Below are 288,358 nucleotides of genomic sequence, written 5' to 3'. Positions count from 1 at the left end.
CGAAACTTCACCCTATGTATTTGTCAGAACTGGACAGAGGAGAAGGCTGATTGATTGCTTAGTCATCATATAATGTCAACCATAGATTCAGGTTCAGTATGCAGGAATCAAATTAAAAGAGAAGCAGAGTTTAGGTAGAAGATGGAAAATTAGTTTGCAAGTAGCTTTGAAGCAGAACATAAGGGTCTATGGGAAAAAATCACAAGAGAGTAAAAGACATCAAAAATTTCAGAGTGAAATGTGATATAATCAAAGAATTCAATTCCTACCAATATCAGAATGCTGCTGTTAAATATTTCTTATTACTGCTAAGCTTATTAAATCATATGATCAATGACAGAAGAAATTGGAATGAAAGAAAATTGATTCCGTACACACATCTGTGTTTAGCTTCAGCTGAGATAGCTGACAATTGAGCCTGTTTAAATTGCAAAGGAAAATGCCTATGTAAAGTAATGGTTTCCCTGTCTACACAAGATGGACAAACTTCTCAGCTGTCAGATTTTAAGACAAACGTTTAAAATACTACTATCTCACAGTCACTATTCTTCACAGCTTTTCAGATAACTTTTAAATGTATTTAAAATGTATGAGATGCTCACAGGAACTCTGTGATTAGACAGACCCAGTATCCTCACTTCTCTGTGCACAAGGGAAATCTCCAGCACAGAAAGGTTAAGGGACTTGGCCAGGTTCATACTATCATAGGCAGAGATAGGACTCCACTGGACCCATGACCTCTGGGTATGAAACAGTTCTATTCTAATTTTCCAAAAATGATTTGACTAGAATATGTCCTTTAAGATCCACTTATAGGGCTGCCTTGTTTTACATTTTCTGTATGGGCATAATAATTAGCTATACAGTTTTCCAAGGTTCAATCTCTTTTTTAAAAAAGGATTTAATAATGATCAAAAAGGACAACGCTTCCCTGAACCACTTCCCTTTCAGGTGACATCACTTTCTTTTCCATCCATTCAAAAAAGACAACATTAAGGGCCGGGTGCAGTGACTCATGCCTGTAATTGCAGCATTTTGGGAGGCCAAGGCAGGTGGATCTCTTGAGGTCAGAAGTTTGAGACCAGCCTGGCCAATATGCTGAAACCTCATCTCAACTAAAACTACAAAGATTAGCTGGGTGTGGTGGCTTGTGCAGGTAATCCCAGCTACTTGGGAGGCTGAGGCAGGAGAACTGCTTGAACCTGGGAGGCAGAGGTTGCAGTGAGCCAAGATCATGCCACTGCACTCCAGCCTGGGCAACAGAGCAAGACTTCATTGCAAAAAAAAAAAAAACTCCCTGAACTCCCTGGTAACTGGTTTCTAAAAACTGAAACAAGAGCTACTCTTCCAGCTTTACCCCCTGATTTTTGTATAAGCTTGATTTTTCTCTAACCATTCACTCCATTGTTCCTACAGTGTCTGTGTGTGCTGGGTGACAGGATCATTTTAAAAGATTTCCCTTCACGGGCAAACTCCTCAGTCTAGATAACAAAATTAAATTATTTACTGGTGGACATAGTTTGCACAGTGCCTGTTCACTGAAGCAAGCAAAAAGGTAAAGCTGCTGATGTCACCCATGCTGCGTCACAGGCAGCTTATTTCCTAGGAAACTCCCAGGCAAGAAAGGAAGCAGCTTATTAGAGATAGGCAAAGCTCATTGTTCAAATGAGAGTTTTCTAATCCTTTCCCTTTCTCCCACTCCTAATCTCAAAAGCACTGGCAAGCATTGGTTATAAAATGTCACTGACACTTTGCTGCTAATCTATTTGATAATGCCTATTTGTGGCTCCTGCTTTAGAGCATTTCAGGACAAGAGCACTACTAACTTTTCAAAATATCTTACCTAGAATCTACTTTGAAAGGGAGAATTGAAAGAAGCAACCTAATTAAATGGGTCCAGTCTCAAACTGATCACTAGCTGAGATTCAAAGGCAGCACTGACATTGAACAGCGCAGAAGTTGTGTTGCAAAGATGGTAGATATATGATTTTTGTTGTTATTTCATTTATCTGGATAGTCTGCAACTCTTGGGATTTAACTGGCAGGACAACCCCACTGCCACAGGCCAAGATCTGACAAAATCTCTGAATGTGTTTGAACAGAAATCTTGATAAAGCTTGGCTCAATTTCATACAGATGACAACCTTACATTTAGAAGTTCTGCCCTTATTAAGCATGCAAAAGCCTACCAAGGGAACTAGAAAGAAAACAGAATTCAGGGCCTACGTTTCCAATTTCAGTTGGGTAAATACGACAAAGTTGTAAAAGATTTTAGATCAAGAATTTGAATTGAATATGCATGTTCCTCTTTTCTCCACACTCAAATTCCATTAAAAATGCAATTAAAAAATTCAGAAAAGTGTCTATTCACTAATACTACTAAGAAAGGGGCGACAAATTAGCAAGCTTATGATTTAAAGTATTTTTGTAATCCATAAAACACATTGAATTTTATTATTATTCTGAACAGTCAAAGGAGGTATTATTCAGAAAGCACATGGAATAATGCAGTAAGACATGAGAGATTTTTCTCTGACTGAGTTCTCAGCAACTCAATCTCAAGGTAGGTGTTTATGGAAATGGAGAAATGTAGTGGAATGGAAATCAAAATATTTAATTGAGAAGAGTTAACAGAAAAGTTGTACAATTTCATCCCATGCCCCACCTTCCTTTCTTGAACAGCAACAGAGGTTGCACCTAACACAGACACTTTATCTCTAAAGGAATGGCATCTAGTCCCCAGGAAAAGACTCCCAGAACTCCCCAACAAGTGTGTGCCATGAATGGGTTGTGGGTAGTGTGACCATATAACTTATTGTTTAAATCTAAAGACTTTTGAAAGTGAAGGGAGTGTTAATAACTATTCTACGACAACAGGTGTAAACAGACTGTCACAGGCAAATGTGCAAGTATAGACTTGCTAGTTATGTGTGTCCTGAGATAGGACCTTTCAGCTCCTGGGTAAGCTGAGGCAATCAGAGGTCCCAGGCCAGAATGAACAACCTCAATCTATTACCACAATTTACCACCAAATATTTCCTCTGTGTTATGAAGAGAGAGAGAAAGAGAGAGAGGGGAGAGAGAGAGAGAGAGAGAAAAGAAAAAAAAGAAAAAAAGGAAAGAAAGAGAAGAAAGAAGAAAAAGAAAGAAAGAGAAAGAAAGAAAAAGAAAGAAAAGATTGGGAGCACTGTGATGAAGGAGAAGTCACATACCCATGGCCCTTTTCATATGTTCCATTTGGCTACTGACCGTTTTTAAAAGATGGGCTCAAAATTTAGCAATCAGAAGTTGCAAATAAAAATCTGCATTTGCTATTCAATAGGGTATATCCATCCATACTATACCCACATCCTTTTCTGGAAACAATCCAGTGGGGGCAGAGTAGAGGCAAAATTCTCTCACTGGGAAGCTTTACTTGTTTATCTAACCTGCTTGTCTCAAATACTCCATGAAACTTATTTCCACTGTTAGCAGAGACTTCAGAGTAAATCCCTCCTATTTTGGCCTGGTGATTGGGAAGGTACAACTGACCCCTGCTTCACAGCTGCACACCCTGAAGTGAGGCTGTGTCACCTGCCCAGATCCGACCCCTGCTTCATAACTGCACACCCTGAAGTGAAGCTGTCTCACCTGCCCAGATCCGACCCCTGCTTCATAACTGCACACCCTGAAGTGAAGCTGTGTCACCTGCCCAGATCTGACCCCTGCTTCATAACTGCACACCCTGAAGTGAAGCTGTGTCACCTGCCCAGATCCGACCCCTGCTTCATAACTGCACACCCTGAAGTGAAGCTGTGTCGCCTGCCCAGATCCGACCCCTGCTTCATAACTGCACACCCTGAAGTGAAGCTGTGTCACCTGCCCAGATCCGACCCGCTTCACAACTGCACACCCTGAAGTGAAGCTGTCTCACCTGCCCAGATCCGACCCCTGCACCCTGAAGTGAAGCTGTCTCACCTGCCCAGATCTGACCCCTGCTTCACAACTGCACACCCTGAAGTTAAGCTGTGTCGCCTGCCCAGATCTGATCTTTTAAATGAGGAGGGCTGAGAAACCACCTTTAACAATCTACCTGGTCCTTCATTTAAAAATAAGATTAGCTACCTAAACACCACAAGATACTTAAGTGAAAAACAGAAGCAAGAAAGAGAAGAGCTAAGTTTCCAAGATGAATCAGGAAGTCACCTGCATTTCCCTGAACATTTTTTTACACCATTCCATATAGTACTCCATATCATTGTCTTCATGAGGACCCTGGGCGCTCTGCTATTACCCAGCTTATTTATCTGTTTATTGACTGCCTCCTGATTAGAGAGTTATCTCCACAAGAAGGATGATTTTAACGGTTGTTTGTTCGTATATCGCTTGCCCCTAAAAATAGAGGCTGGTACAGAAGCAGCACTATAAATACGTTATTTAATGGTATGGAAATAATCACTAAATGAAATACCTGCAGAAATAGTTAAACATGCCTCCCTGAGGCAGAGCAAGACTAGAGGTGGGGATGAATTCTAAACATTGTATACAACTTTGATTTTTATTATTATATGCATACTTTTTCAAAAAACTTTTTTTTTTTTTTTTTTTTTTTTTGAGACAGAGTCTCGCTCTGTGGCCAGGCTGGATTGCAGTGGCAGGATCTCGGCTCACTGCAACTTCCACCTTCCGGGTTCAAGTGATTTTCCTGCCTCAGCTTCCCAAATAGCTGGGAATTGGCCACCATGCCTAACAAAGTTTTGTATTTTTAGTAGAGATGGGGTTTCATCATGTTGGTCAGGATGGTCTTGATCTCCTGACTTCGTGATCCACCTGCCTTGGCCTTCCAAAGTGCTGGGATTACAGGCATGAGCCACTGCACCCGGCCCACATACATTATTTTTATAACAGTTCAAGAAACAAAGAAAGAAATAAACTATTCATCGAGTTAAAACAATCTTTGCTTCCTAAGCTTGGAATTCTTTTCTAACATAGTAACCATCTCTAAGGAACCCAAAGATTTTACCTGAACAACCCATGTAATTAATTTTCTTGACTGGCTTGTTTACAGAGTTGGTCTTGAACTTCTCAAGCACTTCTCAGTCTACTGGCTGAGAAGCAGACAAGTTGCAAGTATAGATTCTGGAGTCAGAGAGCCTTGGATTCAAATCCTTGCTCTATCATTTGTCACCTGTGTGTCTTCTGCTCTCTATGTATTAGTTAGTTCCCTAGTTCATAAAATGAGGTCATGGTGAAAATGAATGTTAACATGAAAAAGCAATTGACCATGCCTTGCACATTAAGTGCTCAATAAATATCAGTTACTTAAATAATTATATTTTGTATGCTTCTATATGTTTAAATAATTTAAATGTCTGAAATAGACAGTAGGTCATCATCTTTTCTAGGATCATTCATTACCCACCACCTACATCCCAGGAACTGTAATGAACCCTGGGGAGATAAATACAAATAAAACAAGGAGATAAACTGTGGACATGAGATATTTAACTCTATGTTCTTCATTATCTCATATGCCTCAGATTCCTAAAAGTGAAAATGACAGATGGTGAATAGCTAAAGCTTCTCTGAGTACAGATTCGTGACTGCCACACAACTCTTTGATCTTGTTTATATGCTTCCTTCTCAATCTCTCCTTCAATTGGATACATGAGTATTAAGATTAGTCACTTGACAGTTTTGCATCAGCATGTAAGTATAAATTAATTTTATAATGTTAGTCTCACACTCCGCTTCTGTCAGATCTCAGGCAACCAAGTTAGGATAAGTTTAGAAAAAACATCAAAGAAGAATTGCTGGAAGGCATTGGAAGATGTGCTGCCCCAGGAAGAGCAATTAAAAAAAAAAAGTCAACCAAAAAAATTAGGAGCTTCCTATAAGCAAATGGTTTCTTTGTGCTATACAAAAACAAAATAGTATATAGGCATTCGCTAATAAGTGTTATTATTATTTTCAAAAATGCTAGCCTCATACTCAGTATATTTCTATTCCTCAATAATTTGATTATCTTCTATAAAATAGAAATAGGTGAGCCCTGATATGATGGACTTCCTGAAGCCACTATATCACACTCCAATTCTCTAAAAATTAAATAGATTTTTTATAAATTAATCAGTTGAAAAATTACAAGGGGTGCCCCTCGTAAACAATAACCAAACAGAAATCCTGGAAGGAGAGAAAGCAGAGGAATCCGATTCAAGTAGAAAACAAATGCATAGTAGAAGCCCCTGTGAAAAGTGTAAGTGGCTCTGAGCACACTCTGAGTGTGATATTGGGCTCTGGCACCAGCAACAAAGGGACTAACTAGTTGGATACTCCAGTGACAGCAGCATGTGGATTGACTTTTCCACATCTCTGCCCCTTACAACAAAAGCAGCACACATCAGCAACTGGCCTCTGGTTGCCAGTTGGGAACATAGATAGAAGAAGTATGTCAGGTTCCGGGTGACTGAGGACATTCAGTCACAAAGAATGAATGTCTCAAAGAATAGTATAAATAACTAAGAAAGTATCCCATTTAGGAACGCCTTCTTCCTGGCCCCATCCCCTCCTCTCCTTCTTGGCAGGAATATTTACTCTCCAATTTGCCATAGTCTCTATCACCCACTCTGTTTGTTTATTTTAGCAGTCCAGTCCCATAGGCATTTGAGTTGTGCCCAGAAAACTACTGGCCATTCTTTGTATAGTCTTGAAAGGAGTAGTGAATTAAAATAGGCTCTAACAAAAACATCACATGTGTTTGTGTTGATCAGGTGACAGCCTGAACTGCAAAAAGCCCCACTTGATAAAATAACTGGCCTTAACTGTAGGGCTTTACTAAACCAATAATTTGATTTGCTGAGTCCAAAAATAACTGTGTGAACCATCTAGTAAGAAAGAATTATGTAGGAGGATTTTCAGAGCCTCTGCAACGATGGGTTTATCTATCTCCTGAAGGAGCTTGTAAGACCGAATAGAATATGTTATTAAACTGAAAGGACTTTAAGTTGTAGGAAATAAGATCTGGGATGTTTTAAAGGCCCTGTTGGCTGGGCACAGTGGCTCACACCTATAATCCCAGCACTTGGGAGGCCGAGCCGGCGGATCACCTGAGGTCAGGGGTTCGAGACCAGCCTGGCCAACATGGTGAAATCCCATCACTACCAAAAATATCAAAAATTAGCTAGGTATGGTGGCATGGGTATAAGCCCAGCTACTCAGGAGGCTGAGACTGGAGAATTGCTTGAACCTGAGAGGCAGAGCACTGTACTCCAGCCTGGGCAACAAGAGTGAAACTCCGTCTCAAAAAATTAAAATTAAAATTAAAAAGCCCTGTTATCTAAACCCCCTTTCCCTCTTTGTTTCTGTGCTCAAATGGTTTCTGAGCAATGACTTATCAACTGAAGTGTGCTCCTTCAACAAATTATTATAAATGGTTATGTGTATAAGAGATAAAATCTTATTTCAAACTCAAATGGTAACGAAATATCAGAAAGCCCCTGCCATCTGGCTTTACAGATCCAGTGCTTAGAGTTCAAACTACAGTAGCCAAGTACCTTGTGATCTAGAGACTAATAACTAGACAGACTCAAAGTAAATCGAATAGATGAAATAATATTCTGAAATTATGCCCAAATTAGAACACTACACAGGCAATACACTAAATGTTTGATTTTTGAGTTATTACATACACTTAAAGAGTCTAAACCTGGCCAGGCACAGTGGCTCACATCTGTAATCCCAGAACTTTGGGAGGCCAAGGGAGGTGGATCATCTGAGGTCAGGAGTTTGAGACCAGCTTGACCAACAAGGTGAAACCCCATCTCTACTAAATATACAAAAATTAGCCAGACATAGTGGCAGGCGTAGTGGCAGCCAGACGTAGTGGCAGGGAGACTCAGTCTCCCAAGTCCCAGCTACTTGGGAGACTGAGACAGAAGAATTGCTTGAACCCGGGAGGTGGAGGTTGCAGGGAGCTGAGATTGCACCACTGCACTCCAACCTGGGCAAAGAGTGAGACTTTGCTTAAAACAAAAACAAACAAACAAACAAACAAAAACAGTGTAACCTAACATAAAGATCACAAAACTCAAAGAAGACGGAATTCTTGTCCACAAAGGTGAATCCTAATACAGTGCAAATAACCATGCAAATTCTTAACTAAGGGCAAAAAAATTAAGTCACTGTTGATGTTGTACAAAAGAAAAATTTTATTTTACTTGAGGCCAATGTGGCTTTAGAATAAAGAATAACCTTTGCAATTTATATTTTAAAAGTACCTAGAATACATTAACATCCCAATTATCTGAAGATTTTTTTTAATGCATATTTCCAAGAGCTTTGCTTATAAAAACTTCAACCAATGAAGTGGCTTCTAAGTTAGTCAAGATTCAATGCTACATGTCTGAAGAACTAAAACTTAATTAAAATATTTTCAAAGATATAACCTGTGTAGGTTGTATATACAATTGTTACTTAGTATTCAAGGGGAATTGATTCCTCCCTGTGGACTGGTCCTCCCTGTGCCTACCAAACTCCACAGATGCTCAAATCCTTGATATAAAATGGTGTAGTTATTTGTATATAACCTACATACATCCTCCATAGACTGTAAACTATCTCTAGATAACTCATAATACCTAGTGCAATGTAAATACCATATAAATAGTTGTGATACTGAATTATTTCAGGAATAATAATAAAATAAAGTCTGTACATGTGTAGTACAGACATAATCATCCTTTTCCTCAAATATTTTCAAAATGCAGTTGGTTGAATTCATGGATGCTGAACCCTTTGGATATGGAGAGCTAACTGTATACAAATGTAAGTTTCCTTGAGGGAAAGTTCCCTTGAGGAAGATTCCTTCAGAAAGGGATTAAAATGGTAAAATTAAATGAACGTATTGGAATAGCTAGAAAATACTTATCATTTACTAGCAGCATTTCATATATAGACAATGTGACATAATCATAATGATACAAATAACCAAAATGGGGAAATAAATGTCATAATTTTGTAGCTTGCTTCTGTCTTGCATTCCTGGGTAAATTGATTCAATTTCTTTAAGCTTTAGTTTTCTCACTTTTAAAATTGGGATGATAATGTCTGTTCTGAATCTCTTTCAAATTTCATGATAAATAACTGATAAAATACAGGTAAAAGTATCTGGAAAATGCGAGTTGGATCATTCCCATAATTCTGATAATACACACTCATCTTTCCAATCCATACATCCTCTCAAAACCTAATATACATTTTGATATTCTAGGGAAATTCAGAAGTCTTTATTCTTTTTCTCCAAACTCCCACTCCTACCTGAGAGTTAGACCTGTCTCTGCCCATGATGCAATTTTCTAATAGTCCATTCATTGAGTATCTAAAATATGCCAGGATAAATACATACTTACAAAGTTGGTTCTTTTTTTTTTTTTTTTTGAGATGGAGTTTTGCTCTTGTTGCCCAGGCTGGAGTGCAATGGCGCGATCTCAGCTCACTGCAACCTCCACCTCCAAGGTTCAAAGCCCTAAAGTGATTAAGATCAAATTTATTAAAATTTCAAATTTTGCAAAGCAATGCAGTAATTCTCTATTAAGAAAATAGGACCACTGACATATACCTACGAGGGTGTTATATTTACTGACATGTTTACAGTTTTTACTCTAAATTCTCAATCTTTCTGTATTCTTCTCATTTTTTGATGTATGTGGAGCTTAAGTGGATTTCATTCACAAATTTCCTTGCCAGATCAATTTTGAATAAATCCTACATCTTTTCAAATTCGTTCTCAGGCAGCTTGGCTTTCTGGTTTTCCCACTGCTAGGAAATAAGGCAACTACTAAAAAAAATGATGAGTTTAACTTTCCTAGCAGATTGGCTAAATACTGACTACTGTTATACCTCTCAAATTCTCCCTTGATTAAAAAAAAAATCACAAAAAAGAGGCAGTTTGCTGTCCTAGGATTCAAGGTCACATGATTTCTTTCTCTTCGGAGAAGTCAGTAAATTTCCTACTACATTCATTACGTTCTTCACAAAGGAAGTCAGTTATTTAACAGAGAGCTTCAGGCATATGAGAGGACTACTTGAGAATAAGTATTATTAAGCAATTATTAAGCTTAATTTGGAAAACAAAAATGTTTGCTAAATTTCCCTTGACATTACAAAATGGAGGAAAAAGAAACATAACAGGTGACATTAGTTTGACAACTAGGTTTTCAAAGTGGCTATGTTGTGAAAGGAAATTATTTTATGGCCCCCAAATCACTAAGGAAAACTCAAGCTGGAAACTTAGGGCAAACCTGCCTCCCATTCTATTCAAAGTTATCCCTCTGCTCACTAACATAAGTGCATATCTGATTGCCTCCCTTGGAAAGGCTAATCAGAAACTCAAAAGAATGGAACCATTTGTGTCTCACCTGCCTGTGACCTGGAAACTCCCTCCCCACTTGGAGTCTTCCTGCCTTTGCTTCAAGTTGTCCCACCTTTTCAGACCAAACCAATGTACTTCTTACATATACTGATTGATGTCTCATGTCTCCCTAAAGCATGCAAAACCAAGCTGTGCCCCAACCGCCTGGAGCACATGTCATCAGGATTTCCTGAGGCTGTGTCACAGGCGAGTCCTCAATTTTAGCAAAATAAACTTTCTAAATTAACTGAGACCTGTCTTAGATTTTCTGGATTTACAACACCTTATGGACAAAACTTTCTATGGTCATAAAAAAATTAAAATTGCCCCCACAGAAACTTTAAACCTGAAATTCCTCCTCCCCTCTAATCAGTACCCTTATTCTTCCTAGTGTGTGAATCAAAAGCAGCATCAGGGATCAGCCTAAGCTGATCATATATAGCATGGTCCAACAGAAACAAAGTGCAAGCCATCAATATGAGACACATATGTAATTTAAAATTTTCTAGTACCACATTTTAAAAAGTAAAAGAAATAGTTTATGTTAGTGATATATTTTAACTCAATATATCTAAAATACTATCATTCTCACATGTAATCCAGATAAAACAGTATTTAATTGCTTTTAATCCATTAATATAACAATATCATTAATGTAACATTAAATTAAGGTATAATATATAACTATAAAATATGATGTTAATAATATATTAATTATTGATTTTACTTTTTTTTTTTAGACAGAGTCTCTCTCTGTTGCTAGGCTAGAGTGCAGTGGTGCTATCTCAGCTCACTGTAACCTGCACCTCCTAGGTTCAAGTGATTCTCCTGCCTCAGTCTCCCAAGTAGCTCGGATACAGGCATGCATCACCAGGTCCAGCTAATTTCTGTATTTTTAGTAGAGATGGGGTTTCACCATGTTGGTGTTAGAAGCAAATGCTTGTTCCTCGGTGCCAAAAAGAAGAACTAGCACTCAAAGAATTTTCTCAGCAAGGCAATTTAACTTTGTGTAGAAAGGGTGCTTCTTGGAAGCCTGATTGCCATGAGAACTCCTTGAACAAAGAAAAGCAGAGGTTTTTTTATTCCTTACACATAGGCTCCTCACTGCTGTGTCCTACCTTCACTGGCTGGAGCTGGACCACACAAAGTAGACTGATCCTGATTGGCTAAAAACTTACAACTTTCCTAAATAGGTAAACCTGTGATGGAGAACAAAGAAAGGAAGGGGGTTGTTTACAGGAAACCAAGATTATAATAAGGAATGACATCAATCAGTATATGTAAGAAGTACATTGGTTTGGTCTGAAAAGGTGGGACAACTTGAAGCAAAGGCAGGAAGACTCCAAGTGGGGAGGGAGTTTCCAGGTCACAGGCAGGTGAGACACAAATGGTTCCATTCTTTTGAGTTTCTGATTAGCCTTTCCAAGGGAGGCAATCAGATATGCACCTATGTCCAAATAAGGAAGAGATATAGGCTGTAAGCCAGGAAATGCCTGGGCATGTTCAGACATGTCTGAGCAGGCTATCGGCCAGAACAAATAATTCAGTTAAATTACAAGGACATAGAATGTACTTATTCCCTTATTATATTTAATAGCTACATAGGGCTTAACAAAGAGTTATTAGCCAAAAGCAAGGAAGCCTGAAGGAAGCCAGTTTTCAAAATGGTTTCTTTTAAAAGAAACCATTATTTCTAACACTTATTATTTATTCTTTAACAAAAAGGGAAACTTTGAAGAGGAACTTTTTTACTTTTCACATTGGCCATTATGGTCTTGATCTCCTGACCTTGTAATCTGCCTACCTTGGCCTCCCAAAGTGCTGGGATTACAGGCATGAGCCACCGCACCTGGCCATTGATATTACTTTTTGTTTTTGTGCTAAGTCTTCGAGCATGTTTCAAAGCAATCTGGATACATTTCAAGAATTGAATGGCCACATGGGGCTAGTGGCTGCCATATTGGAGGGCACAGGACTTGAATAGTGGTCCTCTAACTGTACTGCCCTTCCCTATCCCACTTCCACCCAACCTCCATTTCCCGTCATTTTCAAAACCAGGAAAATCCAATGAACAGCAACATTGAAGAACCAAATGGCCTAGGCTGCCATTCCTTAGTAATTTTCCTCTCGGTTTCAGAATTCTGGTTTGAACACCCTTTCATTTTTTTTCCACTTTGAAATGAGTATTTGAAAGGGAGAAAGAAAATAGGTATATACAGTTGGCCCACTAATCACTTTCTCACTGTTCAGCAAAACCTGGAATCAGGTTTTGCCTCACAGCTGATTTTATCTCCACCACCTCACAGTACAACTGTATTTAAGCCAGACATTTACAACGGTAACAGTAATGTTGGTTAAAAAAAAAAAAAAAGTTAACTTAGTCACAGCTTGATGGCTGTTTTGGCACAGGCTTGGGAAATAAAACTCTTTTATACGGAAAACGCTACCTGTAAATACTGAGAAATAGGTTAGTCTGACAACACAGAATTTTCTCCGAAATACTTGTCAAGGGGATTTCTGCCATGCTTTGTCCCTCCACCTCACCTCTCCTGGCTTTCTAACTGATTGTCTGCCACCTGCCTGGAATCCCAACTAGCCTTAGACACCCAGTCAAGAGCTGGTCTCTGAGCCAAAGCAGCATTCAGGCAGCAGAGTACCAAACGCAGTTCTGACTCCTGAGAAGGTGAGTGGGTCTTGAAGATCTTAGCTTTTCTGAGTTCAGCTCCATTCTAAAGGAATTTCAGCAAGCAGAAGATTTATCAGATTGATTTAGAAATGCAGCTTTCATAAACTGCATGTTAAGCATGTTAAATTCTGTTACATGCATGAAAGCCAAGACTAGAAACTGCATCTGTTGTATTAGCAGTTTTTAGAGGTAGCATGTTAGAGGACCCAGGAAGACAGGAGCCTAAGTGCCATGTCACAGAGCTACGCAGACCATCAGAAAGCAGAATAGATACCAGTTCCTCAGATGCCTGACCCAGTGTCCTCGCCACCAACAAATTATACTACCTTAAGGTAGTCTTTTTTTTTTTTTTTTAAAGAGAGCATTGGGAATATCTATTAAAATTTAAAATAGGCTTATTCTGACTCCCTTACTGACTCATTCATTTCACCTATAAGAATGTGTCCTGCAAAAACACAGACATGTACAGAGACATTTGAATAAGGATGTTTGTTGCAACATTCTTTATGACAATGAAACACTGAAATCAACTTAAATGTCACTTGGTACATACACTTTTGAAAAGAATGATGTAGATTTGTACATACTGATACTGGAAAGATCTCCCTCACAGAAATAAATTAAAAATTCATCATGCAAAAGTAGTTCTAGCATGATTCCATTTCTACAGAAGGGAAAAATACAAATATATGTGTGTAAATTCATAGTAAATATCTGAAAGAATATTTGCAAAATTGTTAAAAGTGTTTGTTTCTGCTAAATGCAGGGGACTTTGGGGATGTGCTTTTAAATGATTTGACACTGTTATTGGAGAACAAATTTCCAAAGTATATATGAAATTAAACATAAACATATCCAGAAAACTATTTTCTAACCTCATTATAAACAAGCCAGAATATTCACAAAGGGCATGCTTATTTAGAAATGTAGATGTGCTTTTAAATAATAATAAATAAAGATTTTTTAAAGTCTCATTATGCTAAGAACTTGCTTACAAGTCATTTGTGTATGGCTGAAAAATAAAAAAATAACAAACTAAAGAATGATCAGCAAGTTAATTAATTAAAATTATTCATGCTTTTCTCAAGGTTAATTCTGTTGAGTGTTTAGTGCTACAAAAGAAATAAAAAACAACTATGGATAATATAACCTCTGAATGTTTACATTTTTTGTTGTTATGAATACATTCTCATTAATATTGCTTAAAATAAGAAAAAATCAGCAATAATCTTTTTAGCCAACAATGGGTTCTGTAAATTGCAGTGCATCAGTATGATAGACTATCATGTAGCCATTAATAAGTCATAGTGCAGAAATATATTTATTGGCATGTTTAGGTTTTAACGATTTTTTTTTTTTTTTTGCATTTTTTAAATTATACTTTAAGTTCTGGGGTACATGTGCAGAACATGCAGGTTTGTTACATAGATATGTGTATATGCCATGGTGGTTTGCTGCCTCCATCCCCCCATCACCTACATTAGGTATTTCTCCTAATGTTATCCCTCCCCAATTTCCTCACCCCCTGCTATCCCTCCCCTAGTCCTCCACCCCCAACAGAACCCAGTGTGTGACGTTCCCCTCCCTGTGTCCATGTGTTCTCATTATTCAACACCTGCCTATGAGTGAGAACATGTGGTGTTTGATTTTCTGTTCCTGTGTCAGTTTGCTGAGAATGATGGTTACCAGATTCATCCATGTCCCTGCAAAGGATATGAACTCATCATTTCTCATGGTTGCATAGTATTCCATGGTGTATATGTGCCACATTTTCTTTATCCAATCTATCCTTGATGGGCATTTGGGTTGGTGCCAAGTCTTTGCTATTGTGAACAGTGCCACAGTGAACATATATGTGCATGTGTCTTTATAATAGAATGGTTTATAATTCTTTGGGTATATACCCAGTAATGGGATTGCTGGGTGAAATGGTATTTTTATTTCTAGATCTTGAGGAATTGCCACACTGTCTTCCACAGTGGTTGTACTAATTTACACTCCCACCAGCAGTGTAAAAGCATTCCTAATTCTCCACATCATCTGCAGTTGTCTCCAGATTTTTTAAAGATCACCCTTCTAACTTGTGTCAGATGGTATCTCAGAGTGGTTTTGATTTGCATTTCTCTAATGACCAGTGATGATAAACATTTTTCATGTGTTTGTTGGCCACATAAATGCCCTCTTTTGAAAAGTGCCTGTTCATATCTTTTGCCCACTTTTTGATGGGGTTGTCTGGTTTTTTCTTGTAAATTTGTCTAAGTTCTTTGTAGATTCTGGATATTAGCCCTTTGTCAGATGGGTAGCTTGCAAAAATTTTTTCCCATTCTGTTCATTGCCAGATCTGCTAATGATTGTTTCTTTTGCTGTGCAGAAGCACTTAACTTTAATTAGATCCTATTTATCTATTTTGGCTTTTGTTGCCATTGCTTTTGGTGTTTTAGTCATAAAATCCTTGCCTATGCTTGTGTCCTGAATGGCATTGCCTAGGTATTTTTCTAAAGTTTTTATGGTGTTAGGTCTTATGTTTAAATCTTTAATCCATCTGGAGTTAATTTTTGTATAAGGTGTAAAGAAGGTGTCCAGTTTCAGCTTTCTGCATATGGCTAGCCAGTTTTCCCAACACCATTTCTTAAATAGGGAATCCTTTCCCCATTGCTTGTTTCAGGTGTGTCAAAGATCAGATGGTTGTAGATTTGTGGCATTATTTCCGAGGCCTCTGTTTTGTTCCATTGGTCTATATCTCTGTTTTGGGACCAGTACCATGCTGTTTTGATTACTGTAGCCTCACAGTATAGTTTGAAGTCAGGTAGTGTGATGTCTCCAGCTTTGTTCTTTTTGCTTAGGATTGTCTTGGCTATGAGGGCTCTTTTCTGGTTCTATATGAAGTTTAAGGTGGTTTTTTCTAGTTCTGTGAAGAAGGACAATGGAAACTTGGTGGGGATAGCATTGAATCTATAAATTACTTTGGGTAGTATGGCCAAAGTAAGATTGAGTTACATGTTTTAACAGAGTAGCAAAAAGTTGGGATTTGCATTTTACAACTATCCTTCTGGAAAAATGTAAAGGATAGTTTGTAGGAAAACCAAATATGGGGCAGGAAAGACAGTTCTCAGCTATTCTAACAGTCCAAGGAGAGACAATGAAAGCTTCTCAAAAGCTCTGGAAACAAAATAAAGAAATGGATTCCATCTACGGGCTATAGTGAATGAACGGTTGAAAAGAAGATAAATTTTATGCTTCTTGTTTAGATGTCTTGGTTCCTGATGATTTTATTCAATTAGAAGATAATGACAAGAGGAAGATCTAGTTTGTATGAAGTTTAGGTAAAGATTATTACGTTTTTAAAGAATATATTGTGGTGCATGTGGTACCCAAAATATACACTTTCTAACAGACAAAAAAATGTGCGTGTTCCAATAAAAGTTTTTGATTGGATGGAGAGATGTGTGATTCATCAATGCATGCACAGCAGGCAATGTCATAAGTATAGATACCATTGCTGGGTAGCTGCCCTTTTTGAAAAGAATACAGAACTCTGAGAAATACCAACATTAATGGGGAGAGTAAAACATCTGTCAGGAGATTAGGAAAAAGCAGCCAGAGAGACTGGAAGAGAACAAGGAAATACTGTTCCAGAAGCCTAGCAAGAGGTATTCAAGGAGGGAGCGGTCACCAAGCCATAGAAAAGTCCATTTCAATAAGAAAAGTGCCATAGCATAGAATTCATTGCAGCTTAAAGGGTGACTTAAATGCATTTTAAGTTTATTATCTCATTTAATTATCACAGCAACCTTGTGAAATAGGTGCTATAGGGCCGGGAGTGGTGGCTCACGCCTGTAATCCCAGCACTTTGGGAGGCCGAGGCAGGTGGATCACGAGGTCAAGAGATCGAGACCATCCCGGTCAACAAGGTGAAACCCCGTCTCTACTAAAAATACAAAAAATTAGCTGGGCACAGTGGCGCGTGCCTGTAATCCCAGCTACTCAGGAGGCTGAGGCAGGAGAATTGCCTGAACCCAGGAGCGGAGGTTGCGGTGAGCCGAGATCACGCCATTGCACTCCAGCCTGGGTAACAAGAGCGAAACTCCATCTCAAAAAATAAAAAAAGAAATAGGTGCTATAATTATCTTGAACAAGTTACTTGAACAAGTTACTTAACCTTCTGGTATCTCTCATTTTCCTGAGGAAATAACTTGTTCAAGATCACACAACAAGTGAGGGGAAGAGACAGGATTCAAACCCAGGTCTCCTAGTACCCACATTCTTACTTGAAATCCCAGTTATTCACATGTATAGAACCAGCTCGTCATCTCCCCTGAAATACTAAAGGAACTAAGAGAAGTTTATCTTATCAACAACAAGATTAAAATAAGAAACAATTTGTTTCTTTTTAGCTGCTAGCTTTGGATCAGTTCTACAGGGCGGTGAGGATTACTTGAAGGACAAGGTAAATGGGAATAACTTTTGCTTGACCTCTGTCACCACTCTTTGCTGGCTATTCTAAAGGATTTTAGAATCAAACAAGCCTGTCCTAGCCAGAGGTGCTTGGTGGGTGAGGACACCCGATCCCCTATTCCCCTGCGGTAGATGTCAGCAGTAGGCAAGGAACAAGGAGGATTGACCCAGAAAGCAACAAGATTCAGGAGGATGGCTGTCAATCCACCCTTATCTAGCCCTCTCTGCAACCTCCTCATGTCCCCACTCTCAGTTCCATCTTTTCTAAACCCTATGTAGCAGCTTGTGTAGACTCTGGGGAGGTGAGACAATGCACCTGTTATAGAACCCTGGAAGCCACAGGATTTGATGTAGGCCTTGTTTCTAGCTCAGCTCAGCAACCTTCATCAGCAACCTCTAGTGTCTAAGAGAACTAAGAAATCTCCCATTAGGAAAGGTGGTTTTCCTCTTTCCATAATTATCATAATAGAGGCTTTTGGCATTATGTTTTTGCTTTTTTGAGACAAAGTTTCACCCTTTGTCTCAAAGCGTGAAATGACACGATCTCGGCTCATTGCAACCTCCATCTCCCGGGTTCAAGTGATTCTCCTGCCTCAGCCTCCCAAGTAGCTGGAATTACAGGTGTGCACCATCATGCTCAGCTAATTTTTGTATTTTTAGTAGAGATGGGGTTTCACCGTATTGTCTGGGTTCGTCTCGAACTCCTGGCCTCAGGTTATTCACCCGCCTTGGCCTGCCAAAGTGCTGGGACTACAGGCAGGAGCCACCATGCCAGGCCTTGGCATTATGTTTTGATGACAAAATTCTGACCAGTCAGATTCAGTGAGAATCTAACAAAAGTCATTCTAGTAATTATTATTTAATAGCTCTGCCAAGGTCTGCCCCTGGCCCAAAATATTTCTCCTTTCTCACCCACCTAGAACAAAGCCTGTAATAATTTTTGCTAGAGAGTTTTTCATTTGAATCTCCAAATGTCTTATTTTGAACAGCAAAAATTCCTGTGAATTTGAGTATTTGACTAACTCACCTGAGATAAAAAGAGATCATTATAGAATGATAGTTTGATGGGGGATGGGCACTACATTAGTGGCATATTTTGGGTGCTATCTGTGTACAGAATGCCTGATAGATAGACAGGAGGTTCACAAAGTGGGGGGTAAGTTCCCTAAGGAAACACTTAGAAATTGCGTGGGAAAAGAGACGAGCACAGGGAATAAACCCAGTCACTACTGCATTTTTCATGAGTTCTTTCCTATCAGAAGGTTGTCCTCCAAACACTGACTCTTCAAATCTCAGTTCTGATGGGCCTTGCTGAACTGACCGGCTGGGATTTGAATCCTTTTGGGAGAATTTTCAAGTGCCACAGAACATGACAGACCGGAAGTCATAAAACTGAGAACTGTGGCTGTGACTAGAGGGGAAAAAATGCTTCCGTCTAGAAGTCTAGAATACTCTTCGAAGGTACAATTTTATTTCAGGGAAATTCTGGCTACATTATTCCAACAGGATTTAAAACCCTTATTTAATAAAGTTACAACCAAGTCAGGAGCCTTGGCCTCAATGTAGACACAATTAGCCTTGAGATTAGAAGGCTGAAGGATGGGTGATTTATAGACTCACCAATTGCTTCTCCCTCATCTGAACAAGGGCAATGGAAATGTGAGCATTATTTATAGTACTGTACTCACATTTTCAGGAGTGGGGTCAAGAAACATGTGGAAGTCAGGAATTCCTCCAAATAGTCTGGAATGTTAAAAAAAAGGATATGGGCTGAGAGTGGTTTCTGAGGACAACAAAGCAAAGTACATGATAAGCACCAACAAAATAAGTGCAGAGATTACCGTTAATATTCCTAACATCGGTACACTACCTAGGCTGGCTGCCGAATTATATTAGTCTCTACTCAGAGCTGTGATAACCTCTAAGTATGTGCCAGGATTTCCCAGTTCCGTGTGTTCACAACTTTGTTTTTCGAAGAGTTCATAGTCAGTTACTTACTGCACTTATGCACTGAAGGGGTTAAAATATGCCCTTTAAGGGCACGTGAAAAAAAAGAAGTGCAAAAAGATCACTGACCTTTGTCTTATTTCTTAAAAACTTGGAATTCCCACGTGAAAGATGCCCACCCTATGCTAGAAAGATGCAACATTCTCATCATCAATAACAGAACGTCGAGACTAAGAAAATACTGTGCAGACTTTGTTAAAATAATTCTTGTCCTTTAAGCTTCCCCACATAATTTAATTATTTCTTCACAATTTACTATTCTTTGTCCAATTCGGTATATAAGTATCTGACTCTAACTGCTTCCTCAGGTCTTTATTTCTTTATGACGGCTTCCACGCTATGTAAAACTTGTATTAAATAAATCTGTATACTTTTCTCCTATTAGTCTATCTTAGACTAATTTAATTATCAAACCAAGCTGGAAGCATAAGATAATGGAGGTGGAGTTTTTCCAGATACATACACACACACACACACACGTGCGCACGCGTACGTGCACACACACAAACACACACACACAAACATGAGCGCGCGCACACCACCAAGGGAGGAAGTTAGTGTAAAACCAAGCACACAATTAAGGACAGCCACTGCAAAAGCAATGCGTTTCAAATATTTCTGGACTAATTTAATGCAGAAATGTGGCCTTGGCAATGTTTAACTTGTTGAGATGATAAGGCAGAGCCAGAGACCTTCCATTACCATGAAATTTCTAACACTGATTGTTCGAGTGGTTTCTGATTCCTCTAGTATGTGTCTTTAGTGTTATGTGTCTTAATGATATTTTGCAATATATTAGAACGAATGTATATCTTTCACATAAAAAATTCCATTTTGAAACCAAAATGTTAAATTGTAGACAATCTCTCACTCTATTTGCTTATAATTGATAAGTATTTTTAAAGGAGAAAAGACAAAATTTACATTTAAATTGTGCATTCGCTTCTTTATAATTTAACCAGACAATCACATTACCTTGGGCATTGGAATTCAGGAGAAGAACACCATGAGCATTAAAATCATTCTCTATGCACTTCTAAAAAGGATGAACTCCACAGAGACTGCTAAATGGCTGCAACAGCAAGAAGAAATATCATGTTTTCTGATGGTTTGATATCATTTTATTATTCTACTAAAAGAAACACAGTAGCAATTAATGACATGCCAAAAACGTATAATTTCTATTGTGAGCGTAAAAGGAAAACTAGTGATAACTTGAGTAGATGTACATTTTTGAACTTGTCTTTATAACTAAGTACAAAGCAATATGATTTCTGAGAGTAAATGATATTTAGTTATAGAGTAAATAACATATATACTCTAATAATAGAGTAAATCATATTTGCATTTATGAGTGTAAATCATATTTGTATTTATAGGATCTTATGGAAACTCATTATTATTCACGGTCCCTGCTTCTTTCAGCAAACAGATTTCTAGTATTAGGAATCTATACCCGCATATTACTGTTGGTGAGTGAACTCTGGAAAACATTCCATATTTAACAAATTTCACATCATGCTTAAAGGATAGGTGTTCATGTTCAACGGATCATAGATTGAAGTGGATGGGACGGTAGTTGTCACTTGTATAAACTGGTTCAAAAACATCAGGCCTCCAAGAATCATTTCCTGCCTGTTCCAGACAAGAAGATAGTAACTAGGCAGCTCTTACTGAGAAAGTCGTTTTCCATTAGATTCTGGTTTAATACATCCTGTAAAGTTAGCTCAAAAAGAGAATGACAACCAAAAACAGGTGAGGGGATCTGAGGGAACAGTAGGAAATCCATGTCCGTTGAGTATTTACTAAATGCTGGCTCATAAACTAATTATAAATGCTATGGTGTTTCATTCAATCTTATAATGACCCAGTGGGAAAGCGTTATTATTCCATTTTATAAAAGAAGAAAATGAGACTCAGAAAGCGTAAAGCCCCATAACTTGCCTCAAATTTTACAAATAATAGTGCCAAAATTCAGTGAGTTTTGCTTGCTGAAATTTTAGCAAAGCATTTTGTCTGTTGAGTTGTAAGTAGATCTTTCTTGAAATAAAAGTAGCCCACGTTCAAATAAAAGTTGGAAAATACTGGGTTACTCAAATCTGGCTTGATTCCTTTTTCAGAATTCTTAATGAGGAACATTATGATTCTCCAAGATTGCTCGATTCTTGCAAGCATAATTGTTCTCCAAGAGGTGACTCTCACATATGACATTTTAAAAGGTAATAGATTATAGAAACCTATATAGAATGCTTGTGGATTATGGAATCTGTCTTAAACCACTTCAGGGAAAGGGCTCCCCCTTTCCAGCAGTCACAGTAATGCGAGCCCCCATGCTGCTGCCCAACCCATACACTTCACACCACCTCTACGGTGGTTCCATGCCTGATCCTAGTCCACAAGACAGACGGGTACACCTAAGTGCACTGCCAGAGGTGCTGCTCACACACTTGAGGAGACTGCCCCTAAATAACAGCATGGTATGTCCAGTGCTGTTACTTAATATGTCTGGTAGAAGTCGTTGCTTTTAGCCTCTCTCTCCGCATTCAAGGACATTTTTCCGAGTGCCATGAACTATCCTGGGCACTTGAGGAATACACGGTGGATCATTACAACACAATGGGCTACGTGGAGATAAACATGCACTGGCTGATAAGGGCAAAGAACAGGGGCACACACATATCGTAGCCTGAGAAGGTAAAATGTCAGGGGAAGCTATTATGAGCAGGTCAGGCACTGTATACGAATAGGAACAATCTGTATCAACTGTTTCCCACACGAAAAAGCTGTTACTAACTTTTTCTCATGTTCTTAGTCGGATACAGGTTTCTCAGACCCTAATAAACAACAAAACTCATTCTATCTTTCACGTCATCAGGAGCCTCTGAGAAGATTTATCTTTCATTTTTTTCTCTAACAAATATCCAAGCCTCTATGTATAACTTTCTAATAATTCATTAAAAAGTCACTTAGCCAAAAAGACCTGAAATAAAGACCAAAATGCTACTGGAGTCCTTTCTGATTAATTAATAATATTAACAGTAATCGTTTGCTGCAAAAATTGTGTAAGTATACATACACACACATACATACACACACACACATATATATGAATTCTGATTGGTCACCATGTGCTGAACTAATTTTTAATATTTTGAATATAACCTCTTTGTATAACTTTTATGAATGATTTCTTTGAAGCTCAAACTCTTAAGGTAATTTCTTAAGTACTATTGATATTCTTAAACAATCTTTGAGACAGATGCTTAAATAAGAGCACATCTTTCTCGCATTAATATAGATACATATATTTATTATATATGTATGTGTGTGTGTATATATATTTTGATACAGTATCTCGCTCTGGCCCAGGCTGGAGAGCACTGATGTGATTACTGCTCACCGCAGCCTCGACCTCCCAGGTTCAGGCAATCCTCCCACCTCAGCCTCTCAAAGTAGCTGGGACTACAGGTGTGTACCACCATGCCGGGCTAATTTTTTAAAAAATTTTGCAGCGACAGGGTCTCACTATGTTGCTTAGGCTGGTTTCAAATTCCCGGCCTCAAGTAATCCTTCTGCCTCCAGCTTCCCAAAGCACGGGAATTATAGGTGTGAGCTACCACTCTGTTTCATGAATATTAATGAGAGAAAGATATGTTCTTATTAAAGCATCTGTCTCAAAGATTGTATAAGAATATCAATAGTACTTAAGAAGTTACCTTGAGGTGGAGCTCTAAGGAAATCATTCATAAAATGTGTACAAAAGGATAATATTCAAAATAATGAAAATTAGCTCAGCGTATGCCGACCAATCAGAATCCATATGCGCCACAGCCTGAAGCAGGAACCTGAACGCCCCAGGAGCTGACAGGCATTGGCCCTGTGCTCGAATGAGACTTCAGGTATTGGCCCTGTGCTGGAACTCAGGAAGCTGTAAAGTGGCTGAGGGGCTGCAGGACAACAGCGCACGGGGGAGACGTGGGACCGGCCTAGGGCGGCCGCTACTCACTATTGTGGAAGTATTTTAACACGTTAACAACCGCTATGACCATGCTGGTTTCTGCCTCTAAGAATGGTCACCATGCCTCTAAGAAATTATTTTCTAATTCAATTTACTTCTAAAGCTTGAAGATAACTTTAGCTCACAGAAAATGTCATTTAAGAGAAAACTTTTGGCCTTCACTTTCCTACGTAAAGAATAGTATCAATGAAGCTTTAGTAGCGCACCATCAATGATCCTTCATAAAGCAATTTATGCTCCTGTTTATAGAAGAACCTGGTTTCCTTGGAATTGTCTCAAGTGTTATTTACTTACGTAAAGGAAGCAGAACCAACAACGACATGCTATGTGTCGCATTAGTTTGAGCCACAAACTTGAAATGCATCCTCGTAGATGTGTTTTGTTAAGTACACACTTTTGGACTCTACTTTCCCTAGCAGAAAATAAATCTAATCATTATCCATAAAATTCACATTAGTTGTTCTGGAACCACTGGGTTGCCATAGTTTGTGGTACGTTGTGAGTTGTGATTGCCAGTTCACTAGGGAATAATTGTTATAAAGGCATAAGCTATGCCTGTCCTCTCTCTCTCGCTCGCTTCTTTTTATAACTTCCAATGTTCTCAAATGGTTAGCACCATTACAGAGAGTCCACAGTCTCTTGAGATTTTCCCAAGCCATATTGACAAATATTCTCTACTTCTCCTTTCATTTCGTGAACACTGATTGTATACAAAGAAAAGAAAATCACACAAAGGAAAGGAAAAAAATTCTTGAATAAGAAACCAAATTTCATTATTTTGAAATTACCTCCATTGGACATTTAAAAATGAGGACTTTATCAGTGTACAAACTACACTGATGTCAACAGTGCTGAGTTTTAAAATGATACTCAAATAAAGCATTCTCATTGTTCAAGTGAAACTAAAATTATTTAAGTGCAATTAAAATAATAGTACATAAAAATAAAATAATTCTACATTACTTTTCTCTTAAGTATTTTGTAAATGAAATAAAATTAACTAGATCAGATGAAATTTATGTATTAAAAATGAAATAAAACTGTCAGTATTTTACTTATTGTTTCAAAAAAGATAGCCATCTATATGCATTTATTATTATAAGGAATTCTCCATATTTATCTATCTCTCTTTTCAACTAAGCAGAGGTGCATGTACTGTGGCTTACATAAATAAATACTATCTTTTTAGAATGTGAGGGGAAAAGGGTTGGTCTAGCCAAGCTATATCTTTTGTATATATGAATAGATGAGGGAATTCTAACACATGCATTCCAACATTTATTATATGAACTATGTACTAACAGAAATTATAAAAGCATTTTGTATTTCCTCCTTTTACTTCCTGTCATACTACTCTTTTTATAACCACAAAATGCCTACAGTCTTTTTCTTCTTTTGTGCCTTTCTTAGGTAGTTCCTCAGTGCAAATCTCTCCTCCCTGAACTCTTATCTAATTCTTGTCAGAATTAAAATCTCCTTTTGCATTCCTCACACCTCCATTTGGCTTTTTTCTTCCATTCTTTTAGCTGTCCTAGTTAGCCCTTTTGAGAACAGATAGTATGTCCTTTATTTCTTCTTATTCCCAATAATAAACACCAAGTGGGCCGGGTGCGGTGGCTCACGCCTGTAATCCCAGCACTTTGGGAAGCCAAGGTGGGTGGATCACGAGGTCAAGAGATCGAGACCATCCTGGTCAACAAGGTGAAACCCCACCTCTACTAAAAAATACAAAAATTAGCTGGGCATGGTGGTACGCGCCTGTAATCCCAGCTACTCAGGAGGCTGAGGCAGGAGAATTGCTTGAACCTAGGAGGCGGAGGTTGTGGTGAACCGAGATTGTGCCATTGCACTCCAGCCTGGGTAACAAGAGCGAAACTCCATCTCAAAAAAAAAGAAAAAAAAAAAATCAAGTGAATATTGAGAAAATGTTATTTTTCTATATACTTGGAGAAAATAAAAGGTGTAACATAATTTGTTAAATGTCTACTTAAGAATGATGTCATACATAGTATTAGAAAACTCAGTTCTTCCACTCTCTACTTTAGGTACATGGTAATTCACAAATCACTGGAGAAAGCCCTACAAATCTGCCTAATGGGAGCAGGGTGAGGAGACAGAAGATGTATTAACCAAGATTCCCGAACCGTAGCACACACAGGAGCACTGGATGTCAGAGCAAACACGACTCCACAGGCTCGCCCTCAGTCATAGAGGATGTCAAGGCAACACCCATACCTCAGCCTTAACCACCAGACCTGCAGGCAGCTGAGATATCTTCCTTAAAGGGCGAAAGTCATCTTGGATGATGTAATACAGGGGAAATGCCTTCTGAGCAGAAAGTGAACCAATAAGAGTTCTAATCTCATTTCTACTTTTAGTTGATACAGACAAGTTTCTTCGGGTTTCTGTGACTTTGTTTCTCTAAAAAGACAGGTTGAAAGGATAGAACCTGGTTGCCTTTCTTAGCCCTTCACTCTCACTGTATAATAACCCCTCCATGCGTTGCTAAGCCATTTCAAAATAACTTGGTTATAAACATAGCTCAGCAGCGAAGTTGGCTGTTTCTATGCCCATGTGCTCCAACTTGACCTTCTCATCTGTTCTGGTGGATGAACTGCCTGAGCTCCTGAAATGAACTCTTCCAGCAATTCACTGGACTCAAGCCTTTCTCCCCTTTTTCTTATACCATCTTTCATATCATCCATACAACACGCATTTTTATCTCATCTTCAAAAAAATAACAACTTACCTTCCTTCTTTTGACCTCATTTCACTCTATTTCTCTCTTCCTTAAATCACCTTCTCCAGAATAATTGTTTACTCCCAATCTTTTTCATTTCTTCTCTGCTCTCTCTGGAAGATACTCATCTCAGGCCTTAACCTCCATAAAACCCTACTGGAACTGCTCTTATCAAGATGAACAAAGAACTGCATGTTGCTATAAACCATGTTCAATTCTGAGTCCTCGTCTTATTTAATCTATCAGCCCAGTTGATGGAATTTTTTCACATCCTCCTTTCTGAGACACTTCCTGCATTCTTTTCAGTTTAGGTGAAGAAACTTCATATTTCTATCATTTCAATCCAATTGTGTCTTGCTATTTCTTTGCATCCCAAAAAGGTATTTACAGAGCAATGAACAAGTACTCACTGGTATTTACTTATTGAATATTGATTATGCTTGGAGATGTGAAACATGCAAAACTGAGCCAGACATTAATTTTGCCATAAGGAGGTTAAAATACGGAGGGAGAAATAAGATAGTGAAGGGAATGAATACACTGCAAGACAGAAAATGTAATTTTCTTAATAGAACAGTAAATATAAATATAAATATTTTATAATTTTTAAATACACGTTATACATATCGATAAATAAGACTTTAAAGGAAATTATATATTTGGTGCTCCTGAAGTTCAGAAGAAAGAGAGATTATTTCCATGTATGGCTTTCAGGCAGGCTTCATGAAGAAGGTAGATTAAGCATTAGAAGAATCTAGATATGCAGAGATAGCAGAGAAAGGCATTCAAGAAGTGGAAGAGATAGGAAACAGTTTGAATAAATGTGGAAAGGAGGAAAAGTATAAAAACAAACCCCGGAAATAGCAGGCCATTAGTCCAGTCTGACTGGAAGTAGGTTGTACAAAGAACCCTGGGAAATTCGGATGGGATATGAGGTATAAGCTAAATTTTTGATATGTAAAGTTGAAGGACTACCAGGACAATAAAGTGGAGTTGTCCCATAGGGAGCTGAAATTATGAGAGTGGAGCAAGTCAGAACTTCAGACGGAGATTAAAGATCTGCAGAAGAGGGGTGTCCAGAAAAGTCCCAGCACGCGAGGGAAAGTAGAGAGAAGAGAGGAAGAGCAAAGGTGAAATTATAAAGGACTGTTTTAATGTGTGGCTTTCTCAACCCACATGAACAAGAAAATTTAAGTAGATTCAAGTTCACAATTAGCAAATATTTACTGACCAATATGTTGGGGATGCTGAAACAAAACTTGAGTCCCTGCCATGACGGATCATTTGTTCTAACAGAAGATAATGAACACATAAAACAACCAAAAACATTCACAAGAAATTGTCAAGTGTTGATAAGAAGATAAAATATGTACCTGTAACACAGAGTGAAGGAGAGCAAATACAACAATAACTACAATCTATGGAGAACACAGCTTTGCCTGTATTGTTTCACTCAACCCTAACGAAAACCAATTTTACAGAAAAAGGAGCTACACTTCGAGATTTTTAATTATTTCCCCAAGTTAACACAGCAACCCAAGTGGCAAAGCAGAAATTTGGATTCAAGTTCCTCTGACCCAAAGACTATACAGTTATTCCTGGGTATCCACAGGTTCCACATCCACAGATTCAACCATCCTTGGATGAAAATATTGTATTTGCAGGGGGTAAGGGAGTGGTCCTGAAACCAATCCCCCACAGATACCTAGGGATGACTGTACACTTGACTATGGTCAATTTCTTCTCTCTGAATGTCTGAATATTCATTTAATCCTTAAGAAGGTTATATTAACACTTCCATGTTCTGTAAAACGTGCTTTAAGCTTCCTTTCCTTCCGTGATGATAAGCTTGCTCCCCACTGCATTCTCTTTTACCCTGTCCACTGTGACCAAGGACACATAGCCGAAAGACAGATGATCAATGTTTTTGTATCAATTTTCTATTGCTATGCATCATACCACCCAAAACTTAGTAAATTAGAATATCAGAATATCAACACTGCAATTCCTTACAATGCCCTGTGCAGTTCTTCTGCTGATCTTGCTTGGGATTATATATGTGGCTACAGTCAGCTGATGACTAGGTTGGCAGCCCAGCTAAGTTGGCTGGACCAGGTGGGCTAACTGATCTTCTCTTACCACATGACCTTTCATCCCATACTTCTGCACATGAAACAGAAGCGTTCCAAGGACATCAGATGGAACCTGTCAGGCCTCTTGAGGCTGGGGCTCAGAAATCATACATCTCTTCTGTCACATTTTATTGTTCTAGAAAGTGATAGGGCCAGCTCAAAGTCCAGGGATGATAAATTGGACTCCACCTTTTAGTAGGAGGAAATGAAAAGGATTTGTTGGCCATTTTTAATTCACTATAGATTATTCTCTGTATACAAATTATTTGCATTCCTTCCACAAGCAAATTTAGTTGCTTCCTCCGAAAATCCTTACAAGGATCAAACCATAGCATCTAGTTAAACATCCACAATCTCATGGTCATGGTAAGTCTCCTCAGGCCCGGTCATCTTGATCCAAAGGTGAAATATCTGCCGCTGCACACCCAACATACACAAAGGCTGAACAAGAACAGGGGAATTGCAATCATCATTCCCAATTAAAAAGAGAAACGATAGGAAACACATAGCAATATCTGGTCCACAGCAATTCTGAAATCCACCCAGCACACATTGTCAGGGTCCCCCACTCTGGAGGACCCTTTAAAACTGATCCCTAATCCATCGTTCTTTTACCCTTTTCTCCCCTTTATGGCTCCATGTTTCATGTTTTAGAGGTCCTTCCTTTCCCAGAAAAAAAAAAATGGTCAATGTTTACAGCTGAGTAGCTTTCTAATCCTACTTGCTGGCCATAGAGAGTGGAGTCTCAGGGGCTGTAATGTGATGCCCTTAAAGTCTTGTAAATCTTTTATAAATACGATTGAAGTACATTCTATGCTCCAAAAGGCTTCATAATTATTATTGAGATAGAGGTCCCTTCCTTGCGTTCAGGGTGCTGTGAGAAAATGTCCTTAAGATTTTTTTAAAGCCCTTTTGTCTGGTTTAGAAGTCCTATCAGACACCATGGTAAATTATTCCGTGGTCTCAACAAAGGCTTTCATAGCCACACACTTGTTGATCTTTACCTACAGCCATGTCTTTCCTGGGGAATATTTTGCTGGCTGGAGAAAGGATGAGAAACGGTTTGATATTCCAAATCAGCGAGTCCAAGACCTTCTGATTGCTTTCTAAATTCTTTTGTTTTTCTCTCTAATTTTCTTTTGGTTTATTTCTCTTCTCCTATAACAGTACACACAATTTAAAGAGGTCAAAATTTTTAGTATTCTGCCCAGAAATTTCCTTTGTCAGATATGCAGGCTCATTAGGTACATTTTCTACCTTCCAAATTATTGTAGGCAATAGTACAGAACATGAGTGGCCATCTTTCTAGCTTCCATTTACAATTTGTTGTTAACCATCCCACTAACTTTTATTAACTTTTTACTATTTTTACAGCCTCTGCCCATCACTGGGTCTTAAAGCCAATTATAAATGACTTAATTTTTATTTATTTTTATTTTTATTACTGTTATTTTTTGAGACAGAGTTTCACTCTTGTTGCCCAGACAGTGCAATGGCACAATCTTGGCTCAATGCAACCTGTGCCTCCTGTGTTCAAGCGATTCTCCTGCCTCAGCCTCCCAAGTAGCTGGGATTACAGGCATGCACCACCATGCCCAACTAATTTTGTATTTTTAGTAGAGATGGGGTTTCTCCACGTTAGTCAGGCTGGTCTCAAACTTTGGACCTCAGGTGGTCTGATAGCCTGAGCCTCCCAAAGTGCTGGGATTACAGGCATGAGCCACCATGCCCCACTGATAAATGATTAATGTTTATGATGCAAATGGCATTGCATTTCTAAAGTGTGCCATTGTAACACATTTTATGTATTAGTTATTAGTTTATGCATACCAAAAACACCCAAAAATTTAGTGGTTTAAAAAGTATTATTTCTCATGATTGTGTGAGCTGATTGGCGATGATTCTGGTCTTAGCACTAATACAAGCATAAATTAGGATTGATGCACCTTGTGGTCAGAAAGGAACCAGCTGTCAGCTATGCTGTTGCTGGATGCTCCAACAGACCTTACTCTTTCTCTAGAAACTTACCTGGGATGACTGGAACAAGTGAAATGACTAGACCTCTCTTTCTGTATAGACTTCTATCTCAGGCTTCTTTACATGATGGCCAAAGTGGTCCAGGAGGATGAAAGAGGAATGTGCAAAGCCTTTTGAGACCAGCTTTGCAAGCCACAGGTCGTGTCCCTTAAAGCATTATGCAAGGCCAGCTCAAATTCAAGAGATGAGGAAGTAGAGACTCCGCCTCTTGATGGGAGGAACTATAAAGTATTTGTGGCCGTTTTTAATCTATCACAGTTAGAACCTCAGTGTAGCACCACGGAACAAAGATAGCCAAGTCAGCAGCATAAACACTGAAAGCCGTGTGGCACTGACTATTACAACCAGAAGCTGATCATCTGAGTTATTAAACCAAGTAGAGCTTTACTTTCTATAGAGCCATAACCATATTATAATTCAAAAACATACTGAAAGAAACTGGGTGGTCATAATTATGTAGATAAACTTAGAAATCCTAAGCAAAAATTGACATGATATTTTTGGAACTATTAAGCATATGTTTTGAATTACCACAATGGTCAAGAATATCATCACTGATTAATAATATAACAGTGCAATAATAACAGTTGATACTTATTGAACATGTATCATGTACCAGTTCAATTAGAATTGAAAAGGAACACAGAATTTTAAAACAGAATGACAACCATTTTTACAACTCAATTCTTCTGAGTACACAATTTAATAAGAAGCTAAATGAAAAAGATTTCCCACCCACCATATAGTTTTAAAGTTAACGTATATCTAAGTTTGCTAGTTCCAAAACCTCCATAACTTCTCCAGGCCTGTGCTGTTTCTAAGGACAAAACTAAGATCATATTAGCACAAATTATACTTACAAAACCGTCTTTGTCTTTTTTCTTACAACTCTGAATTGAGAGAACCTGTCATTTACCAGTTCCATGTTATATTTTGTATCAGCAGCCTCATTTAAGGGAAAATCAATATTAAGTAGAACTTCAAATAGTTTATTACTAGAATCATAAATCTAAAACATATTAGAAGAGCAAAACTTGTATTCATTTTTAAAAAATGATCTAATTCTAATGTTATGCTCAGTTTTAATGTTACCTATAAGTAAAACGGGAAATTTGTAGTTACTGCCAAAATAAGATACCATGAGGTACTTAATCAAATGATGTTATGATATTTGAAATCTTCCATTAAGAAACACTGTATTCATGAAAAATATAGACCATCAGTTCCACCCACCTTAAATTGGAGCTGGTCTGAATTATGAAATTCTATATCCTATTGCAACTGGGGAAATATCATTTCCAAACAGAGATTTAGTATCGCATTTACTTAATATTATCGTATAAGATAAACCGATTTTATTAGCTCAAATGAAACATATTTATTTTTACAAATGAATGTAGTTCCTTAGGTTAAAAGAATGTTGATAAACAGAGAAATAAACAATTTATTCTAATGAGGAAAAGAAAATTAAAACAAAAATGTCCGAGTAAAAGCAAAAACATTGAGGATTGGCTGTAGATACTGCAGTGGTAATAAGAAACAGCTACTAATTCCCTTCACGGTATTATCTCTAGGAATAGGAAAAACTACAACAATTAAAAAAATGATCATCTAACTCTGACTTAGTTGATCACAATACAGTCTTTTCTGTAGTAGAATGGAATAATAAACAGGAGGCTTTTCTCTAGTCATATTCAGTCAGCCGTCAATGACTTCTAAAACCTTGCCCTGGCAGTCATCAGTGGGCGGCCTCAGGTGATTGCTGAAGCTCCAGGCACAGCTTCTCTCTTCCTAGTGCTAACCTCCTTCCTCGCCCTGCACAACTGTCTGTGAAACGGTCACTCACATCTCAGCTGCTTGCACCTCCAATCAACACCACCATCACCACTGTCTCCACCATCACAACCACCCAAACACCCACTCCAACCGAGGCTTCCAATTTCAGGTCCAAGGACAGAGGCCCATTTCCTCAGGTATAGTGTTAGTGAGGGCCACAGTTTTTAGTCTAGTGTGGCAAAGCTCCTCTTATATTGTTTTGCTCTGGAAGATTCTTTCCAAAGACCTGATTCATAAGGAATCCATTACAAGTTGGGGGCTGTCTAAAATCAGTAAGCAAAATGATCCAATGGTAAAATTGGGACATAATGAGATCTCCCAGGACCAGAATTAAGTGCTGGTCTAGGTACTCATTACAAATAAGACAAAGACAGCTCAGACAATGAAGACAGTAACAGTCCGTCTTAGTGAACTGCTCAAAGTTCTCCCACCTCTTAGGCAATTCTGTTTCATTTAACCTCTGTTCCCAGACAGAATTTCATTTGCTAATGATTTAACTTACCTGATTTTTATTTATTGTATTCAATTTTATGGTTTAGTGCTCTTACTTTCCTGAAATCTTTCTTTTAACTTCAGATTTTAATCAGTATTCAAAACGTTTCCCATAATGGTCTTTGCTAAAATCTGTGAAAACTCAAACCAATGGCAAATTTAGAGTAACAGAAAATAGCATATAAGTTAGTTCAATCAAGTTCTATTTTCTTACCTGTAAAATAGGCTGGTTTCCTCAAAGCAGAGGACTTTCAGGGTCCAGAAGCAATAAAAATGAAATGTAATGATATTTTTCTTCTCTTCTTTGAATTTGGAATTCGTTGTATTTCTGAGACTACCCTGTTCTATCCTATTACAAATCAGCTCCTCTGAGCCCAGATTTTACTCTTCTGCTTGTGTCTCTATAGTCATTTTTTGCCTTTGTCCTTAAAGAGGACGGTCCTTCAAATCTTTTCTCCTAAGCATCATCATTCAATTTTACATTACTTCACAGTAGGAAATGTAACTAAAAACCAGATTTTGACACGGTTCTCAAGCCCTGGTCATGCAATATAAAGAGAAAATAGCTCATAAATTCTAAACAGAAATTGAAGTAAAGTTAGCTTTCAGAGCACTCTGCTCAGCTCCAACTAAGTAAATGCCACAATTGTATACATTTCATATATTTGCCAGAAAATACCCAACACTTCAACATCAAGAATCTAGTCTCCAAAAATCAGTGCATGGACAAATGTTTTAAGTGACATTCGACATTAAATCTGGCTTTTCTCTTGAGAATCTTAATAAAAAATTAATATCTTTTTTTCCTTACAAAAGTTAAGCATAACATTTTAATTGTGTTATTTTTGTAGTTATTTATTAGAATAAGTACTCTGATTACTTTAGAGTATGCTTTTAGACGCTATAAAATAATTGCTGTTAAGGGTAGTTTTTCATTCTGAAGGTTTCATGTCATTTCACTGAAAATTAAATGCTGTCTCATGCTTCACAAAAATATGCAACACAAAGAAAGCTTTTTTTCAAAAGGTTCACATGATACCATAAATGACAAGAATTTTACCTTAGCCCAACTTGTTTGCAATGAATCATCTCTCTACACAAAATAATGAGTATTTCAGGCTATTTATCAGGGCCCACGCAACCGATTGAGAAAGAAGAAAAAGTGTAACATCCTCTTCAACAATTGAATTGACAATGATTTAGAAGTACAAATGATTAGGAAGCAAAAAGCCATACATTTTTGGCTTTTTCATTCACTGTGAAGGCTCTGAGTTCCCAGGATATGGCAAATCAAAATAGAACGTAATCTCTGAGGATGACAGGTCAACCTGTACCAAATAAACCCATGAGCATAGATCAGAAATTTTAGATGAGAGAAATGATTATTCAAAGTTCTAGAAAATATATACCTCCATGCTAGATCTGTCTTTTCAGGTTGGTCATTTATGCTGTAGCCATATGAACCATCTGCTGGGTAAAAGCACCAAGGAATGTCAGCAGTGGTTGTGGAACACCAGAAGCAGCCTTTAGCTTCACAGCTTTCTCGAGAAGCTCCTGGTTAAGGGTGGAAATTGACGTGTTTCTGAATGGGAAACCGCATGGCACAAGTGGCCTCTTGTTTGGAATTAAAGAAGCAAAATGGAACCTTATTATCAGCGACATACCACTGACATCCACACTTCGTATAGGAAACTTCATTTGCCCCCAAGTCTGGATAACAGTCAATTCGTTCAGAGGTTGCTACCACAGAGCATGAGTCAATTTTCTCAAAAAGCCATGAGATGCCTGGCATTTTAGACGGAGACCAGCAGCAATTCCTGGTCAAACATCGTCTTGGGAAACTCCAGGAGCAGGGTGACAGTCCTTGTGCAATCGGGCAGCTAGAGATGCTGAGCGTGAACTTGAACTAACTGGCTGGACTAGAATTGAACCAAGAAGGAAAACAGGGCAGCCTAAGTGAAAAGATAACCTGAAAACATTATAATCAAGACACATGTAGAACTTAAAATACAAAGTATCCCTCAAAATGCTTAGACTGCAAGTGGAATAGTTGGTGGATATGAAACAATTACTATAAATTTGTTAGTCTAAGTAAAACAAAAACCTGTCCATTAAAAATGTAGCACTAACACTTATTATTTAGTCACTTGTAATATTTTCAGCATGTGCATATTTTATGGTTCTTCAATCTTAGTTGTCTGTTCATTGTCATCTTCTAAATGTTACCAAATGGATTTCACAAAAGTCAACATAACTATTTCTTTCCTGTTTGCTATGCCTTCCTTCATTTACAGATTGGATACCAGTTATCAGACTACTGATAATAATACTGCCAAAATGTCTATACATGCTTTCTCTAAGTTAACAGATACCATACCTTCAAAAAAGCCATAACACTGGTATATTTGTTCATCCCCTTTCTTCTGTGGCTTCTACTTTTTAAAAATCCTATGTTTGTGCTGCCAATGCAGATTATTTTCTCTCTTTGATATTTGGGGGAGTTTTATTCTATTAATGTAATCAATTTCATGGTTACTAATCCTTGTCCCCCATAAATTGAATACATTGGAATACAGATGTAATTCAGTTATGCTCCAAGATCACAAATTGAATACAGTTTAATCAATATTTTAATAGCAGTCAAAAGCAACATTTTGATCTCTTTTGGGTTCTATTATAAATGATTTCTAAACTGTGTTTCTGCAAGTAAGGTCCATGAAACACCTGCCTCAGAATTGGATATCAAATTGATCAACATATCTTTTTGGGAAATAGGCACTCTCTTATGTGCATTGCTGATGGAGATAAATTATTACAGGATCCCTATTAAGGGAAATTTAAGAGTATCTATCAAACTACATATAACACACATACTCATAAATGCTTACAAGTTCCACAAAGCTGTCTATACCCACCTACCCCTAGGAAAAACATCATATATGTGCAGGACTATGAAAATTGGAGTAAAAAGACCACTGCTCCATATCACATGATTGATTGAATTGGGAATGCTTATTCTTAAAATACTCCAGAAACAAAATGCCAACTCCAATTAACAGAAAACTTCATTCTCTCACTTCTGTTTGTCAAAATTCAAACCAACCAAATACTATCATTAAATGAATAGCTTCATGCATAAACATCTGGTCCTCATCCTAACTTACCCTTATTACTTTATCAGTTCAGTCTGTACTCAAGTTACTATGTTTTCTATTCTTTGTTCACATGACCTTCTCATTCAGTTTCTCCTACATGTTACCAAAAGTCTCCTCAGTGCCATTTTCCAGTTCTCCTTCCTTATTCTGCACCAACTGTAGGGATGTGTTCCTGGGGTCAACGTGGCTCTGGGACTTAGAAGCTGCATGACTTTAGGTAAGCCACTCCAAATGTTAGATTAGTGATTTACCAGTTCTTTTAAACTTTGTACTAATTTTGATTTTAAAAGTGTTAAAAATTATCAAAACATAAATTACTCACCTGCCAGGACCATGGAACAAAAATGGAGGAGTCTTATGGCCTTCATGATCCCAGGAAAGTGACATTTGTTCATGGAATATGATGTATTTATACAGAACAATTTGAATCAATTGTTTTGGCCTTGAATTTTTTCTACAGAGAAATGAGGTATAACCCAGGCCAGGAAGGACTCCTTGAAGGTCTCACAGGATTACCAGTGACTGGAACCACCACATAGTAGAAAGACATGAGATTAGCATACAGGGGCCTAGGGTTTAATCTACCTCTCCCTTGGCTGTGGCAGTCTGGGTGTGTCATTTAATCTCTATGAGTCAAGGATTGTTCACCTGTAAAGTGGATATAATACCTGCCCTGTCTATTTCAGGGGCATGGGGTGAGGATCACTGTTATAACAATAGCCTAAGGTTATTATTCATTAATAACTACATATAACACACATGCCCATAAATGTTTAGGAGCTCTACAAAGCTGTCTGGACCACCATTGTTACCAATGAGTAATCAGGCACTTTTTCATCTGACATGATCTAGGTCCCTTGAGCTACTAAGGGAATTAAGATCTAGGTGAGAGAAGCTGCAAATGAATTATAATTTCTTCTTTCAAAACTTTGAAAATTCCAACTCTTAGGGTATTTTAAGCTATTTCTTGTTGATAATTCAGTCACTGTACTTTAGCTGGGAATGTGGGAGCAATACAGTTAGGGTTGGGCAAGTTTACTTAGAGGGCCACTCAAGGTCACCAAAGTCACAAGATGATAGGTTTTTTGTTTTTTTTTTAATTTTTATTTGTTTTTGTCTTTGTCTTCCCATGTCCTTCCGTCACACTAACAAGCCATAGCATAAAATGTTTTCTCCCAACCAGGAAGTCTCAGCTTTAGGATTACAAGGACTAGGAATTGTATTTTAGTGGAAGTAACTTTTAAATTAAGAAAGGGAAAAGGAAAAGTTTAAATTTTTTACTAAGTGGAAAGGAAAGATCCTGGGAGAAGTAAAAGGATCCTCCGTTAGTTCATCCACACCAGCTGATTGGCTCTGTTAATGACCTGCACAGGAAGCGTGGGATCTGGTCATCAGGGAAGGGAAGGGGGCAGTTAACATCAAACATTAGTGAAAAGTACAAGAGAATTTTTTCAAAGACAAACTTGTTGTCTCTCAGAATTTTACATAAGTATCTCTTAATCACCTTAAGTGGGAAACTGAGTCTCTTAGCAAATGCATTGCTACTTCCAACAGTAGCTTCCTGAGAACTTGGTTCCTTGTAGAAAATTCTGCCTGGACACAGCAGAATTCAGAATGGAATAAAGAAGCTAGAATCTCAGCACAAATAGCAGGGCTGGGGTCTGAACCACAACTGAACCACACATATGATTTCAATGGGGTTAAGGGTAGAGGTATTTTAAAATTCAGTAAGTAGAGCACCACATTTATCACCCTGTTGAATATTATTGCTGGCAAGCCAGTCATTTTTGTTTTATCATCTGAATGACCCAACGAGGGCTCTTGAGAAGCAAGGCCCACAAGTCTATCATACACTACCACTTTACAGCACTACTTTTCAAGTGGATCATGTGAAAGGACCATGTAAATAGCACAAATAAAATAAAGTATATTGATTTTAGCCACTGTTCAATTAGATAAACTTGGAAATACAATAAACTATTTACATGAGCAAATGTTCTTCATGTTTTAAAACCTGTCAAGCTCATATATCTGTGGTGCCCATATTTTTATATGAAAATGTGAGACATAACATATAACAAATTAATTTGCTATTATGGGGAAAATGAGATAGAATATTTAAGATTCAGACAGAATGGGAAAATCTTAGGTACAAGAAAATCTTAGATAATTTATACACAGTGTGACAAAGTAGGAAATGGCCAGGAACATTAATTACACAATTATTGACAGCACATATTTTATTAAAATTTTAAATATGTTTTAGGGTCAGATTCAGTGTGTTTTCAAAAAAGAATTTTTGAAAGTTTTCATCATTTGCTGAAAGTTAGGAATATTCCTAGAAATGTGCTTTTATATATGATATTACACATGTAATTATAATTTTTAAGTTAAAATAAGAGATGACTTGCAATAAGAGTTTGTTCAAATTTCCTGTTATAAACTTAACATTTTCATAAATGTCTAGCTCCCATGCTGTTTCCCACTAGATAAGAAAAATTTATATAAGTACACTTATACTAATTTATCTATATCCTAAACGTATGCTTAACATTCCCAGCTGTATTTGTATATTTTAATTATTCATTTTTTATTTACTCAATACATTCAAAGAAAGGAACAGATGCATAAAAAGAAATTTATATTGTGATCCACCTTAATTAGTTGCAATACCCTCTCTAATTCCTTAGGATAAAGAATTATACGGTTTTACAATCTATATAGACTGTGTTATATCACTGTTGATAATATGAAACCCTAAGGACAAATCATATTCCTCCTCAAAATTTATTAAAATAATTTATCTTAAAACTCCAATTACAATAAAAATGTAATTCCTTAAATATTTACTGTGGTGCATATTTACTAAGTTGATTATAATCACTCCCCTTTGACAATCTCATTAGTAGATTATGATGATTATAGAAGGCACAATATTTTTCATACATGTTAACAGTGAACTGCTATTTTAAGCTTATATAAACAGAAATCCTAATATGCTCTGTCTTTCATTTTTCACATTGACATATAGATCACAGACATCCATCAATTTCTAAAGTTCAGCGTATTTAAGTAGAAAATCTGCTTGTGAGAGCATTCTGGATATTAAATCTAAATAAGAAAGACATTGAAATGGAATATTCAGGAGGCAGTCTAATAAGGAAAATGGCTGGATCTCAAAACAACGGATGTGGGGAAAGAAGGTCAGAGCTAAATCAGTAATTGCTTCAATGTCATCCTGAATATACCAGTGATTTTTTGATGGAGAAATGGTGAGGCAGACAGGCAACAGGTATTTTTTATTTATCATGTGCATTTGAACAATATAATAAATCTGGGAGGGATGTGTATGCACACACACACACACACACACACACACACACACACGCATGCATACCCATAAGTTTCTCTTTTTCCAGATCCTTACATAATTCAAAAAACTTTATCACATTTATATATACTTCCATTATAGATATTTCTTAGTTATAATTTCTGCTCAGAAAATAGATTTTTAAAAGGTAATAAATCTATTCATTGAATAAATATGTACTGAGCACTACCTGTGGACTAGATGCTGCCTAGGCACCGGACACACAACATGTGCAGGACAGACACAAATCCCGCCCTCTCAGACAGAGCAGGGTGATTGATAAGTGTCACGAACAGGAATCCCTAGGGAGCAGTGGGAGGACACAGGAGATCCATGCCACCAAGCTACAGCTGTGCCAAGACACAGGGGTTTAATTGGGTTATAGCAACATGAAATCAGTGCATTTCTAGCCAGACTCAAATTTCATTTCATGCCTGGGATTTTCCTTTTACCTTTACATCTAATAGTAGGCTAAAGCTGTTGGTATTTTTTAAATATTGGTTGAATTCTTTTCAAGAAAAGTAACTAAGTCATCATTTGTCAATTCCTAATGAAATAAGGAACTATATTTCTGTGACATGGTAAAAGGCCCCATAAACCTGCATACCTCGACCATACATCGGCTTTCTGTGGAAACTGCTCTCTGTAACCCAAATGTGAGAGGCAAGCAGTCCAAACCCACGCCATCTTGGCCCCTGCGACTTGTAATTTCCACCCTATCCAGACAATGTGTAAACAAATGTTTATCTTGACTTTTGTGAACCACTTAAGTTCAATCAGAATGTCAAAAGTCCCCTAGCCCTCAGATTATCCGGAGCCCCTCACCCTCATCTTTGCCCAGAAATCCACTGGAATGTCCGGAGCCCCTCACCCTCATCTCCACCCAGGACGTGATTTACAGACTCTACTAGCCCTCGGAATGTCTAAGCCCCTCACCCCTGCCCCTCACTCTCACTTCCGAGGTGGTTGTACGGGTATAAAAGGTCTTGACACCCTCCTTTCGGGGCCACAGGTTGGAGAGACGCGAGTCCTCCGTGGTCACCGGCAATAATGACCCTGCATTTTGGCATACTTTTGTCTTGGTGTTGACTTTCTATGCTTGCTCCACTACAACATTTCAACATAAATTACAACTTCCATTATAAATTTCCAATGTGGGGGAAAAAGATAGAGGAATAGATATATCGGAACATGCTCAGAAGCATGTGTAGAAGCATACCCTACTAAACAGAACAGATAATCTACAAAATCTAACTTCCAATGAAGAATCCACTGTAATATTTGTTTTTTTTTCCTTTTAATAGTTTTTTTGAAGCATGACCTAAGTCAGCTACTCTCACCTTCCCAGGGGAGAGCATAACCAGAAGTCCATAGATCCAGGGGTCTTCAGTAAGTACAGCAAATTCAACAGCAGCCTAGCCTCAGTCCTTACATCCTCCCACCCTCACCCCCAATCCCCATTGCTTCTTAGTGATAAGTAATGAGCAGCTCTTCATGCTGCAGAGTGAGAAAGCCTATGTCCCCACAAATTTCACCTTCTCAGAGCAGTCAAAAGATAAAGGTGTCAACTTAACACTTTATTGAACTTAAATATTTTACCTAAAGAAATAATCAAACTGGAAAAATGACTTAACTATCCACTGACTCATACTCAAACCTCAATACATGAGAGTATTGACAAAGGAAGGAAGGGAGGAAGGAAGGAGGGGCAAGGGGAGGGACCTCAAAGCGCTTTAATCACCACCAAGGCTCAGGCTCTTTTGAAAATTGTCCTGCAGGATCTCAGTAAACAGGTTTTACTTCACTCCTTCAAATTTAGCAATGTTCTTTCCAGGCTTACCTTTCAATATACTGTCTAATCTTCTCTGGCCACTAAACTTGTTTTAATTGATTTTTAACTGACAAAAAACCGTATATATTAATGGGATACAATGTGATCGACAATGGGATATCACCCGACACGTCTTTGAATGACCATTATCAAAAAGATAAAAGATAACAAACGTTGGTGAGGATGTAGAGAAAAAGGGACCCTTATGCACTGCTGGTGCATTTCTCCGGGAAAGTGTGAAATGTAAATTAATACAGCCTTTATAGAAAACAATACGGAGGTTCCTCAGAAAACTAAAAACAGAATTACTATGTGATCCAGTAATTTCCCTTCTGGGTATAATATTCAAACACATTGAAATCAGTATACCATAAAGATATCTGAACTCTTAAGTATACCAAAGATATATTCACTGCACCATTATTCACAACAGCTAAGATAGGAAAGCCACCTATGTGTCCATCCTTGGAGGCATAAAGAAATTCAGGGATATAACCATGATAGAATACTGCTGAACCTTAAAGACGAGGGAAATCTTGTCATTTGTGGTATCGCAGGAACCTGGAGGATATTATGTTAAGTGAAATAAGCCAGGCCAGCCAAGAAAGGCAAACTTTTCTTAATGGATCTTTTATTCTACTCTTCAATCGCAGATATAAATAACAAACTTTACAAAACCTCAAGTCAAACTTTAACCAACAATTCTGGTTAAGTCCAATTATTCACAGAACTCATTGGGAGTCATTCCCCAAATAATGCTTTATTTATGGGGTTTTTGTTTTTGTTTGTTTTGTTTGAGATGGAGTCTCACTCTGTCACCCAGGCTGGAGTACAGTGATGCAATCTCAGCTCGCTGCAACCTCTGCCTCCTGGGTTCAAGCAATTCTTCTGCCTCAGCTTTGCGAGTAGCTGGGACTACAAGTGCGTGTCACCACACCTGGCTAATTTTTGTATTTTTAGTAGAGACGGGGTTTCACCATGTTGACCAGGATGGTCTCGATCTCTTGACCTCGTGATCCACCCACCTCAGCTTCCCAAAGTGCTGGGATTACAGGCGTGAGCCATAGCGCCCGGCTGACATGATTTATTTGTACGTGTGATTTATGATGTACATTTATTTTCCAAAAGTGTTCCTCTAATCCTCCATTTCAGTCATTTACTTCTCCTGTGTCTACCTAAAGTCTGGACTTAATTGACCTATCTACCTTGGGGCAACCCATGTTCCAGAACTTTCTACCAGCCATGTTTACCAGTTCCATGTACTGCTGCCTCATTCTTGCTAGGAAGTAATAAGAGATAGATGGCTAAATGATTTCTTGCAAAATCATAAATGAGTCTGAATGGGTATATGTGGTATGACTCTCAAAAACATTTCACCTTAAACCAATGAAGTACTAGCTGTCTTATAACTATTACATGTTGTAATGTTACAATATTACATACTGTAGTTACATATTGTAACTACAATTACAATTAGAAACACTCTCTCCCATTCCCACAAATAGTGCACATTGCAGGTTGTTCTTTTGTTTACCTCAGTAAAGAAACTGTAAAGAAATGTTTTCATTTTTTGGTACGACATTAATCAGGAGAGTAAAAAAATAGCTAAATAGTTTCCGGGCTCAGGTGATCTTCTTCTCTCAGCCTTCTGAACAGCTCTCATCTCAGCCACTACAGACAAAAACCACCAAGCCCAGCTTTTTTTTTTTTTTTAATTTTTAGTAGTGACGAGGTCTCACTATGTTGCTTAGATTGGCCTGGAATTCCTGAGATCACATGATTCTCCCTCCTTGGCCTCCCAAAGCATGGAGATTACAGATGTGAACCACGGCACGTGGCCTGAATATTTTTAATAATATGGAAAAATATTTATAATACATTGTGAAACACAACATCTCACATTCATAAATTTGTGTGTGATTTTCACTGAATGCACTATTTTTCTTTATTTTACTTTGTCACCCAGGCTGGATTGCAGTGGCACAATTGTAGCTCACTGTAACCCAACTCCTGAGTTCAAGTGATTTCCCACCTCAGCCTCCCTAGTAGCTAGGACTACAGGTCCATGCCGCCATGCCCTCCTTATTTTACTTTTAGTTTTTAGAGATGTTGTCTCACTGTGCTGTCCTGGCTTCTCGAACTTCTGGCCTCAAGTAATCCTCCTGCCTCAACCTCCCAAAGTATTGGGATTACAGGTGTGAGCCACTGTGTCCAGCCCGAATGCCCATTTGAAAAACATATTAGTGAGTATATATTTTTGATTTCTAATCAGAAAAAATGGAAAGGAAGGCTTTCTATTTAGAAAGTTACTTTGTTTTATATTTCTTTCACAATCTTTAATTAGAAATCCTAGAAGCAGCATTAACTGTCACTATATATAAAGTGCAATTTGAATCACAAAACAATCCCTGGTTAAAAGAAAAAGGACTCGACAAAGGCTTTTATTTAAATGACCTTTACCCAGGAACAATGAAGACAAAGACTTTTAAATGGTGGACTTACTTATTAAGGAGAAAGGGTTCCAGCGCAAAAACAAAGTTATTTTCCAGCCCGATTAACGGTCTAACAGCTCGCAACGTTTTACAAAAAGAAACTGCCACTGGCAGCTTCATGAATTAAGCACTTCATTAGTTTAAGTGAGAACTTGATACTTCAGGGGACATCATTCAGTGAAAATTCTCACTAGGGTGGGTCCTTGTTAGCAATCAAAACTGTGGCGATTCACACCTATATGTGAAAGTCAAGCTTGTCACTGTTTAATTAGGTGAAACAGAGCTGCAGTAAACTGAGGAGACCTCAGTCCAAACCAAAGACACTTTATTAGTTTAGCTAAGCAAATACAGGAACCATACAAGCCGATTCTTGTGACTAAAATAGTATTTGCCTAAGTAGAAAAGCTGAAAGTTTCTCAGAGCTCATGCTATGACTGTAAGTTGAGGTACATGTAAAGTTATCTTTTTCATAATGTTTAATATATCATATCTAAAAGTTACTAGAGGATTGGTTTTCTTAAAATACTCTTAAAACCTTTAGGTGCTTCTTGCAGACAAAACCATATGATTATATTTTATTATTTATATATGTATGTGGATATATGTGTGTGTATGTATATATATACACATGCATGTGTGTGTGTATGTGTGTGTGTGTGTATATATATATATGTATATATATAAAACAGAGTAAAGAAAGGGCAACTTGGGAGGGCAAACTTCTACATTCCTTCTTAAAGATGACTTAGTTCATGGATCTGTATCCTTCCAAAGAAACTTGAGAGGGTCTTTACTAAGTTTTTCAAAAATCCAACAGAAAAGTTTATAATCACACTTAATTTATAGATTAATTTGGAGAGAAGTAACATTTTTATAATATTGTCATTCCATATAAGTGCACGGAATGTCACTCCATTTGTCCAGATTGTTTTCCATGTCCTTGATTAGAATGTCAAATTTGCATGTCTAAAGTATTTGTGTATTTTTCATTGTCAATGCCTGTATACATTATGGTCTTATTAGGATTATCCTTACATAAAATTAAATTTTATGACTCATTTTAAAAGACATTTTGAAAAATATTTCTTAAGAGGATTGTAGGCTTTTTGAAAATAACATTTATGGTCAAGTAATGCATTGTGATTACAGAAAGTATTTATTCCCATATAACCCAAAAAACTCCCAAATCATCTATTAACAATACACTTTCTTGGGCTTGGCATATTGGCACACATCTGTAATCCCAGCACTTTGGGAGGCTGAGGCAGGCAAATCACAAGATCAGGAGATTGAGACCATCCTGGCTAACATAGTGAAACCCCTTCTCTACTAAAAATACAAAAAATTAGCTGGGCATGGTGGCGTGCACCTGTAATCTCAGCTACTACGTGGGAGGCTGAGGGAGGAGAATCGCTTGAACCCAGGAGGCGGAGGTTGCAGTGAGCCAAGATGGCACCCCTGCAGTCCATCCTGGGTAACAGAGCAAGACTCCATCTCCAAAAAAAAAAAAAAAGTACAATTTATGTTTTTAGCATTATTTTTTGAAGTGTAAGAGATTTCTTGAAGTTTGAATAATTTGATCTGATGGATGCAAGACACAGATCTGGGAAATATCCTCTTTAGGTGAATTTAAAGTATTATCACTTTGTCAGTCTTCACTGATTTTTTTTTCCATTTTAGCATCTGTATTCCTTGTGCTTCTGACTTGAACTAGTAACCATTAGTGATTATAAATTAAACAATATATGAGAATTTAAAAGTTAAAAATTTTAAAATAATAAGGCTACTCTTTAGCTTAGTGGTAACTTGGACCATCCTAGTCCTCAGCATGCTACTTCCTCTCCTCTGATCTTGATTTCCTTCCAACTCATGATGTACATTTAGTTAATACAGAGACTTTTGCATTGTTCCAATTTAAAGTGGTACAAAATTATTAGCAACTTGTTTATTTGTTCATTTCTATTACCAGAAATTAAGTAGATGCTATTGTTACCTTTAATTCATGAACCAATGGGAACCCCTTTTTATACCCTTGTGGATTTTTGCATCACCAAATGAAAACGCTAAAGCTTCCTGAAGTTCACAGACATCCCCTTGCATGTTAGGGCCTTCGAGTCTGCTAAAGACAGTGCTTAGGCTTGGGCCTCAGGTGGGAAATAGGTGTCTTGACTATGATGAATTATCCAAACTCAGAATTTGTAATTCAATTTGCAGAAATCCCTCCAATTAGTACAATTCAGAATTTGGGCACTATAAAAGTGATACATTCACATTGCAAGAAGATTGCAAAATAAAAGCTTTATATTATTTGGTTTGTGAGATGATAAATGATGTATTTATTATTAATTATTTTAACAACAGTGACTTTTCAAGAATTTCAAGAATGCGACGGAGAGAGATCCAAGATGGCTGACCACTAGCAGCTCGGGCACGTAGCTCCCAGTGAAAGCGCAGAGAACGAAAGGACGCCACACTTTCAGACAAATATTTGTAGCTCACAGACCAGGAGATTCCCAGCGGAGGAGCTCCACGGGTCGCCAGAGCGACTCTTGTGGCCGGCGCGGCGGTTTTGCTGGCACCTTAAAGCGGCAGTTCTTGGTGCAGAGTCCAGAGATTCCTGGGCAGAAAGGCACCATCAATCTTAACACCGCTGTCTTGGCCGGCGCAGTGGATTGCTCAGATTTCGGCGCTGGGAATCAAAAAGTTGGACGTCCGCTCAGAGACCTAGTTAGAAAGTCGGTAATTACAAAGACAACAGACGGATACATATATAATGAAGGGAAGAAACCAGCCTAAAAAGGCAGAGAATACTCAAAATCAGAATGCCTCTCCCTCTACAGGGGATTGCAATTCCTCATCAGTAACGGAACAAGGCTTAATGGAGAACGAGTGTGTTCCAATAACAGAAGCAGGTTTCAAAATGTGGGTGATGAGAAACTTCTGTGAATTAAAAGAACTTGTTCTAACCCAATGCAAAGAAACTAAGAACCTTAAAAAAAGGTTTGACGAAATGCTAACAAGAATGGACTATTTAGAGAGGAATATAAGTGAATTGATGGAGCTGAAAAGCACAACACGAGAACTTCGGGAAGCATGCACAAGCTTAAACAGTCGAATTGATCAAGCAGAAGAAAGGATATCAGAAGTCGAGGACCAGCTCAGTGAAATGAAACGAGAAGACAAGATTGGAGAAAAAAGGATAAAAAGGAATGAGCAAAGTCTCCAGGAAATATGGGACTATGTGAAAAGACCTAATCTACGTTTGATAGGTGTACCTGAATGTGATGAAGAGAATGAACCCAAGTTGGAAAATACTCTTCAGGATATCATTCAGGAAAACTTTCCCAACTTAGCAAGGCAAGGTAATATTCAACTCCAGGTAATACAGAGAACACCACAAAGATAATCTTCAAGAAGACCAACCCCAAGGCACATAATTGCCAGATTTATTAGGGTTGAAATGAAGGAGAAAATACTAAGGGCAGCCAGAGAGAAAGGTCAGGTTACCCACAAAGGGAAATCTATCAGACTCACAGCAGATCTCTCAGCAGAAACCCTACAAGCCAGAAAAGAGTGGGGACCAATATTTAACATCCTTAAAGAAAAGAACTTTCAACCCAGAATTTCCTATCCAGCCAAACTAAGCTTTATGAGCGAAGGAAAAATTAAATCTTTTGCAAACAAACAAGTACTTAGAGAGTTCACCACCACCAGGCCTGCTTTACAAGAGCTTCTGAAAGAAGCACTATACATATAAAGGAACAACCAATATCAGCCTTTCCAAAAATATATTAAAAAGCAAAGAACATTAATACAATGAAAAATTTACATCAACTAATGGGCAAAACAGCCAGCTAGCATCAAACGCCAGTATTAAACTTATATATATTTCAATTGGATAAAAAGCCAAAACCCATCGGTATGCTGCATCCAGACCCATCTTACATGCAACAATACACAAAGACTCAAAGAGAAGGAGGAAGATTTACCAACCAGAGAGTAAAAATAAACAAATAAACAAAAAGCAGGAGATGCAATTCTCGCCTCTGATAAAGTGGACTTTAAAGCAACAAAGATCAAAAGAGGCAAAGAAGGACATTACATAATGGTAAAAGGATCAATGTAACAAGAATAGCTAATGATTCTATAGATCAACGAGATAGAAAATTAACAAGGATATTCAGGACTTGAACTCAGACCCGGAACAAGTAAACTTAATAAACATTTATAGAACTCTCCACTTCAAATACACAAAACATACATTACCACCTCACACCTATTCCAAAAGTGACTATATAATTGGAAGTAAATCACTCCTCAGTAATCGCATAGCATTTCATAGGTTTAAATGAAATATTGGTTGGCTGTTTGTTTGTTATCTTCTTCCCTTATTCCTTCCTGACTACATCATTAAGTATAATTATCAGTATACAAGAGGTTTTCAATACCCATTACTAAGTTGCATTCTAGCCTGGGCAAGAAAGCAATACTCCCATTCTCTCTCCCTCTTTCTTTTCCTTTTTCCTCCTCCCCATTCTCTCTCTCTCTTTCTCTTCCTTTTTCCTCCTCCCCATTCTCTCTCTCTCTTTCTCTTTAATAATTAAAAAAAAAAGAATGCACAGGGAGGTAATGGATTCAATATATATGCTATTCAATCAATCTGAGATATTGGTGGTATTAAACATGGTAAAAGGTTCTTATCTAAGTGCTACAAAAATAGAAGGTAAAAAATAGCCAATAGAAATAAACATGCAGTCAAGTGTATAGTTCTAATTGAACACTGCTAAATAAATGCTATTAAACCTTGCTTACGTAGCACTCAAAATCTAGGCATTTGTTTACTGTCCATCGTTTTCAAACTATTCTTCATGGTTATTAAGCTTGTGAGTACATTTTCTCTTCCAGGAATGGCCTGCAAGTGTATTAGCACGTTTCACACTGCTATGAAGCAATACCAGAGACTGGGTAATTTACAAAGGAAAGAGTTTTAATAGACTCACAGTTCTGCATGGCTGGAGAGGCCTCAGGAAACTTACGTAAGATGGAAGATGAAAGGAAAGCAGGCACCCTCTTCACAAGGCGACAGGAGAGAGAAGCAGAGAAGCTTGCGTTAAGCAGAAACTACCAAACACTTAAAAAGCCATTAGATCCCATAAGAGTCATTCACTTTTATGAGAACAGCATGGGGGAAATCGCTCCCATAATTCAATCACCTCCCACCAGGTCCCTCCCTCAACATGCAGGAATTACAATTCAAGATGAGATTTGGGTGGAGAGACAGAGCTAAACCGTATCAACAAGATACCAAGGAAACCTCAGAACTAAGAAATTCTATAAAGAAAAGAACTCTCTCATTCTGTCTCCTCTCCTCTCTTTCTTTCCCATTCCTCCACTCTTTCGCTATCCCATCCTACCCCCTCCCTTCTCATCTCTCCCTTCCTATCTCTCCCTCTCTCTCTCTGACTGTCTCCCCTAAAAAGAAAAAAGTTAACTAATTTATCTCTAGCTTTTGATGTCTCATTTTTTTCTGGAAATCCTAACATAATAAACCAGAAAAAACAATTTTAAGTGATGGGCTCTACTACCACAAAGTGGCAAGGATGTGGAGCAACAGGTTATGGATGTTAAGAATTTTTTCCTGTACCTCTTAGCAATTTGCATGTCTTTTATCTGAGAAATATTTTTTCAGGCCTTTTTCTCATTCTAAAATCAAATTATTTGCTATTTGCTATTGAGTTGTTTGAATTCCTTTTATATTCTGGATATTAACTCCTAGGCAAATGCATAGCTTGCAAATATTTTCTCCCATTTTTAGGTTGTCTCTTCATTCTTTTGACTGTTTCTTTTGTTATGCAGAAACTTTTTCATTTAATGTAATCCCATTTGTCTATTATTTTTGTTGTTGCCTTTGTTTTTAAACTCTTATCCAAAAAAATCCTTGCCCAGATCAATGTCATGAAGCATTACCTCTATGTTTTTTGTTTTCTTCTAATAGTTTTATAGTTTTGGGTCATACATTTAAGTCTTTAATCCATTTTGAGTTAATTTTTGTAGATGATGAGAAATAGGGATCTAGCTTCATTCTTTTACTGGTGGATATTTAGTTTTTTTTAAAAGCAACACTTATCAAAGAGACTATCTTTTCTGCAATGTGTGTTCTTGGTGCCTTTATCAAAAATCAGTTGGCTGTAAGTGAGTGGGTTTGTTTCTGAGTGTTCTCTCCTGTTCCATTCATCTATGTGTCTATTTTTATGTTTATAGCAGGATGTTTGGTTACTATAGCTTTGTAGTATATTTTGACATCAGGTAGTGTGATGCCTCCAGGTTGTTTTTCCCTGTTGCCTAACATTACTTTGGCAATTTGGAGTCTTTTGTGTTTTCATATAAATGTTTTTTCTATTTCCATTAAGAATGTCATTGATATTTTGATAGATATTACATTGAATCTGTAGATTATTTGGGTTGTATAGACATTTTAGCAATATTAATTCTTCCAATTCTTGTACATAGAATATCTTCTCATTTATTTTGTGCCGTATTCAATTTCTTTCAGCAGAAAGAAAACTGTTTTATAGTTTTCATTGTAGAGATCTTTCACCACCTTGGTTACATTTACTCCTATGTATTTTTTATAGGTGTTATAAATGGGATTGCTTTCCTGCTTTTTTATATAGTTTACTATTGGTGTATAAAATGCTACTGATTTTTGTGTGTTGATTTTGTATACTGCATCTTTACTATATTTGTTAGTTCTAATGGTTTTTTGGAAGAGTCTTCTGGGTTTTCTTTTTATAAGAGTATGTTGTTTGCAAACAGGGACAATCTGACTTCCTCCCTTCCAATTTGATGCCCTTTATTTCTTTCTCTTGCCTAATTGCTTTGGTTAAGTCTTCCAGTACCATGTTGAATGACAATGGTGAAAGTAGGTATCTTTGTCTTGTTCTAAGTCTTAGAGGTATAGTTTTCAACTTTTCCCTCTTCAATATGATGTTAGCTATGGTACTGTGTTGAGGTACATATTTTTCTATAACTAATTTGTTGAGAGCTCTTATCATAAAGAAAGATTGAATTTTCCCAAATGCTTTTTCTGTGTCTATTGAAATAACTACATGGGTTTTGGGTTTGGGGTTTGATTTTGTTAACAATATGATATATCAAGTTTATTGGTTTCAATATATATATTTTTTTGAGACAGAGTTTCACTCTTGTTGCTCAGGCTGGAGTGCAATAGCAGTCTCAGCTCACCACAACATCCATTTCCCAGGTTCAAGTGATTCTCCTTTTTCAGCCTCCCGGGTAACTGGGATTCCAAGCATGCACTACCATGCCTGGCTAATTTTGTATTTTTAGTAGAGATGGAGTTTCTCCATGTAGGTCATGCTGGTCTCTAACTCACAACCTCAGGTGACCCACCCACCTCAGCCTCCCAAAGTGCTGGGATTACAGGTGTGAGCCACTGCGTCCGGCCCAGTTATTCTTGAATCATTCTTGCATTCTTGGGATGAATCCTACTTGATCATGGTTAATGGTATTTTTAATGTGCTGTTGAATTTGGCTTGCTAATATTTTGTTGATATTTTTGCATCTAATTGCATCAGGGATATTGGCCTGTAGTTTTCTTCTTTGGTTGTGTCCTTGTCTGATTTTGTATGAGAGTAATACTGTCCTCATAGTGAGTTTAGAAGTATTCCCTCGTCTTCAATTATTGGAATCATTTACAGAGTATTGGTATTAACTCTTTAAATGTTTGAGAGAATTTGGCACTGAAGGCATCAGGTCCTGGGCTTTTCTTTGAAGGGAGGTATTTTATTACTCATTTGATTTTGTTACTGGATATTGATCTGTTCAGATTGTTCTTCTTTAGATGTCTGATAGAATTCAGCAGTGAAGGCTTACGTCCTGGGGTTTTCTTTGATGGGAGACATTTTATTACTGATTCAATTTTATTACTTGATATTGATCTGTTCAGATTTTCTGTTTCTTCCTGATTCAATTTTGTACGTATCCAGGAATTTATCCATTTATTCTAGGTTTTCCAATTTGTTGGCTAGTAGTTGTTCATGGTAGGGCATCTCAATGGCAAGGCAGGCTGTGTGTTGTTTTATGTTTGGAGTAGGGGAACAGGGAAAAATTGCACTGTATGACAACTCCATACTTTTTGCTTAATTTCACTGTAAACCTAAAACTACTCTATCCTAGTAATTTAAAAAGGCAATGGGCTGAACCGCAAAACTCTAAAGCCTCTGAAGTATATACAGAAAACACTGGCTAACACACCTATTAACTAAACAAGCCTGACAGCAATGTGAAATAGGCTTACACCAGTGACAGCAAACACATACCAGTTACTTCATTTTTAAAATAACCAAAATATTGCATGTGTACACAAAACCAAAACCACAAAAAGTATTTAACATGCTAATAAACTGTAAACAAAATTCAGAAATAACCTAAGAAACTGAGAGAGCAAATCAGGTTAAAGCCAATTCACAATCAAAGAGAAGCATTACAGTGCTTTTGCATTTTAGTGCTAATTTCTCTAGGAGTATTCTTCTGATTTCTATCAACTGGAAAAAGTATCAGACAGAAATATAATTTTTTAATAGCAAAAATAGATGTTGTTTACCTCAACTCAGGACATTTTAAAAATAAAGACAAGTGGGTTTTTTTTTTACATGAAAGAGCAAAATTCATTTTCTGTGTAAGACTATTGACAGTCTTTATTTTTCATGAAGTTCTGCTTAACTCAGCCATACCCAACAGTGCTTCTGAGCTTTACTTCTCCAGCTTTTTTCTTTTCTTTTTCCAGAGAAAGGAAAGTACATGCTGACTCTTAGTCATAACTCAATTCATATTTCTATTCTTCCTGTACATCCCTTGGAGTATAGAGGAAAGTTTTTTATTTCTTTGGAGAAAATAAAAATCTGTTTTCTATTTTCTAAGCCAGTGCCATCAAACAGCTTTGTCAGGCAGCAAGCTGTATTAAATGTATGAGGGGACACAAAAGAGGCAAATAAAGAGGATAAAAGACAATTAAAGAAATCCTAAACAAAAATGTGGAACATGAAAGTAGCCCATGTAATTTTAAAAAAACATTTTATTCAAAGCTTAGAAAAATAAAAGAAAGAAAAGCTCTTGACTAGCCAATCTAGATATAAATGTGTGCTTCAGCCCACTAAGAGATAAAAGAAGCAATTGTCATGGCTTTGGGAATTTATGGAACTTTTAAGACTTTTGAACCAATTCAAGTCAGTTCTTTGAAATTAAACAAGAACGTATTGAAGTCACAGAGGAGACTTGCTGAAGGAGATTCATAAAAATCAAATATATTCACTCGACAAGTAACTCATTGAGCATATTTTATATGCTGGGCTGTTAGCAATCATCAGTGAACAAAACAGACCATCCGTCTTTCTCCTAAATCTCTGCCATGGTGGAGGTGATGTTCTATTTCGTGGAACACAGAAAATTAACATTAAATATAAAAGCAGTTGTATGTCAGAATTTAAAAATGTAATAGGAAAAAATGGAGCAGGGTAATAGTGATTGTGATACAGGTATTGGGGTGAGAGAAGGAAGGTGTATCAGGATCTTCTTGAATTTTGATAAAGGAATACTTGACACTGCGTAATTTATCAAGAAAAAAGGTTTGATTATTGGCTTATGTTCCTGTAGGCCACACAAGCAAGGTGCTGGCATTGCTCAGCTTCTGGGGAGGCCTCAGTGAACTTTTACTAGTGGCAGAAGGTGAAGCAGAAGTAGGCACATTACATGGCAAGAGTGGGAACGAGAGAGAGAGAAGGGGGAAATGACACTTTCAAATAACTGGACCTCCAAAGAACTCTCATCACCAAGGGATGGCACCAAGCTGTTTATGAGGGTTATGCCGCATAATCCAAACACCTCCCACCAGGCCTCACCTTCAACACTGGTGATTACATTTCAACATGAGATTTGGAGGGGACATCAAAAGTGTATCAGAAAGGCTGCAATTTAAATAAGTGTGCCCAGGACACCTATGAAGGGTACGTTTGAACACAGATCTGAAGCAAAGAAGAAGAGAGGCTTTATAAGCAGCCCATGCAAGGGTCCAGGGTTAGCGCATTCCTGCTGTGTGCCAGGAGGGTCACAGTTCTGAATGTTTACTGCTACTGGGAAGGCCAAGCTTACAATTTGAAAATAAGAGAGCAAGAAAAGACTAAATGCAAAAAAGAAATGACAAATTCTCAAAAAGAAATGAAAGAAAGCATAAATCTCAGTAGATTTCTGAAAGCGCCGAGGAAGAGATGAGAGTTTAAATGAGCCTGGAAATGTTTTTGAGGTTTTCTTCCCATGAGAATAAATTCAGTGATCATAAGTGCTTACAAACGTTACAAAGCAGTTACAAAGATGAGCAATCACATTACACCAAATGCTTAAGAAAAAAATGTGAGGTGATTCTCAAGCCTGAGAGACATTTTCAAATAATTCATCCTGCTCACATGCAACCTTTTCCAGCATTTGCCCCCGTCATCTCTTTCACAAAGAACGAGCTGCCTCTATTTCTTTTCTACACGCCTCAGCAACTAAATGTTAGCTTAATAATCCCCATGGGTCCAAAACGACTGTTCTCGTCTTTCTTGCAAATACTCTGCATACATTTCAATTGTTTTATCTTGTTTACTTTTTGCATTCGATGCCATTAAACATGGCCGCCTTTCAATTTTTCTCCCTTTGTCTGCCTCTTCCTTCTCTGCTATCATTTTGCTCTCTCCTCCTCCATCAGCTCCATAAATACTACTCATTGCCTTCAACACCTCTTTTCTCATTCATTCTTAAAGCCACTTAAGTCAGGGTCTCGCCCCCACCTTTCCACCTAAGTTACAAGGTAGCCAGCAGTTCCCGGTTTCCCCCAACAATCTCAGTTATTCCAGATGTCACACTTACTAATGCTAGTTGCCCCCTTCCTTTTCACATGTGTTATCCCTATTTGGATGATAAAATATATGGTCTACCTATATCTATGAATCCGGCTGCAAAACCCAGTGGTCGATTCTCAGCATCTCAGTTCTCCTTCTAGGTTCCAAGTCTCCCTAAACAGCCAGCAAACTCACTGGACCCTCGGGATACTTTAAAATTTCAACGAAAACATATCTGTCAAATTCTGCACAAACTACCCACTCAAGTTAGCTCACAATCACAATGTTCGATTGCACGGCATTCCTTTCAATGATATCATACTGTTGCAGATCTGAGTTTCTGGTGTTTGCTGTGTGTAATAAAAAGTTAAGGTCTCTACAAAAGCCAGTGTGGAACAGGAAACGAACCTGGCAGTTCCCAAAGAGGTTCCAAGGTTTAGAAATTATTCACATCCAACAGGTACATACATCTCATTAGAAAGTAATAACAGTTATTTTAGAATGAAATTAAGTATTCATCTTTTTCCTTTAAATCTGTATGTTTTAGGTCTCCAAACGGCTACTAAGTTGATAGGACAAAAACACTTATGAAATGTTTGGGGCAAGGCCACTTAATAAACAAAATTGTTATGTATTTCTTATGGCCTAGGAGGCCGGTAAATAACACTACCGAGCCAGTCAGGGCAACGTAAACCAAGAAAAACCGGGAACCTCTGCTTTAGTCCTAAGTATAAGTGACCGATCAGGAGCATGTGACACATCCCTTCTCTGCTTCCTCCACTCAGCTTCCGGGCCCCCACTGCTTCAGTTCTCCTGCTACCTCACTGGTCACACCTTCTCAATCTCTTTTTCTGTTTTCCACTTCTCTCTTCAAGCTCTAACATCAGAGTGCCCCAGGACTCATGTCTGAGCTCTCCTCTTTTCTCAGTCCATAATATATTCTTTAGGGGTCTCATCCAGTCTCATGGCGTTAAATTACATCTATGTATTGATAATTTTCTAATTTGTAACTTAAGAACAGACTCCTTTCCTGAATTCAAACTCAAACAATTCAACTACCTTCACCACATTGGCACTTCAATGTGCACTGGACATGCAAACTTAACATATCAAAAATAAGCTTCCCTTACTTCCCTGTCCCTGCACCCCCCACCCCCACTGAAACCGAAAAGAAAACAAAAAGAGAAATCTGCTCCATTTCAGTACAAGCTAACTCCATCCTTCTCGATGCTAAGGCTGAAAAGTTTGGTCTCATGCTTGACTCTTCCCTTTGTTTTAAACTCTACCAATCCAGCAACAAATCCTCCTGGCTCTACCTTCAAAATATAGGAAGAATTCTATCACTTCTCTCCCTTACTGCAGTCAGTAAGTGGATTCAAGCTACCACCGTGCATCTCCCTTCTGGAACTCTGAAATAGCCTTTTATCCTGTCTTTCTGTTTCACCATTTGTCCCTTTGCAGTTTATGTTCTCAACAAAGCAGCCAGAGAGATGCATTTAAAACACAAGGCAGAGCCTATCGTCACTCTCTACTTAAAATCCCCAATTACATCACATTTGACTCAAAGTCAAAGTCCTTAGCCTATACGGAGCCCTGATGTGAACAGCAACCCTACTGTGAATTCTCTGACTTAATCTACCATCGCTCTTCTCATTCTTCTCACTCACTCTGCTCAAGCCACACTGACCACCTGGTAAACACATCTCAGTCATAAGCCCTTGCAGTGCCCGCTCCCTCTATTTGGAATGCTCTTCACTGAGACAAGTCCTTGTGGTCTCCCTCCCTCCTTCAAATCATTCTTACCTGACTGGCTCGTAAAACAGTGCAGTCTGCACCTTACCCCAATCCAGATCTCCCAATTCCTCTAATCCTAGTTAACTTTATCTTACTCTACATCATTTATTCTAACATTCTGTATAATATACTTACCTATCACAGTTATCACATACTGTCTTTCTCCAAGTTCTAGAAGCTCAAGGATCACTGTTTTATTCACTCTCTAAGTGCCCAGAATTTCTGGAATATGATAAGTATCTGTTAGTTATTTGCTAAATAGATCAAGGAATCAGCCTGTTCACTGGGAACCTTCATAACCATTTTAAAGGTTTCTACTGCTATGTGTATTTCCTAGTAACTTCCAAAATTATATCTCCAACCCAGAACTCTCCTGACTCAAAGAGATATATTCATCTGCTTACTGGACATCTTTCCTTAGTTGTTCCAAAAGAACTTGTGATTGATTCAAATGTTTCATAAAGACATCTCACCCTTAAACTTGCCACATACCTTGTGTATTAGTCAGGTTCTGTTGTCATAACAAGATAGCACAGACTGGGTAACTTTTTTATAAACATTTCTTTATCACAATTCAGAAAGCCTGAGGTCCAAGATCAAGGTGTCGGCATATAGCCTTTACTCTGAGGAGAGAGAAAGAGAGGAGGTGTTGGGGGGAGAATAAGGTAAAGAAAGAGGGAAAGAGAAAGATCTGGTATCTCTGCCTTTTATATGTCCTATCAGATTAGGAGCCCACACTGACCATATCATTTAACCTTACTTTCCTCCTTAAAGGCCCCATGTCCAAACCCAGGGATGTGGAGGGTCAGGGCTCCAACACATGAATGGGGAGGGACACAATTCAGTCCACAACACCCTGCATTTCCTGTTGTTAGGAGTGAAAACACTGAGAACACAATTAGCCAAGCCAGAAACCTGACATTTATCATCGACTCCTTTTCCTTCCTCATTGATGGTATCTAATGAGGTACCGAATCCACTCAATTCTATCTCCTGAATACTTCATCTCCTCCTCCCTTCCTGTGTTTCCCTGTGGCCGTCACCTAGTCCGTCCTCATTTTGCACATGGACTAAGCTAGTAGGCTCCTAAGCTACCCTCTGACCATCATCGTTGGCAACTTCTTGCATCCTGCAAACCACTGACAGATGATCTTCCTAAAACATAACTCTAACCCTATGACTCCCTGATTTAAAATCACACAGTAACATACCATTTCCTAAGGGTAAACTCCTATTCCAGCAGCATTGCCTACAAGGCTCTTTTTTTTTTTTTTTTTTTGCCATCTCCACCTTCACCCTTCCCACCCAACACCCTATCCACTTCTCTCTTTATTCTCCAAGCACATTAAATCCTTTGGAATTTCCTACACACTCACTGCTTTTCCTGTCTTTACCCAGAGCTGCTTACACTACCTTACCAGCATTGGACGCCCTTGTCTCTCTGCCAAATCCTATTACTCCTTGCATTACTGGCCCCCATACTGTATGAAGTATTCCTGTTTTCCCAAAAAGGTCAAATGTTTGTTCTTTGTACAAGGCTTGCTCTATTAGGGACGTTAAGTATTGTATTGTAATTGCCCGTCTGCATATCTACCTCTCACTGACTCCACCCATAAATACTGGAGCAACACAGATGACTGATCTTTGTACTGCCAGTGCCTAGCACAGAGTGACAGTTTACTCAATGGCCACATGAAATGAACTAAGTCAGTGGAGTTTACTCTGGAAACTTTCTGACAATTATTCTTCCAGAAAATCTGTAATTCCTTTATTCTCCTACTTTATGAAGAATAAAAGTAAGTGAAATTGAATATAGCTTCCAACGTTTTTCAGTTTTTTGCTGTTTTTTATTTCTTCTCCATATATTAATTTCACAGGGCTGTTGAAGAACCAATTAAAATCCAAATTCTTATCTTTTTCCAAGGTTTAGCTCTGTGAATTTTCAGATGATTGCATCTACCAATGAAAAGACAAGTTCCCATTGATAATATGAAAGACACTCCTGAAAAAATTGTAAAAATTGACAATGTCAGTTTAAAAAAAAAATTGAATGCATTTCTGAGGATGCGTTGGCTTAATATTTGAAAATTAATTTTGAAACATGCTAAGCATATAATATTAAACACGTATCACTGATTTTGGACTTAATACAATGCATTAAAGACCTTATTAAAATGTAAGTTCCAGAGTGTTTCTGTATTCAATAAAAAATTGTGTGCATCATTGACCATTTACCTAATGAAAGTCTTAAAGAGGTAAGGAAGATAAAACTGTGAAAAAAAATCATAAAGATTAAAGAAACATTTCAGGAAAGACCAAATAGACTACTAGACTGGAGACTACTGGACTAAACACTAAAACAATTGAGAGTACAAAGAGAAAGAAAGAGAAAACTGATTAGAATTGAGAGTCCAAAGCTCTGTGCATAGTACAGATAGAATACAAGTACCAGATTAAAATAAATGAAGGCACATTCCTTGAATAATACACAGGGCATGTGGTTTAATCTCCAAGAACATATAACATAGGAAATACGTTAGAACTGTGAGTAGTGCAATAAGCTGTCATACAGTCCCATCACTATAACCACACCATCTCAAATGTGTTATTCATAGGAGAAGGAAACAATTTCATTTATTAACTTGTTCAACATTTGAAGTCGCAAAGACAGACTTGACCAGTACTTTTGTATTAATCAGGTGTAGATAGTTATAGAAACCAAAAACCTCCAAAACAAATAACTACCAATTTTAGTGGCTTAAGAAATAAAAGGTTATTTCCTTCTTACACAATGCAGTCCAATGTAAAGCACATATCCACTGGAGTGTTTGACACAGTACAGTCAATGAATATGTGATGAAAGACTGAATGAACAAACAGAAGGAAAAGGAAGGAAGGAGAGAAGATCCTGCCTAAATCTGCTTAAATTATTTAACCCATCCAAGCCGCAATTTTTGTATCTGTAACATGGAATAATAAGGGTAACAATCATCATCATCATCATCATTAAGTGTTAACATAATAAACCTCAAAATGGGCTTGAAGATTGGTTAGCAGAAAAATGGCCGATAAGAGGAAGGACTAACTTACAGCTGCCACTTGGAGGGACAGAGCAGCATGTGGAAACCTACATCACGAACTTTTGCTCCAACAATTACCACAGGAACGTATCAGGAAAGCTGAAAAAATTCACAGACCTTGAAAGAGGAGGATTGCCACTGTAGGCTCTGTGGGACAGCTGCAGAGCTGTGAGTAGCTTGCTTTCTCAGCTGGGAGGCTTGCAGCCTGGGGCAAGTTCTCAGCCCTGCTCATCAACTCCTAGAAGTAAAGTCAGTGCTGTTGAGGGGTCACAGTAGGAGTGAGACCAGCCTTTCATGATGCAGGCTGTGTGGGATCTGGGTGAGGCCTGTGGCTGTTGGCTTTCCCCCACTTCCCTGATGACCTGTGCAATGCAGCAGAGACAGCCATAACACCCCTGGGAACTTACTTCCCTTGGCCTGGGAACCACACCATCACCCCCTACAGCAGCTGCAGCAAGCCCCACCCAAAAAGAGTCTGAACTCAGACACGCCTAACTCCGCCTCCACCTGATGGTCTTTCTCTACCTACCCTGGAAGCCAAAGACAAAGGCCACAATCTCTAGGGAGCTCTACGGCCCTGCCTACCACCTGAGGAACCTGAATACTTATCCAAAGGTGACTCTAGAACAAGCTTGTATCCTTCTTACACAACTGCAGCTGATGCACTTTTGAAAACACCACCTCCTGGCAAATCAACACAAATCCAGCACACTTAACAGAAACACAACCAAGGACCCTCACAAAGTCCACTTTACTCCACTGCTACTTCCACCGGAGTAGCTGCTGGGATCCATGGCTGAGAGACCTGATGATGGATCATATCACAGGACTCTGCAGACACTCCCCAGTACCAGCCTGGAGCCCAATACCTCCACTGGGTAACTAGATCCAGAGTAATAACAATAACTGCAGTTCGGCTCTCAGGAAGTCCCGCCCCCAGGGGAAAGGCAAATGTACCACATCAAGGGAAGAAACCTGTGGGACAAAAGGATCTGAGAAGCAGCACTTGAGCCCCAGATCTTCCCTGTGAAACAGTCTACACTAATGAGAACGAAGCAGAAAAATAATTCTGGTAATGTGACAAAACAAGTTTCCTTTCTACCCCCAGAAGATCACACTAGCTCACAAGCAATGGATCCAAACCAAGATGAAATCTCTGAATTGCCAGGAAAAGCATTCATAAGGTCAATTGTTAAGCCAATCAAGGAGGCATCAGAGAAAAGTGGATTGCAACTTGAAAAAAAAATTTTTTTAATGATACAATATATAAATGGAAAAACCTCCAGTCAAATGGATAGCATAAATAAAAACAATCACAACTTCTGGAAATTAAGGACACATTTGGAGAAATGAAAAATGCACTGTAAAGTCAGCAAGAGAATCAAACAAGAAGAAAGAACTTCAGAGTTCAAAGACAAGGCTTTTGAATTAACCCAATCCAACAAAAACAAACAAAAAAAATTTTTTTAAATAAACAAAGCCTCCAAGAAATTTGAGAGTATGTTAAATGACCAAATCTAAGAATAATTGGTTTTACTGAGGAAAAAGAAATCTAAAAGTTTAGAATACATATTTGAGGGAATAATCAAGGAAACCTTTCCCAGTCTTGCTAGAGATCTAGACATTCAAATACAAGAAGCCCGAAGAACACCTTGGAAATTCATTCCAAAAAGATCATCACCTAGGCACGTAGTCATCAGGTTACCTAAAGTCAAGATGAGGGAAGGGATCTTAAGAGCTGTGAAGCAAAAGCATCAGTAACCTATAAAGGAAAACTTACCATATAACAGCAGACTTCTTAGCAGAAACCTTACAAGCTAGAATGATTGGGGTCCTATCTTTAGCCTCCTTAAACAAAACAATTATCAGATAAGAATTTTGAATCCAGTGAAACTAAGCTTCATAAATGAAGGAAAGATATGGTCATTTGCAGATAAACAAATGCAGAGAGAATTCACCACTACCAAGCCAGCACTACAAGAACTGCTAAAAAGAGCTCTAAATCTTGAAACAAATCCTTGAAATACACAAAAATAGAATTTCCTAAAGCATACATCTCATAGGATCTATAAAACAATAACACAATAGAAAAACAACAACAACAAAGTATTCAGGCAACAAACCACAATAAATAAAATAGTACCTCACATCTCAATACTGATGTTGAATGTGAATGGCCTAAATAGTCCACTTAAAAGATACAGAATGGCAGAATGAATGAGAAGTCACCAACCAAGTATCTGCTGTCTTTAAGAGACTTACCTGACACATAAGAACTCACATAAACTTAAGGTAAAGGGGTGGGAAAAGATACTCCATGCCAACAGACACCAAAAGCAAGCAGGAGCAGCCTTTCTTATATCAGACGAAACAAACTTTAAAGCAACAGAAGTTAAAAAAGACAAAGAGGGACATTATGTAATGACAAAAGAACTAGTCTAGCAGGAAAATATCACAATCCTAAATATATATGTACCTAACACTGGAGTTACCAAATTTATAAAACAATTACTTCTAGACCTAAGAAATGAGATAGATGGCAACACAATAATAGTGGGAGACTGCAATACTCCATTGACAGCACTAGGCAGATCATTAAGACAGAAAGTCAACAAAGGAAAAATGGACTTAAACTATACCCTAGAACAAATAAACTTAACAGATATTTACAGAACATTCTACCCAACGACTGCAGAATATACATTCTATTTATCAGCACATGGAATATTCTCCAAGATAGACCATATAATAGGCCACAAAACAAGCATCAACAAATTTAAGAAAATCACAATTATATCAAGAACTCTCCCGACTACAGTGGAATAAAATTGGAAATCAACTCCGAAAGGAAACCTCAAAACCCTGCAAATACATACAAACTAAATAATCTGCTGCTGAATGATTGTTGGATATACAATGAAATCAAGATGGAAATTTAAAAATTCTTGAACTAAATAATAACAGTGACACAATCTATCAAAACCTCTGGGATACAGCAAAAGCAATACTAACAGGAAAGTTCACAGCATTAAATGCCTACATTAAAAAGTCTGAAAGATCACAAATAAACAACCTAAGGTCACACTTCAAGGAATTAGAGAAGCAAGAACAAATGAAACCCAAACACGGCAGAAGAAAAGAAATAACCAAGATAGAAGAGAACTAAATGAAATTGAAACAAAAAGAAACCAAAGACCAAAGAAATAAAAAGTTGGTTCTTTGAAAGGATAAATAAAATTGACAGGCCATTAGTGAGATTAACCAGGAAAAGCAGAGAGAAGATCCAAATAAACTCAGTTAGAAACAAAATGAGAGCTATTACAACTGATACAACAGAAATACAAAAAAGGCTACTATGAACACCTTTACATGCACAAGCTAGAAAACCTAGAGGAGATTAATAAAGTCCTGGAAATATACAACCTTCCTAGATTAACGAGGAAGAAATAGAAACTGTGAACAAACCAGTAACAAGAGGCGAGACTGAAATCATAACTAAAATGTTACCAACAAAAAAAGGCCAGGACCAGATAGATTCACAACTGAATTCTATCAGATATGCAAAAAAGAGTTGGCAACAATCCTATTGACAGTATTCCAAAAGACAGAGAAAGAGGGAGTCCTTCCCAAATCATTCTATGAAGCCAATATCACCCTAATACCAAAACCAGGAAATAACATAACAAAAAAAGAAAACTACAGACCATTATCTCTGATGAACATAGATGTGAAAATCTTCATCAAAATAATAGCTAACAGAACCCAACAGCAGATCAAACAGATAATCCACCATGATCAAGTGGGTTTCACACCAGGGATGCAGGGATGGTTTAACATCCACAAGTCAATAAATGTGTTACACTACTTAAAGAGAATTAAAAATAAAAATCACATGATCATCTCAATAGACACAGAAAAATCATTTGACAAAATACAGCATCCTTTATGATTAAAACCCTCAGCAGATTCGGCATAGAAGGGACACACCTTAAGGTAATAAAACTCATCTATGACAAACCCACAGCCAACATTATGCTGAACAGCGGAAAGCTGAAAACATTCTTTCTGAGACCTGAAACAAAACAAAGATGCCCACTTTCACAACTTCTATTCAACATAGTACTGCAAGTCCTAGCCAGAGCAATCAGACAAGAGAAAGAAATAAAGGGCATCCACATTGGTAATGAGGAATTCAAACTGCCGCTGGTTAGAAGTGATATGATCATATACCTAGAAAACCCTAAAGACTCATCCAAAAACCTCCTGGAACTGATAAATGAATTCAGCAAAGTTTCAGGATACAATATTAATACACACTAATCAGTTTCTTTACTATACACCAATAGTTATCAAGCTGAGGATCAATCAAGAACCCAACCTCTTTTAAAATAGCTGCAAAAGATAAAATACTTAGGAGTATGTATAACCAAGGAGGTGAAAAACTTCTATAAGGAAAACTACAAAACAATGCTGAAAGAAATCATACATGACACAGACAAATGGTAATACATTCCATGCTCATGGATGGGCAGAATCAATATTGTGAAAATTGACCACACTACCAAAAGCAATCTACAAATTCAATATAATTTCCATCAAAATAACACCATCATTCTTCACAGAATATGAAAAAACAATCCTTAAATTCGTGTGGAATAACAAAAGAGCTTACATAGCCAAATTAAGGCAAAGCAAAAGGAACTAATCTGGAGGCATCACAATACCCGACTTCAAACTATACTGTAAGACCATAGTCTCCAAAATAGCATGGTACTGGCATAAATATAGGCACATAGGCCAATGGAACAGAATAGAGAATCCAGAAATAAAGCCAGATACTTAGTCATCTGATCTTTGACAAAGCAAACAAAAACATAAAGTGTGGAAAGGACCCCCTATTTAACAAATGGTACCAGGATAACTGGCAAGCCACAGGTAGAAGAACGAAGCTGGATCCTCATCTGTCACCCTATGCAAAAATCACCTCACTATGAATCAAAGACGTAAATCCAAGACCTGAAACCATAAAAATTGTGGAAGATAACATTAAAAAACCCCTTCTAGACATGGCTTAGGCAAAGACTTCATGACCAAGAACCCAAAAGCAAATCCAACAAAAACAAAGATAAATAGATGGGATTTCATTAAAGTAAAAAACTTCTAGCCAGGCGTGGTGGCTCACACCTGTAATTCCCAGCACTTTGGAAGGCCAAGGTGGGTGGATCAGAGGTCAGGAGGTCAAGACCATCCTGGCCAACATGGTAAGATCCTGTCTCTACTAAAAACAGAAAAATTAGCTGAGCATGGTGGCGTGTGCCTGCAGTCCCAGCTACTCAGGAGGCTGAGGTAGGAGAATAGTCTGAACCCAGGAGACGAAGGTTGCAGTGAGCTGAGATTGTGCCACTTCACTCCAGCCAGGGTGACAGAGTGAGACTTCATCTCAAAAAAAAAAAGCTTCTGCAAAGCAAAAGAAACAATCAACAGAGTAAGCAGACAACTCACAGAGTGGGAGTTAGTCTTTGCAATCTGTAACGTCAAAAAAAGGACTAATATCCAGAATCTATCAGGAACTCAAACAAATCGGCAAGAACAAAACAATCCCATCAAAAAGTGGGCTAATGACTGAGTAGACAATTCTCAAAAGAAGATATACGAATGGCCAACAAACATATGAAAAAACGCTTAACATCACTAACAATCAGGGAAATGCAAATCAAAACTGTAATGTGATACCACTTTACTCCTGCAAGAATAGCCATTATCAAAAAAATTTAAAAAAAAAAGATGTTGGTGTGGATGTGGTGAAAAGGGAACACTTTTACACTGTTAGTGGGAATGTAAATTAGTACAAGCACTATAGAAAACAGTGTGGAGAGTCCTTAAAGAACTAAAAAGTAGAACTACCATTTGATCTGGTAATCTATCCTGGGTACCTACCCAGAGGAAAAGAAGTCATTACACAAAAAAGAAACTTACACATTCATGTTTTTAGCAGCACAATTTACAGTTGCAAAAATATAAAACCAGTCCAAATGCCCATCAATCAACAAGCGGGTAAAGAAAATGTGGTACACGTACACCATGGAATGCCACTTAGCCATAAAAAGGAACAAAATAATAGCATCTGCAGCAACCTGGTTGGAATCGGAGCCCATTATTCTAAGTGAAGTATCTCAGGAATGAAAAACCAAGCATCATATGTTCTCACTTATAAGTGGGAACTGAGCTATGAGGACACAAAGGCATAAGAATGATATGATGGACGTTGGAGACTCAGGCAAAAGCGGGAAAGGGGGTGAGGAATAAAAGTACACATTGGGTACAGTGTACACTGCTCGGGTGATGGGTGCACCAAAATATCAGAAATTACCACTAAAGAACTTATTTATGTAACCAAACACTACCTGTTCCCCAAAAACTACTGAAATTTTAAAAATAAAAAGAATCTGCTCTCTTCATAGTAATAAATTAATGAAATCATAATTTTAAAAAAACTGGCTTGAGTCATAACTCGAATTCTTTTTAGCTATCTACCTTCTTATATTTTTCCCCTCTCTTGTTCCTAGTTTTCTCATTTTTTCCTCCACCACTAATGGAATGCATGAAGAGTTTCATTAAATCTGCTTTTCATCGGCTTCCAACCAGGAAGAAAAGAATCACCTGATACCTCCTTTCTCACCAAGTAAAGGAAAATTCAACCAAACAGAATGGAGACAGCAGTTGAACTTGACCTTGAAAGTAAGATGTCAACAGTTAAAAATGGGGGCAGGATAGATTTTTAGATTGAGTCATCCATTGCTGAGGAAATGAACAATTGTGGAACAGAGAAGAGTACAGTAAATGAGGGAAATTTAAAGAAAAACTGAGGCCAAATTACTGTTACTATTGTAATTTGTATAATAAAAACTATTACTGTTAATAAAACAATGATATGTTCAATAACACTGTCACTTAATCTATAGAAGTTGGTATATTATTGATGTCACTGATTACAAAAAAAATTATTGGCAGTAGTGTGTGGCTAGACTGGTACATGTTGACAAATTAGAATGAGTACTGGATTAAGTAATCTAACGAGATTTGAATTTTGACTCTGCTGCTAACTTATTTGTGTAATTGCCAATAAGTTACTTAACTCTCGGAGACTTCACGTTCCACATTTGTAAATTGAGTAGGTTAAGCTGAGCAAGCTTTTGTCATTCTTTCAGCTCTGTAATTTTATAGAAAAGGAAATCCATTACAACCATAGGCAAATACTATTTTTTTAGAAAACTTGCAGTATGACTGCATTGAAGAAGGACTCTTTTGGAATGACAAGAAAGGAGCCTCTTGGCCAACTTTATCTTGGATCCAAAAACTGAATTTATCTGTCATAAATAAGCTCCATTTCAGGGATTCACATAGCCTGCATCTCACAGCTCCTACAGAGACTTCCTCAGCCCTTCGAGGGGCAGCTCACATCCAGGACTGAGTAAGACAGTGATATAAAGACCTAATCGGGTTCATCTAACACAAAACACTAGTGGGCAATTCTTATACCAGGGCCCTTGGCCATGTTGGTCAAGGCTTTACCAGGCCTGGATCACATTCCAATTTCATGCTGTGCCCAGTTTGCCTTTCTCCCACCTCCTTTCCCAAGTGCTGGACCATTGTGAGGATTTTGCACCTCAGATTCTTAGTATGTAATTTTAGTTAAACCAATCTGGAATAATGGAATGACAGACAGGTGTAATTAGACACAAGAGACCTACCCCATGGCACAAGGCAAGGTGATTTAGATATTTGAGCTTCTTAGAAGAAATACCCTATCTTTCTTTTTTAGTCTAAAAGATGGTCCTCCTGTGGTTTCATGGGACACAAGGATTTTGCCATCATGCTCACTGAACACTGTTGATGACATCTTCCGGGATTAACCATACTTTGAATTTTGAATACCATCCCAATTCAATCAACTTTGACGACTGTATTATTGTTTGTGCTTCTGATTTAAAGGCCTTGGCAGCTGTATGTTTATTGCTGTAATATCACTCCTCTGTCTTCTATTGGGCTTTGGTACCCAATTCACCCTGCTGTCCAAATGCAGACTGTGTAAATCACTCCCGCACTGTTCCCTCTGACTGATGAGTAGTCACCGCCACTCGAGACCTAGCAGAGGACATTACTGCCCTCTGGTGGAGACACTGAAGCCTACTCTAAGAGTGTCTCCCCAAGAATGGAATTTTCACAGATGGGCTTATGTTGCAGCTTGAATTGTAAATAAATACATGCAGAAAAAATATCCTCATTTCCGGTTCTTGACATTTGGTTGACTGTGTATTTGCATAATTTCTATCTTCTTCCCTGCTCTCCTATCTCTATCACAGAGTTAGCCACCCACAAGTCTTTGAAACACAGATCCACTAAGACATAGATCTCATCACTCAAGGTATTTACAATAAAGCTCACAACCTCCTTTTCAACAGAGAAAAAAAGAAAACAAAACAAAACAAAAAACACTTGGAAATTGTATAGACAACCGTTTCCACTTTAGCCCTCCAAACGAATTCGGTTTTCTGGGGCTATGCCAACAGGCGAACACTTGACTTACTGTTGCTTTTTCTCCTCTCTACTAGATAATTCCATTAATATAAGAAACTAGTCATTTACTAGCCTTCGTTTTCTGAGTAAGTGGCTGACTGCATGTATTTTCTTTGTGTGTGGGTGAAAGAGCATAGAAGATAATGCTAATAATTCAATTTTAAGAACTTCTGTTGATTTCTTCTGTCTATGCTGCCTTGTTAGGGTGAAGAGAAGAATACCAAGCAACTTGCCCCTTGAATTAAAGAGGAGCAGTTTATAAAAATTATACTACAGGCCAAAGAGACAAACTTAGATTTTAACCTAAACTCTAGTCCTTAACTTTCCTTAGCCTCAACTTCTTCATCTGCAAAATGGAGACAATGATCCTTTAAGAAGCGGTAGTGAGTATGAAATGAGATAATATACATAGAGCTTAGGTACAGTGCCTGGTACATATTAAATGCAGATAAATCACGGTCAACCCTCAGTTTCCATGGAGAATTTGTTCCAGGAATTCCCGCGGATACCAAAATCTCGAGTCTCTGATATAAAATGACAACAGTATTTCATACTATAGCATATTCTCTTGTATATTTTAAATCATTTATAGATAATACCTAGTACTATTCCAAATAGTTGTCATACTGTATTGTTGAGGGAATAATGGCAAGGAAAAGGTCTATACATGTTCAGTACAGACACATTTTTCCCCAGTAGTTTTGATCTGTGTTTGGTTGAATCCGCGAATGTGGAACCCATAGACAGCTGACTGTACCTAATATTATTTCTGCTGTTATTTCTAGTCAAGTGCTAATGAAGGAAGAATTTGTTTTAAATGTTTAAAAATTCCAATGCTGTTAGTCTAAGCAAAATTTGCCCATTTAATTTCCTCTTATGATCTTCTAAATGGGTCATTTTCAGTGGAGATCTTTGACTTAACCTGCTCCAATTCTTTTACCTTCAGGAAGTGGCAGGTGTTGTCAAGTCACTGGGCCTCATGTTTGCTCTCACTTACAAGCCTCAGCTCAGAAGATTTCCCTGGCCTCCTTTATTTCTCTTCCCTTGCTAACCACACTTGTTTCCAACCACATTATACATACTGGTGGCCCATCTTCCTGTAACTGCAAATTGTTTAAGTGTGAGCATTTTTTCCATCTACCCTCAGTACCTAGGAGATGACTGACAAAAATAGTTTCCTATTAATTGAAAATACTTCCCAAAACATTGTCAGTTAGGTGACAAAAATCCCTGAAAGATTCAAATATGGAGCTGAAGAGAACTGGGTTTCTTCTGAGTCACTGAGCCTCCTAAGTCCCCAAAAGGAGGACTTATGAAATTGGTGATCTCACCCACAAAATCGGAATGATGGTTTAGTCAACATAAGCAGATGTAATTCATACAGAACCCAAAGAACACTACCTTGGAACAGCAATTCCATCCCCTAAGATTCTGAGACTTTGCCTTACCAGGTTATTATATGTTGATTTCGTTGAGATAGAAAAAAAAAAAAAACACATTGATACATCATATCAATGATAGCTAGCTATAGTGATCACATATCATAGCATATTTTTTACAATGCATCATCACTTTTAGGACGAGCACAGTACTTTAAAAATAAATAATTAAACATGAAATAAAAATAAAGTATCATATTATAGTAACAATAAGAATAAAATCCTCACAGGTTTCTGACTACTTGGGAATATAATATTTCTGCATTGAAATTCCATAGAATTCTAGATCTGTCGTTATTACTGATGACATAATTTAGCTTTTTAGTAAAATGGAAAATGAATATGATTGGTGACTATATTAGTCCCTTCTCTCATTGCTATAAAGAACTACCTGAGACTGGGTAATTTACACAGTAGAGAGGTTTAATTGAGTCACAGTTCCAGAGGCTGTACAGGAAGCATACATAGCTGGGAGGCCTCAGGAAACTTACAATCATGGCAGAAGACAAAGAAGCAGCAGACGTGTCTTACGTGGCCAGAAAAGGAAACAGAGAGAGTGAAGGAGGAGGTGCTACACACTTTCAAACAACTAGATCTTGTGAGAACTCACTATCACAAGAACAGCAAGGGGGAAATCTACCCCCATGATCTAATCACCTCCCACCAGGACCCTTTTCCAACACTAGGAGTTACAATTCCACATGAGATTTGAGCAGGGACAAAATTCCAAACCGTGTAAGTGATACATATTGAAATATTTTAAAAAAGGGGTTTAGATGAAAATTCATAGAGCTCTAGAAATACAATAGGAGAAAATTTTAACAGGGAAAAAATATATCACAAGCAAAATTGTTCATGTTCTCTCTTCTTTTACAGAAAATAGATTTTCCCCCCTATTTCTTAGCCTAATTTATACAGCAAATAAATATTTTCCCTGAAATGGCATGGCACATTTATTTCTTACTTATTTTTAAGAAAATAAATATCCAACTTAGTTCCAAACTCACTTGACTTGAAAAGACATGAGAACAAAGCTGCCATTTTTGTAGTATTTTGCGTGTGTCAAGTTTATGCCAAGAATTTTATAATTGTTATTTGACTTAATACTCATGACAGGATTACTACTGTTATATTCATTTCATTATATTGGGGAAGATAATAATATTCAAAGTCACATCATAAGTTTTATAGTTGGACTCAAGTATATTTGAATTTAAATCTCATTTTCTAAGTCATTAATGTAGGCCTCTCAGAGCTCAAGTGGTGTGCCAATCTACAAATTGTACCAATAACCAATGATCCAGCATTAGAGTCCATCTATTTCCTCTCCAGTTGCCCTGAGTTACTCATTTCCAAACAACTGAAGTGTGCTTGCTTTTCCCATAATTTTGAATTACAGGTTTCAGAAAGAAAAATTCACAAAGTCCTAAGTAGAAAACAAATAAACAAAAAAACCTTCTAAATCTCAGTCCAGAATCATGTCCTAAAGAAGTTTTAATTTAAGATCACTACTTTTTTAAAACCAATATTCAAGATGCAGACAAAAATAGAAATCGAAATATAGACTGTCTATATCCCCAATTTCCTACCTAGAGTTGCCAAGTTTTACAAACAAAAAATATAGAATGCCTAAATTTCAATTTCACATAAATAAGGAGTAATATTTTGGTGTGAATACATCCCACACATACACACATACATATATACTCATACTAAAAAATCATGTGTTGTTCATCTGAAATTCAAACTAACTATATATTTTATCTGGCAACCCTACTTCTACTCTGCCATTGCCTATCTTCACACCCAGTTGCTCAGCAGAACTGTTCCCAAGTAACGAGGGCCTCATTCAGTAATGTCTTACCTACTGATTCTTTGTCCTTGTCCAATCAATAGCAAAGGAGACAATCTGAAGAATAGTTACAAATACAGTTACAGTCTATCAGTTGACTTATACAGCAGAACTAATCCATAGAGAGAGGTGGAAATGCCTGTACTTTATTAATAAACTCGAGTAAGGAGAAAAACCATTGTTTGGGGTATTTAAGTTGAACTTACATATTCTGTCACATTTCACTACAAGTGTAATAAAATAAAGCTATTACTCATCAGAAAATAAAGAAATCAAGATTTGGTAGGTAGCCTAAGCTACTTTTACTTTAAAAAGTAATCTTTTAAACATAAATATCAATAAGAGTTTCCAAAGCATTTAGTTGCAATGTTGTCCTATACTAAAAGATTTCATTTTATCCTGCAGTAGTGAAACGGGCATCCTATATTTTCCTGGCTTTGTTGAAAAACAACACGAAAACACTCATCAATTCTCCCTTTTTTTAAATGACCGAAATTGACACGATCTGTTTATTGAAGGAAAGGCAATTTTGCTTTTGGAAGGCAACATTAATATAAATTTATACTTATCTCTTAGCAGTAAACAATTCCCAAAGGAATCAAATTTCCTAAGTAAATGTCAAGTATGTGCTCTAAAGCATTATTAATCAAATTATGTAATTAAATATATGCTGTGCTTTGACATACTGAATTTTGGACCATTTTACAAACCAAAGCTTTACTCCTGTAGAATATAAATGAGTTAATCAATGTACATGCAAAGAAACAAGGCCATTTTGATGTAGTTTAATGGAAAGTGCGCTCATTGCTTTAAGGGAGCACCAGTAACATATCACTTTTCATACTTTTTTTTTAATGATTCCTTGCCACCTAGTTGACCAGAAATATGGGAGGCTTTTAGAGAAACTCCTATTAGCAAGTACGCTAGGATGTTAACTATGGCAGGTGTTATGAGCTCTATAACTTAGAACACTTCAGCACAGACAATGTGATAATTTTCACGTATTAATTTAAGTGACACTATAAGAGTATTTTGTTCCACTAATCTGGCGGTCACACTCCAGGACTGATCAGCTAACATTTAATCAGAAACATTCACACTCCAGAGATTGCTACTGCAAGCCTTTCTGCTATCATTATCTCTGATCAATACCAAAGACTTAAACTGGCATAATGAATGCCAGCAAAAATGTTGGTAAAAATTTTTGGACTGTTAATTAGACAACAGATATTCAATATAGAGTTCTCAATGATGAAAATCAAAATGTATGAATTGACTAAAATATATTACATCTATTTCAACCCTTAAATAAATGTGAGATTCTAGTAAGCCCTTTGCTTTTTAGAAAGCCTCCCAAAGACTGATTCTGTAACAAACTATGTTCAACCGCTTAAAGGATTCAGGTTGCTTGATATTGATTATGAATCTAACTGACTTCTGCCTTTAGAATATTGTCACATTTGCCTTGAGTAAATATTTCATGCTAGGTCTTATTAGAACACAGAATAGAACAGAGAGTTAGGAATTTATTAAGCATACAGAATGAATTGTAGGAATTGTTTTACATCTGCCTGTTAATAAATGTTTGTTTAATGGATCTCTGTATGCATAGTCAGCATTTGGTTTGCTTTCTTTAACTGGATATTGACCACTTCTCAATACTGGTATTTATCAAAGAGCTGTACATGACAAAATTGCTCAAGTCCAACCATAGCAATGGATGTGCACCGGCCTAGACCTCTGGACTAGATTTTTAGAATACAAAAATATTCTAATCTAATCTACCAGCACTTCCTTTCCAAGAAAGTCTGATTATCTGTCCTTGAACTATAACCAACATATCCCCTGTCCTCTGCTGGGTTTTCCTGAGGGCGTTAAACAAACAAGGAAACAAAACAATAACAGCAACAAACGGAGCAGGTGCAGCGGCTCACGTCTGAAATCCCAGCACTCTGGGAGGCCTAGGCAGGATCATCACCTGGGCCCAGAAATTCAAGACCAGCCTGGGTAACACAGTGAGACTCTGATTTAAAAAAATCAAAATATTAGCTAGGTGTGATGGCACAAGCCTGTAGTCCCATCTACTCAGTAGACTGAGGTGGTAGGATGGCGTGAGCCTCCAAGATCAAGGCTTCAGTGAGCCATGATAGCACCACTGCTCTTCAACCTGGGCAGCAGTGAGACCCTGTCTCACAAAAAAACAAAAACAAAAACACACCGGGAGGAAAAAGCCCACTAGACTTTAAAGTCAGTGTAGATTCAATTTGCTCTACGGCAATAGAAAGTGAGGCCGGAGAGTGAGGATACAGAAAAGGTCTATATGAAAGAATCACTACTTTTTTCCCTTAACCTTTTATTTAATGTTTCATAGGGTTTTGGCCGCTTCTGTCTTGTTCACTCAGAATTTATAAACTTCTTCTGCTAACACTCAGTCACTTTTTATGTTTGTTGTTGTTTTTTTTTAAAAAAAAGGAAAGTGGAAAAAAAATCTTCAGTTGTCCAAATTGAGCAATTTACTCAGAACCTTGCTTAGATGTAAAGAATGTAAACCAAAAATAAAATTCTAAGTCCCTGACCATCTGAATGGACCCCTCCTCTCCACAAGGGCATTTCAAAGCTAACCTGAAAAGCCAGTCATGGCCATGATGGGAAGGGGGACCTGGCCATGCCTCATTATACCCTCTTCATTTCTGGAGTTACTGATAGAATAGACTCGTTAAGTCTAATAAGAAATATTTACAGTCTATTCTCTGTGAAGCCTGCTACCTGGAGGCTTCATCTGCATGGTTAAACCTTGGTCTCCACAACCCTGTATCTTAACCCAGACATTCCTAAGTCTTTAGACAATAGCTTAATTCTTTCAACCAACTGCCAGTCAGAAAATCTATGGCTATACCTATGACCCTGAAGCTCCTGCTTCCAGTTGGTGTGCCTTTCCAGACCGAACCAATGTGCATCTTACAGGTACTTGATTGATGACTTATGTTTCTCTAATATATACAATATAAAAATATATATAATATATAAAACCTATACCTAGACCACCTTGGGCACATGTTCTCAGGATCTTCTGAGGGCTGTGTCATGGGCTATTGGTCACTCATATGTTTGGCTTAGAATCAATCTCTTCAAATATTTATAGGGTTGATTCTTTTCATCAACAACAGCAAGGTAATTACAAGAAATGCTGCATCTTCTAGAATTCTTCTCCAAAACATCATTTTGCCCATTAGAGTACTCCCTCTTCTACAGCTCCTCCTTAGGGGGTTTGGGGAAAGAGGTAAACTATGCTGCTCCCTGTTCCCTTCAACCCTGTTGTTATTTATTTATTTATTTTCGAGATGGAGTCTCACCATTTTGGCCAGGCTGGTCTTCAACTCCTGACCCTCAGGTGATCTGCCCACCTCAGCCTCCCAAAGTGCTGGGATTACAGATGTGAGCCACCATGCCTGGCCCAACCCTGTTCTTAAGTGGATAATGTCTGGTAAAGCAAAAAAGAATAAAGCAGCTTTGGAAAGGTATGGAGGTCTTCACAGCTATACCACAGTCCAACCTATGAAGACAGGAGGGAAGGGGCACTCTCTGCCTTTCTAACACAGGGCAAGAGGTGGGGCTGAACTCCTCAATCACATCCTTCTTTTCATTTTTCTCAGGGGGAGTTGGTTGGGTAAAGAGAAGGTGGGTGTACCACAGTATAACCATTTGATTCCTGTCACATTTCTCCCAGTACCCAGAGATGAACATTCATGTGCTTATGACTGTGGCATTTCATTCTCCTGCCCCTAACTAGCTGGAGTACAAAATCAGTGTACCCAGTTATTTGCCAGACATGTCATTCCCAACTCAGAGTCTGTCAATAATTTTTCATGGATCAGCACAGCCTTAAGAACAAAATTGTAATTTCTTAGCTCAGCCCTCATGGCCCTTCACATCTGCCCCCTGACTACCAGTCTAGCCCTGGCCTTTATTCACTGCCTCCTTCCTCCTCCCCATCATAACATATAGCCCTTGGTCCAGCCGTGATGAACTATCTACAGAGTACCTAAAAGTCTCATTGATGCACAACTCTTTGCCATCACTAAGAGATCTGCCTCACTTGAAATGCCTTCTGTTTTTTATAGCCCTTTGTTCTATATCATATCCAAGTGACTCCACATAACAGAATTTTGATCTTAGATCTCAGACATTTGTACTATGAATCCAGATTTGTGGATGATATGTAATAGCTATATGGCAACTCTAATTTTTAACCCTTGTTTTGTCATGTGATAAAAATGGGGGAAAAAACAAAGTAGGGCTATGAAGAGCTGTCTAGTACAATTTGGTGTTTTCCTACTACCTGGTCCACTAATGTGAGAGAGGCAGATGCCTTTTATCATCCCAGACACCCCTTTAATGTATCACTATTACCAGCCTAATTCCACAGATTATAAAATAAAATCCCAAATCTACCTCGCTTAATCACAGAATGTGATTAACAGACCATCTGGAGTGACCTCAGAGACCATCCAATCTAACTCCTTAAATCCAGTTAACTTTCCTCCCTTAACACACTTTTAAAGGAAAAAAAATTATAAACCTAGAAATAAATATTATGTTACTTGAAAGTTGAGCAATTAGTAATAAAAATTTAAAAGTCTTAAAAGTCTTATTTTCTTAGGCAAAGGAAAGCAATTCTCCATATTTTGAATGATCCTATTTAATAATAAAAATTTTAACCTTAGATCAGGGGTCCCCAACCCCTGGACCGTGGACTGCCACCAGTCTGTGGCCTATTAGGAACTGGACTGCACAGCAGGAGGTTAGCACTGGGCAAGCGAGCGTTACTGCCTGAGCTCTACCTCCTGTCAGATCAATGGCAGCATTGGATTCTCATAGGAGTGTGAATCTATTGTGAACTGTGCATGTGAGTCATCCAGGCTGCACTGCATGCTCCTTGTGAGAATCTAACTAATGCCTGAAGATCTGAGGTGCAACAGTTTCATCCTGAAACCATACTCCCACTCCCATCCCAGGGCTATAAAAAAATTGTCTTCCACAAAACCAGTCCCTGGTGCCAAAAAGGTTGAGGACCACTACCTTAGATGATAAGGTATCTGGCGTTCACTGCTGTCTCACCTCGTAACCATTTAATCTGGCCTTAGATAGAAAAGCCAAGATGAAAATTAAGTTAGAAACGTTCCCTTTCGCCACCTAGGAGGGTCATGTCATAAAGCAGCCCCCGTTCTAAACAATAAGAAATTAGATTAGAAATAAACTCGGGCACTTATACCCAGAGGTACACAGAGTAACCTCGTAACTCCTGGATTGTTGCTGAGCGTTTCAAAACGTTCCAGGTTCCTAGATCTCCTTTCTATCCCAGCATCGAGAATATGTTTTTAAACTGTGCTCCTGCTCTGATAGGTCTGCCGGTCAGGACCAAGCAGCAGGTTATTTTCAAATTGCTAGGTGAGGATAGGTTGATGGACCAGGAAAGGAAAAAAAGAAAAATAATGGGACCAACACTCGGACAGGAAAGGAATTTACCTCAAGGCCTTTCAGGTTACGGTCGAGGCAGCTGAAAATGACATTTCAAACTTTCTTAACCACCGTCAATTTCTCCTTTTTGAAAGTTTCCCCATTTATTTTACCTTGAATTATGCAATGTGTCTGATAAATATTTTTTCATGGAAGGTATAAAGGAATAGTGTGGGGGAGGACATGGGTACGTGCATCTGAATGTAAATTATAAACTGTCCTGTATTCAGAGATTTCCAGATCCAGGCCTCTGAGAAAGGAGATAGTGACCTAAATAAAGTACTTTTTCATACCTGATCTCATTTAGCCTTATCCATGTGGGGATTACAGGGCCTGTCTGCTCATGGTTGTCAGCAAAGTACAGTGAATGCCTTGGGTGATGGTCTTCCTTATCTCCATCTGTTTGCCTCCCACAACACAAACACAAACACGATTACAGTCGGAACAGGCATATGGATGGAAGCAGTAGATTCCGTTAGGGCTCTGGAACTGGCTCTCAAAAGCATTTTGTACATTAATATTAGAAACTGCAACTACTTCATTCATGTTTCCCCAGATAGCTACCACAATATCCACTACCCAATGAAGATTTATTGAATGAATGAATGAAAATAGAATACATTGCTTGCTATATCAGAATTCTAATACTTTGAATTTTATTCCTCCTTTTTTTAATGCTGAAGTATTCATGATTTATCAGTCTGTGAGGAGTTTTTGATATGTTTAAGTTATTGGTATGTTTTTATAAAAATAATACACATTTATCTTTTTTTAATGTTATGCGCACATTTATCATTTTTTAAAGTCAAAACAAAAAATAGAAGAATATTTAAACTAACTTGAAAGCTCATAAACCAGGACTATTGATGAGCATTTTAAAATAAACTTTCATATGGAAACACTTAAGTATATAAAATGTTTCATACATATATAAGTAGATATATCTATACATATGTCTATTAAGATGTAGTATACTAGTGAGCATTTTACTAAATATCTCTTTATAAAAACATACAAACATAAAATATGAATTATATAAATATATATAGTTTTGTCTAGATATCTCTTCTTAGAAATGCATAAAGATATAAATATAAAAATGATATTTTACATCAAATGGATTCTTTCACTTTGTTATGTTTTACATTTGTTATATATTTGTTGCCTATTTTTTTAATCAACAGTATGCACTTGGTATATTTTCAGGTCAGTAACATGATTTATGCAGCATAATTTTTAAAGCGTATTCTGTACCCTAACACATTTACTTGCCCAGAATCTCTGAGGGGACTGGAGTTGTTTTCAACCTCTTTAAGTATCCTTAACAGGAAACAGATCACTAGTAGCACCTATCTCATAGGTTTTTGGTTTTGGGTAAATATTAGATGATTTATAGAAAGCTCCTAATATTTACACCTCAAACTTTTCACAAAAAAATTGTTAGCCTGCCGTTTTTTAAAGGAATTAATGACAACACAGTAGTCTTGTAGATTCATTCTTTCGTTGCCATTTCTATTTTTACAGATTTAAAATTCCAGCTACCAGTATCTACATGAGATATTTCAAATCTCATGCCCAATAATATAGTCAGAAAACAGAAAGTGTTGACACTGGTACTAACTGTAAAATACAATATAATTTGGAAATTAAGAATTTTGGTTAAAACAAGAGACACCTGATATGGTTTGGATGTTTATCTCCTCCAAATCTCGTGTTGAAATGTGATCTCCAGTGTTGGAGGTGAGACCTAGTGGGAAGTGTTTGGGTTATGGGGGCAGATCCTTCATGCATGGCCTGGTGCCTTCCCTGCCATAATGATTTCTCACTGTATTAATTCACATGAGAGGTGGTTGTTTAAAAGAGCCTGGCATCTCTCTCTTGCTCCCTCTCTCATCATCAGCCCTCTGACATATGAATGGAGTCATATAACTGAGTGGGGTTGTACCTTGGCGTAAGCATTCCACACATGATACCTGTAAGGCCGGCTGCCTTGCTGAAGAGCCAAATGGACACACTTATCTCTCTGTGCTGGCTCCCCACACCTGCTCCTATCTGGTTTCTCCATGCAGGCTCCACACGCCCACTCCTGCATTCCTCACTCAACCCTTTCAAAATTTAAAAAGGCCGCGGAAGATTTGTCCAATGGCAGTTTAACATTAACCTCCCCAGCCAGTCAGCCTACCAATGAAACTGTCTGCTCTTTGTTTCCCTAACAATCAATCAAATCTTCTTACCAATGAAATTGTCTGCTCTTTGTTTCCCAATGACTAATCAACTACCTCCACTTCTTATAAAACCCCACGCCCTGAGAAGCCCATTGCGACTTCTCTGGCCCCTTCCCGGACCACAGAACCTCGCCCGGGAGCTGAATAAATTGGATTCTCATTTTTTTACACTGGCCTCAGTTTCCTCATTTTAACTCAGCAATATACCTTACAATACCTATTACATAAATTAAAGAATTTCAAAGTACTATTCTCCTAACAGTAACATAACCACTCCTGAAAGATGGGGTGTAAATCCGGATTCGGGGTCTGCCACAGATCCTCTTCTAGCACTCTGTACTTATCCAGTCACAGTGCTTATGACACTGTATCGTAATTGTTTAATTACTATTTTCCATCCTAGCCTGGAAGGAAAGCAAACACTGTGTCTCGTGTTAATCATTGTTCTTCCCCAAGACCTAAAATAACAGCTAGTACATAGGAGTCAGTCAATAACTATTAGCTGAATTTTTGAATTAGATTACTATGAAAAGAAATACTAGAAGCACATCTTCCTACCAAGAAAGGGAGAAGTTAGGGGGATATGCATATATCTTTCCCTAAAATGTATCTTCTTTATGGTTTCTCTTCTTAAAAGAGATATGGCAAATAAGGATATCAGCCCATTGTCTAAGTAGGTTAAGAGTTCAACAAACACTTGGAATAAAAGAAAAATGAATGTGCAAATGTTCCTGCCTCTATTTTCTAATAGCACTCTCCTTTAACATTTATTGAAATAGAGGTGCAGATCTGACTTACAACACGCTCCAGTGTGCAAAGAACATGAGGAGGTGGTGTGGCACTGGCCTCTGGCCTTGCAGTCCCACTTCCTGTGGTCTGGGGCGTCCGCTGCTCTCATCCTCTCGGCACTTCTGCATCTACTCTACTGGAATAAAAAGGCATTTCTCAATCCCAGGCATCTGACTTGCAGGCCGTCGGAAAACAGGAGTACAGCCTCAGGCTTGTCTATTTAGTCTCTTTCCTCCTCGAATCCACACTCTCCCTCCATTAATGTTGGACCTGGCACTGAGCCAAGCGCATCGATCCTCCTGTGGGCCTGCAGCCTCCTTCGGGCTATGCCCAGAGAAGTGTAGCATGATTTCCAGCATTCTTGATTTCCCAATATGTATTTGAAATTTCTCCCACATCAAACCCATTCAGAGCTGGACCTATGAAAGAGAAAATGCTGACATGAGCGCTGTCCTCTTGCCCGCTCACTCCTCTAATGGAACAGAAAAGCTTTTCTGTCTTAAAAGAGTGTACTGAGTTTTCTCTTTGTGTTTCTGCCTGAGCTTACTTTTCCCCTGGATCATTTTTGCCCCTGTTGCATTAGGTAGCTACTTAGACAGAAACAGGCCAGGAGAGGGCTGCCCCTAACCAGGAATTTCAGGATGATGATCAGGTGGTTGTTAACTGTTTCTCTAAAATAATAATAGGGAGCGGCCAGCACCAGGGAAAGGCAGGCTCCCAATAAGTAGGAAAAACCTGAAACTGGTGATCAGTAGCTTCCAGGTAAGAGCTTACAAGTTGGGTGAGTGGGCTCACACAGACACACCAAGAGGAAAAATGGCAGAGTTTAACTGGTATATGATGTACTAGGGACGTGTAACTGGAAAGGGGAGAACACCTCAGATGAGCATGCAAATGACTTTAGTAAACACACTTCGGATGCTCCCTTCCCACGTGCTAGCAGGTGCACTGCACGTATGGGCAGCCTATCCCAAAGGAAGAATCAGGGGGGAAGGAATGCAAGACCCCGGAAGTATGCTAGCATATAACCCCAACTCAAAAGGTCAAACGGTTCACTCGATCTCTCAAGTTGCCCTCTTGGCTCTCCTCCAAGTGTACTTCCCATTTCTTTTGTTCTGCTCTACAGCTTTTTCATAAACTTTCACTCCTGCTCTAAAACTTGCCTCAGTCTCTTCTTCTGCCTTCTGCCTTCTCTGTTGAATGTTTTCTTGTGAGGAGGCAAGAATTGAGGTGTCTGTAGATCCCTATGTATTCACCACCAGTAACATAGTTTGGTGCCATGCCTCAGATATGTTCCAACACTGACAGCATCATTGCTGGGGAGAATTTTGAAAAACCAAGGTGGGCAAAAGATTTCTAGAGGTCCTTTCAATTGAATGCTGGGTCTGTGTGAGCTTGCTTATACCCTTTGTCTTTGGCTATTTTCCAACTCTGTACATGGAAGAGGGTAACTACTCTTGTTTATAGAATTGCAAATGAAGTTTGAACAGTTTTATTTCCACACTATAAAAATGATTCTTCCAAATATTTTATTGTTCCTCCAAGATAAGTTTTACAACTATGAGCAAAATCATTTCAGTATCCCTGATTACTTTCAGTGTCTTCTGTTTATCCTTCCAACATCTTACTGTTTATCTAACAAGTTAGTAAATTAAACGATTTAATGAGTGAAACTTTTGACATTTAATATCTGTATAAGAATCATTTCCAGAAGTTGTGATTGGTCTTTATTTACACTATTTTGTTGGAGATTTTTTCATTCATATCCTATACCTTTTCACTTTTTAAAATTTCTTTACATTGGACTTCACCTTTCTCTGGTGCCTCTTTGACTGGCTGAATAATTGACCTTCTGAATTCTTTGTCTGGCAATTCAGAGATTTCATCTTGGTTTGGATCCATTGCTTGTGAGCTAGTGTGATCTTCTGAGGGTGTTAAAGAACCTTGTCTTTTCATTTTACCAGAATTGTTTTTCTTGTTCCTTCTCATTTGGGTAGACTATGTCAGAAGAAAGATCTGAGACTCAAGAGCTGCTGTTCAGATTCTTTTGTCGCACAGGGGCCTTTCTTGATGTGGTGTACTCCCTTTCCCCCAGGGACAGGGCTTCCTGAGGGCTGAACTGCAGTTATTATTATTTCTTTTCCAGATCTAGTCACCCAGCAGAGCTACCAGGCTCCAGGCTAGTGCTGGGGTGTGTCTGCAAAGTGTCCTGTAATGTGATCCATCTTCAGGCCTCTTAGCCATGGATACCAGTACCGAGTCTGGTAGAAGTAGCAGGGTAGTAAAGTGGACCCTGTGAGGGTCCTTGGCTGTATTTTTGTTAAGTGTACTAATTTACTTTTGGTCAGCCTCCAGTTAGGAGGTGGCGCTTTCAAGTGCACACCAGCTGTGGTTGTACGGGGAGGATATAATCTTGCCCTAGGGGAGGTGGTGGATGGGACCATAGAGCTCCCAAGAGATTATGTCCTTTGTCTTCAACTACCAGGGCGGGTAGCGAAAGACCATCAGGTGTGGGTAGGGTTAGGTATTTCTGAGCTCAGACTTTTCTTGGGCAGGGCTTGCTGCAGCTGCTGTTGGGGAATGGAGGTGTGGTTCCCACACCAATGCGGTTATGTTCCCAAGGGGGACTATGGCTGTCTCTGCTGCATCACACAGGTTATCAGGGAAGTGGGGGAATGCCGGCAGCCAGAGGCCTCACCCAGTTCTAACGCAACTCGAAGCTCAAAAGGCCAGTCTCGCTCCCACCATGTCCCATCAACAGCACCCAGTTTGTTTCCAGGCAGCTGGTAAGCAGGGCTGAGAACTTGCCCCAGGCTATAAGCCTTCTAGCTGAGAAAGCAAGCCAACTCACAGTTCCTCAGCTGTCCCACAGAGCCTGCAGGGGCAATCTACCTTCTTCAAAGACTGTGGATTCTCTCGGCTTTCCTGGTATGTTCCTGTAGTACTTCTTAGAGCAAAAGTTCATGAGGGGGGTCTCCACACATTGCTCTGACCCTCTGAGTGGGAGCTGCAAGTTAGTCCTGCCTCCTATTCACCATTTTCCCCAGTCTCATTTTAATATACATTTCTCTGACCATCAATTCTCTTGGTCCCTAAGTTAGGCAGCCAGGCCTTCAAGCCTCCCACTCAACCGATCAGCCGCCCTCTGCCCTTGCCTCTGCTTCCTGAATATCTATCTTTACTCCCTCTCCCTGTGTCCTGAGCACAGCCCAGCACTGCCCTCATTTCAGTGTTACTTTTACCATATATTCTACTGCAAATAACTGTTTTATTTGGCTAAATCTTCCATGAGACTCTAAACTTCAGAAGTCAGTAATCATGTTCATATTCATATTACTTTTCTATTGTTGTGTAACAAATGACGGCCCACATACCAGCTTAAGACAATACACATTAATATTTCAGTTTCTGTGTGTCAGGAGTCCAAGCTTGACTTGACCGGATCCTCTGCTTAGGGTCCCTAGAGGCTGCAATCAAGATATCTGCTTGAAGAACAATTGAAAATGCAGAGGCATTTGAACCAGAGAAACTCCATCTTGAATAGAGCCTGGGTAAAATAAGGCTGAGGCCTGCTGGGCTGCATTCGCAGGAAGTCAGGCATTTTTATTCACAGGATGAGAATAGGAGATCAGCACAAGATACAGGTCACAAAGAGCCTGGTGATAAAACAGGATGTGGTAAAGAAGGCATCAGAAACCACTAAAACCAAGATGGTGATTGAAGTGTTTCTGGTCCTCACTGCTCATTATATGCTAATTATAATGCATTAGCACGCTAAAGGTCATTCCCGCCAGCAACATGACAGTTTACAAATGCCATGCCAAGGTTACAAAGTTACCCTATATGGTCTAGAAAAGGGAAGAAACCTCACTTTCAGGAAATCCCACCCCTTTGCTAGAAAACTCATGAATAGTCCATCCCTTGTTTAGCATATAATCAAGAAATGACTAGAAGCATTCTTAGTCGCGCAGCCCGTGCTGCTGCTCTGCCTATGGAATAATCATTCTTTTACTGCTTTACATTCCTTAAACTTGCTTTCACTTTGCTCTATGGACTTGACCCCAATTCTTTCTTGTGCGAGGTCTAAGAACCCTCTTTTGGGGTGTGGATCGGGTCCCCTTTCTGGTAACATCTTGACTGGAGAAGGCTCTGCCTCTAAGCTCTCAGGTTGTTGACAGACTTCATCTCCTTGAGCTGTAGAATTCATGGCAAATTGCTTCTACAAAGCCAGCAAAGGAGAGAAGGGTAAAGGCGGGGAACGAGAAACTACTTACTGGGTACAGTGTGCATTATCTGGGTGATGAATACCCTAGATCCCAATCTATTTGGTACCAGGGACCAGTTTTGTGGAAGACAATTTTTCCACGGACTTGGGGGTTGGGGGTGGTTTTCGAATGAATTTTTGTTTATTGTTCCCAGGCATTTTCTGCCATTATTTTCTCTGGGGACCATTTATTACTCAGCACATAGCTTACAGTCTCTTTGGATCTAAGCAAATCTCCTTCCTTATGAGGCATGCACACACACACACACACACACACACACACACACACGTCTGTATGTCTTGTGTGTGTGGTGTGTGTATGTGTGGTGTATATGGTATGGGTGTACATGTGCATGCTGTGTGTTGCATGCATGAATGTGTGTGTACATGTACATGTGTGCATTTGTGCTCCTGTGTGGTGTGTGTGTGCAAGTGTGCTGTATGTGTATATCTGTGTGCTTCAATTTAGTAGCTGGCCAGCATCACTAACTGCACCTCCTACGTCTTCAGCTCCTGTCATTCCAATGGTTCAATTTGTGGGGAATAAAAAGGTCTGGCTACCCACTTTCTTATTCACCTGAGCTATCAGCCAGTCTGTGGCATGCCAAGTGGAGTTCACAGGTATTCTCACAGCCTTCCCACATTCCAAGAGCTGGCTGTTTTAAAGGAAATGTTTTTGATGTATTACCTGAGGTTATACAAACATTTTTGGACATCTTATGAGGTACAATTTCCACTCATCACTACCTGCTTCAGTTTCCCCAGGTTGGAAAGCCTTTTCTCATGGGTTATAATTGAGCTCAATTATTAGGGCAGCACAGGGCTGCCTTTACTCTACTTTAACTGGAAGTAATGTGAAGGAGGTTTCCAAACACGTTGCTATCCTCATTTATATGCAATGGGCCTTCCCTGGGTCTCACACAGCCTTTTCAAGGTCTGATCATTACCCGTTAGCCACACTTTTACTCCCCCAAACAGATGCTAGCTCCAGACATAATTTATTTTAATTTATATATTTATATTCCACTTCAATTTTAATAGATTTAAATATAGAGCCACTTACCGATGCCTGAATGTGTGATGCTCTTCCTATATCATTGCCTATGTACATTCTTCTGCTTAAAACAACTTTCTTGGCTGAGTGCAGTGGTCTACGCCTGTAATCCCAACACTTCGGGAGGCTGAGGTGGGCAGATCACCTGAGGTTGGTGTCTGGCAGGAGACCCTCGGGCCCCCCTCTCACCCCACCCAGGTCCCAGCCACGTAGAAAGTACTCGGCTTCTCCACTTAAAAGGCCCCTCTTCCTTTTCTGCCCAGCAACAGGCCTGACCCATCAGCTCTCCAGCAGCTTCCCGCCCAACTAACTCCTGCCCAGCAAACTTCCCGCGCGACATCCCACCTACCCAATCGCCACCCGACACGCCAGCTTTCCTACTCCCCCAGTCACTCTACCTCTATAAAAGCCGTAGAACAAAGAAAGCCGGCGCGAGACTGCTGACTCTTCCCCCGGCACGAGTCCAGTCCGCCCGGAGGCTCTCCAATAAAGCCTGAACTCCTAAACTGTCCATTTGCCTGGTGTAATTCGGTCGCTCTCTGGGGTTCAAGCAACGAGGGTCCGGGCGGGTCAGACAGTTGGGAGATCGAGACCAGCCTAACCAACATGGAGAAACCCCATCTCTACTAAAAATACAGAATTAGCCAGGTGTGGTGGTGCATGCCTGTAATCCCAGCTACTTGGAAGGCTGAGGCAGGAGAATCACTTGAACCCAGGAAGGGGAGGTTGCGGTGAGCCAACATCACCACAACCTCAGTGATGAGCCTTTGCACTCCAGCCTGGGCGACAAGAGCAAAACTCTGTCCCCCACCCCCCCAAAAAAAATCCTTCTCTGCAATTTCAAACTGATTGCTTCAAGACTTAGCTGTCATTATCTCTGGAAATTCTTTTATTACACCCCCTCAACTCAGGTTAATCTGCCATAAAACAATATTCTTTTAAGATTACTATTAATTTATGGATTTGTCTTCCCTAATAGTGAACTCCTTGAGGAAGGTAATTTGTCTAGTATGCTTTGTATCTGCAGAGCCTAAGGTACTCCCTGGCCATAAGATGCTCTTAGTAAAAGTTAATTGAACTATTATGTTCATTAAAGACACAAAACTAATGTTTCATAGTGCAAAGCCTGTTTTTTTATGGAATACTACCAGAAACCTCACTCTAGACTGACATCAGATTACTGAAGTTAGCAATTCATCAAGAACAGCTGTCATTCGGTCCATTACACATAGTTTATTGGCAAGGATATTGTTAGACTTTGCTAAACAATTTGCTGAAAAAAAATTTACCTGAGCCATTCTCTACTTGGTTAACCATATCAGTAAAGAAATTATATGTTAATTTGGAATTATTTTTCACACTGTACCGATATTGAGTTCAGTGTAAAAGTTGCTACATGATGGCTTTCTCTGCCCACGACTATTTTTAACCACCTTCTGGTAATCACTACTGTTTTATTTGGTAATAATGTCCCCTCCCTACACTAACCATGTTATTCTAGTGGAGATGGCCAATAATATTCTGCCTCTCCCACCTCCTTGTCATAAAATGGGTCCACTTCCCAGCACAGAGCAATCCTGATATGCAGTGTTATGACTCAGCTGGATTAGTCACCAGCCCTCCTCAGGAGTCTTTGGCAGCAGCTGACTGGGATAAGGCTGTCCTTCTGGACCATGATCCCTGACATGTGGAGAGGTCCATGAAGACGAAGCCTACAAACAAAGTAAGAGCGATAACAAGAGTAACATTTCAGTTCTCACTTCCGGTTGCTGAGATCCAGGTCATCGTCCTCAATCGTGCAAGTTTCCTTTTTTGCTGTGAGCCAGCCTATTGTGCTTCTTAAAAAAAAAATTACTATTTTCTGCTTAGGCTAGTACATGTTGGATTTCTGACCGTGACAATTAAATATTTTCCTGAAGGGCTTTACTAAGGAAGCTGCAGAGGAACCATTTTCTCAGCTTTATGTTCTGCAGTCTGCCAACACACTGTGCCTTTTCATTTCAGCTCTATGGAAACAGTCCCTGTAAGACATATGTCCTTCTCCCATCCACAGTAAAGATTCGCAGAAGTTTTACTGTTTGAGAAAGATAGGTTAAGATCAAAATAGGGGCAATGACTTCAAAAGTGAATAGATTCCCCATCAATGCACAAAAAGAAGTGAGGGATAAAGATTTATTTTGCAAACAGTGCCCAAAGTTAACAAAATTATTTAACAAATGATTTCTTTCAAGAGTGAGTTTCTGTTGGGGTATTAAATGTACTTTGGCTAATTCAAACTTTTGAGAAGTGTTTTATACACATTAAACAAACAAGGAAGACCACCTGTGAATTGCTAAAGAAGAGCGTTGGCCTTTCCTTAGATCTTGCACAGGTAAAACAATGTTTTACTGATGCTAAAATCCCTGGCCATGATCATACAGCCAGAAGTAAAACAAAGGCAGAGATGCCACAATGATATATTTACTTAAGCTGTGATTCAATTTCATGGGCAAACAAATATTACAGCAAAAAATTGCAACATCTCCAAAGTTTTACAGTCAACTTAAAAGTGTAATCTTTCAGAATTTATAATTTTCTGAAGAGGTGGGAAAATTAAGCATCAGATTTCAAAACGCACTCTTATTTATAATTAACCTATTTACACAGTTGTTTCTATTAGTAATGACAAAGTTCTGCCAAGATTTACAAATATAGTGCCTTTCATGTATGTTTAGTGGCATATAAATAAGTTAAATAGGAAACGCATATTATTTCATAAAATATAATTTAAAGATAAAACAGAAGCAACACCACTGTAAAAAAATTAAACAATATTTCTATGAGTATATGAAATATTTCTTAGCACTGAATGGATGCATACTATTAAACATTATTTAACAACATTTTAATAACATTTAGCACAGAATAAATATAGGCAGCTGCAGAAGTTTGCAGGATCAAGTTAAAAGGTAACATTAACACAACTCTTAGATTCTCTTTGTTAACACATTAAAGCCTATTTTATTTTAAGAACATTACCAACAAAACTGCCTTATCTCATTTTTTTTCATTATGATATGCAAAGGAGTTTTTACACTCAGAAGCCTACTTAAGGTTGATTTAAATGCTAGGCAAGTGGGCTATGATTTGACCAATATTCTCAATCTATTACAATATGCAAATCATCTGAATAAACTTTGTAAAAGTTACCAGGGCTTTACATTGTACTCTATTTGGCTTTTTTCTTTTTTCACAAAAAGCAGACATCTTGTAGTTGAAATTTTTAAAGATATTTTTGACAAAAACATAAAAACAGATTCAAAATCAGACATTTAAATTAAGCACAATGTGGTATACAGGGATACCAGATTATGGTTTATATTCATTTATTGTTTGTTCATTCATGCCTGCCTAGTAAGAGCAAATTGCAAATAGTATACACTTCAATTACACAGACTCAAATACTGAAAGGACTCAAGACTCAGAGAGTATATTTATGTCAGGCTTTAATAAAGGTAAAGGATATTGTACAGCAGGGGAAGCAAAGCTCAAGCAACCAGAAGGGTTTAAGACTTCCACGTGCAGCCTTCCAGGGGTCCTTTCACGGTCACAAAATACGTACCTTGATTTTAGCATGGTGCCATCACCAGTTTACAGTGGACTCTTTTATAGCCTGCCAATCACATAGCCGAGCCAGGCTGTGTAACTATTATTCTAGGTGTAAACCATCAACCCATACATCCCTCAACAGTGTAGATAAGCCAGCCAGTGCCTCCAGGAGAGTTTTGAACATTAAACATTATAAATCATTGGTGTATTTATATTATAAATACACTATATAAAATTACTACATATACTAACCCTATAATTAGTACTAAATCTCATTCGTATCTTATCCAACTATCACTATTATTCTTCCAAGCCTCCCAGAAATAAGTATAGAGTTGTTTCAGTTTACCTATAAACCCAGAAACAGCCCCTGGAGGGCGGCACCTGGAAGCCTTGCACCCGTCTGATTGCTTGGGCCTCGCTTCCCCACTGCACCATATCCTTTACCTTATTAAAGCATCACATGAATATACTAGAGTCTTGTGAGTCCTTGCTTTTCCTTATTCCTTCCTTTTGAGTTTAATGACTATCAGTATCTTCATGTGTACCTCTTGTAACAGGCTTACACATCTCACAAATTGTGAACTTTCCATATATGTAGTTAGTCCTCTATAAAACAAGATATTGGGCATATAACATAAACTTATGATAAAGTCAGAGGCAGCATCAACAATTAATTAGATTTTAAACATTTTTTCATATTTTCCTGTTTTTCTAAATTAATGTACATGTTCTTTCTTTATTAAAAAAACAAAAAGAAAAACGTAAATTAGGGAGATAAGTAATAAGGTTTGTGCTAGACACACAAAACTTAGCTACTCTGATGCCTTCTTCTGCCATAGGCTGTTACTAGGGATAAATCAAAATTAGCCATTTACCATTAACGCATTTGAGCATTTCAGTGTTACCAAACATGTGCCATAACCAGTTCTTCCAGCATTTGTCCTGGAATAAGATGTGGTGCTCAGCGTCACCCACGCAAGGTACAGGCTGGAGCTAATAATTCTGTGTGTTTGATATCCCCAATTCTACCAATCCCATCTGTAGACAGGTGAGATCAAGGTTAACAAAAAGAAAACTTTAGGTGAAATCTGTTGAGGAACAGAAAGTTTACCCTGCCCCCAAGGTTCCCATGTGGAAGATACTTTTAGTTTGTAATTAGTGGTAGGCGGGTAACAGCTGCCTACTTGGTATAGTCTTGAGTTATGTGTCTATGTAGAACACCTGTGTATTAATGAGACTCACCTGTCAAAGAGTAAATAACTACCTGGATGAAAATCTGCTCAAGGCCTTCAGTCTGGAGAGTTGTCAGCCCCACAGACTCTCCGGCTGCTGGTCCCCAGGATAGATCCACTCTGTTGTGCTATCTGGCTGTTTGCCCCTCAATACTTTCAGCCCGCTTGGGTGGGGGTCTCTCTTCCAAGAGGGTTCTCAGTAGAGATCAAGGTTAACGCAAAGAGAACTTTAAAGAGTAATCAGAAAAAGGCACTCTAAAGCTGGGCATAGGAATAAGAGACGAAGGATTCTCAGACTCCAGTGACTGCAAATCTGGCTAAGCTTTAAAAAAAAAATGGGGGAGATTTTTTAAATGCTGGTGGAAAAAGACAATAATAGTAAAATTTTTTAAAAAATCGTTTAATGCTGATGGTCAGATCACTGCTTCTAGCCATGCACACACTGCACGACTCCAAGGGCCACACATTGCATACACTTCCATGTGAATGGAGCCCCGTGGAGCTGTGCAACACAGCAGCCCTACTGGGCCCCATGATACAATTCCTGGAAATGGTGATAGGGCTTTTGTGCTTTCAAAAACATTTTTCTAACAGCCAGAGCTGAGAACTAATGGTCTAAACTATTTTATTCCATATGCTAATTATATGCCTTTGAGACTCATGTTGAGATTGTTATTGTTTTCAATATCTGCCTGCTGAGCAGATATTCCTTCTCCATTAATACCCTTAAGGAATTTATCTTTTTCATATTTTTAACAATAATCTTTCTCCTGTCGTGCAAGAACATTTGTTTTTGTTGCTACTTTTATTTGCCTTGCTCCATCATAGCCAAAATTTGAAGAAACGTGTTGAATCACACACTTTTATGTAATTACATAATTTTAATTAAATAATTATATATTTTTTACATAGAGATGTTATTTTCCAGATACTACTCTGCACATTTCAACAATTCTCTTTAGGAAATAAAACTTGTATCAAGAAAAGTATCTTCTAAGCATTATATGGTACACATATTTTAAACACCACTGTAGTCTGCTTTAAAAAATAAGCCATTAATAAAAAGGCCAAATCAGGTGTTAGTGGGTAATCTGGGTTGTCTGTTTTGCTTTGTGGGCCTCACAACCTTCTTGAGAGACCTGCTCTGTCGTCATGCCATGTGTGGCTGGTGGGGCTACTCGCCACAGGACCAGGACCATCTCCTGCCACAAACCCCCAGCCCCACTGTCACCGTAGGGTAGGTGAGAATGTGACTTGGTCAAGGCCAGTTTGAACCTCAGGACACAAAGCAATTGGAATTGGGCTAACGGATGAGAATACCCTGCAGATAGTTCAGTAATTCCCTGACCTACCCTAAGTAGACCAGATTTTCTTTTTATTCTATGAGTAAACAAATTGCGTTTTGCCTAAGTTAGCCAGAATCGGTTTGTGTTATTTGCAACTAAAGGATGCTACAATTAAAGAAATTGATACCAGTGTAGAATTCAGGCAAAGGAACCCTAGGCATATTTGCAGTATTTGCATTTACTTATTGGGTTGAGGTGAGTCCAGTGAAAATAAAAATCTACTTCAAATTCCAGAAAGGGAAACTGGTAGCCACTGATTGCTAGACTGCAAAACCACAAGTCCAGGTTTCAACTGCAGTCATGTCAGATGGTGAGGCTCTGGCAGGACAATCACCTGCTGCCATTTACCAAAATAAAGGGGACAGGAAGATTTTTAGACTGTTGGGGAAAACAGTGGCTCTGAATAATGTAAAGGAACTTAATGAAAATAAAATTAAAAGTTCCTTTTAAAGACCTCCCTTCAAGGTATGGAATCAAACTCAGGACCTCTTAATAATCTGCTGTAAGTCTGGTACTGACATCCTTTAAGACTGAGCTTATCCAAAGTCAAATACAAAAACTCCTGCTGTGGATTTCCAAATTGACCCAGATAAACTGACACCATCTCAATAGACTACTTTTGTAAACATTAAAGCACTACTCAGAAAAAAAAAAAGTAAGATATTAACAAATTTAACACTGATATCTAAGAAGTATTGGAAGAAACGGGGAATTTAAAAACCATCTCTCTCAGAAACACCATAAAGTTTTTTTCACCTGAGGTTATCTTGACCCTCTTGCAGGGAAACACATTTGGTCCCTGTAATTATGGGTTCTCTATCCATAGATTCAACCAACCAAGGATTGAAAATATTCAGAAAAAAAAAAAAGCACAATGTTTCAAGAAGCAAAACTAGAATTTTTCACTGCACCTAATACTAAGTTGAATCCATAAGGATGAAGTAATGTGTAGGCACTGTATTAGGTGTTATGCGTAATGTAGACATGATTTAAAGTATATGGCAGCCAGGCACAGTGGCTCACCCCTGCAATCCCAGCACTTTGGGAGGCTGAGGAGGTAGTATTACTTGATGCCAGGAGTTCAAAACCTGGTAGGCGTCATAGCAAAACCCTGTCTCTATAAAAAATTAAAATTTAGCCAGGTGTGGTGGTGCACACCTGTGGTCCCAGCTATTTGAGAGGCTGAGGTTGGAGAATTACTTGAGCCAGGAGACTGAGGCAGCAGTGAGCTGTGATTGCACCACTGCACTCTAGTGTGGGCAACAGAGCAAGACCCTGTCTCAAAAAAAAAAAAAATGAATTAAAAAATTAAGTATACCATAGGATGTACATAGGTTATATGTAAATACTACACCATTTTATATAACAGACTTGAGCATCTGTGGATTATGGAACCAACCCCTCAGGGATATTGAGGAATTAATGCATATACATCTCATTTATGACCTTCCTGTCACTGTTCCTCTGGTACCTGGATAAGAACTCAGCATAAGGCCAGGCACAGTGGCCCATGCCTAAAATCCCAGCACTTTGGGAGGCCAATCCACGTGGATCACCTGAGGCTGGGAGTTCAAGACTGGCCTGACCAACATGGAGAAACCCTGTCTCTACTAAAAATACAAAATTAACCAGGCATGGTGGTGCATGCCTGTAATCTCAGCTACTCAGGAGGCTGAGGCAGGAGAATCGCTTGAACCTGGGAGGCAGAGGTTGTGGTGAGCGAGATTGTGTCATTGCACTCCAGCCTGGGCAACAAGAGCAAATCTTCTTCTCAAAAACAAACAAACAAACAAACTCAGCATGGCATGGGTAATACCTTTGCTTTGAAGAATGGAATGCTAGATTTATTGTGCATCTCACCCATTTGTCTCATTTTTTGCCCATTAGAATCCAAATCAATCTCCACTGTTGCTGCATAAAGACCCTTCGGAGAAAACACCAGTCTTTTAAATGTTGATTACTGATTGTGATCTCTAGACCAGTCATCTTTCCAGCAAGTATAGCAAATAAAAAAGGTTTTCTAGTTTCAGCAAATTTCACTGGAGCCCAAAATGACTGAAATCAGGTGGCATCATCAACATTAACAGGCCATAGGACACATCTGGTTCAGAAAACCTTAATACATGAAAAGATCTCTGATTCTGGGTAAAATATGAAGTTTCAGCAATGAAACCAATAAGCAATCACTAAGATCATATCTGGTTTATAAAACAGAAAAAAAGAATACAAATCTAGAGAACACCAGCATGATAAAGTTACTCTGCTTAAACATTGGCTCTCAAACAATTCTAAACCCTGAGTCAATTCACTCCAAGTGGCCTTTAAGTGAAAGGGGCTGGGTACCATTGGGAGAAAATGCCAAATTAATATCATTTTGTATTCTTGAATCTTACTCTTAACCTTATCTAAAAATATATGTGGCTATTTTATCTGGGTAACTGTGTCTTGGGGATAGGGAAACATTCCAAACTCTTTTGCAAATTATGGAATACAGGTACTAAAACAGCACTCACGTCTGGGGATCTACACTGCCACTGTATCCCACTGGGCAGAGTGGGGGCTATGGAATCCATATGGTAAATGGTACTCTCTCCTGAGTTTGCCTCACTAGTTTCAGGAATATCTTTATCCCATTCATTGGTTATTTCCCTGTTCCTAATTGTAAAGCTTGAGTGTTATCTTCAGCAATTAACAGTGCCTCTACATTCACTCTGACCATGTAGCAAAGCCTATTTTGAAAGGAAAAGCCGTACTGAAGCCACTATCAATTCTCCTGCCAATCATAAGAGCAAACAAAAGGCCGCAACTACAAGACTTGGGGAACTGCAGAGAATCATGCCATTATAAATACTTAAAAGATATACCTAGTGCAGTTTATATTATACCCTCCATTAATTATCCAGTTTAGCACATGCAGAAGATGTATGGGTATGTGAGAATGGCACCAAATTGTTATAAGTGAAATTCAGTGATGACTCCAACTGCTAATGTAGTCTTCTTACGGCTGCAAATTAACACATTACCTGGTAATTGACAAGCAGTTACTAACCTATAGAATGCATATTTCTTCTTTTCAATAAACATTAAATAACAAAATAAAATAACGAAAGGTTTGCTTTTACCTGCCAGAGACTGTAGTATATTCTTGCGCGCGCGCGCGCACACACACACACACACACACACACACACACACACATAAAATATAGTTCAGCTATATAACCTACTTATTAAACTGGGTTCTATTTGACCCTCATAGCCAGGTATGGGACCAGCTCAGATAGGACTTGAAAGCTGTTCCTTTCCAAGTTACCACATTGCCTACTCTGTCAGCCGTGTTTATGTACTTGCTTCGTGAAGAGAATTCAGTTGTGACCCCTGAGAAATATACAGCCAGGGATAGTACAGGTGAAAGCCAAGGGCTCTTCTCTATGACTTTGCTCGATGATACAGATTAATGGAAGATGATAGCAAATCTACCCAATACCACTGCAATCAAGGAACCCTGCCCAACTGTACTCCTAGCTGAAGTCGAAGGTAATCTTAGAAGGAGTAACAGAGAAAGAGTAATTAATTACAGCTAAGATCTCCTAAGCAGTTACAGAAACAAAATCTGTAGCCTGCATTTCTTGGTTTGCTTTGTATTTAGCATATAGAGTATCTTATATTTAGTGTTCATTACAAAGTGAACTCTACTACACTGGTTCTGATTGAACAACATGCTATCATATTTCTCACAGCAGGCCTAAATTGTCCTTCCTCAGATTCAAAAGTGATCTGAATTTTAATCTTATCTTCCAAGGCATTTAACAACCTTGTATATACACTCTCATCACAGCAGCTTGCAGATGAAGGAACTTATAAACACCTGGAATCATCTTCGATCTTGTTAGCTATCTTGCTTAAACATAAAGAGAGGTAATAAATTCAATAACATATTTGCAAACAACACAAAATGAGGTAATTTTAAAACACAGTAGATTCTTAGTGTCCAAAAGGTTCTGTTAACTAATAAACATTACATTTTAGCTAGATACAAGCCAGGAAAATGTCTAAAAGGTATGCACTTCAATATTCACATTAACCTTCCCTGGGACACTAATGGGAAGTTAGTGAATTAAACAAAGAAAAAAGTAGAAAATTTACTTGAAGATACAATCTTCTACTCACTAGCAGATGAGGCTGAAAGGGAATCATATAAGGTCTTGTAGGCTATGCTAAGGAGTTGTGGTTATAGCAATTAAAGACGTGGAGCCACAGAAATAAAGCATGAGTTACCTCTATCGGATTTTTGGTTTCAAAGTAGCACTCTAGCAAAGTATGAAAAATAGACTGAAGGCTGGTTACAATGGCTCATGACTATAATGTCAGCACTTTGAGAGGCCGAGGCAGGTGAATTATCTGAGGTCAGGAGTTTGAGACCAGCCTAGCCAACATGGCAAAACCCCGTCTCTACCAAAAATACAAAAATTTGCCGGGCATGGTGGTGGGCACCTGTAATCCCAGCTACTTGGGAGGCTGAGGCAGGAGAATCGCTTGAACCCGGGAGGCAGAAGTTGCAGTAAGCCAAGATAATGCCGGTGTACTCCAGCCTGGGTGACAGAGAAAGACTCCATCTCAAAAAGAAAAAAAAAAAAATTGAAGACAAAAAGCTAGAGATAAAAAGAACAACGTGGAAGCTATTACAGGAGCATAGAAAGAAGTTTTGAGGCCTAAATCTTGGGGAAAGAAATGGAGGTTCAGAAAAGGACCAGATATTTGCTATATGAAATAACTACTGTGAATTATTAAAAATTTTTGAATGTAGTAAATAAACTATGTCCAACTTATCAATAGCATTAAGTTCAAAAATAATCATCAAAATCCTCTATTGAGACTTCCTTTTTAAAGGATTTAGCTATCTAGAAACTTCATTGATCTGAAACTAGTTTGCAATTTTTAAGTTACACGTAATTTTTTAGCAGGCCTCTGAGTGAACAAATTAAGTGTCACAAAGACCACTTAGTGGTCTCGCTTAGAGCCTGCTAACTCTTTTACAGACCCCTCCTCATTTTTTTTTTTTTTTAAGAATTGTGATTATCTGGATTCCATGTCCAGTTGAAATAAAAAGTTGGAAGCACAAACTCTGATCCTTTCAGGAGAGGGTAAGAAAAGCAGGCAAACGAGTAAAGAAACCAGGTAGATGGCAGTGAGGAGGGGTGAAGACTGAGACAAAATAGAGAACACACGCTCATCTATTAGGCTGGTGCAAAAGTAATAGCAGTTTTTGGCATTATGAAAAACTTGTATTAGGTTGGTTGCATTTGCACCAACCTAATACAAGGGAGAGCCACTGCTCAGCATTAGCCAATTGTAGCCAAATGAAAATGAAAGCTACACGGATCTGATTTTTCAAAATGAATTAAATTTAAATTTTACAGGGAATCTCCCAAATTTAAGCACACAGCAAACTCAAATTGTTTCAACATGGGGTCAGCCAAACAGTACATCTCTGTAACATATCTGCAGGCTGTATGTCGGTGCACAAAGTACCAGAATCATCTGTGCTCTCCCATGTAAGTGTCAGAGAAACCCCTGCTTACCAGGCCTCTTGTTTAATAAAACATGACTACAGTGACACCATCTTGAAGTGAGTAGTTAGGCACTCACAAGGCACCTGTAAGGTTAATACTTATAGTTTGAAAATACCCACATTCTAAGCTGACCACCAGTTATAATCACAGAACATTATGGCCACATACAGTATCTCCCAACCAGCCCACAGACTGTCCAGATGCCCTAACAATGCAATTCACTGTACTTTAAGACAGTACCAATGAGCAAGCTTAGGTTGAAGGATAGGTCATTGATAACAATAGTAGCCACTACCTTTAGTGAGCACATCTGCACATTCCAAATTTAAGTATAGCTCTTTATAGGTTTTTGTAAATAAAGGCACTAACAAAGGATGGCACATGCCTTCTCTTGCTTTCTAAGGACGCCCTGCTCTGTAACAGAGTAGTTTCCAATAAACTTGCTTCTTTCACTGTTTTCTGTGACTTGACTCAAATTCTTTCACGCATGAGATCCAAGAACTGGCTCGTGGAGTATGGATGGAAATCCTGTTTTCCAGCAACTTAAGGACAAAGCACCTTAATTCCTTCAATAAGTCTAAGAATATCAAGCATTCTACAATACTTAATATTTGCAATGACAATTCCTGATCATAAAGCAAAAAGAAATTAAATTTAGTATGATCTGTTTAATAAAGCTGGAGAATTATATTGTAGCCAAATGGAAATGAAAGCTAAACATATCTGATTTTTCAAAATAAATTTAAATTTTACAGGGAATCTCCCATATTTAAACACACAACAAATTCAGATTGTTTCAGCATGGGGTCAGCTACCTCCTGTTCAATAAGTCTAAGAATATCACCATGTTATAGCATTCCATAATACTTAATATTTGCAATGACTGATCATAAAGCCAAAGGAAACTAAATTTAGTATGATCTGTTTAATAAGTCTGGAGAATTATATAACACATTTAAGAAAGTTTCACATCCACGGGGATTAAAGCCTTAAAATGGAAATAATTTAAGCTATTTGTAAACCTTGGTCATCTAGAATGACATATTACCCAAAGTCTTATTAGCAGAATTTTCCTTTATAGTCTTAAGCATTTGTTGATGTACAGTTTGTCATAGCTATTATAAATGTGATTTGCAAATTAATAGTTAGCTGTGTAAAAATGGAATGATTATGTTTTCTAGCACATGCTATCGTCTTAGCTTTTTCTTATAAAATTATTGAGGGACTTGTTTTCCCGGGTCTCGAGGGTCATGGTTTCAAAGGCAGGAAATTCCGGGTTCCACGCTTCTATCTGTGAACCAGAGGGATTTCAAATGTAAAGTTCTTTTTGTGTGTTGCCTGTGCGTGGGCTAGGTAGGGAAAGCCAGATGGGCTCCTTTGTTCCAAAAATCCCTCTGAAAGCTCTGGGAGGAGGGGGATCTGTAACTCAGGGCTGTGGACCAAGTAGCCAATCCAGTATCAGAGTCAAAGATCAATCACTCCAGAGGAAGTCTGAAAGAACTCCTGTCACTGGATGAAAACACGAGTGGTGAGGGAATAACTCAAGGGTTAAAATTCCGCTGCTCCTTACCTAAATGGATTGCCTGCTCTGGGATTCCCTCCCACCACAGTGTGGGAGCTGTCTCTCTCTCTCTCTCTCTCTCTCTCTGTCTCTCTCTCTGTCTAATAAATCACGCTCCCGCAAAACTCTTTGGGTCCACGATATTTATTCGAATGGTAAGTTCACTGTGCCTCTGGGGCCCCTTTCCCCGTTCTTCCGGGTAAGAGAGGCCAAGAACCTCTTCAGAACTGGGATCTGGGGACACTCCCCCAGTTACTTTATCATATTACAGGTAGAGGGTGTCCAGGTTCTTGGTGTTTTGAACAAAGAATTGGACAAAATGCACAAACAAAGCAAGGGAAGAATAAAGCAACAAAAGCAGAGATTTATTGAAAATGAAAACGCACTCCACAAAGTGGAGCAGGCCTGAGGAAGCAGCTCAAGGGTCCTAATCACAGAATTTTCTGGGGTTTCAATACCCTCTAGAGGTTTCTCACTGGTTACTTGGTGTATGCCCTATGTAAATGAAAAGGATATATCCTGGACAGCAGAATGTTTCTGTTTGATTTCGTTCTAGAAAGTCCTTAGTTTTCCTGCCTCCAGGTCCTATTCTCCTGCCTCCATCATTTATGGAAATACTTCTGGAATAGTGGTTAAAACTTCTTTAAAGTCTCTGGAAATTGTCCTAAGTGCATATGACTAATGATAAAAGAAACATTTCTTCAATAAAATCTACTAAACCTTTATCAAAATTGAAAGAGTTTGCCATTTGAACCATTAGCTACTTCATCCCCATCCCAACCCTGCCAGCTCAGCATGATGGAAGACGTATCCTGCACAGGGGAAGCCACAACACAGGGATCCCTCTCTCTCTAGCTCCCAATATAAGGCTACAGTCTCTCCCCAGGAAGGACACTGAAGGAGAATTTCTCAAGCAGATAAGAGAGACGGGATCCTCTTTTTCCACACAATCCTCATTTACAAAGAGGAAGCCCCAACCCAGGCAAAGTATACTGAGAATCCTGGGACCCTCATCATCCTCACCCACAGCTTGCTAGTAAGGCAGAGGTTCCATGGCAGGAGACACAACCCAAGAAGATGAGAGGCTGCTGCCCCCGCAATGCCTTATTAGTAAACGATGAGTCATGCCTGGAGGAAGGGCAGGCAACAAGAACAGAGAGCTTCAAAAAGCTCCCTAAGGAAACTTACTTTATATAGAACGGAGTGTAGAAACTTTCAAACCTAAGGACACTTCAGGAAACAATGGAGATTTTGTAGTAGGCAACTAAGAATGGGTGTGAGAGCAATAAGGAAAATCATAGATCAACCAGAGTTTTACTAGAGAGAATCAGAGAAAGACAGAAAGAGCTTTCAGCAGGCAGAAACAAATCTCAAAGACTAGTTTCCTACACTACCCCTGTGAACAGGACTGGATTTAACTGTATGCAACCGGAAAGCAATCTATGCCCCACAGCACTGTCAAAAACAGTAGTGTAATCAGTTGTCAATTAGTGCTGGCTTACGGCTGAGCCTTATACCAAGAGAAGCAAATAGTTTACTAGAAAAACCAAAGAAATAGGAAAAGAGAACCCTTCTAAAACCACCGTCATCACAGAAAGATTGTGCGTGTGTCCAAGGCTGCACCATATGAAGCAACATCAGTGGCTACACACTGCAGGTAAGATAGACCTCAAAAAACAGTCCAGATAAGTCACCAAGCAAATAAGCCTGAAAGAGTAGAGTAGTCACAGTTGCTACAATATGTTATCTAAAATGTCTAGCTCTCTTTTTAACAAAAGAGTTACAATATATGCAAAAAGGAAGAAAGTGTCACACACACACACACACACACACATACACACAGAGGCAATAGAAACTGCCTTTGAAGGGGACCAGACGGTGGACTTGAAGATGAAGATTTTAAAGCATCTGCTATAAATATGTTTCAAAAACTAAAAGAAATTATACTTAAATAAGGTACGATGACAATGTGTCATCAAATAGATAATATCAACAAAAAGACAGAAATGATGTTTTCAAAGAACTTAATTAAAATTGAGGATTTAAAATGTACATTACCTGAAATGAAATAGTCACTAGAGGGACCCAATAGTAGATTTCAGCTGACAGAAGAAAGAAATAAGAAAATCTGATGACAGATCATCAGAGATTATGCAATCCAAAAAACAGAGAGAAAAGGGAATGAATAAAAATGAACAAAACCTCACAGAAATGCGGAGACACCATTAAGTGCACCAACATACATGACATGGGAGTAACGGAAGAACAGAAGGGAAAGGATGAAGCATAAAAAATATTCAAAGAATAATGGCTGAAAAATTCCCAATGTGATGAAAAACATTTATTTACATACACATCTACAAAACTCAACTCTAATTAGGATAAGTGCAAGGAGATCCACACTCAAAAACATCATAGCAAAAATGCTGAATGTCAAAGACAAAGGGAAAATCTTGAAAGCAGCAAGTGAGAAATAATTCATCACATACAAGAGAACCTCATTCAAATTAACTATTGACTTTCCACCAGAAACAATGAAGACAGAAAGTAGGAGAATGACATACTCAAAATGCTGAAAGATCAAAAGTAACTGTCAACCAAAGACCTTATTTCTAACAAGACTGTCTTTCTAAAATGATGGCAAAATAAAGACATTCTCAAATATATATAAATGGAGAGAAGTTGTTACTAACAAACCCATCTTACTAGACATACTAAAGGAAGCTCTTCAGGCTAAAAGCAAGTCACTTCAGGAAGTAACCTGAATCCACAGTAAAAACAAAGAGACAATACATGTGATTTTGTAATTATAAAGAACAGTAAAAATATTTCTTCCCTTTGCTTCTTTTAACTAATTTAAAAGGCAAATGAAACTGCTTTCCTTCCTAACAGTATAGACACATTATCTTGATTCCAAGCTAATGCCTATCCCTCCCATTTTATACTAATTCATTTCTCTCTTTCCTAAGCAAGGACATAAATCCTGCAATTCTTGCCTTTATATATCCTTCATCATCAGTTTTCCCCTTTCTACCAGATTATTTCCTTTAGCACCTAAAATATACAGTTTTTATGCTGGTTTATTAGCAAATATTATGAGTGTCTACACATATTAGAGTTTATGTTTTTAAGAGTTTTTCTTACGTAAACAAAAAAACATTTGGGGGAGAAAAAATTATAAGCCCATTAGAAGTAATTCCAATGCAATTTTAAAATTATCATCACTTAGGACACATGCTTCATCATTCATTTGTGTAATAAATTTTTATTTGCACATAGGTAGAAAATTTAGTTCTGTAAAATAAATCAGAATTAAATATACACAAATATCAAATTTTACCAACCAGTTAATCACATAAAAGAAGAAAAGAGATGTGCATAGCTAAAAACCAGAAAGCTTCAGAAATAAAAAAATGAAAGGTATTTTTAAAATAAATCGTACAAGAAAACAAATGCAAGCCTATACTTTGTTGACTTGCCTTAGCCAGGTAACTCCATCATGCTCCCTAGAACCTCCCATGTACTTGTGGTATCATACTCCAACCACTTATACAGCTATCACTGTGACGAGGCCCTGAACAAGTCTGTATTAGTCTATTCTTCATTTAAAAAATATCTGTGAAATACCTACTATGTTCTCGTTATTGATCATACAAGAATGAACAACATAAGCAAAGTCTATGTCTTCATGCATCATGTTCCAGTGGAAGCAAATAAAACCAACCAACCAATAAATAAATAAATAAGAAAGAAAAGCAGATCCTAAGTCCCATGCAGAGACTGTGCATGTCACAGTGACTACTTCAGATTGGAATGTCAGGATAGGTCTCTTTGAAATGACATTTAAGCTAAATCCCAAAATTCATCAAGTAGGATTTCCACGTTACAGATGAGACACTAAGATTTAAAGAAGTTAAGTAACTTGACAATGTCACAGCGCTAGTAAGTAATAGAACCAGGGTTTTTGAGTATTACTGATAATGCATTAAAGCTGGAGGCAGCCATATTTAACTGAAAAATTAATTTCTCCCCAAGGTGCAGAGGAGCTTAATCTTTAGTTCTTCCCAGTACATAAGAAACCAGTATTTCCATTCTATCCTTCTGCTGTTATTTATTGAGTATACATGTCCTTTAATAAATGATAAACATTACTCCAAAACATACACACACACACACACACACACACACACACACACACATATATTGTACATAGTGACTCCTATAATAAGGATTGTAAAACTTCATTATGTGCGTGAATTAGCTGATGAGCCACTTAGAAGTGCAACTGGCAAGTCTGCAAATCACAGACTCAGATGCAGTATGGTTGAGGAAGAAAGGATATAGCACTGACTATGGAATTTTTTTCTGAAACAAACATTCAAGATGCTTTTGTTGGAATGATCAACAGACCAAATCTTGAGAAGCCTCCTGCTATGGACTATTACAGTAATTCTCAAACCCCAGTATGAAAGAATCACCTGGAGGGCTTGTTAAAACAGATTTCTTGGTCAAAACACAGAATTTTTGATTGAGTAGGGCTGGGGTGGTACCTAAGAATTTGCATTCTAACAACTTCTCAGAAGATGCAGCTGGTTCAGAGACCACATTTTGAGAATCTCTAGTCTATTCAACAGAAAAGTCTCACCTAATCACGGCAATAACATACTGCTTTATGGAATTTCTTACAATTTCCTGAAAAATGTCCTACAGCAAATCAAGAAAAAATGCACAATATGCCTTCTAATTTGAAATAGAAATCTAATAATAGTATGGTCATCATTACAGCCTGTGAATTTACTGACATTGATGGTTGGTTGGAGAAAAATGGGGATAGGTGTCATGTGGAAAAAAAAAAAAGTGGTTAAATGTGCAGGAAGTTCTGGGTACTAGTTTAAGTTCCTGTTAGGTGCATAATTGATTGGTATCCCTGAAACTCTGCTTCAGCTGGTCTGTTTTCTGCCTCAAGAACCATGCCATAAAAAACAAGACAAAACAAATCCTACAGGTTTGTTTTACCACATACCTAAAGACAGCTGAGCAATTAATCTACTATTGATTTTATTGATCTGATGCAAGGAGGTAACTTCACTCTAAAACCTTTGTTGATAACAAACTACCTCTAATTTGTTGAATCATTAAACCTAATATGTACTGTAAACCAAAAATAAAATTCCAAGGCCCCCAACCATCTGAATGGACCTCTCCTTTCCATCAGGGGCATGTGAGACAGTCAAAAGAGGATTTAAAATGCAGGAAAGGGAGGGTGGGGAGCGGTTTCCAGGGACTGGGTTATGCTTCCAAACATTCGCAGGTTCCAGGACTGACCGCTCACCCCAGATCTCCCTCACCTTTGCCGATGGCAGCCAGCGGGGTCCCCAATCAATCAACTGAGCTACCCCGGCTTAGCCCTGGCAGTGAGCTGGGGGTCAGGGTGGGAGCGGACTTCGCGCCACCTGCCGCAACCGTGGGAAAGGCAGGAGGAGGGAGAAAGTAGGTCCCAGTGCCAGAATCCGCACCTGCCCCGCTGCACCATATCGCTGCGCCTGAGCGCGGTTTTCCCCGCCTGCCCCCACTTGCCCGCCGCGACCCTCTTTTCAAACAGGAGTGGAAGAGAAAGGAGCCAATTTATGTCCCTCTTGCCCTCCCGGGCTTCAGGAAGGAATCTTCTACACACACCCACGCCCAAACCCGCCACAAACTCCAGAGCGGGGCGGAGTCCGTGACCCTCAGACGACATGGGCACGAAAGCGCGCGCCCACCGTGAGTGCCCCGAGCGAGCGCCCGCGAAGCAGGTGGATTCCACCGCCTCCAGCTCGTCCCGCCTCCTGGTGCTGCAGGACCTCACCCAGCACCAAGAGGAAGGGACGAAACGGGCGGAAAGTGCCCAGTTCTTGACGTCGGATGTGGGTCGGTGGCTGGCTCATGGTCCGGCGCAGAGGACGGAGGACGCAAATGCCGGGTGGTCCCCAGCAGGGAGGATCGCGAACTCCCCGCAGGTCCGGGCGCCAAAGTCCCGGCAGTGGTGGGCGCCGGGGCCATGAAAAGCAGGCGTCTCTGAAGGTGTCCATCCCATCCACCCAACCTGGCTCAACGCTCTGGGAAGCGCGCTGGCAGGATTTCAAGGCCAGAGGTTTAAACTGGCGCGTTCCATGTAAACATTTTAATCCACGCACTGCCAGCTGCCGCCACTTCCCCTGCCACGGCACACGGAAAGCCCTCTTCCACTTCTCTCCGTTTCCCCTCTTCTATATCTCCATTTAGTTTTATGTTTGTTTTGCTTTTGCATGCTGAGAGAAGGATAATAATAGTTATGATGCACAAGGCTTAACAGACAAGCTACATAGACTGCAATCGACTTTACAGGCTTGAATCTACCGTCGGTTGGTTATGAGATGCTTAGAAAATTATTTCCATTCTCTGTGCCGCATTTTCCTCATCTGTACAACACAGATGACAGTACTGACCTCATAAGGTTATTTGGAAGATGTGGGTATATAGCACGGACGAATTGCCTGATGCCTCGTAAGCACAGAGCTCTCCTCCTCACAGAACTGTCATATATTACAACTGAAAGAGCTTTAAAAATACGGTTTTCTATTGTACTGCGAATTGGTCAATTAGGGATGGGTGGGCAACTTCTGTTAGTGATCGGACTTTCAGGCTGGGCTACCTGGGTTGCAGTTCTACCTTCACCTTTTACAAAATATGTGACCTTGATCAAGTCAGTTCACCTTTCTGCACCTCAGTTACTTCATCTGTCAAATGAGGTAATAACACTTGTTAATGAGCACTAAATAAGCTAACATTTGCAATTAATTTAGAATATTTACTATCAAATATATAAGCCTTTATAAAATGTAGAATTTACCTACATTTACATTACTACTAAAAGGAGGTAACTTTTGTTATTCAAATTCTATGCAAATCATCAGAATCTCAGCCTTCTTACAAACACTGCTAGGTACATTTGCAATATACTCTAAGCATTTTTGTATTATTTTCTTTCAACAAGCAATTACAAGTTAAACACATAGTTACACTTTCAATGACTGGAAGTAATATTTTTGGGAAAAATACTGAATACAGAATTATACTAGTTGAAGTCTAAGATGTTAGTGACAATGTTTGTTTTCAAATATTACTTATAAAGTATACATATTATAGTTTTGAGAAATCAATTCAATAGTCTGTGAATGTCTCTGTAAGCCTCATATTCACATTCTTTTTTAATTTTTAATTTTTGTCAGTACATATTAGGAGTATATATTTACAAAGTGTATGGGATATTGTGATACAACATACAATGTGTAATACTCACATCACTGTAAATGGTGCAGCCATCCCCTCAAGCATTTATCTTTGGTGTTACAAACAGTCCAATTATACTTAGTTTTTTTTTTTAATGTACGATTAAATTATTATTGACTGTGGCAACCCTATTGGGCTATCAAATACAGTTCTTATTCATTCTAACTACTTTTTGTGCCCATTAACCATGCCCACTGCCCCCAAACCCCCCAAATGCCAGTCCCAGCCTCTGGTTACCTTCCAAACTCTATCTCCATGAGTTCGACTGTTTTAATTTTAAACTCCCACAAATAAACGAAAACATGCAAAATTTGTCCTTCTCTGCCTGGCTTATTTCACATAACAGGACCTCCAGTTCCATCCATGTTGATACAAATGACAGGATCTCATTCTTTTTGTGGCTGAATAGTACTCCATTGTGCATATGTACCCCGTTTTCTTTATCCATTCATCTGGTAAAGGACACTTAGGTTACTTCCAAATCTTGGCTATTCTGAATACTGCTACAATAAATATGGGAGTACAGGTATCTCTCCGATATCCTGATTTCCTTTCTTGGGTTTATACACAGCAGTGGGACTGCTAGTTCATGCGGTAGCTCTATTTTTAGGTTTCTGAAGAACCTCCAAACTGTGCTCCATAGTGGTTGTAATTTACATTCCCGTCAAGAGTGTATGAGGGTTCCTCTTCTCCACATCTTCTCCAGCATTTGTTATTGCCTCTCTTTTGGATAAAAGCCATTTTAACTGGGGTGAGCTCGTTTTGATTTGCATTTCTCTGATGATCAGTGATGTTGAGTGCCTTTTCATATGCCTATTTGCCATTGGTGTGTCTTCTTTTGAGAAAAGTCTATTCAGATATTTTGCTAATTTTTAAATTGGCTTATTAGATTTTTTCCCCTATAGAATTATTTGAACTCCTTATATATTCCAATATTAATCCCTTGTCAGATAGGTAGTTTGCAAATATTTTCTCCCAACCTGGGGGTTGTCTCTTCCCTTTGCTGATTGTTTCCTTTGCTCTGCAGAAGCTTTAAGCTTGATTTGTTCATTTTCACTTTAGTTGTCTGGGTTTCTGGATATTACTCAAGAAATCTTTGCCTAGTCCAATGTCCTGAAGAGTTTCTTCAATGTTTTCTTTTACTTGTATATGTTGAGGTCTTAGATTTAAGTCTTTACTCCATTTTGATTTGATTTTTGTATATGACAAGAGATAGGGGTCTATTTTCATTCTTCTGCATATGGATATGCAGTTTTCCCAGCACTGTTGATTGAAGAAACTATCCTTTCCCCAGTGTATGTTCTTCACACATTGGTCAGAAATGAGTTCATTGTAGGTACATAGATTTGTTTCCAGGTTCTCTATTCTGTTTCATTGGTCTACGTGTCTGTTTTTATGCCAGTACCATGCTGTTCTGGTTACTATATCTCTCTGGTATAATTCAAAGTCAGGTAATGAATAATAATTTTTCTAGTTTTGTTCTTTTTGCTCAGGATAGCTTTAGCTATTCTGTGTCCTTTGCCGTCCCATGTAAATTTGGGGATTTTTTTTTTCTATTTCTGACAAGAATGCCACTTTTTGTTTCGTTTTGTTTGAGACAAGAATTTGGTTCTGTCCCCGAGGTTGGAGTGCAGTCATGTGATTGTAGCTCACGGCAACATTTGCCTCCCAGGTTCAGGCAATTGTCATGCCTCACCTCTTGAGTACTTGGGACTGCAGGTGCATGCCACCACACCCAGCTAATTTTTGTATTTTTAGTAGAGGTGGGGTTTTGCCATGTTGACGAAGCTGGTCTTTAACTTCAGGCCTCAAATCACTCAAGTGATCCACCTGTCTCAGCCTCCCAAAGTGCTGGGATTACAGGCATGAGTCACCATGCCCAGTCATCATTGGTATTTTAATAGGGATTGTACTACATTTGTAGATTTCTTTGGATGGTATACACATTTTAACAATATTGATTCTTCCAATCCATGAACATGGAATATGTTTCCATATTTTTGTGTTCTCTTCAGTTTCTTTCATCAGTGTTTTATACTTTTTACTGTAGACGTCTTTCACTTCTTTGGTTAATTGCTAGGTATTTTACTTTATGTGTAGCTATTATAAGCGGGATTATGTTCCTGATTTTTTAAACTTTTTGCTTTTGGCATATAGAAATACTATTGATTTTTGTATGTTAATTTTGAATTCTGCAACTTTACTGACTTTATCAGTTCAAATAGTTTAAGCTAGAGTCTTCTGGTTTTTCCAAATATAAAATCATATCATCTGAAAAAAAGGATAATATTTGGATGCCCTTTATTTCTTCCTCTTGTCTGAGTGCTCTAGCTAGGACTTCCAATATTATGTTGAATAACAGTGGTAAAAGTGAGCCATGCTCCAAGTCTTAGAGGAAAGGCTTTCAGTTTTTCCCCATTTAGTACGGTACTAGCTGTGGGTGTCATATATGGCTTTTATTATGTTGACATATGTTTCTTCATTCCCCAGATTTTGAGGGTTTTTATCATGAAGGGATGTTGAATTTCAATTCATGAAGGGATGTTGAATATCAATGAAGGACATATGGTTTTTGTCTTCATTCAGTTGATATGATGTATCACACTGATCGATTTCCATATGTTGTATCATCCTTGTATCCCTGGGATAGATCCCACTTGGTCATGATGAATGATCTTTTTAATGCATTGATGAATTTAGTTGTTAAGTATTTTGTTGAGGATTTTTGCATTACTGTTCACCAGGTATATTATCCTGCAGTTTTCTTTATTTTCTTTGATGTGTCTTTGTCTGTTGTTGGCATCAAGAGAATACTGGTGTTGTAGAATGAGTTTGGAAGTATTCATTTCTCTTCTATTTTTTGGGCATAGTTTGAGTAGCATTGATAGTTCTTTTTCAAACGTTCAGTAGAATTCAGTGTTGAAGCCATTGGGTCCCAGGCTTTTGTTTGCTAGGAGTTTTTTTTTTTTTTTTTTTTTTTTTTTTTTTTTTTTTTTGAGATGGAGTCCCACTCTGTTGCCCAAGCTGGAGTGCAATGGCACAATCTCTGTTCACTATAACCTTTGCCTCCTGGGTTCAAGCGATTCTCCTGTCTCAGCCTCCCAAGTAGCTGAGATTACAGGTGCATACCACAACGCCTGGCTAATTTTTTGTATTTTTAGTGGAGATGAGGTTTCACCATGTTGGCCAGGCTGGTCTCGAACTCCTGACCTCAGGTGATCTACCCACCTCGGTCTCCCAAAGTGCTGGGATTACAGTCATGAGCCACTGTGCCAGGCTGCTAGGAGACTTTTTATTACAACTTCATTCTTGTTAATTGTTATAGGTCTGTTTAGACTTCGGATTTCATCATAGTCCAATCTTGGTAAGTTATACATGTCTAGGAATTTATCCATTTCTTCCAGGTTTTCCAATTTCTTAGCATATAGTTGCTCACAGTATCCTATAATGATCCTTTGAATTTTGTTGATATTGGGTGTAATGTCTCCTTTTTAATCTCTGATTTTGAGTGTTCTATTATTTTTTCATAGTTAATCTGGCTAATGGTTTGTCAATTCTGTTTATCTTTTCAAAAAAACACCTTTTAATTTTTCTACTTTTTTTTTTTCAATTTCACTTATCTCTGCTCTGATCTTTATTAGTTCTTTACTAATTTTGGGTTTGGTTTGCTTTTGTTTTTCTAGTCCTTTAAAATTCATCATTACATTGTTTATTTGAAATTTGTCTTCTTTTTCAATGTATATGCTTATAAAGTCCCCTCTTACTATTGTTTCTCTGTATCCCATAGTTTTGGTATGTTGTATTCCCATTATCATTTGTTTCAAGAAATTTTTAAATTTCCTTCTTAATCTCTTCACTGACCCTGATTATTAAGAAGCACATTAATTTCCATGTGTTTGTATAGCTTCCCAAATTCCTCTTATTTTTAGTTTTTTTTAATGGTGAGAGATGATACTTGATAGAACTTTAATTTTTAAAAAACTTTTGAAGACATGTTTTATGTACTGACATATGGTTTGTCCTTGAGAATTAACTATGTTGTGAGGAGAAGAATGTTGAGTAAAATGTTCTGTAAATATCTATCAGGTCATTTTGGTCTACAGTGCAGACTCACCCCTTTATCATTATATAGTGACTTTGTGTCTTTACATTGTTTTGGTCTTGAAATCTATTTTCTCTGATATAGGTATAGCTAATCCTGCTCTGTTTTGGTTTCCATTCACATTCAATGTTATTATTGATAAGTGACGACTTACTCCTGCTATTTTGTTATTCGTTTTCCAGTGGTTTTGTGGTCTTGCCTTCCTTCCTCCCTTCCTCCCTTCCTCCCTTCCTTGCTTCCTTTCTTCCTGTTAGTGTAGGTTATTTTTTCTGATGGCATGTTTTAGTTTTTTTTTATTTTTTGTTCATCTATGTGTGTTTTTAGATTTAAAGTTACTACGAGGCTTACAAATAATTTTTACAACCCATTATTTAAAGCTGATGACAGCTTAACACTGATTGCATAAACAAAGTAACAAGCAAAAAGAAAACTAATAAAAACTCTACACTTTGTCTCCCTGCATTTTAAATTTTTGCTGTTTCTATCTTTGTTTTATGTGTACTATTACTAGTGAATTTTGCACCTTTGTTAATTCTTCATGCTCACTAATATCCTTTTTATTTCAGATTGAAGACATTTCTTTAGCATTTCTTGTTGGACAGGTCTGGTGTTGATGAAATCCCTGGACTTTTGTTTGTCTGGGAAACTCTATTTCTCCTTCTTGTTTCAATGAAGGAAACATAAAGCGGATATTTTACCTGATATATTATTCACCAGATATTTCACCAAATATATTATTCTAGAATTAATTTACTCTAGAATAGTGTAGTGAAATAGAATTTCCTTCAACACTTTAATGTGTCATGCCACTCTCTTCTGGCCTGCAAGGTTTCCACAGAAAAGGCTGCTGCAAGATGTACTGAAGCTCCGTTGGACGTTATTCTTTCTCTCTTGCTGTTTTTAGAATCCCTTCTTTACCCTTGACCTTTGAGAGTATGATATTAAATTCCTTGAGGTAATCTTCTTTGAGTAAAATCTGTGTGGTGTTCTCTAATCTTCTTGCATTTGAATATTGATACCTTTCTCTAGTTTTGGGAAATTCTCTGTTATTAGGCCTTTTAATACATTTTTCTGTCTGTACTTCTCTACCTCAAGGCTGATAACTCTTAGGTTTGCCCTTTTGATGCTATTTACTAGATAGCGTAGGCATGCTTCTTTATTTTCTATTGTCTCCTCTGTATATTTTCTAATTGTCTTCAAGCTCACTCATTCTTTCTTAAGTTTATCACTCTGCTCCTAAGAGACTCTGATGTATTCTTCAGCATGTCAATTGCATTTTTTAACTCCAGAATTTCTGCTTTTTTAAAATTTCAATTTAACTTTAAATTTATCTGATAGGATTATTAATTTATTCTATGTGTTAGCCTGAATTTGAGATTCTTCAAAACAGCTATTTCCAATTATCTGTCTAAAAGGTCACATATCTCTGTCTCTCTGGGATGGGTCAGGGTTGCCTTAAGTGTTTGGTGAGATCATGTTTTCCTGGATGGTCTTAATACTTGTGGATGATTGTTGATGTCTTTGCAGTCTGGGTTTGTTTGTACCCATCTTTCTTGGGAACACTTATCAGGTATCTGAAGGAACATGGATGTTGTGATTTAAGTTTTTGGTCACTAAGTTTTTAGTATCAAGAGGTACCACCTTGGAGGTCATGGATAAGATCCAAGAAAATTCTCTGGATTACCAGGCAGAGACTCTTGTTCTCTTTCCTTACTTTCTCCCAATACAATGGAGACTCTCTCTCTCTCTCTCTCTCTCTCTCTCTCTCTCTCTCTCTCTCTCTCTCTCTCTCTCTCTCTGCTGAGCTCCCTAGAGCTGGGGGAAGGGTGACACAAGCACCCCTATGGCCACTGCCCCTGGGACTGACCTAGGTCAGATCTGAAGACAGCACAGCACTGAATCTTGCCCAAGGCCTGCGATAACCATTCTCTTGCTATCACTTATGTTCTCTCAAACCATAGGGCTGTACAAGCATCAGGAGGCAAAGCGAGCCAGGCTTGTCTCCTTCTGTTCAAAGCAGTGAGTTCCCCTGGGCCCCAGGCAGGTCCAGAGATGCTGTCCAAGAGCCAGGGCCTGGAGTTAGGAACCTTAGAAATCTACCTGATGCTCCATTCTACTGTGGCTGAGCTGGCACCAAAACCACAGGAGAAAGTGCTTCCCACTCTTTCCTGAGGCAGTGTTATCTCTCTCCTCTTATCTCCTGCCACCACAGGCCCATGGGGAGAATGGCAGGGTACTGTTGATATTCACTAAAGGCCCAAGGGCTTTTCAGTCAGCTTGTGGTGAATGCTGCCAGGTCTGGAACTCACCCTTCAAGGCAGCTGGGCTCCCTTCTGGCACAGGGTAGTTCTAGAAATGCCATTTAATAGCCAAGGCTTGGAAGCAGGGACACCAAGAGCCTGGTTGGTGCTCTTCCTCACTGTGGCTGAGCTGGTACCTAGGCTGCAAGACAAAGTCTCCTTTACCCTTTCCTCTCCTTTTCTGAAACAGAAGGAGTCTCTCCTTATAGTCACCACAGCTGAGAATGTGCTGGATCACACCTGAAACCAACATGTCTCAGAGTCTCACCCAAGTCCCTCGGTATATAATACCTGGTTACCACTGCTGATTATTCAGGGCCCAAGGACACTTCAGTCAGCAGATGATGGATCCTGCCAGGGCACGTCCTTCCCTCCAAGAAGGAATTCTGGCCCAGCGTGTGTCTAGAAATGTCATCCAGGAGCTAGGGCCTGGAATGGGGGCCTTGTGACTCTGTCTGGTGTCCTATCCCACAGTGGCTGAACTGGTATCCAAGTTATATGACAAAGCCCTCTTTATTCTTCCCTTTGCTTTCCTCAAGAGGATTAAAAGTGTCTTTTACAGAGCTGCAAGCTGCATTGCCTGGGGTTGGGGGAAGGGTGATGCAAACAATCCTTTAGCCACCCCAACTGGTGTATCACTAGGTCACATGTACCCCAAGTCCAGTGTCTCTGAACCCAGCACAGCACCAGGACTTACCTAGCAGTGGCAGTCCTTGTGGCCTAACTGCCTCTTGAATTTATTTGGAACCCCGGAGCACTTTAGCTTGTTGGCAAGGCTTGCTGAAACTCAAGTTCCAACTGCTGGGATGGGCACTTCCCCTCTGGCTAGGGCTTATCTGAATGCTTGATGTTAAGTGGCTCCATGGGCAGCGGCTGAGTTCTGCTTGATGTTGATAGCACTTGATTCCAATGCAAAGTCCCACAATCAATGTGCTTTCCCTGTCTGAAGTGCATTACATGATCACTGCCACGGGACAAGGGAGGGATGGTATGGGCAATTCGAGACTGTTTCTCTTACCCTCTCCAGTGCCTCTTTCAATGATATGAAGTTAAAACCAGGTACTATGATTGCTCACATGATCGTTGGTTCTCATGATGGTGCTTTTTTGTGTAGATAAGTTTAAATTTGGTGCTCCTGTTGGGAAGATGACTGATGGGGGCTTCTGTTCAGCCATCTGGCTCCACCTCTAACTATATTTATGTTCTTTAAGGAAGAATATCTTTTTTTTTTCCTTGTTTAATTTTATTTCAGTCCATTGGAATTTGACATTTATTATAAAATATTTCAAACACATAAAAATATGAAAAACAAAGAGTATCTGTATCCTATACCCAGTTTAAGGAAGAAAGTGTTACCAAGAAGCCCCTATCTAGTCTTCATAGGTGCCCTCTTACCACTCACTTCCATCCACAGCAGGAAAACCTTACTTTGAATGTCTTGCTTACCAAATTCAAGCATTTATTTATGCGTTTGCTACGCATATGTCTCCTGCTATGGTCTGAATGTTTGTGCCCCCTGACAAAATTTATATGTTGAAATAATGACTCCCAGAGAGAGAGACTCCTTCTCCCTCTGCCCTGTGAGGACACAGCAAAAAGACAACAATCCATTAACCACAAAATGTGCTCACATTAGACACAGAATCTGCTGCCACATTAATCTCAGACTTCCCAGCCTCCGAAACTGTAAGAAATATATTTTGTTGTTGTTGTTTATAACTCTGTCTACGACATTTTGTTACAGCAGCCAAAAGGACCCCTGAAGCATATGTTTTGTTATGTTTACATATATTTAAACTTCATGGAATGGAATAATTCCTTTTTACTCTTCTATGACTTGCTTTTTCTTCCTTAAAACTATATTTTTATGACTCATCCTGTTGATAAGTATCTGTAGTTCATTTACTTCACCACTGTATTTAGGCTTCTATCAAATGAATATATAACATTTCACTTACCATTTTCTTACTGACAGATGTTGCTACAGTACCTTGCTTTTCAACAATAGCTGCTCTGAATCTCTTTGTGCTTTTTTCTTAAACATGTTTACAAACATCTTGAAGTATTTTTATTTTTTTTATTATGCTTTAAATTCTGGGGTACATGTGCAGATCGTGCAGGTTTGTTACAGAGGTATACATGTACCATGGTAGTGGTTTGCAGCATCTATTGCCCCATCATCTACATTAGGTATTTCTCCTAGTGCTATCCCTTCCCAATCCCCCCACCCCTGCTATTCCTCTCCTAGCCCCCCAACCACCAGGCCCCGGTATGTGATGTTCCCCTCCCTGTGTCCATGTGCTCTCATTGTTCAACACCCACTTATGAGTGAGAACATGCAGTGTTTGGTTTTCTGTTCTTGTGTCAGTTTGCTGAGAATGATGGCTTCCAGTTTCATCCACGCACCTGCAAAGGACATGAACTCATCCTTTTTTATGGCTGCATAGTATTCCATGGTATATATGTGCCACATTTTCTTTATCCAGTCTATTATTGATGAGTATTTGGGTTGGTTCCAAGTCTTTGCTATTGTGAACAGTGCCACAATAAACATACATGTGTATGGTCTTTATAGTAGAATGATTTATAATCCTTTGGGTATATACCCAGTAATGGGATTGCTGGATCAAATGGTATTTCTATTTCTAGATCCTTGAGGGATCACCATGCTGTCTTCCACAGTGGTTGAATTAATTTACACTCCCACCAACGGTGTAAAAGCATTTCTATTTCTCCACATACTCTCCAGCATCTGTTGTCTACAGATTTTTTAATGATCACCATTCTAACTGGCATGAGGTGATATCTCAATGTGGTTTTGATTGGCATTTCTCTAATGACTAGTGATGATGAGTTTTTTCATATGTTTGTTGGCTGCATAAATGTCTTCTTTTGAAAAGTGTCTGTTCATATCCTTTGTCCACTTTTTGATGTTTTTCTTTCTTGTAAATTTAAGTTCTTCATAGATTCTGGATAGTAGCCCTTTGTCAGATGGGTAGATTGCAAAAAAATTTTCCCATTCTGTTGGTTGCGGGTTCACTCTGTTGATAGTTTCCTTTGCTGTGCAGAAGCTCTTAAGTTTCATTAGATCCCATTTTTGTATTTTTGTTTTTGTTGCCATTGCTTTTGGTGTTTTAGTCATGAAGTCCTTGTCCATGCCTATGTCCTGAATGGTATTGCCTAGGTTTTCTTCTGGGGTTTTTATGGTGTTAGGCCTAATGTTTAAACCTCTAATCCATCTAGAGTCAATTTTTGTATAAGGTGTAAGGAAGGGGTCCAGTTTCAGCTTTCTGCACATGGCTAGCCAGTTTTCCCAACACCATTTATTAAACAGGGAATCCTTTCTTCATTGCTTGTTTTTGTCAGGTTTGTCAAAGATCAGATGGTTGTAGCTGTGTGGCGTTCTGAGGCCTCTGTTCCGTTCCATTGGTCTATATCTCTGTTTTGGTACCAGCAGCATGATGTTTTGATTATTGTAGCCTTATAGTATAGTTTGAAGTTACGTAGTGTGATGCCTCCAGCTTTGTTTTTTGTTTTTTTTTTGCTTAGGATTGTCTTGGCTATGTGGGCTCTTTTTTGGTTCCATATGAAGTTTGAAGTGGTTTTTTCCAGTTCTGTGAGGAAGGTCATTGGTAGCTTGATGGGGATAGCATTAAATCTATAAATTACTTTGGGCAGTATGGCCATTTTCACAATATTGATTCTTCCTAACCATGAGTATGGAATGTTTTTCCATCTGTTTGTGTCCTCTCTTATTTCCTTGAGCAGTGGTTTGCAGTTCTCCTTGAAGAGGTCCTTCACATCCCTAGTTAGTTGTATATCTAGGCATTTTATTGTCTTTGTAGCCATTGTGAAGGAAAGTTCACTCATGATTTGGCTCTCTATTATTAGTGTATAGTAAGGAATGCTTGTGATTTTTGCACATTGATTTTGCATCCAGATACTGCTGAAGTTGCTTATCAGCTTGAGGAGATTCTGGGGAAGTACTTTCTCAGGAGTAAATTAATGGTCATAAAATATGTTCATGTTTTCTGAATTTGAAAAAATCATGTTACCCAAATGGAAATTTTACTTTTGTCATTCCAAAAAATGTTAAATAAGAACCCACTATATGTCAGACATCTTGCTTTGTATGGGGAACAGAGCAGCAAGCATAGCCATCAACTCTGTCCTCATGGTCCATATACTATTGTGGATATTAGAGGAGATTCATACATTGGTGAATGTTCTGTGGTAAATATCGTCTGAGGTCTTAATTTTGAGATTTTATGATTCTGTGAAATCAGACATGATTCTCTGAACCAAAATGATTCTAAAGCCAAAATGTTTTTCCTTCCTTCAGGAACACTTAATTATTTAATACATAACCACAAAATGAGGCAATAATACTAAACTTAATTAGACAAAGCAATCAAGGATATTAAACTTTTACTCTTCAGTAAGAAAAGAATATGCAATTCAGGCAGAAACACTATGCAATAGGGAGTAAGCAAATAATTGGTCCAAGAAAAATAGCCCTGATTGAAAGATAAACAGAAAGAAACAAGACGGGTTATACCAAAAGCTATTGCAAGAAAAAAAGAAGCAAACAAGCTTGATTTTTTAAAAAGAGTTGAAGGGGGCGGGGGGCAGCTGAAAAATAGATGCCTAAAAAATCATGCCATAAACCATATGACATCACAAATATTTCTCCTAAATCAAAGAAATCATTAAAAAGTAGAACTTCCATTAAATGAGAAATCAATGAAATGCTACAGTAGCTTAAATATAGATGTAGGGCACAATTATGTCAGGAATTCTCTCTACTTACTGTTGGGAGGCCAGAATAAGAAAGGAGAGGAAAATGTATGCCCTTCTTTTGTGATGCTTCAAAACCTTGACCAGGGAATGGCAGATGTTTTTTGTCTTCATCCCTTTATACGCCTCCCACCATTTTCTTCTGCCTGGTATAATGCCCTCATTCATTACTGAACATATAATGGAGAACATAAACTTGTCCGGTATGCCAAACTATGTGTATGGGCTGTGACTAAAAAAAGCAAACAAGACTAAGAACCATACCTGAACTGTAAGCTTATATTCTAGTGCAGTAAATAAATGAAGAAGTAAATACACAAATAAATCAATTTTAGAATTTGATGAGAATTATAAAGAGAATAAACATCGTGATGGGATAGTAATTGGAGAAGATGGACATGGGGGAGGGGGAGATCAGGGAAGGCTTTTCTGATTAACTTGAACTGGGATGTTAGCTGTAAAAATAGACTAGGCATGCAAAGAACAAAGGAAAATATTCCAAGGTACGATAGATATATTGAGCAAATGATTGGAGAGCAGAAGGAGTTTGCCGTGTTTGAGGAACAGAAAGGATATCATTATGAGAGTCAAGTGAGATTTTTGTTTTTTAATATGGTGATTCTATAGGATACTTATGTAAAGGATGGGAATTAATCGCTATAGAGGTGACACATGACTGCAAAGAGAGAAGCCCCTTTGAAATAAAGAAAAGACAGTGTTCAGAGGCCAAGCATAGGAATTTGATTAAAAAAAAAAAAAAAAAAGAAGGCTTTATTGCATTCTTACAGGAAGAAAGGCTGAGAATCCGTGAGATTGCATGTAGTCTATGGGTTTGGTGTTGGAAATAAAACATGAGGACATTTCCCTCTGATGTTTTCTCGTTAGTCTGATTTTGGAACGCAGAACTGAGGCAGAGAACATGCTTTTGATGTTTCTATTTCTCTTGGCCAGCAGGGATACGAAGGCAGTGTTGGCCAAGGTCCCAGCATCCAGTCACTAGCTTTTTAGTGTAAAGAGGCAGAGAACAGTACACTCATTTTTGCTGGTGCAAATCATAGCTGTTGAATTATTGAAGATCTCCTTGTAATGGTAGCTTTTTTATCATAATGATGATTGGGTGGATCTGGAGGTGATAGCTTCCTAATTAGAGAAGGCAACAAATCCTTTAGGGGTCCATCCTAGAGTCATTGTTAATTTAATAGGTCATTTCCTCCAAATTTCACAATGATTCTTCAAGTCATTTGTCACCCTGGAATAAACTTTTCCTGCTTAAGTGACACAGAGGGATATTCTGGTTTGACCAGTACTTTCAGGGTCCATGATCATTCATTCATGAAATAATAAAGTCATTCAGAAAATGTTCGGGTTGGGTGGAGAGGAAGAAAATTTTCAACATAAGAATGTAAAGGATGTGGTGGTTTGGGGATAGCACCAATGGCGATTTACAGCTGGTTCCATGACATGACATGAATTTCAAGTTATTTTGTAATAAAAATCAGGAGGAAACAATGGTTCTACTGGGAGCATCTATCCCACCTCCCGGCCCTAAGTTACACTAAGTGAGAGAGAAAACTACCTGCATTTGAAAGGCATTAGAGAAAGCTCTCAGAAGGCAAGGGGTCAGAGAAATTTCAGAAAATGAGTGAAGATCTAATAAGAGACTTTGCTGATCACATACCCTGAAGTTTAAGAAGGCACATTGCTGGCCAGGGGTGGTGGCTCATGCCTGTAATCCCAGCACATTGGGAGGCCGTGGAGGGCAGGTTGCCTAAGCTCAGGAGTTGGAGACCAGCCTGCCCAACATGGCAAAACTTCGTCTCTACCAAAAATACAAAACATTTGCCAGGTGTGGTGGTGCATGCCTGTTGTCCCAGCTACTTGAAAGGCTGAGGTTGGAGGATCCCTTGAGTCCAGGAGGTAGGGGTTGCAGTGAGCCGAGATTGCACCACTGCTCTCCAGCCTGGATGAGAGTGAGAGACTTTCTCAGGAAAAAAAAAAAAAAATGCATAGAAGTATAGTGAAAGAGTTTTTCAGGGAAAAGGAACAATGAGGATTTAGTTGTTAGAACAGCGGATACACAGAAATTTTCGGGAATTAGAATCTTGGGGAAAGTGGATGGCCTGGGAGCCCTAGGTTCTCTAGATAATCAAGATAGACTGAAGTGTAAGGCATGAGGGGGTTAGTCTTGATTAGCCTTTTAAATGAGGAAGGGCAATCAGTTCAGGCTGTAGTTTGCAATGTTGTGGCTGGGGAAAGTACGAGGCAACCATTCTTGGTCTGATGTTTGGATTCTCCTAGAGAAATACGTGTGTTATCACTGCAACTCCTTCCCTGACCACTGAGGGAAGATTAGACTTTCTTTAATCCTGTTCACAAGATCAGCACAACAAGTAAACAAGTAGAAGAGTTATTTTGGTGAGAACACCATTTACATTCAAGGAGTCCTGTATTAGCTCCTGCTGGCCTATGAGTTTCTAGAAGCCAGGGACATGTTTTCTTCCTGTAAATGTTCCTTTTCTATCATTAATACCTATTACTATATCCGGCATAAAATAAATGCTCATTAGCTTTTTGTTAAATGAGTGAATGAGAGATTAAACATATTAACAGAAACCCTCATCTTTGAAAAAAGTCAAGTTGATGAGTGTTAGGAAATCTATCCTTTAATTAGATAATTGAAAAATCTCATAAAAACAGGCAAACAACCAACAGAAAGAAAAAAGTGGCAGAGTCCTAAAACAGTGATCTACATGTTAAAGTCTAAATACCTAATTTCTTACTGAAATTTAAATTTCATGGAGAACCCACACAAGTATTTTGCCTTACAAAGAAACGATCCCATCTCTTGCATACTTACTAGGGAGAAACATTGCACTGTAACTGTGCACTAGTGGGAAAAAAATCTGAATTGTTGCAAGACACAGAACATCATTGTGCCTAAAATAATTGCTGTCAAGTAATGATTAATAACATTTTCTTTCTAAAAGAAGTGTTTCTCTCTATTTTGAAATGCATAATAGTTTGGCTTAGAAGGACTTCTACAGAGAATGTGAATTGCAAATACATTCGTTTTACAACTACATTCCACAACATGCTTCTGAGTACCTACCTCATGCTCTTGACTCATTGAGATTTCAGAAAGACAGGCAGATTGAACTAAGCTTAATGTATAATAAAAGGCATCCTCTACAGCAACATGAGTTTCCAGGGTAACATAAGGGAGTGAGTAAAATACTCTGCTAAGTAGCTGTGAATTAAAAGATAACATCCCATTGTCTTTAGTGAGATAGTGACTTGGCAAATTATTCTCAGGAGACCTCTGTGAACAAGGCTAAAATGCCGAGACTTAATTTCCTTAAAATAAAAAGATCGTATTACTATTTTTTTTCTGCAGCTGATTAACATTTACAGACATGAAGGGATAATCTTAATAAATCATACTGTTCTAGGTTTTGTTAACATAGAATCATGTAACCTCAAAATGTAACTTACCATAGGATGTAGAATTCCCAATTATATCTTATTCTTTTTTCCATTTAAAATTATTAAAATATTTTGCAGAATTTTACCTTAAAAGTCAAGTGACAGCACTACAATCTGTTATTTTGTAAAAAGGGTAAGAAAAGTTTATGGTAGCAATGGCAAGTAGAACTGATTCCAGTGGGCTAGGGGAGGACCCCAGACGCAGGGGACCGTGATCCCAGCCAGTGTCTGGGCTTTTGACACTGTCAGAAGAATGAATTCAAGAATGAGTCTGAAAGTAATGCAAGTACAGAGATGTATTGCAACGGGAAAAGTACACGCTCAAGAAAAGGAGTGTGGGCATATTTAAGAGTGAGTCACATACAAGGGGCTGCTAGCTTTATGGGTTTCTTTAACCAAGAAGTGGAATATTTATGAACATTTCTGAAAACAGGTGGAGACTGCTTAGAACTGTGGTGCCACCCATTTTTACACCAGATATGGGTGTTCTCTGAACTGTCATGGCACCGACTGGTGTGTGATTTAGTATGTTAATGCGTTATGTAATGAGGTCCTCAGAGAAACTTAGATCAAATCCAGTGCCATGTTAGGTCTAGTCAGTCTTAGCCAGCTTAGCCCACACCCTGCTTTTTCAGAGTCTTATCAGCCCATAGTTGTTGCAACTGTTTTGAAGTTTCCTTTTGCTAGTCCTATGGAACTGCATCTGCCACCACCCTGTATTATTCCTGTCTCAAAATTTGTACTCTGTTGTGTTAGGGAGGAGTTAACCAACAATAAAATTAAGATCTCACCATTAAAAAGTATATACTGTTTTCAGGGAACAAAAATCAGCCTATAATTTTAACTAAGGAGTATTTACCTGCGAAATATTGAAGCCACCTCTTGAATAACAGTAATTCAAAATAACAATTTTACATAAAATGGGAGATCCTCAATTCCACACAAGCGTGAACCAGTTCCTTTACCATCAATATACACCTCCCTCAACTCCAGGCCAGGGAAACAGTCAGCCTATTCTGGCCTTGTGGGATGTTAAGAAAAATGATTTAAAATTCTTAAGACAAAATCATGACTGTATAGCCTTTATTGTTAATATAAACATTTTCTAGTAGGCCTGAGAATCATCTGATTCTAAGGGAACAAAAGTTTGTTTGACTTACTACTTATTACTATTGAGGATCTGAACATACTATAATTCTGTAATGTCAGATATTAATTTGTAGAAAATTGATAAACATTATTTTATTTGCTATGTTATTTTTGTCTGATAGAGAAAATAAACCCAAAGATTTTATAGACAGACAGACAGACAGACAGATTGATTGATCGATTTTAGATACAGGGTCTCTGTCACCCAGCTGAAATGCAGTGGCTCAGTCACAGATCACTGTAACCTCAAACTCCGCAGCTTAAGTGATCCTCTCTGCCGACTCAGCCTCCTGAGTAGCTAGGACTACAGCTGCACAACATCAGGACTGGCAATTTTTTTTTGTAGAGACAGTGTGTTGCCCAGGCTGGTCTTGTACTCCAGACCTCACACAATCCTTCTGACTCAGCCTCCAAAAGTGCTGAAATTAAGGTAATACTTTTGATGCCCTGCAGGCCTTTAACCAATTTTGTATCTCCCTTTCTATTTCTTTTTTCCTTCAGTGACCATGTACAGATAGGTCTTTCTTACACTCTTTTGAACTGACTGGTTCATTACACGTTAAATAAAACTTCGATACATGCTCATTATGTTTGGGAATTATGGTTTATAACATTCTGAAGACCGTATTTTTGGCAGTTCTGTAAAGTCTGCTAAAATCTACTTCTATCAGGAGACTCCCCTGGATGGAAGGGCAGCCTGTGGATCAAGGAACATCCTGATAAACAGGTTTTTGAAAACCGTCCTTGTGTCTCCCTGACTTCCTGGGTTCCTTAGCTGCTACGACTGATCTGTGGGGTTTGGAAGTTTTTGTTTTTGTTTGGGAACATAGCAGATTTTACTCTTTCAGACTTGCATGTAACTATTGATCTAAGATGTCTTTATCTTTCAAAAATTAAAAACTGAAAAACTGAGTTCTATAAGTCTTGTCAGATTACTCTTTGGAAATTATAAGTTAAGTCTGTTATTCTGGTTATTATCCTCCAGAGATGAGTCTAACTACTCTGTTTAGGGTGTGGCTACAAGTTGTGATATTTTTCTTCAGGTAAGAGCTGAGTAGACTTTGGTTGGACATCCATCTTCAGTATAAAGACTGGAAGTTTGTGTATAATAATGCCTTGTTTATGGTGCTGCTGTGAAATCTTTGAAGGTCTGTAGAAGCTTGGGAAGGTAAAGAAAAGAACTTGAAAAGTCTGTATGTCTTTAAGGAATTCAATAGTTTGAGGTTCTTATAGTCTGAGTAAGTGGGGGAGGAAGGGAGGGAAGAAAGGTCAAAGAAAGGAAAGAAGAGAGGGAAGGAAACTTTATTTGAATCAAAAGCGCTAAAGTTGTTTATAATTATATGACTTTGCTATATATATTTTAAATCCTTGCATTAGTACTCTGGTTACTAGGTAGCCAAGCTACAGTCATACATTGCTCTCAGGCACCTATGTTCTGGACTTCATCAAACGACCAGCATAAAAATGTTCCCTTCTCAAGATCAGATGCAAATTCAGAAAAATAAAATTGTTGAGGTTTTTTGTTAAACTTATTTTATAGAGATGGGGTCCCACTGTATTTCCCAGGCTGACCTCAAACTCCTGGACTCAAGTAATCCTCCTACCTTGGCCTCCCATAGTGTTGGGAATATAGGCATGAGCCACCATGACCAGCCTGAGGTATTTTATATTCCAGAAATATGTACCAGATTTATGGCGAAGCCTGACATGCCAATTTAGAGAGAAAAAACTTGGGTCAAACTAAGCCCATAGAAAGAAGGAAACGGAAAGAAGGTGAAATAATGACTGAGGCCCAAGGAGCTAACCAATGGAGTCTTCAAAACAGAAAAGCAAGTGTAACGTTGGTGCCTCCAGACAAGCTTAGAGCAAATAGCTTACTTTCTTAGTTTACACTCAAATGCTCATACGAGTGAAGCGCTTTGTTTTCCAAAGCCTCTGCCATTACTAAAACAAAATTATTTTAACTGGGAGACAGCTGACCTGATTCCTAAGATTATGAGGGTGACGAAGACATCTGCTTCAATGCAATATGAAACAATACAAACTGAATGATGGTTATACTGAATAGCTCTAACATGGTTCTCTCTTCTGGCTCATATTTAAAAGATACATTTACCTTTGGGGTTTCCATACAGCGATGTTATTTATAATATTTCTTCCTCCAGATCAACCCTTAAATACCCTGGTCTGTAATGGAGCTGGGAATCATTTTGTAACTGTAAATTTCATGGTGAAGTGTTAGGAAAAGTACCAGGTTACAAATGTGAAAATCTATCTGTCATTTGCCTGGTATGTCGGTGTTATTGCCAAAAGAGTTTACCCTGTTTTTGTGGATGAAAAGCGTTAGAGAAAAAAAAAGAAAAATTATGTGGGTTGAGCTCAATCGATCCATAGGGATCACATGGTAGATTCATATACTGGATTCTAAAATAACTGAATTCTGGAGATGTTGCCTATAAGAGACCATCTGGCACACACAAATGGGACATTTAGGAGTAACCACTACCTGTATAAAATTTCCCCCAGGAACACAGTATTTTGGGCTACGAAATATATTTTACAATTACACCCAGGCAATCAGCGCACAATGGTAACAGCATATATAGTGAATTTTAAAACTCTGGGCTTCCAGAACAAAAGAAGCTTTGGGAGAAATAGGATCAGCCCTAGGAATATTTAGAACATACAGAATATGTTGTAATGAAATCAGTTACTCAGCCCTTCATGCGGGAATAGGATGTCTCCAGGATGTCCCATTCTGGTGAGAAGGCAAATGATAGCAAGCTCCATGGTGTGAAAATGTGGTTATCAAATGGAACAAACTTTAAGACGCCATGTGGGAGCACAATGGTGGGGAATAACTTGTACTCTAACCCAAGCAGGGCTTTTTGACATATTATTTCAAATAGAAGCAGAAGTAGCCCAAGTCCATTAACCTGGCACACTGAATACGAAGTCACAGTGATTCCATTTACGGAAAACAGTTAGGTCCTCTAATGTATGAGAGTTTCTAAATAGAGACCATAATTTGCATCAGTGTCCATTAACTGCTTTGGCGCCATGAATAAACCAGAATAAGACATACTCGATTGTATAATCTGTACAGATAGTAGATACATTTTACTCATACACTCCTAATGGGAAGTTGATGGTCCATCTTAAAAGTCCCCTTCCACTAGGAATTCGTTTCAATTCAGTCTTGTGAGACGAAGGAACGTATCTGATTATGTGCACAGAACACTCGGAATCCCAAACTCAATCACACATTGCCTTTACTTTATACCCTAGCACAAAATAATATTTTATATGGGAAAGGGTTCTATTTGTTTGGAAGGAACAGTGAATGAATAATATAGTTATAAAACAACTGATAAATTTAGACTATAAGTCTGAGATCTGTAATCATACTGCAAATTATTGGTGAGGTCGATTTGATAGTTGTCAATAAGACCTACAATAATACAGATATAGATGAACAAATGTTTGAAGAATTCAAACCTCCTCAATAACTGATCCCAGTGGAAAACGATTATTCTGAAGAGGAGTTAGATTTAATTAGCAATCAGTTAATCATGGTTTTAAATCAGTCAGCACACACTTATCACGGAGTCCAAATTACGACAGACAAAAGTGGCAAGAGAAATGTTAAACTGATACAAAAACATGAGGCAACATAAAGGAATTATAGGATGATTGAACTGCCTTTTAAAGTAGATATCCACACCCGAGTTATTACAAAAATAATCATTAGTATTTTATTGACTTGCTTGGTATATCACTGGTCTGAAAGCTGTAACTCTACTAGTGTAGATAAAGAACAATTTATTATGAAAACGACTTGACTGAGGGTCACTGGATTGGACTACATTACACGATTGAATCTCAGGTGGTCTGGATTGACAGCATGCTTTTCTCCAGAGTTGCCTGGAGCAAAGTACTGACCACTGGCCAACACTATAAAATATTTTAACTTAAAGACAAATGGTGTTTGTAACCATGGGTTCATGAGCTGTTTCAAAACCAGCCTGTCAGCATTTTTTAGGTATAATAATATGATTTAGCAATCTATTTCATTGCAATTGCTTTTGGTGTTGTTGGTACCTAGGGGTTTTGATGGTTGCAGCTGATTGCATAGCAGAAATATGCCTATGTAGCCAGCTCACTATAAACGACCCTCACAACAAGCAGACATGGGGGCTTCCTGGTAATCAAAGTTTCACACATCTGCTGGTGATCATTCAAGAATAAAAAACAAAGAGCATCCGGTGTGATCCAGCAGTGTGAGGACAGGGAAGACTGAACTTGAGATTGCCTCAGACCCCTTTCAAGGCGCCTTATTCTCCTGCAGTTGCTATATTCCATCTTTAGCCTATAATAAAACTACCATATAAATATAATGTTTAGAGTCTGTAAGTTCTTTCAGCAATCAAACACTTAAAGTAATTAGTGCATAATTAACGCAGCATGCAAACAGGTTTTGCTATTCTAATAATTGAAGTAGATCTGTAATTGTCAAAACATCAGAATATCTTCTTTATACATAGTAACTGAACTACAATATTTCTAAGACAAACTTAATACTGAATGCCACACTTTAGCATAGCAATACTCACTTTCTCATCGTCTGTTGTTCTCAATCAGATTTCAGAAAGGTTTGAAAAAAAAATCATCTGTCCTACAATGATACTGAACACTTTTGTAAATGTCTAAATTTTGGTTGCCATTTCAATCAATTTTAAATCTTTAATGAAATCATTCATTGAATAGAGCACGAAAAAAGTTTAGCTTCTGAAGTTTTTAGTAATTTGTAGGTCTTGAAAACAATGCTTGCAGAAAGAGTTTAAAATTTATTTCCAAAAACAAAAGATGAACTGAATAATTTATACAGTGATAACTTGAATGGTATGCAATATTTAATTTCAAATCCTATAAATACATTTTGGAATATTTTAATGTATGGAGAATCTTTGATAAAGTACACTTTTTATTGAATTAATTTATATTCTATTCAGAACAGAATTAAAAGACTCATGAATAGAGAACATGTATTGTAGAATCTGGCTTATAAAAATAGTTGACCTTGTAGGATACAAAATCAATATAAAAATAGCGTACTTGCAATGAACATTCTGCAAATGTAATTAAGAAAACAATTTTTTTATAGATTCAGAAGGAATAAAATAGGTGTAACTTTAAAAAAAGGATAAGATTTATACACAAAGTGTCAAAACATTGATAAAAGAAATTGAAGATCTAAATAAACAGAAGGATAATACATGTTTATAAACCAGAAGACTTATTGTTAAGAACCTATATTCTTTCAATTGATCTATAGATTCAGCACAATCTCTTTCAAAATCTCAGTTGCCTTTCTTGCCAAATTGGTAAGCTGCTCCTAAAGTTTATATAAAAATGCAAGGGACTCACAATAGCCAAATAATTCTGGAAAAGAACAAAATATGAGTCACACCTTTTTTTTGAGATTGTGTCTCATTCCTCTCACCCAGGCTGGAGTACAGTGGCTCGATCATGCCTCACTTGCAACCTCCACCTCCCGGGTTCATCTCCCTAGTAGCTGGGATTACAGGCACGTGCCACCAAACCCTGCTAATTTTTGTATTTTTTAGTAGAGACGGAGTTTTGCCATGTTGGCCAGGCTGGTCTTAAACTCCTGGCCTGAAGTGATCCACCTGCCTCGGACTCCTAAAGTGCTGGGATTACAGGCATGAGTCACCATGCCTAGCCATAACTTCACTTCTCTGGGGTATCTAAAGTAGTCAAACTCATAGAAGTAGATAGCAAAATGGCGATTACCAGGGAATTGGGGAAGGGAAAACTGGGAGCTGTTGTTCAATGGCTAGAATTTCATTCATACAAGATGAGACATTTCTGGAGTTCTGCTGTGCAACTTTGTGCTTATGATTAACAATACTATACACTTAAAAATCTGTTAAGAGAGTAGATCTCAGGTTATGCGTTTTTGATCACCACGATCATGAAAAAAATAAAAATAAAGCAATAACCACAACAACAAAAAGACAACCTGGCACAAAGTTGCACCAAACAAGTAGCTGAAGTTGCTGTAGTTTCGTCGCCAGCTTCACAATGTTTCCCTTAGCCAGAAATGAGCTAAGCTGCCTTTGAGTTTAAAGCATCCATCAAACAATACAAGGCAGAGCCACCAGAAACCTATACCTGATCTTCATGACTGATACAGGAATGCTGTATTAGCGACCGGAACCACTCTTTGTGGCTAGTGGAGCCACTCCCGTATATGTATTCATATAACATCAATACAAACTGGAATACAGTGGAACTGTCCCGTTAGCAAAGTCACTCCAAAGGAATGGAAAGATCAGTAATTATTTTAGCTGCTATAATAATACTGACTGGCATCATGATTGATGCCAAATAAAAACACTGCATTCTTATTAAAAAATGGCATTACTGAACAAATAAAGTACATCTGAAACCTTAAAAATTTAAAAGAAATTGTTTGGCAGGAAAAAAAAACACTTAACTTTGAATCAAAAACTGAATTTTGCCACGTACAGTGGCTCATGACTGTAATCCCAGCACTTTGGGAGGCTGAGGCAGGTGGATCATGAGATCAGGATATCAAGACCAGCCTGGCCAATACGGTGAAACCCTGTCTCTACTAAAAATACAAAAATTAGTCGTGCGTGGTGGCGCGTATCTGTAGTCCCAGCTACTCCGGAGGCTAATGCAGGAGAATCACTTGAACCTGGGAGGCAGAGGTTGCGGTGAGCTGAGATCGTGCCACTGCACTCCAGCCTGGGTGACAGAGCGAGACTTTGTCTTAAAAACAAACAAACAAAAACAGAAAACAAAAACAAAAACTCAGTTTTAGAAATCTTTTTGTGACTATGTGATTCTTGTCAAGTAATTCTGTCTCTCTAAATCTGGTTTACCATCCCTTCTTCCCAAGGCAGAATTAGTCAACAACCTTACATTTGATCCACATCCCCAATTCCTCAGCTTGATTTTGGTCACATTTGTATGATTTCATTAAATTTGAGGGAAAAGTATAAACTAGAATTTAAAAGGCCTCTTCTTGCAATTTGCTTTAGGAAACATCAGCATTTTCTGAAAACAGACAAAATGCCTCTTGGGTTTAGTCCATGGAGTCAAACAGGATTCAAGTATTTATTCAAGTCACAGCTAAAACTAGAATCACAAAATCCACTCTACTGAAATTGTAAACAAGACTCAAAATCAGAAGAAGGAATCAGACATTAAGCAGAAACATAATTTAGATTGACCAAATAGGTATCCAAGGATTCTGACTGTGGATTTCTTATTGGGGTTCAAAGCAGATATCAAGTCAGAGAATAAAGTGAGATGGAAGAACTTCACTAATCAATGGTGTGAGAGCAGATAGGAGTCTGGGTTTTCTCAATTTGATATGAATTCTGTGACAATATAGGTGTTGATTCAATGAAGGACAAGGCAAACTGGTTGATGTGTGTCCACATATAGGTAAACCTCATTACCAGGGCCCTATTCATGACATTTTCATTATTTTAGGGCAGGAGTTCTCATCTTTTTTTTCCCCTGCTATATTCTTAGCTTTCAGATTAGTACCTGAGCTCTTACTGGTGTTCAATGAATACTGGCTGAAGAAATAAACAGATAACTTGCAAACATGGTTTAAATATTGGTCCTTGTGCTTAATAGATGTGCTGCTTTGATTAATTGCTTAATCTCTGAAGCCTTTGTTCCTATATCCTTGAAAGGATAATAATATACCTCTCATATACGTGTGAGGTTTACATTACCAATCCAAGTACCTAGCAGGGTGCATGGTACATAGGAGACATTAAATAAAAATTGATTTATTTGCTTTTTTTCTCCCTCAATTCATTACTTTAACTACTGCAATTATTTAAAGCAATATTATTATACTTTAAAAATATAATGACCATCCCTTTTTATGGTATTTTGCTGAGAGAAGTGAACAATTCTCCCAATTCTGTCTCAGTTAAATAAACTTATGTGAAAAACTTTAATACATTTATTGATTTGCTTATTTAAGGAAAGGCCAAATATAGTATTTCCAGATACATTATTATTTTCTGCTTAATTATTTAGTTTTTTTCTATCCTTTGAATCACTTCTAAAATCCTTTTCAGGGGCAAATTATTCCTACACCAAATTCAAGATACCCTGTGGCCTCCCCTAGCCAATATGTAAGCACAGGATTCTAGAGTTCTCATTACCTTTTCAAATGAATCTAAAATTATCTGTATTTGCATATCTCTAAGTCACCTACAAAGTTATCACTGTCAGTGGTAACCATAACAGAATTCAGGATTAGTTACCATTATTCTGTCTGTATGGCAGCTACCACCTTGTAAATGTGCACTCATAATGAAATACCATACATGAAAACTTCATGAACAATGATAAATTCACAGCTATATTTCCTCTCGTATATAATTACGGCCTCCAGAAATGATCTATGAACAGGATTCTCTTTGCAAGAAAAAACAGATGGAGCCAAGAAGGTAAATAAGAATAGTGTGATTTGGCAAGGATCATCTCAACTCATATTATAAAAAAACTTATGAAAATATTTCCCAGTTTGAGATGGAAACTAAAACAGCCATGTGTACCACATTAAAATGTCAAGTCTCCACATTTCCACCAAAAATCTGTTTTGCACCATATTGTAACATTTTTAAAAATGCTCTTTGAGCCACTAGTAAATATACCATAAGAATAGCTATCCTAAATACAAGTATGACCCCTTGTGACAATTACGGTTTTGTCTGCCCAGTAACTGTCCTGGGCACAATCGCCTCTGCAACTTATGTCGTAACAGGAGCCTCCTCCCCTCACTGCAGAGGTGAATGTGTGCCTGGGTAATGCACTGCATCTTCATCTTTTACTTGCAATGACTTTCTCAGTTTCGGTTGCTAAACAAATTGGACAAATCAGGCCATCCATGCCCTTTTCCTAAGTGGAATTAGCAAGGTAGAGCCTCTTTTTCTTCTTCAGACATAAATGTGACACCAAAGCTTCTGGCTATCATGTTCCCATTTTATAAAATGGCATAAACAAAAGACAAAAATGTAGAGAATCTTGGAAGTCAACTTCTATGTTCAAGTCCTGAGTTTTCTTGGTTGCTATGTTCCAGAAGTTTTCCATTCAATTGTATGGGGTGTTCCAGCATCATTCAGTATCATTCTAATAAATTCTCCATTTTTGCTGAAACTAGTTTGAGTTGGATTTTATAACAGTACTTACTAAAAAGTGTACGCACAGAACTTCTACAGCTGTGCAAATCCCAAAGACTCTAAAACTGGTTCATAGTACCACTTACCCTTGAATTAACGAGTCATTTTGTATTTATTGGCTTGAAAATGAAAGCATGGTTGCTTTCTGTATTAGTTCACAGAAGAAAAATAGATCATGCTTTGTTTTGCCAGTCAAATGAAGAAAATTGGTTTGAAATGTTTTCCCACGGAGAAGATTAGCTGAAATTTATAATGCATTACAGGAAATGGAACTAGAAATAACTTGAACTGATGTCATCTTCATGTATTTTTCATTGCTGCTCCCATTTCTCTGGGTGTGTCAAGAAAAGAGAATAGTTTACTCTTTTAAAGTACAACAAAACGCTTATATATTTTTGTTTTAATATATAATCCTCTACTTTCTTCTAAAGTAAGTTGATCCTGGCTAGGAAGTCTTGCTTGCTGAACTGGTTAAGTGGGAGAGCACAAAAGAAGAAAAGCTAAAGAAAGCTAGCACAGGAGGATCCAAGATGGCCAAATAGGAACAGCTCCGGAGTGCAGTTCCCAGCAAGAACAACGCAGAGGGTGAGTGCTCACTGCATTTCCAAACAAGTTTTCACTGCCCACAAACCAGGAGATTCCCAGGTTGAAAAGCACCACGAGTTTTCAACACAGCTGGTGCTGAGGGTTGGCACATAGAAACTCACACAAATCTGGGTGGCCATTTCAACTGGAGCCTGGAACACCTGGGAGACAGAGCCACCCATTCAACTGAAAGGGAGGGAGCTGAGACAGGGAGCCAGGTGATCTGGCTAAGCAGGTACCACCCCCACAAAACAAGCAATCTGAAACGCTCTGGATTGAGAGTTTTGCAGCAAGTGCAGCTGGACCTGGGATGGTCCAGCTTAGTCAGGGAAATGGTGTCAGCCACTACAGAGGCAGTCCGCCAACACCAAGGAAGTTCACACAGTAGCTGGGCAGAGCCTGCGGCAGCTCAGCAACACCTCTGCTGGCAGACTGTGACTAGACTACTCCGTACTGAGCAGGGCATCTCTGAAAAAAGGCAGCAGCATGTTAGGAACTTAAAAATAAAGCCAACTGTCCTAGGTCAGAGCAGCTGGGAAAAGATGCAGTTATGAGTTCTGCTGCAGCAGACTTAAAGGTATCTGCCCAGCAGCTCTGCATGGAACAATGGTGCTCCCAGCATAGCACTTAAGCTCCTATAAGGGACAGACTGTCTCCTCAAGCAGCTCTCCGACCCCTGTATACACAAGGAGGCACCTCATAAAGGAGAGCTCAGGCTGACATCTGGTGAGTGCCATTCTGGGATGAAGATAACAGAAGAAGAAACCAGCAGCAACACTTACTGTTCTGCAGCTCCCGCAGGTGATCCCCAGGTGAGCAGGGTCTGGAGTGGACCTCCAGCTGTCCTGCAGCAGAGGGGCCTGACTGTTAAAAGGAAAACTAAGAAACAGAAAGAAATAGCTTCAACATCAACAAAAAGGACATCCACTCAGAGACCCCATCCGAAAGTCACCAACTACAAAGACCAGAGGTAGATAAAGCCACAAAGATGGAAAGAAACCAGTGCAAAAAGGGTGAAAACACCCAAAACCAGAATGCTTCTCCTCCTCCAAGGGATCACAACTCCTCATCAGCTAAGGATCAAAGGTATATGGAGAATGAATCTGATGAACTGACAGAAACAGATTTCAGAAGGTGGGTAATAATAAACTTCTCAGAGCTAAAAGAACATGTGCTAACCCAATGCAAAGAAACTAAGAACCTAGAAAAAAATGTTAGATGAGATGCTAACTAGAATAAACAGCTTACAGAAGGATATAAACGACTTGACAGAGCTGAAAAACACAGCACGAAAACTTCGCAAGGATACACAAGTTTCAATAGCTGAATTGACAATGCAGAAGAAAGGATATCAGAGGTCGAAGATCAACTCAATGAAATAAAATGAGAAGGCAAGATTAGAGAAAACAGGGTAAAAAGGAATGAACAAAGTCAACAAGAAATATGGGACTATGTGAAAAGACCTAATCTACGTTTGATAGGTGTACCCGAATGTGACGAAGAGAATGAATCCAAGCTGGAAAATACTCTTCAGGATATTATCCAGGAAAACTTCCCCAACCTAGCAAGGCAGGCCAATATTCAAGTCCAGGAAATACACAGAACACCACAAAGATATTCCTCTAGTAGAGCAACCCCAGGGCACATAATCGTCAGATTCACCAGGGTTGAAATGAAGAAAAAAATGCTAAGGGCAGCCAGAGAGAAAGGTCACGTTACCCACCAAGGGAAGCCCACCACACTCACAACAGATCTCAGCAGAAACCCTACAAGCCAGAAGAGAGTGGGGGCCAATATTCAACATCCTTAAAGAAAAGAACTTTCAACCCAGAATTTCATATCCAGCCAAACTAAGATTCTTAGTGAAGGAGAAATAAAATCCTTTACAGACAAGCAATAGCTGAGAGATTTCATCACCACCAGGCCTGCCTTACGAGAGCTCCTGAAAGAAGCACTAAACAAGGAAAAGAACAACCAGTATCAGCCACTCCAAAAATGTATCAAATGGTATAGACCATCGACATATTGAAGAAAATGCATCAACTAATGGGCAAAACAACCAGCTAGCATCAAAATGACAGGATCAAAGCACACATACCAATATTAACCTTAAATATAAATGGGCTAAATGCCCCAATCAAAAGACACAGACTGGCAAATTGGATAAAAAGTCAAGATCCATTGGTGTACTGTATTCAGGAAACCCATCTCTCGTGCAAGGACACACATAGGATAAAAATAAAGGGATGGAGGAAGATTTATCAAGCAAATGGAAAGCAAAAAAAAAAAAAAGCAGGAATTGCAATCCTAGTCTCTGGTAAAATGGGCTTTAAACCAACAAGGATCCAAAAAGACAAAAAAGGGTATTACATAATGTTGTAAAAGGATCAATGCATCCAGAAGAGCTAACGATTCAAAATATATATGTACCCAATACAGGAGCACCCAGCTACATAAAGCAAGTTCTTAACAACCTACAAAGAGACTCAGACTCCTACAAAATAATAGTGGGAGACTTTAACACTCCATTGTCAATATTAGACAGATCAACAAGACAGAAAATTAACAAGAATATCCAGGACTTGAACCCAGAACTGGATCAAGCGGACCTAATAGACATCTACAGAAATCTCCACCCCAAATCCACAGAAGATACATTCTTCTCACCACCTCATTGCAACTACTCTAAAATTGACCACATATTTGGAAGTAAATCACTCAGAAAATGCAAAAGAATAGAAATCATAACAAACAGTCTCTCAGATCACAGGGCAATCAAATTAGAACTCAGAATTAAGAAACTAACTCAGAATTGCACAACTTCATGGAAACTGAGCAACCTGCTCCTGAATGTTGACTGGATAAACAATGAAATGAAGGCAGAAATAAAGATGTTCTTTGAAACCAATGAGAACAAAGACACAACGTACCAGAATCTCTGGGACACATTTAAAGCAGTGTCTCAAGGGAAATTTATAGCAATAAATGCCCACCAGAGAAGCGAGGAAATATCTAAAATCCACCTATCCTCAAAATTGAAAGAGCTAGAGGAGCAAGATCGAAAGAACTCAAAAGCTAGCAGAAGACAAGAAATAACTAAAATCAGAGCAGAACTGAAGGAGATAGAGACACAAAAAACCCTTCAAAAAGTCAATAAATCCAGGAGCTGGTTTTTTGAAACTATCAACAAAATAGACCACTAATCAGATTAATACAAAAGAAAAGAGAGAAGAATCAAATAGATGCAATAAAAAATGAAAAAGAGGATATCACCACCGATTCCACAGAAATACAAATCACCATCAGAGATTACTAAAAACAACTCTATGCATATAAACCAGTAAACCTGGAAGAAATGAAAAAATTCCTGGACACTTGCACCCTCCCAAGCCTAAACCAGGAAGAAGTTGAAACCTTGAACAGACCAATAACAAGGGCTGAAGTTGAGGCAGCAATTAATAGCCTACCAACCAAAAAAAGTCCAGGTCCAGATGGGTTCACAGCTGAATTCTACCAGATGTACAAAGAGGAGCTGGTGCCATTCCTTCTGAAACTATTCCAAACAATCCAAAAAGAGGGAATCCTTCCCAAATCATTTTATGAGACCAACATCATCCTGATACCAAAACCCAGCAGAGACTCAACAAAAAAAGAAAACTTCAGGCCAATATCCATGATGAACATAGATGCAAAAATCTTCAATAAAATACTGGCAAACTGATTGCAACAGCACATCAAAAAGCTTATCCATCACAATCAAGTAGGCTTCATCCCTGGAATGCAAGGCTGGTTCACCATACGCAAGTCTATAAATGTAATTCACTGCATAAACAGAACCAAAGACAAAAAACACTTGATTATCTCAATAGATGCAGAGAAGGCCTTCAACAAAATTCAACAGCCCTTTATGCTAAAAACTCTCAATAAACTAGGTATTGAAGGAACGTATCTCAAAATAATAAAAGCTATTTAAGACAAACCTACAGGCAATATAATACTGAATGGGCAAAAACTGGAAACATACCCTTTGAAATCTGGCACTACACAAGGATGCCCTCTCTCACCACTCCTATTCAATATAGTATTGGAAGTTCTAGCCAGAGCAATTAGAAAAGAAAAAAAATAAATAAAGGGTATTCAATTAGGAAAGGAGGAAATCAAATTTTCTCTATTTGTAGATGACATGATTGTATATTTAGAAGACCCTATCATCTCAGCCCAAAATCTCCTTAAACTGATAAGCAACTTCAGCAAAGACTCAGGATACAAAATCAATGTGCAGAAATCACAAGCATTTATATACAGCAATAACAGACTAACAGAGAGCCCAATCATAAGTGAACTCCCATTCACAATTGCTACAAACAGAATAAAATACCTAGGAATACAACTAACAAAGGATGGAAAGTACCTCTTCAAGGAGAACTATAAACTACTGCTCAACAAAATAAGAGAAGACACAAACAGATGGAGAAATATTCCATGCTCATGGCTAGGAAGAATCAGTATTATAGCTTCAATGCTATCCCCATCAAGCTACCAATGACCCTTCTTCATAGAACTGGAAAAAAACCACCTTAAACTTCATATGGAACCAAAAGAGAGCCCACATAGCCAAGACAATCCTAAGCAAAAAGAACAAAGCCGGAGGCATCACGCTACCTGATTTCAAACCATACTACAAGGCTACAGTAATCAAAACAGCATGGTACTGGTACCAAAACAGAGCTATAGACCAATGGAACAGAATAGAGGCCTTGGAGGCAATGCCACACATCTACAATCATCAGATCTTCGACAAACCTGACAAAAATAAGCAATGGGGAAAGGATTCCCTGTTTAATAAATGGGGTTGGGAAAACTGGCTAGCCATATGCAGAAAGCAGAAACTGGACCCTTTCCTGACACCTTACACTAAAATTAACTCCAGGTGGATTAAAGGCTTAAACATAAGACCTAACACCATAAAAACCCTAGAAGAAAACCTAGGCAAAACCATTCAGGACATAGGCATAGGCAAGGACTTCATGACTAAAACACCAAAAGCATTGGCAACAAAAGCCAAAATAGACAAATGGGACCTAGTTAAAATCCAGAGCTTCTGTACAGCCAAAGAAGCAATCATTAGAGTGAACCAGCAACCAAGAGAATGGGAAAAACTTTTTGCAATTTACCCATCTGACAAAGGGCTAATATCCAGAATCTACAAAGAACTAAAACAGATTTACAAGAAAACAACAAACCCATCCAAAAGTGGGCAAAGGATATGAACAGACACTTTTCAAAAGAAGACATATATGAGGCCAACAAACATATGAAAAAATGCTCATCATCACTGATTATTAGAGAAATGTAAATCAAAACCACATTGAGATACCACGTCACGCGAGTTAGAATGGTGATCATTAAAAAATCTGGAGACAACAGATGCTGGAGAGGATGTGGAGAAATAGAAACACTTTTACACTGTTGGTGAGAGTGTAAACTAGTACAACCATTGTGGAAGACAGTGTGGCGATTCCTCAAGGACCTAGAAATAGAAATCCCATTTGACCCAGCAATCCCATTACTGGGTATATACCCAAAGGACTATAAATCGTTCTACTATAAAGACACACACACGTATGTTCATTGCAGCACTGTTTACAATAGCAAAGACCTGGAACCAACCCAAATGCCCATCGACAATAGACTGGACAAGGAAAATATGGCACATATATACCATAGAATATTATGCAGCCATAAAAAATGATGAGTTCCTGTCCTTTGTAGGGATATGGATGAATCTGGAAACCATCATTCTCAGCAAACTGAGACACAAGAACAGAAAATCAAACACTGCATGTTCTCACTCATAAATGGGTGTTGAACAATGAGAATACAGGGACACAGGGAGGGGAACATCACACACTGGGGTCTGTTTGGCGGGGCCAAGGGAGGGACAGCAGAATGGTGGGGAGGTCGGGGAGGGATAAAATGGGGAGAAATGCCAGATGCAGGTGATGGGGGGAAAGAAGGCAGCAAACTACATTGCCATTTGTGTACTTATGCAACAATCCTGCATGATCTACACATGCACCCCAGAACCTAAAGTACAATAAAAAAATTAAAAATTAAAAAAAAGAAGACTAGCACAAGAGAGTATCTTTAATCAATAAGTGGCTATAAGTAGCAAAGGAGGAGGCTAGGAGGCAGTAGGGAAGATGTGGTTGAAGTGTATTTTGGCTAAAGAAGAATTTCTGGAGGAGATTGGAAATGTTCAATGGGAATTTTGAGCAAGTATTATGGTACCACAATGCACCTTTTTTCTTCAGTCTACTCACAATGTCCTCAGTAAAATCCATACTTCATGCTTACTAATGCTTTGTGGAGCTGGATTTGCTTTGCAGGCTGTGACAAAGGATTATTTCTTGACTTAATGTTATCAACATCATAAAAGCAAAAGCAAAAACAAATCAGAGGTTTTCTATGTGGACTTCATGACATTTGTTTTCAATTATACATAATTTTTCTTCATAATGCATTATTGATTGCAATGGGTCTTATAAGAGATTCAGCTCGTCCATCTTAAACCCCAAATTTTGGAACTGTTTGCATTCTGTTGTTTATTTTTGAAAAGGGGAAATGAAGTGACAGTCCTCAGGTACTTTGAAGTTGAAACAAAACATACCAAAGGCACCATCTACAATCCTTAAGTGAGGAATACTTTATAGAGAATTTTACCTTAAAGACTTTGTCAAATACTGCACTTCTTATCAATACCAGTTTAAATGGTTATTGAAGTAAAATGTATTTAATTACACACTGTTGGTAGAACTAGTTCATGCAATTTGTAAGCAAACAATATCAGCATTATGAATATGTTTTTATTTTTTCTTCTATCTCCTATGGAACTCAGAATACATTTCCACAAGTACACTTTCCTTGGCATGAGTTCTAAACCATCTTCAGCACAAACTGGTCTGTAAAGTTTCAAGGGACAATTATATAGCCATATCCTATAGATCGGGGTCCCCAGTGTCCCAAGGCCCACAGACCAGTACTGGTCCATGGCCTGTTAGGAACTGAACCTCATAGCAAGAGGTGAGCGGCGAGTGAATGACTGAAGTTCATCTGTATTTACAGCCACTCCACATTGCTTGCATTACCACCTAAGCTCCACCTCAGATCACTGGTGGCATTAGATTCTCACAGGAGCGCAAACCCTATTGTGAACTGGGCATGGAAGGGATCTAGGTTTTGTGCTCCTGATGAGAATCTAATGCCTGATGATCTGTCACTGTCACCCATCAGCCCCAGAGGGGACTGTCAAGTTGCAGGAAAATAAGCTCAAGGCTCTCACTGATTCTACATTATGGTGAATAGTATACTTGTTTCATTATATATTATAACTTAATAATAATATAAAGTGCATGATAAATGTAATGTGTTTGAATGATCATGAAACCAACCCCCTCCCCCTACTCCAGTCCATGGGAAAAAATGCATGCCATGAAACTGGCCCCTGGTGCCAAAAAGGCTGGGAACCACTGCTACAGATGATGAATGGTTTAACTGTTGTGACAACTGAAAATTTCACCCTGAATTAGGATCCAGGACTAAGAATTTATGAGAAGATTCTTGGTCTTTGCCACAAATCCTTCTCTTCCATATTTTTCTCTCTCTTTATCTCCTTTTTTATAAACTGGAGAAAATAAAGAATGAAACCAAGGCTCTCAGAGGATAGAACAACTTGATTACTATTGTAACTTCATATATTAGGAATACTTTAAATATTAGTTGAGTAAATAAATGTGTTGGTGATTCACTAATGGTGACCCCAAGAGTTAACATCTATCCTACTCAAATAAAGAGAAGGATCCACACAGATGAAAAGAAAGAGGCTCCTAAGGTACATCATAGAATGAGTTCTGATCAAAAAGCTCTAGGTAGGGTTAAATTCTCTTTGGAAAATCACTTTGGATAACTTTGAGAAGTTTAAGGTATCAGCATTTGATTTTCTCTTTTCTCACTTATTTAACATCATGAGAATATGCCACAACTTGTTCTATGAAAGTACTAGATTTTAAGTTACAGTAAATATTTTGAATATTGTGCTTTCTCTAACATCATATTTATAAGATATATATATATCCTTGGCTCAAATAACTCAATTCTGGAAGCAATCTGGATTTTAATACCTTTTATTAGAATTGTGGAAACAGCTGGAAGCTCTCAAAATTCAATAGATAATAATATTTCAAGTGCTTCCAACTACTTATAGGCTTAGCTTTAACTAGCTACTTTGTTATAAGTATCATGCTGTTGTCGTAGCAACTTTAGAGAAGGTTGTGATGTATGGGAAACTGAGTTGCTGATGACCTAAAGACATAATCTAATAATGACTGCAGTAATGCCTCCTGGGAAAACATTGTCAAAGATCAAGGAGCTGTGATAATTCTTTAGAAACTCCATAGAGTACGCTTATTGAAGCTTAATATTTTCAAGCTAAAACTGAATATACCTCAACACAGATTCCTTTCCTTCACTTCATACCTACAACTTTGTCTTAAAGAACCATACTTCCGAGGCTGGTATATAAATGACATAAATTGTATTCCCCTAATTTCAACAATACTCTTAGTTTTCTTCTAAATGTAGAGTCAATACATATCTTTAGTTTTCTTCTTTATAGTCACTGATCTAGAAAAAAAAACCATAGTTTTCATTTGTAACTAAAATCTTCACTGAAACAATCTTCTTACATGTGGCACATGAGTACTGAGCAGAGTACTTTTCAAGGCATCTCTATTATTAAAGAAATTGAATAGCCTTTCATTTTTTTCTGATTTCTTAATGTGTAGATGTGAATATGAATATCATTCTAAGCTTGAAAACTGAAACCTGACAATTTCATTTGGAAATTATATCTAAAGTTTCTGTTGTGATTCTTAACCAGGATAAAATGTCCCAACTGAGATGTATTAAAGTTATACCAACATCTATTTGTCTAATGACTATTTCTAGTGATCCATACTGCTGAAAAGATTACTTTGAGAGAGTAATTAAAATAGCTGGAAATTACCCAAATGCTTCATTATTTGTGTACATTATAACAGGCCAAGGAACAACCTTTTATCTTTGTTACTAAAACTCAACAACAGCTACTTCGAGAGAAGCAGTTTTGCCTATAAGAAAGAACAAGTCAGACATGGGTTTAATCAGAGCTTGGCCAGTTACGAAACACTGGTCCTTGGACAAGTTATATATACCTTCTGAGCCTGTTTCCTCATGTATGAAATATAAATGAATCCTCTCTTTCAGGGCTATGGAAAGACAGAAAATATATGTAAGATATCTTGAACAAAATAATGAAGGCTAGCAAACAGAAGAAGCATAGTTCATGATCACTATTGAAAAGTTTCATTAACTACTTATTGATGTTCCATTTGGTAATTATCTAACTGAGTGAAATAAGTAATGGATTTTCTAATGAAGGAAAAGTAAATGGGTATGTCTCACTCCCAGGCAACATCAAAGACAAAGGCTGCCATAGATATTTCTCCAAAATCCACAGATAACGAATCACACCTCACCAATGTTTAGTACCATGTTTCCTTTTTTAAAAAAAGTATCTTATTATCTCAAATGAATATGTATTGTCAATTAAAAAAAATTAAGACTCACTTAGAAAAAAGAGCTATCCATAACGGAAATCTATGTAAAGGAAGCCAGGAATCCCATTGAAGAAAACAGTCTCAAATCCTAAGAAGACAGTTATGTAGCAGGCATAGCTGTGGTACAGACAGGAGCCAGGTAAATACCGGGTAGAAGAGGGTGGTTCCCTGGCAAAAGCCCCACCCTTAAGCCTAGATACCTGTGGCCCTAAATGGGAAGAGGCATTCCTGTTTTCATTCCCAAAAAGTTGCCTTTTGGCACCCCCCTATACTGTACCCATATAAACCCCAGACCCCAGGCTCCAGGAGGAGATGAGGAGACAAGCAGGTGAAAGGCAGAACGACACTGCAGAGAGAGAAAAGAAGGATTGTCTGAACTCTGAAAGGAGTTCTGCTGAGGGTGGTTGGACAGGAGTTTGGCCACTGAACAGCCAACTCCAGGGGAAGATCATCTTTCCACTCCATCCCCCTTCCAGCTCCTCATCCATCCTACCACCACCCCTCCATAAAATCCCCACATCCATACTTCTTCTGGGATGCTGGACAAGAGCTTGGAATATAGAAAGCTGTCACACTGGCTCTCTGCCCTGGCAACAAGACAAAGGGACCACTGAGCTGGTTAACACTTAAGCCATCTGCAGATAGCAAAACTAAAAGAGCGCCCTTACAGGGCACACACACCATGCTCGCTTGGGCTTTGGGAGTCGCAGGCACCCACACCTAGACGCTACCCTGGGACCAGAGCCCCAGAGCACTTGCCCCAGCTCCTGCACCTGCCCATCTGTATGCTCCTCATGGAGTAAGGGGTTTGAGTGCTCAGTGACCAAACACATAAGCCACACCTCTGTTATATGAAGTGGGGTCAGGGAACTCTGCTGTCTCAGCTGCACCACTAATTCAGATTGGTTTGGGATGTTAAATAACTCAGAGAAGCTATTCCCCAACAAAAAAATATAAAGTGCAACAAAAATATAATTTATAGCACAGAAATATTTAATGACATATACAATTTGGTCAAATAGAAATTCCTCCATCAGGAGCAGACTCAACCTTTGCAACAAAGTTGTAGTTCAAACACAAGGCAAACAAAACTATGACTCTAGCTTGTGTTTGAGAAAGGAGAATCTACTTGATCTTACTTAGGAACTAGACCAGTAGAAAAGGGAATATAGACAAGAGAATATAGTGCTACTTAAGCTAGTAGATAATATTTACATAGTCATAATACTGTAATGAAAATGGTGTTTACAAGTTGTCAGTTTTCAAGTCAACCAATGGATAAAAGATGAAAATTTCTGTTGTGGGCAGAACATAATGTAAATGCTAACAATTTTTCAAACAAAATACTAAAATTATAGCTGTAAGTAAGAAGCAGTTGGAAGGAAACAGAGGAGGGAGTGAAAAAAACAAGGGCAGGTGTACTAAATTTATACCCTCTCATAGAACAGGGAATCAAGTATAGACTATGTAAACAGAGCAGGAAGTAGAAGTATGTTACTTAAAGTTAATAAATCAGCCAGGCGCCTTTGGGAAACCAAGGTAAAAGAATCACTTGAGGCTGGGAGTTTGAGACCAGCCTGGGCAACATAGCAAAACCCCGTCTCTACAAAAATTTAAGTGGATGTGGTCTAACATTGACATGAATAAAAAATAAAAAGCATTTATAGTTATGGATGTTATTACTAGAAACTTACAATAAATGTCATTTTAAAATGTTGGCTGTGGGGATAGGAATGAAGATAGAGGAAGAGTGGTCAGGAAACTATAATTTCTTACCAAAAGGTCTCTGAACTATTCAATTTTCACAAGGTATGTATCCTTTTTTTTTTTCGATGGAGTCTCATTTTGTCGTCTAGGCTGGAGTGCAGCAGTGTGATCTCATTCACTGCAACCTTTACCTCCCAAGTTCAAGCAATTCTCCTGCCTCAGCCTCCCCAGCAACTGAGATTGTAGGCACCCACCACAACACCTCGCTATTTTTAGTACAGAAGGGGTTTTACCATGTTGGCTGGGCTGGTCTTGAACTCCTGACTTCAGGTGATCCACTGCCTTGGCCTCCCCAATGTCTGAAATTATAGGTGTGAGCCACTGTACCTGAGTATATCTTTATTTTTTAATTCAAGGATATAGAGTTAAAATCATAAATGATTTTCAACTTAGAAAAACAATTCTGATGTACAGATAGATTTTTAAGGTATATTTTTACCATAGATCAACTCCATATCGATCAATTTCAAAAGGCTTCTCATTATGTAGAACTTAATTCGATCTTAAGTGCTACAACATCCATGGAGTAGACTTTCTTTAGGCTGGCTTTGTAATGCAAGAGTGCATAATAATTTAACTTTTTTTTTTTTTTTAAGATACAGGGTCTCACTTTGTTGCCCAGACTGGTCTCAAATTCCTGGGCTCAAGCAATCTGCTCTCCTCAAGGTCCCAAAATGCTGGTATTACAGGCGGGAGCCACTGTGCCAGGCAAAAGGGCATAATAATACTGATCATCACAGTTCATTTCTCTTTTTTCATCAGCGTCCTTTAAAGCAGTGGTTTCCAAACTTTCTGGCACCAGAGACCAGGTTTGTGGAAGACAGTTTTTCCACAGATGATGGGGGTGGGGGATGGTGTTGGGAGGAAACTATTCCACTTCAGATCATCAGGCATTAGATTCTCACAACCTAGATCCCTCACAAGCGCAGTTCACAATAGGGTTCGCACTCACTGCTGTGAGAATCTAATGCTGCCATTGATCTGACAGGAGGTGGAGCTCAGGCAGTAATGTGAGTGATGGAGAGTGGCTGTACACACAGATGAAGCTTCGTTTTCTTGTTCGCTGCTCACCTCCTGCTGTGCCACCCGTTCCTAACAGGCCACGGACTGGTACAGCTCCGCAGCCTGGGGTTTGGAGGACCCCTGCTTTAATGGACATCAGTTCCTTCATAGGGTGAGACTTTGGCCAGTCTATTACCAATAAAACTTTAAAAGTGACAATGTCAGAAAATTCAAGTAATATATAAGAGAAACAAAATTGAGATGGATACTTAAGTATATATAAATTCTAGTCCATGACTGTGAGGTCCAAAGTATTTCTCTGACAGGGGTTAAAAAGGAAAGAGAGAAAGTAAATCCATAGGTAGGAATAAAACTTGATCTCAAATTTGTATTTAACCCATAATGCGGCCATCAAATATTGAATGAGAAATGCATATTCATATGTGTCACATGATGCATACAATCTAACACTGTAACTATAGTACTAAGGTTTGGAAATTCTGGAAATTTCCCAATAAATGTATTTCTTTTTTAAAATTTTAACAAAAAGATTTTTGTTTTCTGCACTGATGTATCAAGTAGTCTTTTTTTTAATCCTTATTCAGAGTCTGCTGCAGATATATGCTGCAATAGAAAATGAAAATACAAATTTTGCAATGCAAATTTCCCAAGAAAGAGCTTCTGTGTCTTTAACGTGACCAAACACTTTCATTTATAAGTGAGCATTAACAGGTGGGAAAGGCATCTGGCTGGAAATCAGATGGGTTTTTTAATCCTGTCAATCACTAGCTGTGTAGATTTGTGTTTATCACTTCACCCTTCTAAGCTGAAGTTCCAACTCTGGAAATAAGTTTAATATCTATCCTTTCTATCTTCTAAAAATCTTCTCAGGAATAAATTATATGATATTTGCTGATAATCTGGTGATGATTAAATGCTTATGTAGCATACACACATACAAACACACACACACTTTTCCATCAAATGAAGAACAGAGAATCTTCAAAAGAGAAATATAAAAGTATGAATAAATAATTACCCAAAGGACTAGTGTTGATTAAAATAGGCATTTGAGGAATCCACTACAAAAAGTTCAGCACTTGTAAATTCTATCACTAGAATATTAAAAAGCACCACCTTTTTGTCATACAGATAACAGAAAACTAGTGTGTATTTCTATGTTATTCCTGTCTTCTCTCACCAAGCATTACAGGAACTGTCCTGTGAAAACCAGTCAGAGAGTTAGTGATAGCATTTACTTACTTCAATTTCCTCTGATCAACGGTAGTCAAAATCTGACAATGGAAATTGTTTCTTGTATAATATTGGACTCTGTGCTAGGAAATGTAAATCTTAAGTCTTTTTTTCTTTTTTTTTTTTTATTTCAGTCCCCATAGAGAGTGTCAAAAATTGCCAATGCCGACTATATTGCAAGTTGTCATGGCGGAGTATTGGGAAAAGTTTTCAATTCACAATAATGGCTCTTCAGATAAACCTCATTGGCTACGATACTGCCACTGTGCAAAGCTATAACCAGTTTTAAAAACAGAATCCCAGCACTTTGGGAGGCCAGGGGGGGTGCGACACGAGGTCAGGAGTTCAAGACCAAGATGGTCCAAGATGGTGAAACCCCATACTTTTCTAGATTTTCACATTCTTCAGTACACATTACTAAAAATACAAAAAAAAAAAAAAAATTTAGCTGTGTGTGGTGGCACATGCCTGTAATCCCAGGTACCCGGGAGGCTGAGGCGGAGGATTGCTTAAACCCGGGAGGTGGGGGTTGCAGAGTCAAGATCGTTTCACTACACTCGAGCCTGGGTGACAGAGCGAGACTCCCTCTCAAAAACCACCACCACCAGCACCACAGAATCCAGTATCCAGTAGCCTAGGCAAGTGCAGTGGACAGTAAACTGAGAATGAAGTCATTATAACTTCATTTCTTTTCTTGAGTGCTCACTCTAAAAGTTTACACAGGCAAATATAACAACATTTTTTATTAAGTGTTTTTACTGACTTCTGAAAAGGAATCTTTAATTCTGATGACCCTTCCTAAAATACATCTTTTTTTCATGTATTTTGGTTTTAATGTATATGTTTTACATTTAAAAAAATATATGATTGCTATTATACAGTCAATAATTGTTCAGTATTATTCACATTTTCTTTGACTATCATCCCTTCTTGTTACTCACAGCTTCCATATGGGATATCTTTCCTCCTGCCTGAAATAAACTTGAATTAAAGCAGAAACTTCTTTGTGTGTGAAGATCTTACTGTGGCAAGCCGTCTTTGTTTTTTGTTTTTTAAATATTATCTTACTTTTGAAATATGTTATTGGGAATAGAAATCTAGATGACAGTTATTTTTCTCTTAGCTTATTGTAATGATGACTTCACAGTATTCTGTTTCCCATTGTGGCCAATGCAAAGCAGTTTGAAGTCTAATAGCAGATACAGTACTTTGAAGGCAATCTACATAGATTCGTAGGTAGGTAGGTAGATAGATTATATACATGTATATATACATATACGTGTGTGTGTGTGTGTGTGTGTGTGTGTGTGTATGTATATATTCCTTTCTGGTTACTTTTAAACTATTACTTTTTGTCATTTTTTCAGATTCACTAAGAGGTGTCTTAGTATAAATTTTGTAGATTTTTCTTATATTTATCCTGCTTGGGGTAACTAGAATTCCTTAATCTATGGTTTGGTGTCTTTCATAAATTCTTAAAAATTCTCATTCACCATGTTTTCAGTGTGTCTTCCCTATGATTCCTCTCGTCTCTTTCCAAAGCAACAGTTAAATGTACGCTAGACCATTCCACTCTCTCCTCCTTACGACCAACCTCTTTCATATTTTCCATTCCACTGTCTCCAGGCTGTAGTCTGAATACTTTCTACAGATCTACAGTACTGTAATTCTTTCTTCAAATGAATTTCCTATGCTATTAAATGCATCTTCTTTTCCAGGAGTTTTTTTTTTTTTTCAAATTTTCTTAGATTTCTGATTCTCTTATGTTTTCAAATATATTAAATATATTTCCAATATCTACAGTTTTGGTCAATCTTATTCTTTAGTCTTTTTTTTTCTGATTTTTCTCAGTCATACTGTTTTATTTTCTTGAATAATCTATGATTTTTTTCTTTCTGTAACTTCATGTTTCTTGAATCTCTTTACCTCCGAGAATTTGATGAGACCTGGTTTAAAGTTGGCTTCCTCAGAGAAGACATGTATTTGTTCTGCCAAATGACTACAGGCTCTATCAATCACAAATTCTAGTTTTAAAAGATATTAACTTTGGGTTGTTTTTTTTAACCACCCAAGTACTGTGAATTGTGAGCTGCAAAGCCAATGGAGAACTTGCAATTCTGCATCCTCACAGATACACATTTTCCCACTTTATTCAGTGCCAAGTCTGAAGACAGGTAATTTTGCTGTCAGTTTCCTGGAGTTTGACATTGAGGCCTTTTCTTGTTCACTTTTATTCTGAGTGTGTAGCCACTTGAAGTCCTATATTTATACAAAAGTGTTTTGAACACTGATCTTTCACACTGGGTAGGCTTACATCTTTGCTTCATTTCCTTTAAGCCCAGCATGTCAGGAAAAATTAAACTCAAGTTCACTCAGGTTTAGAAAACACTTCAAGGTAAAAAACAGCTTTCTGCCTCTGCTTACTTTTCTAGGTTTTCACTTTCTTCAGTACACATTACACAAAAATGATACACGGAACACAAGTATATTAAACAGATAAGAGAACTCTTTTACCAGCACAGTATACATCATTTTATAAATTCCCATTTATATTACATTTTCTGATTTTTTAATTCAATAAATGAGAACACGTTAATACTTTATCATCTTCTAACATGCTAACATTTGCTACATATGGGTACATCACATAGTGCTTTACATTATTATTTCAACTACAGCTTAAAATTTTAAAACTAAATTTTATTACATCATTTGCGGAAATCCTTAAGCAGTATCGTAAAATATATTTGGAAAATTATTGATGTAATCAATCAAGTTGTCATTCTGGATACTAGATAATCTGTCCTTTCCAAAACAATTACCTCTAAATATCATTGTTGCTACTGAAAAAATAGTAACATTAATTGCAAGTAACATACTTCGTTCATATTCTGGCTTTGTGAATTGGGCAATTAACAAGGATGTTCAATGAAAATCATTCTGTTTCACAGATAATGTTGCTTTATTTTTTTGTGCCAGAGTCAATTCTCAGTAAATTTGACAAAAATGTGTCCACAGTTTATTTCTTCCTAAAAGAATTGCTGAAGTGAATAATGTACTTGTAAAGGATATGCTGGATAACAGAGATATTTAGATGAGTGCTGTTTAGAACAGAGGCCCCCAGTTCCTGGGCTATGGACTGCTACCAGTCCATGGTCTGTTAGGAACCAGCCCACACAGCAGGAGGTGAGTGAGGGCAAGTTAGCATTACTACCTGAGCTCCACCTCCTGTCAGACAAGCGGCAACACAGGCGCATGAACCCTATTGTAAGCCCCGTTGTGAACTGCACACACAAGAGATGGATCTAGGTTGCACGCTCCTTATGAGACTCTAATGCGTGATGATCTGAGGTGGAACAGTTTCATCCTCAAACCACCCCCAATATCCCCCTCAACCCTCCCCAGCACCTCCCATCCATAGAAAAACTGTCTTCCACAAAACTGGTCCTTAGTGGCAAGAAGATTGGAGATCATGGATCTGGAAGACCAAGTGATCTTGACCACCTCAGTGACATGTTACTGGACTAGACAAAAAGCTAGAATTAAATTAGGTCAATAAATTATTTGGTAATAATGATCTGCTCACTAAAGAAAGAAACCGGCATTAAAAATGATAACTTATTCCATAGGCCTTGATTCCATCCTCGAAGTGGCCTAGTGACATTTATTGGAGTCACCAGTAGAATGCCACATAAGCCCTCACAGAAAATGATATTGAGTGTAAGATAGTCCAAATTTTCCCAACTAGAAGAGCTACTTAAAATAAGTAACATGTGCCACATGAAATAACAAATATATACTTATAACATTTATTAATTTAATCAGAATTTCATTCTATTAGTTGATATCACTTTTCTACCTTGAAAATCATTTTATCCAAACATCCATCTTTGATATCAAACCTCTTATCAATACCAAATAAACTTTGAGATACTCAACACATTTTCCCAGAATATATATTTTCATTTCCATCTAAGCTGTTAGAGATAAAGCCATTTGGAAAATGGTATACCATTTCATCCCTGGAAATTCTATCTTAAGCAACATTTGTCTTTTACATAACACTAAGACTTTGTTAGAAAAATTAGTTCAATGGGCTACTATTTATAATTTCTACAATGTTACTATGTGTAGTGACACGGAATGTTTAGAATTATGATGCCTTACATCAGGAATAATTACTAACCATATGCCAATATTTTTGCTTCTATTTCTCTAGATTTTAGCTGGTGGTCTCTGAGAGAAAGCATTGATTGAAGTTATTTTTAAGATACCATATTTTCCTCCCGTAGTAATTTATTTCTCAAATAAAATAATTAAAACAGTGCCTATAAGAAACTTTATAAATAAATATAATACAAGCATTTTCTGAGTGATGATGCCAAAAACACTTATATTTGGACATATATAAGTAATCCACTATACAATAAAAATTATTTTGAATATATGTTCCTTGACAATATATGAATTTGTATTTTTACATCTAATCAAAACAGTGTTAAATAGCTAAACTATATTTTTTTCCTTCTACCTAACTGAATTCTAAACAGCCTTTGGAATTCAGTTCTAGTTCTGTGCTCCTTCATAAAATACTCCTGATTGCAGCCAATACTAATCTCGTTCTTCTGAAAATTTCTATACTATTTGTAATCTATGTTATGGTTTATAATTTAGCAGTACTGTTCTATATTTTTCTCCAATTCTTTCATGTTAGTTAAGTTTAACTCCTCTACTACATTGATTTGAGGACTTATACTTCTATTTTATTCTACATGCCTTTTATTATATTGTCAATTGGAGCATAATTACGCAAGTGATCATTGGTTGTAAGCTATGCTTATTCACTTTCACAAATAAATATCTTCTGATTGAGTGTTGTGCTGATATGGAAGTGCTGGGAAGGGAAGAGAGTGGTCCCTTTCAATGGTACAGAAGTGGGGAAGGGAAGAGCCCGGTAGAGGAGAGCATGGTTCCCGGCTAGGGCTCCACCCCCACAGACCTAGGTGAGGACAGGCATTTCATGGTCAAATGTTGCATTTCCCAAGACCACGCTGGCCTGCCCCATCCCCCGTCCTGTGGCCATAAAAACCCAAGGCCCTAGCAAGACAGAGAGAGAAGTAGCTGCACGTGGAGAGGAGCATTTCAGCGTAGGAACGCACAACCTGCCAGACACTGAGAGGAATGCACAGAGGGGCACCAGCATGCTGGCAGGCCACTGACCAGCAAAGCAACATGGAGTGTGCTGGGGCGGTGGCAGGAGCGCACAGGCTGCTGAGCGGCCAGACTCCAGGGGAAAACCATTTCCCTTCTGGGTCCCCCATCTGCTGAGAGCTACTTCCACTCAGTAAAACCTTGCACTCATTCTCCAAATCCAGGTGTGATTCGAGTCTTCTGGTACACCAAGGCAAGAACCCAGGATACAGAAAGCCCTCTGTCCTTGCGACAAGGGGGAGGGTCTATCTAACTGAGCTGGTAAATACAAGCTGCCTTTAGATGGCAAAACTAAAAGAGCACATGGTAGCCCTCGCCCGCTGGGGCTTCAGGAGCTGTAAATATGCACCCCTGGTGCTGTCATGTCGAAGCCCCACAGCCTGCCCCTCTGTATGATCCCCTAAAGGTTTGAGCAGCGGGCACTGAAGAAGCAAGCCACTGTCCCCCCGTCGCACGCCCTGTGGGGCAACGGGGGAACCTTTCCCGTTTCAACGCCATCAAGTGACCGTACAGATTAATTGAGGCCATCCAGATCTGTTCCACAGAAAATCGAATGAGGGTAGAATAAAGTCAACAGAAAACTTAGACATGAATAAACTCTTATATTTCCACCATCATAAAAATGGTAGAACAAAGTATCAGTGGATGTCTGATCTGTAATTTTGAATGAGAAATCACAACACTCTCCCTTGTTATTATTAAAGAAGGAAGGAAGGCTTTGTTACTTGAAGTGCAAATTTATCAAGTGTCAATTATTTCCTTGATTTTTTTGGGAGGAGGAAGCAAACAATTGTTTAATATCTTTTTCTCCATATATTTTAATTGTTGTCACAATAATGGATCATTGCAAATATATATTTGATGGCAACAATAATGTTACTAACAGTTCTTTTCTATCACTATAAGACTAGAAGTTACTTTTGCATTTAAATAAGATCCCTGAAGTGTTTGAAAGGGTCAGTAATATGTGTGCATAGAAATCATAGAAATATTTCAGATTATTTCAAAATTGCAGATCATTCCATAATTTTTATGTTTTCTTTCCAAAGAGAGATAGGTCACAAAGTCTGAGTGATGACACTGAAACACTGTTAAATCTCTTTCAGCCAAGAAGAAAGGTAACTTCGTGTGGAGCCATACTATAAACTGCCTCTTAGCAGTACACAAATTCAGCATCTAATAGATCAGGGAAATGCTTGCTCAGAATTATTAAATATAATATGGTTTGTCTGTTGCTGCCATATACTTTGAAATATTGGTTTATAGGCTAACTTCTCATACAAATTTAGGAAGCATGTTGCTCTGATGTTTTCATTATTATCAGCTTTTTCTGTAGCCTCTGATAATAATTCATAATTAAAAATTTAAATGTTTAATCTAGCTGAATTAAAGAACACATTGGGTTTTAACTCTTTATATTTTTATTTTTATATAGGTATAATTTTTTTTATGTCTGTGGCTGTGTATAATTATTATTTTATGTAAAAAATAGGATCTTTTATAACTTCAAAGGGTTTCCCCAGGGGATAAAATTTTATGAGACGAATCCAAAGCAATATTCATAAAACCCGCGTTTAACCACTAAAAATCAGCTCAAATCTACTTTATGTCAACATCAAGTTTTATCACATAATCATTTAATAAATGTGTATGCCTTCCTATAATTTAGCATATAATTCTTATATGCTTACAATTTTAATACTGTAAGCATGTCACATTTGTAGTTTATAGTCAGCAAAAATTGGTTTTGTCTTGTCGATTGTTATCCATATCTTTAATAAAATAGCAAAATCTAATTCACCGGCAATAATTTCTAAATTGTCAATTCACCACTATAACATTTGTAGATAAGTTTTGTGGGATTATTGTTTATCTTTTATCACAAGACTTTGACTAAAAAGAATACTACCTTTTTACTTTGGGTACTTAAAATTTTACTTCCATACTGCAATGACTCAATCTCTACTGTAAGGCTTCAAGGCAAGATGGCCACACACTCCAAGCAAATGGAGGAAGGACTCAGATGCTGGGGTAAGGTGGGAGTAAACTGGGAAGCCCACACGAGGCTACTGTGCACTGGGACTCATTCCTGGTCCCCAACAATGGCTGGAGTAGGGATGAGTTGAACAGGAATCCTGGCAGCACGAGATGGACACTTGACCTGACAGGGAGAAGCACATCAAAGAGCTAATCCACCACAGTAAAACAGGCTTTAATCTTGGGACGCAAGGTTGATTCATCATACACAAATCAATAAACGTGATTCACCACAGAAACAGAACTGAAAACAGAAAACACATGATCATCTCAATAGATGCAGAAAAGGCTTTTGATAAAATTTGACATCCCTTCATGGTAAAAATCTTCAAACTAGGCACTGAAGGAACATACCTCAAAATACTAAGAGTCGTCCATGACAAATCCATAGCCAACATCATGCTAAACGGGCAAAAGCTGGAAGCATTCTCCTTGAAAACGGTATAAAACAGGATGGCTTCTCTCACCACTCCTAGTCAACATAGTGTTGAAAGTCCTAGCCAGAGAAATCAGGTAAGAGAAAGAAATAAAAGACATCCAAATAGGAAGAGAGAAAGCCAAACTATTCCTGTTTCAGACAATACGATTCTACAGATAGAAAACCCCACAGTCATTCACAGCAAATTGATGAGAGTTAGGATAATACTTGTCTAAGGCATATATTCCATGTTTCTTCTTAATTATGTTGAGATACTTTGCTTTTCATACCTTTTATTTAATAGCTGTTTTTTAACTGAATTGTAAATTATTTCTAATCAAGTTGTCAGTCAAAAGAACAAACAATGTGATTTTTTTCCCTCTCTGTAGAATCAGTTATCAAACAGCCTATCAACATGTGGAAAAAACTATGTATAGGCCCAAGTCTGAGTGCTGTCTGGGATTTTATGAAAGCAAGGAAATGTGTGTACACACATAACATTTTCACCCTTTCAAGGTTTGCTCGTTTTCCCAAGTGCTGGTTTCCTTCTGTTAATGGCAGTCGAGGTGGAGTTTTGGGGATATGGGCTTCTTGGAATATTTCCTTTTACTCTGACTGCTACCTCCTTGGCTTATGTAATGAGGGAAGCATTAACTGAATCCCTGTCCAAGCCAAAGTCTCTAAGTGAATGTTGCTTGAACAGAAAACAATTGTTACAGAAAGATGATTCAAGGATGGATGTGGTGATGTTAATTGCAATTGTTCAGTAAATGTCCTATGGGGAGAAAAGAAAAGAAAGAAAACCTATGCCTCTATGCCAAGTGCCATAGCTACCTCTTTCTGGGTGGCATCTTGATGTCAGCCCTGTGCCTATTGCTTTTGTCTTCCCTGGGGAATGTTTTCTTTGGATCCATTTGGCTTTTCCAGGAAAACCTGTATGTGGGACAGGTGATCGTGTGTGGCTCTGTCCTTTTTGATACTCAACTCATAATTGAAAAGGCTGAAAATGGAGATAAAGATTGTATCTGGCACTGCATAGACATCTTCTTAGATTTTGTTACTGTCTTCAGAAAACTCATGATGATCCTGGCCATGAATGAAAAGGATAAGAAGGAAGAAAAGAAACGAAGTGACCATCCAGCCCTTCCCAGTTTAACTTCCTCTTCGTCCACGCCTCATTTCCTTTCTGCACACATTACAGGTGGTGTGTTCTGTGATGATGAAAAGCACCAGAAAAGCAAAAAAAAAAATTTTTTTAATTAAAAATAAATAAAAATTTAAAAAGAATGAGATCATGTCATTTGCAGCAACATGTATGGAGCTGTAGGTTATTATTCCACAGTCTATAGTCTCTGTCTCAAAACTCCTTGATCAAACAACAGCTTCAGCAAGTTTTAGGATATAAAATCAGTGTACAAAAGTCAGTAGCATTCCAGTACACCAACAACATTAAAGCTGAGAGCCAAATTAAGGATGCATTCCCATTCACAATAACCACAAAAAGAATAAAATACCTATAAATGCAGCTAACCAGGGAGGTGAAAGATCTCTACAGTGAGATTTACAAAACACTGTGCAAAGTAATCAAATATGATACCAAAAAATGGAAGAACATTCCATGATCATGGATAAGATGACTCAATATTGTTAAAATGGAGATATTGTCCAATTTATAGACTCAATGCTATTCCTATCAAACTATCAATGACATTCTTAACAGAAATAAGAAGACTATTGTAAAATTCACATAGAACCAAAAAAGAGCCCAAATAGCCAAGGTAATTCTAAGCAAAAAGAACAAAGCTGGAGCCATTACATTACCCAACTTAAAACTATAGTGCAAGGCTACAGTAACAAAAACAGCATGGTACTGATATGAAAGCAGACACACAGACCAGTGGAGCAGAACACAGAGGCCAGAAATAATGCTGCACTTCTACAACCATCTGATCCTTGACAAAGTTGACAAAAAACAAGCAATAAGGAATGACTTTCTACTCAATAAATGGTGCTGGGATAAACGGCTAACCATATGCAGACGATTGAAACTGGACCTTTTCCTTACACAATATACAAAAATCAACTCAAAACAGATTAAATACTTAAATGTAAAACCTAAACATATGAAAACCCTGGAAGATAACCTACACTAAATGCCATTGTAAGCATAAGACCTGGAGAAGATTTCATGACGAGGACGCCAAAATCAATTGCAACAAAACGAAATTTAACAAATGGAACCTAACTAAACTAAAGAGCTTCTGCACAGCAAAAGAAACTATCAACAGAGTAAACAAACAACCTACAGAATGGGAGAAAATGTTCACAAACTGTGCGTTGGACTAAAGTCTAATATCTGGAATCTATAAAAAACTTAAACAAATTAACAAGCAGAAAACAACCTCATAAAAAAGTGGGCAAAGGACATGAATAGACATTTTTAAAAAGAAGACATACAAACAGCCAACAAGCATCTAAAAAAACGTTCAACATCACTAATCAGTAGAGAAATGCAAATCAAATGCATTTGAAATCCCATCTCGTATCAGTTCGAATGGATATTATTAAAAAGCCAAAAAAGTAACAGATGCTGGTGAGGTTGTGGAGAAAAGGGAAGGCTTGTACATTGCTGGTGGGGATGTAAATTAGTTCAACCATTGTAGAAATTAGTGTGGTAATTTCTCAATGAACTTAAAACAGAAGTACCATTTGACCTAGAAATTCCATTATTGAGTATATACCCAAAGAAATATAAATTGTTCTACCATAAAGACACATATACTCATATATTTATTGGAGAACTATTCACAATGGCAACATGAAATTGACCCAAATGCCCATCAGCAGTAGAATGGATAAAGAAAATGTGGTACATGTATACCATGGAATACAATGCAGCCATAAAAAATAATTAGATCACGTCATTTGCAGCAACATGGATGGAGCTGTAGGTTATTATTCTCAGTGAAGTAACACAGGAACAGAAAAACAAATACATGTTCTCATTTAGAAATAGGAGCTAAACGTTGAGTACATATAGACACAAAGAAGGGAACAGACACTAGAACCTACTTGAGGTAAAAGGAGGGAGAAGGGTGAGGAGGATCAAAAAACTACCTATTGAATACTATGCTTATGACCTGAGTAACAAAATAATCTATACACCAAAACCCTGTGATGTGCAGTTTACCTATATAACAAACATGCACATGTACCCCCTGAGCCTAAAGTAAAAGTTAATAAATAAATCTCTATTGTAAATTTTACCCCCTGCATCCCAATTTTTTTTTTCCTTTCTTTTCACTACCCTAAAACCTGAGGTTTTTAGCTCATGGCTGGTTGCTGACAGTGGTTATAATCTGTTTTATCTTTTCTCCATCCCATGTCCTATTTTATCATGATCAATTGTTTCACTCAGAAATTCAATGAATTTCAAGATAATCATGGTACTATTGGGACCTCCACAAGCTAAGGGTATTTCTAAAGAGACCAAAGAAATCGTAAGATTACTGTTGTTAAAATTTCATGAAATGAATTTATCTCCACACACATAATGAAAAATGCTAGATTTTCTAGTGTTTTTACAGAATTATGTAGTATTTAACTTTCTAGAAATAAAAAATTCTACCTAAAAGTGATAGACTGTTGTGTGCAAAAAGTTTACATGTGAAAGACCAGTGTTTGACACATGCAAAGTGTGTCAAACTTTTTTTCTACAAAATTTAATGCAAAATTTAATATTCTCAGGATACACAATTCCTTTTGATCATGCATATCAAAATGCTGAATGAATTAAAACTCTGATCAGTAGTACATAAAAGTGAATGCATTAAGGAAAGTGTTACTAAAGTGACTATATAGGTAGAAAGGTCTAAAGAATATAAATTATTGCATAAGTTTTATGAACAATTTTTAAAAGTCGTATTTAAGCATTTAAATTCCATATCTTATTTAGTTTCTCTTATGAGTTTTTAGTGCCGTAATGTTCACAGTATCATTAAAGATTTTTCAATCTCTGAGCATTGCCTTGCAGTACACACTTATTTATAACCATAGATGTGGGACATTTTCATGGATTAAACTTTCTCCTTCACATTTTGCTTTTATAAAAATCAGAGTTAATACAAAGATGATTCAGGTGATTAAAAAGTTTGTCAACACATAAAGTCAACAAAAATAAGCAATGAGAAAATAATTACCTATTCAATAAATGCTGCTGGAATAACTGGTTGGCAGAAGAATTAAATTGGACCCCTACATTCACCAGGTACAAAAATTATTAACTCAAGATGGAATAAAGATTTAAATTTAAGATGTCAAGCTATACAAATCCTGGAAGAAAACCTAAGAAATGCCATTCTGGACATCAGCCTTGGCAAAACATTTATGACTAAGCCCTCAAAAGCAATTTTAACAAAAACAAAAATTGACAAACGGGACCTAATTAAACTAAAGAGCACTGAATGGCAAAACAAAAACCAAAAACCCAAAAACCTGTCAGTAGAGTAAACAGACAACCTGCAGAACGGGAGAAAATATTTACAAGCTATGCACCTGACAAAGGCATGATAGCCACAATCTGTAAGGAACTTAATTCCACAAACAAAAAATAACTCCACTCAAAAGTGGGCAAAAGACACGACCAGACACTTCCCAAAAGAAGTTATACAAGTGGCCAAGAAACGTATGAAAATGCTCCATATCAGTAATCATCTGAGAAATCCAAGTCAAAACCATGGCAAGATACCCTTTCACAAACTTCACACTGGCTACTTTTTAAAAGTTAAAAAACAACAGGTTGGCAAGGCCGCAGAGAAAAAGCAACGGTTATTTCTTGTTGGTGAGAATGTAAATTAGTTCAGCTACTGTTTGGAGGTTTCTCAAAGAACTTAAAACTACCATTTGACTCAGCAATCCCATTACTGGGTACATATTCAGAAGAAAATGAATTGTTCTACCAAAATTAGACACATGTATTTGCATGTTCATCGCAGCATTATTCAGAATAGCAAAGACACGGAATCAATGTAGGTGCCCATCAACGGTCTGTTGGATAAAGAAAATGGGGTACACATACATCATGGAATACTATGCAGCCATAAAAAGAACAAAATTATGTCCTTTGCAGCAACACGGATGCAGCTGGAGGCCATTCTTCTAAGTGAATAAATGCAGGAACAGAAAACCAACTATCTCATGTTTTCACTTGTAAGTGGGAGCTAAACATTGGATACTCGTTGACATAAAGATGGTAACAATAGACACTGAGGTCCACTAGAGGGGGTGACAGAGGGAGGGAGGCAAATGTTGAGAAACTGTACATTGGGTGCTATGCTCTCTACCCAGATGACAGAATCATTCATATCCCATACCTCGGCATCATGCAATATACCCATGTAACAAACATACACATATACCCCCTGATTTGAAAATAAAAGTTGAGATGATTTTTTAAAAAAGCATTTTGTATCAATTTAATACATAAAATTGAAGTCAATAAAATATTTCAAAAAATGTCTTTAATACAAAGAATGGTCAAGTTTAGCAGCATAAAATATGGAAAGAATATGGTCTTTGCAATCAAACAGAGATTCAAACCCGAGTTTCACCATTTAATAGCAACGCTAATTTGGGAAAGTTACCGTCTCTAACTTCAGTTCACTCATCTCTGAAATGCTTATCATAGGATTGCTGTATTTAGACAGATAATAAATATATATATGAAAGTGCTGTGCTTAACACATGGTCAAATTTTATATAACTACTGCCCTACACAGTTGTCATTATGTGACTTGAGCAAATACCACAGCTCCGTATCTGGTTAAACACAATTACGTAGCTTATATCTAAATTGGGAAATATCTACACACAAGTTATTAATCTATTGTTTTGACTGGCAGATTCAATCCAAGTTCCTTTTGACCTTTTGAGAAAAAAGTTGAAGAAAGGATACACTGAAGGTTAGTGGCTTCTCTTGTAATCTTGATGTCACGAACTGAATTGTGTTCCCATCCAAAATTCATATGTTAAAATCCTAACCCCAGTATCTCAGAATGTAACTTGATTTGAATACAGGTTAAAGAAGTAATAACGTTAAAATGAAGTCATTACGGTAAGCCCTAATTCAGCAGGACTGGTGTTTTCATAAGAAGAGAAATTTGGACACGGACACGTACAGAGGGAAGTCAACGGTAAGACACAAAGAGAAGGTGGTCAACTATAAACCAGAGGGGCGGGCCCTAGAAGAATCAGCCCTGCTGACACTTTGATTTTGGACTGTACAGGCTTCAAAATTGTGATAAATTTCTGTTTCTTAAACCACCCAGTCTCTTGTACTTTGTTGTGGCAACCACAGAAAATGAATACACTTGGTACACGGTATTTTGCCTTGGGAAGGTGTTTCTTCCTAACACTTGTACTGAAATAAATTTTTGTGTCTTTTGGTAAGCAATTTTCATAGTTTTAATTTCATTACGTTGAATTCGTTTTGAAAGTAACGTTATTCTTACCCTTGTTATGAAAAGATTTAGAATTATACCTCTTCCTGTTGAAAAAATACATACCTAAAGAAACTTTTCATTCTTATTTAAAGACTCCCACTGGTGACATAATTCAGATGCAATTAGCAAGCTCTTGGAGAGCATGGATGTGGGTGGTGGTGTCTAAAGGGACGCTTGTCAATGCCTAGTAGGAACTAGGAATAGAATTCTTGCATTTTCATTGTGAAATTGGAGATAGCTTATTAATAAAAAAAAATCTTGAAATACATGTAGGAGGCATAGCTTTTCTTGCGTCTTATGTGAGTAGCATAAAGTATTAATTTATTTCCACATGGTGAATATTTCAAGTACATAAAATCATATTCCACCCCCAAAAGTACAATTGACAGGTTTGTCTCTATGTTAGCATTTTTTGCTTTAATTATTTAGAATAGTTTAACTTGTTTAGTCAAAGTTTATAATCATTCTGTCTCCAGACAAACCAAAGCAAAATAAATAAAACACAGGCAAATGTAAAACTGTTCAAAAACTTAGAGGTGAGTACGGCAGAGTCGGCATCCATGATCATATAGGGCTGTACTGTTCTTTCATGTTGATGATGAAAAATGAATTTAAGAAGTTCTCCAAAGACATAGCTATAGTTAAATGGTTCTACACAAAGTTGTGATTATTTAACAGTAAATTCTAATATTTATGCCCTAAAATTGGTTCTGCCTTAATTACCATAATTCACTGATATGGCAGCACAACTGATATTTGAGATTCATCCCTATGAAAAGGAAATTGGTCTGAATCTACCAACTGTGTATTCAGCCATGTACCTGGCTAGAGAAAGCTTACTCTGTACTCCTCACATCCCCACCACCCTCCCAGGAGATCAGAAGTTTATTCTTTGTGTCCAGGGACTCCAGGCATGAGTCAGGACTGTAATGAGGTGGCAAGTTAAAAACACGGGACTTGAGAGAATATTTCCATAATTAATACTAGGATCGCATCCTCCTTCCCCAGTCCTGCTTCCAGAACAGCTATGACTGTGTGCAGATAATCCTTTTTTGGAGAAACTGAACTACCTCACATATGTGGTGGCCCTTAAAGTTGGCAAGCTACTTGATCCCGCTGCAATGAAGCTCACCAGGCAAAACACCTCACTTCCAGTTGCAGATCATCCAACATGCTTTTCAGTATTTTGCTATTAAATATGAATGGGCAGATAGGGAGCCATGAGACATTTAAGAAAATGGTTCAACTTGAGGGAGAAAGGCCAAAAAAAGAGAAAAAAAAACATGAACCTGAAAGACATGATGACCATAAATTAAGAAGATGAAATTTCAAAAAGAAAAAAGCCAGCTGGGTACAGTAGCTCATGCCTGTTACTCCAACACTTTGGGAGGCCAAGGTGGGAGAATCATTTGAGGCCAGGAGTTCAAAACTCAGCCTGGCCAACATAGTGAGATCCTGTCTCTATTTTTATTTAAAAAGAAAAGGTGGGGGGGGGTGGAGAGTGAGAGAGACAGACAGAGAGAGAGAGAGAGACAGAGAGAGAGAAAGAGAAAGCCTATAATAACTGTCCTTGGAAAAGTAAGAAAATATATCATGCCCATGAAACCAGAATAGAAATGAATGGGAAAAAAAGCACTTTTAAGAACAATGGCAAGGATTTCAGTAGAAAGATTGAGATACATGATCAAGATAATCACTGAAAAATCGGAGCAAAAAATAAGGAAAATTAGAAAATTACACCATGAGGGGTTAAATCTTAATAAGAGTTCCAAAATATTTTTTAAAAAATCAAAGGCAAAAGTTATCAAAAACAAAATAAAGATAAATTTTTCAGGGCTAAAAGATGTAAGTGCTCGTATTGAAATCCCCACTGTCTACTTCTTTGACAGACAGAGACCCATACAAACACACCCTCTGAAATTTCAGAACAAGGTGAAAGACCCAAAAACTATAAGCAGGGCTGGGGGAATAGGGAGTCATATGCAAAGAAACAGGCATTAGAATGACACTGGATGGCTAACAGCAACATTAAACAATAGAAGACAGCAGGGACAATACTTTCATAATTCCAAGAGCCCCCTTCCCAACACAGAACTCAACCTAGATAAAGGGTAAGTGTGAGCATACAAAAAAGATGCATTTTCAAACATTCAGGAACTAAAAAAACAAAAAAGCACACTGCCATACACACTTTTCTAGGAAGCTCCAAAGATGTTTGCTTCAACAAAATGAGGTAATAAGTAAAGAAAGGTGAAGACACAGAATTCAGGGCAAAGATACAAAACCTTTTATGGATGTGAAAAGTGCAGTTGACCCTTGAATTTATATGAGGGTTTTCTTCCACCTCTGCCACCCCTGAGACAGTGAGACCAACTCCCCCCCTTCCTCTTCCTCAGCCTACACAGAGGACAAGGATGAAGACCTTTATGATAATCCACTTCCACTTAATGAAGAGTAAACATTTTCTCTTCCTTATGATATTCTTAATATTTTCTTTTCTCTAGCGTACTTTTTTCTAAGAGTATAGTATATAATACCTATAACATAAACTTGTGTTAATTTACTGTTTATGTTCACTGTAAGTCTTCTGGTCAACAATAGGTTATTAGTAATTAAGTTTTCAGGGAGTCAGAAGTTATTTGTGGATTTTTTACGACATAGGGAGTCTGTTCCCCTAACCCCCAACGCCCCCACCCCCCACTGCTTACGGGTCAATTGTACTGAGTTGGAGAACTCTGCACCAAGCTACAGAGCAGTCTAGATGAGAGCATCAAGCAGACAACTACAGAAAACAGTTCTGCACTGGAGTCAAAAAGTGAGGATGAGAGGTTATTTTTTGTGCTTAAGCATTTGCAAAAAAGTTCATCAATGTTTAAAGATTTGGTGGAGCATTTTAAACAAAACAAATACAGCTGGGCACAGTGGTATGTATCTGTAATCCCAGCTACTCTGGAGGCTATAGCAGAAGGATCACTTGGGACTAGGAGTTCAAGTCCAGCCTGGGCAACACAGTGAGACTCTGCCTTGAAAAGAAAAGAAAAGAAGTTAATGGGAAACTAAATAAATAGAAAACTAAGCAAATAAATAACACATGCTATTTCCCCTAACTTGTCGAAGGAGAATATTGTAAGAGAAATGAAAATGTGATCATAGTACAGTAAGTTATTAGTGAGCAATATTTATTATCATAAAAATAGGAACATTGTAATTTAAAATATAATACAATTATATGGAAAACTAGGAGAAAGAAATGACAGTGAGGTGCAGTAAGAGCTTAAATCCTCAACTACCACAAAAGCAAGTCAGTGATTAAAATCCGTAAATGAAGAAATAAAAGTATATTATTTAGAAACCTATAGGTAAACATTAGAGGCAACTTCCACAGAGCAGTATGGACTGGACATTTTATTTCTTAAACTCCTAGAGGAAAAAAAGAGTATTATGAGGTCTTTGCAAATTAGCTCTGTGTTGCTGCCAATACTTCAATGTTCAGCCACATCATTTATTTATTTAGAGATGGAGTCTCGCTCTGTCGCCCAGGCTGGTGTGCAGTGGTGAGATCTCAGCTCATTGCAACCTCTGCCTCCTGGGTTCAAGCAATTCTTCTGCCTCAGCCTCCCTGGGACTACAGGTATATGCCACCACACCCAGATAATTTTTGTCGGGCTTAATTCTGGGGGCAGTTTGTACTTCTGGGAAGGCAGGAGAGAAATAACAATCTCAGTTTTGAATTGGCGTTTTAACATCCTTCAACAGATCCACGTTGAAAGCCAATGTAACCAGCGTTCAAGAACTCCTCCACCCCAAAAAAGTGGATGCTGAAACCGGTTTCCAACCCTGAAGACGGAGCTGATCTTGCCGCAACGGGATCCGCCGGGGCTCCCCTCGCGTGCACCGCGGAGGGGCCGTCACAGGTGGCTGGGGTCGCGAGCCCAGCGCGCAACCTGACCCTGCCGACGGCGGCCGCACAAACACGGGGCAGACGGCTGCCTGGCCGAGTCGCAGAAAGTAGTCCCGACCACGCCTGCTCCAATGTTCGTTGCCGGCTCCAATGTTGTTCGTTACCGGCTCCAATGTTGTTCGTTACCGGCTCCAACGTTCGTTACCGCCTCACGCCCTCCGCGGGGAGGGCCGAGGCGGCCGGTCCGGGAGAGAATCCCGCTGGAATGCGCCGCCGGGAGGAGGCCTTCCCTCGCTGGCTCGCCTCTGCTAGCCCAGCACCTCTCCCGGGGTCTTACGCAGAGGCCGTGCACGGTGCACCTGCCGACTCCTTTCCCCAGCCGTACAGCGGGCAGCGCCGGGGCTCGCCGTGCACAGGGACACGTCTTTGCTTCGACCCTAGGAGGCCCGAATCCCTGCGTCGCTGCGCAAGTCAGAGGCTGAATGAGGAGCTGCGCGGGGAAAGCGGGGCGCCGGGGGAGGAGGCGGCGGGATGGAAGCAGACGCGGGAGTCGCGCGAGCCTGGGGCCGAGCGACGCGGTAGAGAGGGCGGCGGCGGCGCGCGCGGAGCCTTGATGTGCCCTTCTTTCTTCTCTCGCTGGGAAGCTGGGAAGCATGAGCGTGCAGTCCTGCCGCTGCGGCGGCCGCCCCGGCTCCTCGCCTCCCCGTCTTTTTGCTGCCCCTCGCCGGTGAGAGAAGAGAACGCGAGAAGGGAAGATGGGGGCCGTCCTGAGGAGCCTCCTGGCCTGCAGCTTCTGTGTGCTCCTGAGAGGTGGGAAGAGGGGGCACTGGAAAGTTAGTGGGGTTCGGGGGGAGGTGGCCTTGTTTTGTGTGTCTGGGGGGGAGGGGAGGGGAGGGACGGGGGGGGGAGGGGAGGGGAGGTACAGAGGGAGGGAGAAGGGGAGAGGAGCCGGGAGAGGCCTGGTCGTGGGGAGGGGGAGAGAGAAAGGGGCCCGGGAGCAGGGGCTGCGCGCACCGCCCGGCCACAAGGCGGACCTGGCCTGGCTTCCCAGACCTTCCCGGGACACATCGGAGCCTCGATCCCGACGGCTGGTCTTACGGAACACCTGGCACCCCATTCTGTCGGGACGACTGAGTGTCTGTGTGCATCTCTCTGCCTGGGGTCTTTGTACGTATTTTGGCTTTTAAAATGTTTGAGCCCGAGATGCTTTAAGGTTGGCCTTCTCTCTCGAAGTCCTCCCCCCATCCACCACCCCCCACCCCATTTCGGTGTTTGTTAGGTGAACTTTTAAAGTCCTCTGTTTTTTCCAGGCCTTGTTACAGGTAATAATTGGCTTCCGTTTGGGATATAATGATCCTGGGTGAGATTGCAGTTGGAAAGTGACTTTTGGGTTATAGGTCGAGCGTTTCAGCATTGGGAACCTTCTGAGCTTCAGCCCATAATAAAATAGAAACACTGCCCTTGTAACCTCTGGTGTTCACGGCTTGCCCCTATTTTCGGAGTATGCAAGTGTACAGTTGGCACTAAGTAGGAAATTCATCCTCGTGTGAAGAGGAGCCGGTCCTGGGACCAAAATGATCATTTGCTCTACACTCCTGGGGACTGCTTGGCATTTTGGTAAATTGCATAGGCTATTCTAGATAATTTGCTCTGGGAATCGCCGGAATTCGATGGTACTAGGATGTTTTGAATTGGCTGCAAAGCTGGCACATGTTTTGTGACTTTTGTTTTGTGACAGTTCGCAAAGATTTTTGACCGGCCCGTCGGAAGCTCTTCTCAAACTACTTAGTGTTGAACTTGAGATGGCTGTGATGCTGTGGAGCATTTACCAGCAGAGGAATCTAAGTACTGCTTCATGCAGTGGCTTGTAGTTTTGGTTTGTTAAAATTCTCACTGGCGTTCATGATAAGTTCTTTTCAGGTGTGGGACCGCTGGTCTGGAGATTTTTAGGTATTAACAAGCTAAACTTTTGTTAAGTCCTCCAAAACAGACTAAGTTTACAGAACGCGATAGTAACTAATAATGTATGACAGGTGTATATTTTTGTGTGTACTGTGTACATGTATTTTGGATGAGAATGATTGACTTTTTTTTGAGAAGGAGAAATATGTTCTTCAGTTACTCTGTAGTAGTGCAGCATTGTGTTTGCATGTTCTATTATACTTGATACTCTAAGCATATTACAAATTTTCCCCACATGTAAACCCCAGAAAAGGTAGTGCTCATTAGATTTTTGTGGCAGAAAATTCAATGGAGTGTTATGTACTGGAGAGGTTTAATAAGTATACACTTACTTTATTATGTTATACTCTATTGAAAGGGGTTTTGCTATAGCTGTTAGAAACAACTATATTTGACATAAGAATATGTATATATTTTAAGACAAGGTTAATAGGGTCGACAAATAAGAGAACCAGCTGATTGGTTAGAGTCGTGGGGAAACTTCTAACTTTCTAACTTGGGATGTTTCTGGTTGCCTAGTTGTATTTCTTGGAGAAGAAGTATGTGATGTAAATGCTGTTTGTTTGTTTTAACACCAGCTTTGAGACCAGAGCTGGGTTTGTTCATTATTGGAATTTACATAGGTTGCACTTGTAGTGATATGTTTTGAAATATGACATTATGTAACAAGACCTGGAAGAGGTAATAGTTGAAATTGTCTTATTTCCTTTAGCAGAGTTTTCAGAAGTGGAGCTCCTGTTTTAAATGTGGCAAAATAATGGTGTAAGGTGGTCTATTAATATGTAACAGTACTGTACTTAGCTGTGACTACATGTAATTTGAAGTAAAACTGTCTTTTGATGTAGAAGATTTTTGTTTATAACTTAGAATTCATTCTTTGAGAATGTCATCCTCTGTTATAGTAATGGTGTTTAGTCAACCTTGGGCTCTAAAGAGAAAAATCTGATTGATTTGTTGCATTTAGATCATTTTTTACCCACAAATAATTGGATCTTTAACATTGGGTTGGTGTGATGTGGGGTATCTGAGAGTTTGGGGGAGACTCTCTGTCCCGTAGCCCTGCTGAATCAATAGCTGAAAGCCAGGCAATACTGTTAGTGCTTCCTCCTTATCTCTGTCATGATGTGACAAGATATAAAGGAAAGATTTGGGAATTTCAACACTAAAATCTTGGATTTAAAGCTCAAGCGTCACAACTTCATAACTTTGTGGTTCTGGTCTAGTCCACTTCTCTAGGTCTCAGTTTCTTTACTGGTAAAATGTCGATAATGATACTTGACTAGTTTACAGGGTTACTGGGTATTTTAAATGAAATAATATAAAGTACCTTGCTAATGTTACTTTTGTTATACTTTTTGCTTGTTCAGGGACATATCTTTAAATGCTTTCAGGATTTGAGATTTAATTTATATAACATTCACACTTTTTTTTTTTTTAAAGAGACAAGGTTTTGCTTCACTCAGGCTGGGGTGCAGTGGTGTGATCACAGCTCATTGCAGCCTCAAAAGTCTTGTGCTTAAGTGATCCTCCTGCTTCATCCTCCCAAAGCTCTGAACTATAGGCACCTGCCATTATGCCCCAAAGTTTTTGTAGATATGGGGGTGATGTGAGGGTGTCTTAATATTTGGCCAGGCTGGTCTCCAACTCCTGGCCTCAAGTGATCCTCTCAAAGTACTGGGATTACAGGTGCGAGCCACCATGCTTGGCCAGATTCATAAACTCTTTTTTATTTTGATAGGGTCTTGCTGTGTTGCTTAGGCTGGAGTGCAGTGGCATGATCATTGCTCACTGCAGCCTGGGCCTCCTGGGCTCAGATGATCCTCCCACCTTAGCTTCCCAAGTAGCTGGGACCACAGTTGTGTACTATAACATCCAGCTAATTTTTAAATTTTTATAGAGCCAGGGTCTCACTATGTTGCCCAGGATGGTCTTGAACTGGGCTCAAGCGATCCTCCCACCTCTGCCTCCCAAAGTTCTGGGATTACAGGTGCAGATTCACACATTCTTAAAAATGAAAGGGATCTTGATTATTTGAGTCTCACCACTTCATTTGTAAGTGGGGAAACTCAAGATTCAGAGATATTGTAATTTAATAAAGATAAGTTAATTAAAGATGGGGCAGGGAGTTATTCATTCTGTTAACAAATATGTATGGAATACCATCTGTATATCAGCTTCTGGTACTGGTGGTGAGTAAAACAAATGTGGTCCATAATCTGATGAGCCTCACAGTTTAGGTTGCCATCCTTACCATTCTCTTAGTTCCGTCATGTACTGATTAGAAAAAATAATATCTGGTTTTCTACAGGAAGTATTTTTGATAAGAATACAGGTTTTGGAATACCATTGGTTTGTATAATCTGTGAAATACTATTTCTTAGCTTTTTTTTTTCTTTTTTTTGAGATGGAGTCTTTCTCTGCCTCTAAGGCTGAAGTGCAGTGACGTGATCTCGGCTCACTGCAATCTCCGTCTCCTGGGTTCAAGCAGTTCTCCTGTCTCAGCCTCCTAAGTAGCTGGGACTACAGACGCCTGCCGCCATGCCCGACTAATTTTTTTTTTTTTTTGAGACGGTGTCTTGCCCTGTCTCCCAGGCTGGAGTGCAATGGCACAATCTCAGCTCACTGCAACCTCTGCCTCCTGGGTTCAAGTGATTCTCCTGCCTCAGCCTCCTGAGGAGCTGGTACCACACAACCACGCCAGTTAATTTTTATATTTTTAGTAGAGAAGGGATTTCACCATGTTGGTCAGGCTGGCGTGACCACTGCTCCTGGCCTTCTTAGCTTTTTTTGAAGAGACTATTTATGTAAAAATTATTTGCTACTTTTTTTTTCGTTTTAGCGGGGTGGTGGTAAATATTTCAGTTGGAACAATCCACTAATGTTTCCCATCTTGTATTTCTGTAGAAGTGATGCTTGCAAAGTTTCTTCCTTTAAGATCAGATATTATCAAGTCTTGGGGAAGTAGAACAAATTTTGGAGTGGGAATCAGAAGAATTAAGTTATGGTTCTAAATTTTCCATTAGCTAGCTGTGTAACCTTGAATAATGTTTGTGCATTTTATTTGGAGATTAGAATTCATGTTAACACATTAAGGGTTCTGGAAAGTCCTGAGGTAAAGAGACCGGTTTTAACTTTAATCTTTTATTTTCCAAACTTGCCAGGTATTACATTGATATTTGATGACAATTTCATATAGCTTGATATTTTCATCCCTATTTACTTACCTAGCTTCAGGTTTGCCCATTTGGCTAGATAATAATTTGTCTGGTTATTAAATTTTAAGGTTTTAGCTCGTTGTTATCAGAAGGGCTAATAGTGATTTCCTTTGGTTCCATTTTTAAGAGATTTTTTTCCTTTGCTTTAATTGGAGGTTTTTGCATTTGCTGGACCGAACTACTGTGTCCTTATATATGCTTTGGCTGTCAGAAAGGGCTGTTTTAAATATCAAAGGAGATTCTGGGAAGGGATATATTAATGGAAAATATTTTATGAGAACGTATATTTTTTGTTTAAATATTTTAAACATATTGGAAAAACAACGTTTTAGTGCTATTTAGGCCATGGGTTACTACTCTGAGAAAGATCATTTTCATCATAGAAATTCTGCTGAAAGTTTATACTTAGAGAAGATTATATAGAAGGTATTATAGCAGAAAGGCATGGCTTGTTGTCACACAGGCCAAGTTAAACTCATCTGCCAATCTGTGTTCCTTTGAACAAGTTACTTAGCCTTAATTTCCTCTCCTGTTAGGTGGGGATATAACTTACAAGACTTCTCTGTGAGAACTCATGAAATGTTTGTGAAGGGATAGTATAGTGTACAGTCAATAGTAGACATTGAATAAATGGTGGCTATTATTAACATGGCCAAATTAAAAGAAACAATGTCCTGGAAAGACTGGTAAAACATTTTAAGTGTCTGCTATGTCCTGGGCGCTGTTTTTGGCAGTTGATAGTTTTAGGCCAGTGGTTTTGGAATTTTTTTGATTCTTCTGCAACTGAAATAAAAACTCCATGAAAGACTTTTACTTGTGACAGTTTCAGTTTTATTTGATATAAAACAGAATGGCAATTACTTGCTATATTTATTTTCTAAAGGATTGCAACCTTAACTCTATTTTAGGTGATGATGTTTATAAATAAGCTTGAGAATAGTTCATGATTGTGATACTTATTTACTTATTAAAGGGTTAAGTATGGGCAAAATAATTTCATCAAAACATCTAATTGCAAAATTGCATTATTTGTTTGCAATAATTCGGTTGGTAGATTTCTTTATGCAAGGTGGGTTGATGCTCTCTATACTGAATTTCTGCTTTACATGTTGTATAAGGGTGTTTATCTTCTGTAAAGTAAGCCTCACTTCAATGAATAAAACACTATTTTATATGAATAACGTTGAAATTTAGTCAAATATACAACCAGGCAACCTAAAAACAGGCTGTTTGCTCTTAAAATTATTTATCTTAAAACACAATTTTTCAGCTGGGCTCGGTGGCTCACGCCTGTAATCCCAGCACTTTGGGAAGCCAAGCTGGGCAGATCATGAGGTCAGGAAATTGAGAGCATCCAGGCCAACATGGTGGAACCCTGACTCTACTAAAATATAAAAAATTAGCCATGTGTGGTGGTACACACCTGTGGTCCCAGCTACTCGGGAGACTGAAGCAGGAGAATCGCTTCAACCCGGGAGGCGGAGGTTGCAGTGAGCCAAGGTTATGCCACTGCACTCCTGTCTGGCGACAGAGCAAGACTGTCTCAAAAACAAACGAACAAAAAAGCGAAAACGATTTGTCAGTACATAAATACAAGGAAACAGGGTTATTTGGTATTATTAACCTATCCTTTTGTTTCTCAAGCTCTTTGTGTTATTTATGGGAGTGAGTATTCTCACAAAAGGTTCAAGCTGTTCGGATGTGAGGCTAGAAGATATTAAAATGTGCTTGGATTCTTTGGTGAAAATTATTGTTACCTTGATGCTGTGATCTTTTTAGTGGTAACATAACTTGTTTTAGTTTCTGTGATTTACTTGGAAAGGCCATGTATAAGTGCTTAAATATTTTGGACCTAATTTCAGGAGGAGACTGGAGATGCAAAATGAAATTATATTTTTAGGCAAAAAAACCCTAAATTAATTAAGTTATTAATTAACAGCAGGCCTAAAGTTATTGATGAGATTCTCAATAAAAATAACATGACCAGCAGTAGTCTTCTTTTTTTTTTTTTTGAGATGGAGTCTTGCTCTGTCACCCAGGCTGGAGTGCAGTGGCATGATCTTGGTTTACTGCAACCTCTGCTTCCTGGGTTCAAGCGATTCTCCTGCCTCAGCCTCTCCAGTAGCTGGGATTATAGGCACCTGCTACCATGCGCAGCTAAGTTTTGTATTTTTAGTAGAGATGAGATTTCACCATGTTGGCCAGGCTGGTCTTGAACTCCTGACCTTAGGTGATCCACCTGCTTTGGCCTCCCAAAGTGCTGAGATTATAGGCATGAGCTGCTGCACATGGCCTTCATTTTTTCCCCCGGAAAATAGTCACCCAAATATTGAAAACCCACCTTTATCAAATTATGTACGTGTGACCAGGAAGCCGTTTTCTCTAATGGTTTTAGTCATTGTTTTATCACTACTAGACCCAAACTACAAGTAAAGGATTACAGGGATAGGAGTCTTCCTCATTATTGACTAGCTTTATTGGTAGGTATAATTTAAGTACTATATATTCATATTATTCATACATCCAGTTTAAAGATACTATATTTTGCAAGTCTGAGAGGTGACAAGTGAACTTTATTACCATGAATTCTTAGCTACACATTATCTTGTCTTTATAATACAAATAAAGACAAGTGTCTTTGTCTAAATGTAACCCTAGATTTATGCTAATGCAGAAATAGCTCTTTGATGAAAAGTTTCTCAATAATAGATGTTTTTCCCTTTTATATGCCACCACATACCAGAGGTTTACACATATTGAGCACTGTAAATTTTACATTTAAAGTAATACAAAAAGATGTGAATTTTTATGACGTTTATTTGGAACGTCATTTTGTGTTTTGTCTCAGTCATTCATTAGATATAGTTAAATTATGAATTTGTAACTATTACAAAGATTTCTTAGGTTGGGTCATGATGGCTTGCATCTGTAATCCCATCAGTTTGGGAGGCCAAGGGGAGAGGATCACTTGAAGTCAGGAGTTCAAGTCCAGCCTAGGCAACATAACAAGACCTTCATCTCTGTAAAAAAAATTTAAAAATTAGCTGGTCACAGTGGCACATGCCTGTAGTTCCAGCTGCTTCGGAGGCTGAGGCAGGAGGATCATTTGAGCCTAGGAATTCAAGGCTTCAGTGAGCCATGATTGTGCCACTGCAATAAATAAATAAATAAATAAAGATTTCTCAGCATGGATCAGATATGTTAAGTAGACTACTAAAAAAACCAGCATGTTCATATCTGAGATTGAATTCGAAGTGTGGATTATGTAATTTTTCTGATTTTACGATATAGCTATTGCATTAATAATTAATATAGTTAGTTTTTTTTTTTGAGACAGGGTCTTACTGTGTTAACTAGGCTGGAGTGTGGTGTGATGCTATCACAGCTCACTGCAGCCTTGACCTTCTGGGCTCAGGCGATACTTCTGTCTCAGCTTCCTGAGTAGCTGGGACTATAGGCACGTGCGACCACACCTGGCTCATTTTTAATTTTTTTTTGTAGAGAGGGTCTCACTATGTTGCTCAGACTGGTCTCGAATTCCTGGGCTCAAGTGATCCTCCCACCTTGGTTTCCCAAAGTGCTGGGATTACAGGCATTAACCCCCATGCCTAGCCTCAAGTACTTTTTTCTTTCTTTTCTTTTTTTTTTCATTAAGCCCCTTCTATCAAATGTTTTTTTAAACAAAGTTTTTTGGAGATATAATTCACATACAGTAAAAAAATCTCCATTTTACAGGGTCTAATTCAGTGGCTTTTGGTATACTCACAGGGTTGTACAACATCACCACTATTTCATTCCAGAACGATTATTACCCGCCCCTCCCCCTAGCTCCCTCAAAACCCATACACTTCCTATTTCTCCCTTCTCTCATCCTCCTGTAACCATGAATTTACTTTCTGTCTCTATGGATTTACCTGATTATATACTCTGGGTATTTCATATAAATGGAATAAAATATGTGGCCTTTCGTGTCTAGCGTCTTTCACTTAGCACACTTTCAAGGTTTGTTCATGTTGTTGCATATGTCAGTACTCATTCCTTTTAATGGCTGAATAATATTCCATTGTATGGATATATTAAATCATTTTAAATGAGTGTGGGTTTGATTATTGGAGTCTTTACCTTGAGAAATTATTTCTGAAATCTCAGCTTTTGAAGTTTCTGAAATATATATTAAAAAATACCTTTTTTTTTTTTTTTTTTTGAAATAGTCTTGCTTCATCATCCATGCAAGAGTGCAGTGGCACAGTCTCTGCTCACTTGCAACCTCCACCTCCTGGGTTCAAATGATTCTCGTGCCTCATCCTCCTGAGTAGCTTGGACTACAGGTATGTGCTACCATGCTGGCTAATTTTTGTATTTTTAGTAGAGACAGGGTTTAGGCCGTGTTGGTCATGTTCGTCTTGAACTCCCCTCAAGTGATCTGCCCGCCTTGGATTATGGGCATGAGAATTTTTGCAATAGAAGGATGTGCTTACCACAGGATCTGCAACACATTTCAAAATCAAACCAAAAAAGGCTTTTCTTTTGTTAATAGGAGAAGTAAGCAGGGCTTCCGGGAACTTTGTGGGAGTGGGGCCAAATAGGTAGGGGAGAGCAGATTGCATGATCAGGACTATTTAACTGGAAAGCATTTTTTTTCCTGCAGTCAGCTGATGGTCAGAATGATGGAAGAAGTTGTGCATCTACTTTCATAAGCTTAGGGCAAGCCAAAGTTTAGGGATTTGTGGGGAGAAGCGAATCCTGACTAAAGTTTATTCAAGCCAAGTCAATGAGTAAGTAATGGGCAGTTGGGATGAGCACTGGTCAGTCCTTCTGTTGGTTAAAACAAAATCAGTTACTGTTGACAATGGAATAAGAGTCATGGAGAAGTTGATCTCATTAGATTTGGCCTGATTATTTATATTTACATAGGCGTAGCAATAATAGTACTTTATCATATAATAAGTCTTTTAATATTGCCTTGCTGGAAGTTTTTTTGAGGAACCTGATTGGAGTTTAAATTGTCTCTTCAGGTAAGTCAAGAACTGACCATCAGGTTTCACTTGCAATACCTATAAATTTGGGTGAATTCCAGTCTTGAAGTTCCCAAAAGATTCTAGGACTTTTGAGCCTCCCAGGAAGTGAACTTGCGTAATTCACTTGCCAGGGTAGGAACGCTGTAAACCAGTAACCAGGCCAGTTTTCCTAAGAGGACTGTAAGCATTGGTTTATAAAGTCAACTGTGTTACTTAAAAATGTCTGGTCATATCTGACTAAATGAACATAAATGTGGCATTCCAGTCAAAGCCTTGATTGCCTAAGTAATGTTTCCAGCTAGGAGGCCAACTCATTGAACCTTTGCAAATAACTGTATTGCCATGAAAATAAAAATACTCAAGAGTTTTTGAATTCTGGAGAGTAAGCAGGGGAGAAAAAAAATAAGTGTTTATTTTGGTTTACAAAAGCATAGTCTGCTTACATTGTTGCAAGTTATAGATAGCTTCAGAAAAATGAGAAAGGGGTCTTTATATTCAGAAAATAGGACACGAAAGCATCAGCAATATTTTAAATGAAACCCATAATCATCCTTCATCAGTTTATTTAGTCCTATGTAATTAATTCTTGTTTTGCTGGTTCTGTGTTAGCAGTCTCATGAACCCATCTATTTCTCTACTAGTTGTTTGGAAATCCTGACTCAGTCCACTGGTGTGGTCTCAGGTTTATTTGAGCGATGCCATCAGAAGCCTGTGTTGAGGTTACCTGGCATAGTCATTTTTCTTTTTTCTTTTCTTTCTTTCTTATTCTTCTTCTTATTATTATTTGAGACAGAATCTCACTCTGTCACCAGGCTGGAGTGCAGTGGCACAATCTTGGCTCTCTGCAGTCTTGACCTTCTGGGCTCAAGCCATTCTTCCATCTCAGCCTCCCTAGTAGCTATGACCGCAGGTGCGCGCTACCACGCCTGACTAATTTTGTATTTTTTGAGCCACCATGCCTTGCCTGTAGTCCTTTTTATTGAAGACAAGTGCACTCTGGCCTATAGCTGATTTGCAAGTGCTTTCAGGGATGCATCAGAGTAAAGCAGAAAACTATCTGTAGATGACAAAAGACTTGAAACGGTGATGATTAACCTATTACTGATAATCTTAAAAGTGAAAGATCTTATGAAAATTTGTTATAAAAAATAATGAAATTGACAAGGAAGGTTGATTTTTGTGGCACGCAAGCCAAAATAAAATCAATCCAAAAAAGTGTTAGACAAAAGCATATGTATAAGCATAATAATTAACCTTATTTTATTTTCTTCTTATTATTTTTTTTGAGACAGAGGCTCGCTGTGTCACCTAGACTGGAGTTTATTGGCACACTTGGCTCACTGCAACCTCTGTCTCCTGGGTTCCAGTGATTCTTCTACCTCAGCCTCCCAGGTAGCTGGGATTGCAGGCACGTGCCATGCCCTGCTAATTTTTGTAATTTCAGTAGAGACAGGGTTTCGCCATGTTGGCCAGGCTAGCCTCAAACTCCTCACCTCAGGTCATCTGCCTGCCTTGACCTCCCAAAGTGCTGGGGTTACAGGTGTGCGCCACTGCGTCCAGCCAATTAACCTTATTTTAAAGAAGAGTGGCTAGTACGTGTCATTTATGAATATAGATGAATATATTCATTGCAGAGGAAAAAAATCTAAAGACATATAATCCTAACACATAATGTCCCATGAATATTTCAGGCATATATAGAGTATATCAAGAATGTATCAAGATTATCAAGGAAAAAGACTTAGCAATCTGGAGAAGGTCCTTAACTTCTATATAATATCATTCCATAAGTGATGTGAATTCTTAACTGAGAACCATTAGTCTACCTAGAATATACTATATTCAGTTATTTATTTATTTATTTTTTGAGATGGAGTCTCGCTCTGTCGCCATGCTGGTGTGCAGTGGCACAAACTTGGCTCACTGCAACCTCCGCCTCCCAGGTTCAAGCGATTCTCTGGCCTCCCAAATAGCTGGGATTATGGGCTTCTGCCACAACACCCAACTAATTTTTGCATTTTTAGTAGAGACAGATTTCACCATGTTGACCAGGATGGTCTCAATCTCCTGACCTTGTGATCTGCCCACCTCAGCCTCCCAGTGCTGGGATTACAGACGTGAGCCACTGCACCTGGCTTGTATTCAAATTAAGTAAGTCAAATTATGACCGAGTTAACGTTAAGAAAAAAAAAAATCCCTGAAATTATGACTGATGACATAATACTGTTGTCTAATACCAGGCAAAGCAGCACCAGAACTCTGATTAATAGACATGGACAGTGAGAGCATTGATGAATTTCTAGGAGCTTTATACCTTCATAGAACTTCAGAATATTCATATTAATAATATTTTACCTATACAAATTTAACTTAGGGAGGGTAAACCTCTTTTGCTTTGACAGTGCTTTCCATATGATCCATAACATTTGATCAAATAAACTATTATTTTTGACATCTCTCTTTTACAAGGTAAAGGAAATTGTGATTTTTCTAGGAAATCTAAAAGACAGTTGTTGGTGCAAAAGGCATCATTTAGGAGGTTTGAACATTTGATTAAATGGGATCATGGACCACTATGGAAAAAAATACTTGGCTACATATTGAACTAAAAGTGACAAAAAAAAAACAAAGATTTTAGTTCAGTGCAGTGGCCCATGCCTGTAATCCCAGTGCTTTGGGAGGCCAAGATGGGAGGATTGCTTGAGGCCAGGAGTTTGAGACCAGTCTGGGCAACATGATGGGATCCTATTTCTACAAAAATTAAAAAATTAGCTGGGAGTAAGATTACATGCCTTTAGTCCTAGCTACTCAGGAGGCTGAGGCAGGAGGATTGTTTGAGCCCCGGAGTTTGAGACTGCAATGAGCTATGATTGTGCCACTACAGTGAGCCATGATTGTTCCACTGCACTCCTGCCTGGACAACAGAGTGAGACCCCGTCTCTTAAAAAAAAATTGAAAAAAGTATGCATAGGAAGTAATGTGATGGTAAAGAACCTTAACCCTTTCAAGAGTGTGAATACAGTTTTAAGTAATTAAGGACATGATAAAGTCAGCATCAAGCACAGGAAATTCTGGTAAGACACAGAGTCTTTGCCTTCTAGGGAGATTATTCAGAAGGCAAAGGAAAACCTTTAATCACCTCTTTATTTTTATTTTTTTGAGACAGTGTCTCGTTCTGTTGCCCAGGTTGGAGTGCAATGGTGTAATCTTGGCTCACTTCAACCTCTGCCTCCCAGGTTGAAGCGATTCTCCTGCCTCAGCCTCCTGAGCAGCTGGGATTACAGGTGCCTGCCACCATGCCTGGCTAATTTTTTTGTACTTTTAGTAGAGACAGGGTTTCACCTTGTTGGCCAGGATGATCTTGATCTCTTGACTTCATGATCTGCCCACCTTGGACTCCCAAAGTGCTGGGATTACAGGTGTGAGCCACCGTGCCTGGCCAATAACCTGTTTATTAAAAGCAGACTAATAACTGAAGAAAAACGGTCATTTTAACAGAGAAAACTAAAATCTAGCTATACATGGCTATAATATTTGATAAGCACTTTAAAAAATCTTACAAATAAACCCATCAAATCTTAGCTGGCTTTGGCTAGGCACAGTGGCTCATGCCTGTAATCTCTGCACTTTGGGAGGCTGAGGAGGGTGAATCCCTTGAGGTCAGCAGTTTGAGACCACCAGCCTGGCCAACATGGCAAAACACTGTCTCTACTAAAAATACAAAAAACTTAGCTGGGTGTGGTGGTGGGAGCCTGTAAAACCAGCTACTCAGGAGGCTGAGGCAGGAGAATTACTTGAACTTGGGAGGTGGAGGTTGTATTAAGCTGAGATCGTGCCAGTGCCCAACAGCCTGGGTGACAAAGCGAAACTCTGTCTCCAAAAAAGAAGAAGAAAAAAAATCAGGCCAGGTGCAGTGGTTCATGCCTGTTATCCCAGCATGTTGGGAGGCTGAGATGGGTGGATCATTTGAGGTTAGGAGTTCGAGACCAGCCTGGCCAACATGGTGAAGCCTTGCATCTACTAAAAATATAAAAATTAGCCCTGCGTTGTAGTGGGTATCTGTAGTCCCAGCTACTTGGGAGGCTGAGGCAGGAGAATCACTTGAACCCAGGAGACAGAGGTTGCGGTGAGCTGAGATTGCACCACTGCACTCCAGCCTGGGTGACAGAGCAAGACTCTGTCTCAAAAAAAAAAAAAAAAAACTTAGCCGGTTTTGATGATGACAGATAGGATTTCCTTTTCAGCCAGGTGCAGTGGCTCCTGTCTGCAATTCCAGCACTTTGGGAGGCCGAGGCAGGCAGATCACGAGGTCAGCCAACATGCTGAAACCCTGTCTCTACTAAAAATACAAAAATTAGCTGGGCATGGTGGCACATGCCTGTAGTCCTAGCTACTCAGGAGGCTGAGGCAGGAGAATTGCTTGAACCTAGAACGCGGAGGTTGCAGTGAGTAGAGATTGCACCGCTGCACTCCAGCCTGGGTGACAGAGCAAGAGTCCGTCTCAGAAACAAAAAAGTCCTTTTCATCACTGCTGAGGCTGGAGTGCAGTGGCGTTATCACAACTCACTACAGCCTCGACTTCCTGGTCTCAAGCCATCCTTCTGCCTCACACTGCCGAGTAGCTGGTACTATAGGGACATACCACCATGCCCAACTAATTTTTGTATTTTTAGTAGAGATGGCGTTTCACCATGTTGCCTAGGCTGGTCTTAAACTTCTAGGCTCAAGTGGTATGCCCACCTTGGCCTCCCAAAGTGCTAGAATTACAGGTGTGAGCCACCGCGCCTGGGCTGTTTATTAATAGACTCTTAGATATAGTGTCTCACTAGTGTAAAAATAAGAGGCAAAAAACTCTATAAACTTGAAATTATGCTTCGGTGTTCTATTTTGTGTAGAGATGATCTAGGTATTTAGTGGATATCCATGAATTGACTTAGTCTAAGGTTTTAAGTTACCAAAGATTTTAGAAACTTTTCAAGTTGGCTTATTACAAAACATAACTACTGTTGAAATAAAATTTAATTATTCACTTCATCTGAATGCAAATGCAGATGTAATGCTTGTGTATTCGATCAGTGAACCTGTAAAAGTTTAGCAAGAACATATGCAAGAGTAAGAATGTATGCTTGTTTAATACTTACTGCCAATAACTCAGAAGACATAACTGTTTTTATTAAACCGACAATATTCATCTAGTCTCATTTCCCAGAGATTTACATAAACTCACATTAACGTAGATTCTAAAATTATTTGGGTTAGTTTCTATAAAAATACTTTTGAAAGTATAAGGAGTTTAATTTTCTTAATTTCTGGAAATCCTAGGAATATTTAATTTTTGTAAGCACTTATTTATCTTCAAAGCAATTATAACAGAGCTCCTTTAAGGGGTTTTATAATCTGATTGGTAATACCATTTGTAGGTGGGAAAATATTATACACACATATATACATATGTAGACAGACATAAATAGCTCATACCTCACTTTGAAAGTTTGAACTCATTGGTAGTTTATGGAAAAGAGCTAGCTTTTGTCCTCCCTCACCTTTACATTTTTATCAGATTGTGATTTTTAGGAAATGGGGTAAATTGAGGTTACCTGCCCAATCAACCTGAGGCTTGAAGTTCCTCACCAATATTTGTGAAGGAGACCTTTAAGATTTCCTTTGCTTTTATGTGTAACCTTATGGAGATTGTGGACTAAATTTTGAATGAGGGACTAAAGAGAGACTGAGTGTCCTACTTAATGGGTGTCTCCAAAGTTTGTCTGGGTGCCTAAGAGATCCGGCCTCTTTCTAGTTTGTGAGTTCCCAATGGAGAATGGGGAGCCTAAAGCTTGAGTGACTATAGGGAATTGAGGAAGGGAAAGGTGTGATGGGGTGGATAGATGGTTGAGGAGGTAGCATGTCTTGAAGGGGGACAGATCAAAGGATTCAAGGGAGCTGAAGGGAAGGTTTAAGTTGTTAAAAAAGGAAGAGTGGGGAATGATGGGAGGGGAGAGGCTTAGGTGAGCCACCTTGGGGAGATCTCAAGTTTCTTAAGAGGACATTGAAGTTCTAAATTGTCTTTAGTTAAATTTTGCTATTTTTGAAGATACCAAACTGAATTACTTCCATAATGGCAAAGCCTGTAGTTGGTAAGACTATAGCAGAACTTATATATTTCAGATGGGCAAAAAATTTGTATCATTTACAGTATCTTAAGATAAATATCCTTTGACTGGGAGCCTCCTTTCCATTACTTGAGGTCTACAAAATGTGTATAGAAAATTTACTACCGTGGAACATGAAGACTGCTTAAATTGAATTGGGGGAAAAGGGGAAGGGCCTGTGGTTTTTCTTTCGACTAATTGGTGTAACACCGCCCTTCAGGCGGCTGAGGGAGTTTCTTATTTTCTTTAGACACTATTAGGCACTGAAACTCTTGCAGGACAACTTTTATGCTATGAATTCTGCCATTTTGCTAGCACTGGACGGCTCTTGGGTCCACCACTCCATTAGAACTATTAACTCCAGTCATTAATACTTGTTGCAAATCTTACAAAGGGAGATGCTTCTGGGTATTTAGGTCCATATTCTATTTTAAGGCTGTATGTTCAGTTTTCATAGATTGTTCTTGGAGGCCCAGTTACCATCCCTGTCCATCTTGTAAGTGTCATGTCTTCATCATTGTCTAGACCTCAGCTAACTGTGCTGTCTCCTACGTCTTACTGGCCTTCTTCAAGTTCTTCCAGCAGTGGGAAATTGCTAGGGACTTTTTCTCCCAGCCCATGGTGGCTGCCACCTTACTTCGCTGTCGCTTCTGAACTTAAATGTTCTATACTCTAATTCAGGAACAACAGAGAGTCTGGGGATACCTATATATAGGAAGTGGGAGGTTTGAAACAAGACAAACAAGATTAATAGGTAGTATTGTTTGAGGAGAACATTCTATATAGGTAGGGATGTAGTCAACAACGTTGAATACTCTAGGGATGTCAAGAATAAGGACTGAGAAAAGGCCATTGGTTTGGTTATAAAGATTTAGAGAAAGCACTTGCAGTTGAGTGATGGGTAGGAAGATGAAAGAGCAATAGCTAATGAATGGTAGTATGCAATATATATACCAGTGTTACAAGATTTTGCAGTTAGTAGAAACATAATTATTCTGTTGGTAGCAAGGTTAGGGTTATTAAAACAAAAGTTTTTGATAGCAAGGAACCTGGCATAAACCATTGAAAATAACAAGAAATACAGAACAATTGATAGAGCTAAGTTGTAGAGAGGAGGTAAGGAGTCTGAACCAAAAGTACTGCTTTAGCCTCAGGAGAAAAGTCATCTTGTCATTTGAGACTGAGGACAAGATAAGAGAATATGGGTGGTGAGAAAATTTTGAGAGGTATAAATTAAGATGTTGGGGATGTATGACATTCATCTTGTTTCCTGCTTCACTGAGATTGTTTTGAGATGGTCTGAGAATGAAGGGTTCAGGGCATGGATATTAGTCTTTTTGTTTTGTTTTTGTTTTTGAGATGGAGTTTTCCCTCTTGTGGCCCACACTGGAGGGCAATGGCGTGATCTTGGCTCACAGCAGCCTCTGCCTTCTGGGTTCAAGAGATTCTCCTGCCCCAGTCTCCCGACTAGCTGGGATTACAGGCATGCACCACCATGCCCAGCTAATTTTGTAATTTTAGTAGAGACAGGGTTTCTCCATGTTGGTTAGGCTGGTCTTGAACTCCCAACGTCAGGTGATCTGCCCACCTCAGCCTCCCAAAGTTCTGGGATTACAGGTGTGAGCCACCACACCCGGCTGGAAATTAGTCTTTAAAAGTAGAAAAAGTTTAGAAAGGCTGCTAGAGAAAATTTCCCAGGAGTTTAATAAAGGATAACAAAGATTCCTGAGCACTGTGAGTGTTCCCCTAAAAAGAAGTGATGGTGATTATTTGAGTTATCTGAGTACTAGGCAGTCAGAAAGTAAGCTCTCTGAAATGGAAGATACTGGTATGTTCCAGGGAGCAAGTGTGTGGAACCGGTGTATCTCTTTGGTAGATAAAAACAATGTTACAAATCAAATTATACCTATGGGACATCCTATTTAGTATATTACTGAACAGAAACTGGTGACAATATAGTAATAGAAAGTATTCAAGCATTGGAAGGGTTGGTTGGACAGGATGAACCCTGGGATTTCCTTTCAGTAGTGTGGTTTATGTACAACAGATTTATGTACAGTCCTTTACAAATCCTCAATTGTAACTAGTACTGCTAATTTAAAGATTAATTTGCCCCTTTACTGGTTTTTGGGAGGGAGAGGAGACTCAGAATGCTTTTGAGGCCTTAAATGACTAGAAAGCATCTTTGGATTTTGTAGACCAAAAATAGTCAGTACATGTAGAAGTGTTAAAGTTTAACTTGAAAGCCATGAAATACATTTGGCTGCCACCTAATGTCCTATAGCTTTGTTACAGTTTTCCAAGGATAGTGCCATAAAGAAGGTGCCCAATAAATATTAGATTATTATCACTCTTGGATTTTAAATTTTAAGTGTTTTGTGGGTATTCCTTAGCCTTATGCAGCACTTAGCATTGTATCCTTCACTAGTAGGGACCTTTTTTTAATGATACTTATATTTGGCCAATAGTATGAGACTCAGTATAGTGGGCTCTGTGGGGACTGATAAATCAATGTGATGTGTGAAGGTCTGAAATGAATTAAAAATGACTCCGTTAGGGAAATTTATGAATTTGCTAATAGCTGCAGCAGATACACAGAATAAACAGAAAGACTGGTTAATCACCTTTTAAAAAAGCTGTCTGCCAGCTGGGTACGGTGGCTCATGCCTGTAATCCCAGCACTTTGAGAGGCTGAGGCAGGTAGATGACCTGAGCTCAGGAGTTTGTGACCAGCCTGGGCAACACGGTGAAACCTGTCTCTACTAAAATACAAAAAATTAGCCTGGCGTGGCAGCGGGCGCCTGTAGTCCCAGCTACTTGGGAGGCTGAGGCAGGAGAATTGCTTGAACCTGGGAGGCGGAGGTTGCTGTGAGCCGAGATCATGCCACTGCACTCCAGTCTGGGAAACGAGCAAAATTCCCATCCTGGCCAACATGGTGAAACTCCGTCTCTACTAAAAATACAAAAATTAGCCGGGTGTTTGGCATGCACCTGTAGTCCCAGCTACCCGGGTGGCTGAGGTGGAAGAATTGCTTGAACCCAGAAGGTGGAGGTTGCAGTGAATCAAGACTGTGCCACTGTGCTCCAGCCTGGCGACAGAGCAAGACTCCGTCTCAAAAAAAAAAAAAAAGCAAAATTCAGTCTCAAAAGAAAAAAGCTGTCTGCCAATTTGTTTTTGACCAAGAAGGTTGGATTTAAGCTTAGAGAAGTTTATGTGGTACTTATAGAAGAAAATAGTATAATTTGTAACTCTGTTTCACAATCTATAACGTAAACATCACTTTTTTCTTATACTTTTTTGACATTGGAGTAATTTCTTGAAAAACGGGGAATGGTTACTTCTAAATGGTACTTGGGCTCGGCTTCAGATGACATAGTTTTAGACCTTTAGTAAGTAATTATGAAAGAAGATCCTGTAGATTATTGCATCATAACTCACTCTTTGTTTTTTTTTTTTGAGACAGGGTCTCCCTCCGTCACTCAGGCTGGGGCGCAGTGGTGTTATCATAGCTCACTGTAGCCTTAAACTCCTGGGCTCAAATGATCCTCCCATTTTAGTCTCCTGAGTACCTGGGACTACAGGCGTGGCCATTATGCCTGGCTAATTTTTTTTAATTAATTTTTTTGTAGCGATGAGGTCTCCATGTGTTGCCTAGGCTGGTCTCCTGGCTCAAACAGTCCTCCTGCTCAGCCTCCCAAAGTGTTGGCATTACAGGCATGAGCCACCATGCCTGGCTTGGTCTTACTTTTGCTGCCTGATTTATGTTCGCGTTCTAGCCTCTAGATGTGTGCTATCCAATACTACCAGTAGCCACACTTGTCTATTTAAATGGGAATGAATTAAGATTATATAAAATTGGGGGTGGGGGTGGTGGCTCATGCCTGTAATCCCAGCACTTTGGGAGGCTGAGATGGGCGGATCACCTGAGGCCAGGAGTTCTAGACCAGGCTGACCAACATGGCAAAACCCCGCCTCTAGTAAAAATACAAAAAATAAGCCAGATGTAGTGGTAGCCACCTGTAATCCCAGCTACTCGGGAAGCTGAGGCAGGGGAATCACTTGATCCCAGGAAGCGGAGGCTGCAGTGAGCCAAGATTGCGCCATTGCACTCCAGCCTGGGCAACAAGAGCGAAACTCCATCTAAAAAAAAAAAATGATTAAATAAAATTAAAAATTTATTAGTCACATTAGCCACATTTTAAGCGCTCCTCAGCTGCATGTGACTGGTGGTACTGTGTTATGCACAGAACTATCTCCACCATTACAGAAAGTTCTATGGGACAGTGGTACTCCAGATTTTTCATTGCTGCTTGATACTAGGAAAGTAAATGTCAGAAGCTTGGAACAGATACTTAATAAAAACAAAAAACATGGAATTTATACTACCCTACTCCCAACAGCCTCAACTTTCTCAAAGTTAAATGTTATTTCTGTAAGATTGTTTATATTTAGTTTTGGGTCGTTTCCTTTTTTTTTGTTTCTTTTTTGCGATGGAGTCTTGTTCTGTCACCCAGGCCGGAGTGCAGTGACTCATTCTTGGCTCATTGCAACCTCTGCTCCTGGGTTCAAGTGATTCTCCTGCCTCAACTTCCCAGGTAACTGAGACTACAGGTGTGTGCCACCACACCCAGCTAATTTTTGTATTTTTAGTAGAGATGGGGTTTCACCATATTGGCCAGTGTGGTCTCGAACTCCTGACCTAGTGATCCGCCCGCCTAGGCCTCCCAAAGTGCTGGGATTACAGGCGTGAGCCACTGCGCCTGGCCCAGACTCTTTTATCTGGTTACTGTACATTCTCTGTAAAAACAACTACAAAAACCAACCTGCTAACATGAATGCTTTCACTATCCTCTTTTATTAGTTTCTACTTATTTTTAAAATATGATGCCAACATATGATCAAGTAGGGGGAAGCGCAGAAGTATATGTGATTTCTTCACAATTCTTTTTTTCTTTTTACTTCTATCAGGAAACAGAAATCCATAAATTTTTCAACCTCCTCCTCACTTAAAGCCTAATCTACTAATCAGAGTAAGACAGGAACAGGTGGTCAGGAATCAAGTTTAGGGGTCAGGAACAGGAAGGGTGTGAATTTTACACGGCACTTTTCTTTCTCACATTAAAATCACAACTATTTTCACTGGCTGCATTTTCAATTTGTTTAATAATTTATGTGATTTTCAAAGTTTCCCCCAAAATAAATTTCATGGCAACAAAATGAGGACCTGTGGCTTTTTATAGGTCCTTTCAGAGTTAGTTACATCTGTCATATGAATGTTTTTAGAATTAGCATGGCTCAACACTTCTGGATTAACTTGGTTTCATATGCAACTCCTAACTGTGATTTATTTTGCCCTGTTGCTATAGACCAACTTCTTTATTAATATCCTTTTTACTTTACCTTTTGTAACCAACTTTCGTTTATTTTTACACTGATTTTTCTGTTCTATTTACTGGTGGTCTGGATACAGAAGGAAAAACAATGAGGTGAGGATGCTTCAGTTCATCCATGTTTGACCTCATCATCTTGCCTTCCCAAACCGTACCTGTCTAATTCCTTATTATGTTGAATGACACCGGTACACACCCATTCACATTTGCAAATCTTGGGAGCCATCCTTGTCCATCCTTTCTCGTTCTTCTTTCATGTTGATCCAGCCCTCAACTTTTGTTGCCTTCATTAGTTCTTATTTGGAATATTTCAGTTTTCTGCCTACTTTTTTCTAGTTTCTTCTTCTTCTAGCCAGTCCCTCAATGTTATTGTCACTGGAGTCCAAGTTTCTTAGTATAGCGAAATAATAAACAGGTATTTCTTTCATTGCCAATGTACATCACAATATGCTGCAGCTCTGTTGATCTTCTTGCTGTTTATTGAATATATCATGACTTCATATGCCATGTCCTCTTCCTGGAACACTATTTCCTATTTTGACAACTGCCTAAATAAAATAGTTACTTTCTCTGGTATGTTTTATTGATGACTCTTACATCCATTGACTTGATTGGGTGTTGCTTCTCTATACTCTCAGAGCCTCCTGTTTATACTTTTCTTGATATACTTGCCACTCCTTGTCTACATTGCAGATTTCATAAGGGCAATAGTTTGGCCTTGCTTATTTCCATATTCCCTATATCAAGCATGGTGCTTAGCTCCTAACAGGTGCTCAAAACCGTAAGAAAATTGAACAATATTTTGGTAACTTAAAAAATACTTCTTTTTTAAATTTCCTGTGTCCTAATTGCTTTCTCAGTTACATTTGTAATGACCTTTTTAACTTAAAAGTTAATCACATAATGAAACTGTTTAGTATTTATAGATGAAATTTATTCCTTTGTATTTTAAATATTTGCAAAAATGAAGACATAGCTGTAATCTTTATTTAAAAATGCTAACTTTTCATCAAGTTCTCATCCGACAAATGCCTTAGTTTTACTTACTGTAGTTGGAATCTTTATCTGAGTCTTATCCTTGAAATAACATGACTTGATTTATTTTTTAGGGTTGAACAATGAAGGGATTATCCATTAGCTTTGATACATAGAGATATGCAAATACTTTTACTCATTTCTAAAATCTTGTTAGACTGACTCACTCATTTGTAACATTTTATTTCACCATAAACTAGACACTTAGTTTAGTGACAGTTAGGAAACCTACCTAAATTATATTGTACGAAAAAGACAATAGCTCTTACTGCATTTTCCATCTTGATAGTGTGCAGATTGCTTCTGGTCAGCCCAGCCATCAGTGGCAACATTTCCAACTTTGTATCACGTACTCTCTAGTATATGCATGTTGCACACATAGTGCAGAGTATAGGTTAGAGATATCGCAGTGACAGTAACTTCTTATTTCTCTTACACTTGTTTGCTTGAAGACACTGGTAGTTTTTATTTTATGTATTAATAGAAGATGGTAGGTGGCTAACGAACTGTGTTGCGGACTTTTTAACTGTATTACTCAATCAAGATGGAAATCTCATTTGATTTGTGTATTAAAGATATCCTGAGGAGAAATCTATTTCATGTGTTATAATAGACATGCACACAAAACTATTTCACTGTTTCTGGCTGTCCCTATGCTTAGGTTATTAACTTTTTGTACTTCTTTCTCTTCTTGGAGCATTTCATGTGTCTTCCTTTACCCATTTCAGTGTGCATTGAGTTGGGAGTGAGAGAGAGGAGAAATTGAAAATGGAAAACACAAAGTCTCTATTCATCTTGATTTAAAAAAAATAATACGTGCAGTGTGTCAGTAATTGTGATGCGGTAGTAACACCTAGTCTTTACATTTGAGTTCTTTGTAATTTATCTACAAACTCTGATAAGTACTATAGTATAACAAAACATGCCAAGAGCTCATAGGAGGGAATAACTTTGCCTAAATAAGCTGGGAAAGGTTTCCAAGAAAAGTTACCTTTGAATTAACTTTTTAAAATAGTCTTTGTTTCTTATTCATGTTTTAAGGAACTTTAGTGAGTTAGAATTTACATGCAAAAAATTCATAATTTTTTGTTGACTGTTTAATGGGTTTTGATAAACATACCTAAGACAAACGTTCGTCACTCCACTCTAGAAGGTTGCTTTAGCCCCTTTACAGTCCATCCCTTACTCCTCCCCAGTAACTGCGAATCTGGATTTTATTACTATAGATTAGTTGTTTTGATTTTACATCTAACGCTTCATATAATGGGATCATGTAGTAGGTACTCTTTTATGTGTGACTTCTTTTGTTCAACATAATTTTAAAAAGTCATCCTTGCCATTGATAAGTAGTTAGTTCTTTTATATTGCTGAATAGTATTCCATTGTATGGATATATTATAGTGAATATGGATTCTGGATTCTGACCCTTCCCTGGGCTTGTTGCCATTGTTGTGTGTGTTTGTTTAATGACTTTCCTGAATTACTTCTGTTGTCTGTTTTGCTTTTAAAATATTTATTATGCCTGGCTTTCGAGGAACTGCCTCTGTGTCACTGTTATTATAGTGGTCAGCTAATGATTACTTAAAGGTTGTTCCTAAACACCAGCAAATTAGTGTTCCTCCATTTTCCTGAGGATCTGTTTATGGTTTGGAGAATGTCTTAAAATTTTAGGCAGTTTCAAATTTGACCCATATTCAGCCAGAGACTAGCTTGCAAATGTTCTTTTTGGTGTAGCCTTGCACATGCACACAGCCTTCCTGACTGCCAAGGATCAATATCCACTTAAGGCTCTTCTTGGCAGTCTCTTTCCTAGGATCTTCCTGTTAGATTTCTGGCTAGTTTGCCATTTGGTTGCTTGCCCCCATCAATGTCACTTAGATAATGATCCTCCTGATGCCTGCCACTGAAAACACTCTTGTTTTCAACAACATTCCTGGGTATAGATTTTTCTATGCTTAGTTCCAAATAAGGTCAGTCACCTCTTGCAGGAAAAGATAGCTACCACTCCTTATGGCCTGCCATGTTTGCCTACAGTAGAACATTTATGCCATAAACCTGGCAGTATAGATGGAAATAGGAATAGCCCCTAGCTGAAATACCATAGTTCTTTCTTATTGATATTCAGTAGACTTTTCTTCAATAAGTGCTTCTCACTTTGTTATATGTCCTTTGATCAGTTTTTGGAGGCTTTGGTGGTTAGTTTTGACAGTCTTGTCCTTTTTTCATTGCTTTTACCGGAGAGAATTTGCTGAACTCACACAACCTATTGGGAAGACCTGGACTCTCAGGATTCTTTTAAGTTTTCCTCTAGTTTTTTCCCTCACTGCAGCCATTTTTTCCTCCCTCCTAAAAACACAAAGTCAGTCATTTCACCTTCAATTTTATTTTATTATTATTATTTTTTATTTTAAAAAATAGAGACAGTGTCTTGCTGTGTTTCCCAGGCTGTTCTTGATCTCCTGGACTAAGGCAATCCTGCTTCAGCCTCCCAATGTGCTAGGATTACAGGCATGAGTCACCATACCTGCTCATCACCTCCAATTTTAAAAGTCTTGAAGTGCCTTTATGTTGTTCTCAGAATAAAAATGAAAATATGGTCTGGTCTGCCTTTCTAGATACAATCGTGTGTCACTTAACAATAGGGACACATCATGAGAAATGTTGAGTGATTTCATCATTGTGTGAACATAAAGTATTACACATACCTAGATGGTACAGCCTACTATACACCTAGGCTATGTAAGATAGGTTATTGCTCCTAGGCCATGAACCTGTACAGTGTGCTGCTATACTGAATGTGGTGGCAATTGTAACACAATGGTATTCATGTATCTAAACATAGAAAATGTGTAGTCACAATACAGTATGGTAGTTTTATAAGACCACCATTTTTTATATGGTTTATTGTTGACCACATTGTTATACAGCTCATGGCTACAGTTTTATCCTATTAATCTAGTCCATATCCCTCATTCTGGATAGTATCCAACCATTGTCCCCAATTTAGGGAGTATTTTGCTTTCTATTCCTTAAAAAAAATCAGGACTCTGACCTATAACATAAGCATTGACTTTAGAATTTAAGAGATGTAGGTTTGAATTTCTGTTCTTCATTTGTTAACAGTGTGACTTTGAGTGGTGTGCTTACATTTCTGTTTTCTCATCAAAATGTGGTGATGAACAAATGATATTTTGTAAGGTTGCTTAAGGCTTAAGTAAGATAATGTATGTAAAGCTATTAGCACAGCGCCTTGTATCTAGAAGGATTTTTTATTCCCCTACATGCTACTCTCCTCTCATCATTTCTTTGAGTAAGCAGTTCTAATGAAATAGTGGAGATATCAATATGCATAAGTAGATTCATTTCAGTATTACTGTTTCAATTATTTGAATAAAAGTTATATCTGAATTTCAGGTGGGTTCAACACATTTATTGAGTGCCTGATCTGTTTCATAGCACCCTCATTACCTTTTTTTTTTTTTTTTTTTTTTTGAGACAGTTATGCTCTGTTGCCCAGGCTGGACGGAGTGCAGTGACACAATCTCAGCTCACTGCAAACTTCATCTCCTGGATTCAAGCAATTCTCCTGCCTCAGGCTCCTGAGTAGCTGGGATTGCAGGCTCCTGCCACCATGCCTGGCTAATTTTTATATTTTTAGTAGATATGGGGTTTCACTGTGTTGGCCAGGCTGGTCTGGAACTCCTGACATGAAGTGATCCACCAGCCTTGGCCTCCCAAAGTGCTAGGATTACAGATGTGAGCCACTGCTCCTGGCCCATCATTAACTTTTGAAAATATGCTTTTAAGTGAAGTATAATACATTAAGAGTTTTTCTTTTTTGAGATGGAGTTTTGCTCTTGTTGCCCAGGCTGGAGTGCAACGGTGCGATCTTGGCTTACTCCAACCACCGCCTCCCAGGTTCAAATGATTCTCCTGCTGCAGCCTCCTGAGTAGCTGGGTTACAGGTGCCCACCACCACACCCAGCTAATTTTTTTTTTTTTTTTTTTTTGTATTTTTAGTAGAGATGGGGTTTCACCATGTTGGTCAGGCTGGTCTTGAACTCTGGACCTCAGGTAATCTACCTGCCTCGGCCTCCCAAAGTGCTGAGATTATAGGTGCTTTGGCCTCCCAAAGTGCTGGGATTACAGGCGTGAGCCACTGCGCCTGGCCCAACAAAGTTTTTCTTTACATTAAGGAAAAATTTCTTTTTCTGTAATGAGAACATACTAGACTTTTCATTTTTGATTTTGAAAAATCTTCAAACTTCTGGAATAGAAGCAAAAGTAGTACAGCAAACTCATATATATCCTAACTACAACACAATAAGTATGTTTAGGAAATTTAACATTAGTACACTATAACTATGTAGTTTGACACTACATTAGTTTTGCCTTTTCCCCCAAATTATGTCTTCATAGCATTTTTTTCTCATGTCATCAGTCCAGGATCATATACTTACTGTAGTTATCATGTCTCTTTGCTCTCCTCCAATCTAGATTGGTTCCTCAGCCTTTTTTTTTTTTTATACTTTTATGACATTGATGTTGTTGAAGGTCAAATGTTTTATAGTGTCTCTCAACTTGAATCACTCTGTTTCCTCATCATTTTATTTGGGGTATGCATTTTTGGGGGGCAGGAATAATACACAAGAGAGATCATATAAAAGACAATATGTTCTATAAAAGTATATCATATGAAGAGGTATATAATGCCAGTTTGTTCCCCTATTGGTGATGTTAATTTAGATGACTCAGTTAAGGTGGTATCCACTGGCTTTATTTTCTCTAAAGTTACCACTTTCTTCTTTGTTGTTAATAAGTAATCTGTGGGGAGATACATTGAAATGGTGTAAGTATCCTTTTCACCAATACATTTCGATTCAGTAGTTTTGTATCCTTGATGATACTTGTCTGAATCAGATATTACCAGGGTAGTTACAAATGGTAGATATTAAAATTCCAAAATACAATTTCTAAGGGTTTTAGTTTTGGTGTCCCTGAAATGAGCTTTCTTTAATAGTAATAATTACAGAGTATTTGATTGTTACCTGCTCTGTCATGACTTTAATTATTTTTATGATGTTTAGGTTCATGTACTGGACAGACTGGGGAGAAGTGCCAAAGATAGAACGTGCTGGAATGGATGGTTCAAGTCGCTTCATTATAGTAAACAGTGAAATTTACTGGCCAAATGGACTGACTGCGGATTATGAAGAACGAAAGCTTTATTGGGCAGATGCAAAACTTAATTTCATCCACAAATCAAATCTGGATGGAACAAATCGGTAAGATTGCTTTATAAGATTTTAAAAAAAATTTTTAAGAAAACTCCATGAAGCCTTGATATAGTAAAAGTACAAAACCTAATTTTATTAAGAAATATGTTTATTTTTTATTAAGTCCCAAAGGGGAAGAATAGTCTTTTAGTTAGCTCTTTAAAAGTGCTTTAAAAGTAATTGCATTTATCATCCATCTTAATAGCATTTAGAATTTACAAACTGTTTCCTCTTTTCTTACTCTGAGTTAACTTAGTTCTTCAGTGGTTCTCTACCAGGGATAGCATATTTACTCCTTGTGTTTGGAAACGTGTGGAGAATTTTGTCTAACCCAAGGACTGGGAGTGCGACTAGTATTTTAGTTCCGGGGGTGAGGGGAGGTCCAAGGTTGCTAAACATCCTGCAGTGTGCTGGCCATCAGTACAACAAAGAGTAGTTTCACTCAAAATTACAAGTAATGCCCCTAAGTCCTGCTAATGGAATTTATTTGATAAATCTCTGCATTAGGGCAGGGTTTGGCCAACATTTTCTGTAAAGGCTGAGAGTAAATATTCTAGGCTTATGATCTCTGGTTCAGCTACTTCTTCTAGTGTCGTTTAAAAGCAGCTATAGTAATGCATAAGGGAATAGGCATGGCTGTGTTCCAGCAAAACTTTATTTATTATGTATTTATTGATTTTAGAGAGAGTCTCACTCTGTCACGCAGGCTGGAATATAGTAGTGTGATCTCAGCTCACTGCAACCTCTGTCTCCTGGGCTCAGGCGATCTTCCTGCCTCATCCTCCCAAGTAGCTTGGGACTATAGATGCATGCCATCATGCCTGGCTAATTTTTATATTTTTTGTAAAGATAGGGGTCTCACCATGTTGCCCAGTCAGATCTTGATCTCCTGAGCTCCAAGTGATTCACTGGCCCCGGCCTCCCAAAGTGCTAAAATTACAGGCATCAGCCACAGCACCTGGTGTAAAAGTTTATTTGTAAAGCACAGTCAGTCTGTGGGCTACAGTTTGCTCATCCCTGGACAAGGAGAAAACCTACTGCAAGTACCATACATTTCAGTATTCAAGGAAGACAAAGTCTATAATACATAAACATGGAATTTCTTCTCAGATTATGTTCAGATTTTTAAAGACATTTTATATTTTCATTCTTGTATTTTATGACAATTTTGGTTTTTGGTCTCAATCTGAGACCCCACTAGATTAGAGTTTTTGGTAATTGAAAGATTTTTTTCAAAGTGTAAACATTTGTCAATTCACTGAACCAGGAATAAGGAGCATTTAGAAGTATTGAAAACCAGGAAAAGTTTAAAGAGTTCAGTTCAACTTTTTTGTAATCATGGAGTATTTTTTGCCTTCTTTCAAAAAAGAGTGAAATAACATACAACAATATGGCTTAAAATAAATTTAAGTGTCAAAATGTAAGTATATGATGAATATAAAAACGTGTTGTTTTTGACCTCAACTCTGGCTGTGAGGGGACTCTAGCAACATGGATGTGGCCATGTCATAGTTTTCTTGTTTTTGTTTTCATATTTGTTTTTAACTAAAACTAGGTAGCAAATCCAAAAACATGGATAAAATTGACTATAGCATTAGACATTTGAAAGTACAACTAGATAAGAGCAAACCACCAATGTTATCACCGTCTATGTAAGAGTAAGCAGAGAGACTTAATAGGGCGTCTCTTAAGATTTGAAAGCGGAGGAACGCCAAAATAGCCACAACTATGTGCTGGACAAGATGGTGGGTTATTTTAAGAACAGCAGCTGAAATGGAAGGGTGGGAGGGTTGCCCACTCCAATATTAGGCAAATGCAGTGTGACTATGGTAAAGACAGAAGAAGCTAGAGCAGTCTAGCCCCAATGAACTCTCAAAATGGAACTACTGAAATGAACCTGCCAGAATGCTCATTCAGGACAGAGCACCACACTGATTAAAACAAAACTGAATAGGTCAAAATAATCAAAGTTGAGCAGGTTAGGGGCAGTAGAATAGAGAACAGGAGGGGAAGGAAAGAAGGTTCAGATAAGGATGGGAAGGTCAATGGCTAGTAGATCTCAGAAAGCAAGCTTACCAGGTTTTTGAACATTATGTGAAAACAACAGGAGGCATGAATTTTGTGACATTAGAAAAACTACCTTGAACTCTGCTTTATTTTAAAAGTTCAGGAACACTAATTTTACATAGACAAGAGAAACAGAAAAGTATCAAGGTGAAATCCCATTTAAAGTTATTATAAAGGAAAAAAGAAGGAGGAACAAAATAATGTCCATATAAACAAAAGCACCCCAGAAAAACATGACCACAGAACAGATCAGTCCTCTATTATAAAATGAGCTGGAGAAGGAGGAGGCTGCGAATCACTTATAAATGGCGTGGAAGCAGGACCCAAAGCCTAAATTCCAAGAGGGTGAACAAGTGCTGTGCTTTCATGAGCCTCTTTATGAAGCAAAATGTGTAAAGGTTGCCATAAAGGACAAACAAGTGAAACACTTTATATATTACAGTGGTTGGAATAAAAATTGGGATTCATGGGATCCAGAGAGTAGAGTACTCAAATATATGGACGCCAATTTGCAGAAACAGCGAGAACTTCAAAAAACCAATCAGGAGTAGTATGCAGAGGGGAAGATGAGAGGGCTGCCCCAAGAAAGAAGACATCTGGTCTGCAACAGAAAAAATGTTGAAGTAAAAACAAAAAAGAACAAACAGAAAATACCTGGAAATGGAGATGGTGGCAGTAACAGTGAGATGCTTCAGTCTTCTTGGAAGAAAAGGGCCTGGGTAGATCCTACTCTTGAAAATGAGGACACATTCATGAACAGAGTTGAAGCTAAAGTAAGATTCCAGAAGAGCTGAAAATTACCAGATGAAAACAGCTCTTTTATCTTTCTGCCAAGAAGAATGTGGATTCTATTCTCCACGATTATGCAAATTACAAGAAATTTCCTGGAAACACAGATAATACGAGTATGCTATTAATGAAGTTGTGACAGGGATACAAGAATACTTCAATGTAATGTTGGGCACCCAGCTACTTGACAAATTTGACAGACCACAGTATGCTGAAATTCTTGCAGATCACCCTGATGCACCCATGTCCCAGGTGTATGGATGCCACATCTACTGATGTATGAATTGGAGGAATGGCCTATACACCTCCGGATGAGAATAGCCTTGTTTTGTTTTTGTTTTTGTCTTTGTTTTTTGAGACAGAGTCTCACCCTGTCGCCAATGCTGGAGTACAGTGGCGCGATCTTGGCTCACTGCAACCTCTGCCTCCCAGGTTCAAGCGATTCTCCTGCCTCAGCCTCCTGAGTAGCTGGGATTGCAGGCGCACGCCACCACACCGGGCTAATTTTTGTGTTTTTAGTAAAGACGGGGTTTCATCATGTTGGTTAGGCTGGTCTCGAACTCCTGACCTCGTGATGTGCCCACCTTGGCCTTCCAAAGTGCTGAGATTACAGGCATGAGCAACCGCCCCGGCCAAGCCTTGTTTTATCACTGAATATCTTCAGTTTCCTAAAGTACCTGGCAAAAAATTCTGCAGCGTTTTTTAGTGCTGAGCAATTATGAATGTCTCTTCCTGAGTACCATCAGAAAGCTGTGTGAGTGGCGCTCTCACTCACTTATGTTTGGATCTCTGTAAACACATTTTTGTTCTTAGTCTTTCTCTTGTTCTAATGATGTACTTTGAAGATGTTATTGTATGAAAATTGATGTTTCTTTTCTGTTTGATTTTAAACAGAGAAAAGGAGTAACGGCTCCTTTTTTCTTGTCTTTTTTTTTTTTTTTCATTTCAAAATTGATGCCAGTGTTTTCAACAGTGGACAACAGAGGCGCATGCTGTAGAGTATTTTATTGCCTAGTTGACAGAGCTGCTTTTGAATGCTGCTGGTTCTATTCCTTTGACCCCTACGTACTTTTATAATATGTGTTCATGCTATATGACAAAATGCTGTGATTCCTGTTGTCAAAGGTTCAGTTCAGTGTATAACTGAACACATTCATCCATTTGTGCTCCCTTTTTTAATAGTGCTTAAATAGCCTGTTCTTTGCAAGTCATCCATGTTGTTCCTTAGGCATTTTATCTTTGTTCAATTTGTCAAAGAATGGTGGCTTGTTGCATGGTTTTTATATTTGTGTCTAGTGCACATTTTGACATGACAGATGCAATACATTGTATAGCTAGTTTTCTGGAAAAGTCAGTCTTTTAGGAATTGTTTTTCAGATCTCTAATAAATTTTTTCTTGAAATTTCAAATGAATAAATGAGTCAGAAGTCATTGAAAAAAACAATACTGCATGTGAAAGAACAACATAAGATTAGAAAAATTCAGAAATGACTCATGCCTGTAATCCCATAACTTTGGGAGGCTGAGGCAGGAGGATCACCTGAGGTCAGGAGTTCGAGACCAGGCTGGCCAACATGGTGAAACCCCGTCTCTACTAAAAATACAAAAATTTGCTGGGTGTGGTGGTGCGCACCTGTAATCCTAGCTACTAAGGATGCTGAGGCAGTAGAATCACTTGAATCCGGGAGGTGGAGGTTGCAGTGAGCCAAGATGCACCATTGCACTCCAGCCTAGGCGACAAGAGCAAAACTCCGTCTCAAAAAAAAAAAAAAAATCAGAACTGTAATGATAGAACTCAAGAAGGAATTAAAAGAAAAAAAATCACTTCAAAAGTGATTTTTTTTGAAAAGAAAACTAGAAGGGACACAAAGTTGAATAAACCAAAAGGCCTTTAAATAGAGGTTGAAAGGAGGAAAATATTTGAAGACCAAAAAGAAATACAGAAAGACAGATTTGAGAGAAAATGACAAATATTGAAGATAAGCAAAGAAGAAACAACATACAGATAATAAGACTCTAAAAAGAAAAGCAAGGGAGTAGAACAGCTATGAACAACTATAGGAAAAGTTTCTTAAAAGGAGATTTGTGACTGGGCACAATGTCTCACTCCTATAATCCCAGCACTTTGGGAGGCCGACGTGGGCAGATCACCTGAAGTTAGGAGTTTGAGACCAACCTGGCAAACATGGTGAAACCCTGTCTCTACTAAAAATACAATAATTAGCTAGGTGTGGTGGTAGGCGCCAATAATCCCAGCCACTCGGAAGGCTGGGGGAGGAGAATTGCTTGAATTCTGAGGAAGTGGCAGAATCTGTTCACTGAAACCTCTGCCTCTTTGCCTCTTGGGCTCAAGCTATCCTTCCACTTCAGTCTCCCAAGTAGCTGGGACTAGAGGTGCACAGCACCACACCTGACTAATATTTTGTATTTTTAGTAGAGATGGGGTTTCACCATGTTGCCCAGCTGGTCTTGAACTCTTGGACTCAAATGATCCACCTGCCTCGGTCTGCCAAAGTGTTGGGATTACAGGTATGAGCTACCATGCCTAGCTAGAAATTTAATTCTTACAGTAACTACATTGGTGTGGTTATAATTAATATTGTTATTCTGAGACTTTATATTGTTGTATCAAGTAAGTGAGTATTAGGACATGTTATATTGCTCCTGCATATGGTAGATTCTTTGTTTGCAAGAAAGGAAGTACAAATGTAATAATGTAGAGGTTAAATAAAACTGATAATTTCATATTTTAATTGAAAGTTACTTACTAATATGTGCTTATTAGGTATTTTATCTTTCAAAAATGTATGTACCCAACTGTGTGTGTTTGTTTCCTGACTGTGAGCACTGAAGAGGATTAGATCAGAAATGCCCATTTGGGTACCAATTGAACATTTATAATACTGTGTGCAGTGAACTTCTGTAGCACCCAGATTGTTGGGAAAACCATTCCACCTTAAAAGAAACCAAGCCTTTCTGGCAAAATCGCTGATTCTAGGTTTGGGCAAGAAATGTACATGATGAGCTGGAACATTGTCATACCAGATAGTAAGGAGGCTGTTAAAGACTATTTAGGGTCATTTCAGAGAGACTGGAGAAATAACTGCAGAATTCCCACTGGCCAGAGATTGGTAGAAACCTGCGAAATGTGTTTAAATTCTTGAGTTCATAATGATATTTTAGAAAGGAATCTGTTACTCTTAGATTAGAGCATGATGGGAACCAATTTATTACTTTGAATATTGATAAATACAAGAAAGAAGCAATTTATCCTGCTTTTCCTATATGAATGTACCCTGGTTAACAAAATAGTAGATATAGAAAAGCTATTTCAATTAAGTGAAAAAGAAATAACAGAATTGCAATACCACCATTTTATAACTTTGGTGAACGAATGGATCTAGATGGTGAGCATCGATGGCTACTAATATCACAAGAAGAAAAAGAACAGACATTATTTTCCTTCTGATGTAAGAACACATTACCACCTACTATTTTGTCAAAGAGATCAATTCAACATGAGTCTGGTCAAGCCTATCAGCTGGCCATTTGTAGGAAATACAGAGGGCAGAGAAACATTGAACTTCACCATGAGAGTACATCAGCAGATCTGGACATATAAATGAAATATCTTAGATACTGCAACAGAGAGATTGTAAGGAAAAGACAGGCAGGAAAAGAGACTTGAACACTCTACCAAAAAAAACAAAAAACTTAGAACTGATCAACAAATTTGGTAAAGTTGCAGGATACAAAATCAACACAAAAAGTAGCATTTCTATACACAAACAACAAACTAGCTGAAAAAGAAATTAAGAAGCCCATCTCATTTAAAACAGCTACAAAAAATTAATAATATACTAAGGAATAAATTTAACCAAGGAGGTGAAAGACCTCTTCAGAGAAAACTACAAAACACTGATGAAAGAAGTGGAAGAAGATATGCACAAATGCAAAAACATTTCATGCTCATGAGTTGGAATAATTATTATTGTAAAATAATCATACTACCCAAAGCAACCTACAGATTCAGTGGAGTTCCTATCAAAATACTGATGACATTCTGCACAGAAATAGAAAAAAAAAATCCTAAACTTTGTATGAGACCATAAAAGACACTAAATAGCCAAAGCAATCCTAAACAAAAAAGAACAAAGCTGGAGGCGTCATGCTGACAACAGACTTCAGAATATACCACAAAGTTGTAGTAACCAAAACAGCATGGTGCTGGCATAAAAACGGAAACATAGACGAATGGAACAGAATAGAAAACCCAGAAATTAATCCATGTATTTATAGCCAATTGATTTTTGACAAAAGTGCCAACCAAGAACATAGATTGGGGAAAGAATAGTTTTTTCAATAAATGATGCTGGGGAAACTGGATTTCCACATGTGGAAGAACGTAACTAGATACCCACCTCACAAAAATCAACTCAGAATGGATCAAAGACCTAAATGTAGGACTTGAAGCTATAAAACTACTAGAGGAAACCATAGGGGAAATGCTTCAGGACATTGGTCTGAGAAAAGATTTTATGAATAAGACCTCAAAAATGCAGACAACAAAAGCCAAAACAAACAAACAGATGAATTATATCAAACTAAAAAGCAAAGGAAACAACAGAGTGAAAAGACAACCTACAGAATGAGAGAAAATATTTGCAAATTACTTATCTGACGGGGGGATTAATATCCAGAATATACAAGGAAAGCAAACAGCTTAACCGCAAAAAAAACAAATGATTCAATTAAAATTGGGGAAATGATCTGAATAGACATTGTCGAAAGAAGGCATATAAATAAATGGCCACAAACATATGAAAAAATGCTCAACATCACAAATCATCCAGGAAATGCAAATTAAATTCACCGTGAAGTATCATCTCACCCCAGTTAGGATATGGCTATTACCAAAAAGACAAAAAATAGTACTGTCAAGAACACACAGAAAAGGAAACTCATATACTTTTGGTGGGAGAATAAACTAGTACAGCCACTACGGAGAATAGATGAAACTTCCTCAAAAAACTACAAATAGAACTGCCATATGCTCCAGCAGTCCCACTACTGGGCATTTATCCAAAAGAAAGGAAATCAGTGTGTCAAGACATCTGCACCCCTATGTTTATTGCAGCACTATTCACAATAGCCAAGTTGTGGGATCAGCCTAGGTGTCCAACAACATATGAATGGATAAAGAAAATGTGGGTATATATACACAATGGACTACTATTCAGTCATAAAAAGAATGAAATCCTGTAATTCCCGGTAATATGGATAGACCTGGAGAATATTCTTAAGTGAAATAAGCCCAGGAACAGAAAATTAAACCATGCATGTTCTCACTCATGTGGAAGCTAAATGTTGATCTTAACAAAAATAAAGAGTAGAGGATACTAGAGGCTGGAAATAGTAGGGGGAAGGAGGAGATAACAAGAGATTTGCTAAAAAATACAAAATTACAGTTAGAAAAAGTTTGAGTGTTCTGTACCACTGTAGGATGCCTGTAATTAACAGATAAAACATTATATATTTCACAGAGGATGCTGAATGTTTCCAATGCAGAAATGTTAAATGTTTGAGATTATGGATATGCTGATTATCCTGATCTGATCACTGTACCTTATATGTATTGCAGCATCACTGTGTACCCCACAAATAATGTGTAGTTATTTATGTACCAGTTAAATTTTTTTAAAAAGAGACTTTAAAAGAAATAGCAAATGAAAATGATGCTTAAGACTAAACTATTTTTCTATGGATGCATACTTACAAAAAGCAATAAAACTGTAAAGGCAAGAAAGTGACTAATAGAAAGTCAGAATAATTGTTACTTCTGTGGAGAGGGAGGGATTAGGACAAGGTTTATGAAGGGCCTTTTGAAGTCATCTGGGTGAATTCATGGTTACAAGAGTGTTTGCCCTATAGTAACTCGTTAAGCTATATGTTTCTTTTCTCTGAATTGGCTTTATTTTATTATAAAAAGATTATAGTCTTGAGCATGATATTACCTGTAGGTTTTTTTTAATAAAGGGATTTTATCGGGTTGAGGAAGTTCCTTTCTATACCTAGTTCATGGACAGGTTTTACCATGAATAATTACTGGATTTTGTCCAGTGCTGCTTCTGCATCTATGGAAATGATTATACAGGTTTATTCTTTATTTTGTGAACATGATGAATTTCACTAATTGGTTTTCAGTTGTTAAATCAATCTTGCATTTCTGGGGTAAGTTCTACTTGGACATGGTTTATACCTCTTTGAAATGTTAGATTTGGTTCACCAATACTCTGTTGAGGATTTTTATGTCTGTAATAGTGAAGGATATTGATCCATCGTTTGTTTTTCTTGTGTTTATTTGGTGTTGAGATTAGCATAATGTCAGCCTCATAGAAAGAGTTGGGAGTTATTTCTTTTTCCTTTATTTTCTGGAAGAGTGTGTGAACAATTGATACAATTTTTCCTACAAATATTGGGTAGAATTCACCATCGAAGCCATCTGGGCATGGGGATTTCTTTTTGTGAAGATACTAAATTACACGTTCAATTTATTTATTTGTTGTAGAGCTCTTCAGATTTTCTGTTTGTTCTTGAGTCAGTTTTAGTAGTTTGGATTTTTTTCCCAGAAATATTTTTGTTTCATAAATTTGTCTAATTTGTTGGCATAAAGTTGTTAATGGTATCTCCTAATAATCCTTTTATTTAATTTCTGTAAGGCAGTGTTTCTCTTTCATTAATCATTTTATTCACAGGTTTCACAATGTGTATCTTTTTTTCTTGGTCAGTCTAGCACTAAAGGGTTGTCAGTTTTATGGATCTTTTCAAAGAACAACCAGCTTTTGGTTTTATTGTTTTTTCCCCTTTATTGTTTTTCTGTTTTCTGTTTAATTGCCCTTTGTTTTTTCTTTTTTACCCTAATGTTTTTATTTTCTTCCTTATGCTTGCTTTGGATTTAGTTTGCTCTTCTTCCCATTTTTTAAGGTTAAATCTTAAATAATTGATTTGTGATCTCTCTCTAATATAGGCATTAGCATTCTATACATTTCCGTATTTTGTATTTTCATTTTCTTTTAGCTCAAAATATTTAAAAACTTTTCTTGTGATTTCTTCCTTGACCCAATGCTGATTTAGAAGAAACTGAAAAAGAATTTCAAAAATTTAGAATATAATTTGACTTCCCAAATTTTCTTCTTTTGATTTCTTGATGAATTTCATTATGGTCGGATAGTAGTATGTTTTGTATGTGTTCAGTCTTTTAAGATTAATTCCGTCTCCTAGCATGTGCTGTCCTGGAGAAAGTTCCACATGTACATGAAAAGATTGTGTATTCTGTTGTTAGATGGAATGTTCTATAGATGGTAGGTTAAGTTGGTTAATAATGTTCAAATTTTCTATATCCTTGATAATTTTCTATCTAGTTCTTCAGTGAGAATAGGGTGTTGAGCTCTCCAACTAACTATATTGTTGAACTGTCTGTTTTTCCCTTCGTTTCTGTCAGGTTTTGCCTCATTTGTTCTGGTGCTCTGTTTTTAGGTATCAATATTCTAATTGTATCTTCGTGATGACTCTTTCTCATAAAACCTACCTCTGTATCTCTAATTGCCATTTTATACTTAAAATCTATTTTGTCTGCTAGAGCTGTTCCAGCTCTCTTATGGTTACTGTTTACTGTAACCTTTTCTTTTCAGCCTATTTGTATCTTTAAATGTAAAGTGTGTTTTTTTATAGACAGCATTTAGTATAATCTTTGTTTTATTCAATCTAACAGCCTTTGCCTTTTGATTGGTTGGTTTATTCGTATTGAATATAATTAATGATATGGTTAGGCTTATATCTGACTTTTCTGTTTTAAAATTTTCTTATGTCATCTTTGTTCCTTTGTCCTTTTGGATAATAGATATTTTCTGGTGTGTCATTTTGATTCCTTGGTTGATAATTTTAAACTATATTTTTGGGGTTTTAAAGGTAATTATTTTAGGAATTGCAACATGCTTTTTGTCAAAATCTACTTTGTGGTAACATTAATTATGTAAAGTACATTAAGTATATCTCTATTCTCTCTTTTATCTTTTGTGTTATTATTGTCGTTTATATTACATTTCTATTATGTCTAATACAGGGTTATAAGTATTGCTTTATACAATCTTAACATCTGTTATAAAGGTTAAAGGAAAAAGAAAATATTATTTATAAAGTCTTTTTTTATTAACCTATATATTTGTTGTTTCTAGTATTCATTTTTTCCTAAGGGTTCAAGTTGCCATTTGGAGTTATTTCCTTGTTCTAGTGTAGTTCCCTTCTCTCCCTTGTCCTTTGTCCTTCAAATATTTTATTTTTAAAAAATCTTTTTTTATTCTGTAATATTTCTTCCTTTTCACTATTTCTTTTTCTTTATGTATTATGTTTATTCATTCTTATAGTATTTCTTAGACTTCATTTCTGAAATGATGTATTTTTTTTATTTCTCATTCTTTCATCAAGTTCTATCACCTCACTTCTGAGGTGTCTGATTCTAATTTGTGTTCTTCATTTATGACTAGTATCTTATTTTAAAGACTGGCTGTTTTGAAATGTTATCAATTTAATTTGTTCTAGTTCCATATCTTTCTGGCATACTTTTTTTTTTTTTTAATTGAGACAGAGTCTCTCCTTGTCAACCAGGCTGGAGTGGAATGGCATGATCTTGGCTTACTGCAACCTCTGCCTCCCTGGTTCAAGTGATTGTCCTGCCTAAGCCTCCGAGTAGCTGGGACTACAGGCGCACGCCACCACATCTGGCTAATTTTGTGTATCTTTTGTAGAAACAGGGTTTTACCATGTGGCCTCGAATTTCTGACCTCGTGATCTGCTCTCCTCAGCCTCCCAAAGTACTGGGATTATAGGCGTGAGCCACCGCGACTGGCCCTGGTATACTTTTATTGTCTGTAGGAATGTTATGCTTCATTTTATCCTCTTCTTATTTTTAATATAACTTGAATGGGATTTGACCTTAGTACTTTGTTTTCTTATTTTCAGGTGAAACCGTTTTGCTTGAATATACAAAAGCAGGCAGAGTTCATCATAAGTTTTACAGAACTCTCGTGTCTATGTGCATGTCTATGGCAGCTAGCTTTCTGGGATTTCCTTGCTCTCCCACTTTCCTTCTGCTTTTTCTGTACCTTATTTTTCCATTGTTTCTCCAATACCAGTCATGCACACTTTTCAGTCTGCTCCCAGTGATTTCTCTTCATTATGGGGCTTTGTCTGGAAGGGAGCCCAGGAAGGTCAATTTTGAGAGTTCACAATAAGTTAAAGCATAGTGCTAGATCTTTCAGTGCCTGACCATGAATTCATTGTACTCATTTATCTTGAAGTGGCCAGAGCCCATAGCTGGTTGCTGTTCTCAGGTTGGTTTACTGAGCTTCCCAGTGTTGTCTGTTTTGTGTGTTCTGTCCTGCAGATGTCCTATTGTTTCCTTCTCATATCCTGCAGAGGTGCCAATATCAGTCATATCTTAATGACTGTTGGAAGTTTTCTGTACAATTTGTATCCTGGGTTTTACCTAGCTTTGTTGTAAATGTTGTCTTTGGGGTTTGGGATTCATTACAAAGGTGTTTTCTGTATTTATGTGGAGGATTTGTGGAGATTTTTCAAAAGCCTTGTCATCACTGCTGACATTATCTTCTTAGATACTATTACAAACTCACTGTGGTGAAAGGAAGCTTCCTTCCAAGGTTAAGTTCAGATGTCAGAAGTTGTGACAGCAGTCATGTGGTTGATTAAAGAAAGATTTATTATTCACACAAGTGGGCGGTTCTGAGAGAGGGGCAGAAGATGACTATCTGGGAGGAGGTCCAGAAACAAAAAGTGAATGAGAGCATGCAGGTGTTTTATAAGGATAAGTCCAGTTGGTGCAGAGTTTAAAAGAACCACCTTGCAAAGTTCAAAGAATCTAAAAGAGCTACCAAGAGGTACTTAGGAGGTATTGGCAGGGGTGAGCTTTATCAGTAAGTTGCAGAATGTGACAGACATAGGCAGGCGATGATGTTCAGAGATTGCAAGCACTATATGAAAACATCAGTGAGGTTGCAGGAAGTCTTGGTTTCTTTCCTGTGGTTTCCAGTGTGGAGATTCACTTTTTAGTTCCTGTTATTGTTGTGACCTACTATTGAGGAACTGGGCTTGGAGCTTACCTGCCATTTTGGTTCTTAGCAGCCATGATCAACTCCTCCTTGAAGTAACTTGTGTTTCCAGAAGGGGATCAGGAGGTAGGCTTACTTGGTAATCTCAGCTAGAGAGAAGAAAGTGGAAGACTATGTATGGTTATGTCTATTTTAAAGAACAAATCATGAAACGACTCCTTGGTTGGACAAATCATTATATCACCCTTGCACGATAGTGTTCTTAGTTCTGCCTTTTGTTCAGCTCTGTTAATTACATATTTTCTTAAAAACATTTTATCAAGCATCCACGGAGTATTTAGTAAGTGTATCTAATTTGTGCACATACCATTGTGTGAGATCATCGGTATATAAATAAGCTAGAGTTCTACTCTCAAAAAAGGCTGTTATGGAGTTGTTGGATAGGTAAAGAGTTATAAAACAGTTTACTAACTGTTACAAGAACATACAGAAACTTGGCTTGTGGTGGGAGGAAATTAAGAAAGGCTGTGAAAATAAAGTGACATTTAAATTTAATGTTAGGGCCAGGTGCGGTGACTCACATCTGAAATCCCAGCACTTTGGGAGGCCAAGGCAGGCAGATCACCTGAGGTCAGGAGTTCAAGACTAGCCTGGCCAACATGGTAAAACCCCATCTCTACTGAAAATACAAAATTAGCTGGGTGTGGTGACACACGCCTATAATCCTAGCTAAGGCTGAGACAGGAGAATCGCTTGAACCAGGAGGCAGAAGTTATAGTGAGCCAGAATTGTGCCGCTGCACTCCAGCCAGGGAGACAAGAGCAAGACTCGGTCTCAAAAAAAAAAAGTTACTATAGTATTTACTGATCTTAATAAACCATTGATTTTAAAAACTTAACTGATTTTAAAAACTACCACATGAAATATTCACATTGTAAAATGTTACCCTTATATCAGAAATGTTGAAATATTAAAAATGCCTGTCTTAAAATTGAGGAATCATTAATGAAAGTGTTAAGTACCAAGCATAGTGCCAAATGGCTTTTGCATATGTTATTTAATCTTCACAGTGACTCAGTGAGAATGAATTATTACCTTCCATTAACAGATGAAGAAATAAAACTTGCAGAAATGGTTTCAGTAGTAAGTGTCAAGTGGGGATTTAAGCTCATCTCTGATTTCTAATTTTATGCCCTCAATTAATATATAAAATGAATATAGCTTTTGGGAATTTTGCCTTTTCCATATGTTTATTTTCCTATTTAGTTCAGTAGAGTGAATTTTAACTTTTCATTTAATGATATACTAACAACTGTTTTAAGGCTTTTTTCCCCTCGAGTTTTTCAAAGCAGTTTTTTAAGATAGTTGAAGTGCCAAGTAACTTAATTTTAACTACTCTTTATTTTTCATTTGTGTTACTTGACTTTTTCTGGCAGCTTCCTCAGTTCTCTTTCTGTGTCTTACCATGAATTTTAGAAGACTTTAGTGTGAAATATACAGGTCTGTTTAAAATTGAATGTGAACTGTGCTGTCACCCTGTAAAGAATATAGTCTCTTTAGTAAACTTAATGAAACTGTCCATTTAAAAAGGGGAAGAAAGAACTTCAGGAGTAGGCATTGTGGCAGTTCTCTCTGGGAAATGAGAGAGAATAGTAGTCTTTTTACTCAGGGAAGAGAGGATTAAGGAAAATGAGAAAACTAGTGATATGGGTTGGCAGTGCAGGTATCTTGCCTGAATTTATAATCCTTTAGACTAAGACCGTTCCATGGGCAATCACAGATGCTAATTCTGCTTGCACATAAAAATGATCTTAATTGCTTTTGATTTAATATACTGGTAGTCTGTTAGATAATAGAAATCATCAGTTAACTTCAAGGGCCTGAAAATTGAATCATCTTCCTTAAGACATATGATACTTTTAATTTCTCTTCAGTAGCTTATGTTTTCCTTTCCCCTTTCCCTTCATTTTTCTTGCCCTTCCTCCTCCTCTGCCCATCTCTGCCTCCTGGGTGGGCTACTGGAAAACTTGGATTTATGAAAAGATCAAAGCATGTATTTTCTTGAATATTAAATTTGACTCAAATCATGATTTGTTCATTATTCCAGAGCATTTGCTTATTCTGTAACTCTCTGATACTCTACAAAGTTCTGTGCCTTAGGTACTAACCAGACTGTCTACTTTTGCTTTTAAACAGTATGTATTGCTTGTGAAAATGTTGATTGTGCTTTATCTCCTGAACATATTCTGTCAGTGGCAGGACTTCTTTTTGGCTGCCTGAATATAGTGAAAAGCCAGCTAAGATGATTATTTGCTGGAGCTATACTGGGGTTTGCAGGGAGAGTGCTACCTGCATGCCATTTTGGCCTCATGTTTATGTTTCATTCTCAGTTATCAAAACCATAAGAAGTGATGGACAAAACGGGCTCAGATTCTTTGTTTCCTTCCATATCAAGACGAGAAACAACCTATTGCTGATATAAATCTACTTCAGTGCCAACTGTAACCCCTGTGATTTTTCTCATTACTTACCCTTCTCGGTCTGATTGCATGAATTAAGTGAAAGGATGGAAGCTTTGAGTCCAGAGATGGTAGTTGAAGAGTGGGATTTGACAGCAGTGCAGACAATGAAAAAGCAGTGCTGTCTCTCTGCCGGGTATCTTGTACTGAACTTGAGCCTGCTGCCAAGTTAGGGGCCATTTCGAAGTACTTGTTTGGGGTTTTTGGACACCTTAAAAAACACATATGAATTCATCATGTGAATTATTTTTTATAGGTGTATTTGACCTAAAGGTATGTGTTACTCAAGATTTGTATGTGTTAATGTGGACTAAGATCATTTTAGTGAGAGAGGTGACATTATGATAGAAGAAGAAAATTTAGAAATAAGTTTGAATTTTTCTTTGTGTTAATAGGCAGGCAGTGGTTAAAGGTTCCCTTCCACATCCTTTTGCCTTGACGTTATTTGAGGACACATTGTACTGGATTGACTGGAACACACACTCCATTTTGGCTTGCAACAAGTATACTGGTGAGGGTCTGCATGAAATCCATTCTAACATCTTCTCTCCCATGGATATACATGTCTTCAGCCAACAGAGGCAGCCAAATGGTAAGTGATCCTTGATTTTTAAATTGCAATTTGGAACAGCTTTGTAGGACTCTGATGTCTGGCTTTAGTGAGGATCAGGAGGAGGGAGGGCATATCCAAAGGTAGTTGGTGGGAACAAAAAAGAGTTAAAATCCCAGCACTTTGGGAGGCCAAAGCAGGCAGATCACATGAGGCCAGGAGTTTGAGGCAAGCCTGGCCAACATGGCGAAACCCTGACTCTACTAAAAAAGTTAGCAGGGTGTGGTGGTATGTACCTGTAGTCCCAGCTACTTGGGAGGGGAGGCTAAGGCAGGAGAATCACTTGAACCCAGGAAGTGGAGATTGCAGTGACGCGACATTGTGCCACTGCACTCCAACCTTGGCAACAGAGTGAGACTCTGTCTCAATAATAAAAGGAAAATGTAAAAATATAATTCAGATTAGACAATGGCGTAGGCCATTTGTAGCCTGTCACCGCAGACCCCCTCAGCACTTTTTTTGGGTCCGCAGTTATAGAGGTGGAGAGGAGAAAGATAATTTAAAAATTGAGATAGCTTATATGTTGGGCTTATGCACAAATGAATTTCTTATTTCTGTTATTTCTTTCAGTATGTGGTTGAGTGTGTTCATGTGACTGTGTTTAAAAAACAAACTCTTGGGCCAGGCGCAGTGGCTCACACCTGTAATCTCAGCACTTTGGGAGGCTGAGGCTGGTGGATCACTTGAGGTCAGGAGTTTGAGACCAGCCTGCCCAACATGGTGCAACTTCGTCTTTACTAAAATATCAAAAATATTAGCTGGGTGTGGTGGCACATGCTTGTAATCCCAGCTACTTGGGAGGCTGAGGCTGGAGAATTGTTTGAACCCAGGAGGCAGAGGTTGCAGTGAGCCGAGATCGTGCCATTGCACTTGAGCCTGGGCAACAAGAATGAAATTCTATCTCAGGGAAAAGAAAACCCTCTTCTTTTTAAATGAAAACTCTGTTAATCTAGAATTTATTTGAATATAAGTACCTCAGCTTGCTAAATAAAACACGTGCTTAAACTTTTCTGTGTAGCCCTCCCACCTTGTTTTCCTTAGTTTTGGTTCTATTTTTGGTCAGCCTTTACAATGACTTGGACTGTGACTGCTGACAACTTGTAAGAGAGGACTGGAATTAGGTTTAAAAGGAATATGAGAATGTTAAGGGTTTGGCACTTGTGTGTAAATAAATGTCTGGCATGTGTCTGAGTGTATTTCAGATTTTATTCCATAGCCAAAAATAAAGAGCGTTTGTACCATGTGTTGCTTTATATTAGCTCTTTTCATTTAGGTGGAGATAATCAAATATTGAAAGTGTTATGTTGGAATCTGATGATCGTGAGCCCATAAAAATGTTTTTAAATGTATGTGTTACTGTTCTGTACAAAAGAAAACATTCAGTCTCTCGTATGAATTTTTTTATTCTTCATAACACTCAAAAGAGAATTTTCCCCGTTTTTTGTTTGTTTGTTTTTTTTGAGATGGATTCTTGCTCCATTGTGTGTTGACGTGATTACAGCTAACTGCAGCCTCAAACTTCCAGGCTCAAACAATCTTCCCACCTCAGCCTCCCAAGTAGCTGGGACTATAGGCTTATGCTGCCACCACCATACCTGGCTAATTTTAGGTGTTTTGTTTTGTTTTGTTTTGTTTTGTTTTGTTTTTTGAGATGGAGTTTCACTCTTGTTACCCAGGCTGGAGTGCAATGTGCGATCTCGGCTCACTGCAACCTCCGCCTCCTGGGTTCAGGCAATTCTCCTGCCTCAGCCTCCTGAGTAGCTGGGATTACAGGCATGTGCCACCACGCCTGTCTAGTTTTTTGTATTTTTAGTAGAGACGAGGTTTCTCCATGTTGGTCAGGCTGGTGTTGATACCCGGACCTCAGGTGATCTGTCCGCCTTGGCCTCCCAAATAGGCATGAGCCACTGCACCTGGCCTAATTTTAGTACTTTTTATAGAAGCAGGATCTCGCCATGTTGCTCAGGCTGGTCTCAAGCTCCTGGACTCAAGTTATCCATCCACCTCACCCTCCCAAAGTGCTGGGATTATAGTCACAAGACACCGTGCCTGGCCTCCTGTTTTTCTTTTTAAATGACACTGTTGGTCCTTTATGTTTTACTAATTTGAGAATTTACAGTTGTCTTTCATATTGATTACTTTTATCTTTCATGTTCCATTGGTCTCCATCTTATGTTGATTTTTTTTCTATGAGTGTTGTTTGGACATGTCCCTTTTCATAATTTCTAAAGTTTGCTAATTAGTTTTCTCTGCTTTTTATTTCCCCACTTTTCTGCTTATCCCTTCTATGTTAATCTTCCCAAAGCATGACTTGTTAACATAATTACTTTTCTTGACTCTGGATGTCCTTCACCTCAGTCTGTTCCCATTCTTTGTTCTCATTCAGCTTTAGTTTCTATTAGTCAATAGAAACCTTAACCTGCAGTTATACTGTTGATCTTATTATCTTAACTCATTTATAGCCCCCAAGGTTTTATTCAGATAGTTTTACCACACTTGAAATGTCCTCTTACCTATCCTTCCTATCCTTAAAGGCTCCTGTGCTATATCCTCCACAAAGTTCTTCAATTCTTTAAACCTCAGGGTTTTTTTTTCCCATTTGACTCTATACTTGTTGTCTATAATGTGTAAAATAGACTTAGTTTTTTTTATTTGTATTTGTTTTAGTTTTTCTGTTTTGTTGTTGTTAATTTTGTTTAATGGACTCTTTTAGGGCAGGGATCTCCTGCTTTACTTCTTTTATATTCTTCTTGGGATACAAAATACTTAGTAAATTTACACTGATTATTTCCTTTCCTTGCAGATGGTTTGGTAATTAAGCACCTGAATGACATTTGGTAATAATTTTGGCTTATCACAGTTGTTCATGTTGTGGTTGTTAACCTTTGTGTACTTAGCAATCATTGGTATTAATCAGTGTGATTTATATTTGACAGCTACAAATCCATGTGCAATTGACAATGGTGGTTGTTCCCATTTGTGTTTGATGTCTCCAGTCAAGCCTTTTTATCAGTGTGCTTGCCCCACTGGGGTCAAACTCCTGGAGAATGGAAAAACTTGCAAAGATGGTAAGAAGATATTATCTAAAATGAAAAGTTTTAGAACTATTGGAATTCCTCATGATATTGTTTTTTCTATAATTGGCTCTCTAGGTTATAGTGCTTTGGGAGACCAGTCACTTAATCTCACAATCTTCACACATGGTTATAGGAGTGTTTTGTTCTATGACATCATTTGAATGCTATCTTATACATTATTTTAGTGTTGTAAGTAACATTTTTGAAAAAAATTACGTGCCCTATCTTTTCTATCAAATCTCATAGTAATCTATACCACAGTTGATAACTATGGAAATGAGTATTACTTCTCATAAAGAATATATTTTTAACAGGTAGCATTTATAAATAAAGAACATTTGTGAAAGGAAATATGTTTATTAAACTTTTAGCTACAAAGAATATGAGATACATTTTATAACAAATGATTTAAGGATATTTTAAATTGCTTTTTAACAACAGAGATGCTTTGAGAAGAAGGAAAAAAATACATATTGTACTGTTTTAAACAACTTCTTTTTATACTCAAGAAACACACTTTGCCTCTTCTCCTTACTCTTAATTCCCTATAGAGAGAGGGCATGTTAGAGAAAGTATACTGATTTAGGACATTTCGAGGGACTTCTGGTTTGGAAGAACACCAGTTCTTCTGTTTTTCTTCTTAATGAGAATGTTATTCATTCTCAACTCTATGGATCACCATCTTGTTTTCTAGCAACCAGCAAGACCTGGTAAGAAAATTGTTATATTTAACCATGGCTTCTTTATCTAACCTGAAAAGCAAAAGCCTGTACTTTGGAGTGTGTTAGAGTCCCTGGCAAGGCGGCCAGGGAGTCAGAGAGATGGAATCGAGTCTGTGTACAGGATATTTGTTATGACTTGGCATTGATAAATTATCCTCATAGTAAAAGGTGAAGCTGGCTGACTCCTGTCAAATGGTTTCCATGGCAGACAACAATTTGGTTTCAGTTGAAAACAAAAGGTTTTTGTAATGTTGCTTTTTACTTTAAAAATGTAGCCTGACTTTAAAACAGAGGATTTATTTTAGCAATAATGGTCTATCTACTCCCTCACAGCAGTGCAAGTGTACATGTTTAACCAGTTTTGAATTTCATATGTGCATTTGACATGTAAATAGCCTCAAGTTTAACTGTTCTGTTTTGATCACCTTGCTCAAATTAACAGCTCTATGACTTCTTTGTGAAGTTCTGGGCTGGCGCCTTTTGGTTGTTAGCTGGGGCAGTGAATTGTGCAAAGTTATTCCTGCTTGGTTCCTGCTATCGCATTTGGGCTGTATTTTCTCCAAGTTGGAATTCGTTTATAATTAGCTCTAGAGTGAAAAAGCCGATATTGAAAGGCTTCACTCCTTTTCTCAGTTTTTTAACTTGTAATTCTAGATTGACGCTTGAAGCTTATATGCCAGTATTTTGTTTTGGACTCATTCGTTTAGCTGGGAATCTTTTCTTGCTCTTTCAGCTGTCAGTTTGCTTACTGTCTTTTATTATAACAGCTTCTTATAGTTAGATAATTTTTTGCTGGTGGTTTACTTGAATATTTAAAATGAAAAAAGATTGAGCTCAATACCCTCATTTTCAGTTACGTGGTTTAATATTTGGGGCTTGGGCTTAAAACATTTCATAAATAAACCTAATTTAAAATTCAGTGCTTTATTGTTTTAATACTATTAGTAAGTATTAATGTTTCTTGAGTGCTTACATGTTCAGTACCTTCCTGAGTTATGTATTTATCTCCTTTAATCCTTACAGCAACCTTTTGAGGTATAGATGAGAAAACTAAGCCTAGAGGGATTAGATATTTTCCCAAAGTTTGTGTAGCCACTTGAATCAGATTATATTGGATCTACAACTCTTACTGTTAACCACTGTGTTATGTTTATCTGGTTTCTTCCCTCCATTGCTGCTGTTTACTTCTCCATAGCTTGCTTTGTCCTCAATTTTGTGAGGTATTGCCTTGTATTTCTCTTTGTTAAGACAGCTTTATTGAGATGTAACTTACATACCATATAAAATCCATCCATTTTTTTAAGTGTAAAATTCAGTGATTTTTTTTAAGTAATTTACAGACTTATGCAGTTATCACCACAATCCAATTTTAGAACATTCCTATCAACCACAAAGATTCTTGTCCTAGATTTTTATATCTTTTTTAAAAAAATGCTTCTTGAACAAAGACTCTGTATCCTACATCTCTTTCTCCTTTAGTACTCAGCTACTTAGTCATTACATAGTCATTATTCATTGTACTTTTAAATAGCTGGATTAATTCCAGAAGCTGTAGAATCATTGGAACCATAGAGTGTGACACAACTTGATTTGAAGACTCAGTTGTTAAACAGCTTGCCCTCAGAGTAGGCTCTCCCTATTTCACTGTATTACCTTCCATTTCCACTCTAAAGAGAGCTCATATCCTTTTATGTTAACTTATATAATTAATATATATTTTATATTTATTTTTCAGTTGATTCTTTAGAGTGGATAAATTTTACCTCTGGGTTTCAAAGTGTTTTTCAGTTCGCTTTGTTGTTCTAGGTGCCACTGAATTACTGCTTTTAGCTCGAAGGACAGACTTGAGACGCATTTCTTTGGATACACCAGATTTTACAGACATTGTTCTGCAGTTAGAAGACATCCGTCATGCCATTGCCATAGATTACGATCCTGTGGAAGGCTACATCTACTGGACTGATGATGAAGTGAGGGCCATACGCCGTTCATTCTTAGGTGGATCTGGCAGTCAGTTTGTGGTCACTGCCCAAATTGCCCATCCTGATGGTGTTGCTGTGGACTGGATTGCACGAAATCTTTATTGGACAGACACTGGCACTGATCGAATAGAAGTGACAAGGCTCAATGGGACCATGAGGAAGATCTTGATTTCAGAGGACTTAGAAGAACCCCGGGCTATTGTGTTAGATCCCATGGTTGGGTAAGAAGCTCTACTGATAGTAAATTCTGTGTGATGTTTCAGTTTTTCACAGGTTCCTAAAAACACTGACTAAATTAACATGACATATATATTGGTTTCTACTTGAGGCAGAGTGTAAATGAATAATCCTCTGTGTCCTCAGGACCCAGGTTAGTGCCTGGGATGGCCTGTAGTATGCTTTCAAGAATTGTATTGAATGAATGATATCAGTGTATATTCCATGGAAACCCTTCGACCAAATAAAATGCTTCTTTGTTGAATTGCCAGTTTATACAACAAAGAAACTGCTTCTTGAATTGCCAGTTTATACTATAAAGTTTTCCTTAGTTATTCATAGGGAGTGTAAAATAAATCCCTTGAAAAACTCTTATCTCCCAAGCACGTATAAAATCAGATGATAGATCGATGATGAGTCCCCCCCAAAAAAAAAAATTCCTTGGAAAATCAGATGATAAACTGTTCTGATGGTCCTAGAGAGACCACATCAACTCAGGTACTTCCCAGTATCTAGTTATCCTTTAGGTTTTGGGGGGAAATTTAAATTTATCATACTGTTTAAAAGTGACAGTGTGCTGGGCACGGTGGCTCACACTTGTAATCCCAGCACTTTGGGAGGCTGAGGCAGGCAGATCACCTGAGGTCAGGAGTTCAAGACCAGCCTGGCCAACATGTTGAACCCCATCTCTATTACAAAAAAAAAAAAAAAAGAAAAAAAAATTAGCCGGGTGTGGTGGCAGGCACCTGCAATCCCAGCTACTCAGGAGGCTGAGGCAGGGTGCTTGAACCCAGGAGGCAGTGGTTGCAGTGAGCCAAGATGGTGCCACTGCACTCCAGCCTGGGTGAGAGTGAGACCTGTCTCAAAAACAAACAAAAAGTGACAGTGTGATAGGAAGGGTATGTATATGAAGGATGCATATTTAAATTTGATCTAGAACAAGTAAAAGTCAGTTCTCTCTTCCAAAAACTAACTCAGGCTTACTCTTAACCCTAACAAAATAGCTCTCTCCCAACTGATTAATAGGAAGGTTACTTATGTTCATAGATATGTGACTGTCTTTCTCACCAAGTGACACACAGGAGTGTTACAAGTTTGAGGGATTCTGGTTTGAGTCATTTCTTTTTCTTTCCTGGCCACTGGGCTATGTCTGTTTAGAATAGCATCTATGGAGAGGTGAACAGTTTAGCTAAAGTATCAGACAGCTGAAATTTTTATTCTTTGAGACAATGTCTCACTCTGTTACCCAGGCTGGAATGCAGTGGCATGATCTTGCCTCATTACAACCTCCACCTCCTGGGTTCAAGAGATTCTCTCACCTCAGCCTCCCTAATAGCTAGGATTAGAGGCACCCACCCCCACACCTGGCTACTTTCTGTATTTTTCGTAAAGACTGGGTTTCATCATGTTAGTCAGGCTGGTCTCAAACTCCTGACCTCAGGTGATCCACCTGCCTCGGCCTCCCAAAGTGGGGGAATTACAGGTGTGAGCCACCATGCCCAGCCCTAAAAGATTTTTAGCTAAAGAACTTGTTAAGGTAACAAGCTTTCCTAAACTTTAGGTGTCACCTAAAAATATTCCTCATAGAATTGGAGGGAAACACTCTTTCCCTCATTTGAAATGTGTTTGCCTTTCTGAAGGGCAGTTTGGAAATGCATATGAAAATCTTAAAAGCATGTATTAAGAGGACACTCACTCTTAGACCCAGCAATTCTTTTTTTTTTTTTTTGAGGCGGAGTCTTGCTCTGACGCCAGACTGGAGTGTAGTAGCATGGTCTTGGCTCACTGCAACCTCTGTCTCCTGGGTTCAAGTGATTCCCCTGCCTTACCCTCCCGAGTAGCTGGGACTGAAGGCGCACACCACCACACCCTGCTAATTTTTTGTATTTTAGTAGAGATGGGGTTTCACCATGTTGGCCAGGATGGCCTTGATCTCCTGACCTCGTGATCCACCTGCCTCAGCCTCCCAAAGTGCTGGGATTACAGGCATGAGCCACCATGCCCAGCCTAGCAATTCTAATTCTGAACATTTGCTCAAAGAAATTAATTGAGGTTGTGTGGGAAGTTTTAGTCTCAAGGCTGTTTATCACAATGTTTGTAGTAATGAAAATTAGAAACAACCTTTATGTTCACACTGAGATAAAGGTACAAAGAAAGAATAAAGAAACAACATTTATGTCCAAGAATAGGAAGACTAGTTGGATAAAATGATAATCATGTAGTGGAATACTGTGGAACCGTTATAAATTATTTAGAATTTTTAATTATAAAGAAAATTCCATGACATGTTTATTAAGAAAAAGCAAGTGATCAAAATAGTATATAGACTGTGATTGCACTTTTATTTAGAGAAGAGGCTGGTTTGATTATAAGTTTATATCCATTTTTTTCTTTTTGCTTATCTATAACTTTTAATATTTTTATATTGACTATAATGCTTTGAAATTAAAAATAATTTTTAAAACAAATATTTTAAATTTGTCCTATCTACAGGGAGATTCCATGGAGCTGGAAATATGGTGTCTTGAAATGAATGAAAAGTAAGTGCTGCATCTTAGGGTTCTTGGTTGTGGTTGCTGAGGATAAAGTAGATGACATCACGTGAAAAGTTGGGCTTTGTTTTGAGTCAGGGAGGGCATTCTGGCCACTTAACAAAGCCAATAGGTCTTTGCTACAATTTGCTTCATGCTTGGCTTCCAGCCTAGACACAGAGATGACCTTCAGAGGGAACATCAGTCCAGCGAGACTCAGATACCACAGGGAAAGGAGCAGCAGAGAAAGCTGAAAAGGCTTTGTTGTTTTCCCAGAGTACAGCTAGTTCTCTGATTAAATCCCTTGCGAGCTCTTATAATATGACTACTCTATTTTGTCTGTTTTCTGTGTGGCAGCCATCCAGTAAGATCTCCCCTCCCTGCTCCTTTTTACAGACTGTATGGGGTCATGGATTAGAAATGCATGTTATTTCCTTCCCCCTTTTTCATCTTTCAAGACAGATTAGCTTACCTCCTGCCTGAAGCTTCAGTTTTTAGGAAGAGAGTATAGGAAAATTGAGGAAATATCAACACATCAAAAGAAAAATCTTAGTGATAAGTGTATGTGGTGGGTATTAATTTTCTTTATTGAATACCATACAGGCTGGGCGTGGTGGCTCATGCCTGTAATCCCAGCACTTTGGGAGGCCGAGGTGGGTGGATCACATGAGGTCAGGAGTTTGAGACCAGCCCGGCCAACATGGTGAAACCTTGACTCTACTAAAAATTTAAAATTAACTGGGCATAGTGGCGCATGTCTGTAATCCCAGTTACTCAGGAGGCTGAGGCAGGAGGAATGGCTTGAGCCCGGAAGGTGGAGGTCGCAGTGAGCCGAGATCACGCCATTGCACTCCAGACTGGGCAACAAGAGCAAATCACTGTTTCAAAAAAAAGAAAGAAAGAAAGAAAGAAAAGTAAAGTAACAGGAGAACAGTGGCCACTAGGGGCCCCAGCAGAGAAAGAAACCAGGTGATCTCAGTGGTTGGCTGGACGTGGTGGCTCATGCCTGTAATCCCAGCACTTTGGGAGGCCGAGGCAGCCAGATCACCTGAGCTCAGGAGTTCCAGACCACCTTGGCAAACATGATGAAGCCCCGTTTCTACTAAAAGTACAAAAATTAGCCAGGCATGGTGGTGGCATGTGCTATACTCCTAGCTACTCAGGAGGCTGAGGCAGGACAATTGCTTGAATCTGGGAGGCAGAGGTTGCAGAGAGCTGAGATTGCACCACTGCACTCCAGCATGGGCGACAGAGCGAGACCGCATCTCTAAATAAGTAAATTAATCTCAGTGGATGAACCACCCTTGATATGGTTTGTCTCTGTGTCCCCACCCCAATCTCATATGAAATTGTAATTTCCAGTATTGAGGGAGAAACCTGGTGGGAGGTGATTGGCTTATGGGGGCTGACTTCCCCCTTGCTGTTCTTGTGATAGTGAGTGAGTGCTCATGGGATCTGGTTAAAAGTGTGTGACCCCTCCCCCTTCACTCTCTCTCCTGCTCCACCATGGCAAGACGTGCCTGCTTCCCCTTTGCCTGAGGTTTCCTGAGGCTTCCCCGGCCACGCTTCCTATACAGCCCCCAGAACTGTGAGTCGATCAAATCTCTATTCTTCATAAATTACCCAGTTTCATGTAGTTCTTTATTGCAGTGTGAAAAAAGAGGAACGGAGGCTTCTGGTTGAAGGAATGCAGCCGTTCTGCTTGTTTGAATATTTCCTTTATATGAACCTCTATTTCCCGGGAGGTGTTTCTCCAAGTGCAATGGGAGGTATTGGTGACCGCACATACCCCTCAGTGTTCTGCTAGTAAAGAGTAAGGTTGATCAGTGATCTACTGCTTTTTCAGTCTGGCCTGGAAAAGCACCTGTGTAACTGGTGATGGTATCAGTAAGCACCAGGAGGTATGGAAATCCTCCAGGAGCCACAGGCATCACATTGAAGTCCATTTGCCAGTATTCCCTGGCATGGTTCTTCTCAATTGTACTGCCTTGGCCAAAAGAGATATGGGAGGGGCTGGAGACAGTGGCTCATGCCTTTAATCCTAGCACTTTGAGAGGCCAGGATGGGTAGATCATTTGAGGTCAGGAGTTCAATACCAGCCTGGCCAACATGGTAAAACCTCGTCTCTATTAAAGTACAAAAATTAGATGGGTGTGGTGGCATGTGCCTGTAATCCCAGCTATTCAGGAGGCTAAGACAGGAGAATCACTTAAGCCCAGGAGGTGGAATTTGCTGTGAGCCGAGATGGCACCACTGCATTCCAGCCTGGGGGCGGTGGGGAGAGAGAGAGAGACCCTGTCTCAAAAAAAAAGAGGTATGAGAGATCTGGTTGGAACATTGATATTCTGATGATAGACACAGTGGTCAGCTGCTTTATCTATTATATTGTCTCCTTTCATCATGGGGTCCTTCTAATGCCAATGAACAAGATGTGTCCTACCTCCTTCCCATAGTGTAAGGAGTCATGGACGTCTTTTACAATAACCCAGTTCACATTTGCAGGCACTCATATCCTGCCTCTTCTATTTAGGGGCCACCTCATGGAACTCAGGTGATATCTATCTACAGTGGCTTTTAAAATCCCCCAGGCAGGGGCAGGTGCAGTGGCTCACACCTATAATCCCAGCACTTTGGGAGACTGAGGTAGGTGGATCACTTGAGGTCATGAGTTCAAGACCAGCCTGGCCAACATGATGACACCCATCTTTACTAAAAATCCAAAAAATTATCCGGGTGTAGTGGCAGGTGCCTGTAATCCCAGCTACTTGAGAGTTCGAGGCAGGAGAATCCCTTGAACCTGGGAGGCAGCCGTTACAGTGAGCTGAGATTACCCCATCCCACTTCAGCCTGGGAAACAAGAGTGAAACTTTGTCTGAAAAAATAAAAAAGAAAGAAAAAACATTCCTCAGTGGAGTACCTCGGCTTATTTTATAAAGAGCTACTGAAGGAAGCAGAGACATTTGGAGGACTTCCCCACCTGTGCAGCTATCTTGGCCATGGCTTCTGAAATTTACTGTTTCAGAGTCACCCCACTGATGACCTTGGCAATGGACTACAGTAAACCGTTTAGGCCTTTCCACAGCCCAAATCAGTGCCAGTATTTCTGTTGCACATTCGATTCCATGTTATTTGCATTTAGAAGCCTCCCTTTTTTTTTTGAGACTGAATTTTGCTCTTGTTGCCCAGGCTGGAGTCCAATGGCTCAATCGTGGTTCATGGCAACCTCCGCCTCCCGGATTCTAGGGATTCTTCTGCCTAAGCCTCCCAAGTAGCTGGGTTGACAGGCATGTGCCACCATGCCCGGCTTATTTTATATTTTTAGTAGAGATTGGGTCTCTCCACGTTGGTCAGGCTGGTCTCAAACTCCCAACCTCAGGTGATTGGCCCTGCTCAGACTCCCAAAGTGCTGGGATTACAGGCGTGAGGTCCCCTTTATTCCAGATCGCCCCATGGGCATGGACCACAGAGATTGCATCTTGTGAGTCTGCAGAAACAGTGAAGGCCTTGTCCTGTGTTAGGTTCAGGGCTCGGGTTCATGCAGATTTTCCTGGCCCTCTGTGCTGAACTCCCTGTGGGAGGCTTTGGGCTGGTTTCCTGTAGGTAGAGAACTTCACGTCCTGCCCTTCACTGGCCTCTTTTCATGAAGCTCCTGCTGTCTACAGACCATGGCTTCCTTTTCTTCTTCAACCACATCTCTGTTACTAAAGCTCTGGAAGTCAGCCGGGCACGGTGGCTCATGCCTCTAATCCCAGCACTTTGGGAGGTCGAGGTAGACGGATCACTTAATGTCTGAAGTTCGAGACCAGTCTGGCCAACGTGGTGAAACCCTGTCTGTAATATTTACAAAAATTAGTCAGGCATACAGATGGTGGGTGATAGTCCCAGCTACCAGGGAGGCTGAAGCAGGGTAATCACTTGAACCTGGGAGGCAGAGGTTGCAGTAAGCTGCGATCACACCAATGTACCCGACCCTGGGCAAGAGAGTGAGACTGTCTCTACAAACCAAAATAAAACAAAACTCTAACTTGGGATTAGCTTTCTTTTCTAATTTTTAAAAAAATATTAAGAAAAAAATAGATGTAGATGCTATGTTGCCCAGGCTGGTCTTAAACCCCTGGCCTCAAGTGATCCTCCCTCCATAACCTACAGAAGTGCTGGATTATAGGTGTGAGCACTGTTTCCAGAACTACCACATAGCTATAAATATAATAGATTATCATGTAAGTATCATAGATAAAGAGTGCTCGCTTCAGGAACACATATCATAATAGATAAAACAATTTAATAAAAGATTTAGGATAAACAATTCTTTCTTAAAAACAGAAAATAATATTTCTGTATATATAACAGCAAAATTCTCATCAAAAACTCTACAGGAACAGCAAGTTTTCAAAAGTAAAACAATTTCCAAACTATTTGAAATAAATGTAGGAATAATTCCCCACCCCTCCACCCCTAGGAGGACAGCGTTATCACTCTATTGAGCTCTTTCTAGGACAGTCCAGGTTCTTCTAGATGATCTGCACAAATGGCTCCTCTCCTCCTTCCTGGTGTCTGTCTGCCATTAGCATTGGAATAAACTTTGTGCTTAAAATCCACATCTCCCCTGGGCCCGGTGCTCTGGAAGTGAGAGAGAGGATGTCAGGCTTCAAGGAGGCAGTTCTCTAGGAAGGTAATTCACATCCCACATCTATTGTAACTAGAGTTCAGAGCAATTGATCAATCCAGTTTCCTCTCCTGCTCTTCATTCTCTAGCCTGCTTCTGAATCATTGTGTTCAATTGTGATAGGCACACTTTGGTGACCCTGACTCCAAAACTCACTTAATATACCCAAGGCCATCCCCAGTGATCTGCTTCCTAGCCAGGACTTTGCGTAGGTCTGCCCAGGGAGTAGAGCACCCTCAGACAATGTGGCTTTACACTTCATCACATGTGGGGCCTTTCGTGTCACTTAAGATCTAAACTGGTAACCATGCTAGATACGTTTCTAATGTGACAACATCACAAACCATGTGTCGCAGAGCCTAATCCATAATCCTACTTCCTAATGTTTATGTCTCATGCTGAGTCCTCAACATGGTTAGATGCACAAGATGTAAACCAAATCTTCACTGAATCCTCAACCCAAATAGGTAATCCAAGGGTGTCAATCCTAATGAACCTCCCCGACCTCAGTATTTCTGATGAATTTTGAGACAGGGTCTCGCTGTGTTGACCAGGCTGGAGTACAGTGGCAGGATCAGGACTCCCTACAGCCCCAGTGTCCCAGGCTCCAGTAATCCTCTCTCCTCAGCCTCCCGAGTAGTTGGGAATAGAGATGCCTCCTACATCGCCCAGCTAATTTGTGAATTTTTGTGGAGAGTGGATCTCGCCAAGTTGCCCAGGCTTGAAGCCGGATCAAGCAATTGGGTTCCTAAATAGACACAATATTCTGCCTTGACTCCTGAGGACACAGGCATACCTTCCCTCAGGCCGATGACCTCAGGCCTCCACGGTCCCTGGAGCTCTAGGAAAGGAGGGCACGATTTCGTGCCCACACCCAGTGCTCTGGGTCATAAGCCTGGATCTGCAAAAACAAACACCCCTTGAGAAGCAGGGACTCCCCAGGGTACCCCTCCATCCCCTCATCCAGCCTCCAATCACCTGATTCCTCCCCACCTCCTCCACCTCCCCACACCCCACCCACCTCCTCCAGCTCCTCCAGGGAAACCCAAGCCCTGCAGCGCATAGAACGGAAGAATTGGAACCGAAGCTTCTGGAATAAGAGTCGCTGGGAGCGGTTGTTCCCATACAGGAAGTAGAAGATGGCTTGTTTGGGGCCCTCGTCATCCTCCTCCATGTCATTGGCCAGGTAGCTGGGGGCAGAAATCATGCTGCTGCTCAGGGGCAGCACCAGGAGAGACCTCCGGCTGAGGTCAGCTTCCCAGAGAGGAAGGTGGGGGACCCTCCTCAGCTCAGGACTGGCACCCACCCTGCAGAGAACCATGCCTTTTTCAGGAGGGCCCTGCTGGATAGATGCCTGCTCAAGGGTGCCCCTCACACCTTCGGGATGGAGACAAAAAGCAAACTGGTCGCTGAGAGTGGAGGCTTAGGCCTGGAATCCCAGCGCTCTGGGAGGCTGAAGTGGGTGGATGACTTGAGGCCAGGAGTTTGAGACCAACCTGTTTAACATGGTGAAACCCCATCTCTACTAAAAATATGAAAATCCCCTAGTGTGGTGGCACACAGCTTAGTCCAAGCTACTCCAGAGGCTGAGGCACAAGAATTACATGAACCCAGGAGGCAGAGGTTGTAGTGAGCCGAGATAGGTCCGCTGCATTCTAGCCTGGGAGACAGAGCGAGACTCTGTCTCAAAATAAAAAAACAAATAGGATGGGCATGGTGGCTCATGCCTGTAATCCTAGCAATTTGGGAGGCTGAGGCAGGTGGATCACCAGTTCAGGTGATTGAGACCGTCCTGGTTAACACAGCGAAACACCGTCTGTACTAAAAATAGAAAACATTAGCCGGACCTGGTGGCATGGGCTTGTAGTCCCAGCTACTGAGAAAGCTGAGGCAAGAGAATCGCTTGAACCCAAGAGGCAGAGGTTGCAGTAAACCGAGTTGGTGCCATTGCACTCCAGCCTGGTTGACAGAGCAAGGCTCCATCTCAAAAAAAAAAAAAAAAAATTAAAAATATAAATAAAATTGAATAAATATGTAAGTAATTGTCCAGGTGTGATGGCACAGCCCTATAGTCTAAGCTAATCAGGAGGCTGAGGTGGGAGGATGACTTGAGCCCAAGAGATGGAGGCTGTAGTGAGCTATGATCTCACCACTGCACTCCAGCTTAGGGGACAGAGCAAGTCTTTGTCACAAAAAAAATAAAAGAAATAGAATACATTGATATTTTTCCAAGATCCTGCCTTCTGTAGGCATCTAGTCTAATGGGACTGGGAGAAATCAGGGCAAATAACCTCATCCCAATGTCACATCATAATAGGATGTCACTGGCATGCTATGGGCGTGCAGAGGTGGGAAGATGAGGGAAGGCATCACAGAGGCTGTGGGGTGAACTGGCATCAAGGAATGGGTGCTTCCCTTCAGAACCACACGTGTGCAGGACCCCAGACAGAAAACACAGATGCAAAGTTGAGTGGTGGGCATTTGGAAGGAGCGGTGGAACCAAGCCAGGAGACACCAGGATGGCGAGCCGGTTTGGCTGCAGAGAGATTGTAGAGAGGGTGGAATTGGCACTGTGGACCTGGCCTCGATTTCAAAAGACATCAGCTAAGGAAGCTGTTCAAGTGGGCAGTGAGGGGTCAGACCTGTGCTTTGGAGAGATGTTCAGGCTGCACTAGGAAGCCCCCTGGCTTGGGGAGAGGCTCCAGGAGGCCCCAGCAGGGAGCATTTGGCAGTGGATTGGAGTGAAGTGGGGGGTCCTGAACTGTGGCCTCTGTCATGGGAACCCAGAGGAGGACAATGAACCATTGCATTTGGAGTTGATGTGGGAAGGAGAGAGACAGAAGAACCAGAAGTGGCTGTTGCTGGGGGAAGCGTCGTGTCTGCTCCTTTTCCTCTCACCTTAGGAGGGGTGGATGTTTCCTTTGGTTTTATTCTTTTATTTTTAAACTGGCGTTTGAGTTTGGTTTTGTTTTGAGAAAACATCTTGCTTTTTCACTGAGGGTGGAGTTCAGTGGCTTAATTAATCGTAGCATACTGCAACCTCTGCCTCCTTGGTTCAAGTGGTTCTCTTGCCTCATCCTCCTAAGTAGCTGGGATTACAGGTTTACACCACCAGGTACAGCTAATTTTTTTTTTTTTTTTTTTGAGACATAGTCTTGCTCTGTCACCCAGGCTGGAGTGCAATGGCATTATCTTGACTCATTGCAACCTTTGCCCCCCAGGTTCAAGCGATTCTCCTGCCTTAGCCTCCTGAGTAGCTGGGATTACAGGCACATGCCACCACATTTGGTGAATTTTTGTATTTTTAGTATAAGCGAGGTTTCACCATGTTGGCCAGGCTGGTCTCGAACTCCTGACTTCAGGTGATCTGCCTGCCTTGGCCTCCCAAAGTGCTAGAATTACAGGCGTGAGCTACCGCACCTGGCCTGAGTTTGTTTTTAGGAAGAACATCTAAGAACGCCATTGTATAATCCTATCTTGTTTATACACAGAGTAAAGAGGACAAATAAAGAATAAATGAGAGGTTGGAATCTGACTTGCCCTGCTGTCCCAGGGTGTTGGATATTGACAGATAGGAGGAAGCAAAGCACTCACAGAGCCAGGAAGAAATGAATGCGTTGGTACTGCCAGGAGGAGAGGCGCGCACGGCCAAAATACGCTATGACCATGGCCAGCAGGTACTGATGGAGAGAAAGGAACACAGAGAGGGAGAGGTCACATCTTGGAAGAGGAAGATTGTGCAGATGGGTGAATGGGGGCAGGGGAGGGGTTGCCCATCAGAGAAGGGACCTCAGCGTTGGGGTGACTGTGCTCATTGGGAAATAGTGAGGTGGAGAGGTATTAGAAGGTCAAATGCAAATCTGAAAAGCTGGAGGAAGGGATGTCAGTGAAGTTCCCAGGAAGCTGAGCTCTGATGGGACCTTTGCAGGGAGTGTGTCTAGGTTTGCTGGTGTCAGGAGGGTCTTGTGTGTGCTAGACAGAGAACTGTCCCAAAGAGCAGAGAGTAGAGGGGCCGGGAGCTTCAGGGCTGTGGCCAGACTGTGGCCCAGGGCTCAGATCCCTAAGGACCGCCAGGAGAGGCAGGGGCCACTCACTCAGTCTGCAAGAAACCAGCAGAGTCCCGAGGGAGATGCTGACAAATCATAAAAAAACCAAGAATAGCTGGGAGTGGAGGCTCAAGCCTGTGACCCCAGTACTGTGAGAGGCCGAGACAGGAGGATCAAATGAGCCCAAATTCGAGAACAACCTGAGCAACATAGCGAGACCCTCTTTCTCCAAAAATTACAAAAATTAGTCAAGCATGGTGGCATGTGCCTGTAGTTCTAGCTACTCAGGAGGCTGAGGCAGGAGAATTGCTTGAACCCAGGAATTAGAGGCCACTGTACTTTATCCTAGGGAGCAGAGCTAGACTCTGTCTCAAAAAAAAAAAAAACAAAAAACACAAAACACAAAAAAAACACCTGGGTTGGTGCCAAGACTCAAGACCGTGGGAGCTGGCTGGGCACAGTGGCTCATGACTATAGTAACAGCACTTTGGGAGGCCAAGGCAGGTGGATCACCTGCGGTCAGGTGTTCAAGACCAGCGTGGCCAACATGGCAAAACCCTGCCTCTACAAAAAACACAAAAATTAGCCAAGCATGGTGGTGCATGCCTGCAATCCCAGATACTTGGGAGGCTGAGGCAGGAGAATCGCTTGAACCCTGGAGGGGGAGGCTGCATGGAGCCAAGATTGGGACACTGCCCTCCAGCCTGGACAACAGAGCAAAACTCTGTCTCAGAATAAAATAAGACTGTGGAGCGTCAGGTGGGAGCTGGTGGAGGAGAGGGGAGGGGAACTGTGGGTGTGGAAGCTGTGCCCTCCCCCAGGCTGTGTGTTGCAACAGGAACACAGTTTTGTGGGGAACGATCTTACCTTGTCAGATGCCCTCAGATCTTTGTCCCAGGCCAGGAATCTTTTCACGACAGGATCCTCTGTGTTTAGAGAGCAGATGTTAGCGTGAGAAACGGAAAGAAGTTTTCATGGGAGAAACAGGGCAGCCAGGAGAACTGCGCCTCCCTGGGGAAAGTCTCAGGATGGTGGCTGCGGGTGAGGTGGATGGAAGAGGAGAGAATGACTTTCACTGGGCAAGGGAGAGAGGCTCCTGCTCTGAGACTACCCTGAGAAGAGGCTGAAGGAGGCCCTGGGTGTGAGAATCTACTGGATGGAGAGCTGAGAAGAAGTCAGGATGCCCTCCCCGCAGACACGCAGGGACCACTGCAGAGTCATAAAGTGATTCCCTTCATTTTCTCATGAGACAGTCACATCAGGTTGTGACCATGGCCTTGGTATCCCCCTCTAGGCATGGAGATAGTTAGGTTCAGAATAGTCAGCAAGAGACATTACGTTTCTGAGGGCACAAATGGAAATGCTTTCTTTGTTTTTTGATTTTGTTTTTCTTTATTTTTTTATTTCTTTATTTCATATGGCGTCTCGCTCTGTCACTAAGGATGGAGTTCAGTGGTGTGATATTGGCTCACTGCAACCCCCACCTCCAGGGTTCAAGCGATTCTCCTGTCTCAGCCTCCTGGATAGCTGGGATTACAGGTATGTGCCACCACACCAGGCTGAGTTTTGTATTTTTAGGAGACACGAGGTTTGGCTATGTTGGTCAGGCTGAACTCCTGACCTCCTCAAACTCCTGACCTCAATAGATCCACCTGCCTCGGCCTCCCAAAATGCTGGCATGACAGACATGAACTACTGCGCCTGGACTTGTTTTCCTTCATTGACAGGGTTTTGCTCTGTCACCCAGGCTGGAGTGCAGTGTTGCAGTCATAGCTCACTGCAGCCTCAAAGCCCTGAGTTCAAGCGGTCATCTTGCCTCAGCCTTTCAACCTCCTGGGATCTCAGGCATGAGCCATGCACCTGGCCTGAAACCAAGCTTTCTTATCCCAATTGCAGACCTTGATCAAGTCTAGCTGAATTGCCTATGGCCTCCTAAGTCCCTCATGAGTGATCACCTCTGAGTCCTCCCACATGGAGCGCTCACCCACTGGGGAAGCATATATTTCCCATGGGAAAAGTATGGTTATGGGAAGTTTCCTCTTTTTTAAAAGAACAGGATTGGAGGTGCTCTCTGGGGTGTCCTACCAAGCAGCCTGTTGAAAGCCTCATGGTGTTCAGGGAGCACGGGTGACAGTCGCCTGAGTTTCATCTTGAGCCCCTGAAGCGTCTCCAGCACCCAGGTCTCCTCAGGCTCAGGGGTGCGCTCCTCTGGCTCCTCCTCGGGCTCCTCCTCAGATTTGTCTGACCACTCCCTCTTCCTTTTACGGCAGAGGAGCCAAGGCGAACTGGGACCTTCCCAAGGAAATGAGTAAAGAAAGCAGGCCACCGTGTAATGCTTCTGCAATTGATCACCTCAGACCCTGACCCAAAACCCCAAAGCACTCTCCATCCTCCCCAGCCCCGCAGACTGTTGGCTTTTCCCTTGCTGAACCCCATGTGCCTCTCCTCCTCCTCCCCATTCTTCCATCTGTCTGTCCTCAGAACACTTCCTCATTTCCTTCTCTGGTCCCTGGCTCTCTGAGCCCCACCTTTTTTTTTTTGAGACTGTCTTGCTTTGCCACCCAGGCTGGATTGCTGATTGTTGTAGTGCAATCTCAGCTCACTGCAACATCTGTCTCCTGGGTTCCAGTGATTCTCTTGCCTCAACCTCCCAAGTAACTGGGATTACAGGTGCCCACCATAACACTCGGCTCATTTTTGTACTTTTAGTAGAGACAGGGTTTTACCATGTGGGCCAGGCTGGTCTCATACTCCTGGCCTCAAGTGATCCTCCTGCCTTGGTCTCCCAAAGTCCTGGGGGGACAGGTGTGAGCCACTGCACCCGGCCCTAGTCCCTCCTTTCTTCCCCCACACACTCCCTCAGATGTTCCTTCCTGACTTCTGGGTCTTTCTTTCTTTCTCTCTTTCTTCCTTTTTTTTTTTTGAGACAGGGTCTCACTCTCTCAACCAGACTGGAGTGCAGTGACTCTATCTGAGCTCACCGTAACCTCTGCTTCCCAGGCTCAAGAATTCTCCTGCCTAATCCTTCCAAGTAGCTGGGATTACAGGCATGCACTACTACTGCCTGGGTAATTTTTGTTATTTTAGTAGAGACAGGGTTTCACCATTTTGGCAGGCTCAATCCAACTGCCATGACCTCCCAAAATGCTGGGATTCCAGGCATAAACCACCGTGCCTGGCCCCCTCTCTTCTTCTTGGTCACTCCTCTCCCATCTCTCCTTCCTCCAGTCCCCTCGCCTGATTGTCCTGGCACTTCATTGTCCACCACCTCCGGGAGGAGTACCCTGAGGTGCTAGGCTGGGAGGCTCCTCTCCTCAACCTGGGGCTGAGATTGACAGCTGGCCATGATCTCTCCCAGACTCTGTTCCCTCCCATGAATCCTGGTCCCTGTTCTGTCCAAAGCCTTCATCCAGACTGTACTAGGACCCAGAGGAGTGCGTTCTCTAGTCTCAAGGCTGGGGAGAAGTCGGGCATGGAGAACAGCTCTGAGAAGATGCTGTTGTCCACCTGAGCTCCCAAGCACCCACGGAGTTCGGTGCTTCCGATGAGGAAGGTTTGAACTGCAGATGTCTTTGGTCATTCCAACCTGGCCAACAGTTTGAAGAAAAACATAGAAGTGAGGCACGGTGGCTCACACCTATCATCCCAGCACTTTGTGAAGCCGAGGCGGGCAGATCATGAGTTAAGGAGTTGGAGACCATGCTGGCTAACACGGTGAAACCTCATCTCTCCTAAAAATACAAAAAATTAGCCAGGTGTGGTGGTGCTGGCCTGTAATCTCAGCCATTTGAGAGGCTGAGGCAGGAGAATCGCTTCCACCTGGGAGTCAGAGGTTGCACTGAGCCGAGATTGCGGCATTGCACTCCAGCCTGGGCAATAGGGCAGGCTCCTTCTCAAATGAATAAATAAATAAATGAGAAAAGTCAGCAAGGGACATTAAGTTTCAGACAGGACAGCTAAACCGCTTTTTTTGTTTTTTTGATTTTGTTTTTCTTTCTTTTATTGTTATTTATTTTTTGGAGACAGACTCTCACTCTGCCGCTCAGGATGGAATGCAGTGGCATGATCTCGGCTCACTTGCAAGCTCTGCCTCCTGGGTTCAAGCCATTCTCTTGTCTCAGCCTCCTGAGTAGCTGGGATCATAGGAATACACCACCATGCCCATCTAATTTTGTATTTTCAGTAGAGATGGGGTTTCACCATGGTAGTCAGGCTGGTCTCGAACTCCTGACCTCAGATAATCTACCCACCTTGGCCTCCCAAAGTGCTGGAATTACAGGTGTGAGCTTCTGCACCTGGCCTTGGTTTTTCTTCTGAGACAGGGTTTTGCTCTGTCACCCAGGCTGGAGTGCAGTGGTGCAGTCATAGCTCACTGCAGCCTCAAAGTCCTGAGTTCAAGTGATGTTCTTGCCTCAGCCTCCCAATGTGCTGGGATCTCAGGCATGAGCCACCACGCCTGGCCTGAAAGCAAACTTTCTTGTCCCTATCACTGACCTTTATCAAGTCTAATCTAATTGTCTCTGGCCTCCCAAGTGTCCCTCAGGAGGGATGCTTTGGATCCTCTGAGTCCTCGCACATGGAGAGCTCACCCACTGGGGTGCATTTCCCATTGGGAAAGCATGGTTATGTGAAGTTAACTCTTTTTTAAAAGAACAGGATTGGAGGTGCTTTCTGGGGTGTCCTCCTACCAAGCAGCGTGTTGAAGCCCTCGTAGTTCTCAGGGAGCATGGGTGATACTCGCCGGCGCTTCAGTTTCATCTTGAGGCTAGACACGGTGTCCACAACCCAGGTCTCCTCAGGCTCAGGGGCGCGCTCCTTCTCTGTCCCCTCCTCCAGCTCCTCCTCAGATTCGTCTGACCAGTCCCTCTTCTTTTGCCAACAAAAGAAATTAGGTGGGCTGGAATCTACCCAAGGAGATGAGTAAAGAAAGCAGGCCACCATGTAATGCTTCTGCAATGGATCATCTTAGATCCCGACCCAAAACCCTAAACCACTCTCCGTCCTCCCCAGCCCCGCAGACTGTTGGCTTCTGTAAGCCATTTTTCCATCCTTCTCCCTTGCTGAACCCCATGTGCCTCTCCTTCTCCTCCCCATCCTTCCATCTTTCTGTCCTCAGAATGCCTCATTTCCTTCCATAGTCCCTGGATCTCTGACTCCTTTTTTTTTTTCTGAGACAGTCTTTCTCTGTCGCCCACGCTGGAGTGAGGTGTTGCCATCTTGGCTTGCTGCAAACTCCATTTCCCAGGTTCTAGTGATTCTCCTGCCTCAGCTACCCAGGTATCTGGGATTACAGGTGCCCACCACAATTCCCAGCTCATTTTTGTATTTTTTGTAGAGACAGGAATTTACCATGTTGGCCGGGCTGGTGTCAAACTCGGCCTTGTGTGATCCACCCGCCTTGGCCTCCCAAAGTGCTGGGATTACAGGTGTGAGCCACTGCACCCAACCCCCTTCCTTCTTCGTAGTCAATCCTCTCCCATCTCTTCTTCCTCCAGTCCCTTCACCTGATGGTCCTGGCACTTCATCATCCACCACCTCCAGGAGGGAGTACCCCAAAGTGCTAGGCTGGGGCCTCCTCAGCTCAACCTGGGGCTGCAGTTGACATCCAGCCATGATCTCTCCCAAACTCTGTTCCGTCCCACGGAAACTGCTCCCTGTTCTGTCCAAAGCCTTCTTCCAGACTCGACTAGGACCCAGAAGAGTGCATTCTGTATTTTCAAGGCTGGGGAGCAGTTGGGAGCCAAGAACAGCTCTGAGAAGATGCTGTCGTTCACCTGAGCTCCCGAGCGCCAACAAAGTTCAGTCCAATCAGGAAGACTGGAATTTCTCATGTCACTGGTTATTCCAACCTGGCAGCCAGTTTGAAGAAAAACATAGGGGGTGGGCATGGTGGCTCATGCCTGTATTCCAAGCACTTTGGGAAGCCAAGGTGAGCATGAGATCAGGAGTTCAAGGCCATCCTGGCTACCACAGTGAAACCTCGTCTCTACTAAAAACATAAAAAATTAGCCAGCATGGTGTGATCCTGGTCTGTAATCCCAGCTACTCAGGAAGCTGAGGCAGGATAATCGCTTACATCCAGGAGGCAGAGGTTGTAGTGTACCAAGATCACACCATTGCGGTCCAGCCTGGGTGATAGGGCAAGAGTGTGTCTCTAAAAAGCAAATAAAGTCAGCAAGAGACATTAAGTTTCAGAGGGTACAGCTGAAACTGCTTTCTGTGTTTTTTTATTTTGTTTTTATTTTATTTTTGTTTATTTTTATTTTTAGGAGACGGAGTCTCACTTTATCGCCCAGGCTGGAATGCAGTGGCTCCATCTCGGCTCACTTGCAACCTCTGCCTCCCTGCTTCAAGTGATTCTCCTGCCTCAACCTCCTGAGTAGCTGAGATTACAGGTCTGGGCCACCACACCTGTCTAATTTTTTATGTTGAGTAGAGACAGGGTTTCACCATGTTAGTCAGGCTGGTCTCCAACTCCTGACCTCAGGTGATCTACCACCTTGGCCTCCCAAACTGCTGGGATTACAGGCATGAGCTACCGTGCCTGGCCTTTGTTGTTCTTCTGAGACAGGGTTTTGCTCTGTCACCCAGGCTGGAGTGCAGTGGTGCAGTCATAGGTCACTGCAGCCTCAAAGTCCTGAGTTCAAGTGATGTTCTTGCCTCAGCCTCCCAATGTGCTGGGATCTCCGGCATGAGCCACCACGCCTGGCCTGAAAGCAAGCTTTCTTATCCCTATCACTGACCTTTATCAAGTCTAGTCTAATTGTCTCTGGCCTCCCAAGTGTCCCTCAGGAGGGATGCTTTGGATCCTCTGAGTCCTCGCACATGGAGAGCTCACCCACTGGGGTGCATTTCCCATTGGGAAAGCATGGTTATGTGAAGTTAACTCTTTTTTAAAAGAACAGGATTAGAGGTGCTTTCTGGGGTGTCCTCCTACCAAGCAGCATGTTGAAGGCCATGTAGTGCTCAGGGAGCACGGGTGATACTCGCCAGCGCTTCAGTTTCATCTTGAGACTAGACACGGTGTCCACAACCCAGGTCTCCTCAGGCTCAGGCGCACGCTCCTTCTCTGTCTCCTCCTTGGGCGTCTCCTCAGATTGGTCCGACCACTCCCACTTCCTGTTCCAGCAAAGGAACTTACTTGGGGTGCTGGGATCTACCCAAGGGGCTGAGTAGGGAAAGCAGGCCACCATGTAATGCTTCTGCAATTGATCACCTTAGACCCCGACCCAAAACCCCAAACCACTCTCCATCATCCCCAGCCCCGCAGACTGTTGGCTTTTCCCTTGCTGAACCCCATGTGCCTCTCCTCCTCCCCATTCTTCCATCTCTCCCCAGAACGCTTCCTCATTTCCTTCCCTGGTCCCTGGCTGAGTCCCTCATTTTTTTTTTTTTTTTTTTAAGACAAAAGCTTGCTTTGTCACCCAAGCTGGAGTGTAGTGGTGCCATCTCAGCTCACTGCAACCTCCATCTCCTGGGTTCCAGTGATTCTCCTGCCTCAGCCTCCCAAGTAGCTGGGCTTACAGGTGCCCACCATAACACCTAGATCATTTTTGTACTTTTTATAGAGACGGGGTTTCAATATGTTGGCCAGGCTGTCTCAAACTCCTGTTTTTAAGTGATCCACCTACCTCAGCCTCCCAGCATGCTGGGATTACAGGTGTGAGCCACCGCACCCGGCCTGAATCCCTTTCTTCCCACACACCCTCCCCAGGAGCTTCTTCCTGACTTGTGGGGCCTTCTTTTTTTTGAAACAGGATCTCAGTCTTTCACTCAAACTGGAGTGCATTGGCGTGATCTTGGCTCACTGCAACCTCAGCCTCCCAGGCTCAAGCGATTCTCATACCTCAGCCTCCCAAGTAGCTGGGATTACAGGCACACACTACCACCACCCAGCTAATAGTTTGTATTTTAGTAGAGACAAGGTTTCACCATATTGGCCAGGCTTATCTCTGACTCCTGACCTCAGGTGATCCACCCACCTCATCTTCCCATAATGTTGGTATTACAGGTGTGAGCCACTGCGCCCGGCCCCCTTCCTCCTTCTTAGTCGATCCCCTCCCATCTCTTCTTCCCCCAGTCCCCTCACCTGATGGTCCCGGCACTTCATCGTCTATCACCTCCAGGAGGGAGTACCCCGAGGTGCTAGTCTGGGGGCTCCTCTCCTCAAGCTGGGGCTGCGGTTGACACCCAGCCATAACGTCTCCCAAACTCTGTTCCCTCCCACGGAAGCTGGTGCCTCTTCTGTCCAAAGCCTTCTTCCACACTCTATTAGTACCAGTAAAAGTACGTTATCTCTTCTCAAGGCTGGGGAGAAGTTGGGAGTGGAGAACAGCTCTGAGAAACTGCTGTTGTGGACCTGGGTTTCTGAGCGCCCACGGAGTGCTGTCCAATCAGGACAGTTGGAATCTCTGATGTCATCGGTCATGCCCAACTGCCAGCCGGTTTAAAGGAAAGCACATGTAACTGCCAGACTGGTCTCTTGTCCTGGAGATCCAGGGTCAATAGTGTCTGGATCTCCTGGGGTCAGTGGTGTCCTGGGGTCAATGGTGTCTCCTGCCACTGTCCCAACCTCAGACCATTGTCCAAAAGCATCTTCATGGTCTCCGCATCCCTCTCTTCCCTGTCCCAGCTCACGCCTGTAATCCCAGCACTCTGGGAGACTGAGGCAGGTGGATCATGAGACCATACAGGCCAAGATGATGAAACCCTATCTCTACTAAAAATACAAAAATTAGCTGGGCATGGTGGCGTGCGCCTGTAGTCACAGCTACTTGGGTGGCTGTGGCAGGAGAATCACTTGAACCTGGGAGACGGAGGTGGCAGTGACCTGAGATCCTGCCACCACTGCACTCCAGTCTGGTGACAGAGTGAGACTCTGTCTCAAAAGCAAACAAACAAAAAAACAAGGTTGTGTTAAAGATGCAGAGGACCTTTGTGACCTGACCAAGGATAAAGAAGTTGAGCAGCCTTCCGCCAGGCAGCACCAGCCTGAAATCCCAGCACTTGGAGGCCGAGGTGGGTGGATCACCTGACGTCAGGAATTCGAGACCACCCTGGCAACAGGGTGAAACCGTGTCTCTAGTAAAAGTACAAAAATTAGCTTGGTGTGGTGGTGGGAGCCTGTAATCCCAGCTACTCGGGAGGCTGAGGGAGGACAATCACTAGAACCTGGGAAGTAGAAGTTGCAGTGGGCTGAGATTGTGCCACCATTGCACTCCAGCCTTTGGCAGCAAGAGCAAAACTCCATCTCAAAAGAAAAAAAAGTTTGGCAGCCTCCTCAGACTCCCACCAAAACCCAGATTCCCGCCAACACCCAGATGTCTGTGGTGACCAGTTGCCTCCTCACCTCAGCTCTCTTCTTGTTCCCCTTTCCCCAATATCAAAGGAAGCTTGAGATTTACGCCTTTTTTTGAAGTTTATTTTTATTTTTTTCTGGCTCTGTCACTCAGGCTGGAGTACAGTGGTGTGATCAAAGGTCACTGCAACTTCTGCCTCTCAGAGTCAAGTGATCCTCCTGCCTAAGCCTCCCGAGTAGCTGGGACCACAGGTGCATGCCCCCATGCCCAGCTGAGTTTTGTTTTGTTTTGTTTTTGGTAGAGGCAGGGTTTCCCCATGTTGCCCAGGCTGGCCTCAGACTAATGGGCTCACATGATCCTCCCAGTTTGGCCTCCCAAAATGCTGGGATTACAGGCCTCCACACCTGGCCTCTATATTCATGCCGTTTTTGTTTTTTTTTGTTTTTTTTTTTTTGTTGTTGTTGTTGTTGGTTTGTTTTGAGATGAAGTCTTGCTCTTTTACCCAGGCTGGAGTACAGTGGCACAGTGGCATGATCTCCGCTCACTGCAACCTCCCCATCCCCGGTTCAAGCGATTCTCCTGCCTCAGCCTCCTAAGTAGCTGGGATTACAGGCACGCACTACCACCACCCAGCTAATAGTTTGTATTTTAGTAGAGACAAGGTTTCACCATATTGGCCAGGCTTATCTCTGACTCCTGACCTCAGGTGATCCACCCACCTCATCTTCCCATAATGTTGGTATTACAGGTGTGAGCCACTGCGCCCGGCCCCCTTCCTCCTTCTTAGTCGATCCCCTCCCATCTCTTCTTCCCCCAGTCCCCTCACCTGATGGTCCCGGCACTTCATCGTCTATCACCTCCAGGAGGGAGTACCCCGAGGTGCTAGTCTGGGGGCTCCTCTCCTCAAGCTGGGGCTGCGGTTGACACCCAGCCATAACGTCTCCCAAACTCTGTTCCCTCCCACGGAAGCTGGTGCCTCTTCTGTCCAAAGCCTTCTTCCACACTCTATTAGTACCAGTAAAAGTACGTTATCTCTTCTCAAGGCTGGGGAGAAGTTGGGAGTGGAGAACAGCTCTGAGAAACTGCTGTTGTGGACCTGGGTTTCTGAGCGCCCACGGAGTGCTGTCCAATCAGGACAGTTGGAATCTCTGATGTCATCGGTCATGCCCAACTGCCAGCCGGTTTAAAGGAAAGCACATGTAACTGCCAGACTGGTCTCTTGTCCTGGAGATCCAGGGTCAATAGTGTCTGGATCTCCTGGGGTCAGTGGTGTCCTGGGGTCAATGGTGTCTCCTGCCACTGTCCCAACCTCAGACCATTGTCCAAAAGCATCTTCATGGTCTCCGCATCCCTCTCTTCCCTGTCCCAGCTCACGCCTGTAATCCCAGCACTCTGGGAGACTGAGGCAGGTGGATCATGAGACCATACAGGCCAAGATGATGAAACCCTATCTCTACTAAAAATACAAAAATTAGCTGGGCATGGTGGCGTGCGCCTGTAGTCACAGCTACTTGGGTGGCTGTGGCAGGAGAATCACTTGAACCTGGGAGACGGAGGTGGCAGTGACCTGAGATCCTGCCACCACTGCACTCCAGTCTGGTGACAGAGTGAGACTCTGTCTCAAAAGCAAACAAACAAAAAAACAAGGTTGTGTTAAAGATGCAGAGGACCTTTGTGACCTGACCAAGGATAAAGAAGTTGAGCAGCCTTCCGCCAGGCAGCACCAGCCTGAAATCCCAGCACTTGGAGGCCGAGGTGGGTGGATCACCTGACGTCAGGAATTCGAGACCACCCTGGCAACAGGGTGAAACCGTGTCTCTAGTAAAAGTACAAAAATTAGCTTGGTGTGGTGGTGGGAGCCTGTAATCCCAGCTACTCGGGAGGCTGAGGGAGGACAATCACTAGAACCTGGGAAGTAGAAGTTGCAGTGGGCTGAGATTGTGCCACCATTGCACTCCAGCCTTTGGCAGCAAGAGCAAAACTCCATCTCAAAAAAAAAAAAAAGAAAAAAAAGTTTGGCAGCCTCCTCAGACTCCCACCAAAACCCAGATTCCCGCCAACACCCAGATGTCTGTGGTGACCAGTTGCCTCCTCACCTCAGCTCTCTTCTTGTTCCCCTTTCCCCAATATCAAAGGAAGCTTGAGATTTACGCCTTTTTTTGAAGTTTATTTTTATTTTTTTCTGGCTCTGTCACTCAGGCTGGAGTACAGTGGTGTGATCAAAGGTCACTGCAACTTCTGCCTCTCAGAGTCAAGTGATCCTCCTGCCTAAGCCTCCCGAGTAGCTGGGACCACAGGTGCATGCCCCCATGCCCAGCTGAGTTTTGTTTTGTTTTGTTTTTGGTAGAGGCAGGGTTTCCCCATGTTGCCCAGGCTGGCCTCAGACTAATGGGCTCACATGATCCTCCCAGTTTGGCCTCCCAAAATGCTGGGATTACAGGCCTCCACACCTGGCCTCTATATTCATGCCGTTTTTGTTTTTTTTTGTTTTTTTTTTGTTGTTGTTGTTGTTGTTGGTTTGTTTTGAGATGAAGTCTTGCTCTTTTACCCAGGCTGGAGTACAGTGGCACAGTGGCATGATCTCCGCTCACTGCAACCTCCCCATCCCCGGTTCAAGCGATTCTCCTGCCTCAGCCTCCTAAGTAGCTGGGATTACAGGCACGCACTACCACCACCCAGCTAATAGTTTGTATTTTAGTAGAGACAAGGTTTCACCATATTGGCCAGGCTTATCTCTGACTCCTGACCTCAGGTGATCCACCCACCTCATCTTCCCATAATGTTGGTATTACAGGTGTGAGCCACTGCGCCCGGCCCCCTTCCTCCTTCTTAGTCGATCCCCTCCCATCTCTTCTTCCCCCAGTCCCCTCACCTGATGGTCCCGGCACTTCATCGTCTATCACCTCCAGGAGGGAGTACCCCGAGGTGCTAGTCTGGGGGCTCCTCTCCTCAAGCTGGGGCTGCGGTTGACACCCAGCCATAACGTCTCCCAAACTCTGTTCCCTCCCACGGAAGCTGGTGCCTCTTCTGTCCAAAGCCTTCTTCCACACTCTATTAGTACCAGTAAAAGTACGTTATCTCTTCTCAAGGCTGGGGAGAAGTTGGGAGTGGAGAACAGCTCTGAGAAACTGCTGTTGTGGACCTGGGTTTCTGAGCGCCCACGGAGTGCTGTCCAATCAGGACAGTTGGAATCTCTGATGTCATCGGTCATGCCCAACTGCCAGCCGGTTTAAAGGAAAGCACATGTAACTGCCAGACTGGTCTCTTGTCCTGGAGATCCAGGGTCAATAGTGTCTGGATCTCCTGGGGTCAGTGGTGTCCTGGGGTCAATGGTGTCTCCTGCCACTGTCCCAACCTCAGACCATTGTCCAAAAGCATCTTCATGGTCTCCGCATCCCTCTCTTCCCTGTCCCAGCTCACGCCTGTAATCCCAGCACTCTGGGAGACTGAGGCAGGTGGATCATGAGACCATACAGGCCAAGATGATGAAACCCTATCTCTACTAAAAATACAAAAATTAGCTGGGCATGGTGGCGTGCGCCTGTAGTCACAGCTACTTGGGTGGCTGTGGCAGGAGAATCACTTGAACCTGGGAGACGGAGGTGGCAGTGACCTGAGATCCTGCCACCACTGCACTCCAGTCTGGTGACAGAGTGAGACTCTGTCTCAAAAGCAAACAAACAAAAAAACAAGGTTGTGTTAAAGATGCAGAGGACCTTTGTGACCTGACCAAGGATAAAGAAGTTGAGCAGCCTTCCGCCAGGCAGCACCAGCCTGAAATCCCAGCACTTGGAGGCCGAGGTGGGTGGATCACCTGAGGTCAGGAATTCGAGACCACCCTGGCAACAGGGTGAAACCGTGTCTCTAGTAAAAGTACAAAAATTAGCTTGGTGTGGTGGTGGGAGCCTGTAATCCCAGCTACTCGGGAGGCTGAGGGAGGACAATCACTAGAACCTGGGAAGTAGAAGTTGCAGTGGGCTGAGATTGTGCCACCATTGCACTCCAGCCTTTGGCAGCAAGAGCAAAACTCCATCTCAAAAGAAAAAAAAGTTTGGCAGCCTCCTCAGACTCCCACCAAAACCCAGATTCCCGCCAACACCCAGATGTCTGTGGTGACCAGTTGCCTCCTCACCTCAGCTCTCTTCTTGTTCCCCTTTCCCCAATATCAAAGGAAGCTTGAGATTTACGCCTTTTTTTGAAGTTTATTTTTATTTTTTTCTGGCTCTGTCACTCAGGCTGGAGTACAGTGGTGTGATCAAAGGTCACTGCAACTTCTGCCTCTCAGAGTCAAGTGATCCTCCTGCCTAAGCCTCCCGAGTAGCTGGGACCACAGGTGCATGCCCCCATGCCCAGCTGAGTTTTGTTTTGTTTTGTTTTTGGTAGAGGCAGGGTTTCCCCATGTTGCCCAGGCTGGCCTCAGACTAATGGGCTCACATGATCCTCCCAGTTTGGCCTCCCAAAATGCTGGGATTACAGGCCTCCACACCTGGCCTCTATATTCATGCCGTTTTTGTTTTTTTTTTGTTTTTTTTTTGTTTTTTTGTTGTTGTTGTTGGTTTGTTTTGAGATGAAGTCTTGCTCTTTTACCCAGGCTGGAGTACAGTGGCACAGTGGCATGATCTCCGCTCACTGCAACCTCCCCATCCCCGGTTCAAGCGATTCTCCTGCCTCAGCCTCCTAAGTAGCTGGGATTACAGGCACGCACTACCACCACCCAGCTAATAGTTTGTATTTTAGTAGAGACAAGGTTTCACCATATTGGCCAGGCTTATCTCTGACTCCTGACCTCAGGTGATCCACCCACCTCATCTTCCCATAATGTTGGTATTACAGGTGTGAGCCACTGCGCCCGGCCCCCTTCCTCCTTCTTAGTCGATCCCCTCCCATCTCTTCTTCCCCCAGTCCCCTCACCTGATGGTCCCGGCACTTCATCGTCTATCACCTCCAGGAGGGAGTACCCCGAGGTGCTAGTCTGGGGGCTCCTCTCCTCAAGCTGGGGCTGCGGTTGACACCCAGCCATAACGTCTCCCAAACTCTGTTCCCTCCCACGGAAGCTGGTGCCTCTTCTGTCCAAAGCCTTCTTCCACACTCTATTAGTACCAGTAAAAGTACGTTATCTCTTCTCAAGGCTGGGGAGAAGTTGGGAGTGGAGAACAGCTCTGAGAAACTGCTGTTGTGGACCTGGGTTTCTGAGCGCCCACGGAGTGCTGTCCAATCAGGACAGTTGGAATCTCTGATGTCATCGGTCATGCCCAACTGCCAGCCGGTTTAAAGGAAAGCACATGTAACTGCCAGACTGGTCTCTTGTCCTGGAGATCCAGGGTCAATAGTGTCTGGATCTCCTGGGGTCAGTGGTGTCCTGGGGTCAATGGTGTCTCCTGCCACTGTCCCAACCTCAGACCATTGTCCAAAAGCATCTTCATGGTCTCCGCATCCCTCTCTTCCCTGTCCCAGCTCACGCCTGTAATCCCAGCACTCTGGGAGACTGAGGCAGGTGGATCATGAGACCATACAGGCCAAGATGATGAAACCCTATCTCTACTAAAAATACAAAAATTAGCTGGGCATGGTGGCGTGCGCCTGTAGTCACAGCTACTTGGGTGGCTGTGGCAGGAGAATCACTTGAACCTGGGAGACGGAGGTGGCAGTGACCTGAGATCCTGCCACCACTGCACTCCAGTCTGGTGACAGAGTGAGACTCTGTCTCAAAAGCAAACAAACAAAAAAACAAGGTTGTGTTAAAGATGCAGAGGACCTTTGTGACCTGACCAAGGATAAAGAAGTTGAGCAGCCTTCCGCCAGGCAGCACCAGCCTGAAATCCCAGCACTTGGAGGCCGAGGTGGGTGGATCACCTGAGGTCAGGAATTCGAGACCACCCTGGCAACAGGGTGAAACCGTGTCTCTAGTAAAAGTACAAAAATTAGCTTGGTGTGGTGGTGGGAGCCTGTAATCCCAGCTACTCGGGAGGCTGAGGGAGGACAATCACTAGAACCTGGGAAGTAGAAGTTGCAGTGGGCTGAGATTGTGCCACCATTGCACTCCAGCCTTTGGCAGCAAGAGCAAAACTCCATCTCAAAAGAAAAAAAAGTTTGGCAGCCTCCTCAGACTCCCACCAAAACCCAGATTCCCGCCAACACCCAGATGTCTGTGGTGACCAGTTGCCTCCTCACCTCAGCTCTCTTCTTGTTCCCCTTTCCCCAATATCAAAGGAAGCTTGAGATTTACGCCTTTTTTTGAAGTTTATTTTTATTTTTTTCTGGCTCTGTCACTCAGGCTGGAGTACAGTGGTGTGATCAAAGGTCACTGCAACTTCTGCCTCTCAGAGTCAAGTGATCCTCCTGCCTAAGCCTCCCGAGTAGCTGGGACCACAGGTGCATGCCCCCATGCCCAGCTGAGTTTTGTTTTGTTTTGTTTTTGGTAGAGGCAGGGTTTCCCCATGTTGCCCAGGCTGGCCTCAGACTAATGGGCTCACATGATCCTCCCAGTTTGGCCTCCCAAAATGCTGGGATTACAGGCCTCCACACCTGGCCTCTATATTCATGCCGTTTTTGTTTTTTTTTTGTTTTTTTTTTGTTTTTTTGTTGTTGTTGTTGGTTTGTTTTGAGATGAAGTCTTGCTCTTTTACCCAGGCTGGAGTACAGTGGCACAGTGGCATGATCTCCGCTCACTGCAACCTCCCCATCCCCGGTTCAAGCGATTCTCCTGCCTCAGCCTCCTAAGTAGCTGGGATTACAGGCACGCACTACCACCACCCAGCTAATAGTTTGTATTTTAGTAGAGACAAGGTTTCACCATATTGGCCAGGCTTATCTCTGACTCCTGACCTCAGGTGATCCACCCACCTCATCTTCCCATAATGTTGGTATTACAGGTGTGAGCCACTGCGCCCGGCCCCCTTCCTCCTTCTTAGTCGATCCCCTCCCATCTCTTCTTCCCCCAGTCCCCTCACCTGATGGTCCCGGCACTTCATCGTCTATCACCTCCAGGAGGGAGTACCCCGAGGTGCTAGTCTGGGGGCTCCTCTCCTCAAGCTGGGGCTGCGGTTGACACCCAGCCATAACGTCTCCCAAACTCTGTTCCCTCCCACGGAAGCTGGTGCCTCTTCTGTCCAAAGCCTTCTTCCACACTCTATTAGTACCAGTAAAAGTACGTTATCTCTTCTCAAGGCTGGGGAGAAGTTGGGAGTGGAGAACAGCTCTGAGAAACTGCTGTTGTGGACCTGGGTTTCTGAGCGCCCACGGAGTGCTGTCCAATCAGGACAGTTGGAATCTCTGATGTCATCGGTCATGCCCAACTGCCAGCCGGTTTAAAGGAAAGCACATGTAACTGCCAGACTGGTCTCTTGTCCTGGAGATCCAGGGTCAATAGTGTCTGGATCTCCTGGGGTCAGTGGTGTCCTGGGGTCAATGGTGTCTCCTGCCACTGTCCCAACCTCAGACCATTGTCCAAAAGCATCTTCATGGTCTCCGCATCCCTCTCTTCCCTGTCCCAGCTCACGCCTGTAATCCCAGCACTCTGGGAGACTGAGGCAGGTGGATCATGAGACCATACAGGCCAAGATGATGAAACCCTATCTCTACTAAAAATACAAAAATTAGCTGGGCATGGTGGTGTGCACCTGTAGTCACAGCTACTTGGGTGGCTGTGGCAGGAGAATCACTTGAACCTGGGAGACGGAGGTGGCAGTGACCTGAGATCCTGCCACCACTGCACTCCAGTCTGGTGACAGAGTGAGACTCTGTCTCAAAAGCAAACAAACAAAAAAACAAGGTTGTGTTAAAGATGCAGAGGACCTTTGTGACCTGACCAAGGATAAAGAAGTTGAGCAGCCTTCCGCCAGGCAGCACCAGCCTGAAATCCCAGCACTTGGAGGCCGAGGTGGGTGGATCACCTGAGGTCAGGAATTCGAGACCACCCTGGCAACAGGGTGAAACCGTGTCTCTAGTAAAAGTACAAAAATTAGCTTGGTGTGGTGGTGGGAGCCTGTAATCCCAGCTACTCGGGAGGCTGAGGGAGGACAATCACTAGAACCTGGGAAGTAGAAGTTGCAGTGGGCTGAGATTGTGCCACCATTGCACTCCAGCCTTTGGCAGCAAGAGCAAAACTCCATCTCAAAAGAAAAAAAAGTTTGGCAGCCTCCTCAGACTCCCACCAAAACCCAGATTCCCGCCAACACCCAGATGTCTGTGGTGACCAGTTGCCTCCTCACCTCAGCTCTCTTCTTGTTCCCCTTTCCCCAATATCAAAGGAAGCTTGAGATTTACGCCTTTTTTTGAAGTTTATTTTTATTTTTTTCTGGCTCTGTCACTCAGGCTGGAGTACAGTGGTGTGATCAAAGGTCACTGCAACTTCTGCCTCTCAGAGTCAAGTGATCCTCCTGCCTAAGCCTCCCGAGTAGCTGGGACCACAGGTGCATGCCCCCATGCCCAGCTGAGTTTTGTTTTGTTTTGTTTTTGGTAGAGGCAGGGTTTCCCCATGTTGCCCAGGCTGGCCTCAGACTAATGGGCTCACATGATCCTCCCAGTTTGGCCTCCCAAAATGCTGGGATTACAGGCCTCCACACCTGGCCTCTATATTCATGCCGTTTTTGTTTTTTTTTTGTTTTTTTTTTTGTTTTGTTGTTGTTGTTGTTGGTTTGTTTTGAGATGAAGTCTTGCTCTTTTACCCAGGCTGGAGTACAGTGGCACAGTGGCATGATCTCCGCTCACTGCAACCTCCCCATCCCCGGTTCAAGCGATTCTCCTGCCTCAGCCTCCTAAGTAGCTGGGATTACAGGCACGCACTACCACCACCCAGCTAATAGTTTGTATTTTAGTAGAGACAAGGTTTCACCATATTGGCCAGGCTTATCTCTGACTCCTGACCTCAGGTGATCCACCCACCTCATCTTCCCATAATGTTGGTATTACAGGTGTGAGCCACTGCGCCCGGCCCCCTTCCTCCTTCTTAGTCGATCCCCTCCCATCTCTTCTTCCCCCAGTCCCCTCACCTGATGGTCCCGGCACTTCATCGTCTATCACCTCCAGGAGGGAGTACCCCGAGGTGCTAGTCTGGGGGCTCCTCTCCTCAAGCTGGGGCTGCGGTTGACACCCAGCCATAACGTCTCCCAAACTCTGTTCCCTCCCACGGAAGCTGGTGCCTCTTCTGTCCAAAGCCTTCTTCCACACTCTATTAGTACCAGTAAAAGTATGTTATCTCTTCTCAAGGCTGGGGAGAAGTTGGGAGTGGAGAACAGCTCTGAGAAACTGCTGTTGTGGACCTGGGTTTCTGAGCGCCCACGGAGTGCTGTCCAATCAGGACAGTTGGAATCTCTGATGTCATCGGTCATGCCCAACTGCCAGCCGGTTTAAAGGAAAGCACATGTAACTGCCAGACTGGTCTCTTGTCCTGGAGATCCAGGGTCAATAGTGTCTGGATCTCCTGGGGTCAGTGGTGTCCTGGGGTCAATGGTGTCTCCTGCCACTGTCCCAACCTCAGACCATTGTCCAAAAGCATCTTCATGGTCTCCGCATCCCTCTCTTCCCTGTCCCAGCTCACGCCTGTAATCCCAGCACTCTGGGAGACTGAGGCAGGTGGATCATGAGACCATACAGGCCAAGATGATGAAACCCTATCTCTACTAAAAATACAAAAATTAGCTGGGCATGGTGGCGTGCGCCTGTAGTCACAGCTACTTGGGTGGCTGTGGCAGGAGAATCACTTGAACCTGGGAGACGGAGGTGGCAGTGACCTGAGATCCTGCCACCACTGCACTCCAGTCTGGTGACAGAGTGAGACTCTGTCTCAAAAGCAAACAAACAAAAAAACAAGGTTGTGTTAAAGATGCAGAGGACCTTTGTGACCTGACCAAGGATAAAGAAGTTGAGCAGCCTTCCGCCAGGCAGCACCAGCCTGAAATCCCAGCACTTGGAGGCCGAGGTGGGTGGATCACCTGAGGTCAGGAATTCGAGACCACCCTGGCAACAGGGTGAAACCGTGTCTCTAGTAAAAGTACAAAAATTAGCTTGGTGTGGTGGTGGGAGCCTGTAATCCCAGCTACTCGGGAGGCTGAGGGAGGACAATCACTAGAACCTGGGAAGTAGAAGTTGCAGTGGGCTGAGATTGTGCCACCATTGCACTCCAGCCTTTGGCAGCAAGAGCAAAACTCCATCTCAAAAGAAAAAAAAGTTTGGCAGCCTCCTCAGACTCCCACCAAAACCCAGATTCCCGCCAACACCCAGATGTCTGTGGTGACCAGTTGCCTCCTCACCTCAGCTCTCTTCTTGTTCCCCTTTCCCCAATATCAAAGGAAGCTTGAGATTTACGCCTTTTTTTGAAGTTTATTTTTATTTTTTTCTGGCTCTGTCACTCAGGCTGGAGTACAGTGGTGTGATCAAAGGTCACTGCAACTTCTGCCTCTCAGAGTCAAGTGATCCTCCTGCCTAAGCCTCCCGAGTAGCTGGGACCACAGGTGCATGCCCCCATGCCCAGCTGAGTTTTGTTTTGTTTTGTTTTTGGTAGAGGCAGGGTTTCCCCATGTTGCCCAGGCTGGCCTCAGACTAATGGGCTCACATGATCCTCCCAGTTTGGCCTCCCAAAATGCTGGGATTACAGGCCTCCACACCTGGCCTCTATATTCATGCCGTTTTTGTTTTTTTTTTGTTTTTTTTTTGTTTTTTTGTTGTTGTTGTTGGTTTGTTTTGAGATGAAGTCTTGCTCTTTTACCCAGGCTGGAGTACAGTGGCACAGTGGCATGATCTCCGCTCACTGCAACCTCCCCATCCCCGGTTCAAGCGATTCTCCTGCCTCAGCCTCCTAAGTAGCTGGGATTACAGGCACGCACTACCACCACCCAGCTAATAGTTTGTATTTTAGTAGAGACAAGGTTTCACCATATTGGCCAGGCTTATCTCTGACTCCTGACCTCAGGTGATCCACCCACCTCATCTTCCCATAATGTTGGTATTACAGGTGTGAGCCACTGCGCCCGGCCCCCTTCCTCCTTCTTAGTCGATCCCCTCCCATCTCTTCTTCCCCCAGTCCCCTCACCTGATGGTCCCGGCACTTCATCGTCTATCACCTCCAGGAGGGAGTACCCCGAGGTGCTAGTCTGGGGGCTCCTCTCCTCAAGCTGGGGCTGCGGTTGACACCCAGCCATAACGTCTCCCAAACTCTGTTCCCTCCCACGGAAGCTGGTGCCTCTTCTGTCCAAAGCCTTCTTCCACACTCTATTAGTACCAGTAAAAGTACGTTATCTCTTCTCAAGGCTGGGGAGAAGTTGGGAGTGGAGAACAGCTCTGAGAAACTGCTGTTGTGGACCTGGGTTTCTGAGCGCCCACGGAGTGCTGTCCAATCAGGACAGTTGGAATCTCTGATGTCATCGGTCATGCCCAACTGCCAGCCGGTTTAAAGGAAAGCACATGTAACTGCCAGACTGGTCTCTTGTCCTGGAGATCCAGGGTCAATAGTGTCTGGATCTCCTGGGGTCAGTGGTGTCCTGGGGTCAATGGTGTCTCCTGCCACTGTCCCAACCTCAGACCATTGTCCAAAAGCATCTTCATGGTCTCCGCATCCCTCTCTTCCCTGTCCCAGCTCACGCCTGTAATCCCAGCACTCTGGGAGACTGAGGCAGGTGGATCATGAGACCATACAGGCCAAGATGATGAAACCCTATCTCTACTAAAAATACAAAAATTAGCTGGGCATGGTGGTGTGCACCTGTAGTCACAGCTACTTGGGTGGCTGTGGCAGGAGAATCACTTGAACCTGGGAGACGGAGGTGGCAGTGACCTGAGATCCTGCCACCACTGCACTCCAGTCTGGTGACAGAGTGAGACTCTGTCTCAAAAGCAAACAAACAAAAAAACAAGGTTGTGTTAAAGATGCAGAGGACCTTTGTGACCTGACCAAGGATAAAGAAGTTGAGCAGCCTTCCGCCAGGCAGCACCAGCCTGAAATCCCAGCACTTGGAGGCCGAGGTGGGTGGATCACCTGAGGTCAGGAATTCGAGACCACCCTGGCAACAGGGTGAAACCGTGTCTCTAGTAAAAGTACAAAAATTAGCTTGGTGTGGTGGTGGGAGCCTGTAATCCCAGCTACTCGGGAGGCTGAGGGAGGACAATCACTAGAACCTGGGAAGTAGAAGTTGCAGTGGGCTGAGATTGTGCCACCATTGCACTCCAGCCTTTGGCAGCAAGAGCAAAACTCCATCTCAAAAGAAAAAAAAGTTTGGCAGCCTCCTCAGACTCCCACCAAAACCCAGATTCCCGCCAACACCCAGATGTCTGTGGTGACCAGTTGCCTCCTCACCTCAGCTCTCTTCTTGTTCCCCTTTCCCCAATATCAAAGGAAGCTTGAGATTTACGCCTTTTTTTGAAGTTTATTTTTATTTTTTTCTGGCTCTGTCACTCAGGCTGGAGTACAGTGGATCACTTGAGTCCAGGAGTTCAAAACCAGCCTGGTCAACATGGTGAAAACCTATCTCTACTAAAATTATGAAAATTAGCCGGGCATGGTGAGTGCCTGTAATCCCAGCCACGTGAGAGGCTGAGGCACAAGAATCACTTGAAGCTGGGAGGCGGAGGTTGCAGAGAACCGAGATTGCACCTCTGCACTCCAGCCTGGGTGACAGAGAGAGACTTGGTCTCAAAATAAATTAAAAAATTAAAAAGTAAACATTTTTACTAGGTGAAGTGAGATTGAAAAGAGCAAGAGCGGGGCATGCGGACAGAAAGGAATGGGAAATATTTGTTCTAGACCCCAAAATATGGGTTGATATCAAGTTGCTGTCAAGTCAGATCATAACCTGTTTATGGTTTTGTCTTGTCTTTTCTTTCTTTCTTTCTTTTTTTTTTTTTTTGAGACTGAGTCTCACTCTGTCATCCATCATCCAGGCTGAATGCAGTGGCACAATCTCGGCTCACTGCAACATCTGCCTCCTGGGTTCAATTGATTCTCTCGCCTCAACTTCCTGAGTAGCTAAGATTACAGGCACCCGCCACCACGCCTGGCTAACTTTTATATTTTTAGTAGAGACAGGGTTTCACCACGTTGGCCAGGCTGGTTTCAAACTCCTGACCTCAGGTGATCTACCTGCCTTGGCCTTCCAAAGTGCTGGGATTACAGGTGTGAGCCACCATGCCCGGCCTGCTTATGGTCTTTTAATAATTACCTTTTGCCTGGAAATCAAAGCTCACACTTCTTGATCTGGCCCTTATTTACTTCTCTAGGTTCTTTTTTGTTTTTCTTCTTTTTTTGGGGACAGGGTCTCGCTCTGTTGCCCAGGCTGGAGTGCAGTGGTATGATTATGGCTCACTGCAGCTTCAAGTTCCCGGGCTCAAGTAATCTTCCTGCTTCAGCCTCCTGAGTAGCTAGGACTACAGACATGTACCACCATGCCTGGCTAATGTTTTTGGATGAGGTGTAAGAGAAGCACCAGCGTAGATTGTGAAAAGCACGGATTCTGGAGCCAGACAGCCTGGCTATGGGACCTTGGACAAGTGACCTAAACCCTTGGTCCCTCAGCACCCACGGATGTAAAACGACGGTGATCATATTACAGCCCTCCTCAAAGGATAGTTGTGAAAGGATAGTTGTAAAATGAGTTAATAAAAAACATAAAATAAGTTACATAAAAAAAACTGAGGGCTGGGTGAGGTGGCTCTTGCCTGTAATCCCAGCACTTTGGGAGGCTGAGGTGGGTGGATCACCTGAGATGGGGAGTTCAAGACCAGCCTGACCAATGTGGCGAAACCCCATCTCCACTAAAAATACAAAAATTGGCTGGATGCAGTGGCTCATGCCTGTAATCCCAGCACTTTGGGAGGCCGAGGCAGGTGGATCACATGAGGTCAGGAGTTTGAGACCAGCCTCACCAACATGGAGAAACCCCATCTCTACTAAAAATACAAAATTAGTCAGCTGGGCATGGTAACCCATGCCTGTAATCCCAGCTACTCGGGAGGCTGAGGCAGGAAAATTGCTTGAACCCAGGAGGCAGAGGTTGTGGTGAGCTAAGATTGCATAATTGCACTCCAGCCTGGAGAAGAGCAAAACTGTGTCTCAAAAAAATAAAAATAAAAAAAAAAAGGTAGGCATGTTGGTGTACACCTGTAATCCCAGCTACTTGGGAGGCTGAGGCAGGATAATTGCTTGAACCTGGGCGGTGGGGGCTGCAGTGAGCCGATACCGCAGCACGGCACTCCAGCCTGGGCAACAGAGGGAGAATTTGGTTTCAAAACAACAACAAAATAAATTAGAAAATAAATAAATAAAAACACTGAGAACAGGCTCTGACACATGCTTGTCTGCTCTTGTTATTAATCTCACAATGTCTTCTGTCGTGAAAAGGGAATGACACTCACCGGTGCGAGCAGGTATGAATATGACGGGAGATGAGCAGGCGTGCTTGATGTAGAGAAGGACTCTTTTTCTTGCCCTTTACCTCTTGCCCTTGGAATTCTAATTCTTTATTTATAGGTATTTCCACCACTAAAATCTCCTGGCTTTCCCAGCGAAGAGAAAGGCTCACCCATCTTTGTGTTCTCAGCCTCTGGCATACAGTAGGTGTTCAAGAAATGCTTGGTGAATGAATTGATAAAAATGTAGTAGTAGAAAAACTTAAAATGGCTTTAAAGTCCTATTAGTAATATCCTAAAAGGGCACCGAATAGGAATGATAATCCCTAAGATCCTGTATCTTTATAAATCAGTGTGAAAATCACTGTTTTTGAGGGTTATTTTTCCCTCTTAATTTTGTGTTTATATTTCTTGGTGTTGCCCCACTCCTCCCCAGGTCTTGTTTCTTCTCTGTACTCTGCATTAATCTTGGCACTAACAGCAATTTTTTTTTTGAGACAAGGTCTTATTCTTGTTGTCCAGGCTGGAGTGCAGTGGCACAATCACATCACGGCCTTGACCTCCTGGGGTCAAGGGATCCACCCTTCTCAGGCTCCCAAAGTGCTGGGATTACAGGCATGAGCCACCGTGCCTGGTCTTTTTTTGGGGGGTGGGGGGGTAGCGTCTCCCTCTGTCACCCAGGCTCAAGTGCAGTGGCACAATCACAGCTCACTGCAGCCTTCACCTCCTGGGCTCAAATGATCCTCCTGCCTCAGCCTCCTGCATATCTGGGACTACAGCTGAGTAGCCCCACCAGTTTTAAAATTTTTTTGTAGAGACAAGGTTTTGCTATGTTGCCCACTTGGTTTTAACTCCTGAGCTCAAGTGATCCTCCTGCCTGAGCCTCCCAAAGTGCTGGGATTACAGGCAAGAGCCACCTCGCCCAGCCCAATTTTTATTTTTTTTGTAGAGACGAGGTCTCACTGTTTCTCAGCCTTGTCTCAAAACCCTGGGCTCAAGAGATCCTCCCATCTCCACCTCCCAAAGCACTGGGATTACAGGCATGAGTCATTGCACCTGGCCAACTCTCTTGCGAGGACCGTTTAGTCTGCTGTAGGATGCTTAGCAATGTCCCTGCCCTCTACCCACAAGATGCCAGTAGCATCTCCCACTCCCTAGTTCCAGCAACCTAAAATGTCTCTGGACTTTGCCTAAAGTCAGGTGGCTGGGGGGTGCAACATCTCAGAATCACAGGTCTAGGGAATCTGCTTAAGTGCTTTCATGTAAAGTAAATCTTAGTAGAATTGATTTTTTTTCTCTTTATCTTCAAGGCAAAAATTGGGTTTATATACTTCGCCTCCCAGTGGAACAGATTCTGACTGAAGGAAAAAAACATGTTTTCTCCCCTGACTGCAGTGTTCTCTATCTTCACTCTCAGAAATGGCAAGGACAGGCAGGGTGGGATCAGGATCATGTTTTATTTATCTGGACAAAATGCTACCAAAATAGCAATGGCATATTTCTTTCATTTCTTTTCTTTTTTTGGGTGGGGGGGAGAACTGAGAATTCAGTGTTTTACAATTCAAATGAAGGCTAAAAACATATCAAGCTGTGTGATTTTCTGGGATTGAGGAGCAGAGGGTGGTTTTTTCATGGCATTACTGTGTTAAAACTCTTCAACATCAGAAAGACCTTTTATACCATCAAAGAAAAACGTGTATGTTGAAAAAGAAAGAATATGCATGCTAAAACACATTGTTACTATAAATCCTTGAATCTGAGACACAGTTAACAGTGTTGCTTTACTAATAGTACAACTTTAAAACTATTTAAGCTGGGAAATTTGTTATCAGGTGACTCATACAATTGGGGAAATCCAGTTTCTTGGTGCCAAAGATGAAAGAAAGAGATTAGGTATTTAAATGTTGAGATTCCATTCAGTCTTGTGAATGAATTAAACTAATCCTGGATGGGGAGAAAAGAAAGAGGGTAGTTACTCATCAAGTTAAAAGATGTTAAAGAGCTCTCCGGATTTAAATGATAAAACCTTATATTTATAACACGTTTATCTTTCAAATAGCATGCGTACTTTTATTTCTTTTTTATTTTGAAACATTTGAAAAGTTCAAAAAGAAAAGTTAAATGCAGTTCAAAGAACTTTTTGTTCTCAACCATTTGAGAGGGAGGACTTGGTGCTCCATCACCCCAAATATTTTTAATGTTGTTTCCTACAAATAAAGACCTTCTCCTACCTAATCACAGCGCAACCATCAAAATTAGAAAATTAACATTGATACATGATCACCATCTAATCCTCAGATCTCACTCAAGTTTCGTCAATTGTCTCAATAAAATGTTCTCTAGCAACAGGATCCAGTGCAGAATCACACACTGCATTGAATCATTATGTCTGTCTAGTCTACTTCAGCCTGGAACAATTCCCCAGTCTTTCCTTGACTTTCATGACCCTGTTACTTTTGAAGAAGACAGGTCGGTTATTTATTTATTTATTTTGAGACAAACTCTCGCTCTGTTGCCCAGGCTGGAGTGCAATGGTACACTGTCTTGGCTCACTGCAACCTCCGCCTCCCAGGTTCAAGCGATTTTCCTGCCTCAGCCTCCTGAGTAAATGGGATTACAGGCGCCCGCCACCATGCCTGGCTAATTTTTGTATTTTTGTTGAGATGGGGTTTCTCCATGTTGGCCAGGCTGCTCTCAAACTCCTGACTTCGTGATCTGCCTGACTCAGCCTCCCAAAGTGCTGGGATTAAAGGGGTGAGCCACTGTGCCTGGCAACAGGTCAGTTATTTTATAACTTGTCCCTTAATTTGGGGTTTACTGGTGTTTTCATGTGATTAGATTCAGGTGAAAGATTCACTTATTGGAGGAATACCATAGAAGTGATAACTGCTTTCTTCTCATTATATCCTATCAGGTAGCACAAAATATACCTAGGCTATATCGGTTTATCTTTTTTTTTTTTTAATTGCATTTTAGGTTTTGGGGTAAATGTGAAAAACATGCAAGGTTGTTGCATAGGTGCATACGTGGCAGTGTGATTTGTTGCCTTTCTCCCCTTCACCTATATCTGGCATTTCTCCCCATGCTATCCCTCCCCAACTCCCCATCCCCCCACTGTCCCCCCCACTCCCCCCCAACAGACCCCAGTGTATAGTGCTCCCCTCCCTGTGTCCATGTGTTCTCATTGTTCAACACCCGCCTATGAGCGAGAACACGTGGAGTTTGATTTTGTGTTCTTGTGTCAGTTCACTGAGGATGATGGTTTCCAGGTTCATCCATGTCCCTACAAAGGACGCGAACTCCTCGTTTTTAATGGCTGCATAATATTCCATGATGTATATGTGCCACATTTTCCCTGTCCAGTCTATCATCGATGGGCATTTGGGTTTATTCCAGGTCTTTGCTATTGTAAACTGTGCTGCAAACTGTTGCAAATCTCCAAAAAAATTTCCAAAGCACAGTCATATGGTGGCTTGGCTTTGGCCTCAAGGGTCTGCTTCCAAGATGACTCACTTGGCTGTTGGAATAAGGTCTCAGTTCCTCACTATGTGGACCACTCCATAGGGCATCTTGAGTATCCTCATGCCATAGCAGCTGATTTTCCCCCTACAGCGACTGTTTCAAGAGAACGATACAGAAACCACTATGTCTTTTATTGTTTAGCCTTAAAGTCACATGCTATCACTGCAGTAATAGGTCAATCCTACTCAGTGTGGGAGGGGATTTCACAGGAATGTGACTACCAAGAGGTGAGAATCATTGGGGACCATGCTGGAGGCTATCACACTCCTCCAATAAATCTCTTGCACATTGAATTCTGCTTTGGAGTCTGCTTATTAGTAGGCATTAACTAACACATTTTCTTGGTAGACAGAGCTAGAATTTGTGTGTGCACATGTACACAAATACATGCACATATTCATAGACATAGTTACAACTATATTTATTTCTTTTTAAAATTATTTTTATTTTTTTAAATAGAAACAGGGTTTCTCCATGTTGGTCAGACTGGTCTCAAACTCCCAACCTCAGGTGATCTGCCCACCTTGGCCTCCCAAAATGCTGGGATTACAGGTGTGAGCCACCACGCCTGGTCTATTTATTTCTATACCTATTCACATATATTGAAAATTATGCATTTATACCAATATATCCTACTAATATGGCATCACAGGGTCCATTCTAGTTTTCTCTGTTTCTTTATTTGTAACCCCTGTGTTTGTTAAGCTTCTTAGATATTCATATATTTTATTAATTTAGGAAGTTGACTGGGCACAGTGGCTCACACATGTAACCCTAACAATTTGGGAGGCCAGGGCAGGTGGGTCACTTGAGGTCAGGAGTTCAAGACCAGCCTGGCCAACATGGTGAAACCTTGTCTCTACTTAAAATACAAAAATTAGCCAGGTGTGGTAGCATGCACTTGTAATCCCAGCTATTCAGGAGGCTGAGGCATGAGAGTAGCTTGAATCTGGAAGGTGGAAGTTGCAGTGAGCTAAGATCGTGCCAGTACACTCAAGCCTGAGTGACAGAGTATGACTGTCTCAAAAAAAGATTTAGGAAGTTTTAAACTATTCTTTTTTCAAGTATTCTTTCTCCTCCTTTCTCCTTCTGGGATTTCTATTATGCATATATTGATATACTTGTTGGCGTCCCACAACTCTCTTAGTGTCTGTTCACTTTTCTTCATTCTTTTTTCTTTCTGCTTCTTAGACTGGGTGATTTCAATTGACCTATCTTCAGTTTTCTGATTCTTCTGCCTGCTTAAATCTGCTGTTGAATATGTCTAGTGAATTTTTTATTTCACTTACTATACTTTTTAGCTTCAGAATTTCTATTTGGTTCCTTTAAATAATTTTTCTGTCTTTATTGATATTTTCTATTTGTTGAGACGCTGTTCTCCTGGTTTCCTTTGGTTCTTTGTCCATGGCTTCCTTTAGTTTTTTTTTTTTTTTTTTTTGATGGAGTCTCGCTCTGTTGCCAGGCTGGAGTGCAGTAGCGTGATCTTGGCTCAGTGCAACCTCTGCCTCCTGGGTTCAAGCAATTCTCCTGTCTCAGCCTCCTGAGTAGCTGGGACTACAGGTGCATGCCACAACACATGGCTAATTTTTGTATTTTTAGTAGAGATGGGGTTTCACCATATTGCTCAGGCTGGTCTCGAACTCCTGACCTCAGGTAATCTACCTGCCTCAGCCTTTCAAAGTGCTGGGATTACAGGTCTGAGCCACCACTCTGGCCGGCTTCATTTAGTTCTTTGAGCATATTTAAGACAGTTGATTTGAAGTCTTTGTCCATTAAGTCCAATGTCTATGCTTCCTCAAGGACTGTTTTTGTTCATTTTTTTTCCTATGAACAGAGCACAGTTCATTGTTTTTTGCATGCCTCATAATTTTTTCTTGAAAAGTCATTTTGAATATAATGATGTGGTAACTCTGGTAATAAAATTCTCCCTGTCCCAGGATTTGTTGTTGCTCACTGTAGGTTTTAGTTGTTTGTTTAGTGACTTTTCTAAACTATTTTATACAATTCTTTGAATTGTGTGGTATCTGTTTTTTTAGCATAATAGTCAGTTAATGATTTATTAAAGATTTTCTTAAAACTCCTAGAGGAAAAAAAGAAAAGAATATTATGAGGTCTTTGCAAATTGGCTCTGTGTTGCTGCCAATACTTCAATGTTCAGCCACATCATTTATTTATTTATTATTTATTTATTTATTTAGAGATGGAGTCTCACTCTGTCGCCCAGGCTGGAGTGCAGTGGTGCGATCTCAGCTCACTGCAACCTCTGCCTCCTGGGTTCAAGCAATTCTTCTGCCTCAGCCTCCCTGGGACTACAGGTATATGCCACCACACCCAGATAATTTTTGTATTTTTTAGTAGAGACAGGATTTCACCATATTGGACAGGCCTATCTTGAACTCCTGATCTTGTGATCCGCCCTCCTCGGCCTCCCAAAGTGCTGGGATTAGAGGCGTGAGCCACTGTGCCCGGCCAACTAGCCACACCATTGCCTTAATCTTCACTTCTTACTCGTGCTGAACCTAAAGATCAGCCAGAGATGAAGCTTATGGTGTTCTCAGACCCTTTCTGAGGCTGTATCCTGGCCTGCACATGATGATAGCCTTCTTTATTCCCCTATATACCCAGGGGCTTTTCAGAGCCCTTATTCCTCAAGTATGTCAATCCCTAGGTTTTTCTTCTCAGGCTTTCTACAAGTCTATTTTTTGCCACAACTGTTATCTTTTGCTCTAGGCACCTGGAGTTTATTCACTGGCTGTCCAGTGTTTTTGAGAAATCTCTTCCACACAGCAACATTTCTATATTGAGAGTTTTGATTTAAGTGAAACAAAGGCAAGTACCCTGCATCAGTCCCCTCAGGAAGCCCCCAGACACATGAAAACATACAAACACAATTTCTCAGGACCAAGATTTCCTCCATTCCCTTCTGATATAGTTTGGATATTTGTCTCCACCCAAATCTCATGCTGAAATGTAATCCCCGATGTTGGAGTTGGGGCTGGGTGGGAGGTGTTTGGGTCTTGGGGTCAGATTCCTCATAAGCGAGCTCTTGCTCTGAGTTCATATGTGATCTGGCTGTTTAAAAGTGTGTGGGACCTCCTCTCACTCTCTCTCTTGTTCTTGCTCTCACCATGTGATGTGCCTGCTCCTGCTTCACCTTTGGTGATAAGTAAAACGTTTCCTGAGGCCTCCCCAGGAGCAGATGCTGGTGCCGTACTTTCCACACAGCATGCCGAACTCTAAGCCAATTAAACCTCTTTTCTTGTAAATTACCCAGTCTCAGGTATTTCTTCACAGCAATGCAAGAATGGCCTAACACACCTCCCAAACTGGGAACCTGGACCATGGGCTGCTGTCCTCTAGACTGCTGCTGCACTGGGCAGGGGGATTGGGCAAGGGTAAGGTAAAACATGACAAACCTCTCCTATTGTGATTCAGTGCCCATTCTCCTTATTAAGCGTTAGCTTGGTTGCTGTAAACTTTTGACTATCTTCTAGAGTTCTAATAAAGTTGTTTCTCTGACTTTTGCCAGTTTTTCCAGCATTTCTGCAAAGGAAGAGCGTTCCCTACTCCTAGAGTTCCCTACTCCACCATTTTGTTGCCATTGGCACCAATATATCTTTGTTGTATTGAAACTTCCTTCTCCAATAGTCGGAAACTCTGATTCCATTATCCTTAATAATTTAATTAATAGATTAATCCTTCTAGATATAGCCAATAAATATATATTATATATATTTATGTTTTTAGAGTCTCACTCTGTTGTTTAGGATGGAGTACAGTGGAGTAATCTTGGCTCACTGCAACCTCTGCCTCCCAGGTTCAAGCGATTCTCCTGCCTCAGCCTCCTGAGTTACAGGTGTCTGCCACCGTGCCCAGCTAATTTTTGTAGTTTTTAGTAGAGATGGGGTTTCACCATCTTGGCCAGGCTGGTCTTGAACTCCTGACCATGTGATCCACCTGCCTCGGCTTCCCAAAGTGCTGGGATTACAGGCATGAGCCACCGCGCCTGGCTGGATGTAACCAATATTCTAACGCTGCCATCATCCTCTCCCCTAAATGGACTCCCTTCTCTGTTTTCTCTGGCTCCGATTCCCTTTTCCAGGTTGCCCTCTACTGCAGATATTTTTTCATCCTGCTTGGGACAAACGTAAGAACTTTAATGTAGAGTGTTTATTTTTTATGTTTTAATAAACTTTACAGGGGCTTTACATAACTGATGTTGAAAAAAGAAAAAAATATGATTAGAAACAAAGTAAACTTATTTTCTAATTATAGTGAATTCTTCTTAGGCATCCCATGTGATATTTTCATGGTGTAGCTAGGAACAAGTGTTATTCCCATTGAAGGATGGAAAAATAGATGGGCCAGGTGCAGTGGTTCATGCCTATAATCCCAGCACTTTGAGAGGCCAAGACAAGTGGATCACTTGAGGCCAGGAGTTTGAGAACAACCTAGCCAACATGGCAAAAGTCTGTCTCTACTAAAAAATTTAAAAATTTTTTAAAAAAATAGTCAGGCAAGGTGGCACATGCCTGTAATCCCAGCTACTTGGGAGGCTGAGACATGAGAATCGGTTGAACCCTGGAGGTGGAGGTTGCAGTGAGCCGAGGTCACACCACTGTATTCCAGCCTGAGTGACAGAGATAGACTCTGTCTCAAAAAAGAAAAAAAAAAAGAGAAAAAGAAAAATAGAGGCAAGACGGCCACTCTTCATGATACCCACTTACCCACCACATTTCTGGTAGGCAGTTACAGCAGCACCCTCTGTGCTGTTAAGAGGATCCTATAATGTGTCCTTTGTCAACTCCCTCTTCCATTCTCAGCTTTTCCAAACCTTTGTCACTTTCCTGACCTCTTCCCCCACCACCATATTCCTTCTTACTTCACTCTGAATGTAGACTTTGCTTTCTGTTTTTAGGAAAATGAAGGCAATCAAATCTTGTCTCCACTATCCCTTCCCCATGAAACCTATTTGTAGCTACTGGGGGCAGATTCAGGTTTTGTAGTGCTGAGCATATACAATTGGGGAAACTACACTAACTGCTTTATTTTTATTTTATTTATTTACTTGTTTTTTTGAGATGGAGTTTTGCTCTTTGTTGCCCAGACTGGAGTGCATTGGCGCTATCTTGGCTTACCACAACCTCTGCCTCCCAGGTTCAAGCGATTCTCCTGCCTCAGCCTCCTGAGTAGTTGGGATAACAGGCATGTGCCATCACGCCCGGCTAATTTTGTATTTTTAGTAGAGACAGAGTTTCTCCATGTTGGTCAGGCTGGTATTGAACTCCCAACCTCAGGTGATCCACCCACCTCAGCCTCCCAAAGTTCTGCGATTACAGGTGTGAGCCACTGTGCCCCGGCCTGGAGATATTTTAAAGATAATGAATACTAAAACAATCTTGCTTTTTCAAATAGTATAAAAACATGTGACCATGCTAAATCATTGCCATGGTCCCTCCCACGGCCTCTGGAAAGAGTCTTTGAAAGTGGGAGTGGAGAAAGGGGAGCTGAAGGTCAAGCAGCCAAACTCATTCTCCTTTCTTCTAGAAGTGGAAATCCTCCTGCTCCTCCTCCTCCCATCCAAGGCTGATCCATTCTACTAGGCTCCAGATCTTCTGTGAAGTCTCTGAATCACTTTCCCCGCTCTCTTTCTTTATTTGATCACTTTCAGTTTATAAATATGATCATATTCTTCTCAAACTTAAAAACAAAATAAGCAATCAACCCTAACCAATTCAACTCCCAAATTCCTTCAGCCCCAAATTCCTTTCCAGCCACCCAAGTGCTCTCTTTCCTTTAACAACAAGATTTTGGAAAAACCACTGCCCTCCCTCCCTGTTTTCCCTTCATTTTTCAATTCATTGCATTTTTGCTTTGGCTCTCATAGCTCTGCTGAAACTGCTTTGGATTAAATTCACCAGTGACTATATTGTGCATTTTATCAGCAACTTTTTTTTTAAAGCAGCCTTCAATTTCTTTTGGTTAGGTTGAACCAGGAAAACTGCCATTTTTGTAGGCTTGTTTTTGTTTTGTTTCCTATTATAATGTTACAATACATATCTGTATATACATATCTCTATGAAGTTCTGCTTCTGTGGATAAATTCTGAGAAGTAGGGTTTTATTATTATTATTATTATTATTATTTGAGATGGAGTTTCACTCCTGTTGCCCAGTTTTATCATTATTATTATTATCTGAGATGGAGTTTCACTCTTGTTACCCAATTTTATTTTAACATTATGATTATTATTTGAGATGGAGCTTCACTCTTGTTGCCCAGGCTGTTTTATTTTATCATTATTATTATTATTTGAGATGGAGTTTCACTCTTGTTGCCTAGGCTGGAGTGCAATGGGACAATCTCTGCCTCCCAGGTTCAAGTGATTCTCCTGCCTCAGCCTCCTGAGTTGCGGGGATTACAGGTGTGCGCCACCATGCCTGGATAATTTTTGTATTTTTAGTAGAGATGCGGTTTCACCATGTTGGTCAAGCTGGTTTTGAACTCCTGACCTTGTGACAACCCACCTTGGCCTCCCAAACTGCTGGGATTACAGGCATGAGCCACCATGCCTGGCTGATTTTTGTATTTTTAGTAGAGACAAGGTTTCCCCATGTTGGTCAGGCTGGTCTTGAACTCTTGACCTCAAGTGATCCGCCCACCTCAGCCTTCCAAAATGCTGAGATTACAGGCATGAGCCATTGCACCTGGCCAGGGTTCCAGTTTAAATGTGTGTGTATTTTACTCCCAGACTGATTTCCTAAAACACTGGCATAATGTATGGTCCCATCAATGAACTTTTAGAAAGTTTTAAGTCACAATGTCCTCTTTTCAGCACTTCTCATAGCAAACTCTCCATTGTTAACACTGTATTTGCCATTATTGATCATATCTTCTTTAGTTGGTAGCACTTTCAATCAGTGTTTCTATTTGTTTGTGACAGAGTCTCACTCTGTTACCTAGGCTGAAGTGCAATGGCATGATCTTGGCTCACTGCAACCTCTGCCTCCCGGGTTCAAGTGATTCTTCTGCCTCAGTAGCTGGGATTACAGGCGTGTGCTACCACGCCTGGCTAATTTTTGTATTTTTAGTAGAGATGGGGTTTCACCATGTTGGCCAGGCTGGTCTTGAACTCTTAACCTCAGATGATCCACCCACCTTGGTCTCCCAAAGTGCAATGATTACAGGTGTGAGCCACTGTGCTCGGCCTCAATCAGTGTTTTACCTGCCACTTTCTGGCCTCTCTCTCTTTTTTTTTTGAGACAGGGTCTTGCTCTGTGGCCCAGGCTGGAATGCAGAGTCTTCAAAACAGAAAAGCAAGTGTAACGTTGGTGCCTCCAGACAAGCTTAGAGCAAATAGCTTACTTTCTTAGTTTACACTCAAATGCTCATACGAGTGAAGCGCTTTGTTTTCCAAAGCCTCTGCCATTACTAAAACAAAATTATTTTAACTGGGAGACAGCTGACCTGATTCCTAAGATTATGAGGGTGACGAAGACATCTGCTTCAATGCAATATGAAACAATACAAACTGAATGATGGTTATACTGAATAGCTCTAACATGGTTCTCTCTTCTGGCTCATATTTAAAAGATACATTTACCTTTGGGGTTTCCATACAGCGATGTTATTTATAATATTTCTTCCTCCAGATCAACCCTTAAATACCCTGGTCTGTAATGGAGCTGGGAATCATTTTGTAACTGTAAATTTCATGGTGAAGTGTTAGGAAAAGTACCAGGTTACAAATGTGAAAATCTATCTGTCATTTGCCTGGTATGTCGGTGTTATTGCCAAAAGAGTTTACCCTGTTTTTGTGGATGAAAAGCGTTAGAGAAAAAAAAAGAAAAATTATGTGGGTTGAGCTCAATCGATCCATAGGGATCACATGGTAGATTCATATACTGGATTCTAAAATAACTGAATTCTGGAGATGTTGCCTATAAGAGACCATCTGGCACACACAAATGGGACATTTAGGAGTAACCACTACCTGTATAAAATTTCCCCCAGGAACACAGTATTTTGGGCTACGAAATATATTTTACAATTACACCCAGGCAATCAGCGCACAATGGTAACAGGATATATAGTGAATTTTAAAACTCTGGGCTTCCAGAACAAAAGAAGCTTTGGGAGAAATAGAATCAGCCCTAGGAATATTTAGAACATACAGAATATGTTGTAATGAAATCAGTTACTCAGCCCTTCATGCGGGAATAGGATGTCTCCAGGATGTCCCATTCTGGTGAGAAGGCAAATGATAGCAAGCTCCATGGTGTGAAAATGTGGTTATCAAATGGAACAAACTTTAAGACGCCATGTGGGAGCACAATGGTGGGGAATAACTTGTACTCTAACCCAAGCAGGGCTTTTTGACATATTATTTCAAATAGAAGCAGAAGTAGCCCAAGTCCATTAACCTGGCACACTGAATACGAAGTCACAGTGATTCCATTTACGGAAAACAGGTCCTCTAATGTGTGAGAGTTTCTAAATAGAGACCATAATTTGCATCAGTGTCCATTAACTGCTTTGGCGCCATGAATAAACCAGAATAAGACATACTCGATTGTATAATCTGTACAGATAGTAGATACATTTTACTCATACACTCCTAATGGGAAGTTGATGGTCCATCTTAAAAGTCCCCTTCCACTAGGAATTCGTTTCAATTCAGTCTTGTGAGACGAAGGAACGTATCTGATTATGTGCACAGAACACTCGGAATCCCAAACTCAATCACACATTGCCTTTACTTTATACCCTAGCACAAAATAATATTTTATATGGGAAAGGGTTCTATTTGTTTGGAAGGAACAGTGAATGAATAATATAGTTATAAAACAACTGATAAATTTAGACTATAAGTCTGAGATCTGTAATCATACTGCAAATTATTGGTGAGGTCGATTTGATAGTTGTCAATAAGACCTACAATAATACAGATATAGATGAACAAATGTTTGAAGAATTCAAACCTCCTCAATAACTGATCCCAGTGGAAAATGATTATTCTGAAGAGGAGTTAGATTTAATTAGCAATCAGTTAATCATGGTTTCAAATCAGTCAGCACACACTTATCACAGAGTCCAAATTACGACAGACAAAAGTGGCAAGAGAAATGTTAAACTGATACAAAAACATGAGGCAACATAAAGGAATTATAGGATGATTGAACTGCCTTTTAAAGTAGATATCCACACCCGAGTTATTACAAAAATAATCATTAGTATTTTATTGACTTGCTTGGTTTATCACTGGTCTGAAAGCTGTAACTCTACTAGTGTAGATAAAGAACAATTTATTATGAAAACGCCTTGACTGAGGATCACTGGATTGTACTACATTACACGATTGAATCTCAGGTGGTCTGGATTGACAGCATGCTTTTCTCCAGAGTTGCCTGGAGCAAAGTACTGACCACTGGCCAACACTATAAAATATTTTAACTTAAAGACAAATGGTGTTTGTAACCATGGGTTCATGAGCTGTTTCAAAACCAGCCTGTCAGCATTTTTTAGGTATAATAATATGATTTAGCAATCTATTTCATTGCAATTGCTTTTGGTGTTGTTGGTACCTAGGGGTTTTGATGGCTGCAGCTGATTGCATAGCAGAAATGTGCCTATGTAGCCAGCTCACTATAAACGACCCTCACGACAAGCAGACATGGGGGCTTCCTGGTAATCAAAGTTTCACACATCTGCTGGTGATCATTCAAGAATAAAAAACAAAGAGCATCCGGTGTGATCCAGCAGCGTGAGGACAGGGAAGACTGAACTTGAGATTGCCTCAGACCCCTTTCAAGGCACCTTATTCTCCTGCAGTTGCTATACTCCATCTTTAGCCTATAATAAAACTACCATATAAATATAATGTTTAGGGTCTGTAAGTTCTTTCAGCAATCAAACACTTAAAGTAATTAGTGCATAATTAACGCAGCATGCAAACAGGTTTTGCTATTCTAATAATTGAAGTAGATGTGTAATTGTCAAAACATCAGAATATCTTCTTTATACATAATAACTGAACTACAATATTTCTAGGACAAACTTAATACTGAATGCCACACTTCAGCATAGCAATACTCACTTTCTCATCGTCTGTTGTTCTCAATCAGATTTCAGAAAGGTTTGAAAAAAAAATCATCTGTCCTACAATGATACTGAACACTTTTGTAAATGTCTAAATTTTGGTTGCCATTTCAATCAATTTTAAATCTTTAATGAAATCATTCATTGAATAGAGCACGAAAAAAGTTTAGCTTCTGAAGTTTTTAGTAATTTGTAGGTCTTGAAAACAATGCTTGCAGAAAGAGTTTAAAATTTATTTCCAAAAACAAAAGATGAACTGAATAATTTATACAGTGATAACTTGAATGGTATGCAATATTTAATTTCAAATCCTATAAATACATTTTGGAATATTTTAATGTATGGAGAATCTTTGATAAAGTACACTTTTTATTGAATTAATTTATATTCTATTCAGAACAGAACTAAAAGACTCATGAATAGAGAACATGTATTGTAGAATCTGGCTTATAAAAATAGTTGACCTTGTAGGATACAAAATCAATATAGAAATAGCGTACTTGCAATGAACATTCTGCAAATGTAATTAAGAAAACAATTTTTTTTTTATAGATTCAAAAGGAATAAAATAGGTATAACTTTAAAAAAAAGGATAAGATTTATACACAAAGTGTCAAAACATTGATAAAAGAAATTGAAGATCTAAATAAACAGAAGGATAATACATGTTTATAAATCAGAAGACTTATTGTTAAGAACCTATATTCTTTCAATTGATCTATAGATTCAGCACAATCTCTTTCAAAATCTCAGTTGCCTTTCTTGCCAAATTGGTAAGCTGCTCCTAAAGTTTATATAAAAATGCAAGGGACTCACAATAGCCAAATAATTCTGGAAAAGAACAAAATATGAGTCACACCTTTTTTTTGAGATTGTGTCTCATTCCTCTCACCCAGGCTGGAGTACAGTGGCTCGATCATGCCTCACTTGCAACCTCCACCTCCCGGGTTCATCTCCCTAGTAGCTGGGATTACAGGCACGTGCCACCAAACTCTGCTAATTTTTGTATTTTTTAGTAGAGACGGAGTTTTGCCATGTTGGCCAGGCTGGTCTTAAACTCCTGGCCTGAAGTGATCCACCTGCCTCGGACTCCTAAAGTGCTGGGATTACAGGCATGAGCCACCATGCCTAGCCATAACTTCACTTCTCTGGGGTATCTAAAGTAGTCAAACTCATAGAAGTAGATAGCAAAATGGCGATTACCAGGGAATTGGGGAAGGGAAAACTGGGAGCTGTTGTTCAATGGCTAGAATTTCATTCATACAAGATGAGACATTTCTGGAGTTCTGCTGTGCAACTTTGTGCTTATGATTAACAATACTATACACTTAAAAATCTGTTAAGAGTGTAGATCTCAGGTTATAAATTTTTGACCACCACGATCATGAAAAAAAATAAAAATAAAGCAATAACCACAACAACAAAAAGACAACCTGGCACAAAGTTGCACCAAACCAATAGCTGAAGTTGCTGTAGTTTCGTCGCCAGCTTCACAATGTTTCCCTTAGCCAGAAATGAGCTAAGCTGCCTTTGAGTTTAAAGCATCCATCAAACAATACAAGGCAGAGCCACCAGAAACCTATACCTGATCTTCATGACTGATACAGGAATGCTGTATTAGCGACCGGAACCACTCTTTGTGGCTAGTGGAGCCACTCCCGTATATGTATTCATATAACATCAATACAAACTGGAATACAGTGGAACTGTCCCGTTAGCAAAGTCACTCCAAAGGAATGGAAAGATCAGTAATTATTTTAGCTGCTATAATAATACTGACTGGCATCATGATTGATGCCAAATAAAAACACTGCATTCTTATTAAAATATGGCATTACTGAACAAATAAAGTACATCTGAAACCTTAAAAAATTAAAAGAAATTGTTTGGCAGGAAAAAAAAAAACACTTAACTTTGAATCAAAAACTGAATTTTGCCACGTACAGTGGCTCATGACTGTAATCCCAGCACTTTGGGAGGCTGAGGCAGGTGGATCATGAGATCAGGATATCAAGACCAGCCTGGCCAATACGGTGAAACCCTGTCTCTACTAAAAATACAAAAATTAGTCGGGCGTGGTGGCGCGTGTCTGTAGTCCCAGCTACTCCGGAGGCTAATGCAGGAGAATCACTTGAACCTGGGAGGCAGAGGTTGCGGTGAGCTGAGATCGTGCCACTGCACTCCAGCCTGGGTGACAGAGCGAGACTTTGTCTTAAAAACAAACAAACAAAAACAAAAACTCAGTTTTAGAAATCTTTTTGTGACTATGTGATTCTTGTCAAGTAATTCTGTCTAAATCTGGTTTACCATCCCTTCTTCCCAAGGCAGAATTAGTCAACAACCTTACATTTGATCCACATCCCCAATTCCTCAGCTTGATTTTGGTCACATTTGTATGATTTCATTAAATTTGAGGGAAAAGTATAAACTAGAATTTAAAAGGCCTCTTCTTGCAATTTGCTTTAGGAAACATCAGCATTTTCTGAAAACAGACAAAATGCCTCTTGGGTTTAGTCCATGGAGTCAAACAGGATTCAAGTATTTATTCAAGTTGCAGCTAAAACTAGAATCACAAAATCCACTCTACTGAAATTGTAAACAAGACTCAAAATCAGAAGAAGGAATCAGACATTAAGCAGAAACATAATTTAGATTGACCAAATAGGTATCCAAGGATTCTGACTGTGGATTTCTTATTGGGGTTCAAAGCAGATATCAAGTCAGAGAATAAAGTGAGATGGAAGAACTTCACTAATCAATGGTGTGAGAGCAGATAGGAGTCTGGGCTTTCTCAATTTGATACGAATTCTGTGACAATATAGGTGTTGATTCAATGAAGGACAAGGCAAACTGGTTGATGTGTGTCCACATATAGATAAACCTCACTACCAGGGCCCTATTCATGACATTTTCATTATTTTAGGGCAGGAGTTCTCATCTTTTTTTTCCCCTGCTATATTCCTAGCTTTCAGATTAGTACCTGAGCTCTTACTGGTGTTCAATGAATACTGGCTGAAGAAATAAACAGATAACTTGCAAACATGGTTTAAATATTGGTCCTTGTGCTTAACAGATGTGCTGCTTTGATTAATTGCTTAATCTCTGAAGCCTTTGTTCCTATATCCTTGAAAGGATAATAATATACCTCTCATATACGTGTGAGGTTTACATTACCAATCCAAGTACCTAGCAGGGTGCATGGTACATAGGAGACATTAAATAAAAATTGATTTATTTGCTTTTTTTCTCCCTCAATTCATTACTTTAACTACTGCAATTATTTAAAGCAATATTATTATACTTTAAAAATATAATGACCACCCCTTTTTATGGTATTTGCTGAGAGAAGTGAACAATTCTCCCAATTCTGTCTCAGTTAAATAAACTTAGGTGAAAAACTTTAATACATTTATTGATTTGCTTATTTAAGGAAAGGCCAAATATAGTATTTCCAGATACATTATTATTTTCTGCTTAATTATTTAGTTTTTTTCTATCCTTTGAATCACTTCTAAAATCCCTTTCAGGGGCAAATTATTCCTACACCAAATTCAAGATACCCTGTGGCCTCCCCTAGCCAATATGTAAGCACAGGATTCTAGAGTTCTCATTACCTTTTCAAATGAATCTAAAATTATCTGTATTTGCATATCTCTAAGTCACCTACAAAGTTATCACTGTCAGTGGTAACCATAACAGAATTCAGGATTAGTTACCATTATTCTGTCTGTATGGCAGCTACCACCTTGTAAATGTGCACTTATAATGAAATACCATACATGAAAACTTCATGAACAATGATAAATTCACAGCTATATTTCCTCTCGTATATAATTACGGCCTCCAGAAATGATCTATGAACAGGATTCTCTTTGCAAGAAAAAACAGATGGAGCCAAGAAGGTAAATAAGAATAGTGTGATTTGGCAAGGATCATCTCAACTCATATTATAAAAAAACTTATGAAAATATTTCCCAGTTTGAGATGGAAACTAAAACAGCCATGTGTACCACATTAAAATGTCAAGTCTCCACATTTCCACCAAAAATCTGTTTTGCACCATATTGTAACATTTTTAAAAATGCTCTTTGAGCCACTAGTAAATATACCATAAGAATAGCTATCCTAAATACAAGTATGACCCCTTGTGACAATTACGGTTTTGTCTGCCCAGTAACTGTCCTGGGCACAATCGCCTCTGCAACTTATGTTGTAACAGGAGCCTCCTCCCCTCACTGCAGAGGTGAATGTGTGCCTGGGTAATGCACTGCATCTTCATCTTTTACTTGCAATGACTTTCTCAGTTTCGGTTGCTAAACAAATTGGACAAATCAGGCCATCCATGCCCTTTTCCTAAGTGGAATTAGCAAGGTAGAGCCTCTTTTTCTTCTTCAGACATAAATGTGACACCAAAGCTTCTGGCTATCATGTTCCCATTTTATAAAATGGCATAAACAAAAGACAAAAATGTAGAGAATCTTGGAAGTCAACTTCTATGTTCAAGTCCTGAGTTTTCTTGGTTGCTATGTTCCAGAAGTTTTCCATTCAATTGTATGGGGTGTTCCAGCATCATTCAGTATCATTCTAATAAATTCTCCATTTTTGCTGAAACTAGTTTGAGTTGGATTTTATAACAGTACTTACTAAAAAGTGTACGCACAGAACTTCTACAGCTGTGCAAATCCCAAAGACTCTAAAACTGGTTCATAGTACCACTTACCCTTGAATTAACGAGTCATTTTGTATTTATTGGCTTCAAAATGAAAGCATGGTTGCTTTCTGTATTAGTTCACAGAAGAAAAATAGATCATGCTTTGTTTTGCCAGTCAAATGAAGAAAATTGGTTTGAAATGTTTTCCCACGGAGAAGATTAGCTGAAATTTATAATGCATTACAGGAAATGGAACTAGAAATAACTTGAACTGATGTCATCTTCATGTATTTTTCATTGCTGCTCCCATTTCTCTGGGTGTGTCAAGAAAAGAGAATAGTTTACTCTTTTAAAGTACAACAAAATGCTTATATATTTTTGTTTTAATATATAATCCTCTACTTTCTTCTAAAGTAAGTTGATCCTGGCTAGGAAGTCTTGCTTGCTGAACTGGTTAAGTGGGAGAGCACGAAAGAAGAAAAGCTAAAGAAAGCTAGCACAGGAGGATCCAAGATGGCCAAATAGGAACAGCTCCGGAGTGCAGTTCTCAGCAAGAACAATGCAGAGGGTGAGTGCTCACTGCATTTCCAAACAAGTTTTCACTGCCCACAGACCAGGAGATTCCCAGGTTGAAAAGCACCACGAGTTTTCAACACAGCTGGTGCTGAGGGTTGGCACATAGAAACTCACACAAATCTGGGTGTCCATTTCAACTGGAGCCTGGAGCACCTGGGAGACAGAGCCACCCATTCAACTGAAAGGGAGGGAGCTGAGACAGGGAGCCAGGTGATCTGGCTAAGCAGGTACCACCCCCACAAAACAAGCAATCTGAAACGCTCTGGATTGAGAGTTTTGCAGCAAGTGCAGCTGGACCTGGGATGGTCCAGCTTAGTCAGGGAAATGGTGTCAGCCACTACAGAGGCAGTCCGCCAACACCAAGGAAGTTCACACAGTAGCTGGGCAGAGCCTGCGGCAGCTCAGCAACACCTCTGCTGGCAGACTGTGACTAGACTACTCCGTACTGAGCAGGGCATCTCTGAAAAAAGGCAGCAGCACATTAGGAACTTAAAAATAAAGCCAATTGTCCTAGGTCAGAGCAGCTGGGAAAAGATGCAGTTATGAGTTCTGCTGCAGCAGACTTAAAGGTATCTTCCCAGCAGCTCTGCATGGAACAATGGTGCTCCCAGCATAGCACTTAAGCTCCTATAAGGGACAGACTGTCTCCTCAAGCAGCTCTCCGACCCCTGTATACACAAGGAGGCGCCTCATAAAGGAGAGCTCAGGCTGACATCTGGCGAGTACCATTCTGGGATGAAGATAACAGAAGAAGAAACCAGCAGCAACACTTACTGTTCTGCAGCTCCCGCAGGTGATCCCCAGGTGAGCAGGGTCTGGAGTGGACCTCCAGCTGTCCTGCAGCAGAGGGGCCTGACTGTTAGAAGGAAAACTAAGAAACAGAAAGAAATAGCTTCAACATCAACAAAAAGGACATCCACTCAGAGACCCCATCCGAAAGTCACCAACTACAAAGACCAGAGGTAGATAAAGCCACAAAGATGGAAAGAAACCAGTGCAAAAAGGATGAAAACACCCAAAACCAGAATGCTTCTCCTCCTCCAAGGGATCACAACTCCTCATCAGCTAAGGATCAAAGGTATATGGAGAACGAATCTGATGAACTGACAGAAACAGATTTCAGAAGGTGGGTAATAATAAACTTCTCAGAGCTAAAAGAACATGTGCTAACCCAATGCAAAGAAACTGAGAACCTAGAAAAAAATGTTAGATAAGATGCTAACTAGAATAAACAGCTTACAGAAGGATATAAACGACTTGACAGAGCTGAAAAACACAGCACGAAAACTTCGCAAGGATACACAAGTTTCAATAGCTGAATTGACGAAGCAGAAGAAAGGATATCAGAGGTCGAAGATCAACTCAATGAAATAAAATGAGAAGGCAAGATTAGAGAAAACAGGGTAAAAAGGAATGAACAAAGTCAACAAGAAATATGGGACTATGTGAAAAGACCTAATCTACATTTGATAGGTGTACCCGAATGTGACGAAGAGAATGAATCCAAGCTGGAAAATACTCTTCAGGATATTATCCAGGAAAACTTCCCCAACCTAGCAAGGCAGGCCAATATTCAAGTCCAGGAAATACAGAGAACACCACAAAGATATTCCTCTAGAAGAGCAACCCCAAGGCACATAATCGTCAGATTCACCAGGGTTGAAATGAAGAAAAAAATGCTAAGGGCAGCCAGAGAGAAAGGTCACGTTACCCACCAAGGGAAGCCCACCACACTCACAACAGATCTCAGCAGAAACCCTACAAGCCAGAAGAGAGTGGGGGCCAATATTCAACATCCTTAAAGAAAAGAAATTTCAACCCAGAATTTCATATCTGGCCAAACTAAGATTCCTAGTGAAGGAGAAATAAAATCCCTTACAGACAAGCAATAGCTGAGAGATTTCATCACCACCAGGCCTGCCTTACGAGAGCTCCTGAAAGAAGCACTAAACAAGGAAAAGAACAACCAGTATCAGCCACTCCAAAAATGTATCAAATGGTATAGACCATCGACATAATGAAGAAAATGCATCAACTAATGGGCAAAACAACCAGCTAGCATCAAAATGACAGGATCAAAGCACACATACCAATATTAACCTTAAATATAAATGGGCTAAATGCCCCAATCAAAAGACACAGACTGGCAAATTGGATAAAAAGTCAAGACCCATTGGTGTACTGTATTCAGGAAACCCATCTCTCGTGCAAGGACACACATAGGATAAAAATAAAGGGATGGAGGAAGATTTATCAAGCAAATGGAAAGCAAAAAAAAAAAAAGCAGGAATTGCAATCCTAGTCACTGGTAAAATGGGCTTTAAACCAACAAGGATCCAAAAAGACAAAGAAGAGTATTACATAATGTTGTAAAAGGATCAATGCATCCAGAAGAGCTAACGATTCAAAATATATATGTACCCAATACAGGAGCACCCAGATACATAAAGCAAGTTCTTAACAACCTACAAAGAGACTCAGACTCCTACAAAATAATAGTGGGAGACTTTAACACTCCATTGTCAATATTAGACAGATCAACAAGACAGAAAATTAACAAGAATATCCAGGACTTGAACCCAGAACTGGATCAAGCGGACCTAATAGACATCTACAGAAATCTCCACCCCAAATCCACAGAAGATACATTCTTCTCACCACCTCATTGCAACTACTCTAAAATTGACCACATATTTGGAAGTAAATCACTCAGAAAATGCAAAAGAATAGAAATCATAACAGTCTCTCAGACCACAGTGCAATCAAATTAGAACTCAGAATTAAGAAACTAACTCAGAATTGCACAACTTCATGGAAACTGAGCAACCTGCTCCTGAATGTTGACTGGATAAACAATGAAATGAAGGCAGAAATAAAGATGTTCTTTGAAACCAATGAGAACAAAGACACAACGTACCAGAATCTCTGGGACACATTTAAAGCAGTGTCTCAAGGGAAATTTATAGCAATAAATGCCCACCAGAGAAGCGAGGAAATATCTAAAATCCACCTATCCTCAAAATTGAAAGAGCTAGAGGAGCAAGATCGAAAGAACTCAAAAGCTAGCAGAAGACAAGAAATAACTAAAATCAGAGCAGAACTGAAGGAGATAGAGACACAAAAAACCCTTCAAAAAGTCAATAAATCCAGGAGCTGGTTTTTTGAAAATATCAACAAAATAGACCACTAATCAGATTAATACAAAAGAAAAGAGAGAAGAATCAAATAGATGCAATAAAAAATGAAAAAGAGGATATCACCACCGATTCCACAGAAATACAAATCACCATCAGAGATTACTAAAAACAACTCTATGCATATAAACCAGTAAACCTGGAAGAAATGAAAAAATTCCTGGACACTTGCACCCTCCCAAGCCTAAACCAGGAAGAAGTTGAAACCTTGAACAGACCAATAACAAGGGCTGAAGTTGAGGCAGCAATTAATAGCCTACCAACCAAAAAAAGTCCAGGTCCAGATGGGTTCACAGCTGAATTCTACCAGACGTACAAAGAGGAGCTGGTGCCATTCCTTCTGAAACTATTCCAAACAATCCAAAAAGAGGGAATCCTTCCCAAATCATTTTATGAGACCAACATCATCCTGATACCAAAACCCAGTAGAGACTCAACAAAAAAACTTCAGGCCAATATCCATGATGAACATAGATGCAAAAATCTTCAATAAAATACTGGCAAACTGATTGCAACAGCACATCAAAAAGCTTATCCATCACAATCAAGTAGGCTTCATCCCAGGAATGCAAGGCTGGTTCACCATACGCAAGTCTATAAATGTAATTCACTGCATAAACAGAACCAAAGACAAAAACCACTTGATTATCTCAATAGATGCAGAGAAGGCCTTCAACAAAATTCAACAGCCCTTTATGCTAAAAACTCTCAATAAACTTGGTATTGAAGGAATGTATCTCAAAATAATAAAAGCTATTTAAGACAAACCTACAGGCAATATAATACTGAATGGGCAAAAACTGGAAACATACCCTTTGAAATCTGGCACTACACAAGGATGCCCTCTCTCACCACTCCTATTCAATATAGTATTGGAAGTTCTAGCCAGAGCAATTAGAAAAGAAAAAAAAAATAAATAAAGGGTATTCAATTAGGAAAGGAGGAAATCAAATTTTCTCTATTTGTAGATGACATGATTGTATATTTAGAAGACCCTATCATCTCAGCCCAAAATCTCCTTAAACTGATGAGCAACTTCAGCAAAGACTCAGGATACAAAATCAATGTGCAGAAATCACAAGCATTTATATACAGCAATAACAGACTAACAGAGAGCCCAATCATAAGTGAACTCCCATTCACAATTGCTACAAACAGAATAAAATACCTAGGAATACAACTAACAAAGGATGGAAAGTACCTCTTCAAGGAGAACTATAAACCACTGCTCAACAAAATAAGAGAAGACACAAACAGATGGAGAAATATTCCATGCTCATGGCTAGGAAGAATCAGTATTATAGATTCAATGCTATCCCCATCAAGCTACCAATGACCCTTCTTCATAGAACTGGAAAAAAACCACCTTAAACTTCATATGGAACCAAAAGAGAGCCCACATAGCCAAGACAATCCTAAGCAAAAAGAACAAAGCCGGAGGCATCACGCTACCTGATTTCAAACCATACTACAAGGCTACAGTAATCAAAACAGCATGGTACTGGTACCAAAACAGAGCTATAGACCAATGGAACAGAATAGAGGCCTTGGAGGCAATGCCACACGTCTACAATCATCAGATCTTCGACAAACCTGACAAAAACAAGCAATGGGGAAAGGATTCCCTGTTTAATAAATGGGGTTGGGAAAACTGGCTAGCCATATGCAGAAAGCAGAAACTGGACCCTTTCCTGACACCTTACACTAAAATTAACTCCAGGTGGATTAAAGGCTTAAACATAAGACCTAACACCATAAAAACCCTAGAAGAAAACCTAGGCAAAACCATTCAGGACATAGGCATAGGCAAGGACTTCATGACTAAAACACCAAAAGCATTGGCAACAAAAGCCAAAATAGACAAATGGGACCTAGTTAAAATCCAGAGCTTCTGTACAGCCAAAGAAGCAATCATTAGAGTGAACCAGCAACCAAGAGAATGGGAAAAACTTTTTGCAATTTACCCATCTGACAAAGGGCTAATATCCAGAATCTACAAAGAACTAAAACAGATTTACAAGAAAACAACAAACCCATCCAAAAGTGGGCAAAGGATATGAACAGACACTTTTCAAAAGAAGACATATATGAGGCCAACAAACATATGAAAAAATGCTCATCATCACTGATTATTAGAGAAATGTAAATCAAAACCACATTGAGATACCACCTCACGCAAGTTAGAATGGTGATCATTAAAAAATCTGGAGACAACAGATGCTGGAGAGGATGTGGAGAAATAGAAACACTTTTACACTGTTGGTGAGAGTGTAAACTAGTACAACCATTGTGGAAGACAGTGTGGTGATTCCTCAAGGACCTAGAAACAGAAATCCCATTTGACCCAGTAATCCCATTACTGGGTATATACCCAAAGGACTATAAATCGTTCTACTATAAAGACACACACACATGTATGTTCATTGCAGCACTGTTTACAATAGCAAAGACCTGGAACCAACCCAAATGCCCATCGCCAATAGACTGGACAAGGAAAATATGGCACATATATACCATAGAATATTATGCAGCCATAAAAAACGATGAGTTCCTGTCCTTTGTAGGGATATGGATGAATCTGGAAACCATCATTCTCAGCAAACTGAGACACAAGAACAGAAAATCAAACACTGCATGTTCTCACTCATAAATGGGTGTTGAACAATGAGAATACAGGGACACAGGGAGGGGAACATCACACACTGGGGTCTGTTTGGGGGGGCCAAGGGAGGGACAGCAGAGGGGTGGGGAGGTCGGGGAGGGATAAAATGGGGAGAAATGCCAGATGCAGGTGATGGGGGGAAGAAGGCAGCAAACTACATTGCCATTTGTGTACCTATGCAACAATCCTGCATGATCTGCACATGCACCCCAGAACCTAAAGTACAATAAAAAAAAATTAAAAATTAAAAAAAAGAAGACTAGCACAAGAGTGTATCTTTAATCAATAAGTGGCTATAAGTAGCAAAGGAGGAGGCTAGGAGGCAGTAGGGAAGATGTGGTTGAAGTGTATTTTGGCTAAAGAAGAATTTCTGGAGGAGATTGGAAATGTTCAATGGGAATTTTGAGCAAGTATTATGGTACCACAATGCACCTTTTTTCTTCAGTCTACTCACAATGTCCTCAGTAAAATCCATACTTCATGCTTACTAATGCTTTGTGGAGCTGGATTTGCTTTGCAGGCTGTGACAAAGGATTATTTCTTGACTTAATGTTATCAACATCATAAAAGCAAAAGCAAAAACAAATCAGAGGTTTTCTATGTGGACTTCATGACATTTGTTTTCAATTATACATAATTTTTCTTCATAATGCATTATTGATTGCAATGGGTATTATAAGAGATTCAGCTCATCCATCTTAAACCCCAAATTTTGGAACTGTTTGCATTCTGTTGTTTATTTTTGAAAAGGGGGAAATGAAGTGACAGTCCTCAGGTACTTTGAAGTTGAAACAAAACATACTAAAGGCACCATCTACAATCCTTAAGTGAGGAATACTTTATAGAGAATTTTACCTTAAAGACTTTGTCAAATACTGCACTTCTTATCAATACCAGTTTAAATGATTATTGAAGTAAAATGTATTTAATTACACACTGTTGGTAGAACTAGTTCATGCAATTTGTAAGCAAACAATATCAGCATTATGAATATGTTTTTATTTTTTCTTCTATCTCCTATGGAACTCAGAATACATTTCCACAAGTACACTTTCCTTGGCATGAGTTCTAAACCATCTTCAGCACAAACTGGTCTGTAAAGTTTCAAGGGACAATTATATAGCCATATCCTATAGATCGGGGTCCCCAGTGTCCCAAGGCCCACAGACCAGTACTTGTCCATGGCCTGTTAGGAACTGAACCTCATAGCAAGAGGTGAGCGGCGAGTGAATGACTGAAGTTCATCTGTATTTACAGCCATTCCACATTGCATTACCACCTAAGCTCCACCTCAGATCACTGGTGGCATTAGATTCTCACAGGAGCGCAAACCCTATTGTGAACTGGGCATGGAAGGGATCTAGGTTTTGTGCTCCTGATGAGAATCTAATGCCTGATGATCTGTCACTGTCACCCATCAGCCCCAGAGGGGACTGTCAAGTTGCAGGAAAATAAGCTCAAGGCTCTCACTGATTCTACATTATGGTGAATAGTATACTTGTTTCATTATATATTATAACTTAATAATAATATAAAGTGCATGATAAATGTAATGTGTTTGAATGATCATGAAACCAACCCCCTCCCCCTACTCCAGTCCATGGGAAAAAAATGCATGCCATGAAACTGGCCCCTGGTGCCAAAAAGGCTGGGAACCACTGCTACAGATGATGAATGGTTTAACTGTTGTGACAACTGAAAATTTCACCCTGAATTAGGATCCAGGACTAAGAATTTATGAGAAGATTCTTGGTCTTTGCCACAAATCCTTCTCTTCCATATTTTTCTCTCTCTTTATCTCCTTTTTTATAAACTGGAGAAAATAAAGAATGAAAGCAAGGCTCTCAGAGGATAGAACAACTTGATTACTATTGTAACTTCATATATTAGGAATACTTTAAATATTAGTTGAGTAAATAAATGTGTTGGTGATTCACTAATGGTGACCCCAAGAGTTAACATCTATCCTACTCAAATAAAGAGAAGGATCCACACAGATGAAAAGAAAGAGGCTCCTAAGGTACATCATAGAATGAGCTCTGATCGAAAAGCTCTAGGTAGGGTTAAATTCTCTTTGGAAAATCACTTTGGATAACTTTGAGAAGTTTAAGGTATCAGCATTTGATTTTCTCTTTTCTCACTTATTTAACATCATGAGACTATGCCACAACTTGTTCTATGAAAGTACTAGATTTTAAGTTACAGTAAATATTTTGAATATTGTGCTTTCTCTACATCATATTTATAAGATATATATATATCCTTGGCTCAAATAACTCAATTCTGGAAGCAATCTGGATTTTAATACCTTTTATTAGAATTGTGGAAACAGCTGGAAGCTCTCAAAATTCAATAGATAATAATATTTCAAGTGCTTCCTACTACTTATAGGCTTGGCTTTAACTAGCTACTTTGTTATAAGTATCATGCTGTTGTCATAGCAACTTTAGAAAAGGTTGTGATGTATGGGAAACTGAGTTGCTGATGACCTAAAGACATAATCTAATAATGACTGCAGTAATGCCTCCTGGGAAAACATTGTCAAAGATCAAGGAGCTGTGATAATTCTTTAGAAACTCCATATAGTACGCTTATTGAAGCTTAATATTTTCAAGCTAAAACTGAATATACCTCAACACAGATTCCCTTCCTTCACTTCATACCTACAACTTTGTCTTAAAGAACGATACTTCCGAGGATGGTATATAAATGACATAAACTGTATTCCCCTAATTTCAACAATACTCTTAGTTTTCTTCTAAATGTAGAGTCAATACATATCTTTAGTTTTCTTCTTTATAGTCACTGATCTAGAAAAAAAAAACCATAGTTTTCATTTGTAACTAAAATCTTCACTGAAACAATCTTCTTACATGTGGCACATGAGTACTGAGCAGAGTACTTTTCAAGGCATCTCTATTATTAAAGAAATTGAATAGCCTTTCATTTTTTTCTGATTTCTTAATGTGTAGATGTGAATATGAATATCATTCTAAGCTTGAAAACTAAAACCTGACAATTTCATTTGGAAATTATATCTAAAGTTTCTGTTGTGATTCTTAACCAGGATAAAATGTCCCAACTGAGATGTATTAAAGTTATACCAACATCTATTTGTCTAATGACTATTTCTAGTGATCCATACTGCTGAAAAGATTACTTTGAGAGAGTAATTAAAATAGCTGGAAATTACCCAAATGCTTCATTATTTGTGTACATTATAACAGGCCAAGGAACAACCTTTTATCTTTGTTACTAAAACTCAACAACAGCTACTTTGAGAGAAGCAGTTTTGCCTATAAGAAAGAACAAGTCAGACATGGGTTTAATCAGAGCTTGGCCAGTTACGAAACACTGGTCCTTGGACAAGTTATATATACCTTCTGAGCCTGTTTCCTCATGTATGAAATATAAATGAATCCTCTCTTTCAGGGCTACGGAAAGACAGAAAATATATGTAAGATATCTTGAACAAAATAATGAAGGCTAGCAAACAGAAGAAGCATAGTTCATGATCACTATTGAAAAGTTTCATTAACTACTTATTGATGTTCCATTTGGTAATTATCTAACTGAGTGAAATAAGTAATGGATTTTCTAATGAAGGAAAAGTAAATGGATATGTCTCACTCCCAGGCAACATCAAAGACAAAGGCTGCCATAGATATTTCTCCAAAATCCACAGATAACAAATCACACCTCACCAATGTTTAGTACCATGTTTCCTTTTTTAAAAAAAGTATCTTATTATCTCAAATGAATATGTATTGTCAATTAAAAAAAATTAAGACTCACTTAGAAAAAAGAGCTATCCATAACGGAAATCTATGTAAAGGAAGCCAGGAATCCCATTGAAGAAAACAGTCTCAAATCCTAAGAAGACAGTTATGTAGCAGGCATAGCTGTGGTACAGACAGGAGCCAGGTAAATACCGGGTAGAAGAGGGTGGTTCCCTGGCAAAAGCCCCACCCTTAAGCCTAGATACCTGTGGCCCTAAATGGGAAGAGGCATTCCTGTTTTCATTCCCAAAAAGTGGCCTTTTGGCACCCCCCTATACTGTACCCATATAAACCCCAGACCCCAGGCTCCAGGAGGAGATGAGGAGACAAGCAGGTGAAAGGCAGAACGACACTGCAGAGAGAGAAAAGAAGGATCGTCTGAACTCTGAAAGGAGTTCTGCTGAGGGTGGTTGGACAGGAGTTTGGCCACTGAACAGCCAACTCCAGCGGAAGATCATCTTTCCACTCCATCCCCCTTCCAGCTCCTCATCCATCCTACCACCACCCCTCCATAAAATCCCCACATCCATACTTCTTCTGGGATGCTGGACAAGAGCTTGGAATATAGAAAGCTGTCACACTGGCTCTCTGCCCTGGCAACAAGACAAAGGGACCACTGAGCTGGTTAACACTTAAGCCATCTGCAGACAGCAAAACTAAAAGAGCGCCCTGTAACACACACCATGCTCGCTTGGGCTTTGGGAGTCGCAGGCACCCACACCTAGACGCTACCCTGGGACCAGAGCCCCAGAGCACTTGCCCCAGCTCCTGCACCTGCCCATCTGTATGCTCCTCATGGAGTAAGGGGTTTGAGTGCTCAGTGACCAAACACATAAGCCACACCTCTGTTATATGAAGTGGGGTCAGGGAACTCTGCTGTCTCAGCTGCACCACTAATTCAGATTGGTTTGGGATGTTAAATAACTCAGAGAAGTTATTCCCCAACAAAAAAAATATGAAGTGCAACAAAAATATAATTTATAGCACAGAAATATTTAATGACATATACAATTTGGTCAAATAGAAATTCCTCCATCAGGAGCAGACTCAACCTTTGCAACAAAGTTGTAGTTCAAACACAAGGCAAACAAAACTATGACTCTAGCTTGTGTTTGAGAAAGCAGAATCTACTTGATCTTACTTAGGAACTAGACCAGTAGAAAAGGGAATATAGACAAGAGAATATAGTGCTACTTAAGCTAGTAGATAATATTTACATAGTCATAATACTGTAATGAAAATGGTGTTTACAAGTTGTCAGTTTTCAAGTCAACCAATGGATAAAAGATGAAAATTTCTGTTGTGGGCAGAACATAATGTAAATGCTAACAATTTTTCAAACAAAATACTAAAATTATAGCTGTAAGTAAGAAGTAGTTGGAAGGAAACAGAGGAGGGAGTGAAAAAAACAAGGGCAGGTGTACTAAATTTATACCCTCTCATAGAACAGGGAATCAAGTATAGACTATGTAAACAGAGCAGGAAGTAGAAGTATGTTACTTAAAGTTAATAAATCAGCCAGGCGCCTTTGGGAAACCAAGGTAAAAGAATCACTTGAGGCTGAGAGTTTGAGACCAGCCTGGGCAACATAGCAAAACCCCGTCTCTACAAAAATTTAAGTGGATGTGGTCTAACATTGACATGAATAAAAAATAAAAAGCATTTATAGTTATGGATGTTATTACTAGAAACTTACAATAAATGTCATTTTAAAATGTTGGCTGTGGGGATAGGAATGAAGATAGAGGAAGAGTGGTCAGGAAACTATAATTTCTTACCAAAAGGTCTCTGAACTATTCAATTTTCACAAGGTATGTATCTTTTTTTTTTTTTCAATGGAGTCTCATTTTGTCATCTAGGCTGGAGTGCAGCAGTGTGATCTCATTCACTGCAACCTTTACCTCCCAAGTTCAAGCAATTCTCCTGCCTCAGCCTCCCCAGCAACTGAGATTGTAGGCACCCACCACAACACCTCGCTATTTTTAGTACAGAAGGGGTTTTACCATGTTGGCTGGGCTGGTCTTGAACTCCTGACTTCAGGTGATCCACTGCCTTGGCCTCCCCAATGTCTGAAATTATAGGTGTGAGCCACTGAACCTGAGTATATCTTTATTTTTTAATTCAAGGATATAGAGTTAAAATCATAAATGATTTTCAACTTAGAAAAACAATTCTGATGTACAGATAGATTTTTAAGGTATATTTTTACCATAGATCAACTCCATATCGATCAATTTCAAAAGGCTTCTCATTATGTAGAACTTAATTCAATCTTAAGTGCTACAACATCCATGGAGTAGACTTTCTTTAGGCTGGCTTTGTAATGCAAGAGTGCATAATAATTTAACTTTTTTTTTTTTTTTTTTTTTTTTAAGATACAGGGTCTCACTTTGTTGCCCAGACTGGTCTCAAATTCCTGGGCTCAAGCAATCTGCTCTCCTCAAGGTCCCAAAATGCTGGTATTATAGGCGGGAGCCACTGTGCCGGGCAAAAGGGCATAATAATACTGATCATCACAGTTCATTTCTCTTTTTTCATCAGAGTCCTTTAAAGCCGTGGTTTCCAAACTTTCTGGCACCAGAGACCAGGTTTGTGGAAGACAGTTTTTCCACAGATGATGGGGGTGGGGGATGGTGTTGGGAGGAAACTGTTCCACTTCAGATCATCAGGCATTAGATTCTCACAACCTAGATCCCTCACAAGCGCAGTTCACAATAGGGTTCGCACTCTCTGCTGTGAGAATCTAATGCTGCCATTGATCTGACAGGAGGTTGAGCTCAGGCAGTAATGTGAGTGATGGAGAGTGGCTGTACATACAGATGAAGCTTCGTTTTCTTGTTCATTGCTCACCTCCTGCTGTGCCACCCGTTCCTAACAGGCCACGGACTGGTACAGCTCCGCAGCCTGGGGTTTGGAGGACCCCTGCTTTAATGGACATCAGTTCCTTCATAGGGTGAGACTTTGGCCAGTCTATTACCAACAAAACTTTAAAAGTGACAATGTCAGAAAATTCAAGTAATATATAAGAGAAACAAAATTGAGATGGATGCTTAAGTATATATAAATTCTAGTCCATGACTGTGAGGTCCAAAGTATTTCTCTGACAGGGGTTAAAAAGGAAAGAGAGAAAGTAAATCCATAGGTAGGAATAACACTTGATCTCAAATTTGTATTTAACCCATAATGCGACCATCAAATATTGAATGAGAAATGCATATTCATATGTGTCACATGATGCATGCAATCTAACACTGTAACTATAGTACTAAGGTTTGGAAATTCTGGAAATTTCCCAATAAATGTATTTCTTTTTTAAAATTTTAACAAAAAGATTTTTGTTTTCTGCACTGATGTATCAAGTAGTCTTTTTTTTATCCTTATTCAGAGTCTGCTGCAGATATATGCTGCAATAGAAAATGAAAATACAAATTTTGCAATGCAAATTTCCCAAGAAAGAGCTTCTGTGTCTTTAACGTGACCAAACACTTTCATTTATAAGTGAGCATTAACAGGTGGGAAAGGCATCTGGCTGGAAATCAGATGGGTTTTTTAATCCTGTCAATCACTAGCTGTGTAGATTTGTGTTTATCACTTCACCCTTCTAAGCTGAAGTTCCAACTCTGGAAATAAGTTTAATATCTATCCTTTCTATCTTCTAAAAATCTTCTCAGGAATAAATTATATGATATTTGCTGATAATCTGGTGATGATTAAATGCTTATGTAGCATACACACATACAAACACACACACACTTTTCCATCAAATGAAGAACAGACCATTTAAAAGAGAAATATAAAAGTATGAATAAATAATTACCCAAAGGACTAGTGTTGATTAAAATAGGCATTTGAGGAATCCACTACAAAAAGTTCAGCACTTGTAAATTCTATCACTAGAATATTAAAAAGCACCACCTTTTTGTCATACAGATAACAGAAAACTAGTGTGTATTTCTATGCTATTCCTGTCTTCTCTCACCAAGCATTACAGGAACTGTCCTGTGAAAACCAGTCAGAGAGTTAGTGATAGCATTTACTTACTTCAATTTCCTCTGATCAACGGTAGTCAAAATCTGACAATGGAAATTGTTTCTTGTATAATATTGGACTCTGTGCTAGGAAATGTAAATCTTAAGTCTTTTTTTCTTTTTTTTTTTTTATTTCAGTCCCCATAGAGAGTGTCAAAAATTGCCAATGCCGACTATATTGCAAGTTGTCATGGCGAAGTATTGGGAAAAGTTTTCAATTCGCAATAATGGCTCTTCAGATAAACCTCATTGGCTACGATACTGCCACTGTGCAAAGCTATAACCAGTTTTAAAAACAGAATCCCAGCACTTTGGGAGGCCGGGGGGGGGTGCGACACGAGGTCAGGAGTTCAAGACCAAGATGGTCCAAGATGGTGAAACCCCATACTTTTCTAGATTTTCACATTCTTCAGTACACATTACTAAAAATACAAAAAAAAAAAAAATTTAGCTGTGTGTGGTGGCACATGCCTGTAATCCCAGGTACCCGGGAGGCTGAGGCGGAGGATTGCTTAAACCCGGGAGGTGGGGGTTGCAGAGTCAAGATCGTTTCACTACACTCGAGCCTGGGTGACAGAGCGAGACTCCCTCTCAAAAACCACCACCACCAGCACCACAGAATCCAGTATCCAGTAGCCTAGGCAAGTGCAGTGGACAGTAAACTGAGAATGAAGTCATTATAACTTCATTTCTTTTCTTGAGTGCTCACTCTAAAAGTTTACACAGGCAAATATAACAACATTTTTTATTAAGTGTTTTTACTGACTTCTGAAAAGGAATCTTTAATTCTGATGACCCTTCCTAAAATACATCTTTTTTTCATGTATTTTGGTTTTAATGTATATGTTTTACATTTAAAAAAATATATGATTGCTATTATACAGTCAATAATTGTTCAGTATTATTCACATTTTCTTTGATTATCACCCTTCTTGTTACTCACAGCTTCCATATGGGATATCTTTCCTCCTGCCTGAAATAAACTTGAATTAAAGCAGAAACTTCTTTGTGTGTGAAGATCTTACTGTGGCAAGCCGTCTTTGTTTTTTGTTTTTTAAATATTACCTTACTTTTGAAATATGTTATTGGGAATAGAAATCTAGATGACAGTTATTTTTCTCTTAGCTTACTGTAATGATGACTTCACAGTATTCTGTTTCCCATTGTGGCCAATGCAAAGCAGTTTGAAGTCTAATAGCAGATACAGTACTTTGAAGGCAATCTACATAGATTCGTAGGTAGGTAGGTAGATAGATTATATACATGTATATATACATATACATGTGTGTGTGTGTGTGTGTGTGTGTGTATATATATATATATATATATATTCCTTTCTGGTTACTTTTAAACTTTTACTTTTTGTCATTTTTTCAGATTCACTAAGAGGTGTCTTAGTATAAATTTTGTAGATTTTTCTTATATTTATCCTGCTTGGGGTAACTAGAATTCCTTAATCTATGGTTTGGTGTCTTTCATAAATTCTTAAAAATTCTCATTCACTATGTTTTCAGTGTGTCTTCCCTATGATTCCTCTCGTCTCTTTCCAAAGCAACAGTTAAATGTACGCTAGACCATTCCACTCTCTCCTCCTTACGACCAACCTCTTTCATATTTTCCATTCCACTGTCTCCGGGCTGTAGTCTGAATACTTTCTACAGATCTACAGTACTGTAATTCTTTCTTCAAATGAATTTCCTCTGTTATTAAATGCATCTTCTTTTCCAGGAGGTTTTTTTTTTTTTTTTTTTTTTCAAATTTTCTTAGATTTCTGATTCTCTTATGTTTTCAAATATATTAAATATATTTCCAATATCTACAGTTTTGGTCAATTTTATTCTTTAGTCTTTTTTTTTCTGATTTTTCTCACTCATACTGTTTTATTTTCTTGAATAATCTATGATTTTTTTTCTTTCTGTAACTTCATGTTTCTTGAATCTCTTTACCTCCGAGAATTTGATGAGACCTGGTTTAAAGTTGGCTTCCTCAGAGAAGACATGTATTTGTTCTGCCAAATGACTACAGGCTCTATCAATCACAAATTCTAGTTTTAAAAGATATTAACTTTGGGTTGTTTTTTTAACCACCCAAGTACTGTGAATTGTGAGCTGCAAAGCCAATGGAGAACTTGCAATTCTGCATCCTCACAGATACACATTTTCCCACTTTATTCAGTGCCAAGTCTGAAGACAGGTAATTTTGCTGTCAGTTTCCTGGAGTTTGACATTAAGAGGCCTTTTGTTGTTCACTTTTATTCTGAGTGTGTAGCCACTTGAAGTCCTATATTTATACAAAAGCGTTTTGAACACTGATCTTTCACACTGGGTAGGCTTACATCTTTGCTTCATTTCCTTTAAGCCCAGCATGTCAGGAAAAATTAAACTCAAGTTCACTCAGGTTTAGAAAACACTTCAAGGTAAAAACCAGCTTTCTGCCTCTGCTTACTTTTCTAGGTTTTCACTTTCTTCAGTACACATTACACAAAAATGATACACGGAACACAAGTATATTAAACAGATAAGAGAACTCTTTTACCAGTACAGTATACATCATTTTATAAATTCCCATTTATATTACATTTTCTGATTTTTTAATTCAATAAATGAGAACACGTTAATACTTTATCATCTTCTAACATGCTAACATTTGCTACATATGGGTACACCACATAGTGCTTTACATTATTATTTCAACTACAGCCTAAAATTTTAAAACTAAATTTTATTACATCATTTGCGGAAATCCTTAAGCAGTATTGTAAAATATATTTGGAAAATTATTGATGTAATCAATCAAGTTGTCATTCTGGATACTAGATAATCTGTCCTTTCCAAAACAATTACCTCTAAATATCATTGTTGCTACTGAAAAAATAGTAACATTAATTGCAAGTAACATACTTCATTCATATTCTGGCTTTGTGAATTGGGCAATTAACAAGGATGTTCAATGAAAATCATTCTGTTTCACAGATAATGTTGCTTTATTTTTTTGTGCCAGAGTCAATTCTCAGTAAATTTGACAAAAATGTGTCCACAGTTTATTTCTTCCTAAAAGAATTGCTGAAGTGAATAATCTACTTGTAAAGGATATGCTGGATAACAGAGATATTTAGATGAGTGCTGTTTAGAACAGAGGCCCCCAGTTCCTGGGCTATGGACTGCTACCAGTCCATGGTCTGTTAGGAACCAGCCCACACAGCAGGAGGTGAGTGAGGGCAAGTGAGCATTACTACCTGAGCTCCACCTCCTGTCAGACAAGCGGCAACACAGGAGCATGAACCCTATTGTGAGCCCCGTTGTGAACTGCACACGCAAGAGATGGATCTAGGTTGCATGCTCCTTATGAGACTCTAATGTGTGATGATCTGAGGTGGAACAGTTTCATCCTCAAACCACCCCCAGTATCCCCCTCAACCCTCCCCAGCACCTCCCATCCATAGAAAAACTGTCTTCCACAAAACTGGTCCTTAGTGGCAAGAAGATTGGAGATCACGGATCTGGAAGACCAAGTGATCTTCACCACCTCAGTGACATGTTACTGGTCTAGACAAAAAGGTAGAATTAAATTAGGTCAATAAATTATTTGGTAATAATGATCTGCTCACTAAAGAAAGAAACCGGCATTAAAAATGATAACTTATTCCATAGGCCTTGGTTCCATCCTTGAAGTGGTCTAGTGACATTTATTGGAGTCACCAGTAGAATGCCACATAAGCCCTCACAGAAAATTATATTGAGTGTAAGATAGTCCAAATTTTCCCAACTAGAAGAGCTACTTAAAATAAGTAACATGTGCCACATGAAATAACAAATATATACTTATAACATTTATTAATTTAATCAGAATTTCATTCTATTAGTTGATATCACTTTTCTACCTTGAAAATCATTTTATCCAAACATCCATCTTTGATATCAAACCTCTTATCAATACCAAATAAACTTTGAGATACTCAACACATTCTCCCAGAATATATATTTTCATTTCCATCTAAGCTGTTAGAGAGAAAGCCATTTGGAAAATGGTATACCATTTCATCCCTGGAAATTCTATCTTAAGCCACATTTGTCTTTTACATAACACTAAGACTTTGTTAGAAAAATTAGTTCAATGGGCTACTATTTATAATTTCTACAATGTTACTATGTGTAGTGACACAGAATGTTTAGAATTATGATGCCTTACATCAGGAATAATTACTAACCATATGCCAATATTTTTGCTTCTATTTCTCTAGATTTTAGCTGGTGGTCTCTGAGAGAAAGCATTGATTGAAGTTATTTTTAAGATACCATATTTTCCTCCCGTAGTAATTTATTTCTCAAATAAAATAATTAAAACAGTGCCTATAAGAAACTTTATAAATAAATATAATACAAGCATTTTCTGAGTGATGATGCCAAAAACACTTATATTTGGACATATATAAGTAATCCACTATACAATAAAAATTATTTTGAATATATGTTCCTTGACAATATATGAATTTGTATTTTTACATCTAATCAAAACAGTGTTAAATAGCTAAACTATATTTTTTTCCTTCTACCAAACTGAATTCTAAACAGCCTTTGGAATTCAGTTCTAGCTCTGTGCTCCTTCATAAAATACTCCTGATTGCAGCCAATACTAATCTCGTTCTTCTGAAAATTTCTATACTATTTGTAATCTATGTTATGGTTTATAATTTAGCAGTACTGTTCTATATTTTTCTCCAATTCTTTCATGTTAGTTAAGTTTAACTCCTCTACTACATTGATTTGAGGACTTATACTTCTATTTTATTCTACATGCCTTTTATTATATTGTTAATTGGAGCATAATTACGCAAGTGATCATTGGTTGTAAGCTATGCTTATTCACTTTCACAAATAAGTATCTTCTGATTGAGTGTTGTGCTGATATGGAAGTGCTGGGAAGGGAAGAGAGTGGTCCCTTTCAATGGTACAGAAGTGGGGAAGGGAAGAGCCCGGTAGAGGAGGGCATGGTTCCTGGCTAGGGCTCCACCTCCACAGACCTAGGTGAGGACAGGCATTTCACGGTCAAATGTTGCATTTCCCAAGACCACGCTGGCCTGCCCCATCCCCCGTCCTGTGGCCATAAAAACCCAAGGCCCTAGCAAGACAGAGAGAGAAGTAGCTGCACGTGGAGAGGAGCATTTCAGGGGAGGAACGCACAACCTGCCAGACACCGAGAGGAACGCACAGAGGGGCACCAGCATGCTGGCAGGCCACTGACCAGCAAAGCAACATGGAGTGTGCTGGGGCGGTGGCAGGAGCGCACAGGCTGCTGAGCGGCCAGACTCCAGGGGAAAACCATTTCCCTTCTGGGTCCCCCATCTGCTGAGAGCTACTTCCACTCAGTAAAACCTTGCACTCATTCTCCAAACCCAGGTGTGATTCGAGTCTTCTGGTACACCAAGGCAAGAACCCAGGATACAGAAAGCCCTCTGTCCTTGCGACAAGGGGGAGGGTCTATCTAACTGAGCTGGTAAATACAAGCTGCCTATAGATGGCAAAACTAAAAGAGCACATGGTAGCCCTCGCCCGCTGGGGCTTCAGGAGCTGTAAATACGCACCCCTGGTGCTGTCATGTCGAAGCCCCACAGCCTGCCCCTCTGTATGATCCCCTAAAGGTTTGAGCAGCGGGCACTGAAGAAGCAAGCCACTCTCCCCCCGTCGCACGCCCTGTGGGGCAACGGGGGAACCTTTCCCGTTTCAACGCCATCAAGTGACCGTACAGATTAATTGAGGCCATCCAGATCTGTTCCCCAGAAAATCGAATGAGGGTAGAATAAAGTCAACAGAAAACTTAGACATGAATAAACTCTTATATTTCCACCATCATAAAAATGGTAGAACAAAGTATCAGTGGATGTCTGATCTGTAATTTTGAATGAGAAATCACAACACTCTCCCTTGTTCTTACTAAAGAAGGAAGGAAGGCTTTGTTACTTGAAGTGCAAATTTATCAAGTGTCAATTATTTCCTTGATTTTTTTGGGAGGAGGAAGCAAACAATTGTTTAATATCTTTTTCTCCATATATTTTAATTGTTGTCACAATGATGGATCATTGCAAATATATATTTGATGGCAACAATAATGTTACTAACAGTTCTTTTCTATCACTATAAGACTAGAAGTTACTTTTGCATTTAAATAAGATCCCTGAAGTGTTTGAAAGGGTCAGCAATATGTGTGCATAGAAATCATAGAAATATTTCAGATTATTTCAAAATTGCAGATCATTCCATAATTTTTATGTTTTCTTTCCAAAGAGAGATAGGTCACAAAGTCTGAGCGATGACACTGAAACACTGTTAAATCTCTTTCAGCCAAGAAGAAAGGTAACTTCGTGTGGAGCCATACTATAAACTGCCTCTTAGCAGTACACAAATTCAGCATCTAATAGATCAGGGAAATGCTTGTTCAGAATTATTAAATATAATATGGTTTGTCTGTTGCTGCCATATACTTTGAAATATTGGTTTATAGGCTAACTTCTCATACAAATTTAGGAAGCATGTTGCTCTGATGTTTTCATTAGTATCAGCTTTTTCTGTAGCCTCTGATAATAATTCGTAATTAAAAATTTAAATACTTGTTTAATCCAGCTGAATTAAAGAACACAGTGGGTTTTAACTCTTTATATTTTTATTTTTATATAGGTATAATTTTGTTTATGTCTGTGGCTGTGTATAATTATTATTTTATGGAGAAAATAGGATCTTTTATAACTTCAAAGGGTTTCCCCAGGGGATAAAATTTTATGAGACGAATCCAAAGCAATATTCATAAAACCCGCGTTTAACCACTAAAAATCAGCTCAAATCTACTTTATGTCAACATCAAGTTTTATCACATAATCATTTAATAAATGTGTATGCCTTCCTATAATTTAGCATATAATTCTTATATGCTTACAATTTTAATACTGTAAGCATGTCACATTTGTAGTTTATAGTCAGCAAAAATTGGTTTTGTCTTGTCGATTGTTATCCATATCTTTAATAAAATAGCAAAATCTAATTCACCGGCAATAATTTCTAAATTGTCAATTCACCACTATAACATTTGTAGATAAGTTTTGTGGGATTGTTGTTTATCTTTTATCACAAGACTTTGACTAGAAAGAATACTACCTTTTTACTTTGGGTACTTAAAATTTTACTTCCATACTGCAATGACTCAATCTCTATTGTAAGGCTTCAAGGCAAGATGGCCACACACTCCAAGCAAATGGAGGAAGGACTCAGATGCTGGGGTAAGGTGGGAGTAAACTGGGACGCCCACACGAGGCTACTGTGCACTGGGACTCATTCCTGGTCCCCAACAATGGCTGGAGTAGGGATGAGTTGAACAGGAATCCTGGCAGCACGAGATGGACACTTGACCTGACAGGGAGAAGCACATCAAAGAGCTAATCCACCACAGTAAAATAGGCTTTAATCTTGGGACGCAAGGTTGATTCATCATACACAAATCAATAAACGTGATTCACCACAGAAACAGAACTGAAAACAGAAAACACATGATCATCTCAATAGATGCAGAAAAGGCTTTTGATAAAATTTGACATCCCTTCATGGTAAAAATCTTCAAACTAGGCACTGAAGGAACATACCTCAAAATACTAAGAGTCGTCCATGACAAATCC

General features: G+C 39.6%; 1 protein-coding gene, 2 non-coding genes and 3 pseudogenes across 12 annotated transcripts; 3 read left to right on the top strand and 3 right to left on the bottom strand.

Annotated features, from left to right (window-relative positions):
- Positions 1-145,224: 145,224 nt before the first annotated feature.
- Positions 145,225-145,365, bottom strand: LOC135271830 (U4 spliceosomal RNA). Its single transcript, XR_010339963.1, has one exon. It is a non-coding gene; the product is annotated as a U4 spliceosomal RNA (small nuclear RNA).
- An 18,390-nt stretch (positions 145,366-163,755) lies between these two features.
- Positions 163,756-287,097, top strand: LOC105710149 (low-density lipoprotein receptor-related protein 6-like). 10 transcript variants are annotated; one of them, XR_010339960.1, is made up of 9 exons: positions 163,880-163,967; positions 172,546-172,662; positions 191,015-191,212; positions 207,098-207,294; positions 210,249-210,380; positions 212,918-213,314; positions 215,803-215,849; positions 221,537-221,692; positions 223,998-224,084. XR_010339960.1 is itself a non-coding variant. In XM_064369861.1 (7 exons), exons 1-6 carry the CDS (start codon positions 163,771-163,773, stop codon positions 215,840-215,842), a joined length of 1,161 nt encoding a protein of 386 aa, XP_064225931.1. In that variant the 5' UTR covers positions 163,756-163,770; the 3' UTR covers positions 215,843-215,849; positions 287,037-287,097. The 10 variants fall into 10 exon arrangements, 7 of the variants coding, with proteins under 7 accessions (XP_064225931.1, XP_064225925.1, XP_064225930.1 ...); XR_010339958.1 differs by lacking the exon at positions 172,546-172,662 and having other exon boundaries at positions 163,756-163,967; XR_010339959.1 differs by lacking the exons at positions 163,880-163,967; positions 172,546-172,662 and adding an exon at positions 172,881-173,109.
- On the bottom strand, positions 179,696-180,008 carry LOC135271814 (ubiquitin-conjugating enzyme E2 variant 1-like; annotated as a pseudogene).
- LOC135271823 (mortality factor 4-like protein 1) lies at positions 193,013-194,817 on the top strand (annotated as a pseudogene).
- Positions 224,115-225,163, top strand: LOC135271824 (uncharacterized; annotated as a pseudogene).
- Positions 280,837-280,977, bottom strand: LOC135271829 (U4 spliceosomal RNA). The gene has a single exon (XR_010339962.1). It is a non-coding gene; the product is annotated as a U4 spliceosomal RNA (small nuclear RNA).
- Positions 287,098-288,358: the final 1,261 nt, after the last annotated feature.

Source organism: Aotus nancymaae, unplaced genomic scaffold (genome assembly GCF_030222135.1).
Source record: "Aotus nancymaae isolate 86718 unplaced genomic scaffold, 86718_ANA_hifiasm-v0.15.2.pri h1tg000092l, whole genome shotgun sequence".
In the NCBI taxonomy this organism is placed as follows: Eukaryota; Metazoa; Chordata; class Mammalia; order Primates; family Aotidae; genus Aotus; species Aotus nancymaae.
The sequence above is the reverse complement of the archived record's forward strand: the minus strand, read 5'-3'. Positions and strand labels throughout refer to the sequence as shown.

Bases quoted from the DNA above. Each gene is read 5' to 3' on its own strand.
- LOC105710149 (XM_064369861.1), top strand. From the start codon at position 163,771: ATGTGCCCTTCTTTCTTCTCTCGCTGGGAAGCTGGGAAGCATGAGCGT. The intron at 191,213-207,097 runs GTAAGATTGCTT...TTGTGTTAATAG, and splicing joins AATCTGGATGGAACAAATCG to GCAGGCAGTGGTTAAAGGTT. The intron at 210,381-212,917 runs GTAAGAAGATAT...TTGTTGTTCTAG, and splicing joins TGGAAAAACTTGCAAAGATG to GTGCCACTGAATTACTGCTT.